Source organism: Pinus tabuliformis, chromosome 9, assembly GCF_031772625.1.
Source record: "Pinus tabuliformis cultivar Carrire ecotype Pingquan chromosome 9, CPIR1, whole genome shotgun sequence".
Lineage (NCBI taxonomy): Eukaryota > Viridiplantae > Streptophyta > Pinopsida > Pinales > Pinaceae > Pinus > Pinus tabuliformis.
This window is the reverse complement of record NC_142307.1, coordinates 325,547,501-325,835,858: the sequence shown is the minus strand read 5'-3', so window position 1 is coordinate 325,835,858 and position 288,358 is coordinate 325,547,501. Positions and strand designations below refer to the sequence as shown.

At 37.9% G+C, this 288,358-nt stretch overlaps 2 protein-coding genes across 5 annotated transcripts; one reads left to right on the top strand and one right to left on the bottom strand.

The window, feature by feature from the left end:
* The first annotated feature begins 77,957 nt into the window (after positions 1-77,957).
* Positions 77,958-218,968, top strand: LOC149148539 (uncharacterized). Of its 4 annotated transcripts, none has more exons than XM_089438789.1 (19): positions 77,958-78,265; positions 79,335-79,556; positions 147,334-147,442; positions 147,557-147,937; positions 148,043-148,098; positions 148,180-148,426; positions 148,517-148,572; positions 148,725-149,001; positions 157,330-157,502; positions 157,813-157,952; positions 158,057-158,158; positions 158,281-158,419; positions 158,511-158,597; positions 158,699-158,860; positions 216,686-217,096; positions 217,372-217,571; positions 217,692-218,292; positions 218,476-218,696; positions 218,856-218,968. In XM_089438789.1, the coding sequence occupies exons 1-18, from the start codon at positions 78,218-78,220 to the stop codon at positions 218,527-218,529; spliced, it is 3,465 nt and encodes a 1,154-aa protein (XP_089294915.1). In that variant the 5' UTR covers positions 77,958-78,217; the 3' UTR covers positions 218,530-218,696; positions 218,856-218,968. The 4 variants fall into 4 exon arrangements, with proteins under 4 accessions (XP_089294915.1, XP_089294914.1, XP_089294916.1 ...); XM_089438788.1 differs by having other exon boundaries at positions 218,832-218,968; XM_089438790.1 differs by having other exon boundaries at positions 218,816-218,968.
* Positions 191,619-193,344, bottom strand: LOC149148540 (uncharacterized). The gene is made up of 3 exons (XM_089439066.1): positions 192,879-193,344; positions 192,630-192,771; positions 191,619-192,501 (listed from the first exon to the last, which is right to left on the bottom strand). Exons 1-3 carry the CDS (start codon positions 193,342-193,344, stop codon positions 192,039-192,041), a joined length of 1,071 nt encoding a protein of 356 aa, XP_089295192.1. The 3' UTR covers positions 191,619-192,038.
* Positions 218,969-288,358: the final 69,390 nt, after the last annotated feature.

Genomic DNA, 288,358 nt, shown 5'->3' with positions numbered 1-288,358 from the left:
GTTTGAGGGACAAGATTTCACACTGAACTGGTAGGATTGCTTCTAGGCCATACACCAGTTGAAACGGTGTAAACCCGGTTGCATTCCTTACCGATGTTCGGTATGCCCACAAGGCTGAGTACAGGATCAGGTGCCAACTCCTTTTGTGGACTCTAATCATCCTTTGCAGCATCCGCTTCAGGACTTTGTTGATTGCTTCAACTTGTCCATTGGCCTGCGGGTAATATGGAGTAGAGCTGTCATGGGACAACCCCAATTTGGCAGCCAATTCAACCATCATGTGATTGCGAAAATGCGATCCATGATCTGTGACTATAGCCTATGGAACGTTGAATCTGGCGACTACATGATTAAAAAAGAAAAGGGCAGTTGTTTCACCAATGTTATCTAATGTAGGCATCGCCTCGACCCATTTGGTAAAATAGTCTACTGTGACTATGATATACCCATGCCCCCTGGTCGGGGTGGGGTTACATGTCATGAAATCAATGCCCCATTTGGCGAACGGCCCAACAGCAACTATCGATTGCAGGGGTGCGGGTGGTCTTCTGGTTTTGCTATCGAAAGTTTGACATGCATGGCAACTTCTGACTGCGGTTATGTAATCTTTGAACATTGTTGGCCAGAAGTATCCTGCTCGTAAAAAAATTTGCGCTGTAGCATAACCAGATTGATGCCCCCCACACGCGCCTGAATTGCAATCATTCAGGACTTTTTCGGCCTCCTCATAGGTGAGGCACCTCCTCAGAACTGTATCGACACCACGACGGTAGAGTGTATCACCGACGATCATGTAGTCTTTTGATTGGTATCGAATACGTTTTTGTTCTGAGCGAGAGGTATTAGACCTATATTTTTGGGTTTGGAGATAGATGATTATATCTCCATACCACGGATTGCTTGAAGATATCAGAAACAAAGATTCATCCACGATGGTTTATTCGGATGTTTCATCATTGGAGGACGATGGGAGATCGCATAGTAATTCCGCGAAAACCAGGGATTTCTTCGATTTGGATTTTACAAATTCCAGATTGAACTCTTGAAGAATTGTTATCCATTTCGAATGTTTGCCCCCCAGCAACTGTCGCGACAATATGTAAGTCATGGGGTTGCAATCTGACAAAATGGTAGTTTTTCGAAAGAGGACATAGTGTCGAAATCTCTGTATCGCTTGAACAGCTGCCAGAGCCAGCTTTTGAACATAGGAATACTTACTTTCTGTATCGTTTAAGTTTCTACTCAAATAATATATAGGATGTTCAATTTCGTTGTCTTCTTGAACTAAAACCATTGCGATGGTTGTATCCGCTGCAGCCAGATACAGGTTAAAGTCTTTTTGATAATCAGGAGCGTACATTAATGATGCTTTCATTAGGGATTCTTTTAAAGCATCAAAGGAAGCTTGTGTGACCTGATCCCAGACGAAGGGTACTTCTTTTTTCAATAGATGTGTATAACCTTTAGCAAGTTCGGCATAATTTGGAATGAACCTCCTCAGAAAGTTTGCTTTCCCTTGGAGTTTCTGAATCTGAAGCAAATTTGAAGGTGGAGGAAAATTTATGATTGCCTGAACCTTACATGGGTCGAGACGAATCCCGTCCTTTGAGACTACAAAGCCAAGTAAACGACCAGAACTGACACAGAACACACATTTGTGTGGATTGAGTCGTATCTTGTAGTGTCGGCAACGTAGAAATATTGCTCTCAAATGCTGCGGATGATCGGTCCGCTTTCGCGAATGAGCCGGAAGATCGTCGAGATATGGTTGAACGATGTTTTTGATGTCATGGAAGGCATAATTCATTGCCCTCTGAAATGTTGCCCCTGCGTTCTTTAAACCAAAGGGTAACTTGTGGTATGCGAATGTGCCCCATGGACAAATAAATGCAGTCTTTGACTGGTCCTATGGGCGGATATTTATTTGATTATACCCGGAGAATCCATCCATAAATGAAAAGATTTCACATCCGGCGCATTCGTCAATTATCTGGTCAATAAAGGGTGTAGGATAGTTGTCTTTTGGACAAGCTTGATTTACATCCCTATAATCGACGCACACTCTAATCGTTCCTTGTTTTTTCATTACAGGAACAATGTTCGATACCCAATCGGTTAGAGGAACCGGGTAAATAAAACCAGCATGGAGAAGTTTTTCAACTTCTGCCTTGATGGCAGCGGCTTTCTTGGGGTGCACCTGTCGTAGCCGTTGTCGTACTGGTTTGACATCTAGATACATCTTTATTTCGTGTTCAACTATACTCGAGTCAATGCCTAGCATTTCATCATATGACCAAGCAAAGACATCTCTGAATTCACGAAAAAGAGCTTTGTATATTTCCAGTTCTGGAGGAGAACAACATTTGCCAACATAAATATTATCTACAACATCCGTTTTGGTCGAGATATTTATGGCGATAGTCTCTTCAATATTGGACAAGTTCCGCTCGGAATCCACCGTGTTTATAGTATTTGATAGGAAATCAAAAACTGAAGGATGATGAAGGTCATCGGGAGTATCTTCTTGACAATCCAGAAGATGGGAACGATGGTGGTAGTCTTCCCATGGCGCCCCGTCAGTTATCATTGACTAAATAATTCCTTCGTCGGTGTAATGCACTTGCGACCAAGGATCTAAAGGGGTGTCATATTCCTTAGACCTATCTATCCAAATGCTTGATGAGCATTGATTTGGGTCTGCCTCCCATGCCAAAAAAATTGATTGCTACAATATTTCTATTGGGCTTGGAGGCAATACCTGCAGATGATCCGTGTTAATATCGTTTTCTGAGATCTTTTGAATAGAAGATATCATATTGCAGGTTCCTATTGTCACCACTTCCGCCAGATTTATTGGAGGTGGGAGGGCAAAAGTCCCCATTAGTATAAGGTCTTTTAGTAGGCCTACTCCGATATTTTGAAGCGGATGGGGGCTTCCATGGATCATTGGAATGCTTCCCGTAACTTGGGAACTATTGGGGAGAAATGTTTGTTGGTCGACGATTGTAATTCCTCCTTGAAAAGGAAATGCAATCTTTCTAAAGTAGGTCGACACAACAGCAGCTATAGCATATATCCAAGGCCTTCCCAGTAGGATGTGGTAATCGAGGTTTCCGTCGATTACTTCGACATCTATTTCTACTGTTTTTCCCCCCAGTTCAACTTGCAAGTTACTTAAAATCCCATATGGGGTATATGTTCATCCATCAAATGCTTTTAATGTCGTCGAAGATCGCGACAAGGTTCGAGATCCTAAAGTTTTCCAGCAACTCATCGACATAATACATGTAGATGCCCCCTCATCAATAATTGTTCGATGAACAGTTTTGTTGAGGGCTTTCACTTGAATGAGGAAAGCTAGTTGAGCTGGTAACTGAGGATCATATCCTTTGTGATTAAAGGACATAAGACTAGAATCCTTTGGGTCTATCCCACCTATTGCTGATAATAAAGCCTGCTTTTGGGAGGGGCAATTTTGCAGTACCTCAAGTGTCGACATAGCGGATGGCGATTGGGCCAAATCTTCCACTATATTATAATGTTGTGCTACTCTGGCATAAGGATTAAATGTCGACTTGTGTACTACTCCCTTTGGCGGTTTTATTGTTAGCTCTGGAACGATGGGCGGCGCAACTTCTGTCGAAGTTGTTGTTGAACTACTGGGCTGATCTTTATCCTTGTTGTTCGGCAGCTGTGGATTCCCGTAATCTTTATTCCTTGTCATTATCAAAGCATCATTTTGCTGTTTCGAAACCGAAAACATCAGCACTTGGGACGGGGAAGCATCATCACTGGCAACCAAATTTTTTCCTGGATTTGGAAACGGATAAGTTAATACTGCCGAGGTTTCCGAATTCTTGAAGAATTTTCTAAGCTCAGCTTTATATGGACAATCTCTTGTCCAATGATCCTCATCACATATAAGACATGGACGATTTGGTTTCTTATCTCCAGAAGGGTTTGCAGAAGATTTTTCAGGTGATGATTCCTCCTGTTTCTTCTTCTTCCCTTTGTTTTTCTTCTTGCCTCCTGGTTGCTTGGTTTCTTTGCCTTTGTTAGTTGAGATGGCATTTACTTCCGAGGCGAGAAGTTCTTCTTTTGCATTTTGACTAGAAATCTTACGGGCCTTTTTAGATGTAGCCTTTGTTGATTTCGTGTCTGTCGTACCAATCACGCCATCGCCGGCATGAGAGTCATTGTTCGATTTAGGAGGAGGAGGAACAGAAAATTCCAGCCTGGGAGCGTCAGGGATTTTATCGTAGAGCGTGCCAGACTGAGTATAAATCAAGTCTAAATATTGTGCACGAGCAATAACTTGCTCTTCAGTGACGACTCCTCCCTTTGCCACATCTTCTGTAATGGAAGGTAATAATGACTTAATAAACCATTCAGCTAAAATCTTATCAGGAACATACGTTTTTACCATTCTACGACGACGTCGCCACTCATGAATATGATCGGATATGTGAGTGGCCGTCGTTTGCTTGAAATTGGTAAGAAGTTTTGTTCCCGTTTCGTACCTTATGGGTAACTGAAAATGGGTTAAAAAGGTTGTGGCTAGGGCACTGAAGTTATCAAACGAAGCTCTAGGTAATTCGATATACCATTTTGCTACCGGACCAGTTAACGTTCTCTGAAAAAGGCGAAGCCTAATCAAATCATCATTTAGGGTGTTTGATGAACACCACAGATGAAAGGTCATCACATGATTCGACGGGTCTTCACCCGGATTTCCATTAAATTTAGGAATATCTGACGGAAGTTTATGCGGAATCGCTGGCCACCAAGGGGCGTAAGCAATTGGATCGTTCGTTAGCCGATTTAGATCCGGTAACTCTAAAGTTGCCACGAAGGGTAACTGTTGATTCAGGTTTGGCGAAGCATACCCAGGATAAGATGGAATTGCCTGAGCAGTTGGTCTTTGCATACCAGCATAATGCATTTGATGCTGGTAACTTTGGTAAGGTTGATGGGCATAACCATTGTAGAATGGTTGATTTTGACCGTTTTGAATATACGGCTGCCCATTATTTGCAAAGATTTGTTGCTCAGATCCTTGGTAAACTTGTTGGAATTGCGGTTGTTGATATTGCACCAGCCATGGTTGTGAAGCCATGTGTTTTTGTCCAATACTGGTTGTTTGACCAAGATGAGGGGTAATTGTACCTGTTTGGGCCTGTGTCATTCCACTAGTTGGCGATTGTGGTTGAGTCGCAGGGACAAGAGGCTGTTGCATTACAACCTGAGAAACCTGAGGTTGGCATACAACAGGCAACGCTTGTACTTGCGATACCGTCACAATAGTCGGCGTAGTTGGTATATTAGACATAGGTAAACATTGTTGCATCGAGTATACAACTCTTGGTTGTTGAGGCAGTATTGGCACCCAACCGCTAGATGTAATTCCAGCATAACCTGAATTTTGTTGTGAACTCTCGTATGGTTGTCCTCCCGGAGGAGACAATGAAAGGGTATATTGCCCCCCATACGGCGGTAATCCGGTACTCAAAGGAATTTTTTGTCCTTGAGGACCGGACTGCCCAAATTGACACCGTGAAGGGTCAATTTGCTGAGACTCAACGTAAGAGTTCCCGGATATTATTCTGGATGAACAAACAGGAACAAACCATACTGTCAAAATAGACCCTGAGTGGGCCCCATCTAGCGATTGAGAGCTAGTTGGGATAGATGGTATGCCGACGAACATTGTTGGAGTGATAGCAGGAAGTTTTATCGTTGTTGTGTCGGATGACACAGTCCTAGATGTCGATGGTTGTTCAGACATTTCTAGTCTATCCAAAAGATTTCCTAGCGATTCTACAGGAGCTTCTGATAACGGTAGACTAATTTCTGATGAAGAAGGATATAGGGTGATCCCGACTCCAAATTGCGATGGAGTACTAGATGGAGGATCTTCCACAATCTCTTCTATAGCAATCAGACCAGGTGGAAGAGGTAGACCGTCAGGTCCGTAAAATATTTCTGGTGCCGAAGAAGGTATAGAATCTGTAGCGACCGATGTTTGGGGAATAACACCTTCCGAATCAGCTGTAGATGGAGCTGGTTCAGTAATACAAGTGTTTACCTTCACACTAGGATCAGCCCTACTGTCCTTTGGTGGCTGCGGAACTTCTTCTGTAAAGGTAGGGATACCAGAAATGTTTGGAGTAACCGGAGTCTCCGATGGTGTTGGAACACTTTTTCTAACTTTACCAGGGGATTTGGAACCGGTTAAACGAGTTCGCTTTGTCCGTAATAGTTTTGATTCTGGAGACAAAGACGGTTGACTCGTAAGTCTCCGCGAACGACGGTGTTTCAATTGACTTTCTTCCACGATTGCGGATTACTCGATCAATTAAAAATCAAGGGGAAATATGTTTCCGAATTAAATGAATTTTAGACGCTCTGACACAACTTGTTTTTTCAATTTTTAAGAGTCGAGAAAAAACAAAAGATGACTCTAGTCGCCTTCGATTTTTAATGAGCTTGAAGTGACTAGTGCTCAGATGGACCTTTTCCTTTAAGGAGTCTGTAAATGAATGAAAGAGACTACTCTGGAAATCTAGACAGAGGGATTACCAAACCAATCACAAAACTGCAGAATACTTTTTACGGTACGGCAGTCAATCTTCCCGAATGTTGTGTTCAGTGCATTGCGATCGATAGGGCGGCAGACACGACTTCCTATGGATAAAGGATAAAGCCTATTGTGGTCTCCCAATATATACTCGACGGTACGTGGGAGCACAAGTCCGTACTAGCACTTATCGTCTCAAAGTGGAGGAATCACCCAACCAGCAATGAAAACAACAGTTACCAGGCTTTACGACGCCGAAATACATCTCTAGCCTAGACTTCTAAATGTTGTGCGTTAGGTTCCAAAGCGTTTTTAGATTCATTAAATTTATTTTACAGTTGATCTTGCTTAAGAAATTTTCCTTTCAGGTTCACCGCGTGATGTAGATATACAATTTCCTAAAATGCAATCTAAGATGATAAACAATCGTTTAATCTTCTTTTTGCAATGAAAATCCTAGCTACTAAGGAAAGAGAGACGATATTCTTTCAACATAGAGCAGAGAGCACACACTATATGCACTGTCCTAAATCAAACCAACAAATAGTCTAAATGCACATGCATGTATTTGTTTTCAGCCTTCTTAATGTGTGAATGATAAAAAGAAAGCTAAGTGCAAATCTGAATTATTTTTCAAAGCGACATTACTAACAAGTTTCTTTTCAAGACAAAATGAAGACAATGACGACACTTCGTTATTTGGAATTGAAAACTTGCTTTCGACACTTGAAAAACTACTAATTCAAATCAAATACAAGAGTAATAGTGTAATCGACTATCAAGAACAATCGGATTCTCTTCTATGACTGAAAACGACACTTGCGACACTTCCAAATCAAGAAACGATAGTTCAATTACGCTACTTCTTTGTAAAAGAGAACTGAAAATGGCTCACAATACATAAAAACATTTACAGTTCTTTGCACAATGGAGGTGGAATAATGGCAAGGAAGGGGGTTTCCAACAGAGGTATACTGACTACAGACAGCAAAACTCCTTAATAGAGCTGAAAAGAGTGAAAAAACCAAAGTCTGAAGGCAAAATTAGCCCTTTCTGATCAGCGCACCTGTTACACGGGGATTCTAGTATGCATCCCACCTATAGCACACGAGAAGTGCGATGCATACTGAGATCCTTGAAGAGAGGGTGTGATGGTACAGTGCAAGACTTTTGATCCAGTTCTTGATCACAGTTTGCAGCACAGTTCAGGGATTTTGGCCGAGCAAGTGGTAATCAGTAAATAAATCACAGGGGTAGATCTAAGGAGGTTACTAGAGCCACCACAAGGGCAATTAGAGAGCTTGTAAATCGATTGTTCAGTTCATAAACAAAACCTGGAGATAGACTGAAGCAGCATTGATCTACTTTGCACTTGCATAGCAAATGCAGTTCGAAGGCTAGCTGGCTTGACTTCAGGCTCCGTCTGTAAGTTTATAAAGTAAACAAATATAGACACATAAACAATCTATTCGCTCCCCAGTGGAGTCACCATTTTGTTATCGGGAAATCTAGTGTCTATGCAGAGCTGCTAGTCCCACTAAGGCTGGTAGCTACCTTAGAAACAAACAAACTAAAACCACTTTCGTTTTCCTTTATGAGAAGTAGATAAGAGGGGAACAAAGGAGACCAACCTCTGTCTTTCGCTTGGATCCTTGCTTGATTCCTCTCCCTTCTGATAGATCTTTGCCACTCGCTTCCTCGTCTACCCAGCTTCAAAGAGCACCTGTAGAATCAAAGCAGCATAACACTATCCAAGAACATAGATCTACTATCATAAACAATATAGGACCAGATATATATTGACCACACAAATGCATATATCATCAATCATACAAGAATGTGGAGGAAAACTTGAATAGCTTTATTAATAATCAAGAATAGCAAAAAGGATTACAACCAATTGTTCTGACCCAACGTCATCCTCTCAGCAAGAAAGCCCTTCTTCACCTCATGAAAAGCTTAGATCACCCAACACTATGATGTTACACCAAGAAACCAGCAACACTTCCTTACAAGATACAAAATTCCAGCCTCCGGATCTCTAGGATGAGGGATCCATATATAGATGTTTGCAAGGGGGGTGAGTCAGCTTTTGAGATTTGATTAGTGTCCTCTCTCTGATAGTTCTTGATTCCACTTGGAGATTGATGATCTCTTACTCATCCCTGGGCGAATGCAGAGAGGCAAGTGTCACAGGAGAAGTTTCTGGAAGATTCCATGATCCTCCACCTCACAGATTGACCCTGCCATTTTTCCACTCTCGCCCATCGCACCCCATAGAAGGGCTTTTCAGTATGCATCGCACTTCCCGTGTGCATTTAGGTGGGATGCAGCGCACTTTGACCATGGAGCAGGTGAGATGGTCCAGTTTTGACCAGTTTTGAGTAGTTTTTCATGGAGAACTTCTGGGAGATGCTATAATCAGTTGATCTTGTTCTTTTAGGGGTTGGAACAACACTTTTAGGGACTTAGGAGCCCTTGGTTTATGGACATTTATGATTGGGGTTGCAGTGCCCAAAAATGTCTATAACAGTTATGTGATTGGTCTATCACACCATTCACCTTTGTCTATCTGAACGAAGCCAAAGAGGTGTTGGATAACCATCCTACTTCACGCAGTGATTTCCATCTGGTTACAGAAGACTATCCCTTCCATCATGCTGGGGGCATGTAAACCAATTTTCAAGCATACTTTTTTCATTTCGAGCTTGTGTAAAAATGAAACTAAAACAAGCATAGTTTTTCGTTTCAAGCTTGTGTAAATATGAAACTGACTCCAAGCATAGTTCCCTATGGTTCAAGCTTATCTAAAAATGAACCCATTTTCAATTTTTAACCCTTATGATTGCCATTCTGTCAGCTTTTTGAGCCTTGGTTGTTTTCATCTCATCACCACCATCCCTTTGGCCGATCATACGCTTTCACTTGGTTGTTTTACCCTTTTTGAGGAACAGTTGCAATGAGTGGTCTTATTAGCCAGCCTCTTCACATAAATCAACATGTTTTGAGAAGTTCCAACATCACCGGAACTAGTTGCTACCCTAGACACCACTCGTTCCTCAAAATAGAGTAAACGCTTTTCAAACTCGTTAAACATGAAAATATCGTCGAGCGCTTGTCTTTTCCAGCTCGTTAAAGTACTGGAAATGTCATCCCTCCTGTATTATTTTATCCTTTTTTCAGACCTGAGGGATTACTTTACGAAAAAGAACTTATGGAGTTTTCTTTTCGTCCCTTTTCAAACTCTCTAAACATGAAAAGGACCGAGTTATCCTTGTCATTAAACTCGTTAAAACAATAGCGACAAACTTGTCCATCTAGACGAGACCGAGTTTCACTATCGCTAGACTCATTAAAATATTAAATAGCGACAGGTTTGCCCGAAGGGCGAATTATAGAACAAGCATATGTTATCCTCCTCAAGCTTGACAAAAATAAAGAGGTACTGGTCAGCAATGACTGGGAAAAAGGGAAAAAACTTGAAGAATTTATGGTAGCAAGTCGCTCTTGAACATGACACTTTCACTTCATCACCATTATTGAGTTGGGTTGGGTTATTCCGTTCACCGGTCATCTCACCATTGGTCTTTCATACCATCCATCTTTTGGGGTTAACGCTACCAATTCATCTCAGTGTCGCCGACATGTTCAAGAGAAGTCATTCAGTTGAGAAATCACCATCCAGTTAATGTCTCATACACTGCAATACCTCCAACCTTCATTTTTTCATGACCACCATTCCTGAACCTTGTGTCGTCAGTTCATTTTCACCTCCAGAAATCATTTGCTTCGTTTCATGTCGTAGATGTGGGATACATCAAGGCCCTCCTACGACGAGTCACTTCTTGTCGACATCAACTCATTATCTAAGAAGTTGACTTAGAAACACCCCTTTCAGTGCTTTGAAGCTTGCATACATCAATGGCAAGTTTCTCACTTTCGGCGACAGGTTGACATCAATGGCCTTCGACCGAAAGATTTTGCGTGGTGTTCGACATCGGATCATATATTCACACCACATGAATTGTACTGTAGTACCTTGAGGATCATTATCATTATTGGTGATCCCTCTCACATCTGTTAACAGCTCACATCATTGGCTGGTAATTAGGCGATGTCTTTCCATGTTCGACTTCAGAACATCTCTTCACATGGATTGACTTGTACATCGAGCGAAGATTGAACGAGTTTGAAGACCCCGGATCTAGTTTCATCCATCCGAGCTGCGATATATTCAGGGATATAAAAACATCAAATGTACAAAGGCTCTGCACAAATGGTCATCCTAACCATGGATGATGACTCTATATCTGAAGAATCACCAGTCTGTATCTGCAGACGACTATCTGATCTATGTACATGAAATGAATTTATAAAGCTGAGCATGGGAATGCCTCCCTCAGCTAGATCATGAAAATTATATTATGATGATGTATTATATTGTAACTTATGCAGGTCACCTTCCAGTTCAAAACTTCGGATCCTCATGATAAAGCATTTCACCCGACATGAATATTTACGACCTCATGCTTTAGGGGGAAACTGTTATAGACATATTTGGGCACATCAACCCCAAACTTATATGTCAATGTATTAGGGCTCATAAACCCCTAAAAGAGTTGTTTCATACCCTAAAGGAACATAGTCATCTGAATACATCATTCCCCAAAAGTTCCATTTGAGAAACCATCCAGAAATTGCCTAAATTGAACCATACTGACTGCTCCACTGGCAAAGTGCGATGCATACTGAGTGGTACATTGCCAGGGTGTGATGCATACTATTTAGGCCTTCTATAGGGTGCGATGGGCGAGGATGGACAAATTTCCGAGACAGTTTGCTAGGTGGTTGCTCATGGAATCTTCTAGAAACTTCTCCTGTGCCACTTGCCTCTCTGAATTCGCCCAAGGATGAATAAGGGATCTAAGAAATCTCCAATCCCTTCTCTTGTGGAACCAATTGTAACAAGTGGAATGACACTAATCAAACCCCATGGATGACTCACACCCTTGCACACATCTATAAATGGATCCCTCATCCAAGAGATCTAGAGGCTGGAATGTTGTGAATTGCAAGTAAGTGTTGATAGTTTGTAATTGAGGAAAGAGCATTGTATTGTTGGAGTGATCTTGCTATTTCATGAGGTGAAGAAGGATTGAAGCTGGGAGGATGATGCTAGATCAGACAACTGGGTTGTAATTCTCCTTTCTATTAATAAAGCTCTTCAAGTTTTCTTCCATAATCTTGTGCAATTGTGAATGTTATCATTTGTGAATGCTATCATTTGTTCATTATATATCTTATTTTGTAATGTTTATGTTGTAATAGATCACGATGCTTTGACAGTTCTTTGTTGTTGTACTTGCGCGAGTATTCTCCAAGCGTGTTAAGTATGGGGAGGAGTTGTAGGATCTATCAAAGGGGAGAGAGATCAAGCAAGGGATTAAGCGGAAGTTCCAGGTTGGTTCCATTATCTTTCTCTTATCTATTACACATAGAAGAAATCGTTGAATTGCTTTAAACTGTTGTTTCTAGGGTAGTTGCCAAACCTAAAGGGCTAGCATTCTTTAGGAATATTAGTTTTCCCATAAACAAGCCATCGCATGGAATTCCCTACCACAGGTTGGGTAGCCCCGAGGAGAGATGATCACATAATGACCTAGCCTAACCCCCACTGAATGGGGTTTCTAACGCACTTCGGCTTTGACCGTGGGATGGTGAAGGATTTTAAGCTCCCTAATATGTCAACTTTTATTTCTCAATGAAAGTGATCGATGGGTGTTATTGGAAGCTTATCCCACTGAACCTACACCTTCACTACAAATATTGTTTGGCCCCGATGCCCAAGTGGGCTTAATCTATGTGTGTTGAGTTATTAAGGTGTAGTGTTTCAAGTCTTGGCTTGGCGATGTTGACCAAGCTCACATTCGCTTAAGGTGTGAGTGTGTGAAAATAATGTGTCAAGTGGGTGAATTGATTAAGCATGTTTCATGATGCTATGTGCTAAAATGTTGAAATACTCTAAATAAATCTGAAAATGACAGAAAAATCAACAACCAATCAAACACAAAACCCCACTCACAAGGGATACTAAGTAGCTAAGCAAGAGAGGGCAAACAAGTTACTCAAATACACATAAAAGAGGCCAAAAAGATCTAATGTCAAGGGACTGGGATAAAATGGCTCTAATCTACTGTAAATGGTGCAGACAAATAGCAAAAATCAGAGGTGAAAAATGTTGCAAAGGACAGGTGTGAAGCTTTAAGACCTAAGATGCTCAAGGGGATCCTAAGGGGAAAAGGGAAAAGCCAAACTCTAGAGGGATAAAAGGTAAAATAAACTTATCCAACATTTTTGAAAAGTAATGGATCAGATCTGAAAAACAGTGGCTGAAAATGCTGAAAACCCTAGACTCTTCACTCAATAAATCTCTTCCTAACAATGTGGAGGTGTACTCTAAACCCTAGGGGGATTTTTTCCTTCCTCAAAGAGACAAATCAAGTGGATCCAGGCCTAAGGGAGACTGAAAATAGATATGAAGTACCCAAACCAGTCTGCAGACAGCACTCTCGGCAAATCTGTAAAAAATTGAAAATTTTCCGAAAAAGGTACAAACCATAGGTATTGACCTGTTTATGAGGAAAACACAGTTTTCTAGCCAAAAAGTGTGCTTTACAGCTCACTTATGGGGCTGAAAAGTGCGCTATGTTCTAGGGAGTCTCAGTCAGCAAATCTCACACAGATTTTGTAGTCTCCTACTCGATTGATACCTGCGACCTGCGGAAAAGACCAGAAACCCACCAGAATCTGAAAATTTGACAAACTAGGGTTTAATACTATAAATAGAAATTGAGAGGCTAAAAATCGTTGAAGAAAACCTTGAAATTTTCTGAAACTTCAGTCACCTAAGAACATTATTATTACACCAGTGGAGTTGCCATTTGTTGATGACAAATGTCACTAAAAGCCCAATGGAGTCGCCACTTGTTAGTGTGAAAATTCTTAGAAGGTGAACCAAAAATACTTCACTTAAGTCGCTAGGTGACAAGTGACCCTAACAAAAATTTGATGGTTGTTCTCGTCATAGATATGCAACACAAATAGAAAACATGTAGTAAAAGAAGATATGATACAAAATAGAAAACATCAATATAAAGTATCTAGTATAATAACCCAATTGCAAAGACTATTTTAAATGAATGCTTTTATTGATAACACCTGGTGAAGGAGATCTACAGATTGGTTTGTAAGTACCCCTCTATGGAATGGGTCCTTTGATATCCCTAATACTTCAAAAACAGATTCCCTCTCTCAATGTGTGAAAAACCCAAACAAAAATGGAGAACTCAAAATGGTAGCTCAAAAAAAATGGCGATAATGTTGATGATGATAATGATCATGGTGAAAAACAAATGAAAAACCCTCTTTTTTATAGCAAAGTATGGAGTTAATCTCGAAAATGAAGAATAATAAAATATTATTAACCAAATTCAGAGCTAACTACTTGGAATACTTTATTATATTTATTGGAAAGGGAAAAGGTATTTAAAATGGTTAAATACCTTTATTTAGAAATAATTAACAAATAAAATGATTTATTAATTACTTCACAAAAATTAAGAAATGTGTGAAATCAAAATAATTATTAAATAGTGATTTAATAATTATTCTAATAACAAAAATAAGGAAATTTAAATAAATAATGATTTATTTAAATATTCCAATGGGATTTAGTCAAATGTGACGAGAAATAATTATTAATTGATGATTTAATAATCATTCCTAGAGAAAAATAAATAAATAATGATTTATATAATTATTCTCATGGGTTTTTAATTTAAATCAGAAAATAAGTTAATAAAAGTGGTTTACTAAATTATTATCCATGATGAAAGTGATTTTGCTATGGTAAAATTAAATCTACATGGTGTATTTTGATCCAACTAGTTAGAAATGGCTAGATAATCTTTTTTTAGTGATAATATGAAAGGTCACAAGTTGCATGTGAGGAGGAAAATGAAGGAAAATAATGGAAAATGAAGAAAATAGAGGCCTCATTCATAAAAAGGCTTATGAGGATCAGTTGGTAACCATTTTTTCAGTTCAATGTTGGAACTCTTGGAGGGTGTGGCATACTTGGATTCTTGGAGAAAGAAGGCAAAGGAAGAGCAGGAAAGCGCAGGAGGGCGTTGGGATCGCATCTACATCAGATTTGCTTGCAGCTACCGAGTTTTTTCTTGCATGGCATATGCATGTGGATTTTTTGTTGTGATCTGTCATTGGCATGAAAAATGATCGGGATTGACGATGGATTTTCTAGCCTTTCCATTTCTTGGATAGCCATGGTGATTGTGGGTTTAGTTCCTTGTTTTGTTTTCGATTGATTCTCATGCTTCCTTAGCTTGGGTTGAGTTACTAGTTCTTGGATCCTTGGTTGGACAAATGCTCTCGAACCCTGTAACAACTTGGGTTGAGTTACTAGCTCTGTAGCCTTGGTTGAAAAAACACTCTGGAGCCCATGGTGGATTGAGTTACTAGTCCTGGAGTCTTGGTTGGACAAACGCTCTGGAGCCCGGCGGCAGCTGTGGGCCGAGTTACTGGTCTTGGAGCCTTGGTTGGAACAAACACTCTGGAGCCCTGGATGGCTGGGATAGAGACCGATCTAATGATGGTTTGTGATTTATGGTTGTGAGGTGGAATCATTGTTTAATGGGTTGAGGTGGATGGCCTCTAGAAGCCATGGATGGTTTTGATTGATTTGTTCTAATTGATCCCACATTCATGCTTGGAATATGGCACGGGGGTGAATGGATGAAGAGAGATTTGGCTCAGCCATTCTACGGTAGGGTGGAACGTGGAAGTCCTATCCAGGGTTTGGATTTTGCATCATTAATGAAAGGTTATTTCTCCTTGTATTTCTATGATCATTTTGATGGATTATATGTGATCTATATTGTTGTACTTTCAGGAGTATTTATGTTGTTATTATGTTGGTTATGTATCTGTTTTATGACAACAACTATGTGTGGATCTCATCATGTTTTTACTTTTAATTGAATTATCAATGTATCTATGACCTAATGGATGGAATGGCAGTTAATGTATTGAGGCATCAATGGTTCTTAGTGATTCCCAGATAAGTATGAGACCCCTATGCTCATAATTGTTATTTACACCTGTAGATTACATATCCGTGATATGTTTGATGAAATGCTTGCCATGGCTAGTAGGGGTCCAGTCAAGGTCTTGAACAAGTATTTTCTTTAGTACTGTCATTTCCATGTCATTTTTACTGATTTGAAGATTGGCTCAATTCTAGGTAGTGACCTGGGCTCTGGGCCTGAAAAAGTGGCTCAAGTCCCGGAGTTGTTGGCATAGCACTGGAAAACTGGGTCTCTGGTCATTGGCAAGCAACCCTGTGAGAGCGACTTTAGGTTTCTGGTCGCCCTCATGCCTATAGAATGGGAGCAACTAAGGCTTAAGTTGTGCAAAAGTTCAGTGGGACCCCAAGGCAAGTTTTCTAAAGTGTCGGATTGGTTCCTGAGGGTCCTGTAGCTAATGATTAATGTTTTTATGGTGAGTTTTTGTCAATTCCACTTCCTTAACGTGATTTAGGAGGTTTAATCATATCATAGTGGCCTCTCGTCGCATGTTTACCTTGGCTGGCTAGTTGCTTGGGTAGATGTGGTAGGAGGGTGTTACAAAGTGGTATCAGAGCATGGTTCACCCCTCGGACTAGATGGGCTATGTGTTGGTCATGCATGCATGTCAGTTTCATGTGTGTCTCTCACCCTTGCATTCCATGTGCTTGTTCCATTTGCATGATGTTGTTCATGGTTGAAGTGATGTCGTCATGTGAAACTTGATGTGTTGTTGTGGAATGCATCGTCGTAAATGTATGACTGGTTACATGTCGATTTATGTCGCTTAAATGTATCGTTGTAGTATTCTTGGTTACATTCAGATATGCTTGGTTGCATGTATCATTCTCATAGGTTTGATTCCAAGTATCGTTCGCTCATGCTTGATCATGTGTGCCTATGCATATGTGTAGTTGGTTACGAATTGCTTAGGCATGTTCATGTTACATGTGGTTAAGTGCATAGTGATGTAGTGGTTGTTGTCATGCATGAGGTCGTGGTTTGTTGTTGTTGAAATCATGCATTGATGACTGGACCCTAGCTATTATGACGGTTGCATGGTCATATGCTTATGTTTTATATTTCGATATGCTGTCATGATTCTGTTATACATGTATCACGCTAATTTGTTGGTCTTGCAGACAAGGTATCCTCCCTAAGCCATACTAAGGTACGTTAGTTTATTATGATTTGGTTTAGCTGACATGATATACCTTGTAGGGAGAAATATCAAATGGCTAGCAAGATGGTTGACTGTAAAGACTCTCCCTATGAATTTGAAGAGCAGCATGGTGTTGGGAACCCTTCCGATTTGGCAGTTACACTAAGAAGGTTAAAGGAAGAGATAGGAGTTGTAAGGTAGATAATGACAAAATCATACAGGCACAAGAGAAACAAGTATAGGTAAATGCAGCAATACTTCAGAGTTTTTCAGATTTGCAGCGACATGGACCATGTCAGATCAGCTATGAGAAGGAGGATAGAACTAATGGGGCATATGTTAGTTAGTCGCATGGTGGTCACAAATCAGATAGAGATGACATAATCCGAGATGGCAGATTGTTGGACACTCTCAATAAGAGAATGGATAGACACAGGTATGACTCAAGTTCTAATTCAGATAAGCACTATGATCGTCATCGGCATCATCCTTACAGGAGAAGTGCAGGGGATACTTTTCGGATGAGTTTAAGAAATCAAAGACACCAACATTTGATGGAGAGATGAAGAAACCGTAAGATGCAAAGGCATGGTTGCTTGGCATAAGGAAATTCTTTAGGCTGCATGAATATTCAGATAATATGAAGGCTAAAGTGGTTACATTCAGTCTCAAAGGTAAAGCAAACATTTGGTGCGAAGATGTAAAGAATTTCATATGTATTCATGAGAAAGATTTGACTTGGAGTGAGTTTGAGCATCTATTCCAGAAGAAGTATTTGTCAGAAATATACTTTGATGATAGGGCGAAGGAATTTTATGAGCTAAAGATAGGATATATGACAGATGATGAGTACACTAGCAGGTTCTTGGATTTACTGAGATATGTGCCTTATCTCACAGAGGAGAAGGCTAAGATTTATAGATTCGTTAGTGGATTACTGGTTGCATTCAAGATAGGATTGAGTTCGATGAACCTAGATCATTGGAGGTCATTTGAAAGCTAAAGCATTGCTATGGACAATCAAAACACGGAACTGAGATGAAGCCAAGATGGAGAGGCAATGCAAAGAAGGAAAATGGGATAGAAAGTGAGTAAGACCATAGGATTTGGGTAACAAGGGGAATGTTGCACCAACTAAGGAGATCAATGCATCAGATAGGGGACAAGGACATCGATCTAAGGAGCAGAATAAGGAGCACGTGCGGTGTTGGACTTGTGGAGGAGATCATCATAGGAGGGATTGTCCACAACACTAGAATGATAGGCCTAAGATATATAGTGCACAGGAGACACTGACTATTGGAGATGTTGGTCAGAGTATTCCATGTATCTATGCAGCATTGAATAACAAACAGGCAGAGCATCAAACATCTATCATTGAAATGGACGGTAAGCTTTGTGATCAAGTTATTTCTATTTTGATTGATCCTAGATCTAATTATAGCTATGTTAGTCCAGGCTTGGTGGAAAATTGTGGTTTGAGTTAGGAATTGCATGCAAAGTCTTGGTTAATGCAGTTGGATACAAGTACAAAGAAGACAGTTCATCATTGGGTACGAGCTTATGCATTTGACTTGAATGGTATGCCTATCACAACACATTTGAATGTATTACCATTAATATCATACAGTATGTTGTTGGGCATGGAATGGTTGTATCTTCATAGAGCCAAGGTGGATTGTTATGATGAAGCCATTGAGTGTGTTGATGACAAAGGATAACCAAGAGTCTTACAGGGTAAGAAGAAAGCTAAATTAGTTGTGATGGTGACAACTATGCAAGCAAAGCGTAGCCGCAAGAAAGGGTGTAAGTTATTTGCAGTGCACATTTCTAGTGATAAGGGTAAGGAAGTTGAGGATATGGATGTGTTGAGCAGTACCCAGTTTTACAGCAATTCAAAGATGTATTTCTTGAAGACATTACAGAGTTGCCACCTCGCAGGGAGATAGACTTTTCTCTTTAGTTAGTGTCAGGTGCAGCTGCAACATCAAAAACACCTTACAAGATGAGCACACCTAAGATGGTTGAGTTAAAGCTACAGTTGAAGGAAATATTGGACAAGGGATACATTAGGCCAAGTGTATCACCATGGGGTGCACCGATATTGTTTGTGAAGAAGAAAGATGGTACTCTCAGACTATGCATTGATTACAGGTAGTTGAAAAAAGTGACTATCAAGAACAGGTACCCTTTGTTGAGGATTGATGACTTGTTCGATCAGCTGAAGGGAGAAGCAGTGTTCTCGAGATTGATCTGAGATCTGGATATCATCAAGTACGCATCAAAGAGGAGGACATTTAAAAGACCGCATTCAGGACCAATTATGGGCATTATGAGTTTGTTGTAGTTCCATTTGGCTTAATTAATGCTCCATCTACATTTATGTGTTTGATGAATAGTGTGTTGTGTCCATATTTGGATAAGTTTGTTATTGTGTTCATTGATGATATACTAGTATATTCTAAAAATGAGAAAGTGCATGTCGAACACTGCAGCAGTGTTGAGGTTGTTAACAGAGCATCGGTTATATGCTAAGCTCAACAAGTGTAGTTTCTTTCAGACTGGGGTACACTACTTGGGGCAAGTTGTCTCCAAGGAGGGCATTGCAGTATATCCAGAGAAGATAAGAGCCATAATGGAGTGGGTAGCTCCTAAGAATGTGGATGAGGTGATATCTTTCATGGGTTTGGCAGGCTACTATAAGATGTTCATCAGGAAATTCTCACAAATTGCTTATCCTATCACATCATTGCAAAGGAAAGGTAAGAAGTTTGAATGGACAGAGGAGTGTGAGGCTACTTTTGAGCAAATCAAGTAGTTGTTGACATGTGCACCAGTGCTAAAGATTGCAGATCCAGATTAAGAATTTGTAGTGTGCACAGATGCTTGCAAGAAAGGACTTGGTGGAGTCCTTATACAAGATGGACAGGTGGAATGTTATGAGTCATGGAAAATGAATGAACACAAACAGAACTATCCCACACGTGATTTGAATTTGGCAATGATTATACATGCATTGAAGATATGGAGACACTATCTTATGGGCAGGAGATTCACATTGATGAGTGATCACAGTGTTTTGCAGTATCTATTTAATCAACCGAATTTGAATGGTAGGCAGGCTCGGTGGCTGGCTACGATCAGTGAGTTTGATTTCGAGATTTGATATATCAAAGGCAATGAGAAAAGAGTGGCAGATTCTATTAGTAGGCGAATACAGGTAAATCACTTAGTAGCTATGAGCTCCTATGGGACAGATCTGCAGGATAGGGTCTTGGGGGAAGGTTATGTTAGAAAATTATATATTACAGAGCAATGGAACACATAAAATATTGCAGAAATATAAACATAAAAAACACATAAAACAAGAAAGACGCAGATATACGTGGTTCACCCAATTTGGGCTACATCCACGGAGAAACAACCAGTCCTTCCTTTTATATTATCCAGCAAACTGAAGAGATACAACCTACAGCAAATCCGTTGTAATTCCCTCTTTGCTCTCAATCTCCTCACTCAGAATACAAATATGCATAGACGCAATACAATTCCCTCATATATAGCGAGGGGTTGCCTTTTAGGGAAAAAAACCTAAAATTAAACATAACTTCTACCGTCAGATCTTCGCCTAATGAACGGCCCAGATTGACTACGAAATTACAACATTTTACAAGGCAACTTTACATCTATTTTTAGCTTCGGCGGCGCCCCTGCAGCGTATATTTTACGGGCGGCTTTGCCGCCCCATTACGAACTGGGGTCCAATGCAGCGATACCTTTGAATATAGAAGATAACCAGGCGCCACACCCAACAGGTTAGAAGGATGTCAGATATATGGATATTGTGCACAGATTACAACAGAGCATAGGTACATGTGATAGTACAAGTACAAGTGATGGTACATTTATTGGTACAGGTACATGTGATAGTACATGTATGGGTACATGTGATGGTGTAGGTACAGGTACATGTGCAAGTGCACAGGATATGGATTATTCTCTTACGGCAGATGGATTGGTCTGCTTCAGAGACATGATATATGTGTCAGATAGTAGTGAGCTCAAGAAGGTGAGCTTGAGGGATTTTCATGCGAAACCTTATCTGCGTCACCCAGGTTATCAAAAGACACTGACAACAGTGAAGAGATTCTACTATTGGCCGAATTTGAAGAGGGATGTAGCAGAGTTTATGGCTAGATGTTTTGATTGTCAACGAGTAAAAGAAGAATGTAAACAACCAGGTGGACTGCTACAGCCAATTGCGATTCCAGAATGGAAATGGGAGGTCATTTCCATGGATTTCATCACAGGGATTCCATAGACAGTGAGACAACATGATTCCATCATGGTTATTGTGGACAGGTTGACAAAGGTTGCACACTTCATTCCGGTTAAGTATGCATTCTCAGTTAGCGATGTAGCACAGGTATTCATCAGAGATGTGGTCAAATTCCATGGTGTTCTAAAGAAGATTGTGTCAGACGTGGATGTGAAGTTCACTTCCAAGTTTTGGAAGGAATTGTTTGCAGATTTGGGCTCAAAGTTGGCCTTCAGCACAACTTATCATCCACGGACAGATGGACAGACAGAGAGGGTCAGCTGGATATTGGAGGACATGTTGAGGATGTATGTGATGCATCAACAACGAAAGTGGGAAGAGTATCTTCCACTAGTAGAGTTCGCATACAACAATGGGTATCAAGAATCATTGAAGATGAGTCCTTTTGAGGCATTGTATGGGTGGAGTTGCAACACTCCCATCAATTAGAGTGATTCGGTTAGCAGGGTATTGATTGGACCATATATGTTGGCAAACATGGAACAGGAAATGTAGGTGATCAAGAAGAATATAAAGGCTACACAGGATAGGCAGAAGAGTTATGCAGATAGGAACAGGTTGTTCAAGGAGTTCCAGGTTGGGGAACAAGTGTACCTATGCATCAAACCAAAGAAGAGCTCCTTGTAGATTATATCATGTGCCAAGTTGAACCACGTTTTGTGGACCCTTCAACATTGTTGAGAGGATTGGACCAGTATCCTATCAACTTGCACTGCCTCTGACAGTAAAATTTTGTGATGTTTTCTATGTATCTTTGCTTAAGAAGTATTTTAAAGATGTTGATCATGTGATTGACTGGTCTGTAGTGCAGGTGGAACCAAATGGATAATTCCAGTTGGAGCCTCTGTGTGTATTGCAGAAAAAGGTGCTCATGCTCTGGAACCGAACAATTGAGCAAGTTAAGGTGCAGTGGAAGCACTTTGGGACCAATGAAGCTACATGGGAGATGGTAGATAAGATGTGGGCTATGTATCCTTCCTTGTTTTCTGGTTGAGGAAAAGCAGTTTTGGCTTAGTGTTTTGGTATGTGCTTTGGTATATGTTTTGATGATATTGGTTTACGTACACATGTATATGGATGTAAATACCGCCATGAGTTATGTTCTAAAACTCCACTATGCAGTATGTTTTTGTGATGTCATGTTATTATGTTGGTTTGTTTTTTAGCAGGGCGATCATTATAAATACTACATCAAGCTAAGTTATAAATCTCCATTGGCAATATATATTTTTCTTATGGAAGTTTTGTGGTTATAGGTGTTGTTGAACACTAAGGATGGTGTTCCCCCAAGGGGAGGGTTTTGTAACAACCTTGGTGAAAATTCCATGTAATAAAAGTAAATAAAGGCAAAATAATAACCACATATGATGGGACACTTACTACAAGATGAATGTTGGGTAGAATCCTAGTGATGGGAATCACTTGTGATTGTTTATGGCTAAGGAAATTGGCAAAGGCAATGGCTAAGGCTTTGGAAAGGCAATATGGCATTTTTGGCACATTTATTTATGAAAATAATGGAAATTAGGAGAAAAGGGACGTGAAAGGTCACATGTTGCATGTGAGAAGGGAAATGAAGGAAAATAATGGAAAATGAAGAAAATAGAGGCCTCATTCATAAAAAGGCTTTTGAGGATCAATTGGTAACCTTTTGTCAGTTCAGTGTTGGGGCTCTCTCTCATACTCTTGGAGGGTGTGGCATACTTAGATTCTTGGAGCAAGAAGGCAAAGGACGAGCAGGAAAGTGTAGGAGGGCATCAGGATTAGCAGCTACATCAGATTTACTTGTAGGTACCGAGTTGCATGTATGATTTCTTCACTAGTTTTGGCATGCATGGAATATGCATGTGGATTTTTTGTTGTCATCTATTATTGGCATGGAGGATGGTTAGGATTGACAGTGGATTTCTTAGCCTTGACATTTCCTAGATAGCCATGGTGATTGTGGGTTTATTTTCTTATTTTGTTTTCGGTTGGTTCTCATGTTTCCTTAGCTTGGGTTGAGTTACTAGTTCCTGGAGCCTTGGTTGGACAAACATTTTGGAGCTCAGTAACAGCTTGGGTTGAGTTACTAGTCTCGTAGCCTTGGTTGGACAAACACTCTAAAGCCCTTGGTGGGTTGAGTTACTAGTCCTGGAGCCTTGGTTGGACAAACGCTCTGGAGCCAGACGACAACTCTAGGTTGATTTACTAGTCCTGGAGCCTTGGTTGGAACAAACACTCCGGAGCCCTGGATAGTTGGGATAGAGACCGATCTAATAATGGTTTTGTGATCTCTGATCGTGAGGTTGAATCATTATTTGATAGGTTGAAGTGGATGGCCTCTGGAAGTCTTGGATGGTTTTGATTAATTTGTTCTATGAGATCCCACATTCATGCTTGGAATATGGCATGGGGGTGAATGGCTGAAGAGAGATTTGGCTCAGCCATTCTACGGTTGGGTGGAACGTGGAAGTCCCATCCCAGGTTTAGATTTTGCATCATTAATGAAAGGTTATTTCTGTGAGCATTTTAATGGATTATATGTGGTCTATATGGCTATACTTTCATAAGTATTTCTACTGCTATTATGTCGGTTATGTATGTGTTTTATGACAGCAGCTATGTGTGGCTCTCATCATGTTTTTACTTGTAATTCAATGATCAATGTATCTATGACCTAATGGATGGAATGGCAGTTAATCTATTGAGGCATCAATGGTTCTTAGCGATTCTCAGCTAAGTATGAGACCCCTATGCTCAAAACTATTATTTACACCTGTAGATTACATATTCGTGATATGTTTGACGAAATGCATGTCATGGCTAGTAGGGGTCCATTCAAGGTCTTGAACAAGTATTTGCTTTAGTGTTGTCATTCCCATGTCATTTTACTGATTTGAAGAGATGGCTTAATTCTGGACAGTGACCTGGGCTCTGGGCCTGAAAAAGTGGCTCAAATCCCAAAGTCACTGGCATAGCATTGACAAATTTGGTCTCTAGTCACTAGCAGGCAAGCTTGTGAGAGCTGCTTTGAGTTTCTGTTCACCCTCATGCCTATAGCATGGTAGTGACTGAGGCTTAAGTTGTGAAAAAGTTCAATGGGACCCCAAGGCAAGTTGTCTAAATATTGGATTGGTTCCTGAGGGTCTTGTAGTTGATGATTAATGTCTGTATGGTGTGTTTCCATCGAATCCACTTCCATAACATGGCTTAAGAGGTTGAATCATATCACAGTGGCCTCTCGTTGCATGTTTACCCCGGCTGGCCGGTTGCTTGGGTAGATGTGGGAGGAGGGTGTTATTGAGGGATTTCATGGGGCAAGGCATATGGAAAAGTATTATCAAGGAGAAATATATTGGCCATGCTAGTTTGGAAGAATGGATCCTAACTAGTGCGTCAGTGAAGAAAAATGCCTCGTTTGTGTGGCGTAGCATGATGAAAGCTAGAATTTGGCTATGTGATAATCTTTGATGGGTTGTTCACAAGGGAAGTAATATCCTTGTTGGCCTTCACTACAAGGAAAATGCCCTTTGGCGAAGGTTATAATGCAGGTTTTTAGTGTTATAAAATTGGATGAAAAAAATGTCAAAAAAAGCTCTGCTACAACATCCATTTGTGGTAACTGATGTTTTAGCGGATCTGATAATAGAACTTCATCACAACTAAAAAAAATTGGGCGCTGACGGTTTTATTAGCGATGCGCTTACTGGACAATTCACACCGGTGTGCTACTAATATAAAAACACTTGTGCTGTAAATTCAAATAAAAGCACTAGGACTGGAAACAAGCATTCAGAGCACCGATGCATTAAATATATAAAAGCACTTTTGCTTTAATAATAAAAATGCATTAGCTTGTACAATCTATGATACCATGCACTAGGGCGTTGAATGCAAAAAACATCAGTGCTTGAAAAGTATACTTCCCCGATGCTTATGTCTTCCAAAATTTCCTTGGGTTGTACTTTTTAGGAAAGCACCAAGGTAGGGAAAAAAATCTTGCAGCCCCGGTGCTTTTATCTTCTCCAACACATCGGGTAGTTATGCATAACAATGCACCGGCGCTGATGAGTTGTATAAACAATATTGGTGCTTCAAAATCATAACGCTCTAGTGCTTATGTGCTTGCAAAAGCCTCGATTTTGTACTTTACACAAAAGACATCAGGGAAGGAAAAAAATCCTGCAGTACAAGTGATTTTACGTAATCTAACGCACTAGTGCATTAAAGGTAACAATGCACCGGTGTGTTATAGGGAAATCACATCGGTGCATGAAATGTATATCTTCTTGGTGCATATTTAGTTCACAAACACAACGAGATACCATTTTTTACTATTGTAAATATTGGTGTTGAAAAACTCGTATTCGGAGCGATATGCATTAATATATGATGTTTTGATATCAATTTTATATTTTTTAGAAGCATCGACCTATGACAATGCAATTATTTTGAATTTTTAAATTTGTTATTCATCGAAAAATCGACATATATCTTATAATAGTATTCATATAAATTAAATTTTGATTAGTGCATTTGTATACGATGTTTGGATTAATTTTTTATATCATCAAATTTCTCATCTCTTTATTATAATATTTAATCATCCATATATTTAATCAGTGGTGTAACATTTCACAACGACATTGGAAAACACAATAGAATAAATTAAAATGTATTTTATTATATATGAATATGAGACTCTTTGTTATATAAAATTGGATAATTATTAGTAACCCCTTGTCTTTCATGAATTGGAACACTATGTCCATTACATTAAACAAAATGTCTGATTTTCACAAACAATTATTTCAAAAAATACAATAGCTTGCATTGATATCTAAATAATATATCATCATTCTCCGTTGGAACTGCTATCAATGCTCGAGTTACTTCCATGACTTGGGTTATTTAGACAAATGTTTGGTTGATTGCACTGATTGTTTTTGTCTTCTTCAAGTTCAACAAAGTTATCGATTAAACGAGAAATCTAGCTAAAAAACCCCCAAAAAAACATGAAAAACAGACTGAAAGCAAAAACTGTTGATGCTAGAATAACATTTTTTTTCTTTCAGGGTAAATTTTCAACATTTTTTAAAAATGACAGTAAAAATCAATTTTTTTGTGCAAAAAACGCCCTGAAAATGAAAAGTTTTGATGTTGGAAGAACGTCTTTTCTTTTTTGGGTTAAAATTTCAACATTTTTAAATAATAACGTTAAAGATAAAATATTATGACTCCAAAAAGCTTTAAAGTTCCAATGATTTTCAAGCATGACATTAAAGATAAAATGTCACATCTTTGAAAAGCCTTAAAATTCCAATGATTTTTAGGCATGACCTTAAATATAAAATATCACGTTTTGAAAAACCTTAAAATTCCAATATTTTTCAATCATGGTGCTAGAGAAAATACTTATAAATGTTTTCAACCATAGCATTAAAGATAAAATATGATGACTTAGAAAATCATTAAAATCTCGATAATTTTTTAACCATGGAATTAAAACAAATATTATGACAACAAAAAAACCTTAAATTTTCAAAATATTTCAAGCATGACATTATATCAAAAAAATTATGACTAAAAAAACTTTAAAAATGAACACCTGAATGAAATAGTCGTTATACAAAGAGTAATTTATTTTTTAAATGCCAAATGTATAGCGGTTTAAAATCTTAGCCTAAGACAACTTGACACATTACAACAAAAAATTAAAAAACAGCCATCAAATTGACACGTAGTGTAGGTGAACATGGCCCATTGTAATGAAATCTTAAAGACTGACCATGGAATTGACACATTCTGAGTGCAGACTCGATTCATTATAACGAAAACTTTAAAAAACTATCAAATTGCACATAATGGGGTCAGGTTGTTAATCGAGCATCGACGGGGTTCCTACTAAAAAAAAATTAAAAAAATCTGAAACATTGAAAAAAAAATAAAACAAAAAACACAAAATTTTAAAAAATGATAACAAGTAATAAAATGTGTTGTCTTTAACGTGACATTTTGAAAACTTTTTTGATTTATTTTTCTGATTTTAATTTGTCTAAAATCCGACAGGAATTCATTGAAATCATAAGTTTGATGGGTAAACTCTGCACAATCGAAGTGCCCTAGGGGTTTTTCAGGGTGCTGAATCCATATATATAGTAAAAAACCCAGTTTGAATAACAAAAATCAAGATTTGACCTGAAATTTTTTCGTCGGATTTCGGCTAGAAAATCCACAAGAAACTCCAAAAAGTCACATTAAAGACAACTTTGTAATAAAACATTAAAAAAACATGACAAAAAAATCAAATATAAGAAAATGCATAAAAAAGAGAGAAAAAATGTAAAAAAACATCATAAACAATATTTTTTTAAGTTATAAAAAACACACTTAATTAAAATAATTTAAAATTAATAAAAAATAAAATTTTAAAAAATAATAAAAAAATCTAAAAAAAAACAAAAACAAACAAACAAACAAACAAATTGTGCCCTTAGCGGCCTAGGTCGATTCCCAAAATCGACATGTTAACCAGGGCCATGGGGCCTCGAGCCTGGACAGGGTGGGGTTATGCAACCCTGCCCCACCCAGGGCCATGGGGCCTCGGGCCTAGGCGGGCGAGGATGTGCAGCCCAAGACCGAGGCCCCGTGGCCCTGAGTGGCCATGGTCGGTGCATCCCTCCCCCGTAGCCCTGAGCGGCCATGGTCGGTGCAGCCCTGTACTGCGGCCATGGTCGGTGCAGCCTTGCCCCATGGCAATGGGCGGTGCAACCCTATCCCGCATCCCTAAGCAACCATGGTTAGTGCAGCCCTGGGCAGCCATGGTCAGTCCAACCCTACCCCGCAGCCCTGGGCAACAAGTCGATTCCCGGAATCGACCTAAGCCTCCCTAGGCACAGATTATTTTATTTTGTATTTTTTAAATTATCTGGTCTTTTTTTATTTTTTATTTGTTTTTTATTTAACTTTTAAAAAATGTATGTGATGTTTCTGTTTTTTTTGGTTAATTTTAAAAAAATCTTAAATTATTTGTTTTTTGAAATATTTTCTCTTTTTGCTTTTAATTTATTTTTTGATATTTTTTATTTTATTTTTTGTTTAATTTATTTTTTATTTTTACAAGTTAATTTTGATTTTTTTTTACATTTTTTATAAAAAAAAATTATATTTGATTTTTGTTTGGGTCATGTTTTCTAATGTTTTATTACCAACATGAAAATCACTAATATTTAAAACAAAAAATATACAGTTAATACATTAGAAAATTTAAAGTGTAAAAAATAAGCCCTCTAAACAAAAAGATTGATGTTGCATCAACACTTTTCAAAATCAACATGAAAATCACTAACATTTAAAAAAAAAAACATATTTATACATAAATAAATAAAAAATTAAAATTTCAAAAATAAGTCCATCAAAAAAAATGGGTTGATGTTGTATCAACACTTTTCAAAGTCAACATGAAAATCACTAACATCTAAAAAAAATTGTTACATAAGAAAAATTAAAGTGTCCAAAATATGCTCCAAAAAAGGTTGTATTGTTAATAACCGCTTTTCAAAATCGGGTGATTTTTTTGCTACCTCAAAAAAACGAGTAATCGGTAATTTTCTCGTTTGATTAGTAACTATGTTGTTTCATCTACAAACATAAAAATAAAGTGTAATGAGTGTATCTACATTTGTGAGAATAATGAAAACATAAATAAATAGTATAAATCGAAAAACAATGTGCCATAGCAAGAAGTGAGTCCTCATATACAGATTCTTTCAAAACCAAATCTCGTGCCTTCTTTCATCAACTCTTCTATTGGCGTAGTTCCCTACTTTGTTTCCTACAAGTTTTATATCTCATAATAAAACGTAATTTTAATATTAGGTTTTTTTTGTTCTATTAACTATAAACTCAAATAACTAAAACAACATAGATACTTACAAATTCCACAATTAATATTGATGTGCCAACATATACTCACAACCCATATTTAACCCAATGTCAAGCAATTATTTCGATGACTATTATTTGTATGTTAGCACATATTTGAAGACATTCAAGGATGTTTGTTGTAAAACAACTTAAAATATACAAAAAAGAAACCTTAAGTTGTTATAAAAAAAATTAACAATTACTCACAAACTTTGATATCAACCTTTTTCTTCCTTTTCGTCCTCTTTTATGTGTTGAATAAGTTCAATTTTATTTTCTAAACATCAAAAACATTTTTTTAAAGTTAAAAAAAAAAAAAAAAAAAAAACAAAAAAACAAAACAAAAAACAAAAAAACAAAACAAAACAAAAACAAAAACAAAAAAAGACCAAAAAAAAAAAAAAAATTCAAATAATTTGTGCCCTGGGCGACCTAGGTCGATTCCTGGAATTGACTTGTTGGCTAGGGCCGCAAGGAAGGGTTGGATTGACCTGGCCGCCCAGGGCTGTACTGACCATCGCCGCTTAAGGTCGCGGGCAGGGCTACACCGCCCATTACCACGGGGTTGGGCTGCACCGACCATGGTCACCCAGGGCCGCGGGGCAAGGCTGCACTGACCATGGCCGCGGGGCCTCGGTCTTGGGTGGGGCGGGACTGCACATCCTCGCCCTGCCTAGGTTTGAGGCCCCATGGCCCTAGGCAGGGCAGGGCTGCACAACCCCACCCCGCCTAGGCCCGAGGCTCCATGGCCCTGGGAAACATGTCGATTTCGGGAATCAACCTAGACCACCCAGGGCACAATTTTTTTTGTTTTTTTTTTATAATTTAATTTTTTTTATATTTTTACTTTTTAAAATTTTATTTTTTATTAATTTTACAATATTTTAATTATGTGTTTTTTTATAACTTAAAAAAATAATAATATATATATATATATATATATATTCTTTATGATGTTTTTTTACAAGTTAATTTTTTTTTTTTTTACATTTTTTTTCTCTCTTTTTGAGTTTTTTTTATATTTGATTTTTTTTACATGTTTTTTTTTATTTTTTTTAATGTTTTATTAGGGAGTTGTCTTTAATGCGACTTTTTGGAGTTTCTTGTGAATTTTCTGGCCGGAATCCGAAGGAAAATTTTGAGGTGAAATCTTGATTTTTGTTATTCAACCTAGGTTTTTTTACTACATATATGGATTCAGCACCCTTAAAATCCCCTAGGGCACTTCGATTGTGCAGAGTTTACCCATCAAACTTGTGATTTCAATGAATTCCTACCTGATTTTAGACAAATTAAATCGGAAAAATAAATCGGAAAATTTTTCAAAAAGTCACATTAAAGACAACTCATTTTTTTTTTTTATAGAAACGGTTATGGGATTTCATTAAGTGTTTAGCAAAATGCCATAATTTCGGTTACAAGAGGTGAAACTGATTTCTTGGCCTCTCCCCAACCAGCGAGTCATGTCGCACAGGCTTTTAAATCGCCTCTTTTTACAATTTTTCACGTGCATTCTTGCTGCTGATTTCCCAAGCTTATGAATGCATACAAACTGATTTACCAAAAGACAGAAAAACATAGAAAAATTTAGGGAATTGGGTCCCAGGAGATTTCATTATCTCTGAGAATAGTTCCAACACCTAGCTGGGCTGCCTTGTTTGCCTCTATGTCTGCTTCTTTGTTGTTGTTTCTCAGGATATGGAAGAATTCTAATTTTAGGAACTTTGTCATGTCTTTTATTCTTGTAATTGTCCTTGCAAGTCGAAGATCTGCTAGATTTGTGTTGGTCACCATTGCATTGATGATGACCTGGGAATCTCCGAAAACAATTGCTTCTTTGTGTCCCAGTTCTTTGAGCATTTTAATCCCTTGGAACAGAGCCATGGCTTCAGCTTGTATGCTTGAGGAGTGGCCCAGTCCCCATGCAAACCTATGTATAGGTGCTCCTTTTGGATTAATAATGAGTCCTCCTGCTCCAGCCATTCCCGGATTTCCCTTGGCTGCCCCGTCAAAGAAAAGGGAGGGGATTGTTTGCTTGGACAGCCAAGATTGAAATTCTTCTTCAGTTTTCCTTATTTGCCAATCTTTGAGACTAATAGGTGGAGTTTTCGATTTTTGAAAATTGAGGTTGAGAGCTGCTCCAAACTCTATGTCCTGCTGGTTTAGATTTGTGTCATCACTTTTGTCTCTTAGCCATTCATTTAGCTGACCTTTCACTGTATTTGCAACTAGTTTATAGTGTTGTTCCTTATCTCTAAAAATTCTTCTGTTCCTCTCCAGCCAGATCTGCCAGCTGATGAATTTTGGCAGTGCATTCCATGCTGCTTTGACAATTTTATTTTTTGGGATTGGGCCTGGGTACCTGGCCAGCCACCCAGCAAACAAATCCTGAACAGAATGGGGGAAGATTGGCATATGTTTTGATGGTCCAAGGAGCTCGTGCCAGATCAGGCCTGTATAGTTGCACGCCAGCGAAAGGTGAAATGCAAATTCCGGGCTTTCTTTGCATAATGTGCATCTTGATGGGCCTAGAAAGCCTCTCTTCTGGAGTCTGTCATCTGTTAGTATTTTTTGGTGGCATAGCAGCCAGCAAAAATGATCAATTTTTGGAATGGTAGGGGAGTTCCAAATACCTGTCCAGGGCGCCGGATTAGGAGGCACGTGAGGCCTCTCCATGAATTTGGAGTATCCCTGAGACACCGTGTAACCAACTTGCTTTGGTCCCCAGCCTCTCGTGTCTTTCTTTCTTGCATGCAAAGGGGCCACACCATGCAGCATTTCCAACAGCGCATCGTATTCTGTCTGCAGTGCAGGTGAAATGTTGATCTGCTTCCAGCCAGACCAGCTATCCCCATTCCAGTTTGAGATGTCCCAGAGCGTTGTTATATTGGCTTCATCCAGCCAAACTTTCAGCTCATTCCTAAGGTTTGAGTTCACCAGCGGAGGCCTGCTCATTATGCTGTCGTGCCATAGCCTGATTTGTTTGCCATTTCCTGGAATCTAGTAAGCGTTTTCTCTTATGCGTGGCCCCACTTTCATAATTAAAGCGCTGAGGGGGGTCCTGTTGTGTTCTTTTGGTTGCTCCAGGCACCTCAGTCTCTGCCCTCTGAAGTATTTCTTCCACAGCGCCAGTTGAACCCATCCTGGCTTTGGAGCAATGATCTTCCATATCAGTTTGGCTCCCATTGCTAGATTCTGCATACTTAGATTCTTGAAGTTTAGACCTCCCTCCTGCAGTGGCCTGGATATTGTTTCCCAATTAACCAGAGGGATTCTCTTTTCATTTTGTTTGCCTCCTTTCCAGAGAAAATTTCTAATTAGGTCCTCCATCCTCTTAATGATTCCCACCGACGCCAAAAGAATAGAGAATTGAAAAAGCGGCAGACTGCTAAGCACTGATTTGATGAGGACTGATTTTCCGGCAATGTTTAGCCAGGAGGATCCCCAGGCCTGCATTTTTACTTTGAATTTTTCTATCTGGGGGTGCCAATCCTTGCTCATAGCCCTCTTATTAAAGATGGGCAGCCCAAGGTACTTAAAGGAGGTCCAGGATGCTGAAGCTGCAAAGCCTAGACATCTGGCTATGGAACTTGCAGCAGCAGCTGATATATTCCAGCAGTAAACATGACACTTACCCCTGTTTAGTTCACTGCCCGATGCTTGACAGTAGTCTTCCATTACTTCTTTGAATTTTCTTGCAGACATTTGAGTTGCAGTCCCCAGTAACATGGTATCATCTGCGAAGAGGGTGTGATTGATGCTCTTAATCCCTCTTGCTATGCACAGGCCATTTAAATCTTGATCTTGTTGTTTCTTGTTTAGGTAGAAACTGAGGACAGAGGCTTGCAGCACAAAGAGAAGGGGTGAGAGGGGGCACCCCTGCCTCAGCCCTCTGGAAGCTTTGAAGAAGTCTGCAGCCCTGCCATTTACTAAAGGTGCAATCCAGGGTTCCGAGATACAAGCTTTGATCCACTTGATAAAATTTCGACCAAAGCCAAGTTTGTGCAAAACAGCAAACAAAAAACTATGTTTTACTCGGTCAAAAGCATTTGCTAAGTCAAGTTTAATGACCATACCTTTTTCTTTTCGACGAAGGCTGGAATGAATCACCTCTTGGACCAGGATGAAATTTTCTACTAGTTGCTTGCCATGTATAAATCCACCTTGATTTTCCGGGATGATTTTGGGGAGGATTTTCTTCAACCTGTTTGCTATTACTTTAGTAATCACTTTGTATCTAATGTTACGTAAGGATATAGGGTGAAATCTATTAAAAGAGTTTGCCCCTTTTTCTTTAGGTATGAGGGCAAGGAAGGCTGAATTTGTGCATCCTCCAATTTTCTGACACTCTTGGGACTTCTGGATCATTTTGAAGAGTTCCTTCTCAACTATCTGCCAACACGTCTGAAGAAACCTGGGCGTGAAACCATCCGGGCCCGGGGCTTTATCAGGTTCCATTGCAAAGAGGGCTTCCCTAACTTCGTCTTTGGTGATTTTTCCTTCAAGAGCCTGGTTCATTTTAGATGAGATGAGGTTAGGAACAGCATCTAGCAGATTATCGTGTTGGCTAGTCTCCACGCCTTCACTGTACATATTCTCAAAGTGATCTGAAGCTGCCCTCTTAATGCTGCCAAAATCTTTTAAAGTGCAGTTATCTTTTTTTATTTCTGATATAGAATTTCGGCATTTCCTGGCTTGAGCCTGCTTGTGGAAAAAAGAAGAATTTTGATCCCCAGCTTTGAGCCATAGACTCCTTGATTTGAGCCTCCAGAATTCCTCTTCTGCCAGACAAGCCTTGTGGAACTTTTGTTGTAGCTGAGATTCTTTATCCAGTTCTTCTTTGGTAATTTTGGCAGCTTCTAGGTGGAGGTGTTGTTTTTCCAGCTCACTTTGAATTTTTTTTCTATCCACAGCGGGATTGGGCAAGGTCTTAACCCAGCCTTTTAGCATCCTTTTAACTCTACGAAGTTTTTCCTCCCAAACAAAGAAGGGGGAACCCTTGACTGGCTCTTTCCAGCAATCTTTGACCCTTTGCATGAAATCTGTCTCTTTGGTCCATAGAGAGCTAAATCTGAAAGGGATAGGTCCCAGATCCTTAGAAGTCAACAACTCTAGGCTGATGGGTTTGTGATCCGAAACACTACTATGTAGAATACGCATTCTTGTCTCTAACCCAAGAAGTAGGAAAGAACTTTGAACAAAAAATCTATCAAGTCTTGTTGCTATGTGGCCCGGTCCAATTCTTTTATTTGACCATGTGAACGTGCCTGTGATCGGCTTTATATCTAGCAGGTCCCAATCTTGCATGAGATCTTCCGCCCATTCTCTAGCCGAATCTCTGACTATACTCCCACCTCTTTTTCTGATGAGAGAAGGGTGAGATTTAGATCTCCGGCTATGATTATGTTTTCCAGATTTTCTAGATCTGCCAGACTTTTGATGGAGTCCCAGCAGTTTTTTTTTTCACCTGCACTGTTAGGAGCATAAACATTGAAAAGACATATAATCTCCTTTGATTCTAGGTGCTGCATTTTTAAAAAAATCCAATGGGTATTCAGGGACTCAGAGATTAATGAGAACTTATTTGTATTCCAGAGTGATCCAAGTCCTCCCGATGCTCCACGGGCAGAGATTGCATGCACTCCACTTTTGTTCCAAATTTTTTTGCTTGCTTGGAGGAAAGCTGTGTCCTCCAATTTGGTCTCCTGGATGAGGAGGATATCCGGGGCTTCCAGTCTTATTAAGCTTTTCATTGCTTCTTCCTTAGCTTTGGTGCCCATTCCCCTACAATTCCAGGAGACTATCTTCATCATTTACTTTTGTTGTGGTGAGCTCCTTTAGAGCTCTGGGTTTGGATCCTCTTCATCTTCGGGGTTTTTGCTAGAAGTTTCTCTAGCATTGGTTGGCTGCCCTGAAGCTTGTCTTTGTATGTTTCTTGGTCTCTTTTTTCCTTTGTTGACATTCGCCCTCTTGTGGATCTTCTAGGGGTAGACTATGATTCCCCTATTTCCCCTTCTTCCTCCGAATCCTCAGACTCTTGGGTTTCCTCTTCTTCTTCTGACATCTTCTCTTTGGATCTCTCCGGTACACTTATGGGTTTAGGTGGAGAGGTCTCCTTCGGGCTTTCTGTTTCCTGCGTAATCATGATTTCAGATCCCAAGATCTCAAATTTGTTCCCTTGGCTTTCCTTGGCTGGGTTCTGGGCAGGCCCCGCTTGTGAAGCTCTAGCATTGTTTGCATTTTTCCGGAGTGAAGTTTTGGGTCGCTTTGCTTGATTCCAACCTTCTTCCTTCCCTTTTTCTTCTACCCCTTTGGACGGGCAGTCTCTGGCGAAATGTCTGTATACGTGGCACTTCCGGCATTTGAACGGCAGCTATTCGTAGTCCAATTTCTGCACATGCATCCACGGACCTACCCTTATTTTGATGGCTTCTGGTAGTCCGACCTCCAGATCTACCTCCACACAAATTCTGGCGCAGTCGTACTGATCTTTGTTGTTGGCCTTGTCTATGAATTTCCCAAGAGTGTTTCCTATATGTTTCAAAGAGTCCCAATTCCAGCAGTGAACAGGGAGATTGGGGAGCCTTACCCACACCGGGACAGCTGAAGGCACATCCACCGCTGGATCAAAGTCTGGCATCCATTTATTTAGATACAACCCTTGAGGGCCCATGAAGTAAGGGCCATTCCTGAAAATAAGATCCTTGTCCTCTTTTTCTGAAAATTCAAATAAGAAGTATCCTCTTCCGAGGAAGTAAGAGGTTACCTTGTTCTTTATCAGCGGAGCCCAGTTCCTAGCAACCCAATTCTCTGTTGATTTCGGGGAAGGCCAGAGACCTGTAAACTGACCGACCAGAGCCCGATCCGCCAGAGATAATGCTACCTGAATCGGACCTTCAGGAGGAAGGGCGATCTCGGGGATATCGTCTAGCTTTTTCACGAACTTGGCAGCTTCCACAAATTTCTTCTTGGGCAGAGAGGCCAACAAGGATCTGAAGGCCTCAGCTGCAGAGGATGAAGGGGGGGAGTTGGCTCCTCCATGGAGGGCCAACAGATCGAAACCCTGGTCGACCGCAGCTAGCAGCAAAGGCCCGCGGCGGGCCAGCCCGCAGGGATCGGAAACGCAGGAGTCGGGCGCGCGCGCAGACTGAAGGACCCGCAGATTGCGGATCTCGCGGGAGGCCAAACCGACTCGTAGGTTAAAGACAACTCATTTTATTACTTGTTATTATTTTTTAAAATTTTGTGTTTTTTGTTTTGTTTTTTTTTCAATGTTTGAAATTTATTTATTTATTCTCTACAAAATTAATATGTTTGAACTATATGTAAATTTAACTAATATGTAATGGTTAGTGTGTGTCACGTAGAGCCACAAAATGAGGAAGATTCTTTCTGATCTAAGTGCAGAAGAGTGTAAAAGCCTAATCGAAAAATTGCAGAATGATGAATGAGGTGAATGAATAAATACTATTTAATATGAGTTTTTTTTTTTTTAATTTTCATTAGTAATATACTTAAGAATATTAGATAGCATGTTTCAAACATTTTATTAATTCACATATGTTTAATGTTCTATAGGGACCAACAACGAAGGAAAACAATGTCGTTCTAAAAAAATAAAAATTACAGAACATGCAAAAGATGATGAATTGGTCCTTAGCTCATCGAGAGTGGTGCTGGAGGTTAATGAAAAGGGAGAACTTTTACAAAACTATGAGGGATATAGTGGAATGAACGTATAGACATACTTTCCACTTACAATAGAGAAAACAATCTAATGATTCCAAAAACCAAGTTATATTTAAACTACAACAAGCATTTGTAGAGCAATGGTCAATGAGACTTGTCAGACTTGTAATAGCAAAACCATACAACAACAAAAAAGAATCATTCAAAAAGTAACATTCCTAATTAAAATGTTTTTTCTATATATATATATATATATATATATATATATATATATAATACTACAAAGCATTCATTTGTCAATATCAAATTTGTTATATTTAGTTTTCATATATCAATGTAAAAATGGTTTATTACTTTTTCACGAAGACTATGAAAATCCTAATGGATCGACGAGTTGATATCTGAAACATGCTAGTAGGAGTGTCCAAAAAAGTGTACAAGGAGATGGTAAAATAAATGGACATAATTGCATCACATGAAGAGCCACCCCAACAACATTGTGCTTCAAATGTATGTAATCATTTACTTTTTTCTATTAGGTACACATAAACAAATAATTTAACATTAAATATATAATTTTTAAATATTTTTATGCAGAAAAGAAAAGAAAATTGAACTTATTCAACACATAAAAGAGGACGAAAAGGAAGAAAAAGGTTGATATCAAAATTTGTGAGTAATTGTTAATATTTTTTTATAACAACTTAAGGTTTCTTTTTTGTATATTTTAAGTTGTTTTACAACAACCATCCTTGAATGTCTTCAAATATGTTCAAAACCAAATCTCATGCCTTCTTTCAAGAACTCTTTTGTTGGCGTAGTTCCATACTTTGTTTCCTACAAGTTTTATATCCCATAATAAATCATAATTTTAATATAAAGGTTTTTTTTGTTCTATTAATTATAAACTCAAAGAAGTAAAACAACATAGATACTTGCAAATTCCACAATTAATTTTTGATGTGCCAACATATACTCACAACCCATATTTAACCCAATGTCAAGCAATTCTTTCGATGACTATTATTTGTATGTTAGCACATATTTGAAGACATTCAAGGATGGTTGTTGTAAAACAACTTAAAATATACAAAAAAGAAACCTTAAGTTGTTATAAAAAAATATTAACAATTACTCACAAACTTTGATATCAACCTTTTTCTTCCTTTTCGTCCTCTTTTACGCATTGAATAAGTTCAATTTTCTTTTCTTTTTTGCATAAAAATATTTGAAAATTAATATTTAACGTTAAATTATTTGTTTATATGTACCTAATACAAAAAGTAAATGATTACATACATTTGAAGCACATTGTTGTTGAGATGGCTCTTTCTGTGATGCAATTATGTCCATTTCTTTTACCATCTCCTTGTACATTTTTTTGGACATTCCTACTGGCATGTTTCAGATATCAGCTCATCGATCCATTGGGATTTTCATAGTCTTCGTGAAAAAGTAATAAACTATTTTTTTATTGATATATGAAAACTAAATATAACAAAATTGATATTAACAAAGAATGCTTTGTAGTATTATATACATATAATTCTAGAAAAAAACATTTTAATTAGGAATGTTACTTTTTGAATGATTATGTTTTGTTGTTGTATGTTTTTGCTACTACAAGTCTGATGGGTTTCATTGTCCATTTCTCTACAAATGTTTGTTGTAGTTTAAATATAACTTCGTTCTTGGAATAATTAGATTGATTTCTCTATTGTAAGTGGAGAGTATGTCTATACGTTCATTCCACTATATCCCTCATAGTTTTGTAAAAGTGCTTCCCTTTCATTAACCTCTAGCACCACTCTGGATGAGCTAAGGACCAATTCATAGTCATTTATATGTTCTATAATTTTTATTTTCTTAAAACGACATTATTTTCCTTCATTGTTGGTCCCTGTAGATCATTAAACATATGTGAATTGATAAATTGTTTGAAACATGTTATCTAATATTCTTAAGTATATTATTAATGAAAAAAAAACAACTCATATTAAATAGTATTTCTTCATTCACCTCATTTGTCCTTCTACAATTTTTCGATCAGGCTTTTACACTCTTCTACGCTTAGATCAGAAAGAATCTTAATGAGCTTCCTCATTTTGTGGTTTTGCATGACATACACTAACCAATACATATTAGTAAAATTTACATATAGTTCAAACATATTAATTCTGTAAAGAATTTACAAAGAACTTGCCTTTTCTACTTTTTTGGATGTATTATCGTTGTACCAATCAATATTTCTATTACTTGACAACTTCTTAGACAATTTTTTTTATTATCAATATACAACTTGTATCATTCAATATAGAAGCCATAAAATATATTTTATAAATAAACCACATTATTAATAGCCAAAAAGAGGTCTGGTAATCGGTGCGGTTATGTGCATAAACACATCAAGGCATTTAATTGTTTAGCACCGACAACAAAAATTATAATTTTTAAATAACTTTAAATTATGACGATGTGATATGTAACGATAAAAGAACCGTCATCAGAGTAAAAAATGAAAAAAATAAAAATAAATAAATATAATAATAATAATAATAATAAACACAAGTTTTTTGGATTTGACGGTGTTATTTAGCAAAGACACACTGGTGTGTTATATTACGCAGGGCGCACAAATAAACATAAGTAAATTTTTAAAACAACGAAAAGGGCTGACAGGGCTTGGATTTGATACAATAAGTGGTCCCCCTACTTTACATATAAAACACCTTATATATGGCAACACAAACCCATTAAATCTTAAATGCCTAAAACCGAAAAGCCCTAATTGTGAAGTGATAGAGGGAGTTAAACTCTAAGGTGGAATTTTGCAGTCACATAAACAAGAAGAAGTAAGGGTTTAATTGATTATTGAATTTTTTGTTTATTTTGAATTTTAATAAAATCTAAATAAGAATAGAGATTGTAAAAAAAAAATATATATATTAGTAAAATCAATAGTAAAAAATTTACTATGCAGGGTTTTTATTTTTATTTTTTCTAAATTTTAATTAATCTAATAAAAATTGTAAAAAAAATTATTAGTAAAATTTTAATTTTTTACTATGCAGAGCTTTGAGTGAATCACCATACTTTTCAAATTTTGATCTTCTGAATAGTTGTGATATTCCAAAGTATTATGTTGCTCCACAGTGCTCTCAATATCTCTCTCTTACAAATCTCTCCCTTATGTCTCTAGAATGCATGTTTCTCAGCAATATTGAGGTAATTAACCATGATCAAGTCCCTTATATTTTGAGAAATCTTGTCACACAATAAAAAATAAAAATGGTTGATTTTATGAACATTAAATATTGACACTTACATTCATATTTCCCACCAACTACAGGTTATTCAAAGATAAGGTTCTTCTAAATGTTAATGTCTTGCCTAGTAGTTGTGAAGAAGCAAAGCAGTTGTTCAAAATGTTGCATGTTGAGTACATATCCTATCATGCATGTCAAAATGAGTGTATTCTATATAGAGGAGAATATGCAGACAAAGAGATATGTCTGAAATGTGGGCATGACAAGTACCATAAAGAAATAAATAAAACGGTAAATCACATGGTCCTCCTCCTACGATATTGAGGCACATGCTTATAATCCCAAGGATTAGAAGGCTCTTTCGTTGTGAATAATTAGTTATGTTTCAGGGATGGCATGCCTCACATAGAAGTGAGTCGGGAGTTATATGAATCCTAACGAATTCAATAGCCATGAATCATATAGAGGGTACATGGCCCGAAAAATTCAAGGATGAAGTATGAAGTCTACGACTCAACATAGCCATTGATGGCGTCAACCCATATTCTCTCCAAAACACCAACTATTTTTTTGGCCTATGTTAGTGAGAAATAACAATATCCCCCCATGATTGTTCGTGAAGAATGAACATCTTATGTTGGCTCTCATAGTCATTGCTAGATGACAAGTAAAGAATATGAATGTCTAATTATAACCATTGGTAGATGAATTGAAGGAATTATGGTAAGGAATACATTTATACGATGTATTAAGACCCATCACAACAGTGAGGATTTTTACATTGTATGGCATATATGCTTACACCACACATGATTATCCAGACTTAAGAGTTTTCTCTGGTAAACTACATGTTTATTAATTTGGTTATATACGTAATAATATTGTTTCACATATTAATTTAATTTGTTGTAATTGTTTTGATCTTCATGATTGCTAACGTGTCTTGTATACAATAATTTCACATGTATTGCAACAAAAGGGTATCATGGATGTAAATGTTGTGGACCTTCTCTGAAGACTAGCTAGTCCAACCACCTACGAAGGCCAGTGTATAATTGCTCTAGGGTATTCCTCCCAGAGAAGACCCTTACAAAAGAGCAACATCTGCTTTAAATGGTAAACCAGAGAGAACCCAAATGCCTGCAATAATAACAACAGTTGAATGGCTTAGAGCATATGAGAGAGAGAATGAGATTACAAAAATGTTTGATTCAAATGGGAAGCCTATGTTCGATGATCCATATTTCTTCAACACTTGTGTTGAGAAATTGCCCATTGGGATGAAAAGGAAATTTGTTTGTTATGAGCTCTCGTATTGGGAGCATCTTAAGATTTCCCACTTACTAGATCCCATGCATATATTCAAAAATGTTTTATCTTGTTTATGGAGGCACATATCATCGAAATAAAATGACACATTAGCTGTTAGGAGATATCTTATTTCTTCAAAACTAAAAAGAAACATCGGCCAAGACAAGAAAGTAGAGGAGGGGTTGGTCCCTCTTGGTCTTTAAAAGAAGGTAATGTCCCATGGATTTTAAAGAAATATGATCTTTCGTTGGCAAAGGAAGTTATAATGAGTGTGAGGATGCCTTCTTTATATGGGTCTTCACCACAATGCTGCTTCACTATGGAATACCATTTGTTGGGGTTGAAATAACATGACCATTTGTACCTTCTAAGAGTACGTATGTCAAAACATTATTTATTATTTTTATGCCATGGGATAAAATATAATTAATTTTTGTATGTGTTTACTTTGTAGTGTCATTATTCTCTACTCATGTGTGGGTGTGTGAATTATGACTTCCCCCAAGACCTACAACGTGCCATATCTAAATTATTTGCATTTGTATGTTAAGTCACATCAAATGAGATTCATATGGCTAGCATTCCACGATGGCGTCAAGTAAAATCTAATATTTTTTGTATGTTTGAGAAGGAACTATCGACGAGTTTCATGGACTTGAAGGTTCATCTTCTAATTCACCTATTATATGAGGCTGAAATAATTGGGGTGGTTTATTGTCATTGGATGTTCTTCTTAGAGAGGTACATGAAGAAATTGAAAGGTTTTGTTCGACAAAGGGAAAAACAATAGGGGTCTATGGCAGAGGGGTGCATATCGTATGAGTCTTTCTATTATGCGAGTGACTACGTCAAGTAGATCGACAACACACCAAGTGCGATGATTTGGGACAACGAAAGGGATGAAGACAAAAGAGAAGAAGAGCTTCTCAACGAATGGAAAAAGGCACATGATAAAGAGTAAGTGACTTATCATTTGTAAAATTTATACACATTAATTATTCACATTGAACTTCATAATGTATATTATGATCTCCTACATACTATATATGTCTGTTTGATTTCATCGGTGAATTCGGAACTTGAAGTCGTCAACAAATTCATTCTTTATAATTTGGAAGCAACACATCAGTGGGTCGCATTATACGAATAGAAGAGGAGGAAACAGGACAGTGACCAGAAATAATTTAGACGATTGAATGATAGAAGTGTGCCTTATCCTAATCATTTAAAAGAAAATATGCCAATGATATGCCCCAAAAGTTGGGTTGTTGATCAAGTCAGAGAGAAATATAGTGCATCTGGTTGTTTCCTGTGCGTTGAAGAGGATGTGCTAAACATAGGGATTGGGTGCAGTAACTCGGTTATAATATCCACAGGGGCTTCACTAGGGGAGAAATTCCATAGCACGTGGGTTCATATTAGGGGATATCTATTGAAGAAAAAATGACATAATATACTGAGCATGTAATAGGGGGTAAAGGGTTTTTATATTGGCAGGTCTAAAAAATGGAGCTCAAAGTTAATGAAAAAATAAAAAGGGGTATAAAAAATGTGAATGAAAAAATGGATACCTACAATATCTAGTGAAAGTAGGGGTTTTTTAAATTGGGAAGGTGTATTGGGTTCATATTGGTAGGGGGTTAAATAATGTGATTTTTAGAGGTATTTTCCAATATGTAGTCAAATTAAGGGTATTGTTTAATATGCCACGAATTCACGTGCTATGTTGAAGGTTAATTGAGTGAAGCCCCTGTGATAATATCTTACTCTACATTTTTAACTTCATAATTCACCTTTGAGTTGTAAAATTTATAATCTATATTTTAATTATGTTTAGGTTATTAGACACATGACACTATGATTTTTTCATTTTTTATAAGTGCATTTGTTCTCATATATGTGAGCATATGGACATCATTTTTGCATGGAGGATGTCAATGATGGACGCATGACACAAGACTATGGAGTGGAAGTCAAGTTTGACCAATCTAGTCATGCTAGCCACCACGATCAAAACCTAATACAGGGGATGTTAGGCTATGTCAGAAAGACACAAGAGATCATTGAAGTGTACTTTTTTTTGTTACAGTGTGTTATTTTTAGGTGTAAGTGGTGGGACACCTTTGATTGGAATAATGTAAAGAAAGATCTCAATAGTGGGTTAATATCTATCAACTATAAAAAGATGTGGCATGAAGCTATGGAGTCTTATGTTTTCCTCAAACACTGCAACCATGTGTTTTTTTACCCATATGTGTTAGATAGGGATTAGTGGTTTGAATTAAGACGCAACCCTAGATTAAAACATATTTTTGAGAACAACAATGTTATCATGCCAAGCGAGGAAGATAATCAGGGTGATGACAACAGGGAGTGATAATTACTTGTGTTATTTCATCATTTATACTATTGTTGTATGTTTTTGTTTTCTTTATTTCGCTAAGGCCCCTTAAGTATGTAAGGCCTAAAATGTTTCACCACCTTATATACTGTGTAAGCTTGCTTGTCCATGGAAGGATAATTCATCTCAGATTCTTGTAACCTAGAACTCATGAATGAGATTAGACATTAATTATCTTGATTTTCCTTTTGGATTAAAATGGTTGCAATTGAAGAATCGAAAGCAAAAGTATATAGAAGGAAATCCTTGTTAAAATATGGGTTGTACATTGCTAGATCATCAGCTATGGATTGATTTATTCAGGAAAAAACATACTTTTACCTTTGATCCCTTTTGTATATCACACACTTCTTAATCATGTCCTATAATGGCTTTACAATCTAAGTGTAGTATTAAATATACTTTATAAGGAAGATAATATTTCCCGAGAAGGACTACAACGTTTCTGGTTTATGGGTTGAGGAATTTGAGCAATGGTTTTAGCTCATTCTGGGTCAAATTTTGATGCCACTTTTTGCTATAATGTGCCCTAAAACGTTTCTCTCAGACAATGTGAAGATGTTTTTCTTTGAATTTAAAGATATGCCATATTTGTCACATCGTTCAAAGATATGTTTCAAATTATGGAGGTGATCAGATCTTCTCTTGGAGAAAACTAGTACATCATCAAGATATATGACCACACTTTAACTGATTAATCCTTAAAACATGATATCCGTCGAGCATTGAAATGTTTCTCTTGCGTTGATTAAGCCAAAAGGAATCCTCCTAAAAGTGAATGTACTCCATTTCATTTTGAAAGTGATTTTTAGTCTGTCAAGTTCCGCTACGAGCACTTGATTATAACCTGAGAATCCATCTAGTAACGAGAACATTTATGCATCAAAAATCATATGAGATATTTGTTCCAAACATCATCTAATTATATACACCTCTAGCACATATAAATGCCATTAGCTGGTCAATAGCCGAAACCAGACAGGGGCAGACTTTCTCTTCTCATCAGGCCCCTTTTACTCCACCACTGTGACCGAGGCAATATCTTTTCTTCTTTTTGTCAGCAGTCCCGCAGGCTAAATGGAATTTTTGTACTCAGATATTTTTGTCTACTTTTACGTTTATCTTTACTATATGTAGCTCTTCAAACAATAAAATAATCCTTTATGTACAGCTTTCAGTTTTATATCAAAAGACACTTTATATATTTTTGTATGGGGTTGTTTTCCTTCTCCGAAGGAGACCCCGGGGTATGCATATTCTGGTTTGTATTTAAAGCCTCCTGTAGGGAGGAAGACCATACTTGTTTCTATCAGCAAGTTACAGGACAGAACAATCAGTCGTAAAAGGACTGAGTTTTATGCTTGGTTTTTTACTCTTTAGAAGTACAAAACAGCACACATGGGAGCCAACAGGCCTGCAAAAGATATCATCAGATTGTAAACTTTTTATATGCTTAATAAAAAGTTTTGCTTTTTTCCTCGGAAAAAAAATGGCATTAGCTAGCACACAAATCTAATATTTTAACAAGACATCATCATCATGATCACATCTAACAAGATCACATGTTAATCATATTATTTTTTATTTGTCTTGTTGGCATTTTATATAATTGGTAAGAGTTGCTATAAACATTAAATTTAAATTGCTTGAAACTCTCATAATGTTAATGATAAATTAAATTTTATTAAAATATATTTTTTAAGTTATATTAAATCTAAATTAATTATAAAAAATTATGACTTAGTTTTTTAAATTTAACAATCAATTGAAATTTTATAAATAAACTTAAAAGATTATTTTTATATTTTTTAAATAATATTATTGATAATAGTTTATTGATTGTATTTTCTTATTTATTGATTTAAACATTAGAAATTTAAAATATAACTATAATTAAAATTTAAAATTTATATTTTAAATAATTATTATAATTAATAAATATATATTTTTAATGATGCTTCATTCATAATTATTATTGATAAATAAACTTTAATTTATTAAATTTATAAAATCAAATTAGTTGTAATGTTATTTTTATAATCAGATATTTTATGAACATTGTTTTTAATTATAGTTGATTTTATAGACCAATCAATTATATATTTTAATTTTATTACAAATATTTTGAATTTTTTATTTAATGATTACATGTTGCAATATACATTTTGAAAATTAACTACAAATATTAACTAGATATTGTCTAGCTCTTGTAATATAAGTATAGGTCACAACTTTCTCATTTCTATTCTTGATTGTGACTAGAAAAGTAGTTTTGTTTAGAGGTTTGTACAATTTAATCGTGTAAAATTAGATTTTGTTTTGTAGTGACTATTTTTTAGACATGTTCTATAAACGATTTTTTTTCTAAGTTTTCTATAGGCAGGGATTATGTTGCCTGCAACACTTGTTTGAATAAGAATTTAGTTAGAATGAATATGTATGAACTATCTATGAAATAGAAAAATATATATGGTAATTTTACAATTATAGTTTCAACCATATTAAACTTTGTGATTCATAAAAATATCTTTGCATTTTTTATTTAAAATAAGTCGTTTTGCATGTAATTTCATATATAAAATTTTGATATAAGTTCACCAACACATAATATAAAATAAATAGTATTCCATAAAAGTAAACATCATGATGATAACCTTTTAACGTACATAAATATCAATTAAAACACACATTCAAATTCGGTGACATCATCTAATTATATGCATGTTTAGTACATATAAACATCATTAGATAGCACACAAATCTAATAATCTAACAAGGCATCATCATCGTGATCACATCTAACAAAACATAAATATCGTCTAACAACATCACCACACACATCCTCAAATATACATCACATATTATCAAATCACTGGTATAACATACACATCTATATGCAAGCACATTAAATGAACATATCTAGCATTACCTAACAATAGACACATCAACACCAACATATAAATTAAGTACATCAACATGAACAGAAAAAATGCACCTTATATATATATATATATATATATATATATATATATATATATATATATATATATATGCAAACAAGTCAAATAAGTGTTATAAAATATCTAATACAATAGTAGTAGTGACAGTCTGGTCTATAGAAAAAGACAATGGATGGCCAACTGTTTCAACAGTGGAACTATGATGTGGAGGAGGAGGTGGTTGGTCTGCTCTTTGAAGAGAAACATGAGGTAGTTGATGATCATGAGGAGAATGACGAAAAGGTGGAGTACTACCAGAAGGATCGTTGACACCCTAATCATGATCTGATGGGGTAGTACATCTGGATGAAGACTATGTACCTGATGCATGGCCATCCGAAGGAGGTGGAGTACTACCAAAGAATCACCACCCTGGTCATCATGATCTGATGGGGTAGTACTGGGTGAAGACTATGTATTTGTTGCATGTCCATGATCCCTCCTCAATGTCAGTATAAACATGGTAGCTTCGGTGATATGACGAATAAGACTCATCATATCGCGCAACAAGTTCGTCCAGAGCTCTAGGAGCCTAGGATCTGCCCTGATGTCACGAGTCATCACAGGAAAACTCCGTGCTCAACCAAAATTCTAGAGAGTCGATCACTCAACTCCATCTTGAATCTGATATCATGTTTATCATGAGGCCTCATGCCTGTTGGTATCTGTATCCAGCCAAGACGTCCCTCACCCTCTACGGCGTCGACCATCTCCACATCTATATTGACTGATGGGGGAGGAGGTATGTCCCAAATGAATGTGCCAATGTCTACAAAATATATAGTACACAACAATAACTAGACAATTTCATTACAAAAATTAATAAACAAGTTAAAGAATGTACCAGAATAAATTTTATTCTAATTAATTAAGACAATAAAACGAAACTAAATTAATTTAAAGAAAACACTAATATTACCTCTAACATTTGTTTGCTCATCATATGTGAAGAGGATGTTGGGACATTGTCCCCAATCCATGCCTGCTTAAGGACACGATATCAAGACGAACATGTGGTCGGCCTCATTAGCTAGTAGCTCTAGTGCCTCGTTGGAAATCCTGGTCAAATACTTTGGCTAGTGTTTGGTAAATTAATTGTCTTTAATTTACTTCATTAATTGTCAACCAGGATTTGTGTTCTTGTGAAGTGTATGTGCACTACACATTCTAGGATTTATTTTTCAAATTAAGTGATATAAAAATGAAACTAATTTTAAAGATGAATGAAATGTTTTTTATACAAATTGGAGAGAGTCAACGCACATGTTCTTTCAATCTAAAATCCTATCTAAGCTGAGCTTTTTGAAAATAAAGGATCTTATCTATATTGCAAAAATCCACACTCAATTCTAACTATCAAAAAGGAAATGCTTGAAGCTTAAACATGATTTAACTTTAATGTTGCAGAATTGAACTCATTCTGCACTAATTCCCGAATATAAATCTTTATGCTAATTGACAAATATGAAAGACATAATAATGAAATTTAAATTGCAAAAAGATAAAGTTGCCTTAAAAGGGGAATGATAATGAAATCCAAAATGTGAAACTTTAACTCAAGAATGATTACTAATGTGCGCATCCACTTCTAAAATGTATTCTCTTCAGCATATCAAAAGTTAAGTGTAAATGTAGAAATAACTCAGAGAAACTGAAATTGAATGTTGAAACAACTAAGTAACGATGTCAAGAATGCATAGCATAAGTAAACTCTTTTTGGTATTTTTGGTTTATGAGTACTTTGTAAAAATGACTGAAACGAAATAATTTTAACGAAAGCATTAATGAAAAACTAAAATAAAACCTCACAGCTCGTAGGGAGCCCTCCCAAAGTGCAGGGTTAATTTAATAATCAACAATTCTTCATGCACACATTTGGAGAATAACAAGAACTTGTATTAAGAAAACATAGTATCAATTTTTCCACAAAAGGATTATAAACTTAATAACAATAATCGCCACTACTACTGTGTTCTTTGTCTCACTTACTGCTATTTATACAAATGATAAAAACAACTCGGAAGAGTTTTAAGCCGATAATCTATAAGCAAATCTGACACCTATGAGATCGATATCTAAGAGTCCAATCTCTTTATGACTTGCTATTGAAAAAGCAAGTCATAGGAGATTTCATGTTTTAATAGCTAAGTGCCTCACTCGCTTGATTATCTGCTTAAATGCCTCGCTTGCTTGATTATTTGCTTCCTGTGTTTATCTGCAATACGCGGTTTCCAAGTTTGACTCAGCCTTTGACTTCAAGATCTCTGATTTCGCTTAGCTTGCCAAGCAATGTCAGTAGGTGGTTATCCATCTGGGAGCCAAATGTCATCTTTTGACAGTATTCTTTCTTCTTCTGGAATGTTGCAACCTATCTAACAATGGATTCTATTGCGGAAACATATATCAGTTGCAGAATATACAAAATTCGGTAATTGCAAGATACTTTTGTCATAATTTCACTAAAAACATAGAATTTAAATATGGATGATTATTACCTTGTAGTTATTGATCTTGAACTTAATATGTTAAGGATTTTGTAGAAAAATAACAAAAATGTGAAATGTGATGGAAAAAAGGGTGGTCAAAAAGAGATATTTCTAGACTTCAACAACTAGCCCCTTTTGGGAACCATCTCACCCCACATGTGCATCTACACCTCAATCATTGACCTAGGAGGGTGATGGTCAAAAGTAGGCATTGTCTCCGAAAACCTCTCAAGAAATAAACAAAACAACTTTGAAGCAAAAGGGAAGTTCTCCCTCCCATGTGTCATAGCACAACATCTATCTAAATCTATACAAAACTTCCATAAAAAATGGCATACCATCTAATACATCATGGCCTATGCATCAAAGAATCAACATAAAACAAAAAAGGGAAACTAATGTGTTTCCCATCACTAGTAAAGTGTGCAATGATACTCACTAATAGTGAGAGGCACCTAACCTCCTCTGCACCAAAATCAGCAATTCGTAGTTGTCCACTAGACACCTGAAAATTTGTCGCAGAAATTACATGATCCCCAACATATCTCTAAGAGTAGACATGTTGACTCTTTGCTGCAACACCATGGGGGAAATCAGGAACTGGGGAAAATCCTCCCCTCTTGGATATGCTAGTGATAAATTAAATTTCCTCCTCAGTGGGCTCATCCACTATGAGGACCGACACGGAAATATTGTCAGTGGACATCCCACGGATGGATCAACTCTGCTAACAACCCGGAGTGCCCCTTTAGGGATGTAGCCTCGTCATAGTACTTAAGGAGACCTACATCCCTCAAGATGCCTTAGGTCACTATGGTAATAGGGTGAGGGTACAAATCCCTCTCCCTCTCTCATGCCTCCCATGCTCGTACCATATTGTACTAGTCAACTCTTTGCTCTTGTTGTTGTTGCACCTCTCTCCTCTGATGTCTCTACATGATTGACATATAAAATACATCATCCTCATACATAAAACATAAATTTTTTTAATTACATGAAAAATGTGTTTATAAATATGGACAAATAACTTTCAATTAAAAAAAAAAAAATCATCCTCGGTGCTCCAGAAAAACAGGAATGCACCGGAGACAATGCACCAAAAAACAAGAATGCACCACAAACGATGCATACATAGACTTGATGTACTTATTTTGGTTCACATACATACATAACATTAGTTATTTTTATTTTTCGATGCAGTGCGTCAACATGACATTTCGCACTAGTGCGTTAATTTTACATCGACGCACTACACTAAAATGTTCAGGTTAACGAACGCACTAAGCTATAATTTTTTAATATTAAGTGGTGTGTTTGGAAAAATTAAACTCACTCAGAATTTACTTTTACCAGACACATCACTGTAAAAATTATAAATTTTAAAGTAGTGTGTCATGGAACTTCATTTCCTGGTGTGTTTCCATTTACCAAACTCATCGAACCAATAACGTTGTGTTAACTTTATGCACCGACTTGTAGTGCACCCTACAAATTTATAGGGTACACTGTGAATGGTGTGAGCCGAACATCTCGAATGCATCGCGAAGAAAAAAAATAATTTAAAACAATGCATTTTTAACCTAATTTTCAATTCTACTCCGCTAAAATTTTTAGTGTGCAACATAAACATTACCTAGACATTTGCTCATCTGGGAGGCATGGTTGCCACATAAATGAAAAAAAAAAAATTTGACCACCATTTGAAAAAATTTGAAAGGCACACAGTGAGAAATGGGCGGGAGGATGGCAAGCAAGGGAAGCACCGATGACAAGGCACTTCATAGAGAGAAAATTTGCATCAGTGCTTGAGAGCTCTACAACATTGCAAATCATAAAAAAGAATTTTACAGTCGGTAAGTGTTTTCTTTTTTCTTTTATTTAACCCTGTTTCGGTGCACTCGAACCCGATGCACCCTTGTGGATTGTTTACGAAGTGCACCACGATTCTTCAAATTAAAAACCCTACCACAGTGCACCATGTTATTTATGCATCAGGGCATGTCAAAACATGAATAATATTGGTTGTTCTAGGGATTATAGCACCGAAATAGTGAAAATGAATTTTATAACCAACATTTTTCTTTTAATTTAACCTTTGTCCAACGCTATTGAGTAGCATACACACCAGTGCTTCGGTTTCACCTAGTGTACCGCTATTTTTAAATTAAAAACCCTGTAATGGTGCACCATGTTGTACACACACTGGGGTGTTACGAAAATGTCAAAGCACCGGGGCTTCATAGGAGTATAGCACCGGAATGGTGAAAATGAATTTTCTGACTGACATTTCTTTAAATTTACACTAGTATGGTGCTATCGAGTAGTATACGCACTGGTGCTCCAACATTTTTTAGCGCACCTTTTTTTTTATAATTATCCTAAAACAATGCATTATTGTCTATTAAGCATTGGGATATACATTTCTATTAATGTCATTTGTGCTTATTATATGAGTAGCACATTGATTTTTTTTTAATTAAAAACCCTGCCTTGGAGCACCATATTTTTAGGCATCGAGGCTTTTGTAAAAGTGAAAGCACTGATGCTTTATGTGAGTATAGCACCAAAAAGGTGAAAATGAATTTTACGACTGATATCTTTTTTTTTAAGTTAACCCTTGTCTGGTATTATCGAATATAATATGCGTCAATGCTCCTTATATGCGTAGTGCATCGTTGTTTTTATTTGTATAAAAACACCCTGCAATGGTGCACCATTTTATATTAAGCACGAGGCCTTCAATTCAATTAACGACACTAGTGTGTATAATATAATCAGTGCATCACCATTTTTAAATTAAAAACCCCACAACAATGCACCATATTATTTATGCATTGGGTCTTCTTATATGGGTTTAGCATCGGGGCATCATGAGAGTATAGCGTCAGACTAGGAAAAATGATTTTTACGACTGATTTTTTTTTTAAATTTAACCATTTACTGGTGTTATCGACAGTATACACACAGGTGCGCATTACGTACTTAGTGCATCATTAATTTTTTATTTCTATAAAAAATAACAATACCACGATGCACCATATGCTATTAAGCATTGGTGTGTATAGGTATAGTAATCGATCGGTGTGTTAATTTATTATAGACGCACATTAAAAAAAACATCGGCTAAAACATTTGCCCACCCAACTCCACTAGTGACCTCTACTACAAATAGACTTTTGGGCTAGTTTTATAGGGGCTTCCGGAAAAACCTCTACTAGAGGGTCTTTTCCTTGTAGTTCTTGATGATATTGTTGGGATGGATGGGAACCACTACATCTCATTTCCCATCATTCAACACCTCAACAATCAAGGTATCTTTTCTTTGTCATATATCATATACTCTTTGACTGAGGGTTTCCCCTCTACTCATTGGATGTTTGTTGACGAACTAGATCAGCCTCCGGAACTATGCTTTGAATGGGAATCCTATTGAACAATTTACTTCACACTGGCATCGTTCTACCTAAAAACGAGGACAAAATCATTTAGGGTTCTTTCTCCCAGGGTGGATATATCTCTTCTAAGGAAGCATATTCTTACATCTTTGTTCGGTCTCTGCAGGATCCTACCACCATTTAGTTGGCCCACATGTGGATGTGGGAGGCTCCTGTGAAGGTGAAATGTTTCACATGGCTGGTCATCCACAACTGTATCCTAACCCAGGACAATATTGCCAAGGGATGCTTTCTAGGTTCGAGCTTCTTCCCTCTCTATAGATCGGCAAGTGAGGACACCGTCCACATATTTATGTCCCACCCCTTTGTTATCTCCATTTGGGAGGAATTATATTATTCCTCAAGATTAATCTACATTTGGACATATATTTTATGGTTTCGTGTCTTCATTATTGGTCCTCTCAACATCTGGAATATAGAATAATCCTACTTGATATCTTCTGGGGGATTTGGGGATATCAGAATGCATGTAGTTTTGGCATCGGTATGTATAGGTATAGTAACTGACCGGTGTGCTAATGTATTATATACGCACCATTAGAAAAAATCCGCTAAAACATTTTCCCACCCAACTCCACTAGTGACCTCCTCTGCAAACAGATTTTTGGGCTATTTTTATAGGGGCTTCCGCAAAAACCTCTGCTAGAGAACCTTTTCCTTGTAGTGCTTGATGCTATTGTTGGGAGGGAGGGGAACCACTCCATCTCATTTCCCATCATTCAACACCTCAACAGTAAAGGTATATTTTCTTTGTCATACACTAGATACTGTTTGACTGAGGGTTTCCCCTCCACTCATTGGATGTTTGTTGACGAGCTAGATCTGCCTCCAGAACTATGCTTCAAATAAGAGTCCTATCAAATAATTCACTGTTATTTTTTGTAGAATCGGATGTGTTCTAGCCTTGAAATTTTGTGGAGAGTCTAAAATGTATGATATCTCCAAAACCCAGAAATCATTTTTGGAAATTCCTCCTAGAAATCACTGAATTAGATTATTAGTCAGTTTTTAAATATTTCCTAAGTCTAAACTTAGGGAACATGACTAATTAATCATAATTAATTAAGTTATGGTGTGAATGTTCTAGAAACCCAAACAAATTGAATTCAAGTTAATCCCAGCCATCGATTAAGATCTAATCTTGGACGTTGAAGTCTCAACAGAGGATTATAAGAAGAAGTCGAAGGGGCTTAAAGAAATCACTTAAGTAGTTCGATTTCATGAGCAGATCGATTTCCAGGGTAGCAATAGTTTTTTGCTGGAGAGAGAGGCAGTGAGATCAAAATAGTGAGAGAGGGACATGGATAGTGAAGCCAGAGGAAGGATTCCAATTCTAGTGAGTGCATTTGTAGAGAGGCAGAGAAACCACAGTAAGGCTGACACAGAGTAGTGCAGTAGCCTCTAGAGGCAATTTTGAAACTACTAGGAAAAATTGAGTTTCAGTGCCAGAAGTAAGGCAGAGGTTCTGGAGGCCAAGATAGACATTTTCCCAGACAACAATAGGCTAAAGGACTTGAGGAGAAGTTGGTTCGAGTTGAGTGTAGAAGTGACTGTGCTAGGGTGACGTAGTAGCTGCATAGAGCCAGTTTGGAAAGTTCAACTTGAGCTGAGGTCAGAGCCCAAATTTTCCTGTAGAGTGAGGAAAATTCCTCACTAGACTTTTCTTTCTAGTTTTCTCTATAGTATTTCCAGTTTCAGCATCCAGTTGTACTTATATTATTGCACTGTTGCGTAATAATAAAACCCTCAATTGTTGCACCAATTTTCCCAAGTTGGGTTTTTCCGAGGACATTGGTAAAAAAATAACTGTGTCAATTTATGTGTGTGTGCTAGTATTTCTTCTAGCATTTATTTTCTTCTTTATTCATGTAGGTTCCAGTGTGGTTGGTTCAGTATTTGTTGTAGCAAATAATAAATAAATTGTTAAAAATTAATTTAACAATTAGGAAAATTATTTCCATTTGCTGCAACAAGATTCAGGTTTCCAAATTTTCACATGGTATCAAAGTGCAGATGATCAACTAGATAGCTCAATAGCGAAGGAAGAGGGAGTTTCATTGTTCCTTGAGGGGCAGTAGGTCGAAACCCCAGAGGCAACACAGTCACCTTGGCCAAGTGGTTGAATTTATTAAGGAGAATCGATTTTTTATTAGAGAAGGGAAAAAAATTCGATCTCTCTAGATAAAGGGATTCTGGAGGCAGAGAGAACAACCAATATTTTTCATAGAGCTGATCTCTTGTTGGACGTAGTAGTTTTTGCAGCAGGTTTCTAGAGCAGGACTAGCATCGGGTGGAAGAAGAGCACACATTGAGGGAAGAGCACATACTGAGGGAAATTTTTCCTCATGGAACTTCTAATCTCAAGAAGTTCGATTTCCCTTGCAGATCAACAATCGTTGTGAGTAGATTTTCTCACTCTGGAAGCAATTGCGAATAGCCTAGCAACAACTGAGCAGAAGGGAAGAGGATATTTTCAACATTGTTTGAGATGGACATTGTTGGACTTTGATATTGGGACAGGTTGGATGGTGCTTCCAACTATGTCATCTGGAAGGAAAGGATGCCGTTCCTTCTAGATGAATATGGCCTAAAACCATTCATAGATGCAGTGGTAGCTATCCCCACGGATGCAGATCAACTGAAGGAGTATAGAAAGGATATGGTGCGGGAAAAGAGGTTGATCCTTGATGGTGTTTGAGATCACATTGTTTCTCACCTAGCTGGCAAAGGTACTGCGAAGGAGATGTGGGATACACTTTCCACGCTGCACCGGGGCACTTCCGAGCAGTAAATGATGTACTTAGAGGAGAAGTTGAGATGCACGAGGATGTAGAAAGGGGAACAAATAGACCCCTTCCTCACAAGGACTCAGGAGATCTGGGACCAACTTGTATCTATTGGGGCAACGCCTCAACCCACAAAGCTAGTGTGATTGGCACTAAACAACATCTCAAAGGAGTGGCAGGTATTTTTCCGAAGTATCTTCGGAATAGACACCTTGCCAAAGTGGGACAAGATGTGGGCTGATTTGCAATAGGATGAGTTGCCACGAGACCTAGTGAAGAGCTCCATCAGTGGTAGCAACATTGGATCAAATCAAGTGAAGGAGGAGGAGAATGTGACCCTCGCATCGAAGGGTCCCAGTTAGAGACAGGGGGAGTAGCGAAAGAAGAAGAAGAATTTGTCAAAGGTCAAGTGCTTTAGATGTTGTGATCTTGATCACTACAACACCCAGTCTCCTCTCAGGAATAAGGACAAGGAGGAGAAGCAGGACCAATAGGAAGCATCAAAATAGATCGTTAGGTTGTCCTCCAGGTTGGAGGAAGACTTCACCTGTTTGTTCACATATCCCCAGGAGTGAAATGGGGTGATTTTGTGTTGTAGCCCCAAAGTGCTATAGATGGGCAAGATCCTTTAGGAGGTCCACCTCTTGGATTAATACCTTTCTACAGGGGCCCACAATATTTAGTAACATGATGGATCGATGCTAGTTGATGCAGTCAAATGCCAAAGTGAATGATGTAGAGACTAGTAACAGTCAGATGTTGGGAAACGTAGTGCAGAGTTGGAAACAATGCAGTTGGCACAGTGCAGAGTCAACATCAGTGCAAATTTCTCAGTAACAATGTAGATACTAGCAACTGTTAGAGACTTGGGTGAAAAATGCATCATATTGATAACAATTGATTCAGTATTTAGGATTCTTTTCAGTTGTAGATGTCATAGATGTAGCATCAACAAATGGAGAGGGAGTTGCAGTGCAGATGTAGTGTTGGCAGCAATTTAGTAGTGTCAGCAGCAACATAGATGCAACACATATCAGAGTTGCGCAGTGGTTGGTGGGAAACAACAGCCAGACATCAGCAGTGTGACAAGAGATGATGCAGAGACATGGTGTTGATATTGGGGGAAAAAACTCTAGAACACATTCCTCGCTAAGAGGGAGTGTTAATTTTTGCAACATCAGATGTGTTCTAGCCTTGAAATTTTGTGCAGAGGTTAGAATGCATGAGACCTACAAAACCCAAAATAGTTTCTTGAAATTCTACCTAAAAATGACTTAATTAGATTATTAGTCAGTTTTTAAATATTTCCTAAGTCTAAAATTAGGGAATATGATTGATTAACCAGAATTAATTATGTTATGTCGTGAATGTTCAAGAAACTCACACAGGTTGACTTCAAGTTAATCCTAACCATCGATTAAGATCTAATCTTAGTCGTTGAAGTCTCAATAGAGGATTATAAGAAGAAGTCGATGGGGCTTGGAGAAATCACTTTCGTAGATTGATTTCCACCGTAGCAGCAATCTATCGTCAAAGAGAGAGCTAGTGAGATCGAAGTAGTGAGAGAGGGTTAGGGACAGTGAAGCTGAAGGAAGGATTATAGTTCCAATGAGTGCATTTGCAGAGAGCTAGGGAAGCCATAGTGAGGTTGACACAGAGCAGTGCAATAGCCTCTAGAGGAAATTTTGAAATTGTTGGGGAAAATCGAGTTTCGGTGCCAGAAGATGGGCAGAGGTTTCGGAGGCCAGAAGAGACATTTTCCCAGATAGTAGCAGACCAAAAAACTTGAGGAGAAGTTGGTTTAAGCTAAATACATAAGTGATTGTTTTAGGGTGATGCAGTAGCTGCATAGAGCCAGTTTGGACGACTCAACTTGAGTTGAGATCAAAGCTCGAATTTGCCTGCGGAGTGAGGAAAATTCCTCACTAGATTTTTCTTGCCAATTTTTCTCTGTACGACTGCCAATTTCGGCATCCAGTTGTACTTATATTATTTCACTGTTGCATAATAATAAAACCGTCAGTTGTTGCATCAGTTTTCTCAAGTTGGATTTTTCTGGGGACATTGGTCCAAAAATAATTATGTCATTTTATGTGTGTGTGATAGTATTTCTTCCAACATTTATTTTCTTCCGCAATTTATTTGTGTAGGTTTCAATGTGATTGATTCAGTATTTGTTGTAGGAAACAATAAATAAATTGTTAAAAAAATAATTTAACATCTAGGAGAATTATTTCCAGTTGTTGCAATAGGATTCAAGTTTCCAAATTTTCACATTTACTTAAGTTCAACATCGTTCTACCTGAAAAGGAGGACAAACTCACTTAGGGTGGAGATATCTCTTCTAAGGAAGCATATTCTTACATCTTTGTTCAGTCTCAGCAGGATCCTATCATCATTTGGTTGGCCCACATGTGGACGTGGGAGGCTCTTGTGAAGGTGAAATGTTTTACATGGCTCTTCGTCCACAACTGTATCCTAACCTAGGACAATCTTACCAAGGGATGCTTTATAGGTATGGGCTTCCTCCCTCTCTGCAGATCGACAAGTGAGGACATCGCCCACATATTTATGTCCCATCCCTTTGTTATCTCCATCTAGGAGGAAGTATCTTTATTCCTCAAGATTAATATACAATTGGACATATATTTTATGGTTTTATGTCTTCTTTGTTGGTCCTCTCAACATTTGGAATATATATTAATCCTACTTTAAATATTCTGGGGGATTTGGGGCTGTCAAAATGCATGTATTTTTAAGAATTTTGTCCTAAATTTGAGAGCAACTACACTCAGAATCATGGATTATTTTTTGGAGATTGGCCCTCAGAAATTGATTATCTCAAGTCATAGTCAGAATCATAAACCCCTCAATAATATATTTCCTATTGGATTCTTTGATGACGCCTCTATGGGTGGGGTGTGTGGATGTGGTGCCATTATCCACTTTTTCCTTCCCAGGATTTCCACTTCTTTTGGTCTGGTGGCCTGGGCACCAATATGAGAGTTGAGGTGTTGGCTTTATGGGGTGTCTTAAGATGTATCTCTTGGCTTGCAGTGGATGAGAGTTTAATTGTTGGTGATTCGAAAGTGCCCATTGAATCCCACTAGATCGAGAAAATTTCGTCCATGAAGGCATGCTTCAACTCTATATCATTCTCCCACATTTTTCGGGAGAAGAATGATGTAGCTTATCTGCTTTCCAAGCGTGGGATCTTTGTTTTCCTTGGTCAGATTTAGTTTGAGTGCCTAGTCTCGAGCACTTTCATCAACTCTGGGGCCTTCGTTTTCATGCAAACGCCTACTTTTTTCCATTCTGGATCTTCTTGTTGGTCTCTATGGTTGACTTTGTTTAAGGGTCATTATTTTTCTTTGTTATCTATGTTTTTGGAAACTAGACTTGGCTTTTTGCATGTCATGTCTTTTTTGACAAGCTCGAAGCTCTCCTTGTTATTTTTGTATCCTTCGTAGGGAGGTATGCCATCTTTTTCTGGCTTTGAGATGTTTTTTGTTACTTGTAGTGGCCACATTTGGTTTTATAATGGGTGTTTAAGACTCTGAAAAATGTAACATCTTTTGTTTTTGATAATGAAAGATGTTTTTTTCTATTGAAAAAAAAATGTGCTAAATTTGGAACATGCTCTTTTTAGTTCCAAGAAATTCCAATGGAATGAATGAAACACATATATGGATATATAAAAGCAAAAAAAGAGATGTAAATTTTTCCATTTCCTCGCCATCATCTCTTCCAACATCCTTCTAGATCAATCCTTTTGGACTAAAAACTAGTGACCTTCCAGACCAAGAATCAGTAAATGAGAAATTTTAGTAGGTGTCAATAATAATTTGTATATTTTAAAATTGCCTATATTTGATATGTAGATTTTAAATTTTTCGTAGTTGATGGCTAAATAAGCCAAAACTCGGTAAATACCTATTAAAGTGATAAAAGTAAGGTTTACTTTTAACTCATTGCATTGTAGTAAAAATATTAACATATTTGAAAAATAGTAGTAAATCCAACACCTCATTTTGCACATTTGATTTTTATTAACAACCACTTTCAAATATTTACTATAGAGACAAAAATCCTTGCACAAATGATTTAACATAATTTGGCATACTGAAATCGAAAGCATGAAAATAAAGAAACATAGTACAAATAATCAAATGTTACATGTAATTGTAACAGAGAAAATTCACTAACCAAATAATGGAAAATTGTAACTGAGAAGATTGTCCAGATCGAACATAAAATGTTGGTACCCTCGACGAGTTTTTCTCACAAGGGAATTTATGGCTTTATTTCATTTGAGCATCATGATATAGAGTTAGAGTAACACTTACCAACCAAGTACACCATGATAGATGATGTCCCACATGCTACATTTAGAAGGTGGTAGATCTAAAAGAAGACAAGTGTACCCTTAATAATCAATTCACGTGTCCAACATTTCATATGAAGAACATGCCACATTTAGCAAGGCGACAGATTCGATCAGTCGCCTGAAAATCATTGAGACAAACAACACACACAATATCCTGTAGGCAATTTTCTTTTAAAATGTTAAGCATGGCTATCAGATTCTCACGGATAATATGTAGAAGGATATCAATAGGAGACCCAAAAAAATGAAGAAATATAATATGCGGTCTGGGTTATAACCAATAGAGGTATAATGAGTATTGATAACAATGAAAGGGGTGAGGTGCCAAAAAGGTGAGGGGTACATTAGGAGGGTATTGACGAAAGGCTTCTTCCAAACTCCCAAAAGGGATGAGAAACCAATTAACAAAATTCCTGCCTATTAACAATATAAAAATGATGACAAGCAACAACCTAGGAGCACATGGGGCGGGGGGGAGTTTCCTGCATGGTATCATTGAGTTGAATGAGCTGTCGATTATTTTCCAGAACAAGCTCTAATATTTGGATGTCTGATATTTATCACAAAAGTGGACTCATGGTTTGCCCGGTCACATGACTGGTTCAGTTATTATATTAAGTGCAATCACATTATAAAAAAAAATATATATTAATAATATAAAGTATTGACAAACATCTCTTCTTATAAATGATAAACATTTATTGGTACACTAGCCTAACTATTTTGGTATTACTAGCCTTGATCGGTATTTTATATGTCAGATGAAGCCCCCTATTAAGTCATTAACCCTTTGTTATGAGACCCAAGTTCAATTTTTCTTGGGTTCGTTAGGGTTAGGTCCCTATGGTAGAATCGAGTGAGTAGGAGTTCGATCATCTCGGAGTTTTATGAGGAAAAAAAGTTATGCTGACTTTATTAGTAAAATTCTAAATTGAAATACTTTATATCATCCATGGATATGGATAATACCTACAGACTTACATTAGTTAATTACAATTGTTCCTATAAGTAATTGCAAAAAATGCAATGAACCAATTATCCACATTGTAAAAAATTAGTCAGGTAGTTATCCACATGACATTGTATCGCACAGAAGTTGTAATAAGACATTCAATTCATCTTCCAATTACATATTTGAAAAATAGGTTTTTTAATAGTATAGGTTAGGCATTATAATTTGTATTGGTCAATTCTAAACTAATAATAGTCAACAAGCAAATTGAGTGTGTTTAGCAGGACTAATAAACATTAAATACTTATTTTATGATATATTTTAGATTGTTAAAATTGAAAAAAAAAACTTAAAAATAATTAATTATACTTTTATTTTGAATTATTTTATATTATTAACAGAATAAATATATAAGTTAAACATATATACATTTAAGAAAACCTAGAACAAGATTCTTAACTATGGAGATTTACCCAATCTTTACCATGAAGATTCTTAATTTGGAAATAGGCTTTGTTATAATACCATGGCCAAATACTATGACTTAACAATATTACATGCCCAAAAAATTGTAACCCACTTCATATGACACTTGTTAGTACAACATTTTTTTATAATGAATTAATTTAATTAAAAGAGGAAAAAGGGCATAACTACTTTGGAGATAAATCTCAATATTTGATTGTGTATACTAGTAAGAATATTTTAGAATATTCCAAGGAAGTTAAATCTCTACCGTCCATCTAATAATTATTGATAATTAAATTAAAATGATGGAAACTCTATTCCAAAAGAGACATATATTTTCGTATAAAAATGAATACATATATATTCAATACAACAATACGAGATTATCCCAACCTAGACTCAACCCAATTAAAAAAAAACAAAGTTAAGAACTCAAATATATTATTAGAAGAAAAACAAAAACTTTTAATAATCAAACATTTAATGATGTCATGTGGCAAGTTGAGAAGCTAAACATTTCATCACAACATAAGCAACAACTTTTAATAATGATGATTTTTATCTTGACTGGAATTTTTGCAGTCACATATTTAATGAGTGGTAGTTTCATTAATTAACTTAAGTGTTTAAAGTTCATATTTTAAATTTGTTGAGTAATAATTGGTTTGATTGGTTAAAATTTTAATTTACTAGAAATTGCCCGAAAAGGTGCAAAGATATGCCAATAAGATTGTTAAATTGAAAAAAAAATGTACTTTAAATAATAATCGATATATTAATTTTAATGTCTTTTTGTGTATACACACACAGTAGTGTGCATTGTACATTGCATGGTATCATTGAGTTGAATGAGCTGTCGATTATTTTCCAGAACAAGCTCTAATATTTGGATGTCTGATATTTATCACAAAAGTGGACTCATGGTTTGCCCGGTCACATGACTGGTTCAGTTATTATATTAAGTGCAATCACATTATAAAAAAAAAATATATATTAATAATATAAAGTATTGACAAACATCTCTTCTTATAAATGATAAACATTTATTGGTACACTAGCCTAACTATTTTGGTATTACTAGCCTTGATCGGTATTTTATATGTCAGATGAAGCCCCCTATTAAGTCATTAACCCTTTGTTATGAGACCCAAGTTCAATTTTTCTTGGGTTCGTTAGGGTTAGGTCCCTATGGTAGAATCGAGTGAGTAGGAGTTCGATCATCTCGGAGTTTTATGAGGAAAAAAAGTTATGCTGACTTTATTAGTAAAATTCTAAATTGAAATACTTTATATCATCCATGGATATGGATAATACCTACAGACTTACATTAGTTAATTACAATTGTTCTTATAAGTAATTGCAAAAAACGCAATGAACCAATTATCCACATTGTAAAAAATTAGTGAGGTAGTTATCCACATGACATTGTATCGCACAGAAGTTGTAATAAGACATTCAATTCATCTTCCAATTACATATTTGAAAAATAGGTTTTTTAATAGTATAGGTTAGGCATTATAATTTGTATTGGTCAATTCTAAACTAATAATAGTCAACAAGCAAATTGAGTGTGTTTAGCAGGACTAATAAACATTAAATACTTATTTTATGATATATTTTAGATTGTTAAAATTGAAAAAAAAAAAAACTTAAAAATAATTAATTATACTTTTATTTTGAATTATTTTATATTATTAACAGAATAAATATATAAGTTAAACATATATACATTTAAGAAAACCTAGAACAAGATTCTTAACTATGGAGATTTACCCAATCTTTCCATGAAGATTCTTAATTTGTAAATAGGCTTTGTTATAATACCATGGCCAAATACTATGACTTAACAATATTACATGCCCAAAAAATTGTAACCCACTTCATATGACACTTGTTAGTACAACATTTTTTTATAATGAATTAATTTAATTAAAAGAGGAAAAAGGGCATAACTACTTTGGAGATAAATCTCAATATTTGATTGTGTATACTAGTAAGAATATTTTAGAATATTCCAAGGAAGTTAAATCTCTACCGTCCATCTAATAATTATTGATAATTAAATTAAAATGATGGAAACTCTATTCCAAAAGAGACATATATTTTCGTATAAAAATGAATACATATATATTCAATACAACAATACGAGATTATCCCAACCTAGACTCAACCCAATTAAAAAAAAACAAAGTTAAGAACTCAAATATATTATTAGAAGAAAAACAAAAACTTTTAATAATCAAACATTTAATGATGTCATGTGGCAAGTTGAGAAGCTAAACATTTCATCACAACATAAGCAACAACTTTTAATAATGACGATTTTTATCTTGACTGGAATTTTTGCAGTCACATATTTAATGAGTGGTAGTTTCATTAATTAACTTAAGTGTTTAAAGTTCATATTTTAAATTTGTTGAGTAATAATTGGTTTGATTGGTTAAAATTTTAATTTACTAGAAATTGCCCGAAAAGGTGCAAAGATATGCCAATAAGATTGTTAAATTGAAAAAAAAATGTACTTTAAATAATAATCGATATATTAAATTTAATGTCTTTTTGTGTATACACACACACACAGTAGTGTGCATTGTACATTGCATCAGTAATTATTATATGTTTTGAACATTAACAAGGTGGTGAATGTAACATCCCACCCCACATTCCACATTTACCCACTTTAACCTACTCTGCACAAAAAACATGAGATGAGAGTTATGATGCATGACCTGATTTCCAAGATGCACTTATGGAAAATGGGGTCCACATGTCTACAAATGATTGTAAACACATAATGACACATGATCACACTGTTATCACCCTAACCTAACCCAACACTATTTCCCTTTAGTTTTGTTTCCTTAAATTTAGCACAACTTTCTATTTTGCCACTTTTTCGGGTCCTAAACTTCTGAGGTCGGTTTGAGGATCTAAACAACATTTTCAAGGAAATGAAAGAGACTGAAAAAGTATTAACATGCGTTTCATGGATTTTCTTTTCGACCTCCTCATGGCGATCTTTGAAACGAGATAATATGATAGACAAATGGATAAGTTACAACCCCGAGAAGTTGGCAGTCCAAATTGTTCATTTATACAAACACTTTATATACATAATACTTGTAGGTCATGAATCCATAATTTGTTCAATGTTTTCATTAGTTCAATAGATATTCATCAAGAAATCTTGTTTCCCTCTCGCACTAATTGCAATGAAACACAGATTAACACATGCATTCATATAAATCAACCATGAGCCATTAAACCATGAATTAGATCTAGATCAAGAGAACATCATATAATAAGAAATATACCATGCATGTAACCAACATTTGACTAGAATGAAGCCATGACATACCAGTCATATAAATAAAAGTAAATCGATATTTATGCTCATTGATCATCAATAAAGAATATCAAATATAATCATATGCATAGTATCAACCAAGTCAGGGACTTCCACGTACCACCCGACCATAGATTGGGATTTAACCAAATATTTCTTTCAACCCAATCACCCTCGTGCCATATTCCAAGCATGAATGTGGGATCTCATGGGCAAAACCAAAACATAACAAAACATGAAATCCATAGGTTAAACCACCTCCACCCTCAAGCCATAGTGATCTCACCTAAACCGGTCCAAAGATAACCAAAGCCAATACAATATTAGATGCCTCATAATTCCTTCACCATTTTGAGAGGAATTTTTCTTGACTCCACCCACATGTTAAGGGCTCCTCGGAGAAAACCATCTCCACCCCCAACCCTTGGGATTTTCATGAGACCACCTCAACACGGTTCCAAAATCTTCTGACAATATAAAGCTCAACCAAATAGGAAACCCACTACATCATGGCTATCTGGAAATGACATAGGCAAGACTATACACCACTGTCAATCCAGGAAAAAACCATGCTAATGACAACAAATTAACCAATAAACCAAATGTATGCACCATGCCTTCAAAACCTAATAAGGAAATCCCACATGCAACATGTTACCTGCAAAATCCTCCTGCTAGTTTCTCTTTCTTTGCTTGATTTTTTCCCTTGCTTACTATTGTCCAATCCTTTCCTTGTGCTCCCTTGCTTTTCTTGCTTGTTCCTTGCTTGCTTGCTTGATTGTGTCCAAGTGGTGTTGGGTTTCTCTCTCTTGTTGTAGTGTTCTCCACTTTTCCTCCTAGTGAGAATTCTTGAATGTCCAAGCGTGTGTTAGAGTGTTCTCTCCCTTTTTTTTCCATTTATTTTTCCTTCCCCTTCATAAGTTTCCCTTACATACATATTCTTGTCCCTTCATCTTCCTTTTCTCTTATTTTTCTTTATTTCTTGAATTAATTTCCTTTTATTGCCTTTTGCCAATGCCAATTCCAATTTCCATAGCCAGTAATTAACTACAAGTAATGCCCAATGTATGTTTTCCCCCCTCATTCAACTTGGAATTTGTGTGCCATGACCTTAGTTTTACTTTTTCCTTTTATAATATCCCTTTATTTACATGGAAACTTAATCTGTGGTTGTTACAGTGAACCCGAGTAGTGTTCGATGAAAGTCAACACTTAGAAAAATCATGCTAATCACTAATAACCCATTAAAATCAGCGTTAAGGGTAAAAGGTTTAATACAGATTCTTACAAATATATTCATTTTTTTAAACAGGTATATTGAAAAGTGTCAACCATATGCTTAAATATTTTGGGATAAGAGACTATATTGTAAATTTACATGAGGTAAAGCATACATAATTTGAAAATTTTCAACAACTCATTTGATGCGGCATCATTGAAAGTTGTGTCATTTTCTAAATGCTTGGTGTGGTCATGTAATTCAATTCTAAGTTTGTAACAATAGTCAGATTATGAGAAGTCGTCATTATATTTTATATAGTGCCACATATTGTTAGAATGATGCATGAATTTTATCATGCATTACCTGCCATTGAAACTCAATGGACATGCGAGAAAACATGAATCATCTATGTGAATAGCAGTTATAGTTGCTTGAATAGAAACCCATGTTTCTTTCTCAGAGATTTGCATGCAAGTATTGTCATGAATTGTCTTCGGTGGTTGGGCTCATTTAGGAGCATTGCTATAGTTCCTAGTCAATGATGGAGAGGAAGAATTGAAGCCAATTATATTCCTAAATTGTTAGACCTCAAACCCTAAACTTGGTTGGACCAAAATTTCTTCCACTGTGAATTGATTCTTCACATTAATTGTATATGTTGTTTCATGAATTAATTTACAATTATTTGAATTCCAATTATTATCACATCATTATTTAAGGATCCTTTATACAATATTAATTCATCATAGTTCTTGTACTTGATGCATTATCTTTTATGGTATGCCTTTGGAATTACCAACCAATGATTATCTACATGAGCTCAACCAATAAAATCCTTTATACAATTCCAATGGATTTTAAGTTTTGGTGTTTTTGTGATAAATCCAACTCACACATGCATTGTCCTTAAAAGGCTTGGATACAAAACTTTCATAGATGGTTACAATCTTTGCTTTAATTTTGACCCAATGCATTTAATGATTTTTTTCCATGTGAAATTTCATCAATTTGATTAAAACTAAAGTTTTTGAAGAAATTTAGGCTAAATATTTACATAATTTCGTTAAAGGAAATTTTTGCAACCTAATTTATGATTAGAGTTATGCTTATGCTTACAATTTTTTTTGTTCAGGTATATAAAGATTTTCCATGAACACAAAATAGGTTTTCTTATATTTTCACCAAACCAAATTAATTGGATCCCAAATATTTGGAACTATTGGCTAATATGAATAATTAGATAATATAAGCCACTCATTAGAAGACCATCAATTTATAATTAAAATAATGTAAATTTATGTACGGAAAGAAAAGTATCTAGTACTTTACTTCTATAAAAAAAACCCCTTCTTCCATCATTTTGTAAATTAGTATAAGCTACTCATGGAAAAACCATAAAATTTCAATTGAAATATTGTAAATTTATAAGCTATAAAATGTATATAAAACAATTTTCAATTGAAATATTGTAAATTTACATAAGATATAAAATGTATCAAAGACTTCTATTATTATTTTTTTTTTTCACTTTTTTCAACATGTTGGCAACATATCATGTTGTAGTTCTTTGCTAAATGGAACTCCAACTACCCCTACTCTTTAAAAAAAAGAACATGTTGAAGAGATTCTGGACCTGTCTTCCTTCCTTCTTTGCTGGAAGATCTGGTTAACAAGAAATAAGTTCATCTTTCAAATAATAAAGCCAGAAGCTCGAAAAATCTTGGAGCCTAGCAACGAAATTTATCCTATCAAAATGGGAAAAAAAATGGATGACAATCTTCTTCAACATGAAGAAAAACTTTGGCTCAAATTTGTTTTAGATCGTCTGCGGAATTTGACTTGCCTTCCTAGAATAACTCCTCACAGAACTGATAATCAAAAGGTTCGACTGAAAGAACGAGATTTATTAATTTGGCTAAAATTTCTCTTGAGGCACTATCTTTTCTTTGATGGTGCCTCCAAGTCAAATCCCAGATATGCAAGAGTTAGGGTATTATAATAGATCATTTAGGATCAAATTCAATCACATTTGAGTGTGGCTTGGGCATTGAGTCAGATAATAAGGTGGAGGCCTATGGTTTCTTGATGGGATCACAAATCCTTAACAATGGAAATTATACGAATCCGATTATAATTGGCGAATCTGCTATTTTTATCCAACAAATGGTCAAGAATATAAAGCCTAAGAATTCTGATCATGCCCAAATAATCTCCAAAACCAAACATTTCCTGAAAAATCTAGGAGAGGTCTCTTTCTTCCATGTCCTCAAGGAAAACAACAAGATAGCTGATGATCTTGCAAGTAAAGCTCACATCAGGCCATAAGGAGAGGCCATAATAAATTAGGAAATCTTTATCAAATCCGTCCCATAATCTCTATCCCTTCACATGTACAACTCGCTCTCAGAAAACTCCAAATCTTGTCTCGTCCTTCGCAAGGCTTGGTGTTGTCATTATCTCTTCGAAATATCCCTCATTCAAAGCTCCTTCTACAAATTTGTTATGAGACCTCCCTCATTATTGCCCCCTCTGTCTCTTTCGATCATCGTTTCTAAAGGTACGATGATTCGTTGGGCTCTCGGGCTCCTCCTCGGGCCTTCTTTCTCCTTCCCTCTTTTCTATGTGCAGCTCTCTTTCTCTTATCTCTCTATTCTTGTGCGATCTCCCCTCCCTCCCCCATTTTGCAGGCCTCCCATCTCTTCGCTGCCTCTCTACGGGCCTTCCCTTCTCCTCCCTCTTTTTCTCTGTAGCGCTCATTCTTCTCTTGCTCCTCCTTATTCTTCTGACCCCCCGTTCCTCTCCCTATGGATCCGAGCCAGTGTTGCACTCACTGCAAGTCAATCAAAGTGGTGTTGGACCAGGTCAAGTCTCTGCACAATTAGTGGAAGGATCTATGTAAAACTGAAATTGGTTTTCTCAACTACCAATATAATGAGCTCATGAAATCCACTGAAAAGATCAATAATCGTTGTGATCACATTAAGAATGATCTTCAGACTATGCAAGAAATGGTGGGAAAGAAATTGGGGGAAAACTCAAACTTAATGGATCGTAGCAGCGGGATCAAGCAAAATGAGGAAAAATCTGTTAACAAAGAGTGAAAAAAACAACCAATGTTAGAACTATCATAAACTACTCCTCCTATCTTTGTTCTCTTGATTCTCTTGTTAGTTAGATATGAATAACAAATGCTCCTTTCTTCTCCAACAACATGTTAGAATATACAAGCTCAATGTAGTAGGAAAGTTAGGATGTTACGAGCTATATGTAAAAGCAAGGAAAAATGGATCAAGGAATTTTGTCCACTCTTCCTCCCTAATCTGTTCAAATATTTTGTATCTCGGAGTTTATCTCCCCTTTTTGAATGAATATACCATAACCAATCTGGTTAAAAAAAAAACATATCATGTTGTATATTAATATGTAATGTGTATTTAAAAAGACAAAAATGACAATTGAAAATGTCTTTAAAGAAAAATAAATAAAATAATAATATATAATATGATGTAACATGTATATGTTGAAAGAAATGAAAAAAATAAAATAATGTATTTATATATATATATATATATATATATATTTAAAGATGTGTGATAAATTTAAGAAATTACACATTAATCAGGTCCAAAGGTATTTTTTTCTCTATGGCCTTTCTTGTGCAAACATTGTTCACCCCAACAAATCAGATAGCTTAAATTTCGTCTCCTCACACCTATTTGAATTTGATACGTGGCTGGTTTTCATCACTCCTTTTTCTATTCGTCTTCTCTCTCGTCACCATTTCTTCCTTCTGCCAGGGAAGTCGAGACGAGCAACCCACGTCAAGCTGAAACTGTTCCCTCATTTGAAACAGGGTGGGCGCAGGGAAACTGCACTGTCCAAACCAGAAGATCATCGGCAACGCCACATATGCTCTTAGTTTCCCGTCGGAGTCTAATCTCACAAAACTTAGCGAGGATTGATCCCCTAACCTGAAGGCACCGAAAGGCAGAGTATCAGACAGAGAAGTGGTCGAGCATGAAAGATTCTTATTCCCAGACCTGCTTGTTGTCGAAGCGCTTCCTATGTGACCAAACAAATTTCCAACATACACAACTTGAGCAATTAGAGTAACAGAATTAATGCAAGGATTCTTTATGAATTCATAGTTGAGACCCGGGAAACCCCAAACCCAATAAGGCCAATTATCTTTAAACATCCCCATGCCCCCTTTCTTTTCCACCAGTAAAAATCCTCTTATGAGGGACTGGTGGGTGAGGCATTTCTCACTAACCGTTTGAAGAATTTTCCCGATTGTATTGGTGGGATGCTGCCAATTTTCCCGATTGTACCAAACGGTGTAAGAACCTAGATTCTGGGCTTTCACATTCGTCGTATTGTAAAGATTCTAGTTTCCATTCTCAAATAATTCCATGGATTCTACTGAATTACCAAAGGACCAAACTTGGGTCGTCAGAGTCCTGGAGGAGCAAAATTTCGGCCTTATCAGTGCGCAAGAGCTTGGGCTTTTCTCCAACAGGTCTGTTTCGGTTTGCGCTCTAGAACTCGGTGCCCTTGGGGGAAGAGGAAAATGGACTGAAGATGATGGGAAGAGTGAATTTTCCAGAGTTGTTGTGATCCAAAAATCCCAGGGCGTAATTTTTGCCTGTAATTGTCTTGCCCTGACTGTCCACTGCTACTGTAAAGGTTCCTTCATGAATTCTCGTTGTTGTAAGGCCAAGGTGTTGGAAAGAACATAACCCTTTGGCCATAAAAATGGCACTGCATTTGCTCCCAGTGGAGGAACAAGAATGAATACTACTACTTCCATTGATAACATCAACACAATCACAAGCTTCATCGTTGAAATCAAAATGAGAGATTTAGGAAGAATGTGGATGAAAAGGATTACTGGTTAATGAATTTATAGATGGAAGAATTCCAGAAATATTATTTTCATACAGTGCACATTGAAAAAATTGACGCGTCAAATCGTTTGTATGCCACTAACCCATAAATTTTATGAGGCAAGCGAGATACAGAGGGGCAGGCGATCGCTGGATCCAATGGAATGGAATAAAAATTGTGAAAGCAACCCACAAATTTTTGAGAAAGAGACAATCTTCCAGAGTGAAGGATATGTTTGTTTATTTTTTTAGTAATTTTTTGTTTGCAGTAGTCATTCATTCCATAATGGATGCCAGTGGTTGAATCCAGTGTCACCTTAGTAACGTAAAGGTATGTCATCACTCGCTACTTTCTATTTAGTGTGTGTGTCTAGTTGTTGGTTGTTTCTTGCAAATCAAAGTTTCTGGATGGTGCCATGTCATTTACACTTTGATTTTGTTACGTTAAATGAAATTTGAAATAATTTTTTTGCTTAAATACAGGGAATGTGCAAGGATATTGCTGTACCGTTGAAATATTTTTTTTTTGGCTTAAATACAGGGAATGTGCAAGGATATTGCTGTACCGTTGAAATATTTTTTTTTTGGCTTAAATACAGGGAATGTGCAAGGATATTGCTGTACCGTTCAAATATATATTTTTTTTTGCTTAAATAAATATAGGGAATGTAGGGAATGTGCAAGGATATTGCTGTACAAGAAGAAAAAGGGAAACCGATTATTTATTTATTTTTTTAAGCGGATACATATTTGATTTTATTTTGAACCATTGAGACTTGAACCCAGAACCTTTGGGGACTAAATTCTTCATTATCAAGGCAATGGATCGAGCTATCTCATGTAAAAGATATAAATATGATACTTTGTTTACAAATTTATATAGGCAATCCATCGAGCTACCTCATGTAAAAGATATAAATATGATATTTTGTTTACAAATTTATTTTGTATATAGTTTTTTCAGAAAGAAAAGCATCAATATTTATATTAAAGAAATATAATTTACATTATAAAACTGATGGGTCTTATAAAAATAAGACCGCGTTAGGGAAAGCCATAGATAAGAAGATAACAACATAGCCTTTATTTCTGAAGCGATACATAGAAACATATTGAAGCAAAAGGACTCATTGCAGAAAAACTCATCACTAATGAGACATATAGCACATCTGATCAGAGCGTTCAAAAACAAAATTGTAAAGGATTTGTTTATTTTTTATTAAATTATTGGTTTAAATTTTATGGGGAATGGTTGAAGGTAAAAATCATTTTTAAAATTAAATTTTTCTTATCCAATGTTTTGTCACCGTTAGATTTTAAATCCAAGATTACACCAAATACAACTATTTTGTAAATGCCACAATGGCTAGTTAGAACATATCTCTAGAGTCTTGAACCCACATAGTTGGAAATGAATTGTTCACCACACCATTAGACCTAAGATCCTTTGACTATTAAATCTTGCTCGATTAAGTCTCATAAGTAAATATATTGTTTTTTTTTTTTTTTTTTTCCAAATATTGAAACTAATTTCATCTTATATTCAACCTAGTTAAAATTAAACAATTTAATGATTTCCAGATCTCCATACCACCTCAGATTTCTGTCCCGGATTTCATAGCCACATGGAATGCCTTCTACCCTCAACGCATCCCTCTCAAGTCCTTCTGGCGCAAGGTATGGATAGCGATACCAAAATACGTTTGCTGGCAGCTTTGGCTGGCCCGTAACCAGCAGATATTCAAAGACATACAGCAATCCCCGCTTCAAGTTGCAGCCAAAGCAAAGTCTCTCCTCTTGGAAACGGCCCAACAACATTACCACAAAGATGATCCTCTGCTCACGCTGGAAGAAAAGAGGTGGCTGGCTCTTGAACCTCACCCTCGAAAATATCTTCTGCATCCCTTGAAAGCTAAATCAGATTGGCAAATAAGAGAACCAGATGACATCTTCCAGAAATGGTGGAGGTCCCAAAATTTAACTTCCATATTCTTTGACGGGGCGTCCAAAGGGAACCCCGGAGTAGTCGGTGCTGGAGGGGTCATCTACTCAGCGGATGGGACAGAAAGAGATTCATTTGCATGGGGACTAGGCCTGAAAACCAATAATCAAGCTGAGATCCTTGGGTTACTCAACGCTTGTCTGATAGCAAGGGAGAAAGGAATCAAAGATCTCCAAGTTTTCGGAGACTCAGAAATCATAATTAAAAATTTAATCAAAGGGGAACTTTTCAACAATGTTGGCCTCAATAAAATTATGGACAGGTTGAAGAGAGTGTTACAAGACTTCAACTCATACAAGCTCTATCACATATTCAGAAACTCCAACAGCGAAGCGGACCGGATGGCGAACATTGGATGCACTCTCAGGAAAGGGAGCTTAACTGCAAATGGGGAAAGACTCTTCCAAAAAAAGTGAAATTGTAATAGCTGAAAGGCTGTAAAAAAGGAAATCTGCCATGTAATAGGGGTCGCCTCGGCAAAGACCCACCATCCTTTTTCAATAAATAAAAATCATAACCATTACAGTTAAAAAAAAAATTAAACAATTTAAAAAATTAAAATAATAAATTATATATATAGCTCAATTGGAGTCCTCGTTGCTAAAGCATCTCTGCTATTGAAAGGTCAAGGGTTCTATTCACTCAACACCCTCTGCTATTGAGAGGTCAAGGGTTCTATTCACTCAACACCCTCTGCTATTGAGAGATCACGAGTTCTATTCTCTTAGCACTCTCAAGGTTGGGTTCAATGCACTCTTAAGGTTAAGCTCCGTGGTTGAACCCGCAACAAGCAACCAATCACTGTATTTTATAACACAATTTTATAACATCTTGTGGGTTAATTTCCTTCGTGACAAGGTGCAAAGGGTTGAGGAAGTAAAATATTTTTTTATATGAATTGATCAAAGATTTTATTCATGAAATTTCAAAATTTAAAATAAAGTAAGTTAATATTGATTTTAACAAAACTTTCAAAGTAATTACAATTTTCCGGTGAATTAATAAGAAATCAATAAAGTTTGATTAGAGGCAAATAAAATCATGAGTTGCATAAACTGTAATGTCTAACTTAAAATCATAAATTTTCCTCTCATATTAACGTGCGTTATTGTATTTATAGTTTAATTTTTAATTAGTTTTAAAATTAAAATTGATTTTCATATAAAATTAATTTTAACTTAAAAAATCATTAGAAACATTTTTTTTTAATTTATATATATATTTGATGGAATTTATATATCATTCTTTTAAGTTAAAAAGATTAACCATATTGTAAATATTATTGATATTATAAATATCGTAAAATTGAAAAGGATGGTATTTGGAAAATATTATTTTTTCTATTTTTGGAATATCTTCTTATTAAGTTATGTTCATTTTTTCTATAAAATTTAATTAAAAAAGTATTCTTATTTAATTGACATGAGCGAGATATATATAAAGGTAATGATGTAATGTGAGATTGACTTTAAGGCAATTTGAAATTCAAAATGACCATTTGGTTAAAATATAATCTTGAACATCATAAATTAGCAGTTGTCCCTAGGTGCAAAGATACACCAAAGGAATATACATTATCTAACACAACATTTTTACATGTCCAATCTATCACCAATTTAGAGTCATCCATGACCTCTAATTTGGATACTCCCCACTTGCAAAATGAAGAAAGGTCCATAAAGCTAAGAACTCAACCTTTGTGTTTGAGCCTTTGCATGAACAATGTTGAATGTGATCTATAAATTGTTGTAGATATTCCATTGGAATAGTTTGTCATAATATATTGAAATACTTAATATTGATTTTTTCTTAGATTATAGATTCTTTAGTTAGTTGATTTTCTACTTGATTAATTGAGAGAAATAGAAAATAGAAAAAAAATTACACACACCATCCACAATAGACACAAATATTTTCCTTAAGAAACCTTTACGAAGGAATACCTAGCCAGAAGGTGACATTGCTTTGCTATGTTTTTTTTTTTTTTTCCTTTCTATGTCATTTTAAAAAAACCCAAAGAAATTGAACTCCTCTTGTATGTACCTTGTGTCTGCAAGGATTGACATTGTTCTGAGACATTTGTGTTAGTGTAACTTTCTTCTTAAATTTAGCTTCCTGCCACATTTTTTAGAAAATATATAGAAACTCAAATTTCAATTCTATTTCATTGTCCATATATTTTGTTTTATTATTGTCTTCCACATTCCCCCACTCCTCCTATCAACGTTACTTTGCACCTCTCGGTGCAATTGCTAGTATATAACTTGATATGCATATAAAAGGTGATATGTTGCCTACATGTTGGAAAAAGTGAAAAAAAAATTAATAGAAATCTTTGATACATTTTATATCTTACATAAATTTACAAGATTTAAATGTCAATCTAGCAAGATGTAAATTTGTTTATCCTCCATAGGTGAAATTTATTTATCAACAAACGACCATCTACTGCAATGAATGTTGTCTTGATTGAAAAATGATCAACCCTTCAAACAAAGGGTTTCAAAAATAACCTTGTATTTTAAGCAGTCTAAAATAATTAACATTCCAAGAAAAAAGATATTTCCAATCTTTTATGATTCGCTTAAATTGAGTCATTAATGCACATGATTGAAATTTGACACTCACTAATAGACATTCTCAGAGTTAAAATTTCATTAATAACATTTCTTCACAACATTAACAGTTATTGGATCAGCATAAAGTTGTTATCTAATCTTATAGTTGAGGAATTTATGAGCATCACCTTGAACTTCTTTTGAATTTAATAAAAATGAGTCCTTTTAGGCATAAAAAATTAATGCAGACAACGAGTATTTTCCAAGGAGAATGGGTAAAAGGATACATGCCAAGAATAACTTAAGTAACTTTAAGATAATTGTAAGTTTTCTCCATGCAACAGCTTCAAGTGTAATCACCTTTCTTGCAAGGCGACTCCTTAATCTATCACAAAAGTCGAAAGTAGACTAGGTTAATAGTTGTCTTACATGCATTATTGTCATGTGCAAAAGACCCCCTTTTTGATCTTGATGACTTTCTATTATGTCCTTGCTTGGTACCATTCTCTTGTACTTTGTATTTTTTCAAGTTCTTCCTCATAAATGACAACTTGAGGTTTCCCAAGAGTTATGCACAAACAAATCCCACATTATTTCATATATGAAATAGTTTCGTTAAAAAAAGACAAACCAAAAGAGAATAACATATATTGTTCTAGAGAAGCAACTCACATTTTAGATGCAAGAGCCAAAGTAAAAAACACATTGAGGAGGACTTGAAATCCCAATAGAGCAACAACTCCTAGCCAATGCCAATCTTCTTGTGGGAAGATGTTATGATTCTTTAGGGAAGAAACACCCAAATTCGTGGTATTCTATGCATTTTGAGGCCAAGATGGTTCCATGACACCCAAAACCAAAGAGTTGTGCCATTAGAGGCTATGGCCGCTAAGGGCCAACGAAAACCTTTGAATCATAAATATAACCTGCAACGAAAGGAGAAAGAAGTTTAAATAACAACAAAATACTTGGAACATTCCTGAGTTTAAAGCTTATTCTCTAACAATCTATGACCAAAATAGCGCTAACTTGGAGCAGACAAAGAACGAGCCCAGTTAGAAAGTGATACACAAATATGATAAACCCTGGAAGTAAACAAGAAAGAAAGGAAAACAAATTACCTTAATTTTACCTAGTAAAGACCTCCTCGCTCTTTGAAACTTCCAATACTTGATGAAAAAAGGTTTTCATAAATACTGTGAGCATTTTGGTAATAGAAAAATTGTAAACCTTGACTATGTTGGTCTAAAACCTTACTACCTAAGAAACTTGACATTCCCTATGACTTACGTTGGCCCGAGGACAAGAAGGCCTTCGGGTATCTCCAGAAGAAAACTTGCGTAAAACAAGGTTATTGAGACATAAAACTCTAGCGGTGACATTCTACCTGTGAACTCCCACCACCGAAACCTGTATCTGTGGTTATGTATAGGGGTTTCATCAAATCCCCAAAATGCCACAAGATGGCAAGAAACACAATTTTGATACATAGAAATTACCAAATAAGGAATCATCTTTAGACTACTAAATTTAGTGAAGACATTTGTTAAAAATAGGATCGAAGAGAAATAAATGCCAACAACCCCAAAATGGATTTGAAACTTATTGAAAGGCTCTAAATTTGGTAGCATTGTAGTGAGTGAAAAGAAATAGAATATTGTTCAATGCAGACACACTGTGCATGCTCATCCTTCATTGCTTCACCTTTGTCTTTGCAAAATTTTGACATACAATTGCTCGAGTTCCATGCCATCCCATTATTTATTCATATCTCAGGCTTCCAAGTCGAGGAGACTCAACTCTTAGCGGAAGTAATGCTTGCCCTTTTCGCCGTGCAACACACAACCCACCATTCGAGGCTTCAAGGTCAAGGAAACACAACTTAGCTTAGCTCATCAACATAAATAATGCCTACTATTTTCACCACGCTCCAACACACCACTCACCATTCCACTCAAAATTGAAATGCCTTTCGCTGTAACTGAGGAAACATATGTCAATTTAAGAGCCAAAAAGAGATGAGACAAATGTCAAATCAAAGCAAAAATAGTAAACAAAAAATTAACAATGAATAGTTTCAGAAAAAAAATACCTATTAACATAATTATGTGTTCAATTTAATTTTATAAAAAAAATTATATTTATATTTTTAATAAATATTTAAATATTATATTTTAAATTAAAAAAATTTAATTATCTAATTTTTATTTTTTTTAATTATATAATTTTTATAAAATTATAATTTTTTATCATTTAAAATATATTTTTAAATACATAAATAAATTCATTACTTAAAACATAATAAAAAATTTAAATCGATGATACATTTAAATGTTAAAGTTGATTAAATTTAAATTGCAAAACATTTCGACTAAATTTTAAACAAAATCATGCCAAAAAAATCTAAAAAGATTTAACAAGTTTAAGAGTAAGCTTAAAAACGTAACTTAAATTTCACCGGAAAAACACAGATTTTGCTGGGAACTTTTAAGGTAAGGCTCTAAACGAAAAACTGAACTCTGATGCCGTGGAAAAGACCATCTAGAAAAATAGTGGATCCCACCGCTATCATCATACCTAAGGGGTTACCTCGGGCTATTATCATACCTAAGGGGTAACCACGGGCAGCCAGTAAGAGCACCTGCAAACTAGGCTTTTGGGCATTTTAAATTTCTTCCCTCCCATCTCCAATCCTCCGGAATCTGTCCTCCTCGATGTCTTCACTTTTTATAGTTCTTTCATTTTTCGCAGGCCAACTCGGGCTAGTATAACGCAGCTAAATGTTTTCTCTGGACAAGAGGCTGCTTATATTGCATATTCTTTAAAATCCGAGGCCCACGCAGGTCACGTCTCTGAGTAAGACCCTCACAGTTCAGAATGAGGCTTTTAAAGAAGAAAGCCCGGAGAGTTGATCCTTGTGGGAAGGTACTTAACACCTCCCAAACCCTACTTCAAGCCACAACAGTATTGGTATATTATGTCAAACCAGGTTTAGTAAATTCTCCTCTGTGAATGCTGACCAGCTCCCTCGAAATTTATCTCAGCCAAACAATATGCTGGAAATGCTACATTACAGTTATTATTTTTTTTCATGTTATTTTTTCCCCTGTCGAAATTGAAATTGAAATTGTTTAAATTCAAAGTTCAAGCGAAGCATTACCACTGGCCTGCTGTGACGCCAACAGGCCCTTGAGGGGTGGATTAGCATGCTAGCGTGCTGCGATAGTGTATTCATTTGTCGAGGATCACCCAGGAGCTTCTCCTGGTTGCGATCGCTCGTTGTTCATGCCTCATTTGCCCCTGTCCCAACTCTCCGAGGAGTTGAACCTTGACATGTGACCTGACATGGGCAACAGCCCCTCGAGGGGTGGAATACGAAACATCGGCACTTTCTATGGGCTAACATGCCTGCTATAGTGTATTATTTTGTCAAGAATCACGTGGTTTTAATCGCTTGTTGTTCATGCCTCATTTGCCCCTCTTCCAATTCTCCGAGGAATTGAACCTTGACAGGTGGCCTGACATGGCACATCTTGAACCCATCCTCAACCACATTTCATTAAAAGAAAAATCTCCAAAATGAGTTCCTGGTTATTATGCTATCATTTTTCCTTTAGTGGGCATTATTATTTTCCCGCCTTCTGCTAAATTTAAATATCATTAGGTGTCTGACCGGGGCCTCCTGTGCAAGCACTTTCTTTTCTTTTTTAACCTCGTTTAGAGAAGTCAAGGAGCATACCCGTGCCTTTTCCTCAATTCTTTTTTGAGGAGTCAAGGGGCATACCTGTGCTTTTTCCTCAATATTTTTTTTGAGGAGTGAAGGGGCATACTTGTGCTTTTTCCTCAATTTTTTTTTGAGGAGTCAAGGGGCATACTTGTGCTTTTTCCTCAATTTTAATTTTTATTTTCATATAGCAGTTTGATTTCTTATTCATCTTTTTACTGTCACCTGATATTATTCACTTATTCTTTTCGTGTGATTTATTGTCTACAGCTTGAATTGGAGAAGGTTATAGGTTTGACAACAAGAAACTGTAGTGGCTTTGCTTCCAATTTTTCAAATGGAGATTTTGCCTATCTTGCTGGGTGTGTCGTTGTCGTGTACAATGTTGATGCAAATCACCAAGTCCGGTTCCTTGTGGCCTCTAGAACCCCGAAGGCATTGACTTGCCTGGCATATTCACACAACGGGGGCAAGTTTATTGCAGCTGGAGAGGTATGGCTCGTCATTGAATACGTTACAAGTAATCATAAGTCAGCTTCTGTCATTTGTTTTATGAAATTTACCCCGAAGAATGATCTTTGAGCGCAGGGTCTTCTTTGTTTGAAGGACTTTTTGCAGAGAAACATGATCATCAATAGATATAACATTACCCAAGGTCATCACAACGATAATTCTTCACAATGATGTAAAAGGCAAAGCATATGTATGAATTTTATTATGTGTGTTTTAAATAAATATTCTGTTCACGTTGTTAAGAGTAAGTCTAACCAAACTCAAGCTAATTTCGATGATATATTTACCTCACAATTCAAATTCAAGGGTTGTTGTCTTCCAAAAGTCGTAAGGGCTGTTTGGAATGTAATGTAGTCACTTGCAAGATTACAAGTAATGGTTGTCTTTGGTTTTGTAATGGCCCCCGGTGCCTAGGCATGCACGCTCCCACACGATACCCCTGTTGAAGAAAGTGTAACTAGGTTTGGTCTTCATAAGTGTAATTTTGATCTTTGTACTTGTAAAAGAAAAATAATTATTATTTTTGTCATTATCAAGAATGTGTTTCTTGCCCATTTGATAGGTCAAGCACATGTTTAAGTGCTTCTAGGAAAGTCAAAGAGTCAATGTAATGGGCATGTTACACTATGTAATCTATGTTATTATGTTAAAGATATGTGTCAAAGGTGATCCTCCAAAGCACAAGGACAAGTCTCCTCTTCAAGTCGGCTCAAATAATGAATTTTGGTGCACTTGAAGTCAATTCGGCCTCACTAGCTCAAGTCGGCCCAATAGGAGGGACAAACTCCTATATATAGGGCCATTCGACCTCATCAAAGAAGCAAGCAAGCTATCTCTAAAGTCAATGAAGAAGAGGGAGGTGTGAAGAAGAGCAAGAGGTTGCTTCTAGGCCAACGAAGAAGAGAAGAAAGAAATCCAAAGTTTTGGGACTGTTTTAGGGCTCCTCTCTGTCACACGTGCAAAGGAAAAGAGGACATTTTGCTGCTGCAACAAGTCAGAAATTGCAGCCCTCCAAGAAGTTTTGATTGGGCTAAAAATAGGTCTCAAATAGGCCTCCATATCAAGCGAAGTGGGTCCCACCTCAAGCAAAGGAAGGGAGCAAGCTAGAAGGGCAATCTTGTGCCATAATCAACCACACGTGCGAGGAAAAATCAGATCTGCAGTAGGGTTAGAGGATCAACCTCTAACTCAGGAATATACCTCAAGAAGAACCTCATTCTCTAGCCCAAGTATCAAGAAGAAGGAAGATTGCCAAGCGAGGTAGAGAAGGAAAGGAAGACACCTAAGAAGAGGTCTCTAAGGAGACCTAGGGTTTTTGCAGTTGCCGGAAAAAGAGCAAAGGAAAGTGCTATCAGTTGCCGGAAGAAGTGTGAAGGAAGAGACCAAGGTGCAGTCTAGAAGAAGACATTGATTGAAGGACAAAAAGGAAGTTGCAAAAGAGAGACTGTGTCTTGTGCTTGGAGGATCTATCAATCAAGGGTCTAGGGTTTGACATTTGTCAATTGAAGCTTCAATAAGAGAAATTTGCAGAAGGGTTTTCCTCTCTAGGAGAGAGAGGTTTTGCCCTGGCTGAGATCCAACATCTTGTGTTTTTGTCTCTTTTGTTTTGGTAACTGTTTGATGAAGTAAGAAAACACACTCTAATAATAATAAGAGAAGATTGTGCTAATAAGAAAAAGTAAAAAGTACCTCACAAATAGTTATCATCGTCAGAAGAATCTCATCATACCCATATGCCCTAGATTCTTCAACAACACCTTGCCCATTCAATTGAGCATTGGGGGCGCTTGGACATCGCACTAGTAACTTAGATTGTGAGGTGGTGTGGTGTGCCCATTGCACATGGATGAGTACGCATGCATCGACATGACCAAATGGGATGAGTTTGGTTATTGGCCCGTCCCAACTTGAGATAACTGATTTGTCAATTATTGGCGTGGGCAGGCGACATGAGAGGATGGACCTATCGGTTATGGGTGTGGTGGGTGTATATGTTATCAACTCGAGTATCGCGAGGGTCAACCCAATGCATGATGCACATGTGTCGACCCTTGCATACGAAGGGACATGGCCTTTTGTTACCCTGCGATCACTCATATATATGGTCGAGGGTCTTTCTTCTAACAAAACACATCAACACACATTGATTCATAATTGGATCACAAAATTTACATAACTCACAATTGAATGGTAAGTTGAGGAGGAAAGGTATATTGAAATATCGTAGCGAGTTGAGGAGGAGAGTCGCACTGAAATATCACAGTTAGTCAAGGATAAGATGGGGTAAAACTTGGGGTTTTTCATACATGACATAGGTTAGTCCCCTACTTGAGTCTTGTGTGATTGAGTGAGGAGAAGATTGAATTGTTGTAAAGGGGTTGTGGTGACACAAGAGGCCAAGTAGCCCTTGTCATGCACCAAATAAAGTGATAGGGCTTGTTAAGGAATATGTTGGGTCCCTATAATACTAGTGATTACCCCATTACTATTGTAGTTGTACCCCTTATTAATATTGTTGTGCCCTTATTATCCCCATATTGTTATTACTGTGCCCCATAGAATCCCTCTATTGTTATTTTTGTGGCTTTATATTATTATTGTTAGGTCGGCTGGGTTATATTGTGACTCCTTACACTCTTATATATAGAAAGGAGGTTTTGTCATTTGAATCATCCTAGAATTGTTCATTTATGTAATGTAAAGGAGGTTGCCCCCTCGAAGAGGCTGAATTCTAAGGCGTTGATCTATCGTTTTCTTGAGCTGGTTTCATAACATTTGGTATCTGAGCTTTGGATTCTAGGGTTTCGCTGCTCCAAACAGATCATCGTGGCATTTTCAATATAACTTTTTTTTCTGCGACGTTTCAGAATTTGCAAAAAAAAACCCATTTGAGAAGAAATCGCGCTGAACCTCGGGTCCGAATTTCAGAGTTGTTCGCGCAATATTTGCGGAGATATGATCTGAGGAAGTTGGTCTTTTTGCAGACTCTTGAATTACATTCCAAACAGGTGACCTGGGGAAAAGCGTCATAACTTTCTCTCTAGGGATCAGATTGAAATTTTGTAAGAAGGTACAGAAAGAGGACGGACTGTAGTTTCTTGTATGCATTTTTCAGATCCAAAGGTCGAAACAGTGACTCGTGGCAAATTGTACAAGTTCGCTCTACTGAACTAGTCTATAATCAAGTCACTGTGGGAGATTTCGCATAACTCTTCCTTGGAGAATCCAATTTGGGTCAGACTTGTGGCATTGGAAAGAGGACACAGAGGGCTACTGCAGGTCACAAATTCAGATCTAGATGATTGGAAAGTACAGAGATACATCAGAGGCAATATCGAGTTCCTACAAAGTGAAAAAATGTGTGTAGATTTTTTTAAATTTTTGCTTAAGCTTGGTTTGAAAATTTATTTTGAAGGAATTCAAAGGGCATAGTAGAGCATTATTATCGGTAACTGATGCCCCGAGGAAAGAAAATGCAAACACCTAGTAAGGAACCTGGAAGCTCTAGCATGACTCATGAAGAAGAGGAAGAAATGCAACATGATATATCAAAATTACAAGATCAAGTGCAACAACTGTCCCTTGCACAAAAAGGAGCAGAATCTAAGATGGATGGTTTAAAGAAAGGCGTAGAAGCTAAGATGGATTGTTTAAAGAAAGGTGTAGAAGCTAAGATGAATGACGTGCAAGCTAAGATGGATGATTTGAAGATAGATTTGAAGACAGACATGGAAGAATTGAAGATAAATATGAATAAGCTGCTACCAGAAAGGGTCACTAATGGTGAAAGGGTAGTAAAGGAAACTCATGATGAGAACAAAAGAAATGTTAATCATGATTCCATAGATTCTAATGTTGGATCAAAGACCCACCATATTCCAAAAATCGATATGAGGAAGTTTGATGGCAAAGATCCCGCTGTTAACACCCAGGTTGTTCCCTATGACTCCCAAGGGAATACGGCCGGGGTAACCACTAACCAATCTTTGGGTTACAGTTACTAGCCTAACTGCAACCAGAGAGGGCTCTCTCTTTATGATTTGTCTCTGTTATGATGGTATTTTAGGCTAGCTATTATGCTCAGTTTTTGGTTTATGTTTTGGTTGAAGGATTTCTTTCAGGTCTTATGATGCAGTGTTTAGACAGTATAATACCATTGGGCAATGGAGTCTGAAGTTGTGAAGTGATCTGATACGCTGGTTTGGTGGTGCTCAAACTGCAGGGCCTATTGTGTATTTTAAACAGACAAACTAGATCAAATGGTGATGTATGTTGATCAACAGAAAGCAATTAAGAATTTTCTATTGAGCTGGTGGATGGAGGTGAACTGCACAGGAGCAAAACTTGAATTCCTGTGACAAAGGTCACTGTGATAGATGTATTCCGAAAGTGCAGCATTTAAGAATTACACTTAACTAGACTACAGCTGAAGAAAACATTGATAAACAACGCAGATTGAACTCAGGTTACTCAATGAATAAATCCTGAAAGCTATTCTTTTTCCTTGTTGTTTAGTATTGAAAACAGATAACATATATGGATTTTAACAAAACAACTAATTAACAGAGAGGGATACAGAGACTTATTGTATGATGAAATACACAAGGATCCAGTAGTTAACAACAGACACCAGAACGCATCCAACACCTCAGAAATCCGAGAAATTCCGTTGCTTTGCTCTATTAACTTCTGAAAAGGATTACAGCATAAGAACTTCTTCAGGAGAAATCAACAACAACCCTTGCAATCTTATGCGAAGGGGACTTTATAGAAATGCGTATACAAAATATCTCAGGCATTGAGTCATTTGAGAGAGAAAATATCTACATTATTATGTTCAGAAAGTAGGCAAGGAGTTATTACAACTTTAAATGCAGCGTAAATGCCCTTTATGTCTGTCAGAGGATTGTTTTGACTTTTGAGAGTCACTGAGTCGGTTGCATTACTCTGTTTTAATTCTGGAGATACGCATTTACTTTTGGCTGCGCAGTGCGTTCTCGGGTTTGCCAGCTGTGGTTCTCTTTTTCTGCTTTGTTGGCCACTACATCCGCTGAGTTGGCTCAACTTTGATTTATGCTGCATGCTGACTTTGCTGAACTGTGCTTTTTATAAAAAATTGTAATAAAACAGAAATTTGGTGAATGCCTTACTGATTACAAAATTCTGTGTATTGCATCTGTCCACCATTCCTGTGTAGGGAGCTGATGCTTGAGGATGGCCTCCATTGTCTCTTCAGCTTCTGTATATTTGAAAAAATTTGGGGCCACATCAAACAAATGATTAATTTCATTCATTATAAAGAGTAGATTTTCTATCTTACTATAGAAAATCTGTCCTGTAATAGGCCCTGTGTCTTCTGAAGTGCTGGCCTTCTCATTGACCTGTGCTGAGGCAAAAACATTTACTCTTTTAGCATACTGTTCATGGGTGAATAATTTCCCTCCGCTGTTCAGTAAGCTAGGGAGTCCTCTACTCTGCAACACCTGAAATTTCTCCATGAACTTATTTACCTCTGTCTGCATATCCTGGGTTCTTCTGTCCAATGTCTGCACCAGATTTCTGAGAGTAAGAACCCTCTTGATCATTTGAATGGTCTCAGTTCTATTTGTGATTCCAATGGTGGCTAACTGAGAACTTGTTTTGTGGTTAAGCACATTGATCATTCTTGTAGCAACTTCAGGCATATTTCCTAATAAGGCCCTTGATGTTCGGATTTCCTTCTGTGCCTTTGGGATGAGCTCTAGTTGCTCATGGATTGTCTCAATATATGGCCATTGGTTGTTGATGGATTGGCCGATATTGGACCATATCATTGCTCTGATCTCAGATATGATTTTATCTAGCTTGAGCTCATTCTCAAGCTCTTTGATCCTGTCTTTAAGGGCTTTGATTTCCCTGGCCTTTTCTCCCACCTCTCTTTTTGTCTTATCATGCCTTTCATTTACCTTGGCCAGCTTTTCCTTAGTTTCATTCAGCTCTGTCATCTGGGCTTCCAAAATTTGTATTTCATTCTTTAGCTTCTGCATATCTAGGCTCTGATCTGTGCTGATGGGTGCTGCTGAAGTAGATGTGGCTGTTTGTTTAGCCTGCTGAGGTGGAGGCACCGTAGTAGGAACAGTCTCCTCAAGATTGATGACTTGAGGAGGGGGCTGAGATGTCTGCCCTTCTTGTGCTTGTTTTAATGATGCTTGTAGAGCTGTTTGTGTAGCTTCATATTGCCCCAATTTTTCTTGTGCCTTCACAAGCTCTTTGTAAATGGAAACTAGCAGGGCAGTAGAATCCTGCTCATGCCTTTGCTTTGCTATCTCATCAGTCTGTGGATGGATAGTGGCTGGAATTTTGATCTTCTTTCTTAGTGCAGCCATGTCAGCATCTCTAAGTTTCAGGATCTCTTGTATCCCTTTGATGTCATTGGGATTGTGCCCAATTTCTACAATGATTTCCTCCAGGGATTTTATCCTGTTGTCTTTGGCCTGAGAAGAGGCCCTCTCCAGTTCTAGCTGGGAAGCTGTGGCATTCAGACTGCTTGTTAATTTATAATTCTCCAAAGTCTTGTCAGCCAATGAAGCATACACCATTTCGCCAGTTTGCTTATGCAGCTCAATTTTGTCCATAGGGTGTATGTCCTTGGCGAGGACCTCTAGGTTAGTCCTAAGATAGTCAGCAGTGGATTGTGGCTGGAGTGCCGTAGGCATAAAGTGACTCATTATCATTTTGCCTTCACTTACATCAAAAGCAGACATAAGTCTCTGCTGATTGGAAGGAGCCATGTTTAGCAGGTGATTGTACAGTTGTACTTTGATAGGATCACTCCTCCTCTTGATGTCTATAAATTGCTGCTTGATGCTTACTTGTCCTTCTTTCTGCTGGCTGGAGGAGCTGACCTCCCCTCCCATGGTCCTGTCCTGTTCCTGCTGGAAGGAACTTGCTGAAGCTTCTCTGCTGGGTGGGCCCATGCCCAATGCCTCTCTTATTGCTATATCCTCTTCTGGAAAATCATTTAGTCTCTGCCTTTTCTCTCCCTGGTTTATAGAGGATGTCAGGGGAGTTTCTCTGTCCCTTTTTCTGAAGACAAATGTATCCTCCTTTTGAGGGGTTTGGAGGACCGAGGCATCAAAGGTAGTGTCTTGTCTTGTAGGCACCGTTCTTTCAGTGGTCTGAGGAGTCTCCACTGTTTCCTTTTGCTGGGCAGACTGCTCTTGCCTTTGTTCTTCTTGATGTTGTCGCTCTTGCTGTTCTGATTCTTCTTGCTGCCCTTGCTGCAGCCCTTCTGCTTGCTGCTGTTGTTTTTGTTGCTGTTCCTGCTCCATCTCTTTGCCTTTGCCTTTTTCTGAGATGTTTTCACCAGTTCTTGTAGCTTGATGTTGGGCAGTTGAGGAGGACGCTGCTGCTCCAGTTTGTGTGCTTGGCAGTGAGGTGACCTGTGAATAAAACTCAAGGTCAGCCATCTTCTTGGGGTTCCTTAGAGCTCTTTGATTAAGCTCTTCTTGGGTCACATTTTCTTCTAAAGTTCCTCTTCTCCACTTGCTTTGGTTGGCATATTTTTCTAAGTGAGGAAGGCTATAATGACCATAAGCAGATAATTTGTATTTGAGCCTCCTCATTGTAATGAAGTTGTTGGGGTCATAGGGTTTCCATATGAAGCTGTATTTGAGACCAAGGCACCCAAGTATTCTATCTGCCTCTCTCCACCCTTCATTCCTTTCATTGAGAAGGAAATGGCCAAGTTGATTTCTGACTTTTAACTGTGCCTTCTTACCTTTTCCTGAAAAGTGGAGCATATCCACATAACCAAACTGCCTGAAGTATTCCAAGGCAAGTAGCCTCATAGGCACAAATCTAGGTAGTTTAAATGGGGGCAACTCACACCCATATAGTCTGATAACGGTGTGGTGTTGGTAGAAATACCAATCCCCAATACTGTATGCTTTTGATAAATGCAGGAGTCTTTGCATTTCGTCTGTCAATCTGGGAGGAGGTGAACCCAACAGTAGAGTCAAGGCTGGATGGATGAAAAGATCAATAAATTCGCAGTAGGTGTATGGAGAACAGCTTACTATGTGAAAAACGGATGTCCAATACACTACTGATCTCAGATTGCCCTGTGCATCTTCTCTCTTCTTTGGGAAGGAGAACTTATCATGCTGGAAGTATAGGAGCAGATGATATAGGTAAGAGGTGTATTTAAATACCCTTTCTCTTGACAGATTCATCAACTGCTCATGCATCTTATCTGATATGTATGTGGCATAATCATAGTAGATTGGTTTCTTTCCTGGGGAAAACATAAGCATTATTTGTAGAACAGTTTCATCCACATACTCCACTGAATCATATCCCAAGATGGGACTGATCATGTCAACAAGGTCTAAGCCCAACTGGTTGAGGTAGGCAAAATGGATGGGAGGAGTTTGCACAGTATCAGCTTTGATGAAAATCTGATTAAGCTTTGTGATTTGTGCCTCTGTTATCCTGGCTCCCTGTACTATTAAATCAGCTAATGATAGAGGGACCAACTTTTGATCTGTCTTGAACTGCAACATCTCCCTGATGGCTTCAGGGGTAATGAGGAACATAATTGAGCCTGAAGAGTCCAGCACTGCCCTCTGGGATGCATCATAGTAATCAGCAACTAAGTGGATAAGCTCAGGGAATTGATTAACCTGAGGAAGCTTGAATATTGGGAGAAATGAATCCCAAATTCCCAGGATGTCTGTCCCCCTCTCATGTTTGATCTTTATTTCATTTAGGATTTGTAAATGGAACCTGCTTTTGCTCAACATTTCCTCTGATATCTTGTAGTCCAGGTCTGCTAATGCTCTTGTGTCCAATGTTCTATTAGGGGCATTCAGGGGAGCTACATTTAGGGCTATAGGAGCTACAGGGGGATCCATGACTCTTCTTGGGATGTGGTTTTCTTTGAAGACTGCTGTTACTATGCAGAGTAACACCGACAAAGTTTCTTTGCAGAGAATGATGGTTTTATGAGTGAAGGGTGAAGATAAAGGCTGCAGCAGTTGAAATACTGCCTTCGAGTGATTAGGTGGGTGGCAGAAATGCTCAGAGTATGCTTTTTTGTGGTGGATTTGTTTCCTGCAGGTGACGGGTTCACGATTGCGCGAACCAGCGACAGTTTTCTTTCAAATTACCCACAGTGGTTCGACAGAAGTGTAGTGACGGCTCTGGTTCAGTCTAAATGTCAATTCAGTGGCATTTAACGGTGAATTTCGGGTCTTAAGGTCTGTTACTTATTGATACGCGAAATGCAGTGAAAAATGGAGTTTCAGAGCTCAAATGAAGAATACCTGTAGAGTTGGACTGGTTAGAGCTTGCTGGCGCTGAAGAGATGGACGTTCTGGCGGTCAGGAAACACTTTTCCGCGGCTGGTGCAGGTTTGGTCGTAATTATGCATGCAGGATAAACAACGATGAATGCGCTCAAAAATGGCAAAAAACACGAATTTTCGGCCAAAATAGACTTTTTGGTGATTTTGGCGCGAATTCGTGCTGACGTCATCATGACGTCATGAGTGGGGTCGGGGCCGGATGACGTCAGCAGGACGTCATCGGGCCAGGTGGCGGGGTCTGGTTGGTCCACTGGGGCAGTGAGATGGCAGGACAGGTGGACCAATGGCTGGGCAAGGGAATGACAAGACGGCGTACCTGGGTGACGGAGCGATGACGGGTTGCTGAGGTCACATAGGCGGGAACGGCAAAACCAGAAACCGCGGCGGTTTGATATCGCACCGCCTACGGTACGATGGCGGTTTGCAGCAGTAGTACCTCCGACGGATTGTGGAGCCGACGCGTGGATACAGCGTGACGTAACCTTTATACGGCCGTCGGGAGGTAACCTTCGGGCATCGGATGAGCTCCGACGCTATGGTGGCCGTCAGATCTGGAGGAGCCAAATCGGACGGTGATCGGAATACTGATGTGACAGGGAGATAGCGTACTTAATTTTCAGACGTCGGAAGGACTCCGACGCGATCAGGGCCGTTGGAACGGGAGGTATTTGATCGGACGGTTGTCGGGACAAGTAAAGTGACAACCAAGTACGGGGAAGGGGAGGATTAAAATAATGTTTTTTCTGGGAATTTGCGCGATGGCGGAGACTATGCAAAAGTGGGTTTTCACGTTTCGTTTGAAAATAGCTCCGCCCTTTAGACTTAGCATAAAGATAACATGTCGGTTTTTCATGATTTTTGGCCATTTGAAGCGGGTGAGGGTAGAAATTAGGCTTTTTAGGGGTTTTTATGTGCAAAAGGGGTCAAAATGAAGGAATTAGCTCATGAAGGGGAAGAGGTACTTGACCTAGGTTCATCAACATGACCAGGTGTCATTCGATCCCTGACTCAAGACTTATTGGCTATAATACCAAGGGGTGGGTATTTATATAATGCTTGGGGTTTATACACCATGGTGTTAGTAATAATAGGGGAAAAGGTAATATAGGGGATTTACATAGTAGAATTAGAGTTAGTATGGATGAGAGGGTGAGTGGAGGGGAAACCATCTAAGTTAATGTGAAACAAACTTGGTTTTGAGAGTAGATCAAAATGAAAAGATTTTTAGACAAGAAATGTGGCTTCTAAAGATTAAGAACCACCATGAAAGCTTAGTCTTTTCCATGAATCTTAGCTAGTGGGGGAATGTTAGAAATGAAATTGGAGGGGAATGAGGGAAATTAGTCATGCTTCCTGCTGCAATTCGATGAAGAAGAACACCTTTGTCAATTAATTGACTTTGCTTTGATACCCACAGTTACCATCTCTGCAATGGTAGGGATAACCTTTCTGCAACCCCAACTACTTACCCAGCTACTTGCCTAGCATTTTTATTTCTTCTTGGAGGGTGCACTTGGACTTGCAGACCCTTGCCTTTTCTTTTCTTTGGCTTTTTCTTTTGCTTTTTCTATCTACCTCTACCCTTATCTCTTCCAAGGTCCCAGATTAAGCTGTTGGGAGCCTTTTCTTCTCTACCTGAACTAGTTGTCTGCCAAGATTAAGCAGTTTGGACAGAGTTCTTTCTCTATTCTATAACTGAAAATTGAAAACATGGCATGATCCAGGTTAAACTGTTGGATCATCCACCAGAATTGAAATAAGGTCATCAACATTGAAACACTTTACACACCTCTTGTTCTCTAGGAAATATGGGATCTTTGTGATATCAAAGCAGAGCATATTTGGACTTTCCCTTGCCAATCATGAAATATGAAACCTATTGGTATAGGTATCCAACACCCGCAACATGGATATTATAGATGGAGCAATTTTTCGATCTCAATAATGTGCAAAACACACAAAATGTACGTATTGCAACTTTATATTTGGAACCAAATAAGTTTGTATGGTATCAATGGCTTTGCTCTCGTAAATAATTTATCACTTGGACAATTTTTACGGAAGAATTGATAGCACATTATGAGGATACAAAAATCAACATTTTTTTTAGCCAATTGATAAGTCTCAAACAAAAGGGTTCAATAATGGAGCACATTGAGGAGTTCCAAAAATTGAACATAATGGTAAAAGATATTCCAGAGGAGCATAGGATTGATGTGTTCATAGGGTCTTTAAAGGATAATATCCAACATGATGTTCGCCTTTGGGAACCTGATTCATTAGAGAAGGCATTCAGGTTAGCAAGAAAAATGGAAAGCAAAATTATGGCAACCAGGAAGCATACCACTCACAACTATAAAGACGGAAGTGTTGTTGCCGTTAGTCTTTCACAACCTATAAGGTTGACACCACAAAAATTGGAAGAAAAAAGAGCAAAAGGGCTTTGTTACAGTTGTGATAGCAAATACACTAAAGGTCATAAGTGTGCTGAGAAGAAATTATTCTACATAGATTGTAAAGAGGAAGAAGAAAAGGAACAAGAAAGGTCAAAAGAAGAGGATATACTCCAGGAACAAAGCCTAGATAAAGAAGAAATGAATCCGACCATATCTTGTAATGCATTAGCGGGAATTACCACTCCTCAAACCATCAAGATAGAAGGACAAATCAAGAAGAAAAAGGTAATAGTGTTGATTGATTCAGGAAGTACCCACAATTTTATTCATTGTAAGGTAGCAAGAGAATTGAATTGCTTCTTATATCCAGCACCAGAGTGTCAAGTGATGGTTGCAAATGGAGGAATAATAAATTGCTCGGGAAAGTGCCATAATATCAAGCTATCCATGGGAGAATATGTATTGACTAGCCCAATGGTTTCCATTCCAATGGGAGGTGCTGATGTTGTACTGGGAGTCCAATGGCTACAATCCTTGGGTACAATAGCTTTTAATTTTCAAGAACTTTTCATGAAATTTTCTGTGGAAGGAAAGGAAGTTGAATTAAGGGGTATTGCAAGGAAACCGGGAAAGATAATCAGCTCTAACGGTATGACAAAGCTTCTAAAAAAGGAACAAAGAGGTGTAATTGCACAATCATGTTCGCTAGATGTGTCCACAGTGGAATCATCTATTTCTCTAGATCTCCAAAAAGTCTTGGACAATCATTCCAAGGTATTTGAGACTCCCAAAGGTCTCCCACCTATTTGTGATCATGATCATGCTATTCATTTGATTCCAGGAAGTGTTCCTCCAAACATCAGGCCGTACAGATATCCCTATGCCCAAAAGAGTGAAATTGAACGTATGGTTGTAGAAATGCTAGAGGTTGGTATAATTCAACCCAGTCAAAGTTCTTTCTCTGCTCTAGTCGTATTGGTGCACAAGAAGGATGGATCATGGCGCATGTGTCCGGATTATAGGGAGCTCAACAAGCTCACTATTAAAGATAAGTTTCCCATTCCTGTCATTGATGAATTACTGGATGAATTGCATGGATCAATTTACTTCACCAAGTTGGATCTTCGTTCAGGATATCATCAAATCAGAATGAAGATTGAAGACATTCTGAAAACAACATTTAGAACTCATGAGGGTCATTATGAATTTTTGGTCATGCCTTTTGGCCTTGCCAATGCACCTTCAACATTTCAAGGTTTGATGAATTCAATTTTCAAACCATTCCTTAGAAAATTTGTGTTAGTATTTTTTGATGATATACTAATCTACAGCAAGTCTTGGAAGGATCGTGTTGAACATGTTGACAGGGTGCTACAACTATTGGAGGAGAAACAATTATATGCAAAAAGATCCAAATGTTTCTTTGGAGTACAAGAGGTGGAATATCTGGGTCATATTGTATCTCATGAAGGAGTTAAGGTAGACCCTAGCAAAATTAAAGCCATTAAGGAATGGAAAATTCCCACATCCATAAAGCATCTGCGAGGATTTCTTGGGTTGACAGGGTATTATCGCAAGTTTGTTAAGAATTATGGGAGAATAGCAGCACCTCTAACAACATTATTGAAGAAAGATGCATTTTCATGGACTCCAGAAGCAACAAAGGCATTCGAACATCTTAAAGAGGCAATGTGCCAAGCACCGGTCTTAGCTACACCAGACTTCACAAAAACCTTTATTATGGAATGTGATGCTTCAGGAAATGGAATTGGTGCTGTTTTAATGCAAAATGAAAGACCCATTGCTTTTGAAAGTCGTCAAATCAAGGGAAAGTTTTTATACAAAGCTATTTATGAGAAGGAAATGTTGGCAATACTCCATGCACTTAAGAAATGACGACCCTACCTAATGGGAAGACACTTCAAGGTAAAAATGGATCATGATAGCCTTAAATACTTTTTAGAACAAAGACTATCCTCTGAAGAGCAACAAAAGTGGGTCACAAAGATGTTGGGTTATGACTTTGAAATCATCTACAAAAAAGGAAAGCAAAATGTGGTGGCAGATGCACTTTCAAGAAAGGATGAGGATGTGAAAGCATTGTTGTGCGCCATTTCTATTATCCAACCAGATTGGATAAACGAAGCAAGGGAGGAATGGAAGAATGACGAAGAAGTGTGGGCACTTATTCGAAAGTTACAACAAGATTCTAGTATGTCTGATACATTTAGCTGGCAAAATGATTCGTTATGGTACAAAGATCGCTTATACCTTTGTTAGAATTCTCAGCTAAAACAAAAGATTCTTATGGAATTGCACACTTCTCCCTTAGGAGGACACTCAGGATTTTTAAAAACTTACCACAGGGTTAAGAAGGAATTTTTTTGGGATGGCCTTAAATCAGATATTCAAAAGTTTGTGGCGGAATGTTTGGTTTGCCAACAAAATAAAGTTGAAACAATTAAGACACCGGGTCTATTACAACCTTTATCCATTCCAAGCCAACGTTGGGAGGAGGTTTCAATGGATTTTATCACAGGTTTACCCAAGTCTGAGGGAAAGAGTGTCATCATGGTGGTAGTTGACAAACTTACCAAGTATGCACTCTTTTGTGCATTATCACATCCATTTAAAGCCAGTACAGTTTCTACTGCATTTATGGAAACAATTCAAAAGCTACATGGAAACCCAAAGATTATTGTAAGTGACAGAGATCCCATTTTCACTGGAAATTTTTGGACAGAATTATTTTCTTGTCTTGGTACTTAGTTAGCTCATAGCTCATCTTATCATCCTCAATCTGATGGGCAAACTGAGATAGTAAACAAATGTTTGGAAGGATATCTTCGTTGCTTTGTATCTGATAAACAGACACAATGGGTCAAATGGTTGCCTCTGGCTGAATGGTGGTATAACACTTTCTTCCATACAGCAGCAAAAATGACCCCATTTATGGCACTTTATGGGTATCAGCCACCATCCATCACATCATATTTAAGAGAAAATTCTAAGGTTCAAGCAGTGGAACATCACATTGAACATCAACAACAAGTCCTCCAACTCTTAAAGGATAACCTCGTGTTGGCGCAGAATAGAATGAAACAACAGGCAGATCAACATCGTAGCGAAAGAAGTTTTGATGTAGGTGATTTGGTATTCCTACGGCTACAACCATATAAGCAAATGTCCCTCAAGCAAGCTAAGAAGGATAATAAATTATCACCAAAGTATTATGGTCCATACAAGGTGTTGCAAAAGATTGGTACTATGGCATACAAACTGGAGCTTCCTGCAGCTTCTCGATTGTGTTGAAATTTGGTACCGGAGGACAGGTGGTTCCCTTAGGCTTTGATCTTTGGCCTAGGGAAAAGTGTCCAAAAGAATTTAATTATTCTCCTAAAGTAACTTTATAATTTTTATAAAGTTAAATCTAATTTAAAAGTGACTTTAAGTGATAAAGTTACTAAGTCTAATTTTAAAGTGACTTTTATAAAGTCAATGAAATATTAGAAAGGAAAAGTGACTTTGGAAATAAATGACTAAGCGGGTCTTTATTAAAGTGGGGTGAATTAAAAAATAGAAAGTGAGATTTAAATGAGCATTTAATCTCAGCCATTGATCTAAATCTATTTCAGCCATTGGATTTAGGGATCACCCAAAAGTCACTTAGGGTTGGGTTAAGGGAGGAAAAGGAGGAAAAGATCATTCAATTATTTCATGAGCAGATTGAGAGAAGGAGAGCAAGAGAGCAAGGGAGATTTCTGGACAGCTGAAAGCGGAGTTTCAGCAGCCGAAAGCGGTGTATCAGCAACAGCCGCGGTGTAACAGCAACAACCGCGGTGTAACAGCAACAGCCGTGGTGTAACAGCAACAGCTGCGGTGTAACAACAACAACAGCGGTGTATCAGCAGCTGTGAGCGGTGTAACAGCAACGGTGTTTCAGCAAGGCTGAGATAAGTTGTAAAAGTCTGTTTGTTGATTTTTTTGCTGAACATTTCTCCTACTGTAAAAAGGCATTTTCCAGAAATAAAGAAGAGCTCTCAAACTGGTTTTCCCCAAGAGTTGTAGGGGGTTTTTCCAGGGTCACATTGACCAAAAATCTCAGTGTTTAAATGTGTTTTAATGGCTATTTATTACTGCTGATTTTTATTTCTGCAATTTCCAGCATTCTGTAAAATTTCCAGAATTTGTGTTTTCAGCAAATTTATTTTTTCCAGCTTGTTAAATGTATGGTTATGGGAAAGGGCATTTAACTATATGGGAGAAATAAGGAGAAACTGAAAACCGGGGTGGGAAAGCAGAAATTTTTACATGGTATCAGAGCTTGAGTGCTGAAGGGCAGTTTGGGACAGCAAAAGGAAAAATTACAGTTGCTGATTTTTCACTCAGAAAATTCCAGAAAGCTGATTTTTCATAAACAGCAGTTTTATCTTTACTACAACAGTGCTATTTTTCAATTTTAGGACAGCAGGATGTCATTGGGATTGAGGGTGGAGGATAGGTTGGATGGGCTTACAAATTACAACGTTTGGAAGGAGAGAATGCAGAGTATCTTTGAGGAGGCAGAAGTCTGGGATATCATGGTGCATACAGCACAGCACTCTGTTGTTGTGCCTACTGATGCAACTCAGTTGACAGCTTATAATAGAAAGAACAACAAGGGTAAGAGGTTGATTCTAGACGGAATCAAAGACCATTGCATTCCTCATGTGAGAGGAAAGAGTAATGCCCATGAGATGTGGACAACATTGTCCAATCTCTACCAGAGTACCAATGAGAATCGAAAAATGGTCCTGAAGGAAAAGCTGAAGAACATTAAGATGGGTAATGATAGTGCAGCTGGATATCTCAGAAAGATTACTAATGTGAGAGATGAGTTGGCAGCGATTGGAGAGGCCATTCCACCCACTGAGTTGGTGCGGATTGCAGTGAATGGCCTCCCCCGTTCATGGTTGAACTTTGCTGATGGGGTTTGTGCACGTGAGACCCTTCCCACATGGGAGAGGTTTTGGGATGATTGCATTCAGACAGAGATCAGGAAAGGACAGCTTGGGGCAGCCAAGCCAGTTGAGCAGGATGAGGACGTAGCACTGGTGGCAGGAGGCAAGAAAGACAAAGGGAAGAAGCAGGCTTCCACAAGCGGTGGTGGGGGCAAAGGCAAAGGTAAAGGTAAATAGGGGAACACATAGAAGGACTATTCCAAGGTGAAGTGTTGGAATTGTCAGAAGAAGGGACACTATGCAGTTGTGTGTCCGGAGAAGAAGAAGAAGAAGGGGAAGAACCAGGACGTGGCAGCTTCAGCAGAGATTGAGGACTTTGCGGGTCGTTTTGACCGGGAGTTTGCGTTCACTACATGTGAGTCCTCTAGTGCAGGATCACCTGCCACAGGTTCAGAGGGAGCATGCTTTTCCCTCGATTAGCGGAGCATCTTCAGGTATCTGGTATGTGGACAGTGGGGCTTCACGTCATATGACAGGAGTCCGTGAGTACTTCTCAGAGCTTTCAGAGAGTGGCACTGATATTGAGGTAGTATTCGGTGATGACAGAGTTGTTAGAGCAGTCGGGGTGGGGACAGTGACATTTCAGAGGGTGTCCAAACCTCCCTTGAAGGTGTGAGAGGTTCTTTATGTGCCAGGGATGAGGAAGAACCTCATATCCGTCTCCGCTTTGGAGGACATAGGATATGAGGTACTGTTCAGGGGAGGACAGGTGTTGATGTATCCCAGGGGCACTCCCGCTGATTCAGCTAGAGTGATAGGTGTACGCCATGCAAAGGTGTACAAGTTTGCATTCCAGCCCCTTTTGGCATTGAGCAGTAGTACCGACAGCAGAGCTAGCAGTTCTGAGCTGTGTGAGATTTGGCACCGCAGGATGGGACATATGTATCATGGAGCCTTGAGGACATTGCGGGAGATCACTACAGGTGTGCCAGATTTCAGTACTGATCACTGTGATACTTGCAGAGGTTGTGCGATGGGCAAGTTTTCCAAATCCCCTTTTCCCAGCAGTGACAACAGAGCGACGAGGATACTTGATTTGATTCATTCCGATGTGAGCGGTCGGATGTCTCATGTTTCCTTGAGTGGATATGAGTACTATGTTTTATTCATTGATGATCACTCCAGGAGGACCTGGATTTATTTTTTGAAGACCAAGAGTGAGGTCTTCAAGCAGTTTCAGGAGTTTAGAGCTCTTGTGGAGACACAGACAGGTCGGAAGATCAAGTCCCTGAGGTCGGACAATGGAGGAGAGTACACCCTTGGAGAGTTTGTTGACTATTGTGCGGAGGCAGGCATTAGGAGGGAGTTCACTATTCCTTACAACCCCCAACAGAACGGGGTTGCGGAGAGGAAGAACAGATCCATCATAGGGGCTGCCAAAGCCATGTTACATGATCAGGGGTTGCCATTGTTCTTGTGGGCAGAGGCCTGCAACACAGCTGTTTACTTGCAGAACAGGAGTCCGCATCGTGCCTTGGGGCACATGACTCCGGAGGAGGCTTTCTCTGGGAAGAAGCCTGATCTTGGTCATCTTCATATCTTTGGATGCATTGCATACTCCTATATACCCAAGGAGAAGAGGACCAAACTAGAGCCCACCGTAGAGAAGGGTATCTTTCTGGGCTACAGTGAGACCTCAAAGGCCTTTCGGATTTACATTCCTGCACAGAGGAGAGTTGTTGTCAGATGGGATGTGAAGTTCGAGGAGGACAGGGCCTTTAGGAGGTCACGGGAGTTAGAGTATCTGGATCAGCCAGACCCTCAGCAGCAGTTGAGTCAGTCGCAGGGATCCAGTGGGCAGGGATCAGGAGGATCCGGAGGTACATCTATGAGGATGTCAGGTCCATCAGTGAGCAGTGGCTCGCCGAGCCAGAGGGGTGGTGCTCCGGGCAGCATGCAGAGCAGTTCACTAGGGAGTCCACTGATGGACAGTTCACACGGTACCTCAGCTTCTACAGGTTCAGGTGCAGGCAGGAGGACAGCAGACAGACAGTCAGGAGTTCAGGCTACTGATGGTGATGAGGAGGAGGAGTTTCATTCTCCTATGGGAGAAGCATGCTCAGGGAAGAGGAAGCCCAAGTGGCTTCAGGACACCTTGAGAGATGCCACATCTGTTGCTGAGCCGAAGAGTCCAGTCAGAGAGAGTAGACCACCTGAGAGGTTTTGTAGTTATATGGTGATGGTTACCAGCATCCTTGACTCTGAGCCTTCTAGCTATGAGGAGGCAGCTAGCCAGCAGGTCTAGAGAGAGGCCATGCAGGAGGAGTATTCTTCTATCATGAAGAATGATGTTTGGGAGGTGGTGCCGAGGCCTGAGGGCAAATCCGTGGTTACTTCCAGATGGCTTTACAAGGTAAAGCATGCTGCAGATGGCAGCATTGAGAAATTCAAAGCAAGGTTTGTGGCTAGAGGGTTCTCCCAGGTAGAGGGAGTTGATTATGAGGAGACCTTCGCTCCCGTGGCTCGATATACTTCGATTCGCTCCATTATATCGATAGCAGCAGAGATGGGTTGGAAGATCCACCAGATGGATGTGAAGACCGCATTTCTCAATGGCTTCATACAGGAGGAGGTGTACATTCAGCAGCCACAGGGCTTTGAGGTGCATGGGAAGGAGTCCCATGTGTGCAGACTGAAGAAGGCCCTTTATGGCCTGAAGCAAGCTCCAGAGCTTGGTACTCCAGGATAGATACATATTTGCAGGGGATGGGTTTCACAAAGAGTGAGGCAGATCCGAACCTTTACTCTATTGTGATTGGTGAGGAGCCTCTCATGCTGGTGCTGTATGTGGATGACTTGATCATTACAGGTGCAGAGAGACTCATAGAGCACTGCAAGAGAGATCTTGCGGCGGAGTTTGAGATGAAGGACATCGGCTTGATGCATTACTTTTTGGGTTTGGAGGTGTGGCAGGAGGAGGGGCATTTCTTCGGGGAAGTATATTGTGGACATCCTTAGCAGATTCCACATGGAGGATTGTAGACCCATGTCGACACCGATGATCACCAACTGGAAGAAGCTTCATGCTTCGGATTCCGAGTTGGTGGATCCCACATTGTACAGGCAGCTGATTGGTTCCTTGATGTATTTGGTCAACACTAGACCAGATATCTGTTTTGCAGTCAACACGATGAGTCAGTTTATGTGTGAGCCTAAGAAGGTTCACTTGGTGGCTGCAAAACACATTTTGCGGTACTTGCAGGGGATAGTGGATTATGGTCTGGACTACAGGCAGGGCGATGGAGTGAGATTGGCAGGATACACTGATTCTGATTGGGCAGGTTGTGCTTCTGATAGGAAGAGCACTTCAGGGTGCTGTTTTGGGTTGGGTTCAGCAGTAGTGTCATGGTTCAGCCGGAAGCAGCAGTCAGTAGCACTGAGTTCAGCGGAAGCAGAGTATATGGCAGCCAGTCTAGCTAGTTGTGAGGCCATCTGGCTTCGCAAGATGTTGTTTGGCTTATTTGGTCAGCCGTTGAGACCTTCAGTGATTTACTGTGATAATCAGAGTTGCATTAAACTCACGGAGAATCCAGTATTTCATGACAGGTCAAAGCATATCGAGATCAGATATCATTTCATCAGAGACTATGTTCAGAAGGGAGCTGTGAAGCTTGAGTATATTTCCACTGATGAGCAGGTTGCAGATATTCTTACCAAAGCCTTACCATGGGGCAAGCATGTCTATTTCAGAGACAAGATGGGTGTGGTGAGGAACACCTTCCTCGGTAAGAGAGAGTGTTGAAATTTGGTACCGGAGGACAGGTGGTTCCCTTAGGCTTTGATCTTTGGCTTAGGGAAAAGTGTCCAAAAGAATTTAATTTTTCTCCTAAAGTAACTTTATAATTTTTATAAAGTTAAATCTAATTTAAAAGTGACTTTAAGTGATAAGTTACTAAGTCTAATTTTAAAGTGACTTTTATAAAGTCAATGAAAAATTAGAAAGGAAAAGTGACTTTGGAAATAAATGACTAAGTGGGTCTTTATTAAAGTGGGGTGAATTAAAAAATAGAAAGTGAGATTTAAATGAGCATTTAATCTCAGCCATTGATCTAAATCTATTTCAGCCATTGGATTTAGGGATCACCCAAAAGTCACTTAGGGTTGGGTTAAGGGAGGAAAAGGAGGAAAAGATCATTCAATTATTTCATGAGCAGATTGAGAGAAGGAGAGCAAGAGAGCAAGGGAGATTTCTGGACAGCTGAAAGCGGAGTTTCAGCAGCCGAAAGCGGTGTATCAGCAACAGCCGCGGTGTAACAGCAACAACCGCGGTGTAACAGCAACAGCCGTGGTGTAACAGCAACAACCGCGGTGTAACAGCAACAACAGCGGTGTATCAGCAGCTGTGAGCGGTGTAACAGCAACGGTGTTTCAGCAAGGCTGAGATAAGTTGTAAAAGTCTGTTTGTTGATTTTTTTGCTGAACATTTCTCCTACTGTAAAAAGGCATTTTCCAGAAATAAAGAAGAGCTCTCAAACTGGTTTTCCCCAAGAGTTGTAGGGGGTTTTTCCAGGGTCACATTGACCAAAAATCTCAGTGTTTAAATGTGTTTTAATGGCTGTTTATTACTGCTGATTTTTATTTCTGCAATTTCCAGCATTCTGTAAAATTTCCAGAATTTGTGTTTTCAGCAAATTTATTTTTTCCAGCTTGTTAAATGTATGGTTATGGGAAAGGGCATTTAACTATATGGGAGAAATAAGGAGAAACTGAAAACTTGGGTGGGAAATGAGAAATTTCTACAGATTGCACCCAGTTTTCCATGTTTCATGTTTAAAGAAGGTTATAGGCGACAAGCTCCCAGTTCAAACAATATTGCCAGAACTTGACGAGGAAGGAAAAATTATATTGGAATCGGAAGCAGTCACAGAAACAAGAACTCGACAGCTACGAAATCGATCAATTTCAGAGTATCTTATCAAGTGGAAGAACTTATCCGCTGAAGATTCCACATGGGAGGATGAGAATTTTATACAGAAGTATCCAGAACTTCTCAAGCGTTGAGGACAACACTTTTTTGAAGGAGAGGGGCATGTTGGGTCCCTATAATACTAGTGATTACCCCATTACTATTGTAGTTGTAACCCTTATTAATATTGTTGTGCCCCTATTATCCCCATATTGTTATTACTGTGCCCCATAGAATCCCTCTATTGTTATTTTTGTGGCTTTATATTATTATTGTTAGGTCGGCTGGGTTATATTGTGACTCCTTACACTCCTATATATAGAAAGGAGGTTTTGTCATTTGAATCATCCAAGAATTGTTCATTTATGTAATGTAAAAGAGGTTGCCCCCTCGAAGAGGCTGAATTCTAAGGCGTTGATCTATCTTTTCTATCTTTTTCTTGCGCTGGTTTCATAACAGAATAGTACCTTAAAAAGTTTGAGGAGGTGAAGGTTAGGGAAAAGGCTTTATAAACCAAAATTGCAAGAAAGGAGGAATATGTGGAAGTTATGGCTAGGAGAGACACAAATCGGTTTGATGATTTTGACCTTGAAGACTCCTCTGCCCCTTCCACCAATCTACATGCCCCCTTTCATTATGTTCCTCCCCCTCTTGAGTCCCAAAGTCACACTAAAGGTAAAAAGAGGATGAACATTAAGAGATGTTTCACACCTTCCTCCACCTTTGCCTCTGTTAGTGTCATCGCCTCCCAACCAAGTCTAACTCAACCCACCATAGATACCCATTGGAAAAAGCAATGCAAAGAAGTTTCTTTTCAATATATTGCTAGATGGTGGTATGATGCAAATATCCCCTTTAATGTTACCTGCTCACCTTATTACCAAGTTATGTGGGATTCTGTTATATCTGCACGAAACTTCAAAGGCCCTAGAATGCATGACTTGAGAGGAAGTCATTTGCAAAAAGAGGTTTTGTCCATTGAAGAATATTTGACCGTGTTTAAAGACTCATTAGACAAAATAGGTTGTTCATCATGTCATATGGATGGATCGATGGAAAAAACTACACTATCATAAATTTCCTTGTCTCTTGCCCTCAAGGAACCATTTTTCTAAAATTTGTTGATGCATCTGATCGGGTGAATGATGCCAATCTATTATTTGAGCTTTTGGATAAAATGGTTAGGATAATGGGGGTGCAAAATGTTGTGCAAGTCATCATAAACAATGCCTCAAACTATGTTCTTGCTAGAAAGATGCTAGAGTCCAAATATAGGACCATATTTTGGACCCCATGTGTTGCACATTGCATAGACTTCATGCTTGATGACATAGGCAAAGTGGAGTGGGTAAAGAGCACTGTAGAACATGCCAAGTGCATCACAAAATACATTTAAAACTGCTCATGGGTATTGACCTTAATGAGGAAAAACACTAGGGGAAAGGAGCTTGTTAGGCCTGCCATCATGAGATTTGCATTTCACTTATTGAAATCTCTCAATTCCCAACAACAAAACTTTTAGAAAATGTTTTCGAGTGATGATTGGAATGCATATTGGTGTTGAAAAATGTGTAACTAGGTTCGGTCTTCATAAGTATGAAATCTATTTTTTGATTCTTGTAAATTATAAAGTGAAGAAAAAATATTATTATAATTTTGGAGCATGGTTTCATGCTCAAGGTCTTTTATTTAATAGGTCAAGCACCCATTGAGTGCTTCTAGGGTTTTTCAATCAAAAAAGTCATTGTCATAAGTTGAAGACCCCACTGGGCACATTGTAACTTGTAAAGAAAATTATTTTTGTCTTTAAAAGTGTCGGAATACCCTCCAAGGCCAAGTCGGCCTGGCAGCTGGCAAGTTGGCCTAAAGGAAGAGCCACATCCACCCTTGAGGAGCCTATAAATAGAAGGAAGAGGACTCGTCCTAATTGAAGCACACTCACTCATCACTCATTCTAGCGAAGGAAGAGGAAGGATGAAGCAACGAAGAAGGAGGACGAAGGAGACTTATGTTTGGGCTAATTATCTCTCACACGTGCTAAAGAAGACTAGGGCTTCTGTAGCAGCCTAGGTCATCCATTTACAAATTCGATCTTGGAGAAAAGGAGGCAAAGAGGTCAAGTGAAGGTCAACGGAAGGCTCTAGAAGAAGATTAGAGTTCCCATGTATGGTAGCAACAATTGCAGGGAGGCAGAAATTTCAGATTTGCAATAGGAGGCTGAAAATCTTGCAGGAGAAGGTCGAAAAGGTGCTACTGGAAGGGATTTGATTGGGTTTGACTAGATCGAAATTGGCACATCATCTGAAGAGGTTGGTCTTGGAGGATATTGGTCTCATTTTTAAGGTCATAGAATTCGTCAATTGAAGAATCTATAAGGAAGAGAAGAGATTTACGGGTTTTCCTCTCTAGAGGAGAGGTTTTGGCCATGGCTTGCGGCCTATATACTGTGTCATTGTTCTTCTTGTTTTGGTAGTTGTTTGATGCTTCACACATATAATAATAAGGAACAAAGCTAATAAGTAAAAAGGAATCACAAGCAATTATCAAGTAAAAGATAATTAATCATGATCATTGCCCTATTGAATTCTCAACACTTGGTGGGTTTGCAAAGCATATGGAAAATTCACCGAAATGAAGGTTTTTGACAACACTTTTTGGATAAGAACAACAAGGCTTGTGAAAATTGGTGAGCCCCTTATTAAGTTGTTGCAGTTGGTGGATGATGATAAATTGGCCATGGGTTACATCTACAAGGCTATGGATTAGGAAAAGGAGCAGATAGGAGCAACTTGCAAGGATAGAGTAGGAAAATATGGGCTTGTTGCCTTGAAACCTAGCAGGTGTTGTGAGAAGTCTCACAAGACAAGGGCTAGACCAAAGGATGACATTATGAGGTGGAGGCCCACTGTCACTGCAACCCACCACCTCCTGCTCTTTAGTGGACTTTAACCGCAAGGGAGACTTCCCTATATTGCTCACCCAATAGGCATTCGGAGTGTAAGGCTTAGAGGTGACAAAGGATAGGCTCACGAATGGCACTCAACTTAAGGACAAGGCTTAATCCAACAAAGACAAGGCAAAAGTGCACTCCAAGAAGACAATCTAGGGTACTTATGACCTAGGGTTTAATGAATAGGCAAGGATAAAGGCTTACCAAGGTGCATAAGGCTAAGAAAAGCCTTGTTAAGGATATATATGATCAATAATTGGAATAACAAGCCTTCTAGAGGCCGTAAGTTGAAGCTGAGGGTTAGGTAGGGTTTATCTTATGCAAAATTACCGGAAAAGTGGGGGGGGGGGGCTTTGATGCAATGAGGCTCAAACCACATTTGTAACCCTCCTACATTCCAACACACTCCTAGTTGAATTCGGTCCTAGCCCTAGCCTAATGGTTTGCGTTGAAGGGCTGAAAATGTAAGGGAGAGAGAGAAAAAGGTTGAAAAAAATGTTTTTCTATGGTGTGATCACCTATGTGGATGGCTAATGCTTGATCCTTGGGTGATGGAATCTAAGGGAGACCTACAAATGGAAATATCAAACCCTATGGAGTAAGGGAAAGAAAAACCTTAGTTTTCAAAACTCTATCACTCACTTTATGAAGGGATAAAATCATGAAGAGAGCTTAACATGAAGACTCATTCAAGGGATTGTAATGCATTCTCTTAGTTAATACATGCTATATTTGCTAAGATTTCATATAAAAATATTCAATAAAACTAGCACATAGAAACCTTAACAACAACCAACCTATGCAATAATGTTAATTTTAGGTATGTTCTATGCTTAGAGCAATTTATTTCAATTTTCACAGTTAGCACAATATCTTTTCCAGATTAGCAATCACATCAGCATTAAAGTAAACTGCAGATAGAACATAAACATAAATCGCAGAAGACAAGCCAAGACAAGAGGACACAAGATGTGGCGCTAGCCAGGGACAAACCCCAATGTGGGGAACCCTTGATCAATTCTTCTTATATGTTCTTCAATAGTTCAGCAGAGAGAGAGAGATAGTACATTTACAACAGAAGTCAACACTTTGAATTATCTGGATAAGAGCATAGATCATCTCTAAGAAGATGATACATGAGAGCAGTTGAAGACATGCTGCTTCAACTGATTCTCCAAGGTGACTCCTTCACCTATCGTTGTGCTGCATTTCGTCATCATGCTGCGCCTCACTGCCCTGCACCATGCTGCACTTATCATCACTATGCTGTATCTCATCACGCTTCATTAATCATGACTGTACCCATCATTGTACTGCATTATGTGCCATTGCTGCACCATGTTGCCATACTGATCTATGTGTTGGCTACACCTTGCTTGCTTGTTGTCCTTAGCATGCTTGTTGTTGCATGCTAGCTGTAACATTGCATGCTTGGTGTATGTGTTGCTAAGTACCATACAACTGTCCCAATGTTAGTTAGTTGTCCCTTGCATGCTACTCTCCTTCGAAGACAAATGCTCCGACAGTTCCCGGCAGTTTCGGCTGTTCCCGCAGTTCCTGACAGTTCCCGACAGTTCCCGGCAGTTCCGGCTGTTCCCGCAGTTCCTGACAGTTCCCGACAGTTCCAGCAGTTCCAACTGTTCCCGGCAGTTTTGGCAGTTCTGGTTGTTCATGGCAGTTCTGACAGTTCCCGGCAGTTCTGGCAGTTCCGGCTGTTCCTGGCAATTCTAACAGTTCCCGACAGTTCTGGCAGTTTCGACAGTTCCGACAGTTCCAGCAGTTCCCGACTGTTCCCCACAGTTCCGGCAATTCTGACATTTCCGGCTGTTTTGGCAATTCCCGCAGTGCTTGACAGTTCCCGGCAGTTCCGACAGTCCCAACAGTTCTGACAGTTTCGATAGTTCCCGACAGTTCCAACAGTTCTCAGCAGTTCCCTGCAGTCTCGGTAGTTCCGGCAGTTCCTGACAGTTCCGGCAGTTCCGGCTTCTGCCCTCTAGATTAGGGCATCGTTATCCCTTATGATCTCTCCTCCTACTAAAACCCGAAGACAAGTAGAGAGGAAGAGATCCCAAGTGTGTTGAAATGACTTGAAGGCCACCTCTATTTATACTAAAACGTCGAGCACAAGTGGGGTTTATTTGGTTGCTGGCCGACTTTGACGAATTGTCTCATAACACAAATAAATTCATATCTCCATGAATACTTATCGGAATCGGATGATCTTTAGATCAATCCTACACATTTCGATGAGAGGGATCCAAGAAAAATATCAGCTCCGGTAATTAGATGACCCACATGGAGTTTGGCCCTAGTTGCCAATTTTAACACTCCCTCTCAACTAGGGAGAACTCCATCCGCTAATCCATATGTCCGACTGTACTATCTCTGCCACCAGTGCCCTGCGCTGCTCTGCTTTGCTGAACCATGAAGAAGAAGAATTGATCGAGAATGTCTCATACCATTTTCTACTGACCCGAAGTCAGTTTCATCTGAAGAGAGTGTGTCATATCACTCTTATTGACCCGAAGTCAGTTTTATTGATCCCAGATCAATATCACAAGAGAGTGTCTCAAACCACTCATACTGATCCCAGATCAGTTTCATTGATCCCAGATCAATGGTGGTCATCCTAGCATAGGGAGTACGGTAGATACAATGATGCGTCCATCGATAGTACTGCTATGGTCCCTAACCCCATTTCCCTGCTCATTGATCAGATGAGAGGTACTTCCCATGAGTCCCACACTGCATGGGTAGGATGCCTCGACAGGAGAACTAATCATCCCGTCCACAGGAGAACAAATCATCCTGCCCCAAAGTCGCCACAGGAGAACTAATCATCCTGTTTCACAGTTGCCACGTGAGAACTAATCATCCCGGCACATAAGAGAACTAATCATCCTGTTCCACAGTTGCCATAGGAGAACTAATCATCCCGACCCACAAGAGAGCTAATCATCCTGTTCCACAGTTGCCACGGGAGAACTAATCATCCCGGCCCACAGGAGAACTAATCATCCTGTTCCACAGTCGCCATGGGGTATCACAGGGGATGGTTGAACTTATCATCCTGTACATAGCGCACCACCAGGGGAGGGTGAGTCGCCCTGTGGTTGTATGTTGCTCCAGTAAGTACCCCAAGCCCCCCAAGAGCTCCCAGAGCTCAATGCATGCAACATGCAGGACCCTTATAAGAAGGTCTCTTAACGACTCCAAGTCGTTCGGGAAAGTCACAGATTTGACCTTTCCCAAGGCTTTGACAAAATGTCTACGACCTATACATCAGTCTCAATGCGATGGAGCCTCCTCGCTCATTGTTTTACCATATCCCAGATAAGGCAGTATCTGATGTCTATCTACTGGAGCAATCATTGAATACGAGATTCCTCAATAATCGAATCCCCCCTCTGGTTGTCACAGAGAATCACAATGGTATTCATCATGTGTACAAACAGCTCACTGAAGAGCTTCCACAACTAGGTAGCTTCGTACGAGATCATACTCATAGCTATGTATTCAGTCTTGGTGGTGCTTATAGCAACTGACTTCTGCTTCCTGCTCATCCATGATATCGAAGCAGAACCCAAATAGTACCAGCGTTGAGAAGTGCTCTAGTGATCCTCCACACTGCCTGCCTAGTCAACATTCGAATAATCATGCAACTTCATATTTCTGGCAGAGTATCTCAATCCATGAGAGATTGTGCCCTCAAGATATCTCAGAAGATTCTTAGCACCAATCTAGTGAGGCTCAACCAAATATGAGCTCACCATGCTAACTGCAAAACATATGTCCGGACGGAAGTTCACCAAGAACATCAATGCAAATGAGTTTATGGAACTTAGAGGCATTTCCCAAATCTGGTTCGGCATCATCACCATATAACTTCTGAAAGTTAAGATCCTCGAGGTAGTCACGGGCTTGCAGTTTACCATTCCACATCCGGAATCCAACTCCCTCTTACTTCTGCAAGTGAGAGGGTCTGCACCTGTTTGAAATAGGTCATCCTCAGAAGGTGCTGGTATGAGAGGTCTATCATCCACAACCTTCAAACAATGGTTTGGATCGGCTTCACTCTTAGTGAATCTCAGCTTCATCTGACAGCTATCAATCCTCTCACACTACGCCCGAGGTGTTTTGCTTCAAGCCATAGTGGGATTTCTTCCACCTATATACATGAGATTCCCGATCATGAATCTCAAACTCCTCGAGGTGGTCCAAACTTGTGGACCTGCTGCATGAGGGGAATGGTCCCCTTATAAGATTTTCCTTCGGTACATCTCAAACATGTACCTTCATGCTCTTCTTGAATTTAGGCATCCCTATCACCATCTGACTCACATTGGGTGGGCCCCATAGGTAGACCTCCGGTGTTATAGGTGTGATATGTCAGTTGACATGATCCCCAATGGACCATCCTACAACTTGATACAAATTGCCAACCCTAAACCCATGAGAGAAAGCATCTTTGAAAATTCTATTTTTTAACACGTACCTTTCCATCAATGAGTGCCACCCTGTAACCTTTGACTTCCATTGTCGAAATGGACACTAGGTTCTTCTTGCGATCAGGTACATAAAAGAGATTCTGTAAATGAATCGAGTTACCCTCATTCAATTGAGGGGTAACATTCCCTACACCCTTTCTAGGATAGGTGGCATCGGCTCCAAGTATAATTCCGCGATTGTTTCCATCTCTACCAAATTAGAGAGCAGTGTTTTCAAAACCGTTTTTAAAAACCGGTTACCGGTCTAACCGGCCGGTTAGCAAGGCCGCCGGTCTAAATCGGCCAAAAAACTCGGTTGGAGAGGCCATTTCGCCATTTTTTTGCCCTAACCGGTGAAAACCGGCCGGTTTAGGACGGAACCGGCCGGTTTTAGGCATGCCCACCGTAAAGTTAAAAAAGCATATTTTTGATTGTGTTTTAGGGGTTTTGGGGGGAAACTAAGGGTGTTTCAACCCTAACAATGTTGGAAATTAATGGTAATGTTAAATTCTTAAAGTAAAATGATGAAAATGAAAATTAGTCACTTTTACTTAAATTTTTAACATTACCATGAAATGACTTAGGATGTTTGAGAGTGGTTTCGACCTCATTGGATTTCATATGGAGAAACTAGAATTTTAGATTTCACTCAAAATTCAGCAGACTTAATGGTTTTCAGGATTTCATGGTTTGGGGGTAAACAATAAATGCAATCGGAGCTCCAAATGATGAGCAAAACTCCTGATCTAGATCCCATTGTGTTGGACGATATTGATCCAACATCAGAATGGGTGGAGGAGACTGAAGAACCTGTGTTTGAGGCTGATTTTGATATCGACATGGCTTTAGCAGGGGATGAAGCAGATTATGTGGTGGCATCAGAACCAGGATTAGTAGCGGCATCAAGGAAAGGAAAAGAACTAATGGAAGGCACTAGTCATGCAGGTCGAAAAACTCGTGCTTCCATTAGGTCCACTTCTATTGTCATTGGTGGCATTGATACTGAGGTTGTAGATCAGGCTGAGGCATCCTCAGACTCTGAACTAGATGATGTCTATGTAGCTCCTGATGATGATCTTGTGTCTAGTAGTGGTGATGAACTTGATGATTGATCATGTGTACACCGTAGACTTGTAGTAGGCCAATGGCCTCATAGCTTGCAGCATTGTTTTTGGACTTTATAGGCCATTTAGAGCCTCATTTCTTATGTATTTTGCTATTTTGTCGATGATATGTATTGCACTCGGTGCCATTTTGATATATTCACCTTTACATGGTATATAAATGAGCAAACTTGGCATATTTTGTCTCTATTGGCTTGGAATCATGGTTTTACATCTTAAAAATAGTTGTGTTTCATTAAAAATTAATTATTTAATGTATTTTTTTAAAACCGGTTCGTTTAGACCAAACCAGTCCCGGTTAGACCGGTTCCGGTCGGTAAACCGGTTCATTAGGTGGACCGGTCCGGTCACCGGTTCCGGTTTTAAAAACATTGTTAGAGAGTGCACCCTACTATTTGATGAAGTGCCTTGAAGCACTATAATCAATAAGCCAGATTCCCAAAGAATCTGAAGGAAAGGGCCAATACAAGATAATGCTTCTTTATCTTATCAAAAACAACATTTGATTCTTCATACCTCGGGTTCCTTGCTTTTTTTTTTTTCGAGGAGTCGGCCATTTCCTTGATGACCTGCATTACTTGTCATTCCTTTGATCATTGAAGATGTCCTTGGAATGATTGTTATCAAGAGATGTGTCTCTGCCATTCGGACACTCCTTCGCATAATGGCCAAACTTATTGCAACCAAGGCATCTGCCTTTCCTTCCACCCTTAGATCCGGACTTCCCAATGAAGTGATCTTTAGGTAGGCCATCAGAAACTTCCGCTGTGCCATTTTGATAATATTCTCTGCTTCGACTTCACCCTCGGTGAATTTGAAGAGGGATGAGGAATCCACTGATCCTTTTGTCCTTTCCCGACTGTCTTCGGTGATTGCTCTTTCCCTCTTGCTTAGGCATTGTCTTCACCTCAACTTTGATACCATGTTAATTTTAGGTATGTTCTATGCTTAGAGCAATTTATTTCAATTTTCACAGTTAGCTCAATATCTTTTCCAGATTAGCAATCACATCAGCATTAAAGTAAACTGCAGATAGAACATAAACATAAATTGCAGAAGACAAGCCAAGACAAGAGGACACAAGATGTGGCGCTAGCCAGGGACAAACCTTAATGTGGGGAAACCCTTGATCAATTCTTCTTATATGTTCTTCAATAGTTCAGTAGAGAGAGAGAGAGAGATAGTACGTTTACAACAGAAGTCAACACTTTGAATTATCTAGATAAGAGCATAGATCATCTCTAAGAAGATGATACATGAGATCAGTTGAAGACATGCTGCTTCAACTGATTCTCCAAGGTGACTCCTTCACCTATTGTTGTGCTGTATTTCGTCATCATGCTGCACCTCACCGCGCTGCACCATGCTGCACCCATCATCACTATGCTGCATCTCATCACGCTTCATTAATCATGACTGTACCCATCACTGTACTGCATTATGTGCCATTGTTGCACCATGTTGCCATACTGACCTATGTGTTTGTTGCACCTTGCTTGCTTGTTGTCCCTTGCTTGCTAGTTGTCCCTAGCATGCTTGCTGTCCTTAGCATGCTTGCTGTTGCATGCTAGCTGTCCCTTGCATGCTAGCTGTAACATTGCATGCTTGGTGTATTTGCTGCTAAGTACCATACAACTGTCCCAATGTTAGTTAGTTGTCCCTTGCACGCTGCTTTCCTTCAGAGACAGATGTTCCGACAGTGCCGGCTGTTCCCGCAGTTCCCGGCAGTTCCGGTAGTTTCGACTGTTCCTGACTGTTTCGGCTGTTCCCGGCAGTTTCGACAATTCCTAGCAGTGCCGACAGTTTCGGCAAGTCCGGCTGTTTCGGCAGTTCTGATAGTTCCCGACAGTTCTGGCATTTCCGGCTGTTCCAGCTGTTCCGGCAGTTCCTGCAGTTCCTGGCCAGTTCCGGTAGTTCCGACAGTTCTCGGCAGTTCCAGCAATTCCCGACAGTTCCCAGCAATCCCGGTAGTTCCTGACAGTTCTTGCAGTTCCGGCAGTTCCTGACAGTTTCCGACAGTCCTGGCAGTTCCGACAGTTCCCGGCAGTTTCGGCTTCTGCCCTTTAGATTAGGGCAGCATTATCCCTTAGGATCTCTCCTCCTACTAAAACCCAAAGACAAGTAGAGAGGAAGAGATCCCAAGTGTGTTGAAATGACTTGAAGGCCACCTCTATTTATATTAAAACATTGGGCACACGTGGGGTTTATTTGGTTGCTGGCCGACCTTGACGAATTGTCCCATAACACAAATAAATTCATATCTCCATGAATACTTATCGGAATCGGATGATCTTTAGATCAATTCTACACCTCTCGATGAGAGGGATCCAAGAAAAATATCAGCTTCCAGTAATAAGAGGACCCACATGGAGTTTGGCCCTAGTTGCCAATTTTAACAAATAACCACTTAAAAGATAATCAACAATAAGAGTACTTACAAGAAATGCATGAACAAGTCCTTCATTATTCCAAAACGATGTCTCCACAACAAGATCTAGTCTCCAAAAGCAAAATCTCCACAATAGATCACACCTCCACAAGAATATAAGACACTTTGAGCTAGGCCGAAATCAATGTTGCATGAAGTGGGAGTGAAGGAGGTGTGTTTCTAGGAAGCGAAGTGTCAAAAACATCATTTTCCAAAAATCCTCGGAAGTGAAAAGTCTATATATATCTATATATATATATATCATTGCATTTATATTCAGAAAATAATCTAGAATGCCAAATTAGTTGCAAAATATATCAAAGCATGGATACTTGTAGATAAGTCAAGATAGAAATGGCATCCATAGTACATTAATGATTAATTATTTGAGCATCAACCATATAGAATCTAGATTTTTCTCCTCTTGTCTAGCATTTGCCTCTACTTCGATTCTCAATGGACATTAGTCAACATTACCCAATTTTGATCAAACTGCCTAATCGAAGCCTTAAATATGGTAGAAAAATCTTAACATGCCTGATCAATGATTTTGACTTGAGTGAAGGGTACTTTTTTGCTAAGGTAGTGACAAAGGAGTTCAACATTCAACACCAACAACATTGGGGTACACATAGGTATTGGTGCTCTTGATTAAATGCCAATCACATACTCTCATACGTGATATAATCTAATGAATGCCACAATCCCATTGACCTTGAAATCCTGAGAACTATTACGTTCGTTGAGTTTTGAATGGGATATGAAATTCTATAATCTCCATATGAAGTTTGATGAGTTTGGAACCACTCTGAAACATCTCGAGTCATTTCATGGTAATGTAAAAAATTTAAGTAAAAGGATGAAAATGAAAGATAGAGGAGAATGGCATTTTTACTTTAAGAATTTAAGATTACCATGAGAGAGCATCTAGGAAGAATCTATAGAGCACCTTGGGAGTGTCTGGGAAGCACAATTCCTCACATAGCAGTTCCAAAATTCCAAGAACCGTGTGAATCCAGCCTAAAGCACATGTTTTTCAAAAGCACGGTTTTGTGCGGGCTTCGCTCACAGTTCTGCATGGTGTGTGGTTTTGGGGTCTGGTGCGTGGGGGGATGGTTCCTGCAACATTGGGCCAAAATCCTCCAAGGAGGCTGAATTGTAGTGATGATGAGAAATAAAAATGAGGTGACCTCTATTTATATGACGTCTACCTCAATAAATTCTAACTAATGAAGCCTCTAAAATAAGTTTGTCATGAAGTAAACCTTGGGTTTCAAAACAACCCAGTAGCTCAATGCTAAAGTAAGCTAGAAATGCCCACACGTGTGAACTATAGCCTCATTGTTGACGTAATGCCCTTTTTGGGCTCCAAAATGTGATGCCAATATGTGATGAAGGCTGTGTTACCTACCATTTCGTGCGTAATATCCCTAGGAGAATTTTTTTCTCCAAGATGGTCCTCAGCCGACATCCAGTAGCGCCTTGCAACCATCAACTAGCCCATTGTGCCATTTCTCCTCCACTTGAGCCAGCCATGTGGTCCCTCACCCATCTGTCATGATTGTATGTTTGAAGATGGGCCTCCCGAATGTAAAGGTATGCCTTGTCGTTTTGAAATTGAGTATTGTAGTTTGCTTATCATGGACACTTTTGGGCATGGATTAATGGGGGGATTCGGCAGAAAGGATGGGCTATGTTTGTGCTTCTGTCCCCTAGACGCCTTTAGAAATTAACTTTGGATTCTAGTCCCGTGGGATCTCTTTTACTGACCATTTGGTTTCAGGGATGGTATTTCACGGGAAACCCTGATTTTGGTTGCATGGCCTCGCTCCCTTATCCGCTCATATTACCCTCTTTCCATTCATTATTACCCCATCCATCATTTTTCCCGTTTGGGTCCACATAGGGTTAGCTTGCCCCTTTCCCTTGCCCACACCTTGGGTCATGGTCTGGAATGAAGCCCAGAGGTTGATGCAGCTGAAAAGAAAGTTAAAAGCATGTATGGCCACATTCAACAAGAAAAGTACTGCAAAACGCAAAAGATGGCTAGGACAAAAACATTTAAGCACGTGGGCAAAAGCCAATACATGAGCTCTACCCCATTATCATGGCCATCACCCTGGTTCTTACAGGTTCTATGAGCCTTTTTCATCATATAGGAACCCATGATTGCCCCAACCCCTGGTGGGCGATGAACCACCCCACCTTAAAAGGGGGATTCCACTGCTATATCTTACACATCATGCTCTAACCCCTTGAGCCCCGCGCAATTAATCAAAGAAAACCATAAAAGGCAAAAGACATATAAAGAAGGGTGGAAAAACCAAAGCCGGGGACCTCATGTACCATGATTGCTCCCTCCTTCACATTATAAACCCAAAGTGTGGGTTCCCTTTTTATTAGCTACCCTTGTACCCCAGCATGTGACCCATGCTTGCCCCTTCTCATCCCCTACTTCATTCACCTATCTTGCCACATGCCACCACCTTTTGATAGATGTACTTTGACTATATTATCCCCTTTAGAGATAGAAACCACCTACAGGGTGCTTGGTTAACCCATTTGGAGTTTAGGAGACATTGGCACATCTCGAAGCCCATTATGGAAGGGCAGGCCATTATGAAGTCCCCACCTGTGGTCCATGATTAGGTAAGCTCATTTACTCGATTTCTCTAATGACTTGTTATACTGGAAGGCTAGGGGATGCATTGGATCTTATGCAGGATTGCAGATGGTTTCCATTTGGGGTTTGGTCTCCCTATACAGGGTCTTAATCCTCCAGAGGGCTACATTGGCACATGTAGGGTGAGCGTTGAGAGCCATGGGCCTCCACAGCAGTAGAGTACACTCCATGGATCCCCACAGCCATTCAAAGATTGCTTGTGGTTCACCTATTGGATGAGGAGGATGCACTTGATCCATCATGCCCAGCTGGCCCCAGATCTACACCATACACTTGGCAGATGATCCAGGACTTCCACGATGATGTGGCATCACCTACACCATCATCCTAGCCCTTGAGGGTGACCTACAGGCATCTTCGATTTGTTTGGAGACCCATGAGGACACTTGTGTGCCCCCAGATGTCATTTGGAGCACCACAGGTTATTACAAGGGGCCACCCCCTTGTCCACTGCTTTTGAGGGTCCTTCTCTTCATTATGGCACCCATGGACCTCATTAGGCCTCTTAGAGGGCCCTACGACATGCATAGATTATTATTTGACCTCTTGAGAGGCTTATCTTTTCATTCATGAGCTAGTTTGGTGGGCTTGTCACCAAAAGTTGTATTATTAGCACATTATTTTATTTTTGGGGCTTATGTAGGCCAAGGAGGCTAATTCGAACTCCTTAGATGTGTATAAATACAAGCGAGGATTGGATCTCTCTTTTTTAGAGAATTTCACACTTTTTCTGGAGGATGAATTGGAGCTTTTATGGATGAATTTTGATGTATGGTTATTGGTCTATCTTCTCTTGGAGCTTCTCTATTGTCATTTGTGAATGGTTGGATATACTCTACTACATGTAAGTACGAAATTTTGATGTTATTCTTGTTACTTTTGTCATATATGTTGGATTGGGATTTTCGTTGTTTTAGGGCTAATTGTTGCATGCAAATTATTGCTTAATATTGTGGAATTGTCTCTATTATAACGTTCTCTCCATGTATGGGCCATGTAGTGTGAGCGAAATCTCCTAGGGGTAAAATTTGACCTTGATAAGCCATTCCTCTTGTGCATTTGAAGTATAAAAGCTGCAAGATTGCTTTCACTTGACCTAGAGGGTTTGTGAAGTAATTTTGAGGCCTCCTTGACTGGGAACCAAGAAATCTTACACATAATCAACATAGACTCCATTCTCCCAAGGATTAAGGCATTGATTTACCAAGGGTGGTCACCAAAACTTTTATTCTTTCACCTTCTCCCAAGTCTAGCCCCATGGGGTGCATAGGGCATCAATTTTCTGACAAGCTAGCCACTGAAAAGATTTGATCTCTTAGGGTCTCCTCGCTGGCCTTTCCTCTAGCCCTCCTCCAAATTTGAAGACATTTTGACGGTGGAGTTGGGAGAAAAGCCAAGCCCTAGCTCTGGGACCAAAACGTGCCCTGCCATTCCCAAGGCCAGCACTTCCCAGGGCCAAACCAACATCTTTGAGTAATTATATTTTCTTTGATCTTATCTTCACCTTGTCTAGGGTAAGAATATCATTGGTTGTTACATTCCTTCCTCATACCCTATACTGGTTCCACTTGGCCCCGTGTGGTTCCACTCCTTTGAAAGACCATTTTTCAAGAACCGTCCAAGATACCAATTCTAACAAGGATTTTAGGGATTGGGAAACTCCTTTACAAGTCTTATCCCATAAACCTAACCCTCAAAATCCTCTCTTCCTTTCCCTAGATTACCTAGTACCTTGCTTACAAAGCAAGCAGTCTTCATCCTACAAATTCTGGGAAAGGGTTCTTCGGGTCACTCATATCCATTGACTTATTCTTCATTAGTGACTCCACACATACCGGATATCCTCCCATCGGTGAAAGTTCGTAAATAGAAGGGAGCCTTAACTAAGATGACATTGGGCTAAGACTCCATTGTTGCCCTTGGCCTAGCATTTGCCCTTTAGGTCCCCTGTTAGTTTGAGCGGTAACAGGCTGAAAAGATGTTTGTGTACCAGGATCATCCAAAATTTAAGGAGTTTCCCTCAAATCCACTTCAAATTCTCCTTTGGGTCCTAAATCTAGCTGGGGTGTCACTATGTCATCTCCATGGGTCTCCAACGGTCAAAATGGGGCCTCCTCTTTGGGTGTTAGGTCTCCATCAGGTGCAACAAGCCCTCCTAGTCTCTCATAGAAGACCATTCTCATTTGGGCTCTGAATCACTTCCCATTGGGTAGTGTCAAGGCTTGCTTGGGGGTGTGCTGGGACTAGTAGTGTAATCATCAAGAATCCTTTGTGTTGGGTCAAAGTAGACTGACGTATTTGGTCCTGAGTGTGCTTTGGGACATGTCTCATTTGCTCAAGTCATCATGAGGCCCAATGCTCTCAACGCTGCATCTACTAAGCCATCTATCTCTTTGAAAAGGCCTGGGTACTTGTGGAGTGGGTGCCCTTAAGCCTTAGGTTGTCGTAGACCACCTCACAAAACCAATATGAACTCAAGTTAAAACAACCATCCATTAGAGACTAAGATCATATGAGCATCTAAGTGGGCCAAACCAATGTTATTAGAACCAGAACGGTCATCGAACAGGTAGACCCCCTAGACTCGGAACTGTTCAACATCGGACGGAAATTGGTAAAAAACTAAACCAAAAAACTAGTGAACCAAAAACACATAAATATTCAAATTTTAAAGAAAACCACATATATTCATGTGCATTTGTATGAATCCAAACCATTTATACACAAATAAGCAAAAGTTTTCATTTATAAAGCATATAAGGGTGCACATAACCAAAACAACACTAAGTGCAATCTATATACATCAAAAAACAAGTCCTAGATGACGTTAACATCCAAAAAGAATCACGCTACCATAAATACCTACATATCATCAAAATCTTTGCCTATATTGGGATCTTTGTCATCAATATCACCCTCTAAGCATTGAAATAAGATAAGAAAATTCTTAGCATGTCAATTCCAGATTTTGTTTGAGTGATCGGTAAATTTTTAGTAGGATCACGATAGAGGAGCTCAACAAACAATGCTACTAACATCAAGGTACATAGAGGGATTGGTGCTCTTGATTAAATACTAGTTCGATACTCGCTAGAAAATCGGAAAGGTAAAAATATTTTCTTATGTTGATAATTACTAGTCATATTATTATGTTCTTATTAACTTCTTTATGTTCTTTCTTTATCTTCTCCTCATCAAGCAATCATCAAAGCAAAAGCATGAAGATCGGGAACACCAGAAGTAGGCACTTAGCCAGGGCTAAAACCCCTATATAGGGGAAAACCCAGTCAAAAACACTTCCCTCAGTAGATTCAAAATGAGATAGACCAAAACCCTAGACCAAAGAGCTTCCTCCTCCACCAAGTCAGCCTTCTAATATGGTTTAGCAATTTTCAGTAGTCTCTTCTTGTCTAACAGCTTTAGTCTAGCAACAACCTAGAAATTTCGGCCCCAACTTTAGAATTTTGCTCCCAGCTTCAGAATTTCGGCTTTCCCACATATTGCAGAACTTCGCCCCCCTTCAATACTCCAGAACTTCGCACATATGGGATAAGAGAGAGAAAAAAATTGGCTTCCCTTGCTTGATAAGATCCTCCTTCTTCGTTAGCCCTTTCCTCTTCTTCCTTAGAAATTCACACTTTTTCTAGCCCTAGAAGTTGCAGATCGAACTTGTGAGTATGAGTGACAAATGAGGTCGAGTTGCTACCTTTACATAGTGATTTCTACCCCTTAGTTTAGGCTGACTATGTGGAGGAGGCCTAGAAGACCTAATTTATATTAAAATAAATTTCTTTCTTGACAAATAGAGTCGAAGAAGGGTCTTTTACATTTTGACATGGACAAGGACACTTGACATAAATCCTAGAAGCCTACAATGGAGGCTTTGACCTAAAAACAATTGACCCAAGCATGAAAACCATGGTTTAATAAGTCAAATTGTTTTATAATAATTTTTTTTTTTTTTTCCTTTAGACAAATACATTACATCATGACTCAAATACAACTATGAAGACCAACTCTAGTTACATTTTTCAACACTCTCTCTTAACTAGGGAGGTACTCATAATTACATGTATATAGAGGTACATGGAAGATCTCAAAGTGATATATTCTATGAAGAGTCACAACACACGTAACGCTACAGATTAGATACCTGACCAAGGTACTCTAATCGGGTGGGACTAAGGTGTACTCAAGCTTTAGCCACTCTAGGTACCATCAGGATTTTAAGCTCTAACACCAACCTAGGGATCTAGGTGCGTATCCAAGGTTGGAGCTCCATGACCAACGCCACCCTCCCTACTTCGGGATCTAGACATCAACACATTGGCCAACCAAATGTCCTCCTAAGCATCTTGTTGCCATAAGATGCTTCATATCTCCTTATTAACTAAATCAAATTTATATCCACCACTCCAAGCATGCTTCAAACGTTCAACCTTTTTATAGAGAGATCCTGCACAATCACAACCCCAATTAGTGATAAACCTTCAAATATATATTCAAGTAAACACAAACCTTCAGGGTCCTCATTCATTCTGATGCTACTTTCATCATCAAGTTATCCATATACAATTTGTCGGAAGCTTTCTTCTTCTTTCATTTCTTCAGCAACACCAAATACATCTTTAGTTCTTTCTCAAGTCTTTTGTTTGCAACTTCATGGACATTTATCGATAGTACTTTTGCTTTCTTCAAAGTATTCACTGTCATAATATGTCCTCCCTCTCAACTGGGGAGATATACCCTTTCTTCTGTCGAGGCTCCCTCTCAACTTAGGGAGATCAACTACTTTCTTCTACTATATCAGAGTCTTTAATGGTTCTATTTCTTCTTACAACATCAAGGTCATCTTATTCATGTAACTTCCTTCATCATGCTTATCGTGAACATCTTCATCATCTTAAAGATTATGTACCTGCAACACTTTAGCAACAAGTACAACCAAATACAAAAATACAAAAGCATGAAGTCAACTATAATATGTTTATCATGTCATTACAATAGAAGCATCAAAACATTTAAACTTTAGACATCAAATACCTAAACCTAGTTAGGTTCATAATTAGCAAGATACATCTTTTATATACTAGACTTCAACTTCTTGCTAGGGTTTTGTCATAAACTCTAGATTCTATCTTCAAGACATAAAGCCTTAGCATAGTTTTTAAAACCGGAACCGGTGACCGGACCGGTCCACCTAATGAACCGGTTTACCGACCGGAACCGGTCTAACCGGGACTGGTTTGGTCTAAACGAACAGGTTTTAGAAAAATACATTAAATAATTATTTTTTAATGAAAAAAACTATTTTTAAGATTTAAACCATGATTCCAAGCCAATAGAGACAAAATATGCAAAGATTGCTCATTGATATACCATGTAAAGCCTTAAAGGTGAATATATCAAAATGGCACCGAGTGCAATACATATCATCGACAAAATACATAAGCAATGAGGCTCTAAATGGCCACTAGAGTGCAAAAATAAAGCCTACAAACTATGGGGCCAGTGGCCTACTACAAGACTTCAGTCTAGACTCTACATGTATGATAATAGTAATACTATAATAGTGATCAACATTATCACTTGAAGTTGAAACTTCTCATGAGTCTCAGTCATCATGATCAAACTCAGTTGGTTGAGTCTCGACTGCCAAACTGTGTAGCCACAAACTTCTCTATTGGTTCAGTGACTTGAGTCTCAAACTTCTGAAGGTATTCTGCCCTAATATGCCCTATTATTTCATTTGGTGCTCCACATGGCTTTACATGGCCTCCTATCCCAGCCAAGTGTTGCTTGAACCTGTTAATACCCCCTCCTTGAATGGATTTTTGGCAATATTTGCAGATCATTTTGCCATCAATCATATCACAATGAGCCCATGCATTATCTTCGGCTTTTGGAGGCATGATGACTCCCTGGATGGTAGATCATAGAAGTGATATGTTTATAACACAAATAAAAAATTCATGGACAGCAGACTCAAATGAGGAATTATCAAGTGCAAATCCTTACCTGGAAATGCAAACTAGCTCCCTTAGCCTCCTCTTGAAGATGGCAACTCCACTGACAGCTACACACTATCTCCAAAATAGCTCCAACTCCAACTCCAAGATGATTACTTCAGCAAAAACTCCACACTCTCCAAGCTCACAAACAAACTCACAAACACTCACAAACACTCCAAATCAGTTGTGTGAGACAAATGAGAGTGAGAGGGGTCTCTTATAGCAAGTGTGAGGGTGTTTTTGGAGGGAAAATACCTTTCCCTCACCCCCAAAACCCCTAAACCACAAAACCGCTGCACTTTTTGTCATAATTCGGTGGGCTGTCCATAAACCGGCCGGTTTAGGACGGAACCGGCCGGTTTGCTACAAACCGGCCGGTTCCGCCCTAAACCGGCCGGTTTTGACCGGTTAGGGCGAGATTTCGGGCACATGAAGTATCGAGCCAGGCCTCTAACCGGCCGGTTAGACCGGTTACCGGTTTTTGTGGCCGGTTTTTAAAACTATGAGCCTTAGATATCAACAATTCAATAACAATCCAATCATAGTACTATACATCTAAGGTTTCAACGATATGTTTTTACGTGACAGACTTGTACTAGGGTTTGTAGCGAACCCTAGATCAAACCTAAATTAAATAAAAAACAATATTATCATATCCGAGAATATCAATCTTCTACTAGGGCTTTGTTACAAACCCTAGAATTCACAAATTATGAACATCAATAATTAGGTCAGCATACTTGCATATACATATCTAGGATGCATTTCACATCAATATCTACTAGGTAAACCCAAGACACAAACATCAATACATCAAATTTAGAAATAGAACAATTTTTCTTCCTGACCAGGGTTTCGATCAAACATATAGACATACACTCGGCCTTCATTCCTAGAATCTTACTTTCAAGGGTTTCGTTCACAAACCCTAATGATCTAGGGTTTCAATACATAACTTAGACATCAACAAGAAACCCTAGAGGACTAGGGTTTCCATCATAACAATACAAAAATCCTAAACATAGAAAGAATAGGATTTTTAGAGTAGACTAGGGTTTCATAAATATTGACATACTCTTAGGTTAGGGTTTTAGAGTGAACCTTTTTAGGGTTCCACAAGAATGATAATATAATGAGGGTAGATTTAATCTTAATGATTAATCACCCTAACAAGAACCTTTGTGATTCGAAACCCTAGACATAACGATGTCAGTAATATAAAACAAATTTCAAAAGAGAATGAACATACCTTTTACTTGAAGAGAACTTTATAACAAAGCTTATAGTCTAAGACATACCTTGAGTTGTTTCTTAACAAACCTTGTAAGACATCAATTTTTGAAGGGCTTCATTTGCAACAGAAAGTCTATCCTTTGAAGTTTCTTCCATAACCTTTGTGCATTCTGCAATCTTTTCCTACCAAGGAAAATATAGAGAAAATGTTATTAGCATATAATACAAACCAATCTTGATGTAAGGAGGAAACGAAACATGAAAAGACAAGAACAAAGAACAAAATGCTTATCTTTTGGTAAAATGGTGGAGGCTCCCTCTTAATTCAATGTTTCAGAGGGACACGTACAACTTATCAAAATAATTCAAAAATGTTCTAACAAGACATGCTAGACCTACAAATTCTAGTAATCAAAACATAAAAGAAAACAATTCAAAACTTAAAAATGGAAGACTAAGAGGGATAAGTGAGAGGGGACTTAGTAGTATAAGTCCTTTACTTTTGATTCTTCAGTCTTGCTCTTCTTAGGTGGAGCTTTAGCGGTAACATTTGCTCGATCCCTATCTCTCTTTTTGTTCCTTGGATTCTCCAGACATTGATTTTTATAATGACCCATCTTATGACAATTGTAGCATTCAATCTTGGATAGGCCAACTTTCTTCTTTGGTCGCTTGAACTTCTTGAAGGTTCCTTTCTTCTCGTGATGAGCAGAATAGGCATTCGAGGTGTTTTCTTCTTCATCTTCCTTCTTGTTGTTTACTAATGATATTCGAGCTTGTTCTTGACTGCATGCATTCCACATTTGTTCAAATGTTGGAGTATTTTTCCAACTGTTGATTCCCAATGCAAAAGCATTCCAAGATTTTGGTAGACCTAGAAGAGCAGTAATTATGAGCTCTTTTTTTGGTACAATTTCATTTATTGCTTGGAGTTCATCTCTGATTCTAGATATCCTTATAAAGTAGGATGCCACAATATCATCTTTCGTCATCTGAATAGTTCTTAATTCATTCTTGAGGCTTGCTATTTGACCAATGTTCTTGATGGCGAATAATTTGGAGAGAGCCGCATACATTTCTGGAGCGGAACGTATGTTGGATATATATGGAATAAGGTTGTCCTTTAGTCCATCCACTATTAGGTTCGTGGCCAAGATTTCAGTTTCTCTGCTTCATCAGTAGGCTTCTTGACTTTTCCTTGAACAAACTTCAAAACTTTATGCTTTTCGAGGATAAGATCTATCCTCTTTTTTCATGCCCTATAGTTGGAGGCTTCTTCTGGCTTGTTTTCTCCCTTCATTAAAGTTGACATAGTTCTCGTTGACAATAAGATTCTATTCTTATATAATCCTTTTCCTTAATGACCTTTGTTTGATCCCCTTTTCTTCAATAGATCTTCAGTTTGCCTTTTTCCTTCTTCTTCACCTTAGCTCTAATACCATGTTAGAAAATCGGAAAGGCAGAAAGATTTTCTTATGTTGATAATTACTTGTGATATTATTTTGTTCTTATTAACTTCTTTGTGTTTTTTCTTTATCTTCTTCTCATCAAGCAATCATCAAAGCAAAAACATAAAGATCAGGAACACTAGGAGTAGGCACTCGCCCAGGGCTAAAACCCGTATATAAGGGAAAACCCTGTCATATACTCTTCCTTCATTAGATTCAAAATGCGATAGACCAAGACCCTAGACCAAAGACCTTCCTCCTCCACCAAGTCAACCTTCCAATATGATTTAGCAATTTGCAGTAGTCTCTTCTTGTCCAGTAGCTTCAACCCAACAATGACCCAGAAATTTCGGTCCTAGCTTCAGAATTATGGTCCCAACTTCAGAATTTCAAATTTCCTAGCTACTGTAGAACTTCAGCCTCTTGCAGCGTCCAGAACTTCGTACGTGTGGGATAGGAGAGAGAAAACTCGACTTCTCTTGCTTGATAGGGTCTTCCTTCTTCTTCGCTAGCCCTTTCTTGTTCTTCCTTAGAAATTCACACTTTTTTTGGCCCTAGAAGTTGCAAATCGAACTTGTGAGTATGAGTGACAAATGAGGTCGAGTTGCTGCGTTTATATAATGATTTTTGCCCCTCAGTTTAAGCTGACTTGTTGGAGGAGGCCTAGAAGACCTAATTTACATTAAAATAATTTTTTTTCTTGACAAATAGAGCCCAAGAAGGGTCTTTTACATTTTGAAATGGACAAGGACACTGGATATAAACTCTAGAAGCCTACAATGAAGGCTTTGACCTAATTGACCCAAGCATGAAACCCATGCTTTAATAAGTCAATTATTTTTATAATAAAATTTCTTTTTTTTTCTTTAGACAAATACATTACATCATGACTCAAATGCAATTATGAAGACCAACACTAGTTACATTTTTCAACAATACCCTCATACATGAAAAAATCTGATGGAAACATTACAATCCCCCCAATCTTGAAAAACTGTAAAGTATGTTAGATTTTGACTTAGATCTAAAATTCTACTTTCTCCATACGAAATCTAATGAGGTCGGAACCACTCTCAAACATCCCGAGTCATTTCATGGCAATGTTAAAAATCTTTGCCTGCATTGGGATCTTCGTCATCAATATCACCCTCTAAGCATTGAAATAAGATAAAAAAATGCTTAGCATGTCAATTCAAGATTTTGTTTGAGTGATGGGTACATTTTTAGTAGGATCATGATAAAGGAGTTCAATAAATAATGCCACTAACTCCAAAGTACATAGAGGGATTGGCGCTCTTGATTAAATACTAGTTTGATAACCTCATACGTGACAAAATTCAATGGAAACATTGGAATCCTCCCAATCTTGAAATCCTGAAAAACTGTAAAGTCTGCTAGAATTTGAGTGAGATCTAAAATTCCACTTTCTCCATACGAAATCCAATGAGGTTGGAACCACTCTCAAACATCTTGAGTCATTTGATGGTAATGTTAAAAATTGAAGTAAAATTATGAAAATGAAATATAAAGGAGAATGTCAATTTTACTTTAAGAATTTAACATTACCATGGATTTCTTAGGAATAGTAGGGCCATAGGTTTGAATATTAAGCACCTATTGTAGACTAGTGCCCAACGACGACAAAAATTAAAGGAAAAAAAAGCAAAACATACCCCACTTGTTGCGTTCTATGCGGCTTTACTAAACCGATAACAAATCGGCCAGTTCGGTGAAAGTGGTCGATTTAGTACCGAACCGGTTGGTTCCATTACAAAACTAGTCGGTTTGGTACTGAACCAGCCAAAAACAGTTCAAGTCACTGGTTCGAACCGATGTTTGCCTCAAAACAGTCGGACCGACTAGTTTAGACCGGTTCGATCCGGTCGTGATAACACTGCCAATGCCACTAACATCAAGGTACATAGAGGGTTTGGTGCTCTTGATTAAATACTAGTTACATACCCTTGTGTATGACAAAATCCGATGGAAACATTGCAATCCCCTTAATCTTAAAATCCTGAAAATTGTTAAGTTTGCTGGATTTTGAGTGAGATCTAAAATTATGCTTTCTCCATATGAATTCCAATCAGGTTGGAACCACTCTCAAACATCCCGAGACATTTCATGATAATGTTAAAAATTTAAGTAAAATAATGAAAATGAAAGATAAAAGAGAATGTCACTTTTACATTAAGAATTTAACATTACCATGAATTGTATAGCAATACCAAGGCCATAGGCTTGAATATTAGGTTTCCCCACTCAATTTTTTTTGTTTTCTTTAAAAAAAATTGCATTTTGAACGTCTTTGGTGGAATTGTATGGAATCGATCGGTTCAACACTGAATTGGCCATTTCTTATTTCGAACCTCAAAGCGGACTAGTTTGGTCCCCAAACCGGTCGAATCGGCTGGTTCCACCGGTTACGGTCCGGTTCTGACAACACTGGTGATGGCTAAAGAGGAGGGTAGAGCTCATGCTAGGATCTTGTCCAAGTGCTCACTTATGTCTCGACCATCTTTTGCATTTTGATTTTATTCTTTTTCTTTTATTTTGGCCATAATATGCTTTTCTATTCTTTTAGCTCCATCAACATCTAGGGCAATGTTTCCCGACCCTACTCAAGGATGTGGATATAGGGGGTGCCAAATCCAAATGACCCATTGACAAGTTAGACCTGAAGAATGGAGATGGTATATAAGAGGCTTATAGTGTGTCATGGAAGGTGTCAATTACGCTGTAGGGGAAAATGAATATGCTATTTCAATCTAAATTTTCCAAATAGTGCCCCTCCTATAGCCCTAAGGCCTCAAGGGAGGTCCCATTTGACTAGGGATAAAGATTAAGCCCCTGGTAAGGTGAGATAACAAATTTATTGTCAAGATTGGTTAATTCCTTTGTCCATACTAAATGCCCAAGACAAACAAGTATAAGCACCTGATTGCAAAATGATCAAAGTACCTTTTGAATAGCATCCCACCTTCATCTAAGAGGAAATGCTAGATGGCAAGAGGCATGTGGTTGATGCAGATGGTCGAGGCACATGGCATATCATCATCAAGAAGTGAATGTTAGGAGCTACTAGTTTGTTGGCTGTCCAATGTAGGAGAAAATTTTTCTCCTATGGGGTTACCCTTTTTGGTGGGTAATAGGAACTATAAAGGACTTCTTCAAACTTGCATCGAAAATAGGGGACCATCTCTTTACCAACATTAACGTTGAATCCCATTGCCAGGACTTTACCAACACCTTCATCACGTCTCCAACTTCCTTCAAGGCAAAGGCCATCCAACCTTGAGCTAATAAGTGAAATTGAGGCATATATCTTAGAAAGAGCTCTTACTATTGCTCATAGTATTAAAAACTGGAAGCGATGATCAGACACGTCCACCTAATAAGCTTGGTTTCAAATCGGAATTGATCAAACTGGGACTGATTAGATCTCAATGAATCGATTTAAAAAAAATACATGAAATAATTAAATTTTAATGAAAAACACTGTTTTTAAGATTTAAAACTATGATTCCATGTATACCTATATACCATGTAATGGTGAATATATCAAAATGGCACTAAGTGCAATACATATCATCGACATAATAGATAAGTAATGAGGCTATAAATGACCTATAAAGTCCAAAAACAATGCTATAAGATATGGGTTTGTAATATTCCTAAATGGAAAATACAGTAAATACCAAAAACATGAACTAGGAACAACAATTAAAATTAAAGTCCAAGCACCCAAATCAGAACACCATAGAAAATACGCAGAATAACTGAGCCATTTTATTAATCAATGGGAGTCTGAGTGCATAATGAGTAAGAACATTGGAACTTGGGCTTGCTATACAAGTTATGCAAACCCCAGGTGAAATCTCGCTGACCTAACTAATGAAATGGCTGCAAACTAATGATGGACACTGCCCAGAAAATATACTATAGGCTGCCAAATGGAACTGGAAGTTCTGCTCAAAATAATGCTCGGAATGCTCTAAAATTGCAGCCTCGAGCTCCTCTCCTCAAACCCGAAAATACCCAAAAAAGGTTTGGCCTATCTCCAAGTCAAAATTGAACCCACAAAGTGATGCAAATTCTCTAGCTAACTAGCAATTCACCTTGCTATAAGAATGAGGATTTCATGCCCGAATATTGCCCGAAAATTTCTATAAAATTCGCTGGAGACTCCTCTCAATAAACCCACAAAACCCAGAAAGGGTTTGGGTTGAATCCACAACCCCCAATGACCCCCAATAAGTGTAAATTGCCCAATTTGGCCAGAAAATGCCCCACAGTCTTGATACTGCTGAATTAAGCCCAAATACACCACTGGAAATCTCTCCTAACTATGGTTAAATTCTTCCTTGAGGTATACCTCCAATCTCCGACCCTTATCTCTCCTCAACCTCTATTCCCCTGCCCCTGCGCAACCCTGCTTGGAGACCCTTGTGCACTTCCAGAAATGTAGAATTTCGGCCCCAAGAATTCCCTCAAACTCAACCCTACTAATCACCACAAAATCTCCAGATAAAATAATGGAAAACACCTGCAAATCCTTCGATGTTTTGCTCCTCTGTAACTGATCTCCCCACAAGTAATTTGAACAATTTCTGGGCCCTGGAAGAAACACACAGTAGCTGTAATAACCTGCAAATATGCCCAATGGAAACTCTAAATTGACCTCCCCAAATTTGCCTCACTAGAGAGACACTAAAAGTTCTCTGAAACGAGGGTGGAATTCTGCTTGGAGCTCCTGTGCTAAACAACACTTCTCTTCTTGTGCTAAACAACTCCAAGAGAAGATGTAAAGTGTAATAGTAAAAAATATGATCAACAAATGAGTCCCTCCTCCTTTTATCATTTCTCCCCATGCTTCTAGACTCCCCTTTCAATTATTATTTTATTGGTGGGGGCCATTTTCCACTAAGTGAATTTTTCCTTCATTTTAATAAATTAATAATTTGCTGCCAATCTCCAATAAAATAATACTTGTCACCTTTCTCCAAAATAATAATTGTCCCTTTTAATTAATATTACCAAAATTGGGCAAAATTCGAAAGCTCACAAAATTGGGGATATTATAGTCCTTCTTGCCAAAAATTGCTTGTCCTCAAGCAATGCCTAAACAAGTGCCTCCACTATCTACTGGCCCAAACAACCACTGCAGATAATACCATGATCCCAAATGTGCCACTGAGTCATCCCTGCCCTATGCACTATCTTGTCATTAAGGAATCCCTCGATACCAAGATCCCAAGCCATCTTGATCAACGTGAAGCACCCCTTGCTCCACCCTTTGTCCAACCAGGAATAAGCTCCAGAAGCCCTTCACATACTATCGATAAGTAGAGCATCATGATAAGACTCTGTCCAACTCCCCATGAAGCTGCCCTACCAAGTGGTCCACCTCATGCACACCAAGAGTAAATTCCCGAAGATACAACCCAATCCCTGTGGGGACAAAGTCTCTCCTGCATGAGCTCATCTTGATATCCTACTGCTAACCAACCTGCCATGTTGATGAAGTCCCCCACGCCATCAATGAGTCATTGAAGCCTAATGGAAGATCTGAGTGATCTCTCCCTGTAGTAGCAAGCTCATCCCTACAGGTTGTTGAGCTGTCAAGTGCTGTGATGCTTGGGTCCCATGCTAGTCTCAGAAGGGTGCCACCATGCTATCATTGCGCCACTCTGACTCTAACAGACTACCCATCGTGCACACACTGTATCCTCCTCCCCTGAAATTTGATGGTGAAATATCGATGAAGGCCAAGCTCAACCTGCCCAGGTATCTCTATGATGTCAATATTTGCCCGTCCGTAGCTAATCCGGATCTTGAGTTGCAACTGGAAAAAACTGCCTTGCCATACAATGGAGGCCTCAACGATCTCCCATGTGTCAACCCCAAAGTGAGCTAGATCACCATTTGCCATGGTCCTGCACCTCTCAAAATGGAGTGTCATGTCAGCCAACTAAATCCCTGGATCCCATAACTAGATTTGTTGTGGCATAGTCCTGATGATTACTGGAATCCATCTACCCCACATCTCTGCTCCCTGCATGCAATCGATATATAGATTCCATACATCATGAATCAATCTAGTGCATACAAAGCTTCTCTACGCCCACCACACCACACCGTGGGATATGCTCTCCTGTCTCATGGAAGCGCACCTCGATACTGCTAGAAGACTAAACATCCACTCGTAAGAAAGGTCAACCCCCTATTGTATATGCTCCTGTGACACCTTAGAGTGCCTTTCCCAAAATGTGTCATGCATCCCCTTAAGTGTGAACTCAAGGGTGGAACATATGCTACCTCCGCAACAAACCATGCACTCCCCAAACCTGTACATGTCAGCTTGTGCCCTGACCCAATGCCATCGTTGAGAAGTCTCTCCCTTGGTGCGTTGAGTTGTATCTAAGTTGCAAGAAACGTTGGAGAAGGGTCTGTTTCTGGCGGGAAACGAAATGGAAACGAGGAAACTCGTACCGTACGGCTTGGAAATGCGTTTTCGGCTGTATTGGCCCATTTCTCGAGGAGGAAACATGGCCAGTACGGTCGGAAACGAGTTTCCAGGCCGTACGACAGAGTTTCTTCTTCTAACTTGACAATTTTTTTGTTTTTTTGTTCACTTCTAATTTTGTATTGGGCGATTAAAATATCTTCTGGATGCTTCTAGATGCCTCTCAAGTTATAAAAAAGAGGGTTTTTTTGAGTGGGGCAGCCTAATGTTCAAGCTTTTGGCCCTAGTGTTGATATGCAGTTCATGGTAATGTTAAATTCTTAAAGTAAAAGTGACATTCTCCTTTATTTTTCATTTTCATCCTTTTGCTTAAATTTTTAACATTACCATGAAATGACTCAGGATGTTTGAGAATGGTTTCGCCCTCATTGGATTTCATATGGAGAAAGTAGAATTTTAGATCTCACTCAAAATCCAACAGACTTATCTGTTTTTCAGGATTTCAGGATTGGGGGGATTGCAATATTTCCATTGGATTTTGTCATGTACTAGGGTATGGAACTTGTATTTAATCAAGAGAACCAAGCCCTCTATGCAAGGGAGACTCCCAATAATCAAGAGCACGTAGGATACTAGGGTATGGAACTTGTATTTAATCAAGAGCACTAAGGTTGTTCGACTATGTAGGAGGAGACTCCCAATCAAGCACGAGACAAGAAATTAGAAATTTCTCGTGGCTGATTTTGGATATTGCTATTTTCATTATGTGATCATTCATGAGTAAATGTGATGTAAATTTAGAGACTTATGGTTTATGCATTGACAATTGACAATTTAATCATAATGTAATAAATTAGAATGTATCATGTATGCTTTATGATTGCACATATTTCTTAAATGTCCTTATATATATATATTGTGTTTCCCCGTTTCCAAAATTTGGTGTGGTCATGTTTCGTACCCGTGCCCGTTTCGGAAACTCGTACCTGTTTCCCTGTTTCGTGCAACTTAGAGTTGTATCCAAATATCTCAGGGGAGCTCCCCACACCTTGTTGCTGATGCCCAAAGTGTCAAAGGACAACAACCAAATCATCTGTGCTTGCAAGCGATGTAGAAGAGGGATAGATGTGTGAGTCCCCATGGATACCATCAAATGTCGCTCATCTATGTCCTCATCGATCTTGGGTGAACTACACCCAAAGGTGTGCTTGGTGTTTCCGTCCATAAGTCTCCTTGGAGGCAACACTCCAAGACATCGCTATGCATCACTACATGCCCTTGCATACCATCGAGTATCCTTGTACTCCTCGGCATGCCACTGTACCATGCGGCCTATCCCTGTACACCATTGGATACCTCGTGCTACTGCTGTACCATCCTATATTGTCTTGTATCCTGCCTGTGTCACTATACCTGGCACTCCCTGTGTGTACCCAATGCGACGTGATTCATTCCTTCTACTCCATAATGCAAACCAACATGCTACATCGAATAACCATGCATCTCCATGCTCCTCTGTAGGCCACTGCTCATAACTGCATACCCCTATACAACACTGGATGCTAGGGTCTAAAATTGGGTATGTATGCATCAAGTCACATCCCTCTGCATAACACTGTACACTGTGCACTCATGGGCATGGCCTATTTTCATACCACCATGCATCATATGCCATTCTGCATGTGGCAACACATCTACCACTTGGCTATAAGCCTTCCACAATGTGAGCTATATCTTCTCATCTACCCATATAGACCCGAGCGACCTAACTCCTCACATGCTAACGTGAATGACATTACCGAGCCTATCTTCAATAGCTCTTGTGTCCAATATACCGGTGAGAGAGCGTTGTCTCCATAAAACGCCGTGTCTAGTGGCTTGCCGATGCCACCTCCTTCTACCAACTCTTGCCAGAGTAGGCTAATCATCCTACAATCCCATGTATGCCCAACTTGCCATGAGAACTCATGAAATCTGCCTGCTCCCCTGTCAATCCTTCCCGTCACTAGTGTTGTTAAGAACTCTGAAGGGGATATGAAAAGGTGTGTGCGCCCAACCATCGAGTCCATCACGCAACTACTACCATCACCTACCGACTCCATGATGTGATGGAGAATCCCACCTGGATCCCAACAATAGTTTGGCCCTCGAGCTCCTCTGGTAATCAACAACCTCTGTTGAACTGTGGCCATGAATGCATCTAACCTCCTAGCCAGTGCCACCGTATATCAACTCAATATCTCTCACCATCCAACCCTGAGAGAGGGATCTAATGCACGAACAACCATACATGGAACAAGTCCTCCATCTTGCGAATGCTGCACCCTACGCAACTCGTGTCACCTCATCTCGCTAGTCTGGCCAATCCATGTAATTTTCCTAGGTAACATGACGTCTGTCTCACCAACATGCAAAGGTGGCCCAACAATGCTGCAAGCCCCATCGATGTATGCCTTAAGGGATCGATGTATGCCTGAAGGGGATTGCTGTGTGAAAGTATGACACCCGACTGCTCATCGATGGCTGACTCCAAGGATGGCTGTTCATCCTCCTCCTCCATGGGCACAACATGAACCACTAATTGCCCCTCCACAAATAGCTCATCGCATCATATCCTCAACAATCAACGATAGGTAGCTACTATTTGGTAACACTGTCACGACTCTGGATAAGTTTGTGCCTACTGGCACTTCGTCGCTAGACATGTCTCTGGGCACCTCATCAATCTGTTGTGGGTTACTATCACCTGAAAACTCAGACATGACCCTGGACACCTCACCAATGGATCCCTCAACAATGGATGACACCTCATCAACAGATGGCCCTTTGAGTGTATGCTATACTCTCTCCACTAGGGTGTCAACCAGAGCTACCAAAGGGATCTCCAACAAGGGTGTCTCCTGTATCACACGAGACACGTCGACACGCTCCTCACACTCCTGTGTGCCTACAACCTCATGCTCAACCTCCTCCTCCAGCTCCTGATATCTAAAGCGAAGTCTCCACCAGCAAAAGTGCCTCTTGGTCTCACCCTCTAACTATCCTTGTCCTATGAGCTCCTTTTGAGATCTGGTGCCCTGATTCTGTTAACTTTCCCCACAGTGTAGATGGCTGCACCCCCACGGCTTGCGCACCTCTAGTGTCTCTGCTATAAGGATGAGGATGGATATCGTCTGTCACCTTCCTCAATTGGGCCAACCTCTCATCGTTCTAGTGGATTCCACTCCAGAATTCCTACATATTGAATCTTCCTTGAGCCATGGGTTTGTCTATGGTTTCACCTGTCACTGTGCATGCATGCCCAAATCTTCCATGATCTCATTGGCTACCCCATAGCTGGCCAAGATCATGCTCTAATACCATTGTAATATTCCTAATTGGAAAATAATAGTAAATACCAAAAACATGGACTAGGAGCAATAATTAAAATTAAAGTCCAAGCAACCAAATCAGAACAAGATAGAAAATAAGCTGAATAACTGAGCCATTTTACCAGTCAATGGGAATCTGAGTACATAATGAGTGAGCAAAATGGAACCTAGGCTTGCTATCCAAGCTATGCAAACCCTAGGTGAAATCTTGTTGACCCAACTATTGAAATGGCTCCAAACCGATAATGCACACTGCTTATAAAATCTACTGTAGGCTGCCAAATTGAACTAGAAGTTCTGCTCAAAATAATGCCTAGAATGCTCTGAAACTGCAACCACGAGTTCCTCTCATCAAACCTGAAAATACCCAGAAAAGGTTTGGTCTATCTCGAAGCCAAAATCGAACCCACAAAGTGATGCCAATTCTCCAACTAACTAGCAATTCGCCTTGCTATAAGAATGAGGATTTCAAGCTCGAATATTGCCCAAAAAATTCTGTAAAATTAGCTGGAGACTCCTCTCAATAAACCCACAAAAAGCTAGAAAAGGTTTTGGTTGAATCCACTGACCGCCACTGACCCCCAACAAATGCAAATTGTCCAATTTGGCCAGAAAACGACCCATAATCTTGATACTATTGAATTAAGCCCAAATACACCACTGAAAATTTCTCCCAACTTTGGCTAAATTCTTCCTTGAGGTATACCTCCAATCTTCGACCCTTATCTCTCCTCAACCTCTATTCCTTCTGCCCCTAAGCAAGCCTACCTAAAGATCCCTGCGCACTTCCAGAAATGTAGATTTGGCCCCAAAAATTCCCTCAAACTCAGCCCTACTAATCACCACAAAATCTCTAGATAAAATAATGGAAAACACCTGCAAATCCTCTGATGTTTTGCTCCTCTGTAACTGATCTCCCCGCAAGTAATTCAAACCACTTCTAAGCCCCGAAAGAAACATACATTAGTTGTAATGACCTGCAAATATGCTCAATGGAAACTCTAAATTGAGCTCCCCAAATTTGCCTCACTAGGGAGACACTCGAAGTTCTCCGAAATGAGGGTGGAATTCTACTTGGAACTCCTGTGCTAAACAACTCCAAGATAAGATGTAATGTGAAGTTTAATAGTAAAAAAGATGATCAACAAATGAGTCTCTCCTCCTTTTATACTTTCCCCCCATGCTTCTAAAGTCCCCTTTTAATTATTATTTTATTGGTGGGGGCCATTTTCCACTAAGTGACTTTTTACTTCATTTTAATAAATTAATAATATGCCACCAATATCCAATAAAATAATACTTGTCACCTTCCTCCAAAATAATATTTGCCCCTTTTAATTAATATTACCAAAATTGGGCAAAATTCCCAAGCTCACAAAATTGGGGATATTACAGGGGCCATTGGCCTACTACAAGGCTACAAGTCTAGACTCTACAGGTATATATCAGTGTTCAACATGATCAAACTCATCACCAATACTAGACATGGGATCATTAATAGGAGCTACCTAAACATTATCTAGATTAGAGTCTGAGGATGCCTCAGCCTTATCTGCAACCTCAATAATAGCACCAAGAACAATAGAACTAGATCTAATGGAAGCACGAGTTGGTCGAGCTACACGATTAATGCCTTCCATCAGTTGGTTGCCTTTGCTTGATGCGACTGCTAATTTTGGTTCTGATGGCGCTACCAAATTTGGCATTGGGTTCAACCCCCCCAACACCATGTCAATTTTAGGATCAACATCAAACTCAGGATCTTCATTCTTCTCCACCCATTCTGATGTTGGATGAATATCGTCCAACACAATGGGATCTAGATCAGATCTTCTGTTCATCATTTGGTTGTGCCTTAATTGAAGGTTGTATTGCATGAAGACAAGATCATTTAACCATTTTTGTTCCAAACGGTTTTTCTTCTTCGTGTGTATGCGGTCAAAAACATATCAATTGCGTTCATAACTTGAAGCACTGCAAGTTTGGCCAAGGACTCTAATTGCAAACTTTTTCAATTGAGGACATTGGCCGCCAAATAATTCCCACCAATGTGCTACGAAGAAAAGGACATCAATTAGTAATTTTGCTCATTTCATTACTTATTTACAAGTATTTACAGACAATTTGAATTGTAAATTTGTAAACAATTGAACTTTAATAAGAAAGACAAATTGGAATTGCTTACCTGGTTGATCCACATCTTTTGCCATCTTTGCCAAATTTTTGCCAAAGATACCTGTTGACATACTAAAAAGAGTGAGTTGTCTATGTATTTCCAACTGGTTGGAATGGTTAGGGACCATGCGCTCCAAGCAATCATACTATCCATCTCTGACCTTTCCAACCTGCAGATCTCTTAGCCAAACTTTATAATGATACTTTGGGTTCAAAAAATACCCAGTTGCATATATAGGACGATGGAGTTAATTGTTCCATTTGTTATTAATGATCTCCCAAATACGCCCATATTTTGCTAATTTATCGTTTTAAGCTGCGCGTATTTGCTCCTTTGCCTAATCCATAGCTTCATAGATGTAGCCCATGGCCAATTTTTCTCCATCCACCATCCGTAGCACCTTAACAAGGGGCTCGGTAATTTTCACAAGCTTTGCAGACCTTTTCCAAAAATAATTGTCAAAAACTTTCTTTTTGGTGTCTTTGCCATTTTGTCTGCGAGCCCACCAAGATGAAGTCCAATCATCAGAAGCAAACATTTTTTGCCTATTTTTGTTGAGAATCGAGGCATTGCAACGTAATGAAGTGAGTTGCAAATCTTGTAATTGCAGGCCTAACAAGTTCTTTGTCCCAATTGTTTTTCCTCATTAGGCTCAATACCCACGAGTGGTTGTAGATGTATTTTGTAATGCACTTGGCATGGTCTACAATGTTTTTTACCCACTCCAATCATCAGAAGTAAACTTTTTTTGCCTTTTTTTTGTTGAGAATTGAGGCATTGCAATGTAATGAAGTGAGTTGCAAATCTTGTAATTGCAAGCTTAACAAGCTCTTTGTCCCAAGTGTTTTTCCTCATTAGGCTCAATACCCATGAGTGGTTGTAGATGTATTTTGTAATGCACTTGGCATGGTTTACAATGTTTTTTACCCACTCCATTTTGTCTATGTCTTCAAGCATGAGGTTTATGCAATGTGCAACCCTTGGAGTCCAAAATATGGTTCTATATTTGGAGTCTAGCATCTTTCCAGCAAGAACATAGTTTGAGGCATTATCTGTGATGACCTGCACAACATTATGCTCCCCCACTTGCTGAATAATGTTATCCAGAAGCTCAAATAGAAGGTTTACATCCTTCATCTTATCAAATGCATCAACTAATCTCAAGAACATGGTTCCTTGAGGGTAAGAGACAAGGAAATTAATGATAGTGCGGTTCTTTCCATCGGTCCATCCATCTGACATGCTAGAACAACTTGTTTTGAGCCATGACTCTCTATACTCAACCAAATACTCATCAATGGAAGAAATCTCTTTTTGCAAAAGAGCTCCCTGTTGCACCTATTTTGTCACAAGTCCAAGGAAGCAATGGTTCAAATTTTTTCAAAAATCAAAATAGTCAGCCAACCAGTGATCGTGTCATTATAAACCCAATTTCTGCAAATTGTAATGTAAATGATGGTAGTATGACCATTTAATTATGTGACAACCTAGGTAAGCCTATGATTTTGGTGACAAATTTCATCCTAGGAAGTTTTTTGTCTCACCGAATTATGTGTTTTTCTAGACATGGATAATCGACAGAGATTTTCCCTCCATCTTAAACCCCAAAGCTAGGGTAGAATTTATTGTCAAGGTCTTAGGTGAGTCTTAGTGTTCTTAGTTAAGTCTATTGTAAAAGTGATTTGGGAATAATTTAAGCTATTTGGCTAAATTATTTTATTACAGATCATTTGGTCTACTAGATCATATTGAGTCACAGAATTGGGTAAATATTATGAGGGTCTATAACAAACGAGTATTCTTCCTTTGAGGGTTGAGTTTGTAATTATCTGATGTAAAAATATTTTAGTGCATGGTCCCTCGCAATTAGACTCCATGGCTAAAGTATTTGAGGGTGGAAAAATAATTAATTCTCTCGTGTCAATTAATTATTTTTTTTGACAAAAATAAAATTAAATCCTAAGCCAAAAAATTAATTGATTTTGAGTCAAAAAATTAATTCTTGAGAAATTAATTTCTCCAAGTGGAAAATGACCAAACATTTCGTGGGTCAAGAAGAAGTTAATTTTTGGAGGTCCCCCACCAAGGCAAAAATGGTTATTTTAAGAAAAATTGAGCCCTTGGACCTTGATGGTTAAGTCAAAGTCAAAATTTTGAGGAAATTAATCTAAAAATACAATTTTTGGATTGATAAAAATGTTTTTAAGAGAAATTCATAAATTCCTCAAAATAAATATTTTCGGCGGCATACATTAAAAGATGATTAAGCATTTATCAACAGTCGAGATTATTTTGATGAGGATCAAGCCAACTAGCCGTTATTTTCCACTTGGAAGATTTATCTATAAATTAGAAGTCATTTGCTTCTCAAGTCAGGATGATGAAAACTCTGACTCTAGTTTATGTAATTTTGTAATGCTGGTGTTGTTCCACTAATCTGTTGGGAACATTTGAAATATCATAATAAAAGACTTTGGGGTTTAGTTCATGGTGATAGAAACATTCTATTGATATATTTTGGGTGTATCTTAGGTGATCTGATTCGCCATATGCCTAACAAGTTTTCTTGAAGGAATATGCAGAGTTTGCAGGTGCCCCGACCCTTGGGCTACAAGTTCACAGACTTTGGAGAAGTTGACCTTGTTTGGGCGCCAAGAATTTTATTTGATTTTCTTACTTCGCTAAGGCTGTGGGAAACACCATAACTTTCGAAACACATTTGATATATTGTCATTATTCATCATTAAAAAAAATTATTTCTTAGAAATATTTTATTTTCACAAGCATTGTACATTTGTAAATATATTTGTAAATTATTTTTGTAGAATAATTTCTTCTAACCCTTGTTTTGCAACAACTAGGGTTTGGGGTTTTAATTTTTGAAATTTGTATATATTGGAGTTTTGGGTATTTTTATTTTCATTTGTGCAAGTGAGTTTCAAGAAGATTTGCTGGGGTTTGAGCTAGATATAGGCCCTTGAGGGTAAGATCTAGTCTCCAAAATTTCTGTAGGACCAGCATCAAGGAATTTTGCAGTGAATTTAAGCAAATTTGAATATTTGAAGCAAATAATTATTTTTGTGAGGGTTTCGAATTTTTTTAGGGTCTCCAGACCCAACATCTTCCTTTTTAGCCTTCCTAGGCTTGGCCGTGAGCCTCTCTCCTTGCCATGGGCCTTACAACCCTCATAACCCTGGCCACAAGCCTCAAGGCCTACCTCTAGGCCTCCGTCCTCTTCTTCTAGCCCCGCCGCAGACCTTTTCCTCCTATTCTCTCCTCTGCTCAGTCTCCTTATCCCTCTGATGCCTTTTGTCTCCTTTCGCATCTCTTCACTGTCCCCTTGGCAGCTTGCCACAACCCTTGAAGGGTTGTTCCTCCTCCTTGCCTGGGGCTTTTAGGCCCTCTTACCTCTGCGACAGCCTCTTAGAGGCTCTTCCTAGGGTGACGCAGGCCTCTAAGGGACCTTGGTCTTGAGCTGCAGCCCCTTAAGGCCTTGAGCCTTCATCACTGTGGGCCTTTCTTTGCCTTAAGTTCTCCTCTAAGCCTTGGAAACCGTTGTCTTTTTTGCTGCTTCCCCTCCTAGGCCAATCGTTGGCCTCTTGACTTCATTCCAGCCTTTTACCTTGCCTATTTTGCCCTCCTGGCATCACTGTTGGGTAATCTCTGCTTTCTGAAGCTAACATCTGGGTGTTTTGCGGAGATATAGGTCATATTTTTGTGATTGCAGGTGGTCCCTTCAGGAAAAAATTGTGTGTGAGTTTTCTAGCTCTCTTCTAGGCCTAAAGGCTAAAGGCCATTGGTTTGCCCCTCAAAACCCTAAGTCTTCTCACTGTTTTGCTTCAGCAAGATAATCAATTCATAACAGTGGTATAAATCTAATCAAATGCCCTAAAAATCATTTATCAGTTGCTTAACACACTAAGGGATTGATTGGACAAATTGGACATTCCTTGTTTTGCAAAATTTCATATGTTTTTCATGACTGTCATCTCTGTTTGGACTGCATACTGAAGTCTGATCTATAACAGTGGCATTTAGCATCATAAGAAGGCTTAACTCATTCATGAATTTGGTCTTGACAAAGTGGTTTTGGTAGTAGATTGTTTCGCTTGCATTTGGCAACTCATCTTGCATCTAAGAGTCCTCTAAAGTAATCTAACTCATTGCTGTCATAAAGCTCACTTATTGTTCTTTTGAAACGTAAGTGTCTCTTCATGGTTTACATCTTCATTCAAAGTGCTCCTAAGGAAACAAGTAATTTGAGACTGTTTGACATACTTGGCATAATTCATAAGTAACATAAGGTTTCTATTGTTCATGCTCTAATAGTTCATTGTAGAAGAGTTTTGTTTGGTTGTTTAAAGAGCTATTGTTGTCTAGCATTGGTAATATTGGATACAAATACTAATATTCTGTTGTCTCTTGTGAGTTTTTCATGATCTCTAAAGTCATAAGTTTGCACTAATAAACTCACTCTCTAAAGCACTTTAATCTCAAGTAGCATCGCGTTGAATGGTTCAGGTTATTTGGGCATCTTGTGTTACATCACTTGTCTTGTGGGAGATCTAATTGTTTCTATCACTTAATTGGCATTGAAGTAATTTGTTCCCACTGTGTTTAAAGAATATCATTGAATGTCTCTTGAGCAATTGAGAATCTAATTGGTAATTGTTGTGATCTAATTACGATATTGGCATCTAAGATCTAAGTGTTCTCAACTTGAGGATTTGTTGAATATCTCTTGAATAATTGGCATTCAGGAATCGAATTGCAATTATTTGGAAAACTTCTAATTGTATAAGAACATTGATAATCTTATTGTCTCTTTTGAGTAATTATTATATTGTCTCATTGGCTAATTGTTCTAAGTGTATAAGTGCTCTAGTTTCCTTACTTGTTATCATTGTCATCATTTCTTGATTATATCTTTGTGGATGATAACTTTATCTTGAGCATATTGGTGAATCATTGTGAAGAGCATGTATCTTGTTGAGTACATCTTGATAACTTGTTGGCACTTATAAAGTTAGCACATATTCTTATGGCTGAGATTGTCTCTTAAATACCATTATTATGTACTTGTTGTCATAACTCCAGATCAAATCTTAATTAAGTACTTAAAGGAACACTAAACAATCTCACCTTAAGAATCCCTCAATAATTTTGCATCAACGTCCTAAGACTAGCCCTGCATTAATAATTCACCTCTAAGCATAAGCTTGGTTGATAGAAAATAGAACCAACTTTCTCATCTAGCTTGAGGAACCTAACACCTGTTTAGTGGTTAACACGGTGACCTTGCAATCGTCAAAGCCACAGTCTCTGTAGTGTCAAAGGCATCAGGTGGCTAGAACCTTAGGGGAGGTATCGTTAATCAAGACTCTGCTTGCTTCCCCTTGGCTTCTTTCTCACAACCTACTCTACGGATTAGCTTCAGAATAGTTAAGAGCAAGGGTATACCTATAATACGCATCTAATTAAAAGCAATCAAGATTCTTGCATCACACCTAAGTCATAGGATTTGCATAGCATATAGGATAGTTAAACATTCAAGCAACAATTGTTCATCCAGTCACCTGGTTCATGATTGATTTAAAGCAAGTAGTTGATTTCATAAGGCACTGGTCTCATTGATAATTAAATCTAATCCTGTATCTTGCTAAAATCAACCAAGTGGCTAGGCCATTCCGCTGTGTCTGCCAGACTTGTTGGTTGCCAACAAGTCTTGCATTTCTATCTTCCATAGAGACTACCTCCCATAGCCTGCTATTGGGAGGCAACTAGAACGGAGTGGGCGGGGATCAGAGTGACAACCCTCGCCTTGAGTTATTGTCGCATCGTGCCTGTACAATCTGAGCGACAACACTCCCCTCAAGTCATGCATAGTAGGGTCTTTGAAGCCCTTTCCTACAACTATAACAAAGTCACACATAGCTTGATAATAAGGTGAGTAAGCAACATTAAATGGGATATCTACATCATAACACCATCTAGCAATGTATTGAAAAGAAGATTCTTTGCATTGTTTTTTCCGATGGTCATCCAAAGTGGGTTGTCGTTGAGTTAGACTTGGTTGGGAGGAAGTGGGATTAATAGAGGCAATGGTGGCAGAGGATGAGAAATAACTCTGCATGTTCATCCTCTCTGTTCCTTAAGATTGTTGTCCTTGACGACAGAGCCAAGAACAGGAGGAACATAGTGAAGGGGGTCATTGGTGGAAGGGATAGAAGAGGAGTCTTGAATCTCAAAATCATCATACCCACTCTCTTTCATGGCTTGTAAATTTTCCTTCCTTGCAATTTCTTCTTGGATAGCCTTCTCCCTAGCCTTATTCTCCTCAAACTTCTCAAACTTGGCAAGGTATTTTGCCCTAACAGGACCTATCACTTCCTTTGGTGCATCACATGGCTTTACTTGGCCTCTTATCCCAACCAAGTGTTGTTTCAACTTGAGAATACCCCCACCTCCAATAGATTTATTGCAAAATTTGCATATCATTTTTCCATCAATCACATCACAATGAGCCCATGCAATGTCCTTGGCTTTTGGAGGCATGGTGGCTAGAAATATTTGAAATTTGCCAATTAAAAAAAAATGTAGCTAAGAAAAATGGAAAACCTAAGATAAATTTGGGAAAAAAATGGGGCATATTTAGCCTACAAAATTTGATAGCATAGAACTAGAGATTTGATAGCAATGTAGCATAGAACACATAAAAAAAATTAAATACATGGACAACAATGAAATATGGATTTTTTCAAGTGAAAATCCTTACCTGGAAATGCAAACTAGCTTCCTTAGCCTCCTCTTGAAGATGCCAACTCTACTAACAACTCCAAACTATCTCCAAAATAGCTCCAAGTCCAACTCCAAGCCTCCAAGATGACTACTCTAGCAAAAACTCAACACTCTCCAAGCTCCCAATGAAACTCACAAAAACTCCAAATGAGATGTGTGAGGCAAATGAGAGGGGAGACCTCCTTTTATTGGCTTGGAGGGGTTGTTTTTGGAGGGAAACAACCCTTAGTTTCCCTCCAAACCACCTCACAAGCCTCTAAGAAAGCGTCCGGTGGGTTTGCGGTCGGTGTGGCAATGAATCAGGCTATTTACCCATAAACCGGCCGATTCCGTCATAAATTGGCTGGTTAGGCCCATTTTTCTAAAAAAAGGCGAAAGAGGGTGTTTGACCGAGCTTTTTGCATGGTTCGGATGGTTTAACTAGTGAACCGACTGGTTTGACTGGTTTCTAGTTCAAAGCGACCGATTTTTAATACTATGGTGTTGCTTAAGCTAATCATTTGAGGATTTGTCACTCATTTTGTGGTTTTGAAGATGACCCACATGAGTTTGTGCATCTAATCCAACCACTTGGTGCATGTCGTTATCTTATTCACAAACTAGGTGAATTAAAGATTCCTTTTGATGAAAACCACATTTCCCCTTCTTCGACTTGACCACCTTTCTCTCCCTTGTTTGATTATCCATCGGGTTTTGTACCTTTGCAAAGATACCATAGGTGATGGATGTTGCATGAGAATTGATAGCCAGTTTCATTAAAATCAATCTATGGTTATCCTCCTATGTGAAAATCACCTAGTAGGAGTTCTAGGGACTTTATTATGAGATCTGCTCCATCTGAGGAATGGTTAAAAGATTGATCCAAAACCCTAACAATATGCTCATAGGGATTAGACAAATATGAAGAAATCAAAGAAGAAGCACAAAATCCCTTCCAATCATTAAAGTCATATGGTTCTTTTGAAAAGTGAAGACAAAATTATGACCTATGCTTGATTCATTCCAAATTGATAGAACATTTTGATCCCAACCATCATTGGTGCTCACACTAGAACCAATCGCCCAATCTATATTGTTCACAAAGGCAAATGGGTCCTCTCCCTCCAACTTCCCTCTACTAATGTTATTAGTCATGGTGATTTGAAATATTTCCAATTTTGATAATAAATCTCTAGAATATTCATGTAGATAATTGTGCAACATGATCTAGCAGGTTAGGGATAGTCTAAGGCGAGGAACTGAATCCTTGTGTAACCATATCACCAAAACCATTACAATCTTTGATCGCAACATGGGCAGGAGTTTAGGTTTTCATTTCTCTACATTATATAAGAAAAACATTGATTGCGCAGAAGGAGAGAGTTGGTGCAAGATTTCTTTTAGAGGGATATTTTTGTCATGGTTTCCTTGATTTTGAAGATGCTCTATAAGCACAAAACAATAGCGAGCTATTGAAAGATGCAATTATTAGGTTACTGAATATTTTCCGAATGATGGTAGCAACAAGTGGTAAGTTAGTCAAAGATCAAACATATAAATTTTCACTAATGCCATCTCCCTCATTGTATGTTGGTATCGTTGCCCCAAAATCTAGTAGGTCTTGCAAGAGGGCTCACAAGACGAGAGCCAAACCAAAGGACAATGCATGAGGTGGAGGCCCACTGTGACCACAACACACCACCTCCCGCTCTTTAGTGGACTTTGATCACAAGGGAGGCTTCTCAGTATTGGTCATCTAATATGTATTCTATGTTTATGGCTCAAAGGTGACAAAGGGATATGCTCAAGAAGGGCACTCAAACTAAGGATAAGGTTCAATCCAGCAAAGACAAGGAAATACATGTACTTCAAGAGGCTTATCAAGGGCACTTATGACATAGGGTCTAATGAATAGTAAAGGATAATGGCTTACCAAAGTGCATAAGACCAAGAAAAGTCTTGTTAAGGATTGATATGATCAACAATGGGAATAACAAGCCATTAAGAATCCCTAAGTTGAAGCCTAGTGTTAGTTTAGGTTTTTCCTAGAGCTTGTGACATCAACCCTAAATTTACCGTGGAATAGGCTAGATTTTGATGCAGTGAGGCTCAGTTCACGTGTATGACCTCACAACAAGCCAACACACTCCTAGTTGAATTCAACCCCTATGCCCTAGCTTAACGACTTGCCTTGAAGGGCTGAAAACGTAGAAGGGGGAGATAAAATAGGTTTTAAAGGTTTTCAATGATGTGTGATCACCTATGTGGATGCCAGTGCTTGATCCTTGGGTGATGGTGTCTAAGGGAAACTTACTTATGGAGATATCAAACCCTAGTATGGAGTAAGGGCAAGAAAAATCCTAGTTATCACTTTATGAGGGGCTAAAATTATGAGGAGAGATTTCTTGAAGATCCTCAAGGGATGTCATACATTCTCTAGTTAAAACATGCAATAATTTACCAATATTCCATAAAAAACATATTCAATTTAACAATAGCAGAGAAACCCTAGCAACAACCATTCCATGCAATAACCATAAAAAAGATGAGCAACACTAACAATACTCACAATATATGCATGAACAAGTCCTTTAATATCTCAAAGTGACGTATCCACAATAAGAGCTAGTCTCCAAGAGCAAAGTTAACCACAATAGGTCACATCTCCTTAAGAATACAGGTCACAACAACTAGGTGAAAAATTTATAGCAAGACCGAAATAGTCCACAAGTGATGATGAAAAACAAATGTGAGGTGACCTCTATTTATATGAGGTCTACTCAATTAATTTTAGCCTAAGAAGCCCCTAAACAAGTTTGACAACAAGTAATCCTCGGGTTACAAGAAAACCCACTAGCTCAATGCTAAAGCATGCCACAAATGCCGACATGTGTGAGCCATAAGCCTCATAAACGCTGACATCATGCCCTTTTTGGGCTCTAAATGTCATGTCGTAGTGAGATGAAGGCTGAAAGTATGTCTATGTGCCAGGATCATCCATATTTTGAGGAGTGTACCTCAAATCTACCTCAAATCATTCTCAAGGGTCCCAAATCTGGCTGGGGTGTCAGCATGTCATCTCCATGGGTCTCTAGTGGTCAACGCAAACCTTCTCTCTCCAACATGAGAACTCCATCAGGTGTAACAAGCCCTCCCTAGTCATCTCATGAAGACCATCCTCATTTGTGCTTTGAATCATAACCTGTCCATCAGGTAGTGTCAAGACCAACCTGGGGGCATGCTGGGTCCAATGGTGCAATCATCAAGAATCCTTTATGTTGGGTCAAAGAAGATCAACGTCCTATGTCTTGGGGGTGCTTTGGGACATGTATCGTTTGCTCAAGTCATCATAAGGCCCAATGCTCTGATGCAAGTAGGCAACACTGCATTTGTTGAATCGTCAATCTCTTTGACAGGTCTAGGTGCATGTGGATTGGGTGCCCTCAAGGTCTAGGTTACCATGAACCACCTTCCAAAACCAACTTAAACTCCAGTGAAAGCAACTATTCATCAGGGACTAAGATCATATGAGCATCTAAGTGGACCAAGCTTGGATGTTAAGGGCATATTAATAATTCAAACTTGGATCACCTTCCGATATCTAACTAGACCAAGTCTTGTAAAGGTGTTCCCTACCTTGATAGAGGTGTCTAACAGTCAACTCTATTAGGTGTTTCTAGCCCCCAACGGGAGGTGGCATTTCCAAGGTCAGTCCCTTAATCAGCTAGTGTAAATGCATAGTAATGGAGAGGGGATGGCTTTATGGCCAAGTGCCATGGTCAAGGGGACCAATTGATGGGGGAGTCCACATCTTGAGTGTATAAATGTAAAGGAGGGAGCAATTGCGGAGGCATGAGTTACCATGCTCGACTTGATTTTTACAACCCCTCTAGTATGCCTTTTACTTTTTCTTGATAATGCTTTGCATTACGATGCATTTCGTCTTTATGATGTTGCATTTAATATTACCCTATTAAGATGAGACATTTCATTGTTCATCTGGGTTGGGACATGCAAGGGTTCTTTTTGATATAACGGAGCGTCGTGCGCTTAGGAACCAATTGATAGCCAAATGCGGAGGGTAGAGTTCATGCTAGGATTTTGCCCACACGCTATCTTATGTCCTGACCATCTTTTGCATTTTAATTTTCTTCTTTTTCATTCATTGTGGCCATATTATGCTTTTTATTCTTTTAGCTGCATCAACCTCTAGGGAAATGTTTCTCGGCCCTACTCAAGCGGTGTGGACAAATAAGGTGCCACATCCCATTGAACAAATGATGAATTAGACTCAAAGAATGGAGGTGGGGTATAAAAAGGGGGCTGTAATGTGGCATGGAAGGCGTAAAGTATGGTGTAGTGGAGAATGGACATGCTATCTCAATCCGGGTTTTCCAAGTAGTGTCCTTCCTATAACCTTAAGGCCTTAAGGGAGTTCCCATTGGACTAGGGCTAAAAATTAATCCCCCTAGTAAGGTGAGAGAACAGATTGACAGTCAAGATCCGTCGATCTTCTAGGTCATCCCTTTATCCATATTAATGCCCAAAACAAAGAAGTATAAGCACACGATTGCAAAATGATCAATGTACCTTTTGAGTAGCAGCCCACCTTCATTCAAGTGGAAATGCTGGATGGTGAGAGGTATGTGGCTGATGTAGATGGTGGAGGCACATGGCATATTATCATCAAGAAGTGAATGTCATGAGCTGATGGCTGGCGAGCTGTCAAATGTAGGAGAAAAGTTTCCTCCTATGGGGTTACCAACTTAGGTGGGTAACAGGTACTATAGTTTTTAACTGGGGACTTCATCTAAACTCTAAGAGCTGATAGTTAATAGTAAGATGTAACATCTCATTAACTTATGTACAAATAGAATTCTTTATTTTTCAGATATCTTTTGATAGATATATGACTCATCATTTTCAGCATCTTTTTTTTACAACTGTTTTGCAGTCAGGGCATAAACCAGCTGTAATAATCTGGGATTCTTTGACTGGGTCTTGTATTGCTGAGTTGAAAGCGCATAAATATGGAGTTTCATGTCTGGATTTTTCACCCAATGGTCAGTGATGATCAAGCATAATCTTATGCAATAGTGAGATTCATGGATAATTTCAATACCCATTTGGAAAATAAATTATTTCACATATGAAAGTTCAATTCTTTTCTGTTTCAGGGAAGCATCTTGTATCAGTTGGTTTTCCTCATGATGGCTTTCTTTGTCTTTGGGACTGGCGAAATGGAACATTAGCTGCTAAAACCAGATTAACCACAGCGATTTCACCAATCACGTCTGTCCATTTTTCTCTAGATGGGAATTTTTTTCTAACTGCCGGTACCAAACATCTGAAGTACTGGATGGTAGGATCACCTGCTAGTCGTCGTGTAACTGCAGGAATAGGAACCTTGGCAATTGAAGGAAAGCCTGTGAGTCTTGGTAGTCAAAGAGAAAGCTCATTTGCGTCAATATCTTCTGCATCGTACATTAAAAATGCATGTGCTCCTGCAGGCCTGCCAATAGAAACACCTCAGCCTATTTATGCCTTAACAACTGCTGGTAAAGTTTAAGTCATTATAAACATGTTTTGATCAATGAAGTGATATAAATTTGAGGCAATTATCTTAACAGCAGCTTTTGTTTCAACCTTGGTGAACTCATCAGGTATCCTTTGCCTTCTGCGTTTTGGTGTTGCAATTACAAAATGGGTTGATTTGAAGGTATGCAAGCATTTTCATCTTCCTTGTTCACGGACTACTTTATCCTATCTTGTGATGAGTTCATGTAGAAAATTTTTCCAGGTACAACAAGGTTATGGGCTTGCTGTTTCAGAGTCCCTTATTGCTTGTGCATGTAGTAATGGTGTTGTTCGCCTATTCATGCAAGAAACTCTTTTCTATGCTGGAACCTTGCCCAAGCCAGCACCACATGGGTACCATGGGGTAACTGTTGAGAAAGTTCGTTCAAGTTTCCATGTGGCGCATAACGCAGCAGGCTTTAACTTTCCAGATGCCATTGCTTGTAGCTTTTCAGCTTCCCAAAAACTTGGTGAGTTGTGTACAAGAGAAAGGAAACTGATACATACATCTCTTTTGGGCTTCATATTTAGCCATATCTGGTGCTTTTACTGTCTTGCAGCTGTTATATATGGAGATCACAGCCTTTATGTGTGGGATGTGCATAATTTATCGAAGGTGAGATTCTAATTAGCCACAGCTTTGCTGAATTGACTGGTTGTCTGTTGACTCTTTTCTGAGTTGGTGGTTGTGACATCTGTAAAATTTGTAGGCAGCGTTAACTTTTGAAGTACTGTAAGCTGTTGTGCTGAGTTTAATCTGTTTTGCAGATTACCAGGGTCTGTGCATACTTTTCGCACAATGCCTGTATATGGGATATTTCTAATCTTCTACCAAATCAAAAGCTGGAAACTAGAAACTCATTACATTCTGTGGGAGATGGCACCAGCAGAGGGTCTTTTGTGACATGTTCTGCAGATGGTACAATAAGGCTATGGGATCTTGCTTTAGGGATGGACACAAAAGAAATTCATCATGAATCCCCTGTATTAGATTCAAAATCGACTAATATTTATTGCAAGGACACACTTGGTGTCATATATTCAGGTAAATTCCAGTTATGGGAATTCTGTTAAACCATGTTTTAGGAGTATATCTGGTGCCAAATAATTTTGACTTAATATTTTATCATACAAATAAAAGCTAGCCAGTATTGCCAGAATCTATGTTACTTCAGTTATACTGCGCTGCAAGTGCCTTTTTAATATCTGTTCTAATGTCATTTTCTTAGTTGTGAATTGTGACTTCTGCAGCAGAGGCATATCACAATCAATCATTTAAAATGTTCTTAGTTGATGAAATCAGCACAGTTGAATCCTTTTTCCTATATGTGCAGAAGAAACCCTTTATTTGGCATATCTTTACAGGGTATCTAAAGGAAAAATCCTCCTCTTGATGCCTGTTACTGCAAAATCTAACACCCTAGTGCTAGTCCATACTAGATCCCCGTTAACAATGGGATCCACCACCACTGTCACATTAATACTAATCTCCCCTGCTGTTTTGTGGGTAGACGTTATTGCCGCAAGGGAGGCTTCCCAGGCAGGTTTTGGAGATTAAGTAGTCCAAGGATTTTTAGGCTAATTACCTTCCAAGGATTGTGCTATATAGACATCCCAAAATAATATTCAAAATGTATGCTTTGGGTGAAATGAAGTAGCAATTAAAGAACTGATGGCTCATCATAGGCCTTGGAGATTCTCAAACAAATCCCCAAATACATGCTACTTTGAATTTAATGATTTACCGAAGTATAAAATGATGGAGAATGGAGTATCAGTGCCTTGGCTTAGTAATGAATTTATGGGCATATGGAAACAGACAAGGTGCGAGTCAATGGTTGAAGACATTGGATGGGGTGGGCAAGTGAGGAGGATAACTTCTCAATCTAACACTAGTGACTTTCCAGAGTGGGAGATTTAATGTCAAGGAATTCAATCTAGTTTTCTTGATGGATGCTTGATGACAAAGTTTTGATATGAAGAAAATTGACTTCATATGTGATGTAGCATTTATTAGGAAGACTCAAAAACCCTAATTCAAAAAGTATAGCAAAATGGAAGGTACCTTTCATAGTAAGATTGCACCATTCATCCAAGCATCACTTTGTCAAGCCAAAGAAAGCTCATCCATACGAAACATATCTTTCCCAGGACACTTCGTTGAACTTGAAATATCCAAAGCCAAACTTTTTTACAATGAAAAAATTGCAGAAATTTCAAAGCGCTGTGGGATTTCTCCTCCAAACCTCCACGAGGAAATGAGACGAAGTGCACCTTTATTTATAGAGGAGGTTCTCAACTTCCCTCATGATAAAATAATATTTTTCTGTGCTAAAATTCCCTAAATTAGCCCAAGGAGGGGCAAAAAGGCCCTTTCTACAAATTAATTAATTTAAATTAATGTGAAATGGGGCTTCTAACGCAACATGTACAAATTTAGGGGCTCAAGACCCTCAAAAGTGACTCCTTCCTCAAACGAAGGCTTGGTGGTGAAGAATGGAACCTCCAAAGGCCCTTAAACAACATAAATTCTCTCATATGCCTTCAAATCTATCATCCATCAACTCCCAAGCAACCTCCAATGTGGGCACACAAGCCCCCAGGTAGCCTCTGGGGTGGGTACAAGGGCTTCCTAGTGCATACTTCGGCTCCAAGTTATAACTTGAAGTGGTCATACGAACCCTATAAAAACCAATGAATTTTCTTTTCCATCAAGCAATAATCCCTGCCTTACTTTTCATCACATTAGACTAAGCTCAACTCCACAACAAGGACTGTTTTTGGCTCCAAAAATATCCTTATTGAAAGGTACTTTAAGTTAGGGGCTGACTCCTTTAATAAAACTTGTGTCAAAGTATCCAGACATGTTGACTCTTTTATTCTTTTAATAGTATTCCAATAGCACACATCACTCATATTACCTTACTATTTTCGACCCTCTAAATGATCAGGTCGCTCTGCAATTTTTGGTCTGCTGTAACCTATGTAACCGGATATACCCAAATAGGCCGCATGTCAGATATTTTGCATGTCGGACACAAATACATGAGTAAACGTGTTAGACATGTGCTTGGAACTAGTCGCACTACATACAATGTGCCAAATAGGTGTCTGAGATGTGCCCTCAACATGTCCAAAAATATTGACGAATGTCTTGTGAAAAAGTGGCTTACGGCCCATAAAATCACACTTTTCCCCTTATTCAAGCTCATTTCACTAATAGGATGGAGGTCTAAGAGGTTTCGGAGTGCAACTAAGGGTTACTATACAATGTTAGAAGGGATTCCAAGTGTTGGGTAAGTGGATTTGTCCTCTAGTTTTCAAAATTTTTCTTACAACAATCTATTTTTTTCTTTGTTTTACAAAAATCATGCCTCAATCATCAACGGCAGATGGAAAAGAGATTAGGAAAGGGAGAGATGCTATGACTGATGCTGTCCCCCCTCCTTCATTTTCATTAGGGTCGGTTATTGTTCCATCTATTGGAAGTGGGGCTGCAACAACAACTTCAAATGCTAAAATAACACTAGTTTAGCAAGACAACAGGCACAAGAGAAAATATATCCATTGTGGAAGTATGTTGCAAGAGATCCAGGGGATCAAGTTAAAGGGAGGAGGGAATGTTCTTTGGACATGTAGTTTTTGCTATCGTCAAATTAAGAACACCTATGTCTGTTTAAAGGGCCATTTGTTGGGCACACTTTCTGGACTTGGAGTGTGTCTAGGAGTGAGTGCATCCAAATGAGTAGAACTAGAAAGATTAGCCAATGTTGGCTTGGGGATGGTAGCAGCAACATGTAGGAAAACTAAGAATGAGGATCCTCTTTCATTCTTAGAGGAAATATGTTAGGCCCCTATAATACTAGGGTAACCCCTTATTATTATATTGTTGTACCCATGTAGTCCCCATATTGTTACTATTGTGCCCCATAGAAGCCCACTATTGTTATTGTTGTGCCCTTACATTATTATTGTTATGTCGGCTCTAATTATATTACGACCCCTTAGACTCCTATATATAGAAAGGAGGTCTTTTCATTTGTATCATCCAAGAATTGTTCATTTGTGTAATGTCAAGGAGGTTGCCCTCTCGAAGAGGCTGAATTATAAGGCGTTCATCTTTTTTTTTTCTATCTTTTTGTGAGCTGGTTTCATAACATTTGGTATCAGAGCTTTGGATTCTAGAGTTTCGCTGCTCCAAACAGGGCATCGTGGCATTTTCGCTATAACTTTTTTTCTGCGACGTTTCCAACGAAAACAAAAACCCACTTGAGACGAAATCGCGCTGAACCTCGGATCCGAATTTCAGAGCTTTTCGCGCAATAATTGCGGAGATATGATCTGAGGAAGTTGGCCTTTTTGCAGCCTCCCGAATTACATTCCAATCAGGTGACCTAGGGAAAATCGTTATAAATTTAGTTTTAAGCATAAGATTGCAATTTCGTAAGAAGTTACAGAAAGAGGACGGACTGTAGTTTCCTGTATATATTTTTTAGACCCGAAGGTCAAAACAGTGACACGTGGCACTTCATACAAGTTAGCTCTTCTGAAAAGGTATATAATCAGGTCATCTTGGGAGATTGTGCATAACTCTTTCTTGGTGAATCTAAATTTGATCAGACTGGTGGCGTTGGAAAGAGGACACAGAGGGCTACTACAGGTCGCAATTTCAGAACTGGAAGAATCGAAATTACAGAGTTATAGTCGTTTCAAGATCGAGCTCCTAAAATCAAGAAAAGGCGATATGAGGAAGTTTGATGGCAAGGCTCTGGTAAATTGGATATTTCAGATGGAGAAATATTTTGATATACATGGTGTACCACTGTTACAAAAGGTATGTATTGCATCTTCATATTTAGAACCAGATCAATTTTTATGGTATAAAGGGTGTTGTTCTCGTAAACAACTTGTTATGTGGTCAATTTTCACGAGGAAATGATAGCACATTATGAGGATACAAAGAGCAACACCTTCTTTAGAGCAACAACACAACAATTGGAAAGACTAAAAGGGCTTTGTTACAAAGTGGAAAGTAAAATTATGGAAACAAGGAAGTCTACCCCTCACAACTATAATAATGGAAGTGTTGTTTCTCCTAGCCTTCCACAACCTAGAAGGGTTACACCACAACAATTGGAAGAAAAAAGAGAAAAAGGGCTGTGTTACAATTGTGATAGCAAATGTAGTAAAGGTCATAAGTGTGCTGAGAAGAAATTATTTTACAAGAGTATGAAGAGGAGGAAGAAAATGATCAACAAACATCAAAAGAAGATGATATATGCCAGGACCCAACTTCAGAGAAAGAAGAAATGAATCCGACCATATCTTGTAAAGCATTGGCAAGAATTACCACTCCTCAAACTCTCAAGATAGAAGGACATATCAAGGAGAAAAGGGTTCAAGAAGTGAAAGATCAAATCAAGAAAGAAGAAATGAATCCAACCATATCTTGTAACGCATTGGTCGGAATCACCACTCCTCAAACTATCAAGATAGAAGGACATACCAAGAAGAAAAATGTTCAAGAAGTGAAAGATCACATCGAGCATCAAGAAATGAATTCGACTCTGTCTTGTAAAGCATTGCAAGAAATTAACACTCCTCAAACTCTCAAGATAGAAGGACATATCAAGAAGAAAAAGGTTCAAGCAGTGAAAGATCACATCGAGCATCAACAACAAGTTCTCCAACTTTTAAAGGATAACGCCACTTTGGTGCAGAATCGAATGAAACAACAGGTAGATTAACATTACAGTGAAAAAAGTTTTGATGTAGGTGATTGGGTATTTTTACGACTACATCTCAAGAAAGCTATTTATGAGAAGGAAATGTTGGCAATACTACATGCACTTAAGAAATGACGACCTTACCTAATGGGAAGACACTTCAAGGTAAAAATGGATCATGATAGTCTTAAATACTTTTTAGAAAAAATATTATCTTTAGAAGAACAAAAAAAATGGGTCATAAATATGTTGGGTTATGACTTTGACATCATCTACAGAAAAGGGAAGAAAATTTTTGTGGCAAATGCACTCTCAAGAAAGGATGACGATGGGGAAGCATTGTTTTGTGTTATTTCTATTATCCAACCAGATTGGATAAACGAAGCAAGGGATGAATGGAAGAAGGACAAAGAAGTATGGCCACTCATTCAAAAGTTGCAGAAGATCCCAATTCAAACAATATTGCTAGAACTTGAAGAGGAAGGAAAAATCATATTGGAACCTGGAGCAGTCACAGAAACAAGAACTCGACAGCTACGAAATCGATCAATTTCAGAGTATCTCATCAAGTGGAAGAACTTACCCGCTGAAGATTCCACATGGGAGGACAAGAATTTTATACAAAAGCATCAAAAACTACTCAAGCGTTCAGGACAACACTTTTTTAAGGAGAGGGGCATGTTAGGCCCCTATAATACTAGTGTAACCCCTTATTGTTATTAGTACAACACCCTTATTATTTTGTTGTACCCATGTAGTCCCCATATTGTTACTATTGTGCTCCATAGAAGCGCACTATTGTTATTGTTGTGCCCTTACATTATCATTGTTATGTCGGCTCTAATTATATTACGACCCCTTAGACTCCTATATATAGAAAGGAGGGCGTTTCATTTGTATCATCCAAGAATTGTTCATTTGTGTAATGTAAAGGAGGTTGCCCCCTCGAAGAGAATGAATTATAAGGCATTCATCTTTCTTTTCTATCTTTTTGTGAGCTAGTTTCATAACAAAATAATCATTGTAGCACCAGTTGTATGCTTGAATTTGTATCATCATCATGTAAATGTTTTAGTTTCTAAATTCGAAAAGAATTTGATTCTTTGTCTATATTTCATATTTATATGTTTAATTCACTAATTTGTTATGTTTTTCATTCAAATGAATAGAACTAGAAAGATTAGCCAATGTTGGCTTGGGGATGGTGGCAACAACATGTAGGAAAACTAAGAATGAGGATCCTCTTTCATTCTTAGAGGAAATCATCATTGTAGTACTAGTTATATGCTTGAATTTCTATCATCATGATGTAAATGTTTTAATTTCTAAATTCTAAAAGAATTTGATTCTTTGCCTATATTTCATATTTATATGTTTAATTCACTAATTTGTTATGTTTTTTCATATATATATATATATATAAGTTCATTTTTGTATGTTTATTTTACTAATTTGATGAAATTATACATACATACATGTCATCCATGTCCCATTTTTGGGGTTCGCTGTGTCTTGTGTCAAATTCTCGTGTTTCTGTGTCCTCCATGTCTTGTGTCATCATGACAGGTGATTTAGTTTAGAAATTTAAACATTGTTAACTGACTGATGACACAATCTTTTTGAAATAGTTTTCATAATTGGGGTCAAGATATTTTGATGGACGTCTTTCAGATCTAAGACTTGAGCTGGTGATTTGCAAAATCCGCTTCCTAAGTGTCCTTACCAATGTTATTGGAATCACATTGGTGATCGAACCAAAAAACCCTTTGAACCGGGAAATGGTTGGAAACAAACAAGAACAGGTTTAAAAACTGGTCGACCAAAAAGACATAAAATATTTATATTTTAAAGAAAATCTTATGTATTCATGTGACTCCAAACCATTTATACACAAATAAGAAAAAGTTCTCATTTATATAGCATGTAAGGGTGCACATAACCAAAATAGCATCGAGTGCAATCCATCTCTGAACCGAAAATATATCAACAAACTAGCTCTAGATAGCCTCTAACATCCAAAATAAATCTTGCTACAACAAAAACCTACATATCATCAAATCATTGCCGATGTTGGGGTCTTCATCATCAATACCACCCTATATGCATTAAAATAAGATAGAAAAAATGTAGCATGTTAAGTCAAGATTTTGTTTGAGTGATTGGTACTTTTTTAATAGGATTATGATAGAGGAGTTCGACAACCAATGCCACTAACATCAAGGTACATAGAGGGCTTGGTTCTTTTGATTAAATACTAGTTCCATACCTTTGCACATGACAAAATCCAATGGAAATATTGCAATCCCCCCAATCCTGAAGTCCTGAAAAACTATTAAGTTTGCTAGATTTTGAGTGAGATCTAAAATTCTACTTTCTCCATATGAAATCCAATGAGTTTGGAACCACTCTCAAACATCCTGAGTCAGTTCATTGTAATGTTAAAAATTTATATATCACTTTTATTTCAAGAATTTAACATTATCATGAATTGCATAGCAATAGTATGGCCATAGGCTTGAATATTAGGCTACCTCGCTCAAAAATTATTGATTTTTTTTTTTTTTAGTTGTGTTTGGAACGTCTTTGGTCACATTGTATGAAACCATCTGGTTCAGCACCAAACTGGTTGGTTCAGTGAACTGAACTGGCCATTTCTGGTTCCAAACCTCGAACTGGACTGGTTTGGAATTCGTCATGATAGAATGCTTAATTGATGGCCTGCCTATCTAATATTAAGTAAAAAGTACATCACATCATATAACAATAGCTCCATTGATTGCATGTGCAAGCCAAAAAAAGAAAATAGACAGACAAAATATAGTTAGTAACCATCTTGAAGCTAGAAGAGACATGCCATTTTAATATTGTGAAACTGTTGACAGAGAATGAACGTTTTTCCTTAGACTTGTAAATGCATTGTTCTCTTTTTAGATCCAATCAGGAGCTAATGTTACAATTATGGAAACTATGTTGATATTTTCAAGTTTATTGGTTTTTGTCATTTCTATTATTAAATTTTGTTTCTTTTCCCTTCCACCGTGACAAATTTGAGGGACGCTACATACTTTTCATATTCGTATTTGACTTATATTCAGAGAAGGAAGTGACTTGACATACTTGACACTGTAAAAAAATAATAGAAATGTTGGAAATATGAATAACAAGGAGTATTGACTCGATATACTTTGGCATACTAGATGAATATAGACTAATATTCATGATTATGGTGAGTATTATTGGATAAACTTATTTTGCAGAATTATGCTAGTATTGAGCTGAGTACTTATCCCAGGGCTATGCTTGCCACACTCGTGACTTAGTCATAATTGGGCTCATGGTAGCTATAGGGTGCTAACAAGAGATTGCATGATGCTTTTTACAATATTGTTTTAAATGAAGTTTTATAATGTGGTCCATGATTTTGTAAATTTTATACGTAGATATGGTAGAAACAAGATGGCACATGTGAAAGAGTTTTTGATTAATTGATTTTTCTATTTTCTTGGGTTAAGTCATTTATGAGTTAGTTCTGTTTCTTTGCGCTTGAGTTATATCGTAATTAGTGGAAATATCACAATAATTATTCTCGTGTTGATCAAATCCTCAATATGCTTAATATATTGACAATTCATTATTTTTTGTTGCAGAGATAAGTGGGGTTCCTGTCAAGAAACAGTTTGAGTCAGAAAAATCTGTTGATTTAGCTCAAGGTTTTCGCTCATTAGCTGTTAGTGGAGATGGAAACTGCCTGGCAGCTGGGGATTGCAGTGGCAATCTACATGTTTATAATCTAAGTACACTTGACCTAATAAGCTTTCAAGTAATTTTCATTGCCTTCTTTCCTGGAATCTAAAATGAAAAATTCTGTATTGTTAGTGTTTTACTTTGAACATTTTTGGTCAAATGGACGTTAATCTGAAAATTTGTTTTGTAGGATCTTTCTTCTAAATGCTATGTCTGTTTTTGTTTATATCTCTGATGTTGTGTACTTTTCAATGTACCATCCAGAACCTTTGAAGATTTGAACTCTGCATTGTTAGGTTAGGGTGTCAGCAAGTAAAACTTCCTGATTATGGCATCATTTGACAGGATGATCACTATGTCCTGGAACTTCTTGGATGATTTGGCAGGAAGCACATGATGCAGAGATCCTTACACTGAATTTTAGCACAGCGAGTGGAAAGACAACTGCTGGAAAAGGATGCAAAGATCATTGCCTTTTAGCTTCTGGTGGAAGGGATAGGCTGATCCATGTTTATGACGTTGACAGGTCAGATTGTTTATTTCACATTGTGAAGTTTGTTTGATGTAAATTTGCACATGAAATGTTCTCTGCCTTGTAAGTATGTCTAAATTAAATAATCTGGATGGCAGGGGGTTTGATGTTATAGCAACATTGGATGATCATTCATCATCCATAACAACTGTCAAGTTTGCTTGTAATAGTTCAAAACTGTTGAGCTGCAGTGCTGACAAGTACGTTGCCTATTATTCTTCTTGTAAAATTACTTAGTAATGCAATTTTTAGCATTCTGTTATAAATCATGACTTATCATTTGAGTATTCCTTTTTTTGTTTGAATGTCTTGCTTTCTGCAGATCTGTTGTTTTCCGCAATATTGCAACAACAGATTCTGGTTGCAAGAGTATACGTTATCACCAAGAAGTTGCATCTAGCGGCACTGTATATGACATGGATATAGACCCTACCAACAAGCTTGCTGTAACAGTGGGACAGGTATTTTCTGATATTTTTCTGGCCAAGTAGTTTCATTGGCTGTTTGCTCAGTTGCCATAAGGAATATTTATATAATCTGTACTCTTATCAGGATAAAAAAATAAAGGTGTTGAACCTGACTACTGGTAAACCTGTAAGATCATTCAAACAAGATGGAAATGTTGGTGAGCCAATTAAGGTACTGTCTCACTTCACTTTCAAGTTTCTTGTCTATTTATCCAATAAATGTTCTGGCTGCTAAAACTCATTGCTGTCCTCCTATTTTCGCACTAATTGTAGGTTTGTGTGGATCAAAGTGGAAGCTATCTTATTTGTTCTTACACAGACAAATGCTTGCGTATTTATGATTTTACAAGTGGGGAACTCGTAGCTCATGCTTCAGGGCACGCTGAAGTGATTACTGGAGCAATCTTTATGGCTGACTTCAAACATGTGATATCTGTAAGTTTGTATCATAGGAGTGTTGATCTCGTGAAAGGAAAATAATTGCACTTTTGTTTTGTTTTGTTTTGTTTCATTTGAAATAGTTTGTCTACATTGATTGAAATTTTAAGAATTATAGTCTCTACTTTGCCATTTACATTGTCGGCCATGTGATGGATTTGCTTGTCAGTGTCTTTATTTTTATTGGATATTGGACTTCTATATCATGCAAGGTACTAGTAATGTTAAAATCGGCAACTAGGGCCAAATTCCACATGGACAGCTCCTTTGGGAAGATTATTGCAGCATTGAATTCCTCTTTTTGAGAGGACCAAAATCAATCTAAAGATCATCAAATTTGGATAAGGAAAAGTGGGTTTTTGAATTAATGTTTTCTCACGTAAATTATCAAGGTCGGCTTCTCCTCTATGTCAGCTCATCAAGCCCAATAGTCACGTCCCTTGACCCCCATCGAATTGTATATATAGAGGAGCCTTCTCCCCGATTTTGTACACATCAACTTGCTGGAAAATATGTCTGAGGCAGCTGTTGCCTTGGAGGAGGTCGAAGGATTGGTTGTGTTGTCACTCACTACATCATGAGTTTTCAGTTGATCAAAGTTGCCAAAGAGCAGTGAAGTTTGAAGCCATCTTCTAGGCCACAGAAGCAATCAAAGCCAAATCTGACCCTCCCCGTTGTATAGTGCTCGAAATGAGTTTTCCAACGGTATATGGAAGTCTGAAAACGAACTCCTGGATCAAAAATTAGAGTAGAGTGAAGATACCCTTCCAAAGCCAGAAAAGAAAGGAAAAATGGTTAAGGGTCAGGCTCATCGCAAATTGCAATCGTGGCTTTACAGAAGCAGCAAAAAGGGAAGATATCAGAGTCTGCGATTGGCCGATCGCCGATATCGCAAATCGCAAGACGACGGGCCATCGCAAATCTCAAATTGGGGCTCTTCTAAGCCAGCGGCATGGGTATACAACAAAATCCGTGATCCGCCAATCGCTGATATCGCGAATCGCAGATCGGTGGGCCTAAGGCATGGCACATCAGCAAATCGGCGATCGGCAAAGCCCATGCATATCGCAATCGGTAGTCAGCGTCTACAATGGATCACCCTTAAGGGAATCATGGGAGGAATACGCTGATAGCGCTAAAATAGTCGATATTCGGGCCTATAGTGTTAAATCGCCGGGGAAGGCCGAAAACATTTAACAAAGGAAATCGACACAAAAACAAGGACGAGTGAGCCTTTTTCTCTCTCCTCCAGGGGGCCACGTGGCGGAATACGATTGTTCCTTATAAATGACATGGCAAATGACGACATCATGATGTGGTAGTACAGAGGACACGTGGCACACAAATTTGGCATTTTTAGGGGTCCTAAGGGGGCATTTTTTGGTGACACGCGACAGTGATGACGTCACCCATCACAAATTGACGATTGACGATCGCGCAAGGCAAGGTCCCTCTTCCACCAAAGTCCCCTCCGACTTGCGATTGCGATATGCGAAGATCCTCCTGGACGTGATATTTTATGTGTTATATCTCATGAGGATTTCGTGTCCGGACTGTCGGCCAACGTTATGAAAGGAGGTAAAGGGGTCTCTCTCTCCCATATGGCGATTGCGATACCTTTGGTGGGCCCAACCTCGCAGATTGGCGATTGCAAGGGTCCAGAGGAAATATCAATGGCAAACATCAGAAATCGCTGAAGTGCGGGATTTCATGTATTAAAGGAAAAAGGCTCCTGGACAACCTTTTAAAGGCTCTAGCGCCTTTGGGCTAAGCACTTGGTTCAAGACCCTGGTCATATGAAGAATATTACAGAAAGGGGCCGAAGCAAAGGGGCCTAAAGGGGATCGGGACTCGCATGTTTTGCAATGTTTTAGTGATAGGGGCCAGCACCAGAAAGTCCACCATATTGCACCATAAACGCATCGCCAGGTATATCAGGGCACCGATAGTGCAGTGCAAGACTTTAAAGGCGTGATGGGTTGGCAGTTGTGGCTTTTAAGAAAACAGGTGGTGCATTCAAACCTGGCATGGGTTGACCTAGAAAAGCTCATTGTGACTCGAAACTAGGGTCGACGTTGACAGGAGTAAAAAGGACTTCGTAGCTTGGGAGGATTTAATTATCTAGCATGGTGTCCCATACAAAGGGAAGACGACGTACCACCCAGGGGTCCTCTGCTCTAGTACTGTGGCATGAAACTGATGGTGCCCACTCCCAGATTTAAAGGATAAATGGTTCAAGCAGTAAAGGCTGAAACGACGGGAGTCGGTTGAGCAACACAGGAGGCCATACAAAGAGCGAACTGCAACCTGAAGCAGAGGCAATCACAGGGATGGGCACGAAGATATTTCATTTACGTTTCTGTCTGATTGTTTACTTATTTGTTGTCCTGTAATGTGCCTCCCTTCAATGAGGCAATTAATTCTGTAATGTTTTTGGGCCACAGAGCCATCCCTGGCCGAGACAGCTAGTCGACCCGACAATTGAGACTTGACCGAAGATATTTTGTTGTAATGAATGTCCATTCTCCCCTCTCTAGATAAATAGGGGAAAGCAGCACTTCACAAAGGTTCAGAAATTCCAAAGAAAACTCTACATGTTATTTTCAGACTGTATAACTTTATAATACAGATCTTTTAGAATATCAAGGAAATGGTGGTGATCCTCCTTCAAGTATTACAATATGTTATCCTTCTGTTAAAACCCATTATGTTCATGCTTCTTCTCCGAATTCATGCAATTATAGCTGCTAGAAATACTTCATACTTCCTCACAAATTCATTTGTATTGACTTATTAATGCATGTGCCTATATGGATTATTGAAATTATATCTTTAAATCTGCGTTACATGAAACATAGCATTCAGTCTCTCTTTTGTCCATTATATCTGCCTGTAACTCAGATAAGTGTATAAATTCTTGATGCATTAAGCTCTATGTGATAAGTGTAGAATTATTGATGTTTTAAGCTCTATGTGATGAGTTATTCCTTCTCCTTGTCCTGTCTCATTTTCTCTACAAAAGCTTATTAAACTGTAAGTCCTTGAACTACTCGGCCTCCACTACTTTATGCATATATTTATGAGATTTGTACATGTGAAGAAGTACTAGAAATCCATGTCTTACTCCTTTAGATGAATGAACCAACTCATTCTATTTAAATATATCTATAGAATATATGTGATGTCTCCATCTCCCTGAGAATCATTTGAGACACGAAATCTAGATGTGCCCAGACACTGGTCTTGTAAGCAATCTGAGGTTGTCTTTGGGATCTACAACAGGTTGGGTGTGGGTTATCTTCTGCACTAGGGCCGTGTCTCTCCAACAAGGACAGTCACAGGTCTAGACAGTTAAAGGAGGGTTTGTTTCTAGGTTATTCGTTGCATTGGGGCCGAGTTCCCACAGATAATCAGCCGCAGATTTTGATGGGTAAATTCTATCACTTCAGAACTGAATTCAACTTTAGAAGTTTTAGTTAGTTTTGGGCATAAACTCTGAGCTTCTTCTTTTTTGTGTCCGCAAGCATGCACCATGTCAGAATAGAGGGGCCGTGAAGCCTATCTCAGGATCAGATCAATTCTAAGAGCCATCTATGGACAACCTCTTGCTCAACAAGGGAAGCCGCAGTTGAATGGAGGGTTTCTAGGTCAATTGAATGAACAAGAGTGGACTGTAAGAAACCCTAACTTACCACTGTTGACAGAATGATATCATTGCAGTTTTGGGCTATTCTCTTGTCCAAAGTCATTCATACTGGATCTTCAAATTGACAAGGCATTTTGTCTCTAATTATTGTACTCTCTTTGCTAAACATTTGATATTAATAATAAGATGAATTGATCAAGGGTTTTCTCCGTCTTGGGGTTTTTCCCCGGCTTGAGCCATATCCATATGTACTCTTGTCTTGGCTTGTTTTTTGCATCTTTTGTCTATGCTCCTTTTTCGGTTATTGTCATGATAATAATGTCTTATGTTATTGCTAATGAAAATTGGGCTATATGGATCTCTGAAGTAACTGTCCCATGATAAGAACATGTTAACTCAAAAATTAACATGGTATTAGAGCTAGGAGAAGTCAAGCCCAAGCAAGAGACAGATCAATCAGTCATATAATTTTGGATAACGAATTTTCTGAGGCTCGTATGGCATTGTCTTGAAGCAAATGGCATCTTCGCTTGGATAGCTCAGAGACTGCATTTGCATAGCTTGGCACAGGGGCTTATCTTCGCATGACAGTGTCACAGGATCAAGAAAAGCACGTCTTCTGTGAGCTGCTACTATATAGATTGTCAACTCAATGCTTATGTGATATCTTCTCCACAAATGTATTCAAACACCTCAACAGATTTTGATTTCAAACTTGATGTTAAAATTTGGGTACCAGAGGACAAGTGTCCAAATTTATTTTTTTACTTTTCTCCTAAAGTGACTTTATAAGTGGTAAAGTTACATTCTAATTTAAAGGTGACTTTATTAAAGTCAATGAAGAATTAGAAAGTGAAAAAGTGACTATGGAAATAAAAGGCTAACTGGGTCTTTATTTAAGTGGGTGAGTTAGAAAATAGAAAGTGAGAATTAAATGCACATTTATTCTCATCGTTTGATCTAAATGAATCTCAGCCATTAGATCTTAGCGTAACCCAAAAGGTCATTTAGAGAGTTAAAAGGAGAAGAGAAGAGAAAAAGATCAATTCATTCTTTCATGAGCATTTGAGAGAAAGAGAAGAGAGAACAAGGAGAAAATTTTCTGAGCAGTGAGGAAGTGAAGGAGAGTAGCAAGAAGACATTTCAGCAAATCTGAGCAACAACATTTATTGGCACGCATCCCAAGGCAAAATTGTACAGAAAGGCATAGATATCGAGGAAGAGGGTAGCACAGAAATCGAGGAAGAGAGACAGCAGCAAGGGCATGAATTTTAAGGTAGATTTGGGCACGAATTTCGAGGCAGTTGTACCATTGAAATCTGTACAGTCCGTACAATCCATATGGCAAGTTCTGGGCACATTTTTCGAGGTAGGCCGTACAACATTTAACGCTGTTTTATTGCTGTAAAAATTTCTGTTTTGGCTGTTCGCTGATTGGCACGATTTTCAAGGTGGAATTCAAGCACGGAAATTGAGATAAGTTGTTATTTGTGGTTGCTGGAATTTTTACTTAGTATTTCAATTTCTTTGTAAAAGCATTTTCAGAAATAAATAAGCGCTCTCAAACTGGTTTTCCCTAAGAGTTGTAGGGGGTTTTTCCAGGGTCACATTGACCAAAATTCACTGTGTTATTTTCTGTTTGTGGCTGTCATAATTTTGTTGTGTTTTATTTCTGCAATTTCAGCAGTTGTGAAATCTCTAAATTTGTGTTTTCAGAAAATATTGTCATTTTCAGATTTTAGAATTTTTATCATGCTTGGACTTAAAACTAAATGCATGGAGTGATAAGGAAAACTGATAACGGGAGTTGGGGTTGAAATTTCTTAATGGTATCAGAGCTTGGATGGTTGAAAAGTGCAGTTTGGGAGAGCAACGTGAAAATTACAGCAAACTGATTTTTACATAGAAAATAGAAACCCTTACCATAGATTTGAAAATTTCAGTTTGGTAGGACAATGAAACATGTCTTTGGGTTTGAGAGTTGAAGACATGTTGGATGGGCAGAACAACTACAGTGCATGGAAGGAGAGAATCCAGAGCATCTTTGAGGAAGCAGAAGTTTGGGGCATTATGGTAAATACCACACAGAGCCCAGTGGTAGTACCTGCGAACCCTGTACAGTTGGCAGAGTTTAACAAAAAGAATGTTAAAGCAAAAAGATTGATTCTGGAAGGAATCAAAAACCATGTCATTCCTCATGTGAGAGGAAAGACTTATGCACATGAGATGTGGACAACCTTGACCAGTCTTTACTAGAACTCAAATGAAAACAGAAAAATGGTCCTAAAGGAGAAATTGAAGGCCATTAAAATGGATAAGACTGACAGTGCTACAACGTACCTCACAAAGATCACTTCGGTGAGAGATGAGTTGGCAGCCATAGGTGAGATCATTGCACCCACTGAGTTGGTGAGGATTGCTTTGAATGGTCTTCCCAAGACTTGGGATAATTTTGTGGATGACATTGTTGCACGGGAAAACCTTCTCGATTGGGAGAGGTTATGGGATGATTGCATTCAGAATGAGATAAAAAAGAACAATCTTGGGGCAGCCAAATAGGTGGACGAGGATGACAATGTGGCATTGTTAGCAAGAGGCAAGAAGGGCAGAGCAAAGAAGCAAGCTTCCAACAATGGAGGCAAAGGCAAAGGTAAATGCAAGCAACAGAACAAGGAGAAGGACTATTCCAAAGTCAAATGTTGGAATTGTCAAAAGTTGGGACATTGTGCTATTGTGTGTCCGGAGAAGAAGAACAAGAAAGGGAAAGACAAACCCATGGCATCTTCTACAGAGATAGAGAGCTTCTTAGAGAGCTTTGATCGGGGGTTTGGGTTCATAACTTGTGAGGCCACTAGTGCAGAGTCACCTGCCATATAGGTTCAGAGGGAGTGTGCATTCCTCGCTACTAGCAGAGCATCTTCTAGCATTTGGTATGTTGACAGTGGCGCTTCTCGCCACATGACAGGAGTCAGAGAGTACTTCTCAGAGTTTTCAGAGGGTGATACTGGTATGGAGGTAGTACTTGGTGATGACAACATTGTTAGAGCAGTCGGTGTGGGGACATTGACATTTGATAGGGGACCCAAACCTCCCTTGAAAGTGTCAGATGTTCTATATGTGCCTGGAATGAAGAAGAACTTGATATCCGTCTCAGCACTTGAGGACAGAGGGTATGATGTGTTGTTCAGAAGAGGGCATGTGCTTATATATCCTAGGGGAACTCCAGCTTCTTCAGCTAGAGAGATCGGTGTGCGCCATGCCAAGGTGTACAAGTTCTCATTCCAGCCCCTGATGGCATTGAGTAGCAGCACCCGAGACAGGACTGACAGCAGATCTAGTAGTTCAGAGTTGTGTGAGATTTGGCACCGCAGGATGGGGCACATGTATCATGGAGTCTTGAGTACATTGCAGGAGATCACCATTGGTGTGCCAGATTTTAGTTTTGATCACCTTGATGTATGCAGAGGACGTGCTATGGGAAAGTTTGCCAAATCCCCTTTTCCCAGCAGTGACAACAGAGTGACTGTGATCCTTGACTTGATTAATTACGATGTGAGTGGTCGGATGTCTCATGTATCCTTGAGTGGCTATGAGTCTTATGTTATATTCATTGATGACCACTCCAGGAAGACCTGGATTTATTTCTTGAAGACCAAGAGTGAAGTCTTCAAGCGGTTTCAAGAGTTCAAAGCTCTTGTGGAGACCCAGACAGGTAGGAAGATCAAGGTCCTCAGGTCGGACAATGGAGGGGAGTATACCCTTGGTGAGTTTGTTGATTTTTGTGTTGAGGCAGGCATTAGGAGGGAGTTCACAGTTCCTTACTACCCCCAGCAGAATGGGGTTGCAGAGAGAAAGAACATATCCATTGCAGGGGCTGCCAAAGCCATGCTTCATGATCAGGGGTTACCTTTATTTTTGTGGGCAGAGGCCTGCAACACTGTTGTGTACTTGCAAAACAGGAGTCCACATCGTGCCTTGGGGAATGTGACTCCTGAGGAGGCTTTTTCTGGGAGCAAGCCTGATGTTGGGAACTTTTGTATCTTTGGGTGCCTTACATATTCCTATGTCCCCAAGGAGAACAGGACCAAGCTAGAGCGCACTGTAGACAAGGGCATCTTTGTGGGTTATAGCGAGACCTCAAAACCTTATCGGATTTATATTCCTGCGCAGAGGAAAGTGGTTCTCAGGCGGGATGTGAAGTTCGAGGAGGAGAGAGCTTTCAGGAGGTCATGGGAGTTAGAGTATCCAGAGTCACCAGACCCTCAGGAGTAGCTGAGTTAGCCACATGGATCCAGTGGTCAGGGATCAGCAGGTACATTGATTAAAGTGTCATGTCCATCAGTGAGCAGTGGCTCTCAAAGTTAGGTGGGTGGTTCTTCGGGCAACATGCAGGGTAGTCTGCAATAGTTCACAGGGTAGTCCACTAATGGACAGTTTGCATAGTACTTCAGCATCTATAGGCACAGATTCAAGCATGAGGTCAGTTGGCAGGCCTTCATAAGTTTAGGCTTCTGATGATGATGAGGATTCTTTCACTCCGGTGGGAGAAGTATGCTTAAGAAAGAGGAAGCCCAAGTGGCTTCAAGATACCTTGCGCGAGGTCACATCAGTTGCTGGGCCAAAGAGACAGGTTAGAGATAGTAAACCACCTGAGTGGTTTTGTAGTTACATGGCATTGGTAACAAGCATAGTTGACTCCGAGCCTTCTAGTTATGAGGAGGCAGCCAACCAGTAGGTCTAGAGAGAGGCCATGGTGGAGGAGTATTATTCTATTATGAAGAACGATGTTTGGGAGGTAGTGCCGAGGCCTTAAGGTAAATCAGTTGTTACTTCCAGATGGCTCTACAAGATAAAGCATGCTGCTGATGGCAGCATTGAGAAGTGCAAAGCTCGATTTGTGGTGAGAGGGTTCTCACAGGTAGAGGGAGTTGACTATGAGGAGACCTTCTCTCTGGTAGCTCGGTATACATCTATTCGCTACATTATATCGATTACAGCAGAGATGGGTTGGAAGGTCCACCAGATGGATGTGAAGACCGCATTTCTCAATGGTTTCATTTAGGAGGAGGTTTATATTGAATAGTCGCAGGGATTTGAGGTGCATGGGAAGGAGTCCCATGTATGAAGATTAAAAAGGCACTCTATGGCCCGAAGCAAGCTCCTAGAGCTTGGTACTTGAGGATTGATACATACTTGCAGCAGTTGGGTTTCACAAAGAGTGAGGCTGATTCGAACCTATACTTCATTGTGGTGGGTGAGGAGCCTCTCATTCTGGTGTTGTATGTTGATGACTTGATTATCACTGGTGCAGAGAGACTCATTGAGGGCTACAAGAGAGATCTTGCTTCAAAGTTTGAGATGAAGGATATCGTCTTGATGCATTATTTTATGGGATTGGAGGTGTGGCAGGAGGAGGGGTATTTCTTCCTGGGACAAGGGAAGTACATTGTGGATATTCTTTGTAGATTTCACATGGAGGACTGCAAACCCATGTCTACACCTATGATCACTAACTGGAAGAAGCTTCACGCTTCTGATTCCGAGTTGGTGGATCCTACTCTATACAGACAGCTGATTGGTTGTTTGATGTATTTGGTCAACACTCGACCAGATATATGTTTTGCAGTTAACACTATGAGTTAGTTCATGTGTGAGCCTAGGAGAGTGCACTGGGTGGCTGCAAAACACATTCTTTGTTACTTGTAGGGGACTGTGGATTTTGGTCTGGATTATAGACATGGTGATGGAGTGAGACTGGCAGGGTACACGGATTCAAATTGGGCAAGTTGTGCTTTAGATAGGAAGAGTACTTCCGGGTGCTGTTTTGGGTTGGGTTCGACAGTTGTGTCGTGGATCAACCAAAAAAAACAGTCAGTTGCATTGAGCTCAGCTGAGGCAGAGTATATGGTTTGCTAGTTTGGCTAGTTGTGAGGCCATATGGCTTCACAAGATGTTGTTTGGTCTATTTGGTCAGGCATTGAGACCTTTAGTAATTTACTGTGATAATCAGAGTTGCATAAAACTCACGGAGAATCCAGTTTTTCATGATAGGTCAAAGCATATTGAAATCAAGTATCACTTCATTAGAGACTATGTCGAAAAGGGAGTTGTCAAGCTTGAGTACATTTCCAAAAATGAGCAGGTAGCAGACATTTTCACCAAAGCCTTACCACGAGCAAGCATGTCTACTTCAGAGACAAGATAGGAGTGGTGAGGAACACTTTCCTCGGTAAGAGGGAGTGTTAAAATTTGGGTACCAGAGGACAAGTGGTTCCCTAGGGCTTTGATCTTTGGCCTAGGGAAAAGTGTCTAAATTTATTTTTTTACTTTTCTTCTGAAGTGACTTTATAAGTGGTAAAGTCAATTTAATTTTAAAATGACTTTATAAGTGGTAAAGTCACATTCTAATTTAAAAGTGACTTTATAAGTGGTAAAGCTAATTCTAATTTAAAGGTGGCTTTATTAAAGTCAATGAAGAATTAGAAAGTGAAAAGTGACTATGGAAATAAAAGACTAGGTGGGTCTTTATTTAAGTGGGTGAGTTAAAAAATAGAAAGTGAGAATTAAATGCACATTTATTCTCATCCCTTGATCTAAATGAATCTCAGCCGTTAGATCATAGGGTAACCCAAAAGGTCATTTAGAGAGTTAAAAGGAGAAGAGAAGAGGAAAAGATCAATTCATTCTTTCATGAGCATTTGAGAGAAAGAGAAGAGAGAGCAAGGAGAAAATACCTTAGGAATAAGGGGAGAAGTACCTTAGGAATATTCTTTCTTGAAAACAAGAACTTGGCATCCCATTACAGGCCCTCATCCATGAAGTACAAAATCAGATGTGATGACAAATATTTTCTTTTGATATTGTTCAAGCCATCACCATTATTTTTATAGGTTTGACCGAGAAAAGGAGATGGCTACAGTGATCTTGTCCTTTCTCTATGATGATGCCTAAGCAGTAGTTGATGACAACCTTCCTCCACCCTTTTTCGACCATATCTTTTGGAAGATCAAAGGGAGTAGAAGTATTTCAGAAATTTGGGAAAAGATATGTATCATCTTCTCTTCATACATAAATGGTCAAGTGAATTAATAACTCCTCTTGCCCAATGATTATTGTCCATAAGGACTAAAAACCAGTTACAAATGTCTCGGTGGGCAAGGTTGCTTTTAAATATTCAGAGGGAGCTGTTGCACTCAAATTGTCAAAGTTTCAGGGAAACGGAAGTGCCAACTTTTTCAAGAAGGATCAGATCACATATCAACAGTTTGTGTGTCATGGTCATCCCATTATGCAAGTTATATATTGTAAATGATCTTAGTAAAACCTTGAATCTATGTAACAACCTAGGTAAGCCTATTATTTGATGACGGATTCCATCCCAGGGGGTTTTTTAACCTCACTGATAACCCGTGTTTTTCGACATAGCTAATCAAAAGAGTTTTTTCTCTCCAGCTTAAACTCCCAAAGCTAGGGTGAAATTTATTGTCGAATTATCAGGTGAGTTTTAGTGTTTTAGTCGAGTTTGATCTAAAAGTGGTTTGGAAACAATTTAAGCTAATTGGTTTAATTATTTTATTACAAATCACTTGGTTTACTAGATCATATTGAGTCGTAGATGGGTTGTGTGTCTTGAGGGTCTAAGACAAATGTGTATTCCCTCTTTGAGTCCCGTGAATGAAAAATCATATGTATTAGAGGGTTGGAAAAATAAATCCTCTCGTTTTAATTTATTTGGCAAAATAAAATTAAATCCTAAGTCAGAAAATTAATTAATTAAAGTCAAGTTAAATTGTCTTAGGAAAAGAAATTCTCCAAATGGAAAAATTTGTGGGTTTTAAAATAATCAAATTTTAAAGGTCTTCCGCCAAGAGAATATTGTTTTTTTTCAAAAATTTTTGAACCCTTGGATCTTGGTGGTTAAGTCAAAATCAATTTTTTGAGGAAATTAGCTCTAAATAATTATTTTTGAGCTAATTAAAATGGAATTAAATGATAAATTTGAAAATTCCTCAAAATAAAAAATCAAGGGTCGAGATTAAAAGATCCTGAAGTGTTTATCAAGGACCAAGATTATTTTGACAAGGATCAAAGAAACTAGCCGTTATTTTTCCATTTCGAGGATTTATCTATAAATTAGAGAGTCAGTTGAGTCTCTAGTCATCTTGATCTCTGACTAGAAATTTTTTGCTGAAATAGCTTTGTAACTAATGTCTTGCTGGGAACTATTTTTTCAATCATAATAAAGACTTTGGAGTGCAAATCAAGGTGTTCTTGTTTATTGATTTGTGGTATGTGCTGACTACGGGCATCTCTATGCTGTGCTGGATATTGGTAAGATTTTTTTTTTTTTTTTTCATTAGATGGAGATAGGACCATATTATTGATAGTTTTGCGCTAATCTTAGGTGGTTTGATTCCCCATGTGATCTAACAAATTATTTTGAGATAAATTCATAGTGCTTGCAGGTACTTCAGTCCTTGCCTCCAAGTTCACAAACTTGGGCAAGAATCGCTATTGCTTGGATTCCTAGTATTTATATGGTGAATTAAATCTTCGCTAAGGCTATAGTATACATTGGGGTTTCTAAAGTATTTTTAACCATTCTTGAAAGGAAAAAACTCCATAAAAATATTTTTTCTCAAAAATTTAAAATTTTTAAAACCCTTGTATATTTGTAGATCTTGTGAATAATTTTGTAGGTCTATCTTTTATAAGAAGAATTTTGGCGTAAATCACATTTAGAAAACCTTTGTCGACGCGTTTCGAACCAACTAGTGTGGTTCATCGTCAGGACAAGTTGAATGAACAGATCTCGCTTTGCATATTAAATAGATAGCAGAACATTCTAGACCAAGTAACGGCTATAACGACAACGGCTAGATTTGACCGGGAAACGGCTAGTTGACTTAGATAAGGGTTAAAATTTTTATTAAATAAGTTAATATTCTTATTAAAATACAAAATGGATTATTTTATAATTATAAATATATATTAGAATAAGTAAATTTGAATAAGTAAATCATAAAATAAATTAATCTAAAATTGTTAGTTATCAAAGTTATTATAAATATTAGTTAGTTATAGAGTAATCTAAAAATAGTGAAATTATATTTTAATCAAAATATAAGTTAAAAGGACATATATTTATAAATATATATTGAAATAAATTAATTTTAAATTAATATATATTAAAATAAATTAATAAAAAATAAAATAATTTTAAATAAATTAATCTAAAATTGTTAGTTATAAAGTTATTATATATAAATATTAGTTAGTTATAAAAGTAAAATTAGATAATCTATAAATAATTAAATATATTTTGATCAAATAATAAGTTAAAGGGACATATATTTATAAATATATATTAACGTAAATTAATTATAAAATAAATCAATTTTAAATTAATAGTTAAAAAGTTTTTAAATATTAGAGAATTCAAGAGTTAGAAAAATTATTATAATTATAAAGGGACACATAATTATAATAAATAGTTAATAATATTCTAATTATAGTAATTAAATTTTCTTCCTAATAAATAATTAAAGATATTATAAATTCGAATATAATTCCATTTTTTTTTATTCATTTATTATTCTTTGGTTATTAATATATTCAATTCCTTTTTTTTTTCAAATCACCAGGAATAAGTAAAGGGGGGTTTTTAGAAAGTTTTTCTCTGGTTATTAATTTATTTAATTCCCTAGGGACAAGAATGCTATTCTGTTTTATTTTTATTATATATTATTCTATGGTTGTTAAATTAACTTATTTAATTAATTATTTAAATCACTGGGGATAAGTAAAGGGGGGTTTTTGATAATATTGATTTAATGGAAATAATAAACTATTAAGGAATATTGGTTAAATTTTTATTTATTTAAATCTTCCAGGAAAAAAATAAAAAGAATGAGTGACACACTTTAAAAAACAAGAAGGTTAAGAACAGGACCATTAGTAAAACACTGAGTCAAAGGAGAAACCCTAGGAGGAATGAAAAGATAAGGCTCAAATGAGAAGGATTCGGGAAATTTAGGGGAAACCTCGAAAGCTCGAAAAGGTTAAAAAGGTGGGGGGGGGAGGGAAAAGGAAAGCAAGACTAAGAAGAAAGGGCAGGGATCCAGCAGCTACTGATCTTCCAGCCATCATCTCTATTGAGATTGTTAGGCCTTCTTTCAATTTCAATAGCTTCCCTGAATTTACGGTGGTGGAACTGCGCAACCTTGGCAATAACCTTGGCCTCCTCTATACAAACCTGATGCTTGGTCTTTTCCACATGCTCTGCTAACGCTGAAGATTTGGTTCTCCCATGTCTTAGGTTCGCTGCATGTTCGTTGATCCTTTGGTGGATGGGGCGCCCTGTTTCCCCGATATAGGGGGTCCAACAAGAACAAGGGATCAAGTAGACTCCCTTCATGTCTTTAGGGTCAATGGGATCTTTCACTGATCAGAGGGATTTACGAATGGTGTTGAGGGGCCTAAAGGTTGAGGGAATGTCATACTTTCTAAATGGAATTATATTCGAATTTATAATAAAATGGAATTATATTCGAATTTATAATATCTTTAATTATCTATTAGGAAGAAAATTTAATTACTATAATTATAATATTATTAACTATTTATTATAATTATGTATCCCTTTATAATTATAATACTTTTTCTAACCCTTGAATTCTCTAATATTTAAAAACTTTTTAACTATTAATTTAAAATTGATTTATTTTATAATTAATTTATGTTAATATATATTTATAAATATATGTCCCTTTAACTTATTATTTGATCAAAATATATTTAACTATTTATAGATTATCTAATTTTACTTTTGTAACTAACTAATATTTATATATAATAACTTTATAACTAACAATTTTAGATTAATTTATTTAAAATTATTTTATTTTTAATTAATTTATTTTAATATATATTAATTTAAAATTAATTAAAATTAATTTATTTCAATATATATTTATAAATATATGTCCTTTTAACTTATATTTTGATTAAAATATAATTTAACTATTTTTAGATTACTCTATAACTAACTAATATTTATAATAACTTTGATAACTAACAATTTTAGATTAATTTATTTTATGATTTACTTATTCTAATATATATTTATAATTATAAAATAATCCATTTCGTATTTTAATAAGAATATTAACTTATTTAATAAAGTTTTTAACCCTTATCTAAGTCAACTAGCCGTTTCCTGGTCAAATCTAGCCATTGTCATTATAACCGTTGCTTGGTCTAGAATGTTCTGCTATCTATTTAATATGCAAAGCGAGATCTGTTCATTCAACTTGTCCTGACGATGAACCACACTAGTTGGTTCGAAACGCGTCGACAAAGCTTTTCTACATGTGATTTACGCCGAAATTCTTCTTAGAATTGTTATGGATCACAGAAGCCTCAATTCAACAATAGATCTATCTTGTAAATTATTTTTTTCTAACCTGGATTTTGGGGATTTTTAGTATTTTGTATATATTTGGAGTTTGGGTGTTTTTATTTTCATTTTTGCAGGTTGGTTCAAGGAATCAAGTGAGAGAAGAGCTAGATCTAGGCCTTTGAGGGAAAGATCTAGGCTCTACACAATTTTGTAGGGACATTTACTGAAGATTTGATGACAAAATTCATATCCGGAAGAAAAGAAAAGATTTTCGAGACAATGATTTTCAATTTTTGGCCTCCTCTTGCCATTTCAGCCCTCGATCTATCATCCTAGCTCATTTATCCCCGCAAATTTGCTTCCTTTAACCTTGTTCTCCAATTATTGGCCTCTTTTGCCCCAAAATTGCCCTGAAACCCTAAACTGAAGTTTTAAAGATAAATACTTGGCGGTTTTGCAGGATTAAGGTCTCAAAATTTTTATTTTTCAAGCGGCAAAGTGATCCCAAAGTTTCATTGATTTTCAATGGTGGGATCTTCAAGGCCTTGGGCTTAGGGTTTGACCTCTAAACACTTGTTTTCTGCAGTTTTATTACAACAAACAAATTACTAATAATTATGCCCTAAAATCACAAACTAAATGGTCAAAATCATTGAAAATTGCAAAACCTTATTTTTCACAAATTTTGTCCTCGAGGGTATTTGAGTTTTGGCCTAGATCTAACATTTAAGCTTGCTGGATTTTTTTGCATAATTGAAATTTTCTGTAGTTCTGAAATTTCCGAATCAAATATTTAATAATGACCAAAAACTGAAATTTTCAATTTCCGGAATATTTTATTATTTTTGGAAATATTAGGGCTTGTCTTGAGCATTGCTGGGTTGTTGATCTATTACTGTTTCACTGATGTAATAACATATCAGTTCTGAAATTTTTGAATCACATCCTTTAAATAACTTCAATTTTTTTTTTCAAGTTTGGCGAAATTTTTCTATTTTTTGAAATATTGGGCATCTATTTTTGGCTTTGATTAGTTTGCTGATCTATGGTTAACTTTGCTGTAACAAACATATCAATTCTGAAAATTGCTGAGTCAAACTCTCTAAAAGCTCCAAACTCGAAATTTTCAGGTTCTGGTGGATTTTACTATTTTTGGGCATATAGGCCATCTATTTTTGGCAGTTTTATCTTGCTGATCTGTCTTTATTTATTGCTGCAAATCAAGAAATCAGATCTGGAATTTTACTGAATACATCATCTTAAAGTGATCTAAACAAACTGAATTACATTCACTGGTCATTAGAATTTCGATGTTTTATGTGTTGAGCAAGTTTCATTATTTGAAGTGGTTTATGCATTGCTGTAACAACATTAATAAGATCTAGATTTTCTGAAGCAGTGTTGCTGGTATAAAGTGTCATAAATCTGTGATCAACATCTTGATTGACTATTTTAAGCATTTGACATCTTGGGTTACTTGGTATCTTGTGAAATATTGTTGAAATTTACACTTGTATCTCTAAGCATTTTATCTTTTCTAAGATTGTAATTCATTATTGTTAAGTACTCTTAAAGAGATTATAATTATGTACTTAAACAACTTAAGAAAATTTTAACTCAAGATAAATCTCACTCATAATCCATTGCATAATCATGTTAGATTTAGATTGCATTAATAATTTACCTCCTAGCATAAGCTAGGTTGATAGAGACATAGGACAACCCTTCTTATCTAGATTGAGGGGACTCGACAACTCTTCGGTGGTTTAACACGGTGACCTTGCAGTCGTCAGAGCCACAATATTTGCAACGCTGGAGGCATCAGGTGATAAGAGCCTAACAGAAGGTATCGTTAATCATGCCCTGGCCTACTTCTTATTAGCCTCCTTCCCACAATCTACCTTGGAGCCTAGCCTTAAAATAGTTAAGGGAACGTCACACTTAGACTAGGCATTTAACTAAAATTTACCAAGATCACTGCATCTCACATATGTTCAAGGATTTGCATATCATATAGGTTAGTCAATCATTCAAGCAGCAGGTGTCCATCCAGTCACTGGGTTCCAATTTATAAGAAGTAAAAAGTTGTGACTCCATTAAGGCACTGGTCTCATAATAGAAAATCTAATGTAATCAATAATCTTGCTTAATTTCAACCAAGTGGCTAGGCCACTCATTTGTGTCTCCCAAACAAGTTGGCTTCCAACTTGTTTTCCTTCATCTCATTCCATAGGGACAACCCCCATAGCTTGCCATTGGGAGACAACTAGAATGGAGTGGGCAGGGATCAGAGTGACAACCCCCGTCCTGAGCGTTGTCGCGGTGCCTGTACAATCCGGGTGACAACAAGAGCTATGATTAAGAGGGAGCTATGAAAGGAGTTGTTGATCCAAAAATCTTGCAGGTGCTCTGAGGTACGTTATAGAAATTGCTAAAGCACAGTATGATGAATAGTAAGATACTAATTCATCTTATTTCATGAAAGACTAAAGTCTGGAAGCTTGTTTAGGCTGAATGCATAAAGTAGTAAGCTTGTCTTACTATGAAGCCATTTGAGTTAGCTCTTCAGTGAGCCATTTGGGCACACCTTTGTTGTATATTACAGAGTAGGATTCATAGAATCCAATATTTCACATGTTAACAACAGATACCACTTTACATGGTATTATGGCATGGATCTTATAATGAGCAGGCTACCAGATGGACATTGTGCACTTTGGTAAGACAAGCTTAGGCTTGTGGTCTCCCCGAGTAAAAGGGAGTAAGTACAATCAAATATTTTCTTCATCATGATATGCAAGAAGCAGAGGATTGCCAAGTGCTTCTACGGTCTCTGCTGTAAATCAATATGTTTGTAGAAAGATCTATATTCGTTTATATGCTGTTGGGTAGAGCTATGAGGCTCTCATTGACGATCCGGTCATCAATATCATCGTCAAGATCTAACCTTGATCTTCATAAATTAGCTTGGCACTATTACCCATATGAAGGTATCCTTGGTTAAAATTGAACATTGAGCTCTGGGAGCTCCTGGGGGGCTTGGGGTACTTCTTGGAGCTATGAGCGACCATAGGGTGAGTGGTTCTCCTTCCCCTACTGTTGATGAATATGCATAGGATGAGTGGTTCACCTTCTCCTATGGTATATGAGAAAGATGAGTGGTTCGCATTCTCCTGCAGATACCCCAATGAGAGATGCTTATAGGCATTTGTTGACTTAATTAATTCTGATTAATTAACCATATTCCCTAAGTTTAGACTTAGAAATATTTAAAAACTGGTTAATAATATAATTAAGGCATTTCTAGGTGGAATTTCTAGAAACGATTTTTGGGTAAAGAAGATCTCACTTATTCTAGTGTCTCCACCAAATTTCGTGGCTAGAACACATCCGATGCTCCAAAAACTAATAACAATTGTGGATATGTCGCACTTATTTTGCCACAAGTCCAAGGAAGTAGTTGTGCAAATTTTTTCAAAGTTCAAGATCATCAACCAACCAGTTCTTATGACATTATAAACCCAATTTCTGCGAATTGTAATGTAATGATGCTAGTGCGACCGTTTAATTATGGAACAACCTAGGTAAGCCTTTGGTTTTGGCGACAAATTTCATCCTAGGAGGTTTTTCGTCTCACCATATTATGTGTGTTTTTAAACACGAATGATCGACAAAGTTTTTATCTCTAGCTTAAACCCCAAATCTAGGGTGGAATTTATTGACTAAGTCTTAGGTGAGTCTTAGTCTTTTTAGTCGAGTCTATTGTAAAAGTGATTTGGGAATAATTTAAGTTATTTGGCTAAATTATTTTATTGCAGATCACTTGGCCTACTAGATCATCTTGTGCCGCAAAATTGGGTAAATATTACGAGGGTCTATAAAGAATGAGTATTCCCTCTTTGAGGGTTGAAATTGTAATTATCTGATGTAAAAAATATTTTAGTGCATGTTCCCTCGCAATCAGACACCATGGCTAAATTATTTGAGGGTGGAAAATAATTAATCCCCTCGTGTGTCAAATAATTATTTTTTCTGGCAAAAATTAAATTAAATCTTAAGCCAGAAAAGTAATTAATTTAGAGTCGAAATTAATCCCTTGTCGTGTTAATTAATAAATTTTTCTAGCAAAATTAAAATGAAATCTTAAGCCAGAAAATTAATTAATTCAGAGTCAGAAAATTAATTCTGGAGAAATTAATTTCTCCAAGTGGAAAATGACGAAAAAAATCGTGGGTCCAAAAGAAGTTAATCTTTGGAGGTCCCCCATGTTGAAAAGTGTAACTAGGGTCGGTCTTCATAGTGACATGTAATTATGATTTTATGTAATGAGATGTAAAGATGAAAAACAAAATTATTATATTGACTTGCTTCATGGGTTTCATGCAAGAGATTTTGTTTTTGAGTCAAGACTCCCATTGAGAGTTTTTAGGAATTATTTGGCATCTAGTCATAAAATGATAGAGTCATTGTCATGTAATGAAGTTATGTTACACTTTATAAAAGGTCAAATTTATCTATGTAAAGTATCCTCCAAGACCTTTTCACTTATCCTCTTCAGGTCGACCTACAACGATGGAAGAAACTGCTAGAAGAAGTCGACCTATCTACAAGTGATCATGTCAACCTAAAGGACATAAGGAAAGGTGTATATATAAGCCACACTCGACCTCACTTAGAGAAATAAACTTGACTCACATTCGATCAAGAGAAGTGTGGAGAAAGAGGTGTGAAGAAGGGAAAAAGAGGATTCTTCTAGGCATTGCGAAGGAGGATTCTTTTGGGCAAGCGAAGAAGGGTTTCTTCTGGATCAACGAAGAAGGTTTTCTTTTGGGGCAACGAAGAAGGGTTTCTTTTGGGCAAGCGAAGGAGAGGTTTCTTCTGGGGCATCGAAGAAGAAATAGCAATGTGAAGTATAGAGATTGAGATTCTCTAGAAGAAGCAGAGAAGGAGCAATGTGAAGGATAGAGGCCGAGTTTCTCTAGAAGGAGCCAAGGAGAGCAGTTCGAGATAAAGAAGGAAGTCGAGAAAGGGAAGAGGCAGAGCATCAAGGTTAGTGACAAGGTTCTTGGGAGGATACTAGAGTCAAGGGTCTATGTCATGGTCTTGGTACTCATCAATTGAAGATCTAGTAGAAGAATTTTGATCTAGTTTTTCTCTCAAGAGGTGAGAGGTTTTGGCGCTGGTTGACAAGTCTATATACTGTGTCACTTGTCTTTTATTGTGCATATTGGTAATTGCCTTGATGAAGAGAACACAATAATAACATAACGAAGTAAAGACTATAAGCTAAGAAGTAAAAGTACATCACAAGCAATTATGAAGCAGAGAAATCTTTTAACTATTCATGCCCTAGATTTCTTAACCTGGTATCAGAGCTTAGGTGCTGAAGTCAAGAAGGGGCATTCAAAGCAAGTAGACACACAAGAATCAAGCTTCAGAGAAGGCTCAAAGCAAGAAATCAAGATCTATCAAAACCCTAGATCGAAGAAATAAACTCTAGCAAGAGTCTTGAAATTATCTTCAAGAAGGACGCAGGAAGAAAGATTGAAACCCTAGAAGCACTTCAGAGATCATCACTCATACATCACCAAAGGAGTGGAAACTCGTCAAATCTAAGGAAGGTTAGATAAAAAAGCAATCTTCTCTCTATTGAAGCAAGGATCTCATTTGGAAAAAGATCATCCTAAAGAAGACAGTCTTCCCTCGTCGAAGTAAGAACCTTCTTAAAAGAATCATCTGAAGCAACAAGTTCATCATCAAGTTGAATATTTGATCTTCACAAGTAAGTACCTTTTCATTATAATCTAATCTAGTAAAAATGACTTCATGTTTCATGGAGAACCATAAGCTGGTTGAGATATCAAACTTCCTTGAATGGAAAATAAGGATAGACATAGTCCTCGAAGTAAATGAAGTCATTGATCATGTTCATGGAAAGCTCTCCAAGCCATCCGAAGAACAAACATTATTTGAATACATGGAAAGGGATCTAAATGCTCAAAAGATTCTCAAGGAATCCATCAAAGGTCCTCTCCTTTCCAATGTAGCAGAGCTGGAGACATCTAAAGAAATATATGATAAGCTGGTAGAACTTTTCTTTGAAAGCACAATAGAAAAGACCGTATCACTTAGATATGATTTTTATAAATTGAAGGTGTCAAAAGATGAAGGGATATGGTCATGTCTTTCAAAAGCATCTCAAATAAAAGGTCAATTGTAGGATCTGTGAGAGATGGTATCTGAGAAAGAAATGATCTCTGTTTTTCTAAATGCACTGGTTGATGAACAAGGTAACCTCATATCTACTAAAGAAGAGGAAGCTGTCCCATTCATCAAATTATGGTCTCTCTGAAGGCAAAAGAAGACAGGATGAAGAAAGAAAGTGACAAAATATCAAATAGAAGGGATCAATTAGTAACAAGAGGGAAATTTGGAAAGTTTGGTTCTCCAAAGAAAAAGAAGAATGGCTAAGGAAAGATGCTATGGTTGTCAGAAACTTGGGCACTATAGAAGAGATTGTCCTAAATGTAAGAGGAATAGGGAAGAAGGCCACATTATTGAGGAAGTGAAAGAACCTGAGACAAAGAAGCTTACAAATGAAGAAGTAAAAGATCTCTGCTATGACTGAGATGATCTTCTTCACTAGAAGGTACTTTCATTTGAAAGTTATAGATAGGATGCAATATAAATAAGATAGAATGCATCGAGTTAGAAAGTAGCACTGTGATAGAAGCATTAGAAGTAAGAGCCCTTGACATGAGAAGCATAAAGTATGTCTGGAATAAATTCTATTGTTTACAAAGAATAAGAAGCTCTTAGGAAACCTTATTGATACTTATAGAAAGAAGTAAAGGTCATCATCAACTAGGATCATCATACAATAGTCAATAAGGAAACATCTTTCGGTTGAGGATATGAAAGATCCTCAAGTCTCTCTGATGGAATCCTTATCAAAGGATTCACCGATATAGAAAGGAAGCAAATGTTTCATCAGGAATTCCAACTCGTGGGATTCAAGGGATGATGATATGATGACATAACAGGAAAGCAGGTCTAAAGGATAAAATTCCTTCGTTCAAATAAAGTTGCTACAGGAAGTCTGGATGACCGAAAGGAAAGATGAGGTATGTATGCTTACATAGGATATTATGAAAGTCATGTCATATGGTTGTAGGTAATATGGATCACTATTTCCATCTTGGGAAACATGATCAAAAGAAGAAAGAATCTCCTCCTCTGGAAGATTGCAGAAAAGCACAAGTCACACTAGATGAAATCAACCTAATTGTTCTCATATGAATCATGAAGAAGTTGACTACAATTAAGGAACTTTGATTGGAAGCTCCTGGGAATGAAGCGTGTGAAAAGAAGGGAAGAGATTGTGAAAATATGCAACAAGAGTAGAAGGCATTCAACATCCGAGACCAAGAAGACTTGACTTGAATATCTCCCAGAAAGATATGAAGACTCTAATAAGAGTTGGGAAAAGATGGAGACCCTTGACAATGAATATCTTTGGGAAATGTGTCAACCTGTATACATGATGCTGATACCTACAGGAAGATGTCATGATGAAAGACCATCACAAAGGTAATGTTTGATTTAAGTGTTCATTTATTTTTGAACTAATATCTGGATGGGCTTATGTAGGACTGCCAAAGGGAAGATCTATGGATGACTTCCAAGAGGACCATATTGAAGGATGTAAGATCCTTTCGGAAAATATGGCCTAAAAGCAAAATGTCATAAAACAAAGCCAAATGGAAAATTGATTGGATCACTTTCTGAAGAAATGAGGACATGACTAACTCATGGATGAAAGTGATGGATGGTCTGTGCCCCCGAAAGATGAAGACCCCATGACAAAAGAAAATTTATGAGATTGAAGGAGAGAGGAGTTCTTTAGGTAGCTAGTTGTTCCACATGAGGAGCTGCTATAAGTCCCTAGTTAAGAGGGCCTGAAAAGAAGTTTCTTACTTAGAAGAAACTTGGAAATTCCTAAGCCAAGAGGGAGCTTAGGTACATTCCCTTTTGGTAGGAATGAGTACATTCCTTTATTTGGAATATGTCCTCCTAATTTGAGAGGGAGAGATAGACATGCCATTCTGGTCTTCACCTGGGAAGACAGAATGGAGGATTGGGTAACCATTTCGCATCCGATACTCTTTGAGGATGAGATAGGGCATCCAATAGAAGAGTAGTTGTGGAGGACCGATACTCTTTGGGTATTGGGGAGTCCAAGATAAGAATAGTCCTCATGGGATATATCCTGAGTACTTGGGCAGGGTATGTTCCGAGAGCGGCAATGATGAGTGTGTCTATAAATCATTGGTCTACCCAACATTGAACTCATACCTTGTGGAGATAAAGAGCTGTTAGTCAAGTTCTTGCTATGTAACAATGCTGGTTGATATGATGCTATACAAATGAGTTACAAATCTGAATTCTTCTTATGAGAAATTCTTCAGATTGAGAAAGTCCAAGTACCATTATGAATACCTCCCTAGTTAAGAGGGAGTGTTAAAAAATGTAACTAGGTTTGGTCTTCATAATGACATGTAATTATGATTTTATGTAATGAGATGTAAAAAAGAAAAATAAAATTATTATATTGACTTACTTCATGGCTTTTATGAGCAAGAGATTTTGTTTTTGAGTAAAGACTCCCATTGAGAGCCCTTAGGAATTATTTGTCATCTAGTCATAAAATGATAGAGTCATTGTCATGTAATGAAGTCATGTTACACTTTGTAAAAGGTCAAATTTATCTATGTAAAGTATCCTCCAAGACCTTGTCACTTATCCTCTTCAAGTCGACCTACAATGATGGAAGAAACTGCTAGAAGAAGTCGACCTAACTACAAGTGATCATGTCAGCCTAAGGGACATGAGGAAAGGTGTATATACAAGTCACACTCAGCCTCGCTTAGAGTAAGAAACTCAACTCACATTCGATCAAGAGAAGTGCAAAGAAAGAGGTGCAAAGAAGGGAGAAAGAGGATTCTTCTGGGCGTTGCGAAGGAGGATTCTTCTGGGCAAGCAAAGAAGGGTTTCTTTTGGATCAACGAAGAGGGTTTTCTTCTGGCGTAGCAGAGAAGGGTTTCTTCTGGGCAAGCGAAGGAGAGGTTTCTTCTGGGGCATCGAAGAAGAAAGAGCAATGTGAAGGATAAAGGCCAAGATTCTTTAGAAGAAGCAGAGAAGGAGCAATGTGAAGGATAGAGACCGAGTTTCTCTAGAGGGAGCCGAGGAGAGAAGTTCGAGATAAAGATGAAAGTCGAGAAAGGGAAGAGGCAGAGCATCAAGGTTAGTGACAAGGTTCTTGGGAGGATACTAGAGTCAAGGGTTTGTGTCATGGTCTACTCATCAATTGAAGATCTAGAAGAAGAATTTTGTTCGAGTTTTTCTCTCAAGGGGTGAGAGTTTTTGGCCCTGGCTAACAAGCGTACACACTGTGTCACTTGTCTTTTATGTGCATACTGGTAATTGTCTTGATAAAGAGAACATAATACTAACATAACGAAAAAAAGACTATAAGCTAAGAAGTAAAAGTACCTTACAAGCAATTATGAAGCAAATAAATCTTTTAACTATTCATGCCCTAGATTTCTCAACACTCCACCAATGCAAAAATTGATATTTTAAGAAAAATTGAGCCCTTGGACCTTAGTGGTGAAGTCAAAGTCAAATTTTTGAGGAAATTAATCCAAAATATTTATTTTTGGAAAATGTTTTTTATGAGAAATTAATAAAATCTTCAAAAATAAATATTTTCGACGACAAAGATTAAAAGATGATCAAATATTTATCAACGGTCGAGATTATTTTGACGTGGATCAAGCCAACTAGCTGTTATTTTCTACTTGAAGGATTTATCTATAAATTAGAAGCCATGTTGCTTCTCAAGTCATGATGAAATCTCCGACTCTAGTCTATGTAATTTTGTAATGCTGGTGTTTTTCCACTGATCTTCCAGAGACGTTTGAAATATCATAATAAAAGACTTTGGAGTTCAGTTCATGGTGTTCTTTGTTCGATTATCTGTGGTATGTGCTTTTCTATATTGTGCTTAAAATTTTAATAAACTTGTTTATTCATGAGATGGTGATAAGAACATTCTATTGGTAGATTTTGGGTCTATCTTAGGTGATATGATTCACCATATGTTTAACAAGATTTCTTAAAGAAATATATAGAGTTTGCAGGTTCCCCGACCCTTGGGCTCCAAGTTCACAGACTTTGGAGGAGAGTCGACCTTGTTTGGGCTCTGGGAATTTTGTTTGATTTTCTTACTTCGCTAAGGCTATGGGAAACACCATAACTTTCGAAACACATTTGATCTATTGTCATTGCTCATCATTTAAAAAAATATTTCCTCAAAAAATATTTTATTTTCACAATCATTATATATTTGTATATAAATTGTGAATTATCTTTTGTAGAATAATTTTTGTAAATAATTTTTTTCTAACCCTTGTTTTGCAGTTACTAGGGTTTGGGGTTTTTATTTGAATTTTGTATATATTTGGGTTCTTGGGTATTTTTATTTTCATTTGTGCAAGTGAGCTCCAAGAAGATTTGTTGGGGTTTGAGCTAGATCTAGGCCCTTGAGGGTAGCCTATTCGTTGGGAGAAGTTTGGAAAATTTTCCTCAAGGCTTCAAGGCCTAAGGGTTTGATTTCTAAACCCTATTCTCCTCACTGTTTGCTACAACAAGATAATCATTTCATAACAGTGACATTTGACACATTGAATTGGCATAAAACTAACTCATAAGTTGTCTAACAAATCAACAAGGCTTTGCATAAGTTGGGCATCTTTTATTGGGGTTGATTTCATAAAAAATGGATGACAGTAATGAGCATATATGTTATGAAACCAACTCAAGAAAAGATATAAAAGATAGATCAACGCCTTAGAATTCAGCCTCTTCGAGGGGGCAACCTCCTTTACATTACATAAATGAACAATTCTTGGATGATTCAAATGACAAAACCTCCTTTCTATATATAGGAGTCTAAGAAGTCACAATATAATCCAGCCGACCTAACAATAAAAATATAAAGCCACAAAAATAACAATAGAGGGATTCTATGGGGCACAGTAATAACAATATGGGGGCAATAGGGGCACAACAATATTAATAAGGGGTATAACTACAATAGTAATGGGGTAATCACTAGTATTATATGGACCCAACATGCCCCTCTCCTTCAAAAAAGTGTTGTCCTCAACGCTTGAGTAGTTCTGGATACTTCTGTATAAAGTTCTCATCCTCCCATGTGGAATTTTCAGCGGATAAGTTCTTCCACTTGATAAGATACTTTGAAATTGATCGATTTCGTAGCTGTCGAGTTCTTGTTTCTGTGACTGCTTCGGGTTCCAATATAATTTTTCCTTCCTCGTCAAGTTTTGGCAATATTGTTTGAACTGGGAGCTTGTCGCTTGTAACCTTCTTTAAACATGAAACATGGAAAACTGGGTGCAATCGAGAAGCTGTAGGAAGCTCCAATTTGTATGCCATAGTACCAATCTTTTGCAACGCCTTGTACGGACCATAATACTTTAGTGATAATTTATTATCCTTCTTAGCTTGCTTGAGGGACATTTGCTTATATGGTTGTAGCCGTAGGAATACCCAATCACCTACATCAAAACTTCTTTCGCTGCGATGTTGATCTGCCTGTTGTTTCATTCTATTCTGTGCCAACACGAGGTTATCCTTTAAGAGTTGGAGGACTTGTTGTTGATGTTTGATGTGATGTTCCACTGCCTGAACCTTAGAATTTTCTCTTAAATATGATGTGATGGATGGTGGTTGATACCCATAAAGTGCCATAAATGGGGTCATTTTTGTTGCTGTATGGAAGGAAGTGTTATACCACCATTCAGCCAGAGGCAACCATTTGACCCATTGTGTCTGTTTATCAGATACAAAGCAACGAAGATATCCTTCCAAACATTTGTTTACTATCTCAGTTTGCCCATCAGATTGAGGATGATAAGATGAGCTATGAGCTAACTGAGTACCAAGACAAGAAAATAATTCTGTCCAAAAATTTCTAGTGAAAATGGGATCTCTGTCACTTACAATAATCTTTGGGTTTCCATGTAGCTTTTGAATTGTTTCCATAAATGCAGTAGAAATTGTACTGGCTTTAAATGGATGTGATAATGCACAAAAGTGTGCATACTTGGTAAGTCTGTCAACTACCACCATGATGTTGGGTATTTTTACATGGAGAAAATACCAAAAACCGAGATTCAAATACACAGAGGCAATGCTCTGTTTTACCTCCACAGGATCCTCTTGTGCACAGAGAAGCTTAAAAGAAAAATTCACTGAGGAACAGAGTATTTCACCACCATAAAATTTCTATTCAAAAATATTTTGCCTCATACATATTCATCCTCTTTTCTGAGAGGGATTCACCAAAATACATTTAACAACAAAAACATTTACTGTGTCTTCATATGAGAATTTATACTGCTGGAAAAATTCCCATTTCTTTTACTGCTGTAAAACCTCCATTTACATTTACAGGTGAAAAACTATTTTTACACGCTGCTGTAAAACAAAACAAATTACATAATCCCCGCACTGCTGTGCATTTTCATCTTACAAAGAAAACAAAAGTCAACAAAAAAAAATCCGCTCCACCATTAGTAAAAAAAACATACAAATTCCTTATGCGCTCCCACGTTTTCATTTTTGCATTATGCACTGCTGTGCATCACCATATTTTTCATGGAAGTCAACCTTCTTTTCGCTGCAGCAAAAAAAACTATTTTTACGCACTCTCATTTTTTTCGCTCCCCAAGCTCTCATACAAAAATGGTCAATGTATAGCAAAATTTATGCACACAAGCTCACTGGTCTTTCGCTGCTGCGTTCTTACATATCTCTATGTGCAACGACACACCAACCACACATTGACTTTTTTTTACTTCACTCATATTTGAGGGCGCGGGCTTACATAATATATATAAAACATAAAAAAAACTTATATCAAAACGTGCCCATAACTATGTTAAATGTATGGGACGTATGCCCATCACAATATTAAAGGCCGCCACCAAAAACTATGTAAAAGCATTAAGACCATAACGTCTCCTCCACGACGGTCAAACCAAAAGACAAACACTCCACGCAAAATTAAATTGACGCAGGCCTGTGCACCTTCAAGGATCGACGGCTGACAACACGCAACCAGATCGGACGATGGAGATCAATATCGGGAGGCAGTTTGCAGCAGGACTTTAACGCCCGAGAAAGTTACGTCGGCTGATGTCAGGCGAATGACACGAGGCGCCACCATAGTTTATCGGAGTTGCATATACGGAAACAGCTTTTCGCTGGAAGGCGGTCCGAGAAATAAGACGGTTTTGCTGCGGTGGTTTTGGGTGACTGGTACGGCTGCGTGCTTGCTGAGTTGATGGCGGATTTGGCTGATCACTGCCCTGCCATCGCTGTCACGGTCCACGTCCGCACACTCTGCTGCAGTTGGAATTAACATTCCAACACTCCCCTTTAATTTCAACTGCTGGGCGTTCAAACATACCCAAACACTTCCTCACATGGAGGGATTTCTTGGTACTGTTGTTACAAAGATATCTTCCTCACATAGAGGGATTCACCAACTGCTTCTGATGCAGTTCACAAACAAACAAAGTTGTCTTCCTCTTAATAGAGGGATTAACCTGAAACTGTGCTTAAGAGCACCTTCCTCATGACAGAGGGATTCACCTGTGACTATGCTGAAAAGCATCATCCTCTTGATAGAGGGATTTACCATGTGTATGCTAAAAAGCATCTTCCTCTTGACAGAGGGATTCACTAATGACAATGTGCTGAAAAGCACCTTCCTCTTTAACAGAGGGTTTCACCAAATGACTGCTTCAAATGCAGTTCCAAAACAAACAATCATTGCACTGCTGTGTGTGCAAACTCATTACATTGTTCTTTTATGCTGCTGCATATTCTCTGTTGCACTGTTGTGCCATCTTCTTTACTGTGTCTATCCCACACTGCTGTGTCTACACTTGCACTGCTTCTGCACTTTTCAAAGACAAAATACTCTGTCTTTTCTGGAACAATTACACTGTCCCAATTTACAAATTTACACTGCTGTGTGTAAACATTTCTTACACTCACTGCTGTTGCATATATTGCATTTCAATTCAATGAACAACAAATTCATTACATTTACCTTTACTGCTGTAAGGAAAATTTCTTTTGCATGTGCTGCTGTTCAAAACTTCTTGCTGCTGCATTTTTCATATTCACTGCTGTCCATACCCATAACCATAGACTGTCATCCCTGGTTTTTTATTTGCTGCTGCGTTGCCTCTACAATTTGCACTGTCGCTGCCTTTTGTTTCATCATACTGCTGTGTGCCCATACTCTTGGCATTTCATTCTCCACAAAAAGAATAACACAGGTCGCTGCCTTTTCTTATGCACCCTTGCTTCACACAATCTTAGTCTTCATTTTTTTTTTTACACAATGCACTACTGTGCAATTCCTTTGGCTTTCTGCTGCCACACACATTCTTATACATCCAGTGTGCATTAAAAATCTGCTGTCCTTGTTTTTCTTTATGCATTTCTTTGCATGCTGCATTGCAAAAAAAAATTACATTTTTTTTACTGCTGTGTGAAAGAATTTCATTGCATTCTCAGCCACTGGGCATTTATGCTCTGCTGCGTTTTGCCTTCTTCTCATTTTCTTCTCACTGCTTTGCATTTTTATTCCCAATAGAAAACATTTCAATCTGCTGTGTATTATACTCACTCTGCTGTGAGTATATTCTTTCATAAAAGGAAACTACTTTCCATTGCTATGCATTTCAATGCATGTGCACCACAAAAAAATTTCAAACTGCTGTTCATTCTAATCCATGTGCTCCACAAAAAAAATTTCCAAACTGCTGTTTTGTGTTCTATCTTCCCACTGCTGTGAGGGTCTCCATGCTTTGCATTTTTCTCTTATCTCGCTGCTGCTCTTTACATTTCAGCGCTGCCATCTTTTCTTCTTTATGCATTTCTGTGCATATTGCATAAAAACAAAGCAAAAACATTGCTGATTTCATCACTGCTGCATATTACCTTTTAGAGGGATTAACAAAGATTTCATTTGCAACTGCTGCGCTGCAATACATCCTCCATCAACAAATGACTGTTAATATAGTTCAGCAAACAAAAAATTACAAGCTCCCCTTTAATGTGTGCTTGTCTTCTTTTGGCAGACTCTTCTCAAAACAAATTTAGATCGACTAGGGAGTTCAAGGGGTTTTCAGATTGCCTTTCCTTCCTTCTCCATACTTGTGTAACTTTCTTATTTTGCATGGGTCTAGCTTGTGTAAGAGCCCATGTCAAGTTACAATCTCGTGCCATATGCCCAATGTTATGACACTTGAAACATTCTACATTTTTCATGAATGACATTTCATGATTTCTTCTAAAATTGTTTCTTGGAGGTTGTCGTAGACCACAACATCTATCTCCATGAAATGCTCTACAATCTTTTGCCATATGACCAAAGTTTGAGCAAGCATAACAATAACCATAAAATGAACTTTGGTACCTGGGAGATGGAGGTTTTCTTGATGCACTTCTGAAGCCTTGCTGCCTTGAGATCCTTTGATGATCACCATTGCCTCTTGCCTTCTTGCCATCAGCTACATTTCTTCTTGGAGCTGGTTTTCTACTTGGAGCAGGATCTCTTCTATTGCTGCCTTCATTTTTCTCCTTGCCTTTGCTGGAACTAGGAGCATCACCATCTCTTTCTGGCTTCTTCACATCTCCTTTGCTTAAAGCATCCTCATCCTTGTTTGAGTGTTCACCTACATACCCAAGTCCTGATTTATCAGATGGAGATCTGTGATAGCTGAGCATGTCATCCAAAGCTTGAGAGCTCTTCATGATCTTGTTCATCCCTTCAACCTTCTTCCTGAGGAGGGCAATCTCTTCTTCTAACTTTTCACATTCATTACTTTTCTTTGCTAGTTGTCCCTCAGTTTCTTCCTTGCTACAAGTAGCTTCAGCTGCTGCTACTTTAAGAGAGATGATGTCTGTCTTTATTTTGGAGATTTCCGCTTGACTGCTCTCCATCTTCTTTTCAGCTTCTTGTGCCCGCTTCCTGGCTTCTTGTAGATCAGACTTAAGGGAGGAGACCTCTACCTTGTACTGTCCAATCTCTTCTGCAAGTTTGTTCACTATCTTGTGCTTTTGTTCAAGTTGACTTGACAAGGCGTCTTCCTGCTTTTTTGCTCTGTTCAACTGATTTGTCATAGACATGACTTCTTCATGATGCTTCCTCTTGCATTGATCCAGCTCCTTCTTGAGCTTGGCAAGCTCTTCATCCCTTTCTTTTACTTGAAGCTTGATGAGGTCAAGCTTTTCATTCTCAACTTCTATGATGGGTTCTTCTTGACTCATTGTCATGATCAGTGCTCCCTTTGCATGAAGGTCATGCAGTCTGTCCCATATATCCTTTGCTGATGTATATTTTCCAAGATTTTTCTTCACTGAATCAGGGAGACCATCCAAGATAATCTTTACTGCTTGTGCATCATACTCCATGGATTCTTCATCCATCTTGCTGTCATCAATCACTGACTCCCAGACTTCAATCCCCTCAGACATTAGGAAAGCCCTCATCATTATTTCCCATACATCAAAGTTTCCATCAAACTTTGGGGTTTCAAATAAAATGTATTCTAATGGATTGCCTTCTAGTTTAGTAGAGGAGGGAGACACATTTTTAGCAGGCTTGGAGGCTTTCTTCTTTGACCTTGCCATTCTTATCTAGGCTTTAAATACTTGACTGTGTTTTCTTTTAAATCACTGACTGTTCCTTTAACAGTAACACAAAAACTTTAAGAAATACCTGAATCCCTTTGGCTGAAACCAGTGTTGATAATATCGGTATCGGGAAAATATCGGCGAGGGTCCGGAAAATATCTTATCGGAAATATCGGCGAAAATATCGGCAAAATATCGGCAAATATCGGCAAGCATAAAAAATGCATAATATATTCATTTTTTTCAGATTTCTAAACATATAAAGCAATAACAACATGAACTAAACACATTGGCACATAAATATGAAGAAAACACTGATATATATGATGTCAAATAGAAATGATACATCAAACTTCAAAGGCGATACCAAATCCTGCTGATCCCTGATAGTGATAAATTGATAATTGTCCAATCAAGGACTCAAACAAAAATTAAAATAACATCACATATCCTGCTGATCCCTGATAGTGATAATTGTCCAATCAAGGACTCAAACAAAACAACATCACATATATAAAAGTTTAAAAGTATTTCATCATCATGAGTTATAAACTTATATGTAGCAAAAGTTGCAAAACAAATAAAACTAGCAGCTATCTATCTGAGACCATTGGCCTCTCCCTAGCAGCTTTCTTTCTGTCTTGTTCAGCAATTGCTTCACGAGCTTTTTGTATAACCTCTGCACTAGAAACCATACAAGGCATCACATCTGCTGCATCATATGCAGAGAGTTTAGCCAGATGGTATTTCAATCGTGTAATCCCTCCTGACATCTTGGTCCCACACAAGTTGCATGATATATATGCCTGATTTGCCCCACCAACAGCCTCCCCATACTCCCAAAATGGGTCCAAGGCTTTTGGCATATTTGACATTTGTAGTGAACTGATTCAAACCTAGGGCACAAAAAAAACAAAAAATTGGCATTAAATGAGTATAACTATACAGTGCCCAGCAAACACTCAAGAAACTATTTTAATTTTTAAAGCAACATCTTCATGTTCAGAATTTAAACAACAAAAGCAAGCATAAAAAATGCATAATATATTCATTTTTTTCAGATTTTTAAACATATAAAGCAATAACAACATGAAATAAAGTTTAAACACATTGGCACATAAATATGAAGAAAACACTGATATATATGATGTCAAATAGAAATGATATATCAAAGGCGATACCAAATCGTGCTAATCCCTGATAATTGTCCATTCAAGGACTCAAATGTGGAGAACCAATACAAAATAACATCACATATAATAATAAAAGTATCTCATCATCATGAGTTACATGTAGCATAACAAATAAAACTAGCAGCTATCTATCTACTGCCCTCTCCCCCTTTTACGGGAAAACATGATGGGCTGTTTGTCAGGCCTGCCCCTAGTAGTAGAAGGCCCTGACACTGCCTCTGCACCTAATGTCAAATAATGAGTGATAGGCATGAAGCTATGCTCTCCTATATCTATAGCAGATGGTGTTGATGCTGATGCTCCCGCAGTGTCCTCCTCCAGCTCCTCCTGCTCCTCCTCTAAGTGCTGCTGCTCCTCTGACTCTGAGTCCTCCTCTTGCTGCCCCTGCTCTAATGGATCATCTGCCACTGGCTCCTCCAACCATGAAGGTGACTCCTCCAATATGGGCTCCTGAGACTCCACCCTCCACGGAGACAATACATCAATATTGTCTAAGGAAATGGCATCTGGATCCACTGGTGATTCTATTTGCCTCACTCGAAGTCGGATGTTGTAATGCACATACACCAAATCGTTGAGGCGTGCGAACTCCAACCTGTAAGAGTGTCAAAAAAAGTAATGAGTCTTGACTCTTGACTCTTGACACTTGAAGGTCATAAATTAAAAATTAAAAATTACAATAAGTGTAATTGCTCAACTGAAGGCTTGAGTTCAAAGTTATACCTGTTGCGCTTTTTGGCGTGTATTTTCTCAAATACACTCCAATTGCGCTCACACCCTGAAGAGCTACATGTTTGACTCAAGATTCGTATAGCCAAATTTTGCAAATTTGGTACCCTTGCACCATAGCTTCGCCACCAAAGATCTACAACAAAATAATGAAATAAAAAATTCAAAAACTTAAAAGTTAAAAGTTAAAACATAATTAAATTCAAATTTCTAATTTCTAATGAGTGATGACTTGTCACTTACGTGGCATGAAGAGGGCCCTTTCCTTAATGGCATCATCAAAGCCAAATAGGCCAACACAATCCTGATAATTATGTATCTCGCGGCTGATTTTGCGACGAAGCTCAGAATCAGGTACCATCCTCTCAATACAGGAATGGAGCCCTTCCATCACCTCGCCATCAAAACGAAAATTGCATTTGTATGCAAATGCAGGGTTGAGGAAGAGTGCTGCTGCATGAATGGGTCGATGAAGCATCCCTGTCCACCGACTATCGATCACATCCCATAACATCATCTGCCTATTAAGGCCAGCAGAACCCTTGTCTGCATAATAGGAACGAATGGCCTCCTTGGCCCTATCCATGCCCTCATACAAATAAGGCATTGCAGGCTTCTCTCCATCCACCAATCTAAGAACCTTTACTATAGGTTCGCTAACTGCACATGCTTCTTGTACTCCACGCCAAAATGTCTCAGAGTACACCATTTTTTCAATGGCTCTCCCATAAGGTCTCCTGCTGTATCTACAACCACGCCAATCATTAGACACAAACATTTGCTTCAACTCGTACTGACATCGAAGCAAAGACTGAAGAGTAATAAAGGTTGTGGCAAAACGTGTGATGGCAGGACGCCGCAACTCCTTGTTTCTAGTGAACCTCCTCATAAGGCTAAGAACAAAAGCATGGTTATAAATAAACTTGGGGATGCTCCTAGCCATATCAACTGCCTCCTTGATGAAGGAGAGTTTCCCCATATCCTCAAGCAACAAATCAAGACAATGCGCTGCACATGGAGTCCAGAACAATGTGGGATGCCTCTCCATAAGCATTCTGCCGGCAGACACATAATTAGCTGCATTGTCTGTTACGACTTGCACCACATTCTGCACACCAATCTCCTGAATGAACCCATCTAACAACTCACATATCGTTGCTGCATCTTTGATATGTTCTGATGCATCCAACGATTTAATAAACATGGTACCTTTAGGACAATGTACCAAGAAATTTAGAAGGGTCCTACCCTTCCTATCTGTCCAACCATCAGACATCACTGTGCATCCAGTGACTTCCCATGTCTGTTTCAACTCCGCCAATCTAGAGTTGATGTCCTCTTTTTCTGCTTGAAGAATTGGCCCCCGCAACTCCTCATATGTGGCACTTTTGTACCCTGGGCCCACAACAGCAATAGCATCACACATTGGTTGCCAAAATGGATTGGTTTTTGTGATGCTGAGAGGTAAGTCGCTCCAATAAATACACCTCCCCATGACTCTATCTGCTTCTTCCTTCTCCTTTTTTTTATAAAGCGATTTTATGCCAGGTTGTGCTCCAGCTCCTGTTCGTGGAACAAAAAATGATGACCTCGCATTCACACTAGCAGTAGCGCTAGCATGTGATGGTGTGCCAGTTGTGGAGCCCCTCCCACTAGGGCCAGTAGGGCCACTACCCTGAACATCAAAATCAGGAGAAGATATCCCAAAAGATCTACCTGCACGTTCAGCTTTGTTTCTTTCCGCCTCTTCCTTCTTTCTGTCCTTTTCTTCAATTGCCTCAAGAGCTTTTCGTATAAGCTCCGGACTAGAAACTTTACAAATGCCAACATCATGTCCAGGGAGTCTAGCAAGATGGTATTTCAGTCGTGTAACCCCACCTGTCATCTTGTCCCCACACAATTTGCATGAAAGATATGCACGATTTGTCCCACCATCAGGGATCCCATACTCCCAAAATGGGTCCAAGTTTTTTGGCATATTTGTATTTTGTAGTGGGCTAACTCAAAAGGAAACCTACAGCACCAAAAAAAATTTGGAATTAGTAACTTAATAACTTAATAAGTAATACGAATTTACGAAATTCCATGGGTGCAGGTCTCAATATCAAATCCTCATTCTTCAAAGACAAATGGAATAAACTTTAACAAAGTTCTATAAGAAAAATCCAAAGGTCTTGAAAGAAAATTAAATTTTTAATAGCCTAGCTTTTAAAAATTAAAAGTGTAAGGATAGATTCTAAAGGCTAAGTCTATATGTCGTAGACAGTCTTGGAATAAGTTAGGAATCTGAGCGGCTGAGCCAAAATAGTGTTAGATGGTGGCTCTTGAACCATTGTATAGACTCAAAAGCAAGCGCCATTGATTTGGAAAAAAAGTGAATCTGCTAAACTTTAAAGATTGAAACTGTCAAAAGGTGAGAACTATTTCTTTGAAGTTTGAACTAAGTTCAATAAAGCAATACCGTATTACCGTGTTTAGATGTTTTTTAACTTTTAAGAACACAATAAAAAATATAATACTACCACATATGCCATGTCCTCAGATTTATCATTTAACCAAGAAAAACTTAAAAGGAAATGTGCCAATGCCTGTAAAGAAGATCCCAAACATTCAAATCAACTGCCAAAATTCTCATAACTTCATCCCAGAACTACATTCTCACCATTAGAGGTTGCATATCATGGCTATCCAGACTCACTCAGAAATTATTCTTCAAACTCAAAGTATGATCCATAAGAAGAGACCTCAACAGACAAAATTAGTTGCAACAATGTCAAGTAAACTGTAAAACCCACAGGTTAGATCTCTTAGTTTATTTTCAGGAACTCTGGAGTCTGTTTATTTACACTGTTTTAAACTTTTATACATGCATTATTTTCAAATTTTGTCATTCTAAAATATGGGTAATATGCAAATTAGTGTGTAGATTTGTTGCTATGAAAGTGATGTGGGTTTATGAGATGCGGTTAAATACAACAGAAGCTCAAGCAGTTAGAAGAAATATCAATCAACTTAGGGGGCATACGTTATGTGTGCAACAAATTTGGTAACTGTGAGTCGTGACAGATCTGACCACTGAAGCGAATATATATAAACGATGAATTAAGTTGTGTTTAAAGTTTAAACTTTATACTTGATACATACGGCTGTAATACACGCTCACAATCCCCAGAAAATTTTGTAACAGCAACAAATAATAGGTGGACCGTGGAACAAACGCAAGGCTAGTTTTGATGCTGGTGTGTCTGGTCGTTTAAGCCTTAAGGGTATCCAGTTTACTACAAACAAGAAAATTTACAAGCACATCTGCAATGTATTGTACAACGGTTATAGTATAGCGCATAAGGCAGACGTCAAACAATCCCGCATGGAATTCGTTGTTGATTATAACGCTGGGGCATCCGGCATACCTGTAAAGTTGTAAACCCTCCGCAGCAGCCAAAGTTCAAAGATCAAACCCTCCGCAGCCACCGTTCGCAGCGTCTCCAGCTCTCACAAAAGTTCGAATGGCTCATTGACGTCAAACGAAAACCCTAAACCCATTTTATAAAGTCTGCCGGCGATTTTTATGGTCGTCTCGCGCTATTTAACAAAATATCGCCGAAATCTCGTGAATATCGCGATAAATTCAAAATCAGCAAATATCGCGATATATTCCAGCCGAAATTTCGTTTGCATGAAAATCTCGCGATATTTACGATTTTCGCCGAAATATCGGCGATATTATCAACACTGGCTGAAACTTCACATTGCTGGAGAAGCTTTACTGCTGCTGCAACAAGAGTCTTTCCTTCAGCTTCCTTGACACTTTTAAAGAGCCTGAACCAGCTCTGTCACCATCAAAGAGCCTAGACTAGCTCTGATACCACTGTTAGGTATTTTTACATGGAGAAAATACCAAAAACCGAGATTCAAACACACAGAGGCAATGCTCTGTTTTACCTCCACAGGATCCTCTTGTGCACAGAGAAGCTTAAAAGAAAAATTCACTGAGGAACAGAGTATTTCACCACCATAAAATTTCTATTCAAAAATATTTTGCCTCATACATATTCATCCTCTTTTCTGAGAGGGATTCACCAAAATACATTTAACAACAAAAACATTTACTGTGTCTTCATATGAGAATTTATACTGCTGGAAAAATTCCCATTTCTTTTACTGCTGTAAAACTTCCATTTACATTTACAGGTGAAAAACTATTTTTTACACGCTGCTGTAAAACAAAACAAATTACATAATCCCCGCACTGCTGTGCATTTTCATCTTACAAAGAAAACAAAAGTCAACAAAGAAAAATCCGCTCCACCATTAGTAAAAAAAATACAAATTCCTTATGCGCTCCCACGTTTTCATTTTTGCATTATGCACCGCTGTGCATCACCATATTTTTCATGGAAGTCAACCTTCTTTTCGCTGCAGCAAAAAAAACTATTTTTACGCACTCTCATTTTTTTCGCTCCCCAAGCTCTCATACAAAAATGGTCAATGTATAGCAAAATTTATGCACACAAGCTCACTGGTCTTTCGCTGCTGCGTTCTTACATATCTCTATGTGCAACGACACACCAACCACACATTGACTTTTTTTTACTTCACTCATATTTGAGGGCGCGGGCTTACATAATATATATAAAACATAAAAAAAACTTATATCAAAACGTGCCCATAACTATGTTAAATGTATGGGACGTATGCCCATCACAATATTAAAGGCCGCCACCAAAAACTATGTAAAAGCATTAAGACCATAACGTCTCCTCCACGGCGGTCAAACCAAAAGACAAACACTCCACGCAAAATTAAATTGACGCAGGCCCGTGCACCTTCAAGGATCGACGGCTGACAACACGCAACCAGATCGGACGATGGAGATCAATATCGGGAGGCAGTTTGCAGCAGGACTTTAACGCCCGAGAAAGTTACGTCGGCTGATGTCAGGCGAATGACACGCGGCGCCACCATAGTTTATCGGAGTCGCATATACGGAAACAACTTTTCGCTGGAAGGCGGTCTGAGAAATAAGACGGTTTTGCTACGGTGGTTTTGGGTGACTGGTACGGCTGCGTGCTTGCTGAGTTGATGGCGGATTTGGCTGATCACTGCCCTGCCATCGCTGTCACGGTCCACGTCCGCACACTCTGCTGCAGTTGGAATTAACATTCCAACACATGATGACACTCTTTCCCTCAGAATTGGGTAAACCTGTGATAAAATCCATTGAAACCTCCTCCCAACATTGGCTTGGAATGGATAAAGGTTGTAATAGACCTGGTGTTTTAATTGTTTCAACTTTATTTTGTTGGTAAACCAAACATTCCGCCACAAACTTTTGAATATCTGATTTAAGGCCATTCCAGAAAAATTCCTTCTTAACCCTGTGGTAAGTTTTTAAAAGTCCTGAGTGCCCTCCTAAGGGAGAAGTGTGCAATTCCATAAGAATCTTTTGTTTTAGCTGCGAATTCTTACAAAGGTATAAGCGATCTTTGTACCATAACGAATCATTTTGCCAGCTAAATGTATCAGACGTACTGGAATCTTGTTGTAACTTTCAAATAAGTGCCCACACTTCTTCCTCATTCTTCCATTCCTCCCTTGCTTCGTTTATCCAATCTGGTTGGATAATAGAAATGGCGCTCAACAATGCTTCCACATCCTCATCCTTTCTTGAGAGTGCATCTGCCACCACATTTTGCTTCCCTTTTTCGTAGATGATTTCAAAGTCATAACCCAACATCTTTGTGACCCACTTTTGTTGCTCTTCAGAGGATACTCTTTGTTCTAAAAAGTATTTAAGGCTATCATGATCCGTTTTTACCTTGAAGTGTCTTCCCATTAGGTAGGGTCGCCATTTCTTAAGTGCATGGAGTATTGCCAACATTTCCTTCTCATAAATAGCTTTGCTTAAGAACTTTTCCTTGATTGGACGACTTTCAAAAGCAATAAGTCTTTCATCTTGCATTAGAACAGCACCAATTCCATTTCCTGAAGCATCACATTCCACAATAAAGGTTTTTGTGAAGTCCGGTGTAGCTAAGACCGGTGCTTGGCACATTGCCTCTTTAAGATGTTCAAAGGCCTTTGTTGCTTTCAGAGTCCATGAAAATGCATCTTTCTTCAATAATGTTGTTAGAGGTGCTGCTATTCTCCCATAATTCTTAACAAACTTGCGATAATACCCTCTCAACTCGAGAAATCCTCGCAAATGCTTTATGGATGTGGGGATTTTCCATTCCTTAATGGCTTTAATTTTGCTAGGGTCTACCTTAACTCCTTCATGAGATACAATATGACCTAGATATTCCACCTCTTGGACTCCAAAGAAACATTTGGATCTTTTTGCATATAATTGTTTCTCCTCCAATAGTTGTAGCACCCTGTCAACATGTTCAACATGATCCTTCCAAGACTTGCTGTAGATTAGTATATCATCAAAAAATACTAACACAAATTTTCTAAGGAATGGTTTGAAAATTGAATTCATCAAACCTTGAAATGTTGAAGGTGCATTGGTAAGGCCAAAAGGCATGACCAAAAATTCATAATGACCCTCATGAGTTCTAAATGCTGTTTTCAGAATGTCTTCAGTCTTCATTCTGATTTGATGATATCCTGAACGAAGATCCAACTTGGTGAAGTAAATTGATCCATGCAATTCATCCAGTAATTCATCAATGACAGGAATTGGGAACTTATCTTTAATAGTGAGCGTGTTGAGCTCCCTATAATCTGGACACATGCGCCATGATCCATCCTTCTTGTGCACCAATACTACTGGAGCAGAGAAAGAACTTTGACTCGGTTGAATTATACCAGCCTCTAGCATTTCTGCAACCATACGTTCAATTTCACTCTTTTGGACATAGGGATATCTGTACGGCCTGATGTTTGGAGGAACACCTCCTGGAATCAGATGAATAGCATGATCATGATTACGCATAGGTGGGAGACCTTTGGGAGTCTCAAATACCTTGGAATGATTGTCTAGGACTTTTTGGAGATCTGGAGAAATAGATGATTCCGATGTGGAAACATCTAGCGAACATAATTGTGCAATTACACCTCTTTGCTCCTTTTTTAGAAGCTTTGTCATACCATTAGAGCTGATTATCTTTCCTGGTTTCGCTGCAATACCCCTTAATTCAACTTCCTTTCCTTCCGTAGAAAATTTTATGAAAAGTTCTTGAAAATTAAAAGCTATTGTACCCAAGGATTGTAGCCATTGGACTCCTAGTACAACATCAGCACCTCCCATTGGAATGGAAAGCATTGGGCTAGTCAATACATATTCTCCCATGGATAGCTTGATATTATGGCACTTTCTAGAGCAATTTATTGTTCCTCCATTTGCAATCATCACTTGACACTCTGGTGCTGGATATAGGAAGCAATTAAATTCTTTTGCTACCTTACAATGAATAAAATTGTGGGTGCTTCCTGAATCAATCAACACTATTACCTTTTTCTTCTTGATTTGTCCTTCTTCCTTGATGGTTTGAGGAGTGGTAATTCCCGCCAATGCATTACAAGGTATGGTCGGATTTATTTGTTCTTCATCTAGGCTTTGTTTCTGGAGTATATCCTCTTCTTTTGACCTTTCTTGCTCCTTTTCTTCTTCCTCTTCACAATCTATGTAGAATAATTTCTTCTCAGCACACTTATGACCTTTAGTGTATTTGCTATCACAACTGTAACAAAGCCCTTTTGCTATTTTTTCTTCCAATTGTTGTGGTGTCAACCTTATAGGTTGTGGAAGACTAAGGGCAACAACACTTCCGTCTTTATAGTTGTGAGTGGTATGCTTCCTGGTTGCCATAATTTTGCTTTCCATTTTTCTTGCTAACCTGAATGCCTTCTCTAATGAATCAGGTTCCCAAAGGCGAACATCATGTTGGATATTATCCTTTAAAGACCCTATGAACACATCAATCCTATGCTCCTCTGGAATATCTTTTACCGTTATGTTCAATTTTTGGAACTCCTCAATGTGCTCCATTATTAAACCCTTTTGTTTGAGACTTATCAATTGGCTAAAAAAAGTGTTGCTTTTTGTATCCTCATAATGTGCTATCAATTCTTCCGTAAAAATTGCCCAAGTGATAAATTGTTTACGAGAGCAAAGCCATTGATACCATACACACTGATTTGGTTCCAAATATAAAGTTGCCATACGTACCTTTTGTGTGTTTTGCACATTATTGAGATCGAAGAATTGCTCTATCTGTAATATCCATGTGGCGGGATCCTTGCCATCAAACTTCTTCATATCGATTTTTGGAATATGGTGAGTCTTCGATCCAACATTAGAGTCTATGGAATCATGATTAACATTTCTTTTGTTCTCATCATGAGTTTCCTTTAGTACCCTTTCACCCTTAGTGACAATTTCTTGTAGCAACTTATTCATATTTATCTTCAATTCGTCCATGTCTGTCTTCAGATCTATCTTCAAATCGTCCATCTTAGCTTCTACGCGTTTCTTTAACCCATCCATCTTAGCTTCTACATCTTTCTTTAAACCATCCATCTTAGATTCTGTTCCTTTTTGTGCAAGTGAGAATTGTTGCACTTGGTCTCGTAATTTTGATATATCATGTTGCATTTCTTCTTTTTCTTCATGGGTCATGCTAGAGCTTTCAGGTTGCCTACTAGGTGTTTGCATTTTCTTTCCTCGAGGCATCAGTTACCAATAATGCTTTACTATGCCCTTTGAATTCCTTCAAACTAATTTTTCAAACCAATCTTATGCAAATTTTTTAAAAAACTACACACCTTTTTTTTCACTTTGTAGGAGCTCGATATTGCCTCTGATGTATCTCTGTGCTTTCTAGTCATCTAGTTCTGAATTTGTGACCTGCAGTAGCCCTTTGTGTCTTCTTTCCAATGCCACAAGTCTGACCCAAATTGGATTCTCCAAGGAAGAGTTATGCAAAATCTCCCACAATGACTTGATTATAGACTAGTTCAGTAGAGCGAACTTATACGACGTGCCACGAGTCACTGTTTCGACCTTTGGATTTGAAAAATGCATACAAAAACTACAATCCGTCCTCTTTGTGTACCTTCTTACAAAATTTCAATCCGATCCCCAGAGAGAAAGTTATGACGATTTTCCCCAGGTCACCTGTTTGGAATGTAATTCAGGAGTCTGCAAAAAGACCAACTTCCTCAGATCATATCTCCACAAATATAGCGCGAAAAGCTCTGAAATTCGGACCAGAGGTTCAACGCGATTTCTTCTCAAATGGGTTTTTTTTGCAACTTGTGAAACGTCACAGAAAAAAAGTTATAGCGAAAATGCCACGAAGACCTGTTTGGAGCAGCGAAACCCTAGAATCCAAAGCTCTGATACCAAATGTTATGAAACTAGCACAAGAAAAGATAGAAAAGATAGATCAACGCCTTAGAATTCAGCTTCTTCGAGGGGGCAACCTCCTTTACATTACATAAATGAACAATTCTTGGATGATTCAAATGACAAAACCTCCTTTATATATATAGGAGTCTAAGGAGTCACAATATAATCCACCTGACCTAATAATAATAATATAAAGCCACAAAAATAACAATAGAGGGATTCTATGGGGCACAGTAATAACAATAAGGGGGCAATAGGGGCACAACAATATTAATAAGGGGTATAACTACAATAGTAATGGGGTAATCACTAGTATTATAGGGACCCAACAATATAAGTATGATCTATAACAGCGATATTAACATTATAAGAAGACTTAATTCATTCATGAATTTGGTCTTCAAAAAGCGGTTTTGGTAGTGGATTGTTTCACTTGCATTTTTGCATACATATGCATGTCACATTTTGCTTCTAAGGTGCTCTAAAGTAATCTAACTCACTGCTGTCATAAAACTCACTCATTGCTCACTTAGATATCATTGGAACATAAGTAACATAAGGCTTCTATTGCTTCATGCTCTAAATACCTCATTTTGGAAAAATTTTGTTTTCATTGTTTAATGTGCTATTGAGAAGAGATTGATAACTTGGTTGTATTGCTCAAAAAACATTAACAATTGTTGTTTTGTGGAGTTCCATAATCTTAATTTTGCACTAAGTTCACTCATATAAGCACATTAATCTCATCTATTGTTGACTGGTTCCTATTGCTTAAGTTGGTGTTAACTAAGATAATCATTATTTGACTCGAGTATATTGGCAAATTTTGGTGCGTTCACATTAACAAATCTAAGAATCTAAGTTATTGGTTACACATTGGTATTGAATATCCAAGTGTTCCTTAAATTGAGGGCTTGCTAATCCAATCACATACCTCTTAAATAATTGTGGGCATTAAAGAATTCAATTTCAATATTGGCATTATCTTGTTGCATAAGAGCATTGACTGTCTAATCATCATTGGCATCTCGTATTGTCTCATTGGCTAATTGCTTTAAGTGGATAAGTGCTCTAGTTCTCTTTCTTGCCATTAATGTCATTTTATGGTTATTGTGGATCTTTGGCATATTGGTGATCTTTCTTTTTAAGAGCATATATCTTGTGATTATTAAGCAATTGTATCATGGACATATCTTATATCTTGTTGGGAAAATTATATCTTGGTTATCTCTTGTATCTTTTGAGCACTTGTTAAGTTGGCACATTATCTTGCATATAAGATTGTCTCTTAATTCATTGTTAAGTACTCTTGTCATAAGGCTAATCATAACTAAGTACTTAAAGTCATTAAACAATCTTAACTCAAGAAACACTCAATAATCTTGCATCTCATCCTAGAGTTAGTCTTGCATTAATAATTTACCTCCAAGCATAAGCTTGGTTGATAGAAAAATAGGAACACCCTTATCATCTTTGCTTGAGAAGTCTGGCCGTTAGAGTATTTAAAATGGTGACCTTGTAGTCATCAGAGCCATAGTCTCTGTAGCACCAGAGGCACTAGGTATGTTAGATTTCAAGGAGAGGGATCGTAAACAAAGCCATTGCTTGCTTTACCTTGACTTCTCTCTGCCACTTACTTTAGAGACTAGGGTCAATATAGATAAAGATCAAGGGATACACTTCTCTAGGCATTTAATTAAAATAAACCAAGATTTTGCATCTCACCTAAGTCATAGGGATTGCATCTCATCTAGGATAGTTAAGCATTCATTAAGCAACGATTGTTTATCTAGTCATTTGGTCCTTAATTGATATAAAATAAGTAAGTTGACTCCATTAGGCACTGGTCTCATTAAGAATTTAATCTAATATCTAAAAGCTTGCTAAATCAACCAAGTGGCTAGGCCATTCAATTGTGTCTCCCGGACTTGTTGGTTGCCAACTTGTCCTTCATCTTCACATTCCATAGGGACTACCCCCCATAGCCTGTTGTTGAGAGATACCTAGAACAGAGAGGTCGAGGATCAAGTGACAACCCTCGACTTGAGTCGTTGTCGCTTCGTGCCTGTACAATCTTAGTGACAACAAGATACACGCGTTACACTGACCTTTGTTTTTCCACCCTTTTTCAATTGCCTTTTGTCTTTTCTTGATTTTTCGTTGTATTACTGCTCGAGGCTCCAAGAGATGAAAGCATGCTGTGTATGATATAAGCAGTTATTACCCCCTTAAGGGTAGTTCATCTCCCACAAGGGTTTGGGACGTGCATGGGTTCCTTCTTGGTGCAGGGGCACTCATGGGGCCCTAGGAACTAGGGTGATGGCCATAATGAAGGGGTAGAGCTCATGTTTGGCTTTTGCCCACATGCTAATATAATGTCCCGACCATCTTTTGCATATTATAATATTCTTTTCTTTTGTTTCTTGCTTGTGGCCATGACATGTTTTTAACTTTTTTTTTTTTAACTACATCAACCTTTGGGGCAACATTTCTAGGCTAGACTCAAACATGTGGACAAGGGGCAAGGGTGTACCAGTGCCTTCAGACCCAGTGGTCATGTGGACCGAAAGAGGGAAGATGATGAAATAGGGCTTGTGATGTGCGAAGGGGGTGTGAAAAATGTGAAATGGGAAAGTGGGACCACGCTACCAAAATCAAGGTTTCCCAAGTAGAGCCCTTATTGAAGCCACAAGCCAATAGGGTAGATCCCACGAGACTTGGATTGAGGATTAACCCCCCCATTTAAGGTGAAGGAACAAAACTACAGTTAAAACCCTTCCTTTTTCCAAGTCACCCAATAATCCATGCCCAATATGCCCAAGGAAAAACAAGCATAAGCGCTCGATTGCACAATGAAAAACATACCTTTAGGATTGGATTGACCACCTTCAAACATATGCTCTCGACAGATGGGCAAGGGGACATATGATTGGTTCAGGGAGCGGAGATTAAATGACACAATACATCAACTACATTGGTGGCTGTCAGGGGCTGCCGGATGAAGACAAGGATATGAGAAAATTTCTCCTATGGGGTCACCCACATATGGTGGGTAACAAGGATCGTTACCTTTCTCTTTCAATCTATCTCCGTTGATTTAGGCGATGTTACTGATTTGGCTAGTAGGGTTACTAAGGTCCCGACAACTTGTTGGGAATGGTAGAGGACCCACTTTCACATCGACCTAAGCCTCCACTATTTATACCCAAGTACCTCCTAAAAGGACAAGGGAGTTAGGGACGTGTCTCACTTGGTACCCCAACCAACTCCAGATAAGTCTAGTGCCTTGAATGAGGTCAAGGAGAGGTGGTATTAATTCTCAGGGCTGTCTTGCTGTTTCTGTATATGATTATGCAATAGAAAACTAAACAACAAATAAAATGACAAGAAATGCTTTATAGTGTTTGACAACTCAAAATTGATGTATAGGAAAGGTCATAGCCAAATATGATCTTTGTTCTCAGAACAACTTGCTGTCCTGTTATATCAAATTGTAAGTCTGCATAGAATGACATGGACAACAACCTATTTGGCTCAATTTAGCCACATAATGAATGCAAAAGCATTCCTAGATCACAGTCCTAGGGGTGGGGAGGTTGGTGGATGTTAAATGAGTCCTTTAAAACCACTAGCCGACCTATAATGGCAAAAAATGTTAATTTCTAGCAAGCAAATAATTGTTTTTTTTGAAAATTGGGAGTATATCGCTTTAGACAAAATGCACATAAATTTTTCTAATTTAATATATGTTTTATTTATGGATGGAAATTGAATATTTGACTCTAAAGCTGCACTCAAAACTACTTTAGACCATTGATAAAATGTTATTTGAATAATGTATCCATCATATCGTATGTGCAAATTGCTAATTGTTTGAAGGAAGCAATAAAGTATTGGATTGTGCTTGTTTGGCATAACTTGGTCATTTACACCAAAAAATTAGTATATATTTCAAAGCGAGCATAGATGGTCTTCACAATCTGGCTCCAGGTAGTATGCCTCTTGTTGTCACTCAAATTATACAGGTGAATACGACAACAACTCAGGGTAGGGGATGTCACTCTGATCCATGCCCTCTTTGTTCTAGCTATCTCCCAACAACAGGCTATGAGGGGTAGTCCCTATGGAATGTGAAGATGCAAGACCTGTCGACAACTGACAAATCCGGGAGACACAACTAGATGGCCTAGCAACTTGGTTAATTTAGCAAGTTTAATGATTAGATCAATGCCTTAATGTAGTGAAATACTTGCTTAATAAATTATTTACCAAGCAACCAGATGAACAATTGTTGCTTTAGGATGCTCCACTATCCTATATAAAATGCAGCACCTAAAATCTAAGTGAAACTCAAAATCTTGGTTTATTTTAAATTAGATGCCTAATTAGATGAATCCTTCCTCTCAACTACTTTGAAGCTAGTCTCTAGAGAAAGTTGTAGAGAGAAACCAAGGAGTAAGTTGTAGAGAGAAACCAAGGGGAAGCAAGCTATGGATTGATTAGCGATCCCCCCCCCCTTGAGTTCTAACCACCTGATGCCTACGACGTAGCAAACACTGTGACTCTGACAATTGCAAGGTCACCGTGTTAAGTACTAAAGAGAGTCCAGGCTTTGCAAATTGGGTGAGAAAGGTGGTCCTTTTTATCTATAAACCAAGTTTATGCTTGGAGGTAAGTTAGTCAATGAAAAACTAGTCCCAAAATGCAAGTGCAAGATATGAGTGATTAATCTTAAGGTGAGATTGATAAGGTTCCTAAGTACTTAATGATTTCTCAATTTAGAACAATGAAGTACTTAACAATAAATAACGACAATCTTCACCACAAGAGAAAGTGCTTCAAAATAAATGGTGCCAAAAAATGTTGCCAAGATTACCAATAGACAATTGCTTATGAAATAGACAGTTAAATTGACAAGATCTATGCACAACTAGCAAATCTTCGATATTATAACAATGGAATGCCAATATGCCAATTAGATACACAAGAGATAGATTGAATTCCTTCTCGACACAATTAGATCTCTTATCACATTTATTGATTAGACAAGATTAAGTGCTTTAGAAGTGACTTAGATTCATAGAAATGTAAATCGACAAGAATTGATTATTCCAGAATAATGATGAAAAACAATGTATCCATTTATCCAATAACCAATGATAGAAAATACAAACTAGAGTTATTCCTTTAGAAATAATGTCACAACAATATTAGCTATCCACAATTCAATTAGAGCACTCGTGTTTTTTAATGTAATGCAGGATGGAGCAGCCAAAAGACCAATGCTTGCAGCAGAGAGAAAAATACCCAATTCCACTAGAAAACACTTATTCAAGATGCACAAGATGCAAGGAATAAATGCCAAACGAAATTAGATGGCCTTCAACGTGTTTTTCCACCACTGTAATTTTTATATCAGACAGAGACCTTATGTAGTATATATCAGATCTCTGATTTTTATGACAACCTTCAAGAAATGCAAGCCCAACTATTGCAAATGATATGCCAATGAAGAAATATGCTTACAAATTGATTATTATACTAGAGTTATGTTATTCTACCACTGTTGTAGATGATTTTGTGTGGCTGTAGCAAACATTTAAGATTTGGAAATTAACCCATAGTTCACAAAAATTCACTTATATGCATCCAATTTGATTTCAAAATTAATTCTTGATGCCTTAGGTGATTTATTAGCGAATTTAGGCTTATCTTAGATGTGTTTAAGCCCTGAATATACTGTTGTCATAAAATACTTAAGAATTACAAATGAAGACAAAGTTGACAAATAGGGATTAGAGAGCAAACCAAGAAGCCTAATGGCCTAGGAGATGACTAGAGAGGCTCCCAATGAACTTGACTGCATGCAACCACCAAGTTAGCTCCAAAAATCGACGCAAAACCAAATGGTAGAGATGAAATACAAATGCAAACTCACTCAATGACTGAAGAATGGCCAAAAGAGGGCTAGAAAAATAGGCTAGACCTACAAAAGAGCTAAGGATAGGGCTAAGAGGCCAAGGAAGGGCTGAATGAGGGGAAGGGAAGGCCTTAGAAGGCCACGAACAAGGGAAATAAGCCCGCAAGGGCTGACGCAAGGCAAAGGAAGGCCCTAAAAGGGTCGCAACACAAGGAAAGGGCCCTTTAGGGCCTGTGACAAGGGCTAAGAGGGGGGCTGAGAGGGTTTGAGGCCCTCCTAGGGCCACTGCAAGGCCAAAAACGCCTACGGCTAGAGAAAGCTACCTTTTAAAGGTTGTGACAAGGGTAGAGAGTAGGCGGAGGGCCCTAAAAAGGGTTGCCGTTAAGCCTAAAAGGCTAGTGGCCAAAGGGGCACCCCCTTAAGGGGTTGCTGCCTAAGGAAAAAGGCCCGAAGAGGCCACGACCAGCCTTGAAGGGCTTGCGGCCAAGGAGGGTTGAGGGCCTAAAAAGGCCTCTAGGGATCACGACTAGGTAAGGAAGGCAAATGACTAGGCCTAGTGTTGAGAAATCTAGGGAATTAGCATTAGGTGATTTCTCTTCTATTAGTGATTACTTGTGAATGCTTTTTACTTGTTTAGATTAGGATCTTCTACATGTTATATTATTGGTGTTCTTCTTCATCAAATAGTAACCAATATAAATACACAAGAGACACAACATGTAGGCCATGAGCCAAGGCCAAAACCTCTCACTCTTTGAGAGGAAAACCTGCAAAAATTCTTCTTATAGAGATTCCAATTGACGAATACCAAGAACAAGACCCTTGACCTAGTAGCCACTCCAAGACCAAGACACACGTTCTCTTGTCAAACCTCTTCTTGACTCCTCTTCCACCGAGATCTTCATTATTGCTTTGATACCGAGATCTTCATCACTGCCTTAACACTGTTTCCTTTAACGAGCCTCTTATCACAGAGATATGACACCTTACTGCACTTTGATATGACACCGAGACAGAGGTACATATCACTATAAGGTAGCATCTAGTTGTCCCTTTATCTTCCTTCGACTGATTCATTCGAACCTCTTCACTGCCATTGTGATCTGAGCTTCTGTCTCGTTGCCACCTTAGACTTGTTGCCACTGTGATCCGTGCTTCTAGAGGGATCCGATTCCCTTCAACATTCAGTCACCCATACTGTCCAAAATACAAAGAGACCTTTCTGTGGAGATCTGAAACTGTCTTGTTGTCTTATCCATCCAAAATATAGAGGGATCTGTATTCCCTTTGACTGTGATTACATCCGACCCATTTACTACACCCATCTGAATCCTATTTGAATTCCTTTTTGCCTTCTCCACCGAAAAACTCAGAGACATGCGAAGTCTGTTCTTGTGTTAATGCGAGGAGCCTAGCCTCCTATATATAGTGATTCATCCATATGCTTATGAGCCGACTTGAGCTTTGAATAGATTTGTCTCCTTGAGTGAGTTGAGATGATTCATTATTTCATTTTGCAGGTCGTTGGAGGGCTATTTAGACACATTATAGACTCAAATACATTGTTATATCCCCAAGAAGGATTCTTCGTACATGATATAGACTCTTTGAATTTCAGTGACCAATCCTAAGGTTCTCAACGGGAGCCATCTAAAATAAAGTCACTTGCTTATGAAACCCATGAAGCAAGGCTTACAAAAAAATAATTTTATTTTCTTCATGACATCATTTATAAAAGTCACAATTACATGTCATTATGAAGACTGAACCTAGTTACACTTTTCAACAACTATAAGGCCTAAAAAAAATTTCAAAATCCCCACAATTGCACAAAAATGCTAATGATCACTCCAAATTGCTGGACGACTTCCCTTCTTCAGTTGGATGTTGAGTTTTTAGAAGCTGGGGAGGGTAGATCTTACCCTTAAGCACCTAGATCAATCTTCCTTGCTTGGATGAGTAGCCCAAAAAAATTTGCATTCTTCAAACCCTTGAGCTATCATCTACACAAATAAATAAAAGAATTCCAAACCCCAAATATATATACAAAATTATATAACCCCAAAAACCCAAGTCCTGCAAAATAACAAGGGTTGGAAAATAAATATTTTACAAAATATTTACAAATGTATAATATTCACAAAATAAATTTACAAGCTCTTATTAACATATTAATTCTTTTTAGCGCAAGATAAAATAATAATTTTGAGAAATATATTTTAAATAAATGACAATGGATGAATAATTTAGAAAGGTAGATTGGCCAAAATCCTTCTGCGAAAGCATTTACCACAATGAAATCTTAGAGCCCAAACAAGGTAGACTCTTCTCCACAGTCTGTGAACATGGAGCCCAAGGGTTAGTGTACCTGTAAATCTTTATAATTTTTTCAAGATAAAATTGTTAGATCATATGGTGAATCAGTTCACCTAAGATAACTTGTACCAATAGAATGCTCTTATCACTGACAAATGAAATAACAACTTAAAGAAATTTATTTAGCACAATATAGGATAACACATAGATAACACATACCACAAATCAACAGATAGAAGAACATGATGAATTGACCCCCAAAGTCTTTCTATTATGATAAAAAATGTTTCCAGCAGAGCAGTAGCTCAATATCAGTATTACAAACTTTTTCTCATCTAGAGATCCCATAAAATAGAAGCATAATAGCCTCTTTCTATAGAGAAATCCCTCCAAGTGCAAAATAATGGCTAGTTGGCTTGATCCTTGTCAAAATAATCTCGACTGTTGAAAATAACTTGATTATCTTTTAATCTCCACTATTGAATTTTTAATTTTGAGGAAAAATTCGAATTTTTCTTAAAACCCATTTTTTATTAATCCAAAAACTATTATTTTGGATTAACTTCCTCAAAAATTTGACATTGACTTAACCACCAAGGTCCAAGGGCTCAAATTTTCTTAAAATATCCATTTTTCCCTTGGTGGAGGACTTCCAAAAATTGATTTCCTTTTTACCTACGAATCTAAGATTATTTTCCACTTGGAGACAATTTAATTTCTCTATAATTATTTTTTGACTCAAAATTAATTAATTTTCTGAGTTAGGACTTTTATTTAATTTAGCCAAAAAGATTAATCAATTGAGATTAGTGGAGATTAATAATTTTTTCAACCCTCTAATATTTTAGCCATGGTGTTCTAATTATGAGTAACCATGCATTCAAATAAGTTTTACATCGAATAATTACAAATTCAACCCTTGAAAGGGGAAAACACCTTTAGACATAGACCCTCAATAATTTACCCAATTTTGCAACACAATATGATCTAGTATGAAACCAAGTGTGTCTATAATAAAAGAATTTAGCCATGGTGTCTAACTATGAGGGACCATGCACTAAAATTATTCCTAAACACACATTTACATTAGATTCGATAAACACTAGGACTCACCTAAGACCTTGTCAACGAATTCTACCCTAGATTTGGGGTTATAGCTGGAAAAAAAACTTTGTTGATTATGTGTGTTTACAAACACACATAATTCAGGGAGGTTAGAAAACTTCCTAGGATGAAATCCTTTGCCAATTTCATAGGCTTACCTAGGTGTTGTTACATAATTAAATGGTCATACTAACATCGTTTACGATGAAATTTGCAGAAATTGGGTTTACAATGTTGGATTCATGCTGACTGATGACTTTGATCTTTTGAAAAAAATTCTCCACTTCTTTGTACTTTGTTTTGTCGGATTGTTGACAAAGTGTGGTCAACACCTCCCATAGCCCTTTTTATTCCATGCCCATCATTGTTGATGTTCCTGATCCAAGTGTAACACACCCACTCTAAATTTGATCAGGTCATCATAAACATTGTGGAGGGAAAAATAGTGTTCCATCTTGGGTAACTTGGCTTTTTGTGTTGGAACCATCGAACTTGTTTAGAATCTTAGATAGACTTTAATTTATCTATGCCACATATGGTGTTGATTGTTTAGATAAGTTGGAACTGTGCGTTGCTTTCCTTTTGCTAAGGATTCACCATTAGCTTGTGGTTCCAACTGCGCCTACTATTGCCCTCTTGCTTGAAGCATTGTAAGGATGGTTTGTATGGCTTTTTGTGGTAGAGATGTTTGCTTACATGGTGTTGATCTTGGAAACATGTTCTTGTAGGTTATTTATCTTAAACACTTGCTCTTTGATCTTAGAGACCATGTTTTTCAAGTGGGTGACCTTGTTTTCCATGATCGTGTTTCTAGTGGATGTCATGGTGCCCTTGGGTCCATCATAAGGGTTACGAGAGAGTTATACCAATGTGATCAGCATTGCACAAGGAGTATTTTTGAGATAGGTTGTCTTCAATAGTATCAATGGGTCCACTAAAAAAGGGAACCTGAGAGCTATACCTATTAACAATGCAATAAGCATCATGCAAGGAGTTTTTTGAGATAGGTCTCCCAGAATGGTATAGGCTAGCTAGGATTTGTAGGGTTCTAAGGGTAAAGAAGATTGTCTTTTTCTTCTGCCTATTCCATAGAGACCAGCAGTTGTAGCTAAGTTGCACAAAGCGACGAAACATTTCGAAATGGGTACGTTTAGAAACGTCACCTCCTAAAAATGGAAACGTTGGCTGAAACATCACACACACACACACACACACATATATATATATATATACATAAGTGAATAAGACAATAATTTGCAAGAAAAAAAGGGAATAAGACCCATAGATGACAATTTAGAAGGAAAACCAAGTCTATATTAACTCTCATAGATGATTACATTAAGGTCAAATTTCCGCCAAGTTTCAGAGTTTTGGGTACGAGTACATCCCGAAACGTTGGGTTCCTAGAAGTTTCGTGCAACGCAAAGGAGTGTCAAGAACAAGCCTTTGCAACTTCTATTTGTATTGAATATAATGACCTTGAAGTTTTGTTGCATGGCAGATAGGACAAAATCAGCTCATTTGCTATGTTCATTGTTAACCTTCTTTAAGATGGACAGGTTAGGCATAATATTTCATATAAGAAAAGCCTTATTCAGGCATTTTAGCTAGATGGAAATGTTCCTTTTCTTTTTTCAAATCGCATGGAACTGTAGGAGAAATCATAGCATTTTTCCACATATTAACATCTTGTGGATAACATACTAATAGATCAGAAATGATTCCTCATTGATCAATCATTCACATATCACCAAAATATCACTCCAAAGTTATATATTGCCATTTCGTGCCAGTTCCATATTGTTTCACCAAAACATTTAAAATGCCCCTATCAGCGAACAATATTCACCAAACCATTACATGCCAATCAACAAACAACAATTCATTCAAAAAGATTCAAATGATATAGATATATATCAACAATCTATTCAAATAACTACTGGACAAAAATCTGTGTTAGACATACCAACACAATATATTTACTAATTCATTGACATCCAAATTTTCACCTAGACCCACACTCACACAGAGTACAGACATACCAGTCTGCATGCTGCCTTGTCCAAACAATGTTGAACAAGTAATTGCTAAAGAATATGCTGCCTTGTCCAAACAGATTAGTAGGGTCGTAAGGGTAAAGAAGATTGTTTTTTTCTTCTGCCTATTCCATAGAGGCCAACGTTTGCAGGGTCCCAAGGGAAAAGGAGTGTCAAGAACAAGCCTTTGCAACTTCTATTTATATTGAATATAACAGTAAAGCCTAAATTTGAGATTTTTAACAGGATATAAACATTCTGAATAATATAATTTATCAATTTGATGTTGAGTACCTACTTGGGGTTTCTGTGGTTGAAGATGCTTCTGATTTGCTCCAGTTCCCACTTCTGTGACCAAAAGACCGAAAACCTCCCAGCCAAATTGGGTACAATCTCGGTACCTAGCCCCAAAATACTTCAAATTCGAAGTACTTTGGCGCCCATGCCCAAAAGCTTCAAGAACAACTGCTCAGTTCTTCTCTATCTTTCTCTTGTAAGTTCCTCCTCTGCGTCTCTTTGTATAAAATTTTCTCCTCCCCTTGTTTCTGCAGTCCTTTCCTCCTTTTATGCTCTAGAGATTACCCTCCACCGCTTCCGAATTTGTTCACCACTTTTAGTTTGATTATTGAATCTTGATAAGCTCAAAATTGCAGAGGTGGTCACCGCCTTCTCCTCTCCCGATTTGCTGACAATGCCTCTTTATCATAATATCATGTTTCTCTTTTTTGTTTAAATCAAATAGTATTATGGTTTTATATATACTTCTTTTTATTATATTCATAATTTAATACATATATACTTCTCTTTATTATATATATTACTTTCTTTTGATTTTTATAGAATATGTAATTTCTTTTGTTAGAATAATATATATATTATAATTTCTTTTGTACATATTTTCTCTGTGTATAGTTCCTTTATATGTAGTAGGGTGCATAATTCCTTTGTGGTGAGTTCATTATATTGCATATATATATATATTATGGTGGTGATGCATATGCCAGGTACCATACTATATTCTTGTGAGTTAGGTATTCACTTCAATAGTTAATTCGTTACCTTAAATATGGATGTTTTTTTAATATTAACTAATATATATACTAGTGCAGTGCAGACGATACATGCGTATGTACCTATCATATACATGTCTCGTTTGCATGCGAATATCCCTATGTTCCCTTTAATTCAAGATGGTTCATTACAATAACGGCCTTGAAGTTTTGTTGCATGGCAGATATGACAAATTCAGCTCATTTGCTATGTTAGCCTTCTTTAAGATGGACAGGTTAGGCATAATCTTTCATATAAGAAAAGCCTTATTCAGGCATTTCAGCCAGATGGAAATGTTCCTTTTCTTTTTCCAAATCGCATGGAACTATAGGAGAAATCATAGCATTTTTCCACATCTTAACATCTTGTGGCTAACATACTAATAGATCAGAAATCATTCCTCATTGATCAAACATTCACATATCACCAAAATATCACTCCAAAGTTATATATATTGCCATTTCGTGCCAGTTTCATATTGTTTCACCAAAACATTTAAAATGCCCCTATCAGCCAACAATATTCACCAAATCATTAAGTGCCAATCAACAAACAACAATTCACTCAAAAAGATTCAAATGATATATACCATGTTCCACCAAGGTTCCAGGACGAGGGGGCGAGGGGGCGTGGGAGCGGCCTATGCAAAAGCTCCCCACCATTTTTTAGGAAACATGGGGGAGCGTCAGGGTCTTAAAAACTTATAAATATAAAATATAATTTATTAATTGAGTCCACTATGACAATTGGGTTTGAATTGAAAAGCTGCAAAGCATGATCATTGATATGAATATCATTATCTAATATCATATAAATTTAAAATTCTAATTTATAATCATACATCATACATTATGATTAAAGTTTAAAGTTTAAACCATATTGATGTTCCACTTCCTACTATGAACATTGAATACTGAACAGTGAATATTCAATATTGACATAAAATTATAAAAGTCAAGTCTGATACATCATACATCAAGAGTCCAAATTTTATAGAATTATAAAAGATTAAAGTCAAGTCTGATACATCAAGAGTCAAAATTTTCAAGAGTCAGCTGTGCGTGTGAGGGTGTGAGGTCTCAGCTGTGCGTGTGAGGTCTCAGGCTTCAGCTGTGCGTGTGTGGGTGTGAGGTCTCAGCTTGCGGCTTTATAACATAATAAAACTGAAGTTTGAAACAATGAAACCCTACGCTTAAGTGTTAAGAGCGTTAGTTTTAAGGTTAATTAAATTTTAGTTTTAAGTTAATTAAATTTTAGTTTTGTTTTAAAAATTAAAACGTGTTCTCGTCCCCCCTCATCCCCCCTCGTCTCCCCTCATCCCCTCACGACCCCCCTCGTCCCCCTTTTCGGAAACGCCCCCTCAGGAAAGGGAAACGATCCCCTGGCACGTCCCCCTGAGTTTCCTCATTTTTGGAAGCATGGGGAAACGACCCCTACTTGTCCTCAAGTCCCCGGAGCATGGGGGAGCGAGGAAACTAGACCCCTGGGGGGGGTGGCGAGTCCCCGTGGAACACTGGATATATATCAACAATCTATTCAAATAACTGCTGGACAAAAATCTGTGTTAGACATACCAACACAATATATTTACTAATTCATTGACATCCAAACTTTCACCTAGACCCACAATCACAGAGTACAGACATATCAGTCTGCATGCCGCCTTGTCCAAACAGTGTTGAACAAGTAATTGCTAAAGAATATGCTTAGTTCCATCCTCCAGGAAACTCAAATCATTTGTCTTGGCATATTTTCAAGTTTTAGGAAGCTCTCCAGTAATCATGTCCTTTATTACCTATGCCTATGTACTGAATTGGGTGTCTCTGGTTTTTGCATTAATATTATTTTCCCATTTCCTTCTCTTATTCGTTTTATTTTTTCTTCGTTTCCTCCCTTTGTGTAAACCTTTACACGTGTCTTTTATTGTCCTGCCTTGCTGAGAGTGAGGCCTCAAATGTATGTCTTTTAGCTAATGGTCTCAAGGGGTCAAATGTATCATTGCTGTTAGCAAAGTCTTAACTTGCAGTTTGTGAACAATAAAAACATTTTAAGACAATGGATGGGCTTGCACTTGTAATTAATGATCATCAATTTTGTAATTGGTGCTAAACAAGCAACATTGCTTGATCTCTTATTTTCCTTGTTTTAAATGCAATAATATAAATAATTTATCCTTGCTTTTGCTTTTCTCACTGTAAATATGCTTTGGTAGTAGAATATTAGAATGATGAATCTGAGTGACTTGAATAAACAACATTGGATATAGGTAAGTGGAGATAGCTGCATTTTTGTCTGGAAGCTTCCTGCCATTCTTTCTAAAACAATGCGAAAAAAATATGCATTGCGTGCTGGTTCTTACTCTGCCAATTCATTCTTCTTGAGAGCACAATCAGAGGGTGATTCAGGCCAAGATGTGCTTTGTACTCAGCCTTGCAGCGACCTTGCGGTACAGATTAAGGATGAGTCTACTGACATTGATCCTAGTATTTGCACAGAAGTCTTAGATATGCCTCAGGATTCGGGATTAAGAGAACCTTCAATATTTCAATTCAGTATATCAAGGCTTCCAAACTGGGCACAGACCAAAGTAATGGATTGTAAACAGACAGCCGTGAGGACTGATGGTGAAGATGTTGAACCAAATTTATTCCGTTCATCTGAATCCAGATGGGTAGAGGTAATAATCTTATTTTCCCTGTCATAAGATTGTGTCCTTTAATTCTGGGTAGATGGTAGTGGTTTTCTACTGGATGTGTTGTATCACAATGTTGCCTTTGGAACTTTTATAGCTTTCCTAGTTGACTTAAACTTTAATTTGGTTTGGCTCTATGGTACTTGTATCGGTTGGATTTTGAGGTTGAGGTAATCTGTCAGTTTGGTTTGACTATAGTGTTTGACTGATTTTACTTCAGTCCTGTGTACATTTCTGATTGAAACTATTTTTATTTGCAGCGTCTGGGAACAGAGGGATACCGTTTATTTGCAGAATTTACGGAAGATAAAACACCACCTGCCACCATACATCCTGCTGATTATGGAGCTCGCCGCTGTTTTACAGTAGAGTGCCAATCCATCCATTCCGACAGCACTCCTGAAAGCTCATTTGATTCTCACTTTGATGAGAGCCCTGCAAGTCCTAAAGGACAACAGAGGTACACTGAACCTTGGACTAGTTGGTTTCTTCAACTTGTTACCCATGGGATCTGCTAAAATTGTCCATGGGTTACTTCTTGCCACCATGTTGATTAATTTATCATGTGTTTGTTGTATAGTGCGAAGAAGGATACACATTGGAGAACTGTTCATACTGTTTTCTTTGATGAACTTGAACTTTTACAAGAACATCACACTAAAGGAAATGCACTGCCCATGTCTACTGCAAACATAGAAGATGTTGAACAGGCAGTTGATTTGTATGCCAATGTCCATTCTCAACCGCTGAACTTAGCTGGTCCTTCAGATTCAGAGGCACAACAAACTGTTGCTAACGGTGACGTTGTCAATCTTGGCACAGCTACAGCCGACCAGGTAGGAAAAGCATTATTCATTGAGAAGGTCAATCCCAATCAGTGTTGCAATGCTCCTGATAAAGGTGACCATGGAACTTTAGAGTATAAGACACCAACACGAAGAATGTGTTCTGTTCATGATGGTGAGGGGCTTTGTAGCAATTCTCCAAAATTGGGGTACAATGACAACAACCATTTTGAAATGTCCAGAGTTGCTGAGGGCAATTCAAGAAACAATGTGCACTACCACTATAACAAGCTGTTTATGGAGGCTTCAAGTGATGAAGATGAAAGCGATGATGATTTCAGTCCTAAGGAGAACCTATTCAGCATGCACTTCGGAAAATTGTCGACTGCTGTAAAGGTTGACCATTAATCGGCTTTTGTTGTTTCTTTTTAATTACTAAGGCTTGACATTGCTGTTTGAGAGATGTTTTTCTCTTTTTACTTTTCTCAGTTTTATTGTACCTATATTTATGTATATAGAACTTTTAAATCCTCATGTGGTATTACTCAAACCTGTGTATGATGTTTTATGGTGATTTAGCTTGAGACTGGCACAGCATCAGCAAGAAGCAGCTTTTCCACTCGTTTCTTTTAGCACGCAGTTGTTTACTCGCACAGACATCACTATTTCAGACCTCACCCAGAAAAAAAACGGGCCCAATCAAAGACAGCTCTGAAACAATAGATGATCAAGATCTCTGTATCGATGCAGCATCTCTACTAGCTACAGAAAGAGAGTGTTTAATACAGTTTGAGCAGGAGGTATGATGTATTTTATGTTTAGAAATTTCACTTTTATCTATCTTAAATTCTGTTTATATAAATCTCGAAATCAAAATGTGCCACCTGTGTGTAGCAAAAGTTAAAGTTCATTGCTATAGTTCTTTTTTTGATCAGGGTGAAGTTGTTCGTGAGGTGCAGAATATTTGTGATAGGTCTGAGCCTCTTGTACCTTCAACTGAAGATGCAACAGATGCGCTAAGGAATGTTGATTCAAATGCTGAGGAACTTGATATTGAAATTGCTGATTCTAATATTCACGAGTCCATTGGCCTCAGCAAAAGACAAGGTGATGATTTCCATAATGGTATGCCAAGTACCTCATGTCCCTCTACAGATTGTAAAGATTCACTTGTTCATTTGGATATTGAGATGAAAGATAAGATAGATGATAATCTTGAACATCAAGATGGAGAAGCTACTGCAAGAGGAGAGTTTATACCTGAATTTGAGAATCCTCATCCTCAAATCACGGTTTCCTCAGAATGCAAGGATGATGAAACGACTGCAAGAAGAGATTTGAAAACTGAATATGAGGTTCCTCTTCCCCGAATTATGGTCTCCTCAGAATGTGAGGATGACCTAGACCGATCTTGTCCTTGTAGCAGTCACACAGCATTAGTACTTTTTGATGTTTCTGATGGCAGTGAGGTCAAACCTGTGAGCAACTGTACATGTCTAATAAGTAGAGGTCCAGGTTCAAACACAGGTTCAAACTATCTATGCAAGCAGTTACAATGTTACCCAGTGCAGAGTCCAGAAGGTTCCACTGTTGATGCAGTAGACACCGTGGAAATTGACAGAGAAAAACGTGATTGTTCCTCGCAGCCACTTAAATTGTCAGGTTTGTTGAAATTCTTAAGAGAAATCATGATTCAACATGGATTTTGTGAATGTTTTTACATCAGAATTATGTATCAGGCTTTCAGTGTTAAACAAGACTAATGAATCCCGTGATGGCGGTTTTCTTTTTTCTTTTTATGGTTTCTGTGTTTTTGTGATTCACACTTTGTTTTTCTGACAAATCTAGGACAAAGTGGGAAGGAAGATAAGACTGAATTATCGCGATCTATAGAGGTGTATGAGACAGCACTGAAGAATCTTTCAGATGCTGCCGAGACAGCCTTGAATCTTTTTGCTAACCTTAGATTGCGAGATAAATGTGATGGTGAGAAAACTGGTGTAAAATCTATCTCAGACTTGTCAGATTTGGCACATGAGATTCTACCATCTACATTAGAAATGGTTCAGAGGCTATGTGATTTTGCGTTGCCTGAGCAGTTGGGCGAGTCAAGGCAGACTACCTTCTCGGCTTCACTGAGCACTGATGTTGGAGACAAAGGCACATTCAATTTCAATAATTCCGGGTTTAGACGGAACAATGGTAAGATCTTATTACAGGCAAATGGTAATTTTTACTGGTAATTTTGATATATAATTATTTGTAATGCTGTTTTGATACTCAGATCATCAGAATGTAAGGTCAAGGCAGTGCACATCTTCAGTTGCTCCATCAGAAGTTACACTAGACTCCGTGGACATTGAAGCTTTTGTGGAACGCTACTCGGAGCGTTTGTCAGAGAAACTTTCCAGCCAAGTACTTCAATTGGTTCAAAAAGGTATAGCTTCATGTAGTGAAAATTAAAAATGATTTCTGGAAAAACTTTTTAGCCAAGTACTTGCATTGGCTCAAAAATGTATAGTTTCAGGTAGTGAACTCTGAAAACCATGACAGAAAATTCTGTATGTTATAAGATGGCATTGAATCTGCAAGGTAGTTCATCAAGCAAGGATGGAATGCGTCCTATGTCTGTTGTTTGACAACCTTTTTGGGTTGAAAATGAACTTAAGCTGTTCGATTTCGGTTGTTTGACAACCTTTTTGGGTTGAAAATGAACTGAAGCTGTTCCATCTGAGGCTGCAGGGGCTAATGTCATCATGACTTTGTAAAAGACAGTATTGTGAAATATGGCTTTTTTTTTTGGGACTAATTTTTGTAATACTCTTCCAAAATATCAAGAGGTAATGGTATCATTTGACTTAGTTGCTAGCTTGCCATGTCTGTATATGGAAGTTAAATAGATGACGGTTGATATCATTGATCAGACTGAGCTGTTCTGATCTTCAAATATGGTGTCTCTCTGGGTACATCTGGATTGATTGGCGCAAATTTATTGATGAAAAAGTGTACAGGTCTTGGTGTGTTTATCCGATTAAACATTTACATGGAGAGTTTGCCATGGGTGACATCCGTAATTGGTATATTGATAGTAGTGGTAATTGGTATATTGATAGTAGTGGTCATAGTTATAAGAATTTTTGATCTTGAAATATTATATTTTTTGGTTGGAACTCTAATTTTCTTTAAATTCCTTGGTTGATGAGTGTTTACGTCTTAGGATGAGCTATGACAATTTATGAAGGTAAAACTTAGGATGATCTATGACAATTTATGAAGGTAAGAAATATTGTTAGTGGTCACCTTCGTGCATTTTTTCTTTAAGAATTTTTCTTAGGGTGTTAAGAATTAGGAGGATTTACTTTTCAGTGTGTGAGATATGTTGTCACATAATTAAACTAAAAAAATCAATAATATTGATCGCAAATAAAATATTTTAATTTTCATCTTAATTTTATTTCAATTTTATATAGAGAAATAAAATTTAGAAAAATTAATAGTGTACTTTTTTAGTATGAAGGGCATCTCTAATTTCTTTTTCACTACTTAATAAGGAGTTGATAGAAAATATTATTATTGATATCGCTCCTGCAACGGAGACAAAATTACTTAGTTTCGGTCATGACATCTTATGGGATAGAGTTTCAAGTTTACAAAAACGTGCACTGGTTGGTTGTTGGTTTTTTCAGAACCCCCTCCTCAGAAGATGCAGAATTGGATTAAAGCTCAATGGGCGTCCATTTTTGGATATTCACCAAAGGCTAGCCGTCTCATGAATTCGTGGTACAGCTTCCACTTCTTGCATTAGGAGGACCTTGAACGCATTATGAACATGCCATGGGTTCGAGGTAGGCGTATTCTTCAACTACATCAATGGTATATCAGATTTAATCCATTGTGGGACTGTAGTGTCCCTTCTTCGTGAGATAGTTTTGATGACACTTGGAGAGGGTCATTTTGATGCAATGATATAAGGTCATGCATGTCCGACGTATGTATATGTTTGTATGCTATAGACCTAATTTGGGTCACCTGGTTGTTATCTGCTTATGATAATATCTATGGTTGTGTGTATAAAAAATGATTTTTTTAAGAGCATATTATCGACGTTTTCTCTTTTGATATTCCAGTTTGGACATAGGTGTATGACATGGATGGCGATCCAGGATTGAGACACATAGATCTATGGATAATCATGGTTATGTGGAACATATGATTAATTATGATTAATGGATGATATATGATTTGTATGATTATATATGCATAATCTTATACTAAGTAGGATTCGATAGGAGACTTGGTTATTTGCAAACAAGGACGCTCAAATTATAAATCACTGTGGAAGTCATGATACACGATTTGTATGATTATATATGTTTAATTTTGTATTGAGCAAGATGTGGCAGGGGGCATCGTTATTTGCAAACAAAAATGCTCAAATTATAAATCACTTTGGAAGTCATGATACATGATTTTTATGATTATATATGCTTAATCTTGTATTAAGCAGGATATGACAAGGGATGTGGTTATTTGAAAACAAGGATGTTCAAATTATAAATGACAACAAAAGTCATTTCTCCAAAGCCAAAATGACTGTAGATGTTATGCACAATCTTTGGTAAAATGTGAATAAGTTAATTATGAAATTCATTTGATTCCTTTGATTTATGAGATTGTGATGTGTGCAGGTCTTGGAACAATGACTTATCAATGAACCATGAAATGGGTATGAGCTCACAATCAGTACCTTAAGATGAAGTGCGGAGTTTCAAAGTAGAGTAGATGATAAGCCATGGAAATTAGGCCGCAAAGTCATAAATCCATGAAAGATAAAGACGTAGAGCCTTGGATCTATAATAAAATGGTTGGGTCGCAGAGTCCTAAATATTTAAAAGATCAAGGTGTGGAATCTTGGATCCCTAGAGTAGATCAGGGCACAAAGTCCTCAATCTACTAAGATACAAATATGTATGCAATAAGGATGCAGAATCCCTATTCTCCATAAAAAAATACCACTCATGGACAATTCAAGGATGAATATCCTTAATAAAATCTCATTTTTAACAATTCTGGAGTGATTTTCTAAAAATAGAAAGTCATGTTTAGCATCTCAAGTATGACGTTCCAAAAATAGTAAATCAACTTGCATAAATTGATAATCAAGCATAGTTGAAGAAAAATCACTTAACTTATCATTAATCAATATTAATAGTTCAATCTAGACTTAATCCTCAATATTATTAATATTATTATTATCTTTTATGAGACTGATATTATTATTAAAAGGGAATTAAAAGTCACTTTCATCTCCTCAATCACTTCACACCTATCTCTTTGATGACTCTCATGGCTCTGTGTAAATCTCTTTTTTAAATAATACATTACACTTCTTTTATGCAAAGAATGCAATATTCCTCTTACACATTAAATACACGTCATAAAAGATTCTTCTTATGCTCTCTTTAATGCCTAAGTTACACTCTCCTTAACTAAGACATGCATACCTCTCCTTAATGGCATGAGTTACACTCCTCTAAATGAAATACGAGACATGCATATTACTCATTTTTGACAAGAATTTGTTGCTCCTATATATGTGTGATCAAGTGCTCAAAATTATGCTAAAAAATCAAAGTGTCGGAATTTTGTTAAACTTAGCGTCAAATCGAAAAGCTCGTCATTTTAATTCCAACAGTGCGAACGACACTCAATCTGAGCTCGTATGTAGAAGTTAGAGCAAGTCAAAGTTCAGATTTGACTTGCTTATATGGCAAGATTTGATAATATGGCAAGGTCCTTCAGCGAATGAGGAGGCACCAAGTGGCAAGCTGCCATTGGCTCTCACATGTCGCAAATCACAATCGCAAGTAGGTCAGCGTTAGTAATTGGCCCTCGACAAGATCAGGGTTGCGATGCGATAAATTACATATCACATATCACAACAGGGAAGCTGGTCGACATTACATAATCGACCTTGACAGGCTTGGGTTGTGATGCGATACCGCAATTGCAAATCACAATACAACAAAGTCCCACATATACAAGACCTTGATTCTCCGCCGAGTGCGATATCTTGGATGCGATAAGTTATGAATTTAAGTTAATACTCTCGTCGAATTCGCCACATCGCAATTGCACTTTGCTCGTCACATCACAGATTTTAAAGCCTGCTGGTTTCATCGCTGATTGCGATTTACAATAGACAGTCGATCGACAGAATCGGTATTCGTTGCCTTTTTTTCAACTTGAACGGTTGCGATTGGAGATTCTGATACTTCTACTTGAGTGGATTGCTCCAATTTATCTTTTAATGCTTTCTTATCATCCTTAAACTTCTTAATTTGAGTGAGTAGACTTTGATTATGGTTTTTTAGTCGTAAAATTTATTCGGTTTTTGATTTATCAAACTTTTTTTAGTGTTTTGAATTTTAAGATTTTCATCTTTTAGATCTCTGATTTGTTCTAATAATTTTTTATTAAGGTTCTTTAAACGCAAGGTTTCCTCCTCTTGTTCTGATAAGTGCTTCTTGAGCTCTTTCTTTGTGACCTTAGTCTTCTTCACTTGCACTAGCAATTTTTCGACATGGTCCTTGTGACGAGAAATTTCTTCGTCCTTTTCCATTATTTCTTTGTAATGCATATCCACAAGATCTTTATGTTTGTGTTCTAACACTTTCTTGTTTTGTTGACTTTTGGCTATTTTGTCATTCTCTTGATCTTTTCGCTGCACTTTCTCGGTACACTGGATAACATCATTCTGTGGAAATGATGATGGATGTAGAGAATGGAAGAAGGATTCCATTCTCTTTCTCTCCTCACCCTGTCACTTAATTATTGTTATTAATTGTTCTATATCTCTTGCGATTGATTGTTTTTGTTCATTACTCAAAGATTCCATATTTTTTCTTTTTCTTCACTTCTTTTAACTTTGTATGAATTTTATTTTATTTTTTATTTTTTTAAACTTATTTTATCTCCTTTTTTTATATATATATTTCAAATATTCTCCCTTAATGTGGATTGTTAAAAATTTGAATACCTTTTTATTAAAAAAAAATCTCCTTTATAATGTTGCCTTCTATATATGTATGTATTTTTTTATATTAAGACCCTTTTTCAAAATAACTTTATTATCTTATAATAATAATAGTTTCACTTCTTTTTTTTTTTAAATAATAAATTGGTCATTTTTTTATATACTTAATTACTCCCTTGATAACTTTTAATGTCACCCCACTTAATATAAAAGTCACACTTAATATAAACTTTTATGATGTCACCACACTTAATAAATATAAAGGTCACGTCTGTTCATATGACACGGTCACGATATTAAAATACCATGGGCTATTACCATGGGTTGTTTTTAAAACCCCCGTTAAAATGTTCTCCACGTAAAAAGTAAAATGTATTCCTTTTGTTTTTTTAAATACCATGGGCAATTACCATGGGTTGTTTTTAAAACCACGGGCTTCTCCACGTAAAAAGTTTTAATATACTTGGTATGGGATTTTGTATCTGTTTTGTTTTTACTTTTACTTTTTTTTTTTAATGGCCAAAGGCCTAGAAAAATGGAGAAAAGGAGAAACTCCCAAATTCTGAGCAAAATGCTTCAATTCTACGGCAACAAGGTTAACGAATTTCGATAACCAAGGACCTGGATCGGAGAACGAGCTTTGTGCACTGGTTAAGCAACCTAGAGGACCAAACTGCTCTGATACCAAATGAAGCGAACAAAGTTCCTTCTATAAATTAATTACTCCAAAAGACTTGGAATATGAAATTATCCATTGAGGATATAAATATTATATTAAATATGTGAATAAGAATAATAATGATAATGATTTACAATGAGAACGAGAGGCTTGCTTATATACCACGCAAGTGTCTCTTCATGAAGAGTCATGTCTCATTTAGACATGCCTCTTCAACCTAATTACTACTTAACTAATTATTATTTATGATTATTATCATTTACATTATATTTATATTATTTATATATTTTATTCGTTATAATAATAGAGAGGCCCAAGCCATTCGACGCTAGACCAAGGAGACGTAACCTAGGAGGGGTGAACTCTTTTATCATGTGTTTGTTGTAATGTGTTTTTAATGATGGTCTGGACATGTTTATGTTGTTCAGTTTTTGGTTTATGTTAAATTGCTCATAAAATTAACATAAAAACTCTTTATTTTAATTGCAAAAATTGATGGATCCTTAAGCACAATGAAAACATTTTGTTTATAATCTAAGGAAGATCTTAGCACTGCAAACTAATATTCTAAATCAGATCAAATTTGGTATCAGAGCACTAGGTTTTGCTTTGTGAAAGAAGGATTTAATTGTTTGCAAGTTTATATCATGTTTACAAGGTTAAAACTCAAAAGAGGTGAAATAAAGCTGGTTGGAAGCCCTGAAGTTGAGTCAAGGGGAATAAGAGCAAGGTTGCCACAATCTCCAACACCAGTTCAACCTCAAGTTGCAGTTGAGACTCCAGAGATCATGTCTCATGAAGGAGAAACTACAAACATGACAGAAGATGAGAAGACCTGATATGACAAAGATGGTGAAGGTCCTCTATGAAGAGAGGAATAATAGGTTGCAAGGAGAAAGTCCCAAACCTCCCAAAGGAGAAAGCTCTTTAGAAGGAAGTGAGACAAACGTCCACCCTCTCCACCATCTTCTTCACAAGCATCTTCACTCTTCCACTGTAGGAATTTACAGGATAAGTTCTTTAGACAGAACACCAAAGGACACCGCTCACAAACAGATCATAGATCAATACACTAGTATTCTTGACGTGGTTAAAACCCTTGTTATCACTTAAGAAAAATTTCAAATTCTAAGCATCAGTTTTTTCAAAAGATTGGTGTCAGTCTTGGTCTGGTTTTTCCATGTTGTTTTAGAGTCTAAGATTTTGAATAGAGTCTGGTTTGTATGGTCAAAAAGGGTCAATTCTCTGTTCTTGTCTATCATTGGTTTCATATCACACATGAACTCCATATGTCGAAACTTGTTTCAAGGTTCTTATGCGCTATGAAATTCTCTAGGAGTTTTCGTAACACAAAACCCAGTCTAGGTGTTTTCGTGCGCAAAACCCAGAATTTGAACTCGTTGCGCTACAAAATCGGGGATTCGTGCAGATCCGTAGAAAATATCATCCAGCTGTCAAATCTATCAAAATCCGTTATCTTTACATCATCAGTTGTCAGTCCATACACTTTGCCTATCACATTCAACCGCTTATCCTCATCATTAGGGTCGTTAAGTGTCTTGGTACGCTCAGGTTGCAAGTTTAAAAAAGAAGCCAAGTATTCACAGTCATAATTATGTTTGGTTCATGCATGAGGAGCAAATTGGCAAGCGTTCAATTAGAATTCCTTGAAGATCAAGCGAGGCAGTGATCGAGATTGAGACAGTGCAAGTTTTTTCAAATTTTCATTTTGCTGGAATTTCATGGAGGGGTCTGCAGAAAGAAAAGATCATAGGTCAGGCAGATGTCTGAGGAATGAACTTGAGGGTTTAGATATCATCCTAAAGAATAATGAAGTTGAACAAGCCTTCAAACAGGTTGGCTGTTGGAGATTTTGCGAAAAACTTCAAGGAGGCCATATGCAAGTCACCAGGGAATTTGCTTTAAATTTCACAGGATTGAATTCGAAAGTTGGGGTGCTTGAATTGCAAATCTCTCCAGAGGTTATATCTACAGTCACTGAAATTCCAAGGGGACAGGAGAGATGGTTTAAAAATTTCAAGTTTGATATGGCCCCCTGCAAGGAATTTCTGAAACCGGAGTTCATTGATTTAGACTTAAACAAGTCAGTGCCCAGGAGTTTTGTCAAAGATTCATATGCTAATTTACTTACCTGCATACAGAGGTACTTCACCTGCGAAGGGAGGTATCATAAGGTGTATTCTTATCACTTCAAGCTTCTGCTTCATTTCACTGGAAATATATCTCTTGATTTGCCTTTCTATTTGTTTTGTAGCCTAGGCAAAATGTGTGACAAGGTTCAGTTGAAGAAGGAAGCCTGTGAGACATCGCTGTTTCATCACGGCTTAGTCAAATTGATCGTTTTGCCTGAGCTCCAGAAAATAGATAGGGAATGGTCCATGTTCATTTTTATGTCCGGCTTCAAGAATGAAACTGGTCTCAGTCCTCAGGCTACGAAGAGTTCTCCACCAGTAGTTAGTTATCGTGCATAAACAAGATCCAAGAGATTCATGAAATTGAAGGCTAGGAAATAGGTAAAGGAGCCCACCAGACCACTAGTAATCCAAGACACACCCCAACAGTCACAGAAAGAGAAAGCTCAGATCAAAGAGGGTGTACATGAGCAATCCACAGGTGAAGCTGTCCAGAGAAGAATAACAACGAGCCAGTTAGCTAAAGAAAAAGGCAAGACAGTGGTTACTGAGGAAAGCCCGGTTTCAAAGGGAAGTCTGAATGACTTGCTTCAAGCTATTGATATTGAAGAATCTCCTCTGGTTCAAGCAGACTTGATAGAATCAGCTAAAGACAAAACCAAAAGGGCCAAAACCTCTAAAAAGCTCCAATTTGATGATCAGGTTTCTAAATTTGTCTTTAAGCCAAGAAGACCTGTCATGAGGCGTTTAAAAAAGGTACAAGAGGAGCTGCCAGAAGCAAGTGAAATAGAGGAGGTGGCAAAATCTCATGAAGGACCTGTGACTTCATCAGAAACATCATCTCAGCTGCATAAAAATGATAGAGGTAAGGCAGTTATCTCTGAAGAGGAATGTAGTGTTGAAGAGTTGAAAAAGAAATTGAAGTTAACAAATCTTGAAATTGCCAAATTAAGAAAAACCTCAAGGAAACATGCAATCAAGGAAGCTTATTTTAATAAAATGGAGGCTCTGTGGGAAGACAAAACTATTTCAATACCCAAAGTGGTCAACTGTCATGCTCAATACTACACCTGGTCAGTCCCTGCAATAAAGGAAGCAAAATACATCAGGAAAGTCAATACAAAATTGAGAGCTGGGATTAGAATTATGAAGAGGCAAATCGAAGATTTGAAGATACAACTAAGCCAGCGTGAAGGACATCCTTAGCTAAAGGAAATCCCATAGCAAGTAAGGCTAAGTCCTAAATTTTGATAGATTACCTTTTAAAGCTTACATTGAAGAATGGTGCCTATCTATTCAGTTTTGAACAGCTTCATAATAGTTGGAAAAGTCATTTCAAGAAAAGGAAAGCTCAAGAAAGTCAAGTTTTGGCCTTAAACTGTGTTTTTGTAATTACACAGCAATTTCGTAGTGCGCTACGAAACTGCTGTAGATGATGCCTAATGCATAGCAGTTTCGTAGCGCGCTACGAAACTGCTGTAGCTGCATATTATGATTCGGTTGACCAATTTTGAGAGACAAAGGGCAAATCTTTTTGAAAGGAAGTTTATGAAAATGATCATTTACAAAGTGTAAGTATACAACAAGGGAAAAAACAAGCAGAGGAAAGACATATATGAACTCTAAGCTATTTGTTATAAAAGGATCATTATTTCATAGCTAAGTATTGTTCATAATGCTTCAGGCAACATTAAAGGGGTTTTTGTCTTCACACGTGTATATGGGCAAGGTCTACAGTACATGAAAAACAAGATAATCCAACACATTTTTGTGTAATTAAGCAGAACAACAGGGATAATTGATTTCGAAGATCCTTGTGGAGACCAAAAGCAGAAAAGCAAGAGCAGTTTCCTAGTTTCCAGGAGCAGTAAAGGGATGAGGCATCGAGGTCCAGCAAGGAGTTTCAAACCTCCACCAAAGCTAAACTGAAGAAGGCCATTTGTCAGAGAACGAGTTTGGATTGTAATAAATGCTACTACCAACATGATGAGGAGTTATACTCCTAATTGTTCTAGGTCTCTAGAACTGCCAGTTAGCAGTCAGTTGCATTTAATAGTTAGTTTTAAGTGTCAATAGGTGTCATAGTAGGAAGAATTCGAGTTCCCCTCATGCTGGAGGAGGAATCTCAGTTATGTAAGGAGCTCTATATATAGGAGAAAATCTGATGTACAAAAGGTTGGAAAATTTCAGAGAAACTTTGATATTGTGCTTTGTGTAAAACTCTATTTTAGTAATACAGTATTTGGCTTTGCTTCTCAGGAATCAAAAGGAATTCAATGTTCAGAATGTCTTGTATTGTCCTCTTCTCAGTATTTGCAGTGGTATGAATGTGTGATTACTTAGAAATCACTGATTGTGCTCTAATTTCCTTCATACATTTATAAGTTGTGTTGTCCTATATGTTTTTGATATGTTCTAAATGCTTTGAATTCTAGATGCCCTGACTTCCATGTAAAGCTAACATTATTGTCATACTGATACAATTTTGACTCCATAAGCCTAATGGATATTTTCTAATTGTGTTTCCACCATTTACACTTCTTTCATTTGTTTAATAGAGTTAGACATCTTATTCATTATCAAAATCTTTAATATTGTGAGAGAGCCCTCTAAGGTTGGGGAGGCTAAGCCTCAGCCAAAAGTAAGTTTGAAACAGTTACTCAAGGTCTACCTGATCAACAGCCTATCAGGGTTGATTTTGTGATAACAACCCTCAAAGAGGGAAACAGTCCATGGCCTGAGCCAACGCGGCCACTTCATGCAATTTATTAATAAAAGAATGAAAATTTACATAAGATTCTCTCATGAACGATTACCCTACAAATGACCCTCCATGCTCTTTTAAATAGAAATCATGGACCAATCGGGTGTTAAGCCACGGATCAAGTGTCGGTAATACCGAAGAGAGAATGAACTGTCGGCTCACTTTATTCTAGAACATATCGTGACCATCGGATTGTAAGTTACAAAAGTACATAGTAAAGAAACACACTTTACCTAACTCTACACTAGACCAAGTTATACTTAACTATTTCCTATGTGTCAGAATATCCTAACATCCCTCCTTAAGAACAACTTGGGATAGGATTGCAGGATGTACAAATATGACACAATAGGAGAAGGAAGGAGGCATTAGAGCCTATCCTCCCTTAGTGACAACTTCTTGAACTCCAACCATAAATCGAAGTTTAGTAAACTTCACCTTTGTGAGAGCCTTTGTAAAGATGTCTGCAACTTGATCATCTGTTGAACAATATTGCACTTCAAGAACATGGTCATGAATGAACTTTCTGATGAAGTGCATGTGCAGTTCAATGTGTTTGCTGCGCTGATGTTGGACTTGATCTTTGCATAGTTGAATGACGCTTTGATTATCACACCAAAGTGTAGTCGGATGCTGCTGTTGAAAGCCAAACTCTGACAGGATCTGACGAAGCCATAAGGCTTCGTTACTAGCTTCTACGACACCACGATACTCTGCTTCTGCGAAAGAAAGAGAAATGGCACTTTGTTTCTTGCAAGGCCATGTAATAGGTCCTGAACCAAGAGTGAACACATAACCTGTAGTAGACTTCCGATCATCAGGGTCACCAGCCCAATCGGAATTAGTGAAACCAACAAATAGAGGAGATGCTTCTGCACAGTAATGAATCCCAAACTGAATTGTACCTTGAACATAACGAAGTATTCTTTTAATTGCTTTCCAATTACTTTCATGTGGGTTTTGCATAAACCGAGCAATAAGGCAACAACAAAGGAAAGGTTAGGACGAGTATGGGTCAGATACAAAAGTTTTCCTACAAGCTGATGGTATAAGGTAGCATCAACTTCAGGGGAAGTACAAGTGACGGAAATTTTGGCTCCAGACTGAAAGGGAGAAGGTGTTGGCTTACAGTCTTCCATGTGAAAATGGTGTAGAAGATCACAGGCATACTTGGATTGGGAAAGGGAAATACCTTCCTTGGATTGCAAGACTTGAAGACCAAGAAAATAATGCAAGTGTCCTAATTCTATCATTTCAAACTTCTTTTTAAGGCTGGACTTCACATGGTTTATAAAGTTGGGATCACTACCAGTAAGGATAAGATCATCAACATAAAGAACAAGAATGATAAGAGACTTGCCCACTTTCTTGGTGTAGATAGTATTGTCGGAATGACACCTAGAAAAGCCATTTTCTAAAAGAAAGATATCCATTTTGGCATACCAAGCCCGAGGGGCTTGCTTGAGACCATAAAGGGATTTCTTAAGCCGACATACAAGCCTGGAGTCTGTTTGTGTAAATACAGTAGGTTGTTCCATATAGATTTCTTCATGCAAGTCCCCATACAAGAAGGCGGATTTAACATCCATATGATGGACTTCCCATTTGAAAGACGCAGCAAGGGAAAGAACAAGGTGGATAGAGTTCATTTTGGCAACTGGGGAGAAGGTTTCAGTATAGTTAATGCCTTCAACTTGTGAAAAACCTTTAGCAACAAGACAAGCTTTATGTTTATCAACTTTTCCATATGGTCCATACTTGGTTCTGTAAACCCATTTGCATCTAACAAGTTTTCGTCCCTTTGGAAGAGGAACAAGATCCCATGTACCATTTGCCAATAATGAACGATATTCTTCATTCATAGCTGCGTCCCAATCTGGATGGCCTGAAGCTTCTGCAAATGTGTCAGGATCATGATTCACTGAAGCTTGAGCCAGTAAAGAAGAGGCTCTATCAAACTGAGAATGTGTATGTCGTTGATCTGTAGGATCACCTGCAAGAGCACCTACTGCATCCCGAGTAGCACGAACCCATTTAGGAAGCTGAGGAGCTGAAGGAGGATCCTAAGAAGGTGGGGGGGGGGGGGGATTGTCATCCTCGCTGTCATCATCTGAAGAAGAAATATTTTCAGAAGTAGAAGGGATAGAGAGAGGTGACACATCTGCCGAACTATGCTCGTAGGTCGATATATTTTCAGCGAAATTTACATCTCTTCTAATGACAACATTTTTGGACTTAAGTGGAATAAGTCTATATATTTTGACATCTTCAGAATATCCAACAAACATAATTTTTTCACTCTTAGGTTCTAGAGCTTTATGTTTCTCATCTGGAATATGGGCCCATGATTCACTTCCAAAAATACGAAAGTGACTTACATCATGTTTAATTGAGCTCCATGCTTTTTCTGGAGTGATATTCTTTAAAACCTTAGTAGGAGTGCGATTTACTATGTAATTTGCACAGTTAATTGCTTCTGCCCAAAAAGTAAGACTAAGTCCTTTAGATTGAAGAATACAATTAGCCATTTCCTTTAAGGTGTGATTCTTCCTTTTAGCTACACCATTTGGTTGTGGAGTATATGGAACAATATGTTGCATTTGAATTCCATTCTCAGTGAAAAAGTTGATGAATTTGTTGTTAACATATTCTCCGCCATTATCAAATCTTAGCTTAAGAATTTGATGTCTAGATTGTTTTTCAACAAAGGCCTTAAAGGCCAAGAACATGTTAAATACTTCACTCGAGTTTTAAGAAGTATACCCAAGTGCGTCTGGAGAAATCATCAATGAAAATTAAGAAATACTTGTAGCCAGAGAATGAAACAACTGGAAGTGGACCACATAAATCACTATGCACAAGCTGTAAAAGGGTTGAGGCGTGCCAGAGGCACATTTTTCAAAACTATCCCGATGATGTTTTCTGAGTACACATCTGAAACAAACACCATCTCTGCAAGATACCATTGGAAGACTTGTCACCATATTTTATTTACATAGATTCTGAAGGGAGTGATAGTTTAAGTGACCAAATCGCTCATGCCAAGGTTTGCTCACTTCATCATTATGATCAATAAATAGCGAGGGAAGATTTGATGACCCAAAGTTGTTAAACTTATACAACCTTGTAGAATCCTCAACAATGCCAGTGGCCAAAATCTGTCTAGGATCTCTTAGGTCTTTAATCACAACATCGTGAGGTGAAAATTTAAGGATTTTACCTTCACCTGAATGAGTTATCTGATATATAGATAGAAGGTCGCAGGATAAGGTTGGAACATATAATATATTATTAAATTGACCACTGTCTAGATGAACAGTTCCAGTCCCTACAACACTAAGAGATCAATCATCACCAATATATATATTTTTGGTGTTACAATCATTTAAAGAAGGAAACATGGCTTTGTTTTGGCCATGTGATAAGAATCTCTAGAATTAATGAGCCACTCATGAGAATGAGAAGAAGAAGATACATTTAGTGCATAATCAGACCGAGATGCTTGACAACCACATGCAGAAAGTGCTATTCCTGAAGATGAAGTTGAAGTTGAAGACTGCTCCAAATGGATGTTATGCTTCTTCATTGCTGCTTCCAAGGCTTCCATCTTCTTAAAGAATTTGGATTCTAAGTGTCCACCTCGATTACAAAAGTGGCCATGTCTATCAGTGTTCTTCCCTTTGTTTTTATTTGCCTTATCATTTTGTTGAAATGATTTTTCATTTTGAGACTAAAATTGCTTAGGACCCTTATTTGGTTTATGACCATTCTTTTTAGGATACTGCTTCTTAGGATTCTTTGAATTTAGTTGTTGTTGGGCGGCTAAGGCTTTCTTAGAAGAGTTTCCAAGATTAAGAAGACCAAGATATAAGAGATTTTCTTGTTCTCTTATTAAAGAATCATAAAAGACATCAAAAGAGGGGGACTTGTAGTTTTGTCCTTCAGAAATAAAGGCTTCTCTAGTAGAATGGAAGGTGGAAACAAACACAGAGTAGGCTGGTCCCAACTTAGTAAGAATGGAATAGATAAGACTATCATCTTCTTTCTTAACCTTAACACCTTCCAAGATAAGTCTAAGGGTTTTGAACTTGGACAAAAAATTTTCAATGGAAGAAAAATTATTGGGGTCTAATGTAAGCAACTCATTTTCGAGTTGATGGGCTCTAATTTCATTTTTAATTCCAAAAACTTTAGTGAGCTGTTTCATTGCTTCATTAGGAGTATCAAGTTCTGCGATATGGAATCTAAGGTCTGGAGAAATAGATATCCCTATCAACCCACATGCTTGATCTTGCCTATTTTCTCATTTGGCTGCTTTATCTTCATCTTGAGGTTTGGTTTCCTTGCCTGAGGTTATTCTGTAAAGACCTTTACTTCTAAGTAAATCCACAATGTAGGACCACCATTGGAAGTAGTTGGTGCTGTCAAGAATAACTTGGCATGGACTTTTCTTTTTAACAGAAACTGGAGCTGTAGATGATGAAACTAAGTGTTCCAATGGAAAGATCTCGAAAAATTAGGCTGATTAAAAAAAATGGCTCTGAAAACAGCTTCCAGATGAAGAAGTTATGGCTTTTTGAAGAAAAGTTGTTGAAGATGCTGATGAAGTGCGTGAATATGCGGAAATGAAAGATAATGTTATATTTAAAAATATCCGCCGCCTTTCCAAACTTAATCTAATTAGCTCACTTTTAAAAAATAATTATGTAACTCACTTTTATAAATAAGTGAAAGTCACTTTTACAATGGTACTTTATGAGCTACCCACTAAATTGTGACTTAAATAAAAGATAAAGAGACTTTATAATTATAAGTGATTCACTTTTTATAATGGGTGAGAACACTTTTACATAAAGTAACTTTAAAACATAAGTTACATGTGTTTTTTGAAAAAGTAACTCAACAAAAAGAAAGACTTGAACTCAAGACTTCTATTCTCATAAAGTAACTTTGGACTAAGTGAGCTAGTTTAAAAGGTTAGTAATTTTTGGAAAAGAGGAAGGGGGTTTTCTTTATTTTTTTTATAGCCACTGAAGCTTTGGGGTGCGTGCTTAATTGAAAAAGCCCTTTTTTGGCCTACAAAACAAAAACCACAAAACCCAACACAAATATACAAAAAAAAAACAAACCTTATGGCTTGAAGTTAGCTTTCCCGAAAATTAAATATTTTCCTCAATGTTTCTGATTTTTTGAGATCACACTAAGGCGCAGCGGAAAAGAGCATACGCATGAGAAAAATCCTTCCTTTCTACTCTGATTTGCCCAGATCACACAGAGTCGCAGGGCAAAGAGCATACGCAAAAATGAAAGATATAGATCTGGTAATAAAAAACAAAGAGCTAAATAAACCGAAATAAATTGAGAGATGAATAGCTAGAACTGCAAATAAAGATTATATGCCTCTAGATCTTAAATATGACGTAGCTAGGGCTATCGGAAACCTTTTCGTGTGAAACGAATGGGGTTCCTCACTGGAACAGATGCTCCTAACACAATAGCGTAGTCCTCTCGGCTCGAAAGTGGTAAGAAACAATAGTCAGATACAGTTGTACCGACTTCAGATTTGGATCACCAATGGATGCGACCCTCAAATAGCTCTGATACCATGTAGGAATTTACATGGTAAGTTCCTCAGATAGAACACCAAAGGACACTACTCACAAACAAATGACAGATCAATACACCAGTATTCTTGACGTGGTTAAAGCCCTCAAAGAAGGAAACAGTCCACGACATGAGCCAATGCGGTCACTTTAGGCAATTTATTAATAAAAGAATGAAAATTTACATAAGCTTCTCTCATGAACGGTTACCTTACAAATGACCTTCCATGCTCTTTAAATATAGATCATGGACCAAATGGGTGTTAAGCCACGGATCAAGTGTTGGTAATACCGAGGAGAGAATGAATCGTCGGATCACTTCATGTCTAGAACATATCGTGACTGTCGGATTGTAAGTTACAAAAGTATATAGTAAAGAAACACACTTTACCTAACTCTACAGTGGACCAAGTTATACTTAACTATTCCCTATGTGTCAGAATATCTTAACATCCACTAATACAACCCTTACTCATACTCATCATCATTCTTCAAAAGGAACTCGTAAATCACCTCTTTTAAAACTTGATGTTAAATTCGAGCTTCCCTTATATAATGGTGAAGTGAATGTAGAGAATCTTGATAATTGGATTCGTCAGTTGGAGGTCTATTGCAGGATTCAAAACCTTCAAGAGGATGACATAAAGATTTAGTTAGCTTCCTTGAGAATGGAGGGTGTAGCACTAGTATGGTGGGAATCAAAGACCCAAGAGGAGATTAAAAAACACGGTAAGATCTCTATTTCTTGGAATGGTTTCATTGCTGCAATCAAAAGAAAATTCTACCCTCTAGCTTATATGCAGAAAGCCATCATGAATTGGTAGAAATTTAGACAGCTTAAAGGTCAAAATGTGCAAAATTACACCCAAGAATTCATAAAAAGGGTCTTTGATGTTAGGTGTAGATTTGCAATCACATGACACATTGCTGAAGTACATAGCGTGTTTACACAATTACATTATGCATACTATCTTAATGTTTAATCCCAGTAATCTAGATGATGTGTGTGTGCAAGCCACTCATCTTGAGACAATATGGAAAAACACCCCAAAATAAGGTAGTAAAAAACCGTTTAAGGGTAAAGAGAAAGAAAAGGCTTTCAAGGGAAAGAAAAATGCATCCATTAAAAAGGAAGGAGAGAAAACAATATATAAACATTGTTCCAGAGAGGGTCATGATGAAGCTCACTATTGGAAGCTTCATCCCGAAATGAAACCAAAGAAATTCAACAGCAAAGGAAAATAAAAGACAACTGCAATCACTCAAGAAGAGGATTTGGGATCCGAATAAGGTGATGAAACAAAAATCACAGCCATGGGGTTTCAAGGAAAAGAATCCATTGCCAGCACTAGTTCTTCAAACTCACATAATGAAATTCCAAATGAAAAGAGGAGAATAGAACTGTTTCACATAAGGGTGATATTGAAACATAACAAGATTGATATGCTATTTGATAGCGACTCTCAAGCCAATCTTATCTTAGAAAACATTGTCAAGAGTTTAAATCTGGAAACTGTTCCACATCATAAACCATATCCACTTGGATGGGTACGTGACAATGTGCAATTGCAGGTTACTATAAAGTGTAAACTGAGATTTTCTATTATTGCAAGTTTCATAGATGAAGTGGAGCTTCACGTTGTGCCATCAAATATGTGTGGCATGGTTTTAGGCAGCCCGTACCTTTTTGATAGAAAAACTATTTTTCATCGACATGAAAACAAATATCACATATTCAAAAATGGAGTAGAATATATTGCGAGAGCTCACAGCAAGAAAACAAATCTTTCACTTGTTAATGCAGGGCAGATGGAAAGACCGGTGAATTCGAGTAAGAATTTTATGCTTCTCACGATCAAACTCGAGAATGATACTGATTATGAAGCATTTAATGGTTGTAATTCGAATTTGAAATCTGATTTGGTTGACGCTATTAACCAATATAATGTTCTAGGAATCAAAGGGATTACTTCCCAAGAGGGGAATCCAACTTGAGTTACGGTTGCAACAAAAGTGTCTTCTTCCTAACATTGGCATGTACAGGATGTCAGTGATGGAAAGCACAAAAGTTAAGATGCAAATCCAAGGATTGTTGAATAAAAGGATCATTCGGCCTACTCCTTCACTGTGTGGTGCACCTCTTGTTTTGGCGCCTTGAGAAGAATGGTAAGCATTTCCTTGAATGGGATTCAAGCAGTGGTTTTCATCAAAGTAGGGTTGTTGAAGGAGATATAGGGAAGACGACATTCAAAACTAGACGAGGTTTGCTTGAATGACTTTTTATGCTTTTTGGAATTTTCCATGCTCCTACTACTTTTACACATATGAAGAAAGGTGTTGAAGCCATTTCTAGACAGGATAGTCTATTTGGATGACATTTTCATTTTCAGAGAATCTCATTATGAACATGTCACGTGTGAGAGAAAATTACTTGATGTCGTATATCAAGAACATCTGTTTTTTGAAGATGTCAAAGTATATGTTGGATAAAACTTTTTTGATGTACTTGAGCTGTGAAATGGGTTCTTCCAAGCATGTTCAGGTTCCCAAGGGCTTTTTGGCAGTTTGTGTGGGATGTGGAGAAGGTGAGCTGAAGTTAGACCTCTCCAATATTGATGTCGTAACAATCTGTGATGGTATTGACTCCATTCTTGCAGACACAGGTGAAAGAATCATACATCCTCGTGAAGCCGCAGATGCCTTTGCTCTACTCGCAATTTACATAGGTAGGCTCAAGATAGTCATTTGGATAAGAGGGTTTTTGGGAGAAACTCAATGTTGGAGGAAATTTTTTGTTAATTTTTCTTTTATTGTAGTTCATTTGCATTTGTTGGAAGTTGTGCAAAAGGTCTTCTAGTGGGGAGGCAAACAATGAGAGACATTTGATACTTTAAAACAAAAGATCAGTTCAACCTTTATACTTGCTTTTCCAGACTTGAGATAGTCATTTAAGTTTCAGCTTGATGTATGTGACTATGCCATGGGCGCAATCTTTTTGCAATGTGATAAGCCCATTTCTTTTCATTCATAAATTTTCAATGATGAAGTGTTTAAGTTGCAGCACAAAGACACTTCTATTGGATGGGTTTTCTTCTACTATTCCACTTTCAAAAGGAATAAGAAAGGTATAAGCGACAAGTTTGTTGATGTACTTTCTAGGCCTATAGTTTGTATAGCTACTTTCCTCAAGCATAATTTTGTTTTACATGAAAGTTATGTTCAGAAAAATACATACTTTCAAGATGTATATTCAAGCTTGAGTCAAAAGAATGAAGTGGAGGAATTTGTTTACCATTTGCATCATAATGTATTGTATCATCTTGGTAAGTAGGATGTTGCTACTAATAGTAACATGGACAAGGCCAAGATTTCATTGAACGACTCCAAATGGTACATCAAACAGTGCAAGAACAACTTGAAATGTTAAAGGCAAGTACACAAAAAGACACGACAAGAATCGTGGAAATCACAAATTCAATTTCAGTGATCAATGGATCAAGATTGGAAAGGTGAGGGAACTGTACCCTCACCTGTTGGTCAATTGAAAGTGATATTTTGGGGTCCAAAAGTCTTCCAGTGGGGAGGAGTGATCAGGTGTTCAAAAATCAAAGTGTCAGAATTTTGTTAAACTTAGCTTCAGATCGAAGAGCTTGTCATTCTAATTCCAACGGTGTGAACGACACTCAAATCCGAGCTCATATGCAGAAGTTAGAGAAAGTTAAAGTTCAAATTTGACTTGCTTACATGGTAGGATTGGATAATGTCGTTGTCCTTCAATGATTGAGGGGGCACGAAGTGGAAAAATTCCATTGGCCCCTGCATGTCGCAAATCGCAATCGCAGGCAGGTCGGTGTTAGGAATCGGCCCTTGGAAAGATCAGGGTTGCGATGCGATAAATCACATATCGCAACTTGGAAGCGGGTCGACATTATAGAATCGACCCCGACAGGCTTGGGTTGCGATGCTATATTGCAATCACAAATCACAATACAACAAAGTCCCACAGATACAAGACCCTGGTTCTCCGCCGATTGCAAAATGCAATAGGTTCCGCCGATTGCGATATCTCGGATGTGATAAGTTATGAATTCCGGTTAATACTCCCGTCAGGTCCACCACACCGAAATTGCACTTCGCCCTTCGTGTTCATAGACTATAAAGCCCGTTGGTTTCCTCGTCGTTTACGATTTGTGATAGACAGTCGGTCGACAAAATATGGCCCGCCGCGTGATGAAAGTTTCACCCAGTTAGTGTGTTTTTGGGGCTAATTTATAGGATCATGCCAGAAATGGGGCAATTTGTGGAGCGAATAATGGAAAAACAAGAGGAAGTCATAAATTCTTCAGCTTTTCACCAAATTGGATGCAAAAAGAGGCTAGATAGCCATTTTTGAGTATTCTGAATTGACTAGAGCAGGTTTCAGAAGAATTTGAGCATTGTAAACACATATTTGTACATTTTTGAGTATAATAGAGAGACCCAAGCCATTGGTAGCTAGACCAAGGAGACGTAGCCCAGGAGGGGTGAAATTTGTTATCATGTGCTTGTTGTAATGTGTTTTTGATGATGTTATGTACATGTTAATGCTATTGTTTAGTTTTTGGTTTATGTTAAATTGCTCATAAAACTAACTTAAAAACTCTTCATTTTAATTGCAAAAATTGATGAATCCTTAAGCACAATGAAAACATTTTGTTTATAATCAGAGGAAGATCTTAGCACTGCAAACTAATATTCTAAATTAAATCAATGTGTCTCATTTATTCTCACTTAAGGAGAAGGAGGTGCATTGTAATACCAAGAGTTGGAGAAACTTGAAGATGATTGTGACAGGGAGAGTTTTGGAGAGTACACAAATGTTGTCAAAATGAATATGAAATTCCTAAACTAAATTACTAAGTAGCTCTACCTGGCAGAGTTGACCATGAGTGGTATTGAGAGGAAGTGAAAGTTACCTTCCTCAGTTTTCCTTGTATATCTCTCTATTGCTATATTTTGGCACTGCTTGTGGGCTCTTACAGCTCAGGGGTTCTAGGGGGAGAAGTTCTCCTTAGATATGGTAGAAAATTGGATGGTTCAAAATAAGTTAGTAAGGATATTGGAGCTGGAGCATAATCTCATCTTTGGAGTTGTATATATATAATGTCAGGGATATTCATAAACATTCTTGAATTTTTAGTTCATTATTAGTTTAAAGTGTCGTAGAAATTTCAATTTATGAGAAACTGCTACTTGTGAATGTTTATGTTATGATCTAACCAATAATGAATGGTAGCTATAACTGAGAATGTGCATGCAGAGGATTAAAACAAGAATGTGTTGCCAAAGTTTTCAAGTTCAGTTTATAATGAATCTTTGTCCATAACAGGTCATATCTATTATCCAAATTCAATACTCTATGTTTAATAGCATGGTTTTTTCTTACTATGAATTGATTTGTTAGCTAAAGCTTAGTTGTATATAAAATGTTGAAAAGAAAATGTTTGAAGAAATTCTACAATAACTGTAGTTCATTTTATATAGTTTTTTTTGTATAGTGTTGTTGCAAACTATTTGACAGAAGGTCTTACAGGCTAAAGCATTTAGGGTGCCATGAGTTTGATGAAAATATAATACTAGCATAAATTTGAGTTTTCTTTCTCCATGTACAACTTTAAATGAAGTTTGCATACTTAGTGTTTGACGAAAGTGATAAATGAGATAGTAGGAAATTTTGTTGTTGTTGTTTTACGAAATTGCATCCCTGGGAATTTTTGTTGTGTTTCCACTCAACATCAGGGGCTATCTGTGCCATATGGACATGTAACCTCCCATTTGATTCCAAAAAAACATTTCTCAGGACCCAAATCGTAAATATGGGCAATTTAGAAGATTACCGCTGCCAACTCTGTGTGTTTGTTGTCGAGTTTTAGGTGAAGGATTAAGATGATTTAGTTTCTGTTTTAATATGCCAATATTTGAAGTTTCAATTTATGAATTTTATGAGTTTGAGTAAAAATCTTATATTCATGTGGCTAATGGTTGTCAAAATTGTCTTAAGAGATGATGGTCGTCAAGTATTTGACAAAATGCCTCAATGGCTGTATATTATATGCTTGCAAATTGTCTGTCAAAATGCGTCAATGGCTGTAGCTTTTATGCACATAAATTCTTAGAGTAAATGTCTCATTGATTATAACTTTTATGTACCAGAAATGTATGAATATATTATTCAATGGATGTAGCTTCTTATGTCTCCAATTTTTGTATAAACGTGAAAATGAATTTTAGTAAAGTTTCTGAAGTGTGAATAGATCAGTAGGATAGTGTAACTTTTATCATGTAAAGCTAACAAAAAAAAGGGTGTTGTTGGAAACAATTTTACAATGACAAATTATGTAGGATTTAAATACCTATGAAAATGAGAATAATAAGTTCACCAGAATTGCATGTATTCTTGGGTGCGACCTTATGCTTTAATGGCTGTAGCAAACAACTATTTCTGCCCATTTTGGTAGGTCCATTGTTTTACTTGTCACTTTTTTAAGAATAATATGCTTCTGAATTGGTAATAGTAGTTTCTCTTGCCACAACATTCATTGTACAATTTCTCATGATTGAAGTATTTCCTTAATAATTGAGATTAAGAATTTTTAATTGATGAATTTGGAAATGATGTTGGGTCAATATATTGTTTGATTCCATTTCATAAATATATCATATTTATTAGATTTACTGATGAAGAGAGACATATTCTTCCCTCAGTTACCTTGCTATAGGTAGGTTAATACTCATACACCTATATGTGATTTTTGTAATAGAAACATGATACTTTGTGGTTATGATGTCAAGAGTCAATAAGTGGAACCTATTTAGCATAATCTAGGGGGTCAAATAGGTTGATTAAGCTTAATGCTCACACATGGCATTATGATGGAATTTATTTTCAGTCTTACTTAGAACTCACGTATAAGTATGAAAAGAGCACATGCTATCTTCTTTTAAACTTGAGGAGAAATGCGTTTTGGAATTGGTTTTAAGGGAAAGTTATCCCTCACTTCTTATGTTATATTCTTATATTGAAATAGATGAAGGAACATGATCTTCATGATAACCAAGTTAGTCATATTATAAGTTAAAATAAAAAAGTAAATTGAGTATTAGTATTCAACGTAACCTTTACTTCTCTATGCTAGTGATGGTTGGTAAGGTAGGACCTTACATTTGAAGAAATTATGCAATAACCGTAGTTCATTTTATATAAGTTTTTTTTTTTTTTTTTTTTTTTTGTATAATGTCGTTGCAAACTATTTAACAAAAGGTCTTACAGGCTAAAGCATTCAGGCTACTATGAGTTTGATGAGAATATAATATTGACATAAATTTGAGTCTTCTTTCTCCATGTACAACTGTAGATGAAGTTTGCATACTTAGTGTTTGAAAAAAGTGAAGCTACCTAGTTTTCCATTAGAGTACTGGACCAGATAGGTCCTAAAGGCGATATGAGATGCGATTGGTCGCTTCATATATATTGATCCTAGCTATTTGGGAGCAAGGGATAAAAGGGTGGCGTGGCTGTTAGTTGAAATGGGTTTCATGGGTCGGCTCCCGACACATATTGAACTGGCATGGAACCATATTAGGCATAGACAACGACTCGAATTTTTTGGCTTTCCTTTCAGATGTTTGTTGTGCCACCAGATGAGACACTTAATGAACAAATTCCCTAAAAGGCACACGCTTCATCAACATGGTCGTAGTCATAACAACCAGTGGCGGGATATATTGTCTGGGGATGAAGAACGACAAACACAGAGCTTAGGTATTGGTGACACTTCTGAAAAAACTCAATTAAATTTCGATATACCTTCTCCTAAACATTCTACTTCCCCGAGCTCCTCTTCTTCCCCTGTACCTCCTCTTCGGGTCGAGCGGGATTCCACTATATCTGGGATGGTTGGGGTTCCTCATCTAGATGATAATTCTCTACCTCTACATGATTTTCATCGCCCATCTGAGCCATTTAAGCCTTCTCCAGATCCACTACAGAACTATCCCTATACTTTTGTTGATCCTCCTGCACACTCAACCATTAATGTCTCAGATATTGACCCTCCTCTGGTGGATTCTACTATTTTCTTGCATAGGATGTCATCTCCTCTGTCCCCGAATTTTCTTGGCAATAATTTATCCCCACACTACTCGGTGGGTAGCGACATTGAAATTCTTATAAACAATCTTGCCATGGATCTTGCAGCATTCACCATCCACCATGGCCTGTTGTTGAATTCCCCTCCTTCCATTAGTCCCATGTTTGCATGAAACATAACAGTGCATCAACAAGGGGGTAGAGGGTCCAGGCAATACACAAAAAATATGTCGGCAAAATCCCTACATTTCTCTGAATCTAATGCATTAAGAGACATTCCTATCTTTTACATGAATTCCCCTTGGGCCCTTGGAGCAGAGCTTCCCTCTAATGTTGTGCCTTAATGAACTGCCTTACTTTGAACTGTCGTGGGTGGGGGATGAATCTAAATGATTAGCCCTCAAGCACCTTTTTGGGTCAATTCGACCATTTAGTATTATGTTGCAGGAAATGATGTTGGGTTCACATAGAGTTGTTTCATATTTTAAATCTTTTCTTTCATAATGGCATATGGTACTAGTGAATGCTTGTGGATTATCTGGGGGTTTGGCTATCTTATGGGATCCCATATGGGCCACGTTGCATGCATACAATTTTTTTTCCGGTATACTGGTGTCCGAATATATCAGTGGATTAGCTGGTAGAATTCATTTCCTTAATTTATATGCGCCATATCAGGACAAAATCACTTTTTGGGAACATATGAAGACATGTGATATACTTAAAATTGGTTCACTCATTATTGCTAGGGATTTCAATGCCACTATATCCAGAAAGGAAGTATGGGGTGTTAAGAGAAAACAAGATTCTTTGGCTGACAGACTTATTGAAATATTTGATACAAGCCACTTGGTTGATATCAGGCTAGTACCACTTTCCCCTACTTGGAGCAATGGTAGACTAGGGACACAATATGTCGATAAACGATTGGATTGATTTTTGGTGCATGAGAACCTCTTTGAATGACTGGGGAATTGGAGATTGTGGGTGGATAATACATGTGTATCTGATCACCTCCCGATCGTTCTACAGTGGCTCATGGAGCATACTCATTTGGGCATCCATTTTAAGTTTAAAAGAGGCTGGTTAGATGATACAACATTCAATGAATTGATTAAAACTACACGTCTCTCATTCAAGTGGGATGTGAATGGATCGACAATGAAGCATATCTCGGAGAAATTACAGACACTCAAAAGCAGAATCAAAAAGTGGGAAAGATTGAAGAAGAAAGAACTTATAAAATACCTTAGTGATATAGTGGTAGAGATGGTTCATATTCGAAAGGATATGCAAAAGGGATTACCGTCGACAGATATGTGGGATTGCTTGAAAACAATGGAACATAAGAGGAGGAATATACTACAGATTCAAGAGACTACATGGCGCTTGAAAAGCAGGGCTTTGTGGATCAAGGAGGGGGACAAGAATACACACTTTTTCCATAAATATGCAAATCAATGAATAAATATCAATACTATTTGGCATATTCAGAATTGCCGTGGGGAAAAGGTTTATACAACATAGGAAATACAAAGAGAAGTAGTACAATATTTTCAAACCTTCTATCAAGCAAGGATGGACGCTGACATTGACGATCAGATTTGGGCTACAAAGGAATTCCCATAGATGGTCAATGAAGAACATAATAATGTACTATATAACCCAATCTCCCTTGATGAAATTCCGAGGGTACTAAAATCCTTTAAAAAAGACAAGTGTCCGAAGCTGGATGGCTGGATGGTTGATATATTTATACACCACTTTGATTTGATGGGTAATAAGCCGCTGGATATGGTTGAAGAAGCTCAAACTACTAGTAGGGTATCAGGCACCATAAATTCCACTTTTATTGCCTTGATTCCAAAGGTCACTGATATTACTACTTTCTTTGACTTCCGACCTATTTCTCTTTGTAACACCTATTACAAACTCATTTCAAAGATTATTGCAGAATGATTAAAGGGGACTCTCTAATTGTATTTATTGGGAGCAATTTTGTTTTCTACATAACATATAGATAGACAATGCTATGGCTATATCACATGAAGTGATAAACTCTACCCATACAAAGAAATTGGAGGCCCTAGTCATGAAAATTGATTTAAAGAAGGCATATGAATGTGTAGATTGGTCACTTCTCCGTCTTATTTTATCAAAGATCGATCTATATATCAGTATGGTTGAATGGACCATGGGCTATGTGACCACTGTACGATTCTCAGTGCTTATAAATGGATACCCATCCAATTTCTTCAAGGCTCATAGAGGTTTGCGTCAGGGGTTCTCTCTCTCGCCATTACTATTTATATTGTTGCTCAACAATAAGATAAATAATGCTCGTGCCAGGGGAATGTTCATGGGTATTAAGATGAGTATTCACACAAATATCACACACTGCCTCTTTGTGGATGATTTTATCTCTTTTGGGATGGTGTTCAGAGCACAATGGATGGTTATGCATCAGATTATACAAAGATTTGGGTTTGCTTCATGTATTCTTATCAATGAAGAGAAATCAATGATGATATACTCCTATGGTGCACAGGAGGAGATAAATTTCATTGCTAACCTCTTCCATTTCCAAACACATTCTCTGGAGGAAGGATTCACATATTTGGATATTGGCTAAAGCCAAAAAATTACAGGATTGCGAACTGACAACGGTTACTAGGAAAATTCCACAAAAAATTGAATAATTGGGTGCAAAAATGGTTAACACTAGGTGGAAGATATATTATGGTATAAGTGGTTCTTCAACAATTAATGGTATACTAGGCATGCCTTTTTATCCTTCCTTCTTATGTGGTTAATAAAATAAAAAGTATTGTGGCTTATTTCATTTGAGTGGGGATGAAGAATAGACATAGGTTCCATCTGATTAAATGGGAAAGGATCTCGGTTTCGAAAGAATATGGCGATGGAGGCTCTTGGATATTAAACATTTTAGATGGGCACTAATCATAAAACCTCTCTGGCATTCACTTTACCAGAAGGAATATGGAAAGATATTATAGCATCCAAGTATTTATACAACAGGGTAGCAGAAGACTGGATTATTTATGGGCACACTGGACTCAAATCTGGTTCTTCTATATGGAAAAACTTTCACGAAATCAAAGAACGGTTCCTCGGGAGGATTACATGGGTATTTGGTATGGGGAACTAGATTATTATTGGTAAAGGAATCTTTGACAAGGAGGGCACACACAATTTATTTGAAGACGCCATAAACATAATACACTGTAGAGGTTATTTCATCTTGGCACATGCCATTGCAAGATGGCGAGGACTATTTCCTATCTGGCATAGGGCAAAAGAAATGGGTTTATCTGGAAATTGTGGAGATGAATAGAGAATATATATACAGTCCCTTTGTAGGGCGGGACTGTGCGAGAATGAGGGCAGAGATTACATCACATGGGATAGTATATTACACAACAAATTGATGGTCGTTGCTGAAACATATAGGTATATATTCACTTCCATGTACTCATTTACAAAGTCATGTTGGTTCTATAGAAATTGGAAATTAAGGGTTCCATATAAGATTATACTATATTCTTGGTTGGTTTGGCATGACAGGACTTTGATGTGGGAGAATCTAAAGAAAAAAGGTATGGAGTGGCCTGGTAGATGCTCACTCTGCAAAAATGCATTGGAGACACATACATATGCTCTTGGATTTCTCGATTACTGTGTAGGCTTGCGCTTCATCATGATACATAACAACATCCCTTTCAAACAATTCACGTTCGTAGAAAAATGTTTCAATTGGTGGTTGGCGCGTGGCGGTCGTCTACAAGCTATACCCCTATTCATTTTCCGGGAAGTATGGAAAGCTCGTAATGGTTTCATATTTGAAAATTACGAAATTGACACTTTTAGGATTTTATACAAAATTGGAACTTGGATGGACACTACAAGAATAATTTCACAAAGAGTTAAGGATCTTTCGATCCAAAATTCTCCTCCTCAAATTATGTTTCCTGCAGGTTTCTTTGATGGGGTAGCACAGTGGGGACAATGTGGATGTGGGGTATGGCTCAGATTGAATTATAGGACACACTACAAAATCTCATGGAATGCAGGTACATGTACTAACATGAGGGTAGAGGTAATGGCACTATGGCGACTACTGTGGTTTACTAGAACACTCGATATTTATAACATTAATATATATGGGGACTCAAGAATGCTCATTGATGGGATTACCGAAAAAAATTCATTTTCCTAAAAAAATATAAATGGATGGATTTCTCACATTCATGGACTTAGAGAGACTTTCCAACGCATCACTTTTCAACATATATACAGGAAGGCCAACACTATGGAAAACTTTCTATCAAAAAAGGGCTTATTTGATGGCATTGGGTACATGTTCTATTCATATCTGAAAGATAATCATATTAGAGAGGAGGGATCCATAACTCTAGCCTAGACTCTTACAAATTATATTTTGACTGTCACTCTATTTTGATATACTTTGGCTATGATTATATAGGACATGTACTTTGAGGCATAGTTGGAACATGACTGACTATAATAGTAATATATGGTTAATAGAGTCTTGATAGATGAAGTTTCATAGAAGTTTGTAATCTTGCATAAATATGTACCGATACATTATATAAACCAATGTTTTTTTCATCTAAAAAAAAGAAAATGAAAATACTATTATTGATATTACATGACATGACATGGAATTCATTCTATCTTCAATTTAAATGTAATATTTGAGACAAAAATATACTAATAACAAAAAATATTTTACTGTTATAAGTAAAATATTTCAATGTTAATATTAAATAACATAATTTTATATGAATTTTAACGTCAAACATATAAAGTGAGAAAAGAGAGAAAATAAGATTTAAAATCTTAATATGGAGTTGATATATAAGATTTAAAAAGTATTAATAACAAATAAACTTTTAATGTGGATTATAAATTTAATATTTCATAAAAGATTTTAACATCAAACATATAAAGTGCGAAAAAGAGAGAAAATCCTTATTCCATTAATAGGTGCTTTCTAATTCAAAGTATGAGGGAGATTTGTAATGATATGTAACATTTTCAATAATAATAATAATAATAATAATAATGATGTATGCTTATAGGAAAAAAATATTATAATATGTTTTCTATTTCTAAATATAAAGTCACGCATTAACATTATAATGTGGAGAATGTGAATCATAAATAGAATATTTCAATGTCAACTATGTATATATTATATAAAATAAGTGAAATTAAATTTTTTCTTATAGAAACATTCTACCAAGAGCCTATTGAAATATGTAACTAGGTTCAGTCTTCATGTTGACACCTAATCCTTGTGATTGGGTAAATATATGTAAATAAATAAATGAGAAATATGAACAGTCATCGGGAGATGAATTAAACAGTCTCTCCCTCATGCATATAATAAACCTATCTGATGGAATAGAATACACGAACCAGTTTTTGTTTTGTGGAGTTACTGCCTAGCCTAACATGGTATTAGAGCCAGCTCTTTTTAGCCTTTGTGTCCCTTGTAACTCCCTATCTGCTCTCCATATAGCTGAGCAACTCCTCCATAAAATTAGCTGCTCCTGACATGGTAGCTGCCCCACTGTCCATACTGCCCATACTGCTCCACTATCCAGCGCTGTCCATCCTGTCTGACTGTTCATAAACGTTTCAAAAAAAAGGGGCGCTGTACTGACATAAAGAGGGCGTTATTGCACCTGCCGCCTCCATTGCATGAATTGCTTCACCGCATATCCCCTCTGGCGCCGTCGCCTGCGCAGGTTTCAAGTCTTGGTTTCATTTGCACTCATTTACATTCGTTTATATACGATTTTTTAACGCAGGCCACCCGGCTTTCCATGCCCTGCATCAAGGTCTCTGCCCTCTCTTTACGTCCTCACATGTCTCGGCCGTTCACACTACATATGTTTAATGGCCTTCATGGAAACTTTGATCCATTTCGCTTTACACACTTTTCTTCTTCAACACAGTAGGTGCTGATAGATTCCTAGAGTATCTGCCAGACATTCTGGCAAATATATGATAGAGCCCATACGACTATTGACTAACTACATTGCGCCTTTTCCGACGGCCTGAGCTAGAATGCGGCGAACAAAAGTTCTTTTCATCTGATAGGAATGCAAGCGTTTTCTCTTTCTCTGCAACGATACCAGAAGTTTTGGCAGAATGGCACTGATATGCTAATTGAGTCTTGAAGAAGTCGAAAGGGTATCGACCGTTGTTGCTCCAACTTTGTAGAGCTCGCAGTTGATGTCGTTGCTGCTCCAACTTTGTAGAGCTCGCGATTGATGCTGTTGCTGCTCCAACGATTGCCATATTTCTTGAGCTCGTTTGCGGGTATAGCGTATCTCTTTGAATTTTGGGTATAGCGTATCTCTTTGCATTTTGATGGTCGTAGCATGTCCTTTTTAAGGTTGGTTTGATAGATTGAAAGACTATTAACTACAAATTGATAGATTGTATGACTGCTGATTGCTGGGAATTGGAAAGGAGCTGTGGGTAATGTTACATGCACGCCATAAAAAAAGGGATCTTTGTATCTTGGTTTGCAATTCAGAGGGATTGAATTAAATTTGGAGAAGCGCTTAAGCTTTTTGCAGTTTTGTGGCGTATTTCATGTGGCATAAAATCAGAGATACATCTGTCTCAAATTATTCTTGAAAATAACCTAAATATTTCTCTGTATGACACAATATCTGAGAGTCCAAATACATCTGGACTACATTCTTCAGTTTTTCTTTGGTGAACGCAGTGCTGTTGAGGGTATTTTATACTGCCATATTTTATGCTTTAACATTGTGCAGAAGCATGCAAATTGATATTTGAATCTGCTGTCCCATTATATTAGAACTATATTTTTTTTCCATTAAGAGTAAAAGTTTTGTAGCCGAAATTTTATTTGCTACAGTATGCATTCAATCATATCTATGGTGGGAATAGTTCTCACTGGCAAGGAGAACTATCCTGAATGGTCTCGGATGATAAAACACGCCCTCATTTTCAATGAGTTGTGGAAAGGAGTGTGTGTCAGAGACGGAGACAATGACCCAGTACAGCCTACCTCAGACAAAGAGCTCGTCATTTGGGAAAACAAGAACAGCAAAGCTTATGCATTAATCGCAACATCTATAAATGAAGAGGTGAGTGCCATATTTCGTCATATTCAACTGCCTTTGAAGCCTTACAAAAGATGAAAGAACTCTATGACTCACATTCTGCACTTGAAGTTGTTCAACTCATGATTAAACTATTCACTCTTGAACTACAAAATAATGATCCTCTTGCTCTTGCATCTGAAGTAAAGTCTATAATGCATGATATCAAATCTACGGATATTCCTCTTATCGCTTTTCTCAAGGCACTTTATCCTACTTACTCCAATTATCTTGAGTCATTGCAAGCAAATGGAAATCTCAAAGATATAACCTTTGACTCTCTTGTGAAAAAGTTTACTGAAAGAGAGAAAGCATTTGGAAAGAAGACAGCCCCTGAATCTTCTGAAGAGACTGTGTGCCTTGCTCATAAAGAAAAGCATCCTGCTCAAGATTCTACAAGAGGAAGAGGTGGACGAAGAGGAAGAGGAAGATATTTCAGAGGCAGGGGGGCAGACATTCTCAAGGAGAAAAGGCAAATTTGCACTGCATCGCTACAAAATAAATGGATCACATGATGCCTCTACATGCAAGCTACCATGGGACAAAATTGAGTAGAAAAGAAACCAACAGAAAGGTAAAACTGATGATACAGACAAAGGTAAAGCACCTGAATCTGCTCACTATGTTGAGGCACAATGTAACATTGGAGTAAATGTAGATTTGTTTAATGCTTCACTTGTTTCATGGAAAAATGATTGGTTGCTTGATTCAGGAGCAACCTGCCACATGACTCATAGAAAAGTTTTTTTTGAAGATTTCACTGACAATGTTGATGGAGCAGTATACTTTGCAGATCAATCAAAAATCAAGCCATCAGGGCTTGGCACAATCAGGCTTAAACTGCTTGGTCTTCCAGACTTTCTTCTGGATCATGTTCTATATCTCTCACAGCTCAAGAGAAACTTGTTGTCCTTGGTCCACATCCGCCAGCAAGGTCACTTCATTCATATGTTTGATGGCAAGCTTGAGGTAAGAAACGCATCTGAACACTCACTTGTCATGAGGGGAATAGAATAAGAAAGGCTTCTCAAGCTGCAAGGAACCTATGCTCATGCACAAAATTTCTCATACAATTGTCATCATGAAGAAGGTATACTTCCATCAAGTTTATTATGGCATGCTAGATTTTGACATTTGAACTATGACAGTCTCCGCTTATTGAAGAAAAATGGTGTTGCTGGTTTGCCTACAATTCCTAGGAAACTTAAGCAATGTGATGCTTTCATTCTAGGAAAGCATAACAAACAGTATTTTCATGATTCACATTCAAGAGTACATAGGAAGCTTGAAATCATTCATTCAGATTTATGTGGTCTAATGCCTGTTCCTTCTGCAAATGGAAATAAATATATCATGAAATTTATTGATGACTACACCAGAATGTGTTGGGTTTATTTATTGAAGAACAATTCTGATGCTTTTCAAACATTCAAGAATTTTCATAAATGGATTGAAAATGATGCACAATCTCATAATGGAAAAGAATACACATCAAATGAATTTGAAAACTATCTTCGCTAACATGGGATCAAACATCAAACAACTGTGCCTTATAATCCCCAACAGAATGGTGTAGCTAAAAGAATGAATAGGACAAACTTAAATATGGTACGATCCATGCTCTTCTTCAAAAATGTAAAGATAATGTTTTGGGCTGATGCTGTTCTATGTGCTGCATATATAAAGAATAGATGTCCATCTAATGCTATAAGAAACAAGACTCCATATGAAATGTGGTATGGACATGTTCCTTTGGAAAAGCATCTCAGGGTCTTTGGTTCCACCTGTTATGCTTTGATACCAAAGGTACATAGAAACAAACTTGGTGCTAGAAGTCATAAGTGTATCTTCCTGGGGTACTTAAACACCTCCAAAGCATATTGCCTCTATGATGAAGTAAATAAGAAGTTTGTTGTATCTAGAGATGTAATTTTTCTTGAATCATCCAAAACTGACAATGTTGTTGAGTGGCAACTTGATCGCTTGGATAGATTCACAAAAGCAAAATCATTTCAAGAATTTGATAATCAGATTCCACATCTTGAAGGGGGGATTGTTGGGTCCCTATAATACTAGTGATTACCCCATTACTATTGTAGTCATACCCCCTATTTATATTGTTGTGCCCCTATTACCCCCATATTGTTATTTCTGTGCCCCATAGAATCCCTCTATTGTTATTTTTGTGGCTTTATATTATTATTGTTAGGTCGGCTGGATTATATTGTGACTCCTTAGACTCCTATATATAGAAAGGAGGTTTTTTCATTTGTATCATCCAAGAATTGTTCATTTATGTAATGTAAAGGAGGTTGCCCCCTCGAAGAGGCTGAATTCTAAGGCGTGGATCTCTCTTTTCTATCTTTTTGTGAGCTGGTTTCATAACATTTGGTATAAGAGCTTTGGATTCTAGGGTTTCGCTGCTCCAAACAGGTCATCATGGACTTTTCGCTATAACTTTTTTTCTGTGACGTTTCAGAAGTCGCAAAAAAAACCCATTTGAGAAAAAATCGCACTGAACCTTGGGTCCAAATTTCAGAGCTTTTAGCTAGATATTTGCGGAGATATGATCTGAGGAAGTTGGTCTTTTTGCAGACTCCTGAATGACATTCAAAACAGGTGACCTGGGGAAAATCGTCATAACTTTCTCTCTGGTGATCGGATTGAAATTTCGTAAGAAGGTAAAAAAAGAGGACGGACTGCAATTTCTTGTATGTGTGTTTCAGATTCAAAAGTTGAAACAGGGACTCGTGGCACGTCGTACAAGTTCGCTCTACTGAACTAGTCTAAAAGCAAGTCACTGTGGGAGATTTCACATAACTCTTCCTGGGAGAATCCAATTTGGCTCAGACTTGTGGCATTGAAAAGAGGACGCAGAAGGCTACTACAGGTAGCAATTTTAGAATTGTATGATTCGAAATTACAGAGACACATCAGATTCAATATCAGGCTTCTATAAAGTGAAGAAAGGTGTGTAGTTTTTTTTATAATTTTTGTGTAAGCTTGGTTTAACAGAATTCAAAGGGCATAGTAAAGCATTATTATCGGTAACTGATGCCCTGAGGAAAGAAAATGCAAAAACCTAGTAAGGAACCTGAAAGCTCTAGCATGACTCATGAAGAAGAGGAAGAAATGCTACATGATATATCAAAATTACAAGAACAAGTGCAACAAATGTCACGCTCACAAAAGCTAACAGAAGCTAAGATAAGTGGCGTGGAATCTAAGGTAAATGGTGTGGAATCTAAGATAAAGGGCATGGAATCTAAGATGGAGGATTCGATGGCAAATTTGAAGATAGATTTGAAGACAGACATGGAAGAATTGAAGAAGTTGCTACAAGAAAGGGTCACTAATGGTGAAAAGGTAGTAAAGGAAACTCATGATGATAACAAAAGAAATGTTAATCATGATTCCATAGACTCTAATGTTGGATCGAAGACTCACCATGTTCCAAAAATCGATATGAGGAAGTTTGATGGCAAGGATCCTGCCACATGGATATTACAGATGGAGCAACTCTTCGATCTCAATAATGTGCAAAACACACAAAAGGTACGTATGGCAACTTTATATTTGGAACCAAATCAGTTTGTATGGTATCAATGGCTTTGTTCTCGTAAACAATTTATCACTTGGGCAATTTTTACGGAAGAATTGATAGCACATTATGAGGATACAAAAAGCAACACTTTTTTTAGCCAATTGATAAGTCTCAAACAAAAAGGTTCAATAATGGAGCACATTGAGGAGTTCCAAAAATTGAACATAAGGGTAAAAGATATTCCAGAGGAGCATAGGATTGATGTGTTCATAGGGTCTTTAAAGGATAATATCCAACATGATGTGCGCCTTTGGGAACCTGATTCATTAGAGAAGGCATTCAGGTTAGCAAGAAAAATGGAAAGCAAAATTATGGCAACTAGGAAGCATACCATTCACAACTATAAAGACGAAAGTGTTGTTGCCCATAGTCTTCCACAACCTACAAGGTTGACACCACAACAATTGGAAGAAAAAAGAGCAAAAGGGCTTTGTTACAATTGTGATAGCAAATACACAAAAGGTCATAAGTGTGCTGAGAAAAAATTATTCTACATAGATTGTGAAGAGGAAGAAGAAAAGGAGCAAGAAAGGTCAAAAGAAGAGGATATATTCCAGGAACAAAGCCTAGATGAAGAACAAATAAATCCAACCATATCTTGTAATGCATTGGCGGGAATTACCACTCCTCAAACCATCAAGATAGAAGGACAAATCAAGAAGAAAAAGGTAATAGTGTTGATTGATTCAGGAAGCACCCACAATTTTATTCATTGTAGGGTAGCAAAAGAATTGAATTGCTTCTTATATCCAGCACCAGAGTGTCAAGTGATGATTGCAAATGGAGGAACAATAAATTGTTCTGGAAAGTGCCATAATATCAAGCTATCCATTGGAGAATATGTATTGACTAGCCCAATGCTTTCCATTCCAATGGGAGGTGCTGATGTTGTACTAGGAGTCCAATGGCTACAATCCTTGGGTACAATAGCTTTTAATTTTCAAGAACTTTTCATGAAATTTTCTGTGGAAGGAAAGGAAGTTGAATTAAGGGGTATGGCAGGGAAACCAGGAAAGATAATCAGCTCTAATGGCATGACAAAGCTTCTAAAAAAGGAGCAAAGAGGTGTAATTGCACAATTATGTTCGCTAGATGTTTCCACATTGGAATCATCTATTTCTCCAGATCTCCAAAAAGTCTTGGACAATCATTCCAAGGTATTTGAGACTCCCAAAGGTCTCCCACCTATGCGTGATCATGATCATGCTATTCATCTGATTCCAGGAAGTGTTCCTCCAAACATCAGGCCCTACAGATATCCATATGTCCAAAAAAGTGAAATTGAACGTATGGTTGCAGAATTGCTAGAGGTTGGTATAATTCAACCGAGTCAAAGTTCTTTCTCAGCTCCAGTAGTATTGGTGCACAAGAAGGATGGATCATGGCGCATGTGTCCAGATTATAGGGAGCTCAACAAGCTCACTATTAAAGATAAGTTCCCCATTCCTGTTATTGATGAATTACTGGATGAATTGCATGGATCAATTTACTTCACCAAGTTGGATCTTCGTTCGGGATATCATCAAATTAGAATGAAGATTGAAGACATTCCGAAAATGGCATTTAGAACTCATGAGGGTCATTATGAATTTTTGGTCATGCCTTTTGGCCTTACCAATGCACCTTCAACATTTCAAGGTTTGATGAATTCAATTTTCAAACCATTCCTTAGAAAATTTGTGTTAGTATTTTTTGATGATATACTAATCTACAACAAGTCTTGGAAGGATCATGTTGAACATGTTGACAGGGTGTTACAACTATTGGAGGAGAAACAATTATATGCAAAAAGATCCAAATGTTTCTTTGGAGTCCAGGAGGTGGAATATTTGGGTCATATTGTATCTCATGAAGGAGTTAAGGTAGACCCTAGCAAAATTAAAGCCATTAAGGAATGGAAAATCCCCACATCCATAAAGCATCTGCGAGGATTTCTTGGCTTGACAGGGTATTATCGCAAGTTTGTTAAGAATTATGGGAGAATAGTAGCACCTCTAACAACATTATTGAAGAAAGATTCATTTTCATGGACTTCGGAAGCAACAAAGGCCTTTGAACATCTTAAAGAGGCAATGTGCCAAGCACCGGTTTTAGCTACGCCGGACTTCACAAAAACCTTTATTGTGGAATGTGATGCTTCAGGAAATGGAATTGGTGCTGTTCTAATGCAAGATGAAAGACCCATTGCTTTTGAAAGTCGTCCAATCAAGGGAAAGTTTTTAAGCAAAGCTATTTATGAGAAGGAAATGTTGGCAATACTCCATGCACTTAAGAAATGGCGACCCTACCTAATGGGAAGACACTTCAAGGTAAAAATGGATCATGATAGCCTTAAATACTTTTTAGAACAAAGATTATCCTCTGAAGAGCAACAAAAGTGGGTCACAAAGATGTTGGGTTATGACTTTGAAATCATCTACAAAAAAGGAAAGCAAAATGTGGTGGCAGATGCACTCTCAAGAAAGGATGAGGATGTGGAAGCATTGTTGTGTGCCATTTCTATGATCCAACCAGATTGGATAAACGAAGCAAGGGAGGAATGGAAGAACGATGAAGAAGTGTGGGCACTTATTCAAAAGCTACAACAAGACTCCAGTACTTCTGATACATTTAGCTGGCAAAATGATTCGTTATGGTACAAAGATCGCTTATACCTCTGTAAGAATTCCCAGCTAAAACAAAATATTCTTATGGAATTGCACACTTCTCCCTTAGGAGGGCACTCAGGATTTTTAAAAACTTACCACAGGGTTAAGAAGGAATTTTTTTGGGATGGCCTTAAATCAGATATTCAAAAGTTTGTGGCGGAATGTTTGGTTTGCCAGCAAAATAAAGTTGAAACAATTAAGACACCAGGTCTATTACAACCTTTATCCATTCCAAGCCAACGTTGGGAGGAGGTTTCAATGGATTTTATCACAGGTTTACCCAAGTCTGAGGGAAAGAGTGTCATCATGGTGGTAGTTGACAGACTTACCAAGTATGCACACTTTTGTGCATTATCACATCCATTTAAAGCCAGTACAATTTCTACTGCATTTATGGAAACAGTTCAAAAGCTACATGGAAACCCAAAGATTATTGTAAGTGACAGAGATCCCATTTTCACTGGAAATTTTTGGACAAAATTATTTTCTTGTCTTGGTACTCAGTTAGCTCATAGCTCATCTTATCATCCTCAATCTGATGGGCAAACTGAGATAGTAAACAAATGTTTGGAAGGATATCTTCGTTGCTTTGTATCTGATAAACAGACACAATGGGTCAAATGGTTGCCTCTGGCTGAATGGTGGTATAACACTTCCTTCCATACAGCAACAAAAATGACCCCATTTATGGCACTTTATGGGTATCAACCACCATCCATCACATCATATTTAAGAGAAAATTCTAAGGTTCAGGCAGTGGAACATCACATCAAACATCAACAACAAGTCCTCCAACTCTTAAAGGATAACCTCGTGTTGGCACAAAATAGAATGAAACAACAGGCAGACCAACATCGCAGTGAAAGAAGTTTTGATGTAGGTGATTGGGTATTCCTACGGCTACAACCATATAAGCAAATGTCCCTAAAGGGATAATAAATTATCACCAAAGTATTATGGTCAGTACAAGGTGTTGGAAAAGATTGGTACTATGGCATACAAATTGGAGCTTCCTGCAGCTTCTCGATTGCACCCAGTTTTCCATGTTTCATGTTTATAGAAGGTTATAGGTGACAAGCTCCCAATTCAAACAATATTGCCAGAACTTGACGAGGAAGGAAAAATTATATTGGAACCGGAAGCAATCACAGAAACAAGAACTCGACAGCTACGAAATCGATCAATTTCAGAGTATCTTATCAAGTGGAAGAACTTATCCGCTGAAGATTCCACATGGGAGGATGAGAATTTTATGCAGAAGTATCCAGAACTACTCAAGCGTTGAGGACAATACTTTTTTGAAGGAGAGGGGCATGTTGGGTCCCTATAATACTAGTGATTACCCCATTACTATTGTAGTCATACCCCCTATTTATATTGTTGTGCCCCTATTACCCCCATATTGTTATTTCTGTGCCCCATAGAATCCCTCTATTGTTATTTTTGTGGCTTTATATTATTATTGTTAGGTCGGCTGGATTATATTGTGACTCCTTAGACTCCTATATATAGAAAGGAGGTTTTTTCATTTGTATCATCCAAGAATTGTTCATTTATGTAATGTAAAGGAGGTTGCCCCCTCGAAGAGGCTGAATTCTAAGGCGTGGATCTCTCTTTTCTATCTTTTTGTGAGCTGGTTTCATAACAGGGATTCCTATACTAGATCAACATGTGGAATCTTCTTCTGAAGAACACTCTCCGTCGCATGAAACTCCAACAACGGATGATGCTTTAAGTGATGTAATTGATAGAATTGGGAGACCCAATCTTGATTCAGTCCCAACTCAATATAAGGAGCAGCCTGGACCATCTGAGAAAGGTCCCCCAAAGTGGCTGACAAAGACACTTGAAAGTGTTCATCTTGATGAAGTTGGAAAGACAGGAACCAGAAGTTCAAACCAGAAAAATGGAGGTGATGTAGATGACTCTAATTCACCTGTTTATATGGATGTTTCTTATGATTGTGAATTGAACTTGTCTACAGATTTTGAACCAACTTCCTTCAAAGAAGCTGCTTCTCATGATGAATGGAAAGAAGTGATGCAAAAGGAGTATGATTCCCTCATAAAGAACGACACTTGGAAGCTGGTTGATCCTCCATTAGGAACCAAACCAATTGGCTGCAAGTGGGTCTACAAGAACACGTATAAAGTTGATGGCTCACTTGAAAAGCACAAAGCTAGGCTTGTGGCAAAAGGTTTTGCACAGAAGGAAGGGGTCAATTATGAGGAGACTTTTTCCCCCATAGCAAAATGGGCTACCATCTGGACACTCTTTGCACTAGCAGCTCAAAACGGTTGGAAAGTCCATCAAATGGATGTAAAAACTGCTTTATTGAATGGAGATCTAAAAGAGAATGTTTTTATGTCCCAGCCTGAAGGATTTGCTGTGAAAGGACATGAACATAAAGTATGCAAATTTGTGAAGTCCTTGTATGGCCTCAAACAAGCACTGCGAGCCTGGTATGAAAAACTAACTGAGCATCTTCTGAAACTCAATTTCAAACATTTTGATCTTGATGATGCAACTTTATTTGTCAAGAAAGTTGGAAAAACATTTGTATATCTTGTGGTATATGTAGATGATCTTTTGATGACAGGAACAATGAAAGCTACATTGCATCCATAAAGAAGGAATTGGGGAAAAGTTTTGAAATGACTGACTTGGGCTATGTTCATTACTATCTTGGCATTGAAGTAACCCAACATCCAAAGTCTATATTTCTTTCTCAAAAGAAATACATTGGAGATCCGTTGAACAGGTTTGGCATGACAGAGTGCAATCCTCTTACTACTCCAATGGAACAAAACTTAAAGCTCACATATATTGAAGGAAAGGAATTTGAGGATGCAACAAAGTATAGACAGCTTGTAGGAAGTCTCAACTACCTAACTACTACCAGACCAGACATTTAGTTTGTTGTTGGAATCCTCTCCAGGTTTATGCAAAAGCATTGTGATGGACATTGGTCTGCTACAAAAAAGGTTCTAAGGTACTTGAAGGGAACTCAAGACTTTGGAATCAAGTATACACAGGTAGACGACTTCAGCTTGATTTGATACTCTGATTCAGACTTCGATGGAGACAAAGAAACTGGTGTATCAACTTCAGGATATGCTATGAGTCTTGGATCAGGAGCTGTCTCCTGGAGATCACGCAAACAATCAGTTCCAACAGATTCCACAACAGAAGAAGAATACGTGGCAACAACTGAAGCAACAAAAGAAATTGTGTGGCTCAGGAAAATTCTTGAAGATTTGTAGGTAAAACAAGTACAATCAACTCCACTCATGATTGACAATACCTCTACAATAAAGTTGGCCAAGAACCCAAAGTGCCATGATCGAACGAAGCACATCAATACTAAATATCATCTGATTCGACATCATGTTGAGGCCAAAACAATCCATCTCCGTCATTGTTCCACAAATGAGAAAATGGCAGACATCTTCACCAAAGCGCTTGGAAGAGAAAAGCTTGAACGATTCAGAACAATGCTTGGACTCACCACATCCCTTCAGATTAAGGGGGGGGGGGGGAATGTTGACACCTAATCCTTGTGATTGGGTAAATATATGTAAATAAATAAATGAGAAATATGAACAGTCATTGGGAGATGAACTGAACAGTCTCTCCCTTATGTATATAATAAACCTATCTGATGGAATAGAATACACGAATCAATTTTTGTTTTGTGGAGTTACTGCCTGGCCTGACACTTCATAATGACGTGTAATTATGATTTTATGTATTTAATGAAAAAGAAAAATAAATTTATTATTGTAAGTCTTGAGGCATGTGTTTCATGCTCAAGATAATTTATTTTATAGGTCAAGCACCCATTGAGTGCCACTAGGTTTATTATAAAGTCATTGAGTCATTATCACGTATGAATGACCCATTTGGGCATGTTACATATTGTAATAAATTTGAGTCAAATTAGAGTCAAAAGACCGTCCAATACCATGTCAAACATGCAAGCATCAAGTCGGCCTAAAATGAGCAATTTGACCCTATATGAAGCGTATATAAAGAAGACCTCGACCTCATTTGAAGGCACTTCAATCTCACTCATAAGTTCGATGATGAGGACAAGAAGTTCAAAGTAGAGGAAGAAAAAGGAAGGAGAAAAGGTAGAGCTATTTTGGATTTGTTTTTGGGCTACTTCTCTCCACACGTCCGAAGTAATTAGGGCACATATTGTTGCAGTGAAGCCGAGTTGCAGAAGTGAAGTTAGGTCACCAAGAAGAGTTGTTTTGGAAGCTGAATTCTCTAGGGGAGAGAATCTACCCAAACAAAGAAGAGAAGTTGCAGTTTTTGGTTGCAATTTCTGGGGAAGTCGAAGTTGTATTTTTTGGGGAAGTTGAAGTTGCAATTTTTGAAGTTGTAGTGGCAGAGTAGGTCGAAGTTGCTGGAAGGAGAATCTATTCAAAGAGGAAGCATTGAATTGGTATTGGAAGGGTTCTTGGTCAAGGATCTAGGTCTTGGAATTTGTGAATTCAAGATTCTATAAGAAGAATTCTGGTGGGTTTTCCTCTCAAGTTGGAGAGGTTGTGGCCCTGGTTGATCGCCTACATCTTCTTTCCTTTGTATCTCTATTATTTATGGTTTGGTAGCTGTTTGATGAAGAGAAACACTACTAAGTAACAAGTAAAGAAGAATCTAATTAAGAAAAGTAAAAATACATCACAAGAAATTATCATTGTTAGATAAATCATCTCATCTCTCTACCCTAGATTTCTCCACATGTTATCAGATCTAAGGTGACAAATTCAAGGAAGGGAAACTCAATAAATGACACTAAGGGATTGAAGTTCAAGAAAAGTATCAAGGTCATGAAAGCATCAAGAATAATTATCTCATCTCCAAGACACATCAAGGAAAAGTATCACATTATCATCTTAAAGGAAGTCAAACCCTAGTTCTTTCAAAGAAAGCATATACACTTGGAACTTTCTTAAGACCCTCGCTCTATCACCACATCAAAGAATAAGATCTCAAAATACCCTCAAGGAAAGGAATTCAAATCAAAACATCTTGAAAGAGAAGAAATATCAAAGGCATTGTCATCATCTTGAAGATATCAAGGTAATCTCCCTCTCATTGAAGCAAAGGATTTCATCTCAAAAGAGAATCCTTTTTTAAAATATCCTTGAAGAAGGTCATCCAAGAAGCACCAATGCATCATCAAGAAGTCATCATCCATAATTGTTAACAAAGGCATTAAGTTGAAGAGTTCATCTTCACTTGACAAGAAAGTATTTTTATTGAATCTATGACTAAATCTAGTAAAATGACTTCATTTTGCAAAGAGATCAACAAGTTGGTTGGGTGATCAAAATTCCTTGCATGGGAAAGGAGGATAGAATTAATCCTCATAAAATGAAGTTATTGATCATGTTAATGGAAAATTCTCCAAATGTAACAACCCTGGTTAAAAACTCATGTAAAAATATATAGAAGGCCACGGTTGATGGGACACTTATTCCAAGCTGAATGATAGGCAAGACATCTTGGTGTGGGTGTTCATTTGGTTGTTTATGGCTAAGGAAATTGACAAAGGAAATGACTAAGGATTTGGAATGGCAAAATGGAATTTTTTGGCACATTTATTTATGAAAATAATGTATAGGAGAAAAGGGAGGTGAAAGGTCATAGGTTGCATGTGAGGAGGAAAATGAAGAAAATAAAGGCCTCATTCATAAAAAGGCTTTTGAGGATCAGTTGGAAAGATTCTTGGTCAGTGTAAGCTCTTGGCTCAAGATTTTTCTATGGTTATGCATGGGATCAAGAAAGGAAAATAAGGCAAGACGAAGGAAGGAGAAAGCAAGAAAGGGAAAGATCAAGCAGCTAAGGCATGATTCTTGGAAGGTATCGATTTGCATGTATGTTTTCCTTGCTATATTTTGCATGCATGGTATTGCATGTGGTTATTTTGCTGTTGTGGCATGGATTTTGCCATGTGTAACAATGTTTTTAGCATAGCCTTGCCATTTCTGGATAGCCATGGTGTGATGGGGTTCTCATGTTTTGGTTGATCTGGATTACTGCATGGATTCGAAGCTGAGTGGGGTGGATCTCTGAATGATAAAGCACATGGCCTAGTGGTCCCTGAACTAGACAGTGGATCACGATAAAGCCACTAGACTAGTGACCCCTGAGCTAGACTGTGGGTTGCGGTAAAGCCATGATTGTGTTGCATCGGTGGGCCTAGGAATCCTTACCGGTGAATGGAAGGATATACGACAAAGCCAAGAGGTGGTTTTCTCTCCATTGGGCCTAGTAATCTTGGGTTTGGGATATGTGGTAAAGCCTGGAGAGTGGGTCCAAGTTTAGGTCCTACTGATCCAGGTTTGGATTGTGGTAAAGCTTGAGAGACTAGGAGACATGAAAATTATTCACAGTGTAGGTGGAGAAATTGGTGGCATCCATACTTGCTTGGCCTAGTGATCAGGTGGAGATCATGGTAAACCCTGTTATGATGTGTTCATTGTGTTGGCCTAGTGATTTGGGGTGGATTACAGTAAAGATTGGTTTCTCTTGATGAGGGTGAGGTGGTTTATCCTCGGTATGCCCTAGTTGGTTCTTTTGGTTTGAGTCCCACATTCATGCTTGGAATATGGCACGAGGGTGAATGACTGAAGATATATTTGGCTTAGCCATTCTATGGTCGAGTGGAATGTGGAAGTTCCATCTCGGGTTTGGTTTTTGCATCATTAATGAAAGGTTATTTCTCCTTGTATTTCTATGAGCATTTTGATGGATTATATGTGGTCTATATGGCTATACTTTCACAAGTATTTTCAGTTTTTATTATGCTGGTTATATGTGTGTTTTATGACAACAACTATGCATGGCTCTCAACATGTTTTTACTTGTAAATGAATGGATAATGTATCTATGGCCTAATAGATAGTAATGCAACAAATTACGTGAGGGAACAATGGTTCTTAGCGATTCTTAGATAAGTACAAGATCCATATGTTTAATTATGTTGGTTACACTTGTAGATTACATGCTTGCGACATGTTTGACGAAATGCCTGTCATGGCTAGTGAGGATCTGATCAAGGTCTTGTTTAACTTATTTCTTTTGCATCATTTTTCCCTGTTCTTTTACTGATATTAATATATCATTCCATTCTAGGAAGCGACCTAGGTTCTGGGCTTGAAAAAGTGGCTTAAATCCCAAGGACGCTGGCACATAACTGGAAAATTGGATCTCTAGACGCTGGTAGGCAAGTCTGTGCAAGTGAAGCTGGGTTTCTGGACGCTGTCATGCCTATAGCATGAGAGCGACTGAGGCTTAAGATGTACAAAACATCAGTATGACCTAGGGACGGGATGTCTGAGTGGCTTACATGTCTCTTGAGGGTTCTTTTACTGGTCTGGATAAGTTCGTTGATGAGTTACATCGATTCCACTTCCTTAAGGTCACATAGGATGTCGAATCCAATCATAATAGCCTCTCATCGCATGTTTACCTCGGTTGGCTAGTTACTTGGTTAGATGTAGGCAGAGGGTATTATAGAGTGGTATCAGAGCATGGTTGTGATCTCCTTGGGTGAATGTGATGGTAATGCATGCATGTCAGTTGCATGTATGTCTCTTACACTTGTATTCCATGTGCTTGTTGCATTGCATAATGATTGATCATGATGGTAGTAAGGTTGTCATGAGGAACTTGATGGTTGATTTTGTGGAATGCACTGTAATGAGCATATGAATGGTTGCATATGGCTATATTTTGCTTTCATGTTGATTTTATTTCACCTACTTATATCCTTGTATGTTAGGTTTCATTCTTGGTACGTTTGAATACATGTATTAGTCTTGTAGGTTGGTTACAAGAATTAATCTCTTATGCTTGACTACATGTGTTCATGCGTATGTGTAGTTGATTATGCATTGCTTATACATGTTGATGGTTTCATGTGGCAATGTGCTATGAAATCTTGGGAAAACTTGTAATTCTATGTAAGCTCACTCATTAGTTAAAACATATGATTAGGATCATCTCATTTACCTAATTATGTAAGAGGTTTATGTGTCAGGTGTGAGAAAATTATAAGTTAATTAGCTACTTAAATAACATGGGAAAAAAATGAAACATAGAGAAATATACAAAGAAAAATCATAAGACAAATCTGATCAAGGATTTCACACTCCAGTACTAGGCTACATCTCCTAGGACCTCCTTCAGTGGCTAGGTCCTCTTGGAATTATTTGGTCAAATGTATGATTACAAGATTTTTCTCAATTCCAATGGCTTTGAAAACTATACTATTGGGTTTAGAGGACCTAAAAACCCCAAAAATGACTATTAGATATTTGAAAACTGACTTTGGCTGATTTGGGCATGACCTCCTTCCCTGGTGGCCTTGGGCTTCCCTGAACTTCCCTGTGGCAAAATCACCTGTATAAGTATTCTATTGCGTCTGAAACCTATTCCCTTTTATTAATAAGGTCTAAATCATCCAAAATTGACTATTCATTTTCAAAAATTGTTTGAAATCCCATCAAGTTATGGTCTTTTCAATTTTTCCCTAGGAATCTCCTCCAAATCTGGAAAACTTCAGTTAATCCCGCTAAATTTGGGGGCAATTCCAGATTTTGGTAGAATCCACCAAAATCTCCGCCAAGTTAACTACAAGTTTAATTAATGGTTAAATGTGATTAGTGCATAATCCACGTTTATGGTAAACCTATAGTGGTTAAGTGCTGTAGTGGTCACATGCACATTTAGTGTTAACCACTAGTGGTTGACCCCTAACCTTCTCACTTAACCTTTAACAATGCGCATTTTCCACCATATGACAAGTCTTAAGGTTTGGTGTAGCGGTAAGTGTTCTAGCTTATGGATGGGAGGTCGAGGGTTCAACCTTGACCTCCACCAAAGTTTTTCCAAAAACACATTGTTGACCTTTGACCAATGGGAGGGACACGTGACGGCCTCCGGGCTTGCCACATGACACCCTCTCATTGGTCCACCATAACCAATCAGATTCCGCCATATCACCAAACTGAAAACCTAAAACACTGAGACACTTGGTGAGCCCTCATTGGGCATTGATCTCTTTGACTTGCCCACATCACCTGCACAATCACTTGCCATGTCAAAAGTACGCCCTGCTCATTGGGCAATACTTGCAATTTTTTTTCGCTGTTTGGTGAAACGGTCAGCGGGCTATAACTTCCTCATACGAATTTTGTTTTGAGTGAAATGAGTTGCGTTGGTATTGTCTCACCGAGACGGATGCGGTTCTTCAAGAATTGATCAATTTTGGGAACTTTGATTTTTGAGCTAATTTTTACCCCTAATCCAGATTCCGATCACTCCTTCCCACTGACGGGATTGTGGACCCACAAAATCTGGTTATCTGATGAGAGTGGAATACTCTTCTCCTTCCCAATTTCTATCAACTGATTATACTTTAAAAGTCTCCATGACAACCATTTGGGTACACTGACATGCCTTGCATTACAACTGACTATGCCCCTCAACCACTGTTCTTCTTTTGCTACTGACCCAATCCAACACTTGCTGGCTGCTTTTTGGCTGATTATACACCTTTTTGTACCAAAGTGATCCCTCGGTGCTTGGAAAATTGACTGATAACCTTCCTACTGAGAATCATGTTCCTCCTTTGCAACACATGCATTCGATGCAAGCTTCTTCTTGGAAACCACTTTTCCAAGTTAAGCCCATCTGAGTGAACTACAACAATGAGTTTCAATATCAGTAACAACAAGAAAATAAATGACCATTCTTTTATCTCCATGGTTCCAACTTCCACATCTGGAAGAATGCATTCACCATCTTTTTTGCTTCTTAGCGTCAACACAAAACAACGGTCTTCCATGGTTGCAAACCTTTTGGCATCTTGTCCACTGTCGGTTCTTGCCTCTATCATCCTCTAGTTCAACATGGTACTCATGTTTTGATTTGAGAATGAAGGCTAAGCATGATCATCTTGCTCAATAATGGACCTTCCAAAATCCCGTGATATCTTGTCACAAGAAACACCATTAAATGGAAAAACACATTATGCAAGAAATGCAAATCGACGACCTCTTGTTTTTCTCCTTCAAAGAAACACTTGTGACAACATGTAACATCACCATGTACTCTTGCATATTGGTGTACAAAATATCGACTCACACAATCGACAAAACATCATCTTCATGCAACTGAGTTGAATTGAGAGCCAAACGTAAGCATGTAAAACAACTTGACGATTCTTTGCATAAACAACAAGAATTTCACATCTCATGCAATAATTCATTAACATCTCCCTTTCATATTTGGAGAAAAAATCAACTCTTCCAAGTCGATATAACATACATGTAAAAACAATCGACACAAGTTGACACTCATGCATGTGCAAATGATCTACATTCTCAAGTTGACATCATACATGTTAACAAAGCAATCGACCAACACAAGTCAATCACTCATGCATGTTGCTAGTTTCATTGTTCACACACATATAAACTCTCATATATGTGTACAATTCTTCAACTCTCCCTCAAGTACAAACACAAGTATAATAAGCCCAAAAACATGTATGGATACATAAGAGCTGAATTGACAAATTTGCTCCAAATGAAGTGAGTAACATACACCACTTTCACACACCTTCTTGGTGAAATTATGCAACATCAAGAATTCTTTCAAAAGAAATGCATTCACATACAAACTTGTAACCACAAATTTCCTTCTTTGCTAGATTAAAGTGAGTCAAACATAACCCCACTTTCAACATCTTGCATCATACAAGTTGCAACATACTTTCAACAAAAGAATAATGAATTCATAAGACAAATAAATTCACTTTTAAGGCAAATAATTGCATCTATCGTCAAATAAATACAAGCCTTATTTGGATAAGAAATCAATCCACCTCTTACCAAACCATTTCAATGGCGATTCTTGCAGCTTCACATCATCTTGACCCACATCAATTATGGAATCTCCTTTTCCATTCTTGCCAAAGACTCTCTCCGCCTTCTTCAAATGTCATGGATGAGTTGTTGGATGCAAAGTCCAACATTTGTCTGTGAGATGACCTTTCTTATGGAAATGAGTGGAAAACAATTGCATCTTCTTTGCAACATGGTTTCCATTATCCAATGGACCTCTTGTTTTTTGTCGCATTTTCTTTGAAAGTTTCCTGTATGTGGCCATTTTCTTCCAACATCTTGAAACATTATGGTTATTCAAACCACAAAAAGAACATGTAAATTCTCTCCAATTATTATGTGAAGATTTACCACGTTTATCATAATCAAAAGAAACTTGATTAAAGGTAGATTTATACCTTGAACATTCACCTTTGTCGCCTTCTTGAGGAGGTGAATTTGATGAGGTAGTGGCTCTATCCAAAATACCAACAATGGTGTTAATAACCTTAGAGCTTTCAACAACCTCTTGTTTTTTGAAACCATTGTTTGCATGCTTATGAGCATTTTCTTGCAAAGTTGGTATAAAACATTTGCATTCCTCATGAACTCAAAATTGAAAAACTTGAGGTAATGAACATGCAATGAAATTCCCTCTTGGAACACCTTCATGTGCCTCCTTGGCTTTGGATCATTCTCCATCATGTTTTCCATAACCAAGACCCAAATACCTAGGCCTTTCCTCAACAACAATTGGCTCAACTATGCCTTGTGCATGTTTTCCTAACCTTCTACCTTCATAGCCCATATTCATCAACAATTTGGACCCTATTCCTCTATTATGCCTTTCAAAAGAACAAAAACATTCATTTTGAGAGGAAATTGAAGATACACTTGAATTGCATACCTCATGTTCATGCATATACTTAGTTAGGGTTTCCTTTGCAACATAGAGTAAGATCTCCATCTCATGCATCTTTTCAAGAAGCTCTTGCTTCTCCTCCTTCATGGCCATCAAATGCTCTTGAAGTATAGTTTTCTCCTTCCTATATTCATACATCTCTTGCACCATATCTCTCATGATGATAAACTCCTGCAACATCTCTTCATCAAAGAGTCCTGCTAAGGAAGATGGATTAGAAACATCACTTTTTGAAGCTGCCATCAAAAGTGTAATGAATTAAAGAGCTTCACAATAATTCACAAGGCTTCAAAAACTTCTTTACTATGATTTGAGAACCAAGCTCTCAATCTTGAGCTTCTCCTTGCTTCATCTTGTACACAAAAACTTGCACACAGTTAAATGGTCATTGCACAATTTCAAAACCAATAACTAATTATCTAGCCAACCTTGGCAAACCATCTCAAGGTTCAAATGAGCTAACAAGTGCTCTGATACCAACCTAATTTGAAATCTTGGCAAAATTGTAAATGCTATGTAAGCTTCCTCATAATTTAAAACATATGTTTAGGATCATCTCATTTACCCAGTTATGCAATAGGTTTATGTGTCAAGTTATATGTCTTTTATGTGTCATGTGTGAGAAAATTATAAGTTAATTAGTTGCTTAAACAAAATGGAAAGAAAATGAAATGCAAAGAAATATACACAGAAAAATCATAAGACAAATCTGATCAAGGAGTTCACCCTCCAGTACTGGGCTACATTTCCTAGGACCTCCTTCAATGGCTAGGCCCTCTTGGAATTATTTGGTCAAATGCCTAATTAAAAGATTATGCTCAAATACTGTGACTTTGAAAACTATACCATTGGGTTCAGAGGACCCAAAAACCCCAAAAATGATTATTATATCTCTGAAAACTTACTCTGGCTGATCTGGGCATGACCTCCTTCCCTAGTGGCCCTAGGTTTCCCTAAACTTCCCCGTGGAAAAATCACCCGTAGAAGTATTTTATTTCCTCTAAAACATGTTCTGTTGTCTTCATAAGGTCAAAATCATCCAAAATTGACTATTCATTCTCACAAATTGGTCGAAATCCGATCAAGTTATGGTTTTTTCATTTTTTCCGTAAGAATCTCCAAATCTGGAAAACTTCAGTTAATCTCGCTAAATTTGGGGGCGGTTTTAGATTTTGTGGAATCCACCAAAATCTCTGCCAAGTTAACTATGGATTTAATTAATGGTTAAATGTGATTAGTGCATAATCCATGTTTATGGTAAACCGCTAGTGGTTAAGTGTTGTAGTGGTCACTTGCGCATTTAGTGTTAACTGCTAGTGGTTAACCCCTAACCTTCTCACTTAACCTTTAACAATGTGCATTTTCCACCATATGACAAGTCTTAAGGTTTGGTGTAGCGGTAAGTGTTGTGGCTTGTGGAGGGGAGTTCATGGGTTCAGCACTGACCTCCACCAATTTTTTTCCCAAAACACATTGTTGACTTTTGACCAGTGGGAGGGACACGTGACGGCCTCCGGGCTTGCCACGTGGCACCCTCTCATTGGTCCACCACAACTAATCAGATTCCTCCATATCACCAAACTGAAAAACAACAACACCGAGACACTTGGCAAGCCCTCATTGGGTTTTTACCCCTTTGACTTGCCCATGTCACCTGCATAGTCACCTGCCACGTCAGTAGTACAGATTGCTGACTGAGTAGACCTGCAATTTTTTTTTTGCTATTTGGTGAAATAGTCAGTGGGCTCTAACTTCTTCATACGAACTCCGTTTTGAATGAAACAAGTTGCATTGGGATTGTATCGCTGAGACAAATACGGTTGTTTAGGAATCAATCGATTTTTAGCACTTTGATTTTTGAGCTAATTTTTGCCCCTAATCCAGATTCCAATCATAATGTGTACAATGGAGTAATGGTTGTTGTCATGCATGAGGTCATGGTTGTGTAGTTGATATGGTCATGCATTTATTACTCGACTCTAGCTAGAATGAGGTGTATATGGTTGGTACTCGTGTTATATGTCTATATGCAGTTGTCATGCATGAATGGTCTTGGTTATAATTATTCATGAATAGTAGGTCAAACATGCCTTGTGAAGTCATTGTATGTAATTTCAATCATCAGGGTGATATTGGTATGTTATGATGCTAATGTGTTAGCTGAGATAGGGCAAGAGATGCAAATCATCATAATGAGGTTGCAACATTGGACTTTGGGGTAAGAGAATATCATCATACAAGTATTGTATATTTGGCATGCAGGCATGTAAGTCAAGGATTGCCATATGCATTAGGTTTGTGTACATGTATTTTGATGCTATGGTCACATACATGATAGATGATAGTTGATTAGTATAGTCATATGCACATGTGTCAGATAGTCAAGAATGATAGTAACATGTGGTTGTATGCAATGCTATTATTGCTTTATGATTAGATAACTTGATGACTATGTTATATATGAGTACATTATATGTTAATTTGTTGTTGTTATATGATAGTTACCTTGATGAGTAAGGTTATTGCATTTAATATCTTGATGTTATATGTATCATACTAAATTGGATTGGCCTATGGAGATGGTTATGGTTACAATATTCAGGTATGAGCTGACATATTGGTGATATGGTGTTGTACTAATCTAGATTGACTTTGCATATGTGTGAATGATAATGGTGTATGCGTTATGATGTAAACATGTTAACTAGTGACTATTTTGGATATCATGATCTTATTTATGGTTGAATTGATATGTTGTGAAGTTGTATCGTGTTAACCTAGATTGATTGTGCAGACAAGATAGCTTCCCTTGAAATACACTAAGGTATGAGTTTGCTTATGTAGTATATTGAGTGCTTCATTGTTAATTATGTCACCTATTTGGTGTTTGAGTGGTTGGTGCCTATTAAGTCGTCTAGTTGATCTATCTGACATGGTGCGTTCATAGCTTGCTTGAATGCTTAATTAATTGCATGATATGAGTATGAGTTTATAGGGCTGCATGAAGAAATGATCTTGTTTTAAGATTATTGTACTAATACATAGGTGTTGAGACACGGTTGATATGTACTTGAGTGTAGTAGATGACAGTTGTAGCATTATGTCTAAGGACTATTAGTTGACTATGGATTATGACATGGTTGTTAGTTTTGATAAAGGTTGATTTAAAATCGATAGATATGATTGTCTTGATGTTTGGAACATGTGGTTGACATGTGTAAGCAGTTGCAGGAAACATGTTTGGTATTAGCGTGACAAGGTAATAGTTGATGTTTTTATATAACTAACAGTTGGGTGATGTGACAACACATAGTAAGCCTCGACTGCAACAAAGTAAAAATGTTAAAGGAAAGAATTGGATAAGAATTCCTTTGGCTATGTTTGGAAACCCTAATTCCAAACGAATGAGTTCTTTGCATACATGAAGCCTTCTTAACCTTAATCTTGTCTGACATTATGTGGATACATGCTATATTAATGAACATGTACTTGACATGTATATTAGCTAGTCTTTAGTTATAGGTGGATCTATCAAAGGATTGGAGTCCCTTGAGAGATGTTGTGGATGTGTTCAGTTGCAGGCAACATGTTTGGCACAACAAGATGAGGTAACTGGTGTATTGTTATGTTTATTTATGCATTAATAGTTATGTGTTAATGACACTATGATGCAGGGAGTTGCATGGCAAGAGAGATTGCCATGAATATTGAAGAAGGCTAAGGTTGAACTTTCCCTTGGATACATTGGGAACCACGGGGATTGAGTCATGGTGTCTGTTGTTATTCTTGTGCTTTTGGTCTTTTGTGATTTTTGCACTTGATTTGCGATTTTGATTATGTCTGGCGCAAGGCCTTGTCACTTTGTTTGTGGTGTCGTATTGTTATTGGTTTTCATGGTCTTCTCTTGTTTCTTGGTTTGCCTTTTATGCTTTGAGAAACTTGGGAATTGGTTTGGGAAAGAGAAAAGTTAATGGAGCTTAGAGAGAGTTGTGTGACACAGAGGGAGCTCAACGCATGAGTAAGCGTAGCGGAAGGAAAGAATATGACAATCAGTTGGACTAGTTGGGTCCATTGTGGTAAATGGACGATGGCAGTACAATCATGAGAAAGATAAACATAAAAGGTAAAGTAAATGGATTTGAGCTATTGGATGCATTGGATATGTTGGGAACTGTTGTTCTCAATGTCATGCATGAATAAAGGAAGTTAACCTTGATATCTGGTAATTATGTTATGGTCATGATTATGCTAATGTTTATATATGTATACATGTATGTATGTATGTAGTTGTCTGATATAATGATGATTGTTTTATTCTAATGATTATATATGTATCTATGTCATTGTTTGACAGGGTCATCAGAAATCTTCCTTGTAGAGGAATGATTTCTTATGCAAGCGAATGACATGAAGAGGTTCCTGGTCTTACGAGGAATCAATTGGGAAGAATAGTCACGACAAATATACGAGGTCAATGTCATGTGGATATGAATTGATATTGTATACTTGTATTATGCCTATTTTTATGTTATGAAATGTAATGTGGAATGATACATCAACGAAATGAAAGCAATGTGGTCCGCGACATGTTGGGACAAGTATAGATAAGACACTGGGAGCAAGGTTTCTTGGTAGAGACAATGCGTTTTGGATGTGAGGTACTATTGTTGTGCATATGTTGCATATTTTGTACATGTTGCATCTATGATGTTGTGCACATGCAGTGTTGTGTATACATAGCATGTGTACATGTTGTTTATGCAATGTTATGTACAATATGGTACATATAGTGTTGTGCGAATATTGCATATGAAGTGCTGGGTATAGATGGTGCTATGTACATGATGGATATGTGATGTTGTGTCCATATGGTGCTATGCACATGTTGGATATGCAGTGCTATGTACAGATGATGCTATGTACATGTTGGATATGCAGTGCTCTATACATATGATTCTTTATTCATGTTGTACATATGGTGCTATGTACATATGGTGTTGTGTGCATGATTGTATAAGTGGTGCTGTGAGCATGCGGTGCTATGAGCATGCGGTGCTGTGAGCATGCGGTGTTGTGTACATGTTGTACATGTGGTGTTGTGTGCATGTGGTGCTGTGTACATGCTGTGCACATGATGCTATGTACATGTGGTGTTGTGTACATGTCATGCATGTGGTACTGTGTACATGTGGTATTGTGTACATGTTGCACATGTGGTGCAGTGTACATGTGGCATTGTGTACACGTTGTGCAGGTGGTGCTGCGTACATGTGATGCTGTGCACACATTGTGTAGGTGGTTTGTTGTACAAGTAACATTGTGTACATGTTGTACATATGGCACCGATGTACATGTGGTATTATGTGCACGTCATACATGATGTGTTGCGGGCATGCGATACTGTTTATGTGCATATGGTTGAGGAGAAGGCACTGGGTGCTTGTTTGGTGTGGAAACCGATCATGAGTGTGTACGGAATAAGGACAAAGGTAGAAGATAAGTATTGATTAAAGGATAAGTATCAACATTTTATTTCAATTTTATTATGCACGTGATTTATGATTCTAGTCTATGTTGACTACTGGTGATCTATGATTATGGTTTATGATTGTGACATGTGAGTTATGATTTTGATTTATGATGATTGTGTTTTGAGCTAACCTGATGTGATATTTTTATACATGTTGATTTGGTCAAAGATGCTAATTTAATTTGTTGTGACAGGAAGTAAACATGATTGCAAACGTACCATATTGACGAGCTACCAATGAGGTATAATTTGAAGTTATTTAAATTGTGCGTGGTACAGGAAGCACAAAAATACCCGATTGGGTGGTTGAAATTGACTACAAGAATCAACAACAAAAGTGAAAAGAATTGGAACATGCAATAAAATGTTGGTAAAGCACCTCAATAACAGGGCCATTGTGGGACACTGGTACCCAATAGTGTCCATTGATTTCCATGAGCATGCTATGATCAATATGATGGTTTTGAGGCAGGTATATGCCTTGGTTTTGAATCTTCTGATGCAAGTAAGCCTTACCAAGGGATGGATCACCCATGTTAAGGGATTCCAGGGAACTTGCAAGGTGAGTGACTACATGGAAGGGGGTGACCACATTTCCTGAGGGACTATGCAGTAGAGAAGGGAAGGTTGCAAATATATTGGTTTTGGTAATTAGCATTGCCAGATGGAATCAGATGCACATTGGGAGTGTGTCCTGGAACAATGAGCTGGTAACTGTTCGCTGAGAGGATAAGTGGCGCAGGATTGTAGCATTGGATATTGGATGCCATTTTGACTGTGGTAGTGGATTTTGGACTTCCTGGGAAGGAGGTGAATCTTGGTATTACTTTGAGGGTGGAGGTGTGACCCTCTATATTCCCTTGTTAATTGATACGGGCATCATATCCTTTTATTTGTTGGTTTAGAAAATGTGCATATGTGTATATGTGGTTATTGTAAATATTGTAATGAGTTATGTTATAAAGCTTCAGTAAGCAGTATGGTTGTTATCTTGTCATGTTGTCATGATGTTTTGATTTTGAGTAGGTCTTTCATTGTAAATATTGCAACGAGATGTGTTATAAATCTCCATGGGAAGTATGTTTAGTTTCCAGTAGTCTTATTGGTTTTAGGTGTCATTGAACACCGAGGACGATGTTCCCCCAAGGGGTCCGGTTCTATAATAGGCCTGGTTAAAAATTCATGTAAAAATATATACAAGGCCATGGTTGATGGGACACTTATTCCAAGATGAATGTTGGGCATGACATCTTGGTGTGGGTGTTCATTTGGTTGTTTATGGCTAAGGAAATTGGAAAAGGCAATGGATAAGGATTTGGAAAGGCAAAAATGGAATTTTTGGCACATCTATTTATGAAAATAATGGAAATTAGGAGAAAAGGGAGGTGAAAGGTCACAAGTTGCATGTGAGAAGGAAAATGAAGAAAATAGAGGCCTCAATCATAAAAGGGCCTTTGAGGATCAGTTAAGAAGCTTCTTGGTCAGTGTTAAGTTCTTAGTCAGTGTAAGTTCTTGGATCAATATTTTTCTATGGTTATGCATGGGATCAAGAAAGGCAAAGAAAGTAAGAGGAAGGAAGGAGCAAGCAAGGAAGGGAAAGATCAAGCAACTAAGGCATGATTCTTGGAAAGTATTGATTTGCATGTATGTTTTCCTTGCTAGATTTGGCATGCATGGTATTGCATGTGGTTCTTTTGCTGTTGTGGCATGGGTTTTTCCAGGTGTAATAGTGTTTTCAGCCTAACCTTGCCATTTCTAGATAGTCATGGTGTGATGGGGTTCTCATGTTTTGGTTGAGCTAGATTGTTGGATGGATTTGAAGCTGAGTGGGGTGGATCTTTGAATGATAAAGCACATGGCCTAGTGGTCCTTGAATCAGAATGTGGATCACAGTAAAACCATTGGCATAGTGACCCCTGAGCCAAACTGTGGGTTGTAGTAAATCCACGATTATGTTGCTTCATTGGGCCTAGGAATCCTTGCCGGTGAATGGTAGGATATACAGTAAATCCAAGAGGTGGTTCGCTCTCTGTTGGGCCTAGTAATACCGATTTTGGGATATGCGATAAATCCTGGAGAGTGGGTTTCAGTTTAGGGCCTAGTGATCCGAGTTTGGATTGCGGTAAAGCCTGAGAGAATAGGAGAGAGGAAAATTCTTGACGGTATATGGATAAATTTGGTGGCATCCATGCTTGTTTGTCCTAGTGATTCAGTGGAGATCATGGTAAAGCCTGTTATGATGTGTTCATTGTGTTGACCTAGTGATCCAGGATGGATTATGGTAAATCCTGGTTTCTCTTAATGAGGGTGAGGTGGTTTAGCCTTGATATGCTCTGGTTGGTTCTTTTGGTTTGATTCCCACATTCATGCTTGGCATATGGTATGGGGGTGAATGGCTGAAGAGATATTTGGCTCAACCATTTTATGGTCGGGTGGAACACGGAAGTCCCATCCTAGGTTTGGTTTTTGCATCATTAATGAAAGTTTATTTCTCCTTGTATTTCTATGAGCAATTTGATGGATTATATGTGGTTTATATGGCTGCACTTTCACGAGTATTTCTCTTGTTATTATGCTTGTTATATGTGTGTTTTATGACAATATATATGTAAGGATCTCAACATGTTTTTACTTGTAAATGAATTGATAATGTATCTATGGATTAATAGATGGTAATGCAACAAATTCCATGAGGGAAAAATGGTTCTTAGCAATTATCATATAAGTACAAGATCCATATTTTTAATTCTGTTGGTTACACATGTAGATTACATGCTTGTGACATGTTTGACGAAATGCCTGTCATGGCTAGTAGGGATCTGATTAAGGTCTCATTTAACTTATTTCTTTTGCATCATTGTTTCCCTATTCTTTTATTGATCTTAGGCTATCATTCCATTTTGGGTAGTGACCTGGGCTTTGGGCCTGAAAAAGTGGCTTAAATCCCGATATGCATACACAAAACTGGAAAATTGGGTCTCTGGGTGCTGGTAGGCTATCCTTGAGATCGACTTTGGGTTTCTGGATGTTGTCATGCCTATAGCATGAGAGCGACTGAGGCTTAATATGTCTAGAAAATTAGTAGGACCCAGAGACATGATCTCTGAGTGGTTGACATGTCTCCTGAGGGTTCTGTTGTTGATGTGGATAGGTTGGTTAATGAGTTCCGTCGATTCCACTTCCTTAAGGTCACATAGGAAGTCTAATCCAATCATAGTAGCCTCTCATCGCATGTTTACCCCAGTTGGCTAGTTACTTGGGTAAATGTGGGAGGAGATATGGCTAGTTCTTTTCAATATTTATAAAGTATATCTATCATGGTAGGAATCATCGGAAGCATGATATGATGAATCATGTTATAAGATGGCATCATAGAAGCATACAATTGAAAGCAAGAGATTGTGACATCATCATAAAGAAACATGAAAGATAACTGAAAGAGAAGTCTATGGATATCACTTATAGAAGGATGTAGCACTTGGTAACCTCATTAGAAGCATAATAAGTAATGGGAAAAAGAAAGTGATCTAGTAAATAGAGCTCATCATTCATTGTTCAAGATGAGGATGATCAAGAGCCTCAGTTGAGTTTTTCATTGGAAATTTCACCTTCTAGAAAAAAACAAGTGTCTTTCTGAGAATTCAAACTTTTATGGGATTCATGGGATGATGGTACGATGTCAGAAGAAGTGAAGCAAGCCAAGGGATTGAATTTGTTTCAATCAAGGAAGCTACTGAAATAATTCTAGATAACCAAAAGAAAGAGATGAGGTATGTATACTTATAATTGATAAAATAAAGTCATGTCATATGGTTGAAAATATCATGAATGAGTCTTATACCTCAAGGGCATCATCAAAAGAAAGGATCTCCTCCTATGAAAGGATGCATGAAGGCATGACTCATACATTCACTAGATTAAATCAACATAATATGTCCTCATATGAAACATGAGGTGGTTGACAAAATTGAAGGAACTATGATTGGAAGTTCCTAGGAGGAAATGTATGAATAAAGAAAGGAAGAGATCATGAAAAAATTGCATCTATGGAGAAGGAAATCAACATCCAAGAACTAGAAGATCTGACTATGATATCTCCATGGGAAATTTATGAAGATCCTGATAGAGAAAGAGACCTTTGGCATTGTATATCTTTCGGAGATGTTTCAATATATATAGGATGCTGATGCAAGCAAGGAGATGTCATGATAAAAGACCATCACAAAGGTATTTTTGATTTAATGTTAATTTTCTGTTTTTGAATAATATATGGATGGGCTAATGCAGGGCTACCAAAGGAAGAGCTATAGATGTCATCTACAACTAACACTCATGTGGTAGGATAAAAGATCCCAAAGATAACATGATGCAAACAAGGTAGAAAGGAATGAAGGAAAGGCCAGATATGGAATAATGGATCACTTTCCAATGAAGGAAATGATGACATGACTGACATGATTCATGGATGAAAGTGATGGATGGTTGATGCCCTATGAAGAAGTCCCTGATTAATAGGGATCTTGGGTACATTCCTTTTATAGGAATGGGTACATTCCTTCATTGGAATGGGTATACCCTCCTTAGTTAAGAGGGAGAGATAGACACATCATTCTTGTCTTCACTTGGGAAGATCGAATGATGGATTGGGAAAGAATCTAACGTTTAATGCTCTTTGAGGATGTTATAGAGAATCCAAGACAAGAGTACTCGTAGAGGGCCGATATTCTTTGAGGATTGGGAATCTAAGATAAGAATAGTCTTGATGGAACATACTCTAAGAGAACCTTGGTAAGGTATGTTCCGAGAGAGACAATCATGAGGGTGTCTATAAATCATTGGTCTCACGATCATTGTGCTTTGATCTTATGGAGAGATAGAGCAGTTAGTTAAGGCCTTGCTACATGAAAATGCTGGATGATATGATGCTAAATAGATGGGTTACCAATCCCACTCTTCTTATGAGAATTCTTTAGATTGAGATTGTCCAAGTACCTTTTATGGATTATGAATACCTACCTAGTTAAGAGGGAGTGTTGAAATATGTAACCAGGTTCGGTCTTTATAATGACATATGTAATTATGATTTTATATATTTAATGAAAAAGACAAAAATAAATTTATTATTGTAAGTCTTGAGGTGTGGGTTTCATGCTCAAGGGAATTTATTTTATAGGTCAAGCACCCATTGAGTGCTTCTAGGTTTGTTATAAATTCATTGAGTCATTTTCTTATATGAATGACCCATTTGGGCATGTTACATATTGTTAGAAAAATTATTTGAGTCAAATTAGAGTCAAAAGACCCTCCAAGACCATGTCAAACATGCGAACATCAAGTAGGTCCACGGAAACTTCAAGTAGGCTTAAAGGGAACTATTCGACCCTATGTGATGCCTATATAAAGAAGACCTTAAACTAATTTTAAGTCACTTCACTCTCAATCATAAGTTCGATGATAAGTACAAGAATAAGTGCAAAGTAGAGGAAGACAAAGGAAGGAGAAAAATTCAAGCTATTTTGGATTTGTTTTTGGGTTACTTCTCTCCACATGTGCGAAGGAATTAGGGCACATATTGTTGCAGTGAAGCCAAGTTGCAGAAGTGAAGTTATGTCACCAAGAAGAGTTGTTTTGGAGAGATGAATTCTCTAGGAGAGAGAATATACCCAAGCGAAGAAGTTTCTGGGCAAGTCGAAGTTGCAATTTCTGGGGAAGTCGAAGTTGCAGTTTCTAGGGAAGTCGAAGTTGCAGTTTCTAGGCAAGTCAAAGCTGCAGTTTCTGAAGTTTCAATTTCAGAGTAGGTCGATGTTGTTGGAAGGAGAGTCTTTTCAAATAGGAATCATTGACTTGGTCTTGGAAGGGTTCTTGGTCAAGGGTCTAGGTCTTGGAATTCGTCAATTGAAGATTCTATAAGAAGAAGATTTATGGTGGGTTTTCCTCTCAAGTTGGAGAGGTTTTGGCCTTGGATGATCGTCTACATCTTCTATCCTTTATCTCTCTATTATTTATGGTTTGGTATCTGTTTCATGAAGAGAAACAATAATAAGTAACAAGTAAAAAATAATCTAATTAAGAAAAGTAAAAATACATTACAAGCAGTTATCATTGCTAGAGAAATCATCTCATCTCTCCACCCTAGATTTCTCAACATGGTATTAGAGCTAAGGTGATAAAGGCAAGTATAGGAAGCTCAATAAAGGACACTCAAGGATTTAAGTTCGAGAAAAGTATCAAGGTCATTAAAGAATCAAGAATAATTAACTCATCTCCAAGACACTTCAAGAACAAGAATCACATTATCATCTTAAAGGAAGTCAAAACCCTCGTTTGTTCAAAAAAAGCATCTACACTTGGAACTTTCTTAGGACCCTCACTCTATCACCACATCGAAGAAGAAGATATCAAAACATCCTCAAGGAAAGGAATTAAAATAAAAACATATTGAAAGAGAAGCAAGATCAAAGGCGTTGTCATCATCTTCAAATATATCAAGGTAATCTTCCTCTCATTGAAGCAAAGGATTTAATCTCAAAAGAAAATCCTTATTTAAAACATCCTTGAAGAAGGTCATCTGAGAAGCATCAAGGCATCATCAAGAATTCATCATCAATCATCCTCAACAAAGGAATTACGTTGAAGAGTTCATCTTCAATTGACAAATAAGTATTTTTATTTCTATGACTAAATCTAGTAAAATGACTTCGTTTTGGAAGTGTTCAGAATTCAATAGGGAAATGAATATGTTAATTCTCTTAACTTGATAAGTGTTAGTGTTACCTTTTCACTTATTAGCTTTGTTCGTTATTATTCCAGTGTGTAATACATCAAACAACTACCAAAACAATAAGAACAATGGCACAGTATAAACGCTGCAAGCCAGGGCCAAAACCCCTCCTCTTGAGGGGAAAACTCATAAATCTCTTCTTATATTTTAGATATTTTAGTTGATGAATACCATGACCTAGAGACTTAGACAAATAACCTCCAAGATAAAATTTACCATGACTTTCTATTGCAATATCTTCAAGCTCCCAGTATATCCGAAATTATGCTCCCCAGTAATTGCTACAACTGTTGCTGCTTCTCTTGGAGACTTCAATATCCTTCTAATAACCTTCCTCTTGAATTCACTCTCTTTGAATTGATTCCTAGGGCTAATAATACACCCTAAGAGACCTTTTCTTTCATTCCCTTCTCTTATTCTTGCAAAATCGAACCACAAAAGATCCCAACGCAGAAACCATAACCTTGATCTTCCTCAGAGAGATAGATAAGACCCAAAACACTTCTTCTTCGAATTCCTCTTCTTTGCACTTCCTTCTTCGACTTCTTCTTCTTTGCACTTCCTTCTTCGAATTCTCCTTCTTCTGCTTCTTCACATAAGAGATGACTGAGATGATCTAAATGGAGGATGAGTTCCTATCTATATATAGGATTCTTCAAGGGTGGACGTGCCTCTTCAAGTAGGCTGACTGAATTGATCCTTGAAGTATTTTGACACTTTAAAGACAAAATAATTTTTTCTTTACAATTTACAATGTGCCCATAGGGTCTTCAATATATGACAATGACTCTCATACCTAGGACAAACCCTAGAAGCACTCAATGGGTGCTTGATCTAAAAATAAAAGAACTTGAACATGAAACCCATGCTCCAATAATAATAATAATAATAATAATAATTTCTTCTTAATTTTATATTTACAAGAATACATTTCATACTTATGAAGACCGAACTTAGTTACACATTTTTTAACACTCCCTCTTAACTAGGGACGTATTCATAAGAGGTACATGATCATTCTCAATATGAAGAGATGCGATAAGAAGAGTCAGATTGGTAGCCCATATTTCTAGCATCATATTAAACACCATTGTCACATAACAAGGGCTTGATTAACAACTCTAGCTCTCCAAAATATTAGAGCACAATGCTGGTGAGAAAAATGATGTATAGACACCATCACCATTGTCTTCCAAGGTACATACTCCACCCAGGTATTCACAGAGTATGACCTTTCATTGGACTATTCTTATCTTGGTAGCTAATCCTCAAATAATATCGGTCCACGAGTTCTCTTATATTGGATGCCTACCACATTCTCAAAGAGTATCGAATGCCAGATGGTTACCCAATCCTCCATTCTTTCTTCCCAAATGAAGACAAGAATATTGTGTCTATCTCTCCATCTCAATTAGGGAGGAAAAATAAACCAAACTAGGCTTGTCCCTCAAGTATAAAATCTTATTGTTTGGAAGTGATTTTGTCAATATGTCAGCTACCTGTTCATCAATGGAGATATACCATAGTTGCAGCACACCATTTTGTACTAGATTTCGAATATAGTGATACTTATTTTTGATGTACTTTGTCTTTCCATGAAACAATAGATCCTAAGACAAACAAATGCAATTTCTATTATCACAAAGTATCACTATAGGGTTCATCGTTCCTTCAAACAAGTCAGATAAAAACTTCCTTAACCATACTGCTTCTCTGCTTACTTCACATGCTGCAACATATTCAACCTCAACACTACTCAAAGCAATGGTGTCTTTCTTTCTTCTCATCCATGAGACCATGGAGGATCCTAAAATAAAACATCCTCCCGTAGTGCTCCTGTCATCCTGTTCACTGCCTCCCCAGTCAGAATATGTGTATCCAATCAATTGGACATTATTCCTTCTATCATATTTCAGACAGTAGTTGATGGTACCTTTCAGATATATCAGAATATGTTTTGTTGCTATCCAATTATCATGCTTTGGTTCCACTTGGAATTGAGTACACTTACTATAGAACATATGGCTGGTTGAGTGTTCACCAAGTACAATAATGAGCCAACGAGTTATCTATACTTGGAAGGATCCACAGGGCTTGATTCATAACTCCTTAGTCTGTTCAAGTTTGTGATCATTGGAGTGGTCATATGTTTAAAATCCATCATGTCGAACCTCTTCAATATCTTGATCACATACTTTCCTTAACCCAAATAGACTTCATTTGGCCCTTGCCAGACTTCTAGTCCCAAATAGTAATGCATCAACCCAAGATCCTTCATGTCAAATTCTGCTACCAATTGCTTCTTACATTCTTAAATTCGAGCTTCTACACCTGTCAAGAGAAGATCATCTACATACAAAAGAATAATTATAGGTTCATTATTTACAACCTTAATATAAAGGTTCGAGTCAACAAAACCTTTTGGGAAGCCTATTCTCTGTAGGTATGCTTCCATTCTAGCATACCATGCCCTTGGTGCTTGCTTGAGGCCATATAATGCTTTCTTTAGGCTGAAAAATATACCTTCCTATCTTTGACTTCAAATCCCAAGGGTTGTTCTATATAGACTTCTTCATCTATAGTTCCATTTAGAAACGTAGTCTTGACATCCATTTGGTGGATGTTCCATCCCATCGATGCAACCAAAGAGACTAATGATCGAATCATTGTATATCTTGCTGTTGGAGTAAATGTCTCTTCATATTTGATGCCTTCAAGTTGAGAGAAACCTCTAGCCACAAATCTTGCTTTATACTTATCTATACTTCCATCAACTGCATGCTTGATATTATAGATCCACTTTGAAGTAACCAGAGATTTGTCTTTTGGCCTAAGTACAATCTCCCAGACTTCGTTCTTCATTATAGATTGATACTCTTCATTCATGACATCTTTCCATTTTTGATGTTCTACAACTTCTTCAAAGGTGGATGGTTTTGCTCCTATTAATTTGGTCATGTATGTAGCATACCCATAATATTTCTTGGGTTTCTTACTTTCTCTAAATGATCCTTGTGCTACCCCATTCCCTTTTGCATAAAGTAGTGTGTACTTCAACCTATTAGGTCTTTTCCTTGTTTCTGGAATGGCCACGTGTTGAACAGGTTCACTAGACCCTTCTTCTTCATGGTGTGATTCTTCTCCTTCCTTGTCATCTTCCTCCCCAAATATCAGAAGTTCTTCGTCATTAGAATCTATAGAAAGTTATTTTGACTTCTTGAATGCTATACTCTCATCAAATATGACATCACGACTACCTTCAGTGTGATTTCCATCTTTCACATAGATTCTATAAGCTTTTGATGAGTTACTATACCTAACAAATATACCCTTCATACCAAAAGGATCTAGATTCTTTCTTTTTTCCTTTGGTATGTGAATATACACAGAAAACCCAAAGATAGGGAGATGATCTATAGATGGTTTCTTCCTAGTGAACACTTCTTCTTAGACTTATTATCTAGATATTTGTGAGGACATCGATTCTGAATGTAGACCACAGCCTTTGTTGCCTCTCACCACATAAACTTAGGTAGATTTTGATTGTGTAACATTACTTTTACAATTTCTTCAATGGATCTATTCTTTCTTTCTGCGACTCCATTTTGTTCGATATTGTATGGGACTATCAGCTGCCTCTTAATTAATCCCAGACTCCTTACAGAATGCTATAATCTCTTTGGATGCATATTCTCCTCCATTATCAGATGTTAGTATCTTGATTCTTCTTTCTATAAGGTTCTTCAATTCAGCCTTGAATTCTTGAAATTTTGTAAATACTTCATCCTTGGTTTTCATTAAGTAAACCTAGGTATTTCTTGAATGAGCATCTATGAATGTGACATAGTATAAATGATCTCCAAGTGATTTTGGAGTCATATGACCACACACATTAGAGTGAATGAGATCCAAGATTTGTTTTGATTGCAAAGCACTGCTTCCAAATGGTCTCTTGGTATTCTTTCCCAATGCACATCCCTTGCAGACACCTTCATAATCCTCCTTCAGATTCGGGATTCCATCTACTATGGAATTTAAAGTTGGAAGTATTTTGAAATGTAGATGACCAAACCTTCAATGCTAAAGTTCACATGGACTAATCTCAGTGTGAAGTAGGGCTTGGTTTATGGGAGATATTAATATGTAAAGTCTTCCTTCTTAGATACCAATAACTTTTTCTTTATCTATGCTTGAGTCTTTTCCCTAAACAACTACTTTTCCATCAATGAAGGCTAATCTGTCTCCTTTGTCTTCTAAACTTGAAATATAAAGTAATTTTTTGTGCAAACCTGGAACAAATAGAATGTTGTTAAGGTGGATGTTGCTTCCATCTTCGAGTTTTATGGAAGTTGATCCAATGCCTTTCATTGGATAGGTTTTGTTGTCCCCAATTTCCACAGAGTAAGTGAATTTTCCTTTTGATAAGGTCTTCAATCGGTTGGAGTGGCTAGTCATGTGCCTTGATGCACGCTATCAATTACCCAAATGTCTTTGTCTTGGAATGTACCAGATAGAGTCGAGAAGATACCTTCATGTCTTTTATTGATTGATGCCTTCTTTGAAGAGAATAAGAAACTCCATGCTTCTTTGATACCTTTCTTGAGATGGCTTACAAATTTCTTCATGACCTTCTTCATTGTAGAGGAGATCTTTATGATGCCCTTAGAGAACCAAACCTTTGATACCATGTTGATAATTCAATAAGGAAATGAATATGTTAATTCTATTAACTTGATATCTATTTGTGTTACATTTTCACTTATTATCTTTGTTCATTATTATTTCAATATGCAATACATCGAACAACTACCAAAACAATAAGAACAATGACACAGTACATAGGCTACAAGGCAGGGACAAAACCCCTCCTGTTGAGGGGAAATCCCTTAAATCTCTTCTTATATTTTAGAATTTTCAATTGAAAAATACCATGACCTAGACAAATACCCTCCAAGATCAAGTTTACCACGATCTTCTGCTGCAATATCTTCGACCTCCCAGTATATCTGAAATTATTCTCCCCAATAACTGTTGCAACTGTTGTTGCTTCTCTTGGAGACTTCTATCTCCTTATAATAGCCTTCCTCTTGACATTGATTGCCTTAAATTGAGTCCTAGGGCTAGCAAGATCCCCTAAGAGACCTTCGCTTCCCTTCCCTTCTCTTCTACTTCCAAAATAGAACCACAAAAGATCCCAACACAGAAACCCTAACTTCGATCTTCCCCAAAGAGATAGATAAGACCTAAAACACTTTGACTTCTTTGAATCCATCTTATTCGCACTTCATTATTTGAATTATCCTTATTCTTCTTCTTCGCATAAGAGATGAGTGAGATGATCCAAATGGAGGACAAGTTCCTCTCTCTATATAGGCTTCTTCAAGGGTGGATGTGGCTCTTCATGTAGGCCGACTTGACAACTCTTTAGGCTGACTTGATATTGGAGGTATTTTTACATTTAAAGATAAATTATTTTTGTTCTTTACAATTTACAATGTGCCCAGAGGGTCTTCGATATATGAAAATGACTCTCATACCTAGGAAAAACCCTAAAAGCACTCAATGGGTGCTTGACTTATAAATTAAAAGGACTCGAGCATGAAACCCATGCTCCCAAAAAAATAATAATTTATTTTCATTTTATATTTACAAGAATACATTTCATACATATGAAGACTGAACCTAGTTACACATTTTTCAATAGCAAGGAGATCAACAAGTTGGTTGGGTTATCGAAATTCCTTGCATGGAAAAGGAGAATATACTTAATCCTCAAAGAAAATGAATTTATTGATCATGTCAATGGAAAAGTATCCAAACCAATTGAAGGGTAGGAACTATCTAAATATATGAAAAAGGATCTAAGGGCTCAAAGGATTCTTATAGAATCCATCAAGAATTCCCTCATCCCCTATGTACCATAGTTGGAGACATCAAAAGGGATATATGATAAGCTAGTAGAACTATTCTCTGAAAGCACGACAAGAAAAATCATATCACTAAGATATGAAAATTACAAGTTGAAAGCATCAAAGGATGAAGGGATATATACATTTCTTACCAAATCATCACAAATAAGGAATCAACTTAAAGAATTAGGAGAGATGATATCCGATAAAGAAATGATTACCATTATTCTAAATGCACTAACTGATGAACACAGTAACCTTGTATCAAAAGCATATGAAGATAAGAGAGCTATCCCATTCAATAATTTATGGTCACTATTTAAGATTGAAGAAAGATGGTTGAAGGAAAAAAGTGGTGTAGGATAAGATGGGCAGATTCAAACATTTGCTGTCATGTCAGGATGAAAAGGGAAATTTGGTAAGTTTGGTCCTCAGAAAAAGAGGAAATATGTCACAGATCCAATGCTATGGATGTCAAGAATATGGGAACTACAAGAGAGATTGTCCTAAGATCAAGAAGGATAAAAACAAACGAAGAAGGGAAGAATCCCATGCCACTGAATAAGTGGAAGAAGTTGAAAAGAAGAAATCCAATAAGGAGGAAGTAAAATATC

What these genes read in the sequence shown, in the direction of transcription:
- LOC149148539 (XM_089438789.1), top strand. Translation starts at nt 78,218, where the DNA reads ATGAGGCTTTTAAAGAAGAAAGCCCGGAGAGTTGATCCTTGTGGGAAG. An exon ending in TTCAGCTTCCCAAAAACTTG is followed by an intron (nt 148,427 to 148,516) that starts GTGAGTTGTGTA and finishes ACTGTCTTGCAG; the next exon opens with CTGTTATATATGGAGATCAC. An exon ending in ACTTGGTGTCATATATTCAG is followed by an intron (nt 149,002 to 157,329) that starts GTAAATTCCAGT and finishes TTTTTGTTGCAG; the next exon opens with AGATAAGTGGGGTTCCTGTC.
- LOC149148540 (XM_089439066.1), bottom strand. Translation starts at nt 193,344, where the DNA reads ATGGTGTACTCTGAGACATTTTGGCGTGGAGTACAAGAAGCATGTGCA. An exon ending in AAGGGCCCTCTTCATGCCAC is followed by an intron (nt 192,772 to 192,878) that starts GTAAGTGACAAG and finishes ATTTTGTTGTAG; the next exon opens with ATCTTTGGTGGCGAAGCTAT. An exon ending in CACGCCAAAAAGCGCAACAG is followed by an intron (nt 192,502 to 192,629) that starts GTATAACTTTGA and finishes ACACTCTTACAG; the next exon opens with GTTGGAGTTCGCACGCCTCA.